The following is a 288,358-nucleotide window of genomic DNA, read 5'->3' as shown; positions in this document are numbered from 1 at the left end:
CACAGGCTGACAGGTCGAAAACAAAGCACTTATTGACTGACAGATTTCAATATTATTTGTTTCAGATAGACAATTATTTGCAAACTTTTTTTTTTTCTCATATTAAATATTGTACACTGTTCTTGAGCATGGGGGAAAAAAACCAGCCCCACTCTCCACAAAAGAAAAGCAAGTAAAAAGAAAAAGCTTCTAGGGAATGTATCACTACTTTTGAAAAGCTGAAATGTCTGTACTTCTCTGAACTACTAGGCAGAGTAATTATCTGTAGCTGCTGCCTTTTAAATATGAGTGCAAGGTGCAGTGATGACGAGTGCTAAATACATTAATCAGGAGTGAAAACTGAATTGGAACATTCTGGAACACATGTACTTACACATAACACGATAAACTAATCCTCGGTTTGCACAGGTAAAACGTAAAATTGCTTATTATGTTTGTGAGCCTAATTTTCATGTTTTCTGGATTTCGTAGCTACTTTTTTTAATGTTACAATGAGGGTTTAAATGACCATTGGGGATGGATACTCCTTTCTTTCCACCCTGGTGGGTAATGAGATAGACAACACCTCCAGCCATTATCCCTTCGAGTGCTGAGTGGGAGTGCAGTTAACTTTGATAGCATAGAAGTAAGTACATTTTTTATTGCATAGAAAAAAAAATGTTGAGAATAACCTATTCAGTTTAACATTTTCACAGAGTAATTACACATAAAATTAGCTAACCATCAAAGTTTTTAGCTACTTTTCCCCCATCGTATTAACCAAATACATACACATTTCATCTTTAAGCTCAGGAAAATTATTTTAACCTGGCAATATGCACAGAAACAATCGAGATTTTTTGACTTTTTACTTGTTGATAATTTCAAGTGTGCCTCTCAAACTGTAATTACTTTTTCAGATACAACATACCAACTTAATCTGAATGATACACAATCTTATAATTTTCGCTCATAAAATGACATATACAAGTCAAGGAGTTAAAGCGTAGAAAGTAACATATTTTGGTCTTGTGACTAATGGTAACCTGGTGCTATTGAATTACTGAACTGTGTCTGAGGACTAATGAGAAAAATTTCCCAGGGGAATCTTTATCCAATGTACTTGGAGAGCACCTTGGGGACTCATTCCGTGTCTGTCACCTTTCCCGTCTCATTGACACTCAGCTTCTTTACCACCATTACACTGTGCAACCATTTCACTTTACACCTCACGATTAGAATATTAAAAGGAGAGAATACTACACTACTTGCTCCAGATAGCAGAGTTGTTTTTGACACTTAAAATAGAAATTGTCACTGAAATATCACAAGGACATGACTGTCTCTAGCTCCAGAGCTCCAGTAGAACATTTTAAAGCTCAGAGTTGTGTTATTTTCAGCTAATGTTATCTTTTATTGTATTTCTTAAATGGCTTGTTTCTTAATTTCTTAATTAACAGTGAGATATTTACTGGTATATTATGTTATGTAGACTGCACAAATGACTTCTCTTATGTAAAATTTGCTCCTGTCATAGTACTGGGAACCGAATTATTTGCTTTGATTGTATGATGATAAGTTTTTAAATGAAGAAATGTCAATAGCAAAAGTACACATTTGCACGTGATAAATATTTGGCAATGTCTGGTAAAGTTCAAAAACACAAGGAAAAATCTTCAGCCTCTGTAAATGCCTTTAACTTCATTGACTTAAGAGGAACACTGCTGGTTTCCCTCAGTGCAAATTTGTCTCATATATTTTACATCTGTATTTAGAAGAGCTTGGGTACATCCCGTTAGGGCCAAAACCTGCCATCTTCTCAAAAGCTTCCTCACTGAAGTGCACAGAACTACTCTCATGAGTAAGAGCAGGGAGGATTTGGCCTCAGGGAATAAAGCTCAACTTAAAAAAAAAGTTTGAAAAAATTCAACATTTTTTAAACTTAAAAAGTGCTCTAATTTCACCTGGTTGGTGATTTCAGAGAGAAGCTAATTAAAGCCAATGGAGAATTTCGAAAGTGAAGAAAAAAACAAATTAGGGCAGCAGGAGCAAAATAAGTTTTCTAATTATATATAATGAGGATATCTTCTGCATGGTGCTGCAAATATACACCTTTCTATTATTCTAGACTACGATGATTTCTGCTGTGTGGCCCAGGGAGTTACACACACAGCTGCATATATCAGCCATACAAATATTTGATTTGAAGAGTGCTACTTAGCCAAATGTCCATGTGGGTAACCTACTGTTTTTGTGTAGAGATTAAAAAATACTGAATATATTTGACTATTGGCTATATTAACTGTACCCATTACCTCCATTGCCTTTTTTTTTTTTTGCTTTGATTCATTGTTCATTGTCAGATTCTCAATCTTCTTTCAAAAGTTGGAAGGTGTGGGAAGGGAATATTTTTGCAAGGATTAGGAATTAATAAGGCTATGTGGTGAGTTTGATTTTATTTGTCTTCTGCTAAAGATCATTCCAAGGAATTGGACAAAGTGTGCTCTGATCCTATCCTGCTCCTACAGAAGCCAGTGAGATTTTTTACTACAGACTTCCTGAGGACGGATTTGAATTTGGTATTTTTTTCAGTAGTGGGCGTCCACTGACATGTTAGAGTAGATCTATTACTTCTTGAAAAACGTTTGAATGCTCCTGTCCCAACCACAATTCCCAACAATTTCTTTTATTGTTGATTCTAAATACACTTTAAAAATGTGCTTTGCTCTGTTTAAATGAACTAGAAATGCACTCATGGAGAGGTAGATTTTCTAAAGGAATCTCTCCCCTTGCCATTTATCCTGAGTTTCAGTGGAGAGGTCAGGGGCAATTAGAAGAATAACTTAGAAAATTACAATATTACTGATAATGTTTGGGGAATGGAAAAGACCTGAAAAACAAGCTTTGACAGGAATTATTAGTAATTTGGTGTGTAATGTAAGCCGCTGAGGTATGAGGAATACAGTGATGATGATGAATAGGGAAATGAGGTTTTGATGGTCTCTTCCACAGTTACTCTGAATCTACTGACATTACAAATGTTTTAAATCTGATTTGTTTTACAGAACCAAGAGTTCTAATTAACTAGAACCATTAACAGTCTTGCGTATCTGTGCAAAGGGAGGATGAAGCGCTTCTACTCAGGTGATCTCCTGCATCTCCACTCTGCATCCTTTCTGCACGGGGGAAATAATTGAATAAGAAGCAAGGTTGTGAGGATAAGATCTATATTACCAGCTCTAGCCTGTTCACCTTTCTTACTACTTGTTTGAATTTCAAGTCACTGCACTTTATTCTAGGTTCAGACTAAAATTCCTTTATCTATGCTTTTGCCTTAGCTGGTCTGAGATCTACCATGCATGAACAGAATGTCAAAGAGGAAGCTAGTTTGGGATTATTTTAGAAAAGTTTTTTCTTTTCACTTGAGTGCAATCAGATAATCTTCAAAAATAAAAGTCCGTGAAATGGTCTATTTAACTTTCCTATATTCTTTGATAATTATGAACATTTGTGTGAAAAACTGTTTTTTTAAAGCATTAATGTATAGTTTAAATATTCTTATCTCTTCTTTAAAGGGGCAAAATTCAATTCCTTTGAAGATATATAAGTTATAGGGGAAACATTCCTGGTCAATACTTGCAATATGAGGAGGTGGGTGTGAACTGCATCTCTTGGTCTTTCTCAGATAGATAATTACAACTATGGCAGAGGAAGAAATCCTTAGACTAGGTTTTGTAGAAACTACGTGAAGTAGGTACTTGATTCAGTGTCATGCTAGTAATGCTATGGGCAACAAGCCATTTCAGTAGAGGCTGGGATTTAATGCACGTTTAAACTTTTCTCTATGACCTCCCTCCCACCCACCACATTTCTGCAACAGGCTCTTATCAGCTTCTCAGGGATAGTTTCTGACTGAGGGTTGATGAGGCTGCCTTAAATCTGCCTGTCACTGGACACCTGAACCCAGGGCTTTCTCACATAGCAGTGCACTATAGCTGAAACTTGAAGGTGTATGTGAGCACTGCTAATTTCATGAATTAGTTGCTAGTGCAACAACATAGACTTGCAGAAACTGTAAGTGGAATTAGACATGTTTCAACCTTTTTATTATTTTACTTTGCCACCTTGGACTTATGCCAGGCATCAACACTATTCCTGTATAATTATGTATATACATAGACATATATACATGCACTCCAAACATGAAGGGAAGAATGGGTGTCTTATGCCCAAGAGAGCTCAAATGTAATCCTCCCACTGCCATTGATCTGTGTGAAATCTTCATTAAGTTCAAGTCGAGATGTATACAAGCAAAGTATATGACCCACCACTCGCATTCATGATGATCTCTCTGTTTCAGATATTTTTGCTAAAGCTACACAATTTTGAACCATCTACATGTTCTTCTGAAAGACTGCGAAGGCATAAAGATATGAAGACCCGCATTATGTGAAGGTCCATAGCAAAGAAAAAAATTTACAACTTGAATGCAAGAACCACTTTCAACACCTGAATGTCTGCCTTACAAAATATTTCATGGGTTCTTACGTGTTATGGTGGACAGCTTAGACAGCAATAAACACAGAATTTTGAAAGAAAAAATATTTTATTTATAAACAGCTTTTTTTTACTGGGAATCTTTCATGGGGTGAGCATTATGCATTTACTCTTGCCTACCTAACTGGAGCATTTTGAAGGAATCAGATCAAATATATCTACGCCCACTTGGTGTCTCTCAAAATCTTTCTCTGCGGACCCCATAGTTCTGTCTGAACATCCATGTATTCTTTAATATATGATTAAGAATGTGCAGTGAAACAGTAATGTAACTGCTTTTTAGTGCAGTGAGCAGGCAGGTGATGAAAAGCTAGCCGATAGGGTAAATCAAATTAATATGGTAGTGTTCAAGGTCCTAATTAGTACTATTTATCTGTCATTTCCTTTTAGTTCTGGAGATTTCATTGCACTGAGCTTGGAGCCTAACATTTACTGTTTAGATCATTCGTCCTGGTGTAGTTCGTCACAAGCCTCTAAAAGTTCTGCACTAAATAAGTTTGACGGTGTCAGTTCAGCCAGCGCCAAAGCAAACGTGGGGTATATGTTTACAGTCTCTTTTTTTAATATGTGTCTGGGGCAGAAGAGCTATTGAAGCAAATTACTTCTCACCCACACAGAGGGTATTCCTTCAATGTCACAGCGCAGGTCATTGACAGTTCAACGCAGAGGAGACAGCTTCGGACGACAGAGCTGAAGTTTTCCATAATGCCCATCCAATGACTTTTTTCAAACATTCTCAAGGAAAAATATATTTAACTCTTTAATAATCAACAAATGCAAATGCAAAGATATTTCTTTAAGACATTTGGCATATGAAATAGTATATGAGGTTTGCGGATATAGCCATCAGATGCCATAATTGTCCCACTGTTACAGTAATGGCCAGAATGATACATCTTTTTTGTGTTTTAACAATAAATATTTGTGACCGCTAATCTATTCAGTGAAGCTATATAATTTCTTGTTGATGTTGCTATACTGACCTCTGCAGGCTTTGTAAGTTTGGAACATTGTTTACCGCAGGGATTCTGCTCTTACCCAGCACATAGCTAAAGGAGTTTGCACTATCAGAACACTTGTGGGCTAACAAGGTTATCTGAGTTCTTTATTTCTTTTTAGATTTAAAAAAGCCCCTTGTGAAGTACCTTTGAAATAGTTATTTGAAAGTAAGTATTCATGATGGGAAGAAAGTGTTATTTTGGGAAAAAGTAAATTAAATGAAAAAATTTGTATTTAAAATTAGTAATTTACAGATTTGGGTTTTATTTTGTGACCTGCTTATTAAGAAATGCAGCCATTTTAGATGAAATATATTATTTCCATTTATGACTGAGAAAAGCTCATCTGTTTAAAAAATAAATTCTGCTGTACATTTAATTCAAATTGGTACAGTAAGAAAGTCTGCTCCTAGGTCTAACTAAACAAAAAGCTGCATATGTTGAGTATAGATTTTAGAAGTATAAGCATTCTCAGCCAGGACCGACAAAATTCAGTATGAGTAGTGATACCGAAATGATACAAACTTCCTCAGTTTCTCAGTTTAGTGTATTGAATTCAATTAATTTCCCATACACAGTATAGTACCTGCATTAATTTAATCTGGGCTATTTTTTGTTTAATACTTACCGCCTTTCTGGAGTTAAGTGTGTTTCCTATATTTATTCATGTCCAAATACAATTTTTCAATTAGTGTCTGACACTTCTTTTATACATATATATCATCTTTGTAACTTATAGTCGTGTTTGGCTGACATACAGAGCTATGCCCTATACCTTGTTTATGTTAGAAACAAAGGCTCTCTGAACTGCAGCTATGTTTATAACTATTTGTGGTTTAACAAATGACAAAATACAGAAGACTGAAAAATCTTGGTCTGGAAAAAGTATCTCAGTCTGGTTTATGTTTTCATCTACTTTCCCCACATTTATTGATTTTGTTAACTGTTTCAGCTGTTCACTGTACACTTCTCTGACCACATCATATTTATGTTGTGTGCAGGTAACTGACATCTGAAGGAAAACAAAACATACAGGATGAAGTTCTGGCATCTCTGAAAGCTCCCATTGACTTTGGGAGAGCCAAGAATTTCCCTGCTGGATTGCTTTTTGTCTTGCTTCATCTTCAGAATTCAGTGCTCTCCTGGACAAATTCAAAGCTTATCTAATTAATCTTATTCTATAACAGACTGACTGGTTTTACTCTGAGACATATAGATGCAGGGATATTCTTATTTCAACTATTTGTGGGTCCAAAAAACCTGTGCATTATGGGACTACTTATCACTCACTCTGAATTAAATTTTCCATAATTCAGTACTGATAAGTGAGAGCTGCCAAAAGATAGGAAAAACAGGGAATGTTTGATGGGAGAGTAAATTGTACATGGGAAGTTGCAAGATGCAACTTTGAATATTTTGATTAACATTCCCTCCCTCAATTTTATTTTTCCAATTATTAGTGCTATGGAAACAAATGATCTGCGGATGTTGCCTGAGAGAAGCAAGATTTTGAGGTTATTATTCCATTTTTTGGCAGCCGTTTGTTTTTTCGGAACCTCCGATTCACAAGCTTCTTCTAGATAGTGCGACTGCTAGTCACCCTCTCTTGCTGCTCCTGCCATTTCACTGGGGACTAAGAACTCTGAATGAGGGGCTGCGTTTTTGTGCATTTACCCAACAGTTTTGTGCCTCACCCAACAGTTCTGATCCAGATCAAGATCAGTATTAGCCATAAGAGTAAAGTTTCTAGAGCTAAATTCTAAGTCCAGCAATTCACGTGAGGTACCTTCAAAAACTATAAAGTTATCCCCTGCTATGATATTTCAGTCCATCACAAAATAAATCCTTTTCTGATTCTTCCCACCATTGTTGTGATGGAAGGAAGTGCTATTATACTCAGATTACAGTGAGGAGTGGAGAGGCACAAGGAGTGTCAACATTAGTGTGTAAGTTAGGATCAGGAGCATGATTTTGAATCCAGTCTGCTGATCATCCCCATGCACCATGCTTCACTTCTCCTGATGGAGTGAAGTTGGAGCTCCTGAGCTGGATTCCTTTCACAAGAAATTAAACTCCAACACGCATCCAAGAGCACACCTAGTGTGCCACAAATGAGGATTCAATCCATGGGACCTAAACAGATCTTATCTGAAGTAAAAAATACAGAAGTGTATATAGTGTAGATGTTAGGTCCTCAGAATCAACTGTTTTACCCTAGAGATCCGTTCCTTTTGGTCCAAACTACTTGCTATTGTTAACATAGCTGCACTGTCTTGTTCAGTCATATAGACAATATTTACAGAGCTTGACACTAAACCCCTATGTCTTAACCATTAGGGACTAGCCAGTGAAAATCAGTAAAGACTCAGTTTTTCTTACGGGGAAGTTTATTTAGCCTGGCAAAGCAGGAAAGGACAGCTGAAACAGGAATGTGGTCCTTTTCCCCTCTCCACCCCCCTCCCCTCAAAAAGAAACACGAGTTGCTTGCGTGTAGAGGTGAAATAAACAACCATGATTAGAGATGATAACTATCAGTCCATCTCCATAATCTACCATACTGTCTACACTGCAAACTGAGGTGCAGAGAATGGCTTCAACCTCAGTCCTACCAGGACAGAATCTGCTCTGAGTGCACCAGCAGTATTCCCAGTGCATACTGCAGTCTTCAAGTATAAGTACACAGTAGACTTGAACCAAAAAAAAAACCTTCACAGCACACTACCACAATCGATGGCCTAGATGCATCCTAAATGAACTAGTGGAACTACCTGAACAGTTCAGTTATGGCAGCATAATGAACCAGAGGAGCTATGATGTGACCTTTTTCAAGGAAATTTCAGGAATCTGTTAAGATATTCAGTATATAACTGACCAATTAACCTGGAATATAGGCTGTGGCCACGTTTAGGGATCACTGAAACTTGAGATATTGCGTTATTTTGTCCTACTAGTTGTATCTAGATCACCTCATAAATACCAGAACTCTATAGAAACATAGATCACAGCATTTGAAGAATGACTCTTTGTGTGCTGATCTCAGATTACAGCACCTGGGCAGTTAATCTGAGCAGTAATTTAAGCCTTCTCTTGTCTATCAGTCCAAATTGCTGGGAATTCATGACGGGAAGAACTAGTTGTCTGAACTATACTGTAATGCAAATGATCATTCAATACTTCATTCCCACACGTTTCTGTTTTTATGGAAATTTGGAGCAGGATCATGGCCTGAATCTGTCAATGTAGAGACCATAGTTTTGCTTTTCTCCTACAAGTTTTTAGTTTGTGTTCATTTCTCTGTTCTCTGTGAAAGCAGTTAAGCAGGATGTCAACTGCTTTTTATTTTGCTAAGTGCAAACCTTTTTACATTTCACTTAATCTTCCATCCAAATGGTGACACATAAAACTGCAGTTTGACCATTCAAGCGCCTGGCAATATGCAGGACCTCGAGGGCACTGTGTCATGCAGTGTTAGCAGAGGAACCAAAGCTGGTGTTGGGGCACACAGACCCTGCTGAACTGTTTGGACACATGTAACTGGAGCACTTCTGAATCATAGGCCAGATGATCTGACCACTGTGTACAGAGAACTGTAAGTTCCCTTCGGTAGTCCATAGTACAGCTTTCCACATATGCCCTTACAGCCAAACTGTGCTACGGCAGCTCTCAAAAGGCAGTAAAATATAATATTTGCCTGTTTCCCCTATTAAACTTTATTCCTTGATGGACGCTTATTGTATCTGATTCCTATACCAAATACTACTACTACTCCTACACAAAGGAGCTTAAGTTTCTGTATAGTATTGAAGATGTGCAAAGGAGATACAACAGGGACTATGCTCTGCCCCTTTTTGAAGTATCTATCTCTGGCGCTATTTATGCCAATATAAGTAGAAGCATGACCCATGAGTTGCAAAGAGATTTTCCTTTGCAAGCCTCAGAGTCTGAATTTGGTCCAGTACTTCTGAAACATTGACATAAACTATTTTTGCACTGATGCTCTTTGATTTGCAAAAAAAAGGCTATAGGATATGTAGTGTAAATAGACTTTGCACTTTACTGTAACTATCAGTAATGGTACGCAGGCTACAATTTAAGGAGAACTATTAGCTTTTCGAGATGTTAAATTACTACAGAACATGCAATAACAATAATATGGGAAAAGACAGCACCCTAGTGAGTTGAAACAAAGAACACTGTACAGCCCTATAGTACCCAGTCTCTATAACAACACTTCTTTTCCACACAAAAAAGTACCTTCCTGGGTATATACTTGTTATAGACTAACATTGCAGTCTTCTTGCATAATGGCCTTGGTTCAGTGAGGTACCTAATTCAGATGCATGACTTTAAGTCCTTGAGCAGTCGTTCCTGAGTTAATAAAGCTAGTCACGTGCTCAAAGTTAGGCCCCTCCTTAAGACTTTACCTTAACATAGCCTCCAGAATTTAGCCAACCCTTCAACTTTCACGGTCATCTGGCACAAGCGGTGGGAGCTACTTCAACTCCACTCATCAGTTTTGGCCTTTCTTTTTCTAACTTTCATGATCTTGTTTTTTAAGTCTTTGAGGTAAAGTGTCTAATGCTGTTTGTTGTACCTGAGCACTGCCAATGCCGGGATTTTTGTTTTCTCCAGTGTGATTTGCAACTAAGACAACCACATTGAGCATCCTATTGTTTGACAGCTGGTGGCAAAGTGCAGTAGAAAGAAATCTACATTTTTTTAAAGTGCCCCTGCATTTATTTATATCAGGGGAAAAAAAATTATAATTCAGAGTAAGGCCAAGTTCAAAATAAGCATTTTAACTACAAAAGAAAAGAAAGATAGATGGTGTCATTTGGAAATACGCTTCCTGGATAGTCTGACCCATTAGTACAAAGAAATTTGAAATCTTGGTCATGCTAAGCTTCTGTCTTTGACTTCAGTATTGCTGGCATGCCTCCATATTTTCTTGAATTCCCTGTCCCATAATAAAATAAAAAGATGTGAATGGCCAAAAAAAAAAAAAAAGGCAGTGTTATACTGTAACTATAATAATAGAAACCAATAATCAGCCCAGCCACTCTTTGTGCCTTGAGGCTCATTTATGCATTTTTCCAAAAAAATTGTTTAGCATAAAGTGTATGTACAGCTCTTGTATCAGAGAGGAGAACTTCAGGAAACTTCTTCTGAGGTAAAGGCCTTTGGGCACAAGGTTACAGAGTTATAGTTTTTCTTTTGGCGTCTGCATGAAGATAAAATTGAAGGCCTGTTTCCTTGGAGAAAAAAAATGCCCTTGTGTTTTTACACATTTGTACTCAAACAGGGCAAGAGGGCTCCTGCTATAGTGTCAACCATAATAAGTAATATGGACCGAGCAGTATCTTTCAAACTAATAGCAGTTTTAGCAAAACAATATGTTAACAACTGTCATCTTGTTTGCACAGAAATAAAGTCCAGTTTCATATCTCCATATGCAGAAGCCAACAATAATCTAACTTTTGGAGAAATATATTATGACAGTGTTTTTTTTCTGTTTCTGTTCCCTCGCCTGATTATGCTAGCAAACCAGTTTATTAACTATAGTCCTCAAATTCTGGTGAATTTAGAAGTGATCCTGGTAAGCGATCAGAGCTCTTGGCTTCATTGGGAGAACCTGCTCCCAGTCTAGCACAATTAGTTGGAGGAAACTTCTAGATTTCTATTCACTGGAATGAATAGTAGATTCTTCCAGTAGATTTACAAGACAGATTCTTCACAGAAACTACCCATACCTTTACAGTGTCATCCTTTTTTTTGTATCAGTATTGAATTAGTACTAACTGCTAAAACCTCCCTTGAGTGATATGAAATTTTCAGATATTTTTTGTTACTCATTTACCTCTGTTGATGTTACTTTTTCAGCAAACTAAATACTTCAGAACTGATATAAACATTGCCAAGGGATCTTGACCTTTACCACAGGAGATGAATGTTACATAGATGAGAACACCTAGAAAATTTGGGACTTGTAGATTTGTGTGATTAGGCGCATACTATGGGCATCACAATTTGCAATACATCCTACGGAGAAATAGGAGACTTCCATGATTTAACAAGAATTGTGCAAATATGCAGCCCTCAATGCCATTTATGAATTAATCAAGTGCACAAGCACCTCTTATGAGGACTTCATATCGAGTAAGGAACTCCCCTAGGGACATAATACTGAAAGACCCCTACAAAACTCATTAATAGAAACTACATCCTCCAATTTTTAATTTAAATATATAATAGAAAAAGAAACAAGCTGTATCAACTTATCATTGGACTTGAATTAGAGATAATATAATGAGGGGATTACAAAAGTTGAAAAAATGCTGAATAAATACATATTTTATATTTAGGCAGCACCATTCCACCAAGACATTTCAAAAAGCAATTTTGACACTGATGCAAGTATTGTTTTGCCAAGCACCTATTTTCAGTACAAAAGACTTCATTTTGTTGTCATTACTGACATGTACTTTTTTCAGGAAGCGCAATATATTCCAATAAAATTGAGGGAATAGATAAGTAGGACAGGTCCATTGTGACTCAACTGCCTGCATATCCCATTCTTATACAAGGTGGGAGCAAGGAGTTTAGCTTAACCTTTGAAACAGGAGCAAAATTAGGTAAAGTTGTGTGAAGTCACTATATTTTTACCTGGCTATTATGGAAGCACTTTTAAATGCTACCAGGCAGTTCAGATAATATAAAAATTCCAATACTGCCTTCGACTCGAGTCAAGGGTACACTTAAAGAGTTATTAGCACCCAGCAAAGTGTGTTACGTCTGACATTCATGATGTCTCAGTTATTAAATAGATACTAGTACACGTACTGATTTTCTTATAAAATTTAATAATGATAATGACCTTTCCATTTAGAATCAGGCTTTCAAAGCTGAAAACACCAGCAGATTTATAGAATTTAATGCTAGACGCAAATTACAGATCATTGCCGGTTTTTCACGTATACAGAACTTGAAATGTATTTTTCACTTTTTGTCTTGAACATTCATGTGTCATAATGACCATCAAATGTATATATTTCTATGCATAGCTAACATAATCGATGTTACACTCAATTTATCATTTGATTTAGTGCTCCTCTGCACCAGTGCATTATTCCACTGAGATGATCTGCGCACTATAGTGCCTCTTAATGTAAAAAAGATAGAAAAATTGTGTCATGGAATCTGCTGCTGTTACTAAACAACAGAAGAGATGCTTTGTGCAGCAAAACATCTTCATCAAACAGACTAGTATATAAATCTTTTTGGGCAAAGACTGAAACTAGACACTGAGGTAGTTGTTTTGCCACTCACTGCTGTAGCACTACTGTAAGGATTTTTCTTTTTAGATACACTGAATGGCAGTGAGATAAACTAGTAAAAAGTGTGAGACATTGCTAAACAGTGGAAGTAATTTGGCCTAGAGCATTCAGCTCAGAGTCAAAATTACCACATTTCAAGGACCAGATTTTTATCTATTAAAAATCTACACAATTCTAGTGACTTCAATACTACTATGCCAGCTTACGTGAGCCCAGTATCTAGCCCATTTCAATAATGAATGAGAATAACTCCAACGGGGATTATGGCAGCTGAGAATTTGAGCCCTGACTCCCTGCTGCACAGAGAAGAAAAGGAATCATTTTTTAGAATACTTATATTTTCTTATGCACAAATCAGGGGTTACTTCTAAAACAAATAAGGAAAACTCTACTTCAGTAGAGCTTATTATAAAGAAGCATGAATATGATGGAGGAGGACCATATTTCAGTTCTTTTCATTTTTCATTTTCTTTTTCCCAACAGGTCCTTTGCCCTAGTCCTCTATGCTGTGCCCCGCATACCCTAATAACCCCTGTGCTTCTGATTAGCCACTGCATCCAGGTCTGATTTTGTGTCTATTATCTGAGGGTGCCAAGTTATGTGAGGTTTTAAATGCCAGTACTGTCTGAGGATGAAGTTTATGTGAGGTTAAGGTTATTTATATGACAAAATAACAATTATAAAATTTGCATCTCTGGTAAGTTCAGAAATCCCTGCTTACGCTGGTGATTTTAAGACAGACTTAAGGGTGGGAATCATCTTATAAAACTTCAGGTGGTATCTGAATTAATCTGAACTTGTCTCAGTGGGCAATGGAGGGGCAACATTTGTCTGACTTATTTTAGACCTCTTCCAAAATTAATTTTACCCTAGAAGTGCCTATTTCTCTGCACTGACTAAAAAGGAAGCCTAGGGAGACCAGCACAGTTGTAGATGTCAACATTTGTTCAAATAAATTCCACACTAACTTCTTCTCTCCCAGAGAAAAGAAAAAATTCCCTCATCTCTCTCAGGATGACCCTACCTTAAAACACCTAGTCTTCCGGTGTACTCCGACAATTCTTTCCGGTGTGCTCTCACAATTCTTCTTTAGAGCTTTTATTCTCAATTGCTTTAGGATCAAGAGTCAAAGAAGAAAGATGCCTGATATAGATTGGGCAAGTTTTCTGGAGAAGGGGTAAAGAGATGAAAGATAAGGATGAAAACTTTTGTCTCAGGAACTGGAAAATACCATGCTAGTATTCCCCCTTGTGGAGGAGACAGAGCTTGTCATTTGGTTCCCACAGGGAGCTCACAAAGGAAATTTTATTTGTACTGCCCATAGACTTTTTGAACAGTGAGTACCGATTACAGGAATTAAAGCTTATACCTCATTCATGTAATGTAATGTTAACACAAGCAGAAAGAGAGGTTCCAAGAAAGTGATTCTGAAAGTTCTGAGTTTTTTCTTCCTGGACACAAGACCTCAAATGACTATTAAATCATCTAAGATCAGGGAGTGAAATGAATGGCATTCTTCTCCTTTTTGAAAAACAACATGTGGGTGTGCTATGCTTAGCTATCATTATCCGATTCAGAAAAGTTAGGTCTATATATGATCCTAGTCTCAAAGCAACCAGTTTAGCTAAAAGCTTGCAAAATTGCATTTCTTGGGCATGTTTATATAACTACATAAAAATAACAGAGTTAAAGATTTGGGGTAAAAAAACTTAACACACTAACACAGTAAATGTAAAAAGAGAAGCACAGTTAATACTTTGATTTAAAGGAACTGGAGAGTGTAAAAATACTGAATGTTATCTTTGAGGAGCCAATTTTTCTTTGGCTTTACAAAGAAACATGTGAGTTCTCTTTTTACAGACACTGGAAACTGCTAAGCATTAACAGGCAGGACTGGTTTACACAGTGATTGATATCAGCCAATTCTACAAAAATATGAGGATATTACTTGTGCTGTACTTCATCTAATTATTTTTATTATTTTACCATGGCTGTGGTGAAACTCAGTCCCAAAATTCCAGATCTGGATTAACTGTCCCATGAAATTTATAAGGGAAACAATTTATAGTGGGCTTTTGGTTAGTTAAAACCAGAAATGTATTGAGAATAAAATCGTAGTTTTGAGCACTGCTGGACAGGTGGGAAATTTGATTGTAGATTCCAACTCATGACCAGGATTTTTAATACATCAGGATCACTGTTTAAAGAATACTTCAGTGACTTTACTGCTACACTGTTATGAAACATAGTCATTATGAAAATATTACACTCAAAGATTAACCACCTTTAATGAACTAATATAATTATTATGAATGTTTTTTGTATAATTAATGCATAGTCAGTCTTTAACATTAAAGAAAGCAACTAGCCTAAACTTAGAAATTCAAAGTTAAAGATGCCGTTCTACATTCAATTCATCCTCAGGTACCTTGTTTTTGAAGAACATGTAATGCTAGCATCACACACAGATCTGAGACTCCACCATTACCTAAGCACAACAGGGTAAGCTAACGACAGTGTGGCAGCCTTTTGTTGGTCCGTGTCACAACCTTAATGTTATTTTGTGAGAAGAACTGCTGTCAGGGCATTTCAAGTGGCTTTTGAAATAGTGCCAAGAATGAGGAGGCCCCACTGTCCATTTGCCTTTCCAGTATTAACAAACTAGATAGGGGGAAAAAAAGGAAGAAATTGCTCAGTTTGCATCTCAGTGCATGAAAAATCCTAAAGTGTTGCGGGGACAATTGATTATCCAGAGGGCATCACACCATTTCTGACTGAAAAAGGCCCTTTCTGGCATCCTACTGGCTATCTGTATGAACATTTCTTTTGTATGTTTCTTTCAACAATTGAGAAATGGAGGAGGGGTAGAAAATGAGGTAATAGGGGGAATAAAACAGGAAAAAACACAATGTTTCATGAGATTGTTAGGGTTTTCTGTCCCTTGCCTAAGGATAACCATTTTGTCTGCTTGGCATTACTATATTACATACAGCAAATATTTCATTTGTTCTTAAAGGAGTTTGTTACAATAAACCACCCTCCATACTCTAAAAGTGTATTCCCTATATGAACACAAAATGAGCTCAGAGGTAGTTTGAATATTTTGAGGGAAGTGGTAATTATCCAGTACAAGTATCACAATTTCTGTTATGAAATGTGAATCTTCGTCACAATGAAATGATAGGACTTGCAGAAGCAATAATCTTGATATAGTTTACCCTGACAATGGGGTCATTCACATGCTTTAGCAAAGTTCATGTTTAAGAGACATGCAGATCTGAATCTTTCAATATGGGTAGGTCTGAATCTTTCAGTGTTTCAACAACTATTTATGCAGATGAAATAGACGTTATTCTTTGATGATCCACAATTATCAGTGATTTCTAAACCATAAAAAGTCTGAAGAAGCCTTTTTAGGCTTAGGACAAGCAATTTATGTTCTTAAAGGTGTGTATAAGTTTTGTTGCTTCATTGGATCAAAGCATATATCTAAATAAGTTAAAAATCGAAATCTAACAGCCAATCAAACAACATGCTGATTATTTTTTAAATCATAGTATGTATACAGTAGCTAATTCAAAATAAAATAATACATACAATTCTCAGTCTTATTTCAGAAGCATTCAAGCCGTGATTTGGCCAGGCCAAGCATTCTCTTTCTCTAAAGCAGGCAACGGAAGTGTAGAAGAATCAGGGCTACTGGAGCATTAAACTGATCTGACTTTAGAAACACGAGGAACAGTTCCCACCATGATTTTAACGACACCTGTATTATAGAGTCTAATCTGTAAGCTATAGTTTCAGTCCTCAATATACAAAGAACTTGGTATGTTTACAGAACCCTTTTAAAATAATGGTGAAAACAGTTCCCCATTCTTCTAAAGCAAAATTAATTTAGGCTACAAACAGCACTTACCACATATTTTTGAAAATGATGGTTTGGTGATATGACCACTGACATGAATGTCCAGAAATGCCTCATTCTGGCTATTAGCATTTAGGTCTAGCTTATTCCATATCACAATAGCAAGCCAAAGTCCAACATGCTGTATACTCCATAATGCCTGGATGAGTAAACAGGCAAGAAGACATTCCCTTAGATATGTATGTATATATAAATATAAATAAATACATAGATATACATGCACAAGAGGAAAGGAAAAGTAGATACCTCTGGAGGGGACAGCACTACATCTTATTTTTAGCGATTTCCCAGGATAAAATGGTGTGTAATTCAAAACAAGTGTCACAAATCATAGAATTCAATTGCTAAATAACCCCCTTACCCTCAAAAATACTTAAAACAGATTCTCTCTATTGGATAGAATAAAAGATTGATTGTCATATGTGTTTAATCTGGACATTTGAAAAAGTTTCATATGATAATCCTGCAGTTTAGTTTGACAAGAGTAAAGATTAGGCCATTCTAAAATCATCACACAGCTTATTCAGTTTTCAGAGCCAAAGTATGGCAGTGAGTTGCAAGTCAGTTTAATTCTGTGCTGCAGAACAAAGGGCAATTTCTGCTGAACACTTCTCAATGGATATGTAGATGAGAGATGAGATGCAATGTTACTGAAATATTCAGAAGCTGATACCCATACCAAGAGAAATTCTGTAATGTAAAACATATCACTGCCTTATTTTATTTTTTTTAATTTCTTGCTCTGGGGTTTCTCCCTCAATAAATTGCCTCCTTGACTGCCAGCTTGTGGAAAATCCATTGGTCTGGTTGGCTTCCCAGCTGCATAGGTTATTCCCAGTCTCTTAGCCATAAATAAAACGAGTTGCCTGTAGCTTAACTTAGCCTGATTGGCACATATGGCAATTGATTAACTACAAGTGACATCAGGGGACTGCCACTGAATACAGCCTTTTTTCTAAGTTCCTAATGAAACTATGGGCTCTCCCCTTCAGGGTAGAATCATCCATTAGGCCCATGTGGTCTGAGCTGAAGCCTCCTTATCACGTAGCAATGTGATAACCGTAAGGTTCATACATAGCAATGTCAGAGACTTTTCTGTAAGAAGAGTGATTTAAAGAAATGACCTGTTTTGCCTCACTTAGAAGAGCAATTTGGAAGTGGTTGTGTTGCCACCTGTCTACTTTCTTTCTGACACATCTGCTCCTCCTCTCACATTTCTCAGCCCTCCAATGTTCTGGCCACCAAAAGAGATAATACAATACGAACAGTTTACCCTTCTACAGTATATTCTCTCTGAATAACTTCATAAGGTGCTTTATGAAATTTAGCACTGCAGTATGCTTACACGCTCCACTAGTGAAGAAGCAGGGGCAAAGAAAAGTTCTGTGACTGGCCATGCATGCAGAAAAACTGAATGTGATATGATAATTATAAGTTGTTGAGTTAAAATAGTTTAAAAGTCACTGCTGAAAGTATCCGCCAACCAGCTCACATTATTTCTGTGAACACTTCTACTCTCTTGCAAAGTGGGTAATATAAATTATCTTAAATTTAGGAGTGGATGCTAAACACATTCAGCAGAAATATGGCAAAAAATTAAAGGTTGGAAGAAAGTAAGGTTCAGGAAGCTTCGTGCACCACTACACTAACTGAGAATTTCCATTGATCTGCATCCAGTGAGACAAGCCACATCTTCCTCACAAACAACTGACTGGGCCTTTCAAAAATATTCAGGAAGTCACAGATTTACACATATGGTAAAGCTGCCTAGTAATAATGCCAGTTGATGTTAGGTTTGTTTTTTAGGGATATTTTTCTGAAGGCCCAGAAAAAGCCTTGTATACTTCAATCCTCTTTTTTTTTTTTTCCAAGCATGATAAAATCTCTACTTGCCAAGTTTGTCTCTTTGAAAATAGTCATGCAGCTGCAGGCTGTTGAAACAAAGTCTGGTCTGTCTTTTTTCCCTATATCTGATACACAGGTGACACAGGTGATATGGAGGCCGTGCTTCATGGCTGCATAGGGATTTTTCAAGTCTGAGAAATGTGATGGACAGAGTAGTCAGAGTTGCTGAAGTGGCAGGATTTTCATTCAGTATCGCTACAAGTGCTGATGGGAGAATGGAGGTTGTTGGTTCCCACATCTCAGCATAAGGAAAAAAGGAGTAAGATAAAGGACTATCACCATCTCCGTTATCTGAGGCTTGTAGAGTTGTGATTACATTCTTACTGTGGGACAGTAGTGGCAATCTTTCAAAGTTAGGTCTGAGAACGGGTAAAAAACATTTGTTTGGCCCTAATACTTCATGCCTAAAAATGCAGGCCAACATTCTGTGAGCTGCTGAGGGTCTCCAACGTTATGCTGAGCATCTGTAAGAGAGAATGGGGGATTCAGCCCACCTGGCCCTGTGTAGTCCTAGTTTCTATAAACTACATTTTTTTTCAAAAAATGAAGAGTGACTTGAGTACCAGAAGCATATTTACATTAGTCAATAGAGAACACTGAATGTAATTAAGGTAGTTATTCTTCCCTATTTTATCTTAGGGATGCTACTGTTCCTGTTAATATAACAACTTCTTTAATTTACTCATCCCTCTTTTTTTTTCTCATTTGAGGAAAAACCTAAATGAAATTCATCTTGACTAACTCCAGCTGTGTAAAACTTAGGCATGTAGTATAAGCAATTCAACAGAGACATAAATGTATTGTGTGCCTAGATTGATAGTTAGACATTTAATTTTCAATTTGTTTTTAATTATTTTTGCACAATCAAGGGCTCCTGTCATCATTAAACCCTTAAAAAACATATCATTTCCTTGACTCTGCTATTCTTGAATGCCATAGGTCAAGGCCAACAAAACCTGTCCTGTCTCTCTGCACGTATTCACGTGCACAAATTGGATCAAGTCTTTATCCTCTAATAGTCCACATTTGTCTTCAAATTCAAGCTGAGCATGAAAAGGGCCAAGACTTTGCTTCAAAATCATGATGCAAAATATTGTCCAGCTCATGGACTAGATGGAGCATGATGCAGGAAGGAGTGTAATAACTTTAGCAAGGATAGTCCTGCCCTTTGTGATTCTCATCCCAAATTGCCTGCTGAAAAGAGTGGGGAGTACATTCCCGGAGCATTTGTATCACTTTGTTTTTCTAAGTTAAGCAGTCCCCAGATAGATGCTAGGATATAACTCGTTGCCTTTTTGAATTGCAGCTCAAGTGTACATTCTGGCACTTTCCTGTTTGGTGTGAAGTTTAAGACACAAGATCTCCTCAGTGACTGGGTGGGAAACGTGGCACATAGCCTAGGAAGTTTCACTAGAGAGCTGCTTTACAGGAATTCAGAAAGCTGGGGCACAAGTCCATACAAGCTTCTATTTTATTTTTTTAACAATGCTTAATCAAAATAGTAGTATAAATGCTGAAGGAAAAAAAATGTCAGTGTAAGAGTTCCCATATACTTCAGAAGAGTCAAGATTTTCAGGTAAACACATATGGCAAAACGCAGACATGCAAAGATTATCATTAGTCTGGATTTGCTCATTTTCCTCCTAACAAGGCCACCAATTTCTTTCCAGAATCCTGATTCTTCCTACTCAGAAGCCATTAAAAATTATATATTATATTGAGAATTTATCTAATTTATGTGTGATAATTTTGTAAACATCAGTGTTATGCTGTTCTGTTCATTCATTTGATTCTCTAGTACATTAGATGGGAAAAGCATACACGCATTGCATTTTGGAGATTTTACTTTGAGGGCTGCTTTAATGAATTCTTAATTACATTATTCAAAAGATCCATTATTCAGCATTCATCTCACTTCTAAATGAAAGTCTTTACCTGACAAGTGAATGAAATGAGTCTAAATGCTTTCCATGCCACCTAGGGATTCATAATAGACTTCTTGCTGAACGGCAGCAGTGGGTTTTCTTTCTGTTTTAAATTTTTGTGGATTGTTTGCAGAGATGGACAGGTATGAAACACTCAGCTGTCCCATGTATCACTGATCCCTCTAGGTGCACTCAGTCTCACCCGTTGCAATACAACCGCAGTGCTCGAAACAGGTGAAAGAGAGAAAATCTTGGGAGAAAAGCATTAATAACATTTCAAAGGTGTTTAAATATATTGATGTAGCTTCTACAGTATTCACCAACTACTTTGGGTCAAAAAGGCTTATAGCCCTTTGTTAAAGCTTTTCCCTCTTATGGTTAACCATCAAAAGAGTGGTGAACATTTTAAAAGGAATTAATACATTTTTTTAAAAAAGGTGACTTGATACTTTTTCTCATTCTCCATTCATTTCAGTGGAACAAATATCTGATATTAAATTTGGAAAAGAGCTCAAAAGCTCAAACTACTATACTTTATTTCAGGAGCGTAGTCAACAAATTGAACTGAGTGCACATATGGCTGATCAGGATCGTATTGCTGTTGCATACAATGGGCCAAATTCCACTATGGCTCAGTCTACTTCTGATTCCAGTAAGCAACTGGACTATATGCTAGGACTATTTGCTCCACACTGACTCTATATAGCGGAGCGTTGCCCTTCTTCTAAAAGGACTTGGGCAGTTTAAGGGGATAAGTTATATAGTGTTATTTAAAAATCTGGGCACACTTGTCATTAAATTCATATCTGCTGGGTTTGGTAAGAATTTTGCCAACATGAAGACTGCAGAATTTCATCATGGAAATTACCTGAAAAAATCCTGTTATCGTGTTTTGTAAGAAAATTTTAAACTTGACATTAATACCAGGGAAGTATGCATGTCCTACACCTGTGATTGATTATTTCCCTACCTTTTCATTCTAAATATAAAAATATCTCTTATGAAAAGAATATTATTTAGCATACTGCCATTATCACTATTGCGGTTACCACTGACTAGTTACCAATGCAGAACCTTAATTTCTTGTAAAAGGATTGAAATATCCATTTCCTGTAGATTAAGATTGTACATTCCATTTGCATTAAAGAGATGACAGACTTTCCCATTTCACATTTACACGCCATAGATAAACTATTATATACATTCTTTTTTTAGCTATCTATGCTTTATAGAATCTCTTTTGCAAAAAAATGCATATTAAAAGACTTTTGAGTGCTTTTACAGTCCTTAGATCAATTTTTTAAAGTACATTTCTTAAACTACATTTTTCTGCTTTCCGTACATATAGATGGAGCTTTGCAAGTGTCAAGGCATTGGTGGATATATCATGACCTTTCCCCCTACCTGGTTATGAAGACGACTGTGAAATTTAATATGCTGCTTTAATTCAAGACCATTATTTAGGGCTCAGTACTGAAAGGTGCTGAGCACGTCTCATGAAGTACCCAGCATTACCAATTCCCACTGGCTTTCTTAGCGCTGTGCAGGACTGTGTTAATAATACAAAACCCATGGCACTTGTGTAGTGCAGTCAGGCATTGGTTAACAAAGCAGCCACACTATGAAGCAGGCTGAACCACCTACTGATAAAAAACGGTAACATTTTAGAATGCCTAAGAAATCTCAGATGAAAAACCACATTATCCACTTTTCTGATAGGCAAAATGCATGAGTGCTGCTCACAGGGACTCCCATTCACCCAGCCTAAAACTCCCCTCTCTAGGAGTGATTGAAGTGCACCCTCGAGGAGTCACATCCCGTTGTACAACCTGTGCAGAAGAGATCCTTCAGCACAGACCAACAACTGACCCAGCATTTATAGCTGAATTCTCAATACATAAAGTGCTGTTTTTCCCTAGTTAAACTGAAAAACAGATAAAGAACCATGTGGAAAATAATAATGAAATGAAACAAATACATCCAGTGGCACTTAAGATGCACTAAGGTATGTGTATTAAGTCACCACTTCCAGATTTCTTTGCCCAGCCCATTTTATTTGTCTTTTCTTTCTCAGCTAGAAATTCTTTTTTTTTTTTAGTGCATTTCATTAAGGAAAATGAAATCTGCACCGCTCTTTAAAGGTTCTGGAGGGAGACACATCTAATTATCAAACCATTTAACACATAAGCAACCTCTCTGGAGTGAAATGTAGCCCCCAAAAAGGCAGGCCCAAGGGAACAAGCACTAAGCTTCAGTGCACAACAGATACACTGGTAAATGAAAAGATGCCAGTCCTGCAAACCAAAAATATCTCTAGTTCCACTAAACTATATTTTTCATCAGTTCAATGCAAATCATCCAGGGTTACTAACTGGGCATAATATTTTGGCTGCAGCTGATTGTGTGTCACAAACTTTAATGTATTTGTTTCAACAATACTTTAGTAAACAATGGCAGACTTGGGAATAATGAAAGATTAAGGGCAAGATCCACAAAGGCATCTTAAGCACTCATGTAGGCAGACAAAGGAGTCAAAAATGCGAGATTCACAGAGCCAGTGCAGGAACAAACGAAATCAGGCATAACTTCACAGTGTAATAATTAGGACAGTCACATTGGAGAGAAGACACTTAAAATCATGTAAATTGCTGCCTGGAAAATAGCAATGAAATGAAATAAATATGCCTAATAGTACTTGTTATGCACTGAGATATGGCTCTGAAGTCACCATTTCCAGCTCTATGGACTATTTACTTCCTTTTTGGTTTGGTTTGGGTTTTTTTTTTTTTTTGGCCTTTCTTTAATCCAGCAGCTGTCTAGTGTAAAATTCCTGATCACTCTAGAGGACAGACTAGGAGATTAGGTTTCCTCATTTTCCCTAAAGTGTGTATACACTAAGCTACAATGTCACGGTCCGTCTTTTTTTGAATCTGGACCCTGAATCTTGCAGTTATAGCTGCACAGTGGTCCGATTCCATGAAGAGGGACGTGATGTGTGATTTAGTCTAATGTTTGGAAATATCTTTTATGCAATTAATATTAAAATTGTCCCAAATATATAGTTCTAATCACTTTTATAGGACCATGACACAGTGAAAAAACACTTTTACTGAGCAAGAATATCAAAATTTGTATTTATCTTTCCAATGTTCAATTTTCAGGAAATTAAAAAGTAGCTTTGAGTGCTGAAAGAAATGCAGATAGGGGTTTCTAATGAAATTATATTCTTTTAAAGTCTTAATTCCTATTTTTCAGAAGTGTTTTTCAGAGCTTAATGTATGTAAATTGTTAATAAAATTGTTGATGTTGATGATGAAGCAGGATGCGATTGTGTTTAAAACATATCAAGAGAAAATGTTTCCTGTGTTTCAGTCATTTCTAAAAGTCAGCATAGTAGATTTGACTTGTTTCTCACCTCGTCAACATTCCGTTTGAAAAATTAAGTCCATTTGTATTATCTCTTGCTGGCTAGATAGAAGATACGGGTGGTCCTTCTATCAATCACAATTGTAATTACCTTTCTCAATTGTCTCTGATATTTTATTCAAAAATTATTATGACTCCTAGGCATTACATTAATACAATGATGGTTATTTTTATTGTTAATAATAATATTAATGGGATTTTTTGAAACAGTGTAAGTAATTCTGTATGGCCATTTCTTCAGTTCTTCATTTCCCCTCTCTTTAGCTAAGCTTTGTTTTATTTTAATTTTAAGGACAGCTATGCAGGCTAATGCTAAAGCTAATATAGGCTATGTAAAACTCACAGTAAATTGTCAGCCATTCTTTAAGAATTCACAGCACATGTGTTACCCTGACTTCTTTGCAGAAGATTTGAGGTACAATCATATAATGCAGAAGTAATTCTTTATTAACTGGGCTCTCTGACTGCACTAATAATGGTAAATGTGAGCAAAAAGAACTTAAGAAGAACCACTTGATATGATAAAGGATAGTTCTTTTACTATTATGATGTATAATTTCCTGTCTTCCCCTGTAAAAAGAAGAAATTTATGGCCGTTTCCTGTGTGTACGTTTTTCATTTTAGTTTGACAATCCTTAGCTTTTTTACTTCAGCAGTACCGTTGTCACTGGAACTGTAGCCATTTGAAACTTCTTTCTAATTTTATAAAATATACATATGGCATTAGCATGCTGGAGGTAAAAGGTGCTAACATCAAAGTCTGCACAGCTCACGTTAGAATGATCTTAAATGAGCATTATATATTTATTTAACAGGGAAAAAAGAGTCTCTCAGAAGCAGTTTAAAGGATCTTAATTTTTCTGAAGAGTTCAGAAAATAATTTCAATTAATTGTGTTACAAATAACTTTGCTTCAATAAAGCAATTTAAAAACAGCAGCCATTTATTTAGGAGTTTGGATCCATTTACAAAACAGGTGCATTGTTGCATTGCAACCCCCAAGGAGTTAAAGGATGTACATGCATATGGTATATTTGAAGTTTCAACTTAGAATTATTGAGGGGTGTAAAGCTACTCATTCAAAATCATCTAACCTTCTTAACTGGTTAAAAGAGTATAATCCTCTCAGTTATTAGGAGACCTTTGAAGTGAAACAGTGAAACTCAGTCGTTCTGCCTGTTTTGAAAATTCTCATCAACTGTAGACTAAATCAGAGGAAAGTTTCGGCTGCAGCACTTTGTCTACAGAGAGAGCAGTGGATTACTTAGTTGAACTTTGCTCTAGTCAGGACTTTGTAGTGCTTATAAATCTTGAATCTATCTAAATTCACCTTAAATTAGCCTTGCAAAAACAATCTCTAAACTTCAGCTGTCTGCTTGGTGGCTTCTGGCTAGGTGCCACGCAGAAGCTGAGACACTGATTAATTGTCTTCATTTCTTAAAAATACCTCACATTTCATTAAAAATAAAATATCGTAGAATATATACTTTTGTGTTTCACTTCATAAAAAAAAGTGTTGGTTGGTTCTGTGCAGACCATTGGCAGATACATTGTATATTGGAAAAATAAATGGAAGAGAAACTTGAAAGCTTTACAAGGCCTGAAAGCCTTATTGCACAATAATGCCACTACTGCATGAGCAGCCTGGGACAGGGCCAAACAAGCATGCCAAGAGACAACAGATTTTTCAATTTTCCAGCAAATAGAAACAAATTCTAGTTTCAGAAGGTGTATTCAGCAAACACTTCTCAATATGTTTCTGATTTGTGGAAAGAACGTTTTTACTGCTGGTGCCCTGTACTTTTGAGACATTTATTTCCTAAAAGAAAGATTCCTTTCTATAAACCTCAACTGTCTGTTTTTCAAAGCAATTTAAAATCAAACACACAAATAAAATTTTTAACATATGGAAACCTTCATACTGAGTCTTACGTATTCCAAGTTAAAATTGTTTTATAAACTGTAATGCTTTGCAGATGAAAACACTGAGAAGATGACTGTTTTTAGCAGTAATGCTTTTTGACAGCGTTAAACCTTGTTTTAGTAATTGACATCAAAATGTTTGGTGGTTTTAAAATGGACCATTAATAAAAATGGCATGTTTTAAGTTTTAAAAATTTTATTTAATACTGTGAAGTTGTATAGAATTACAAATACGATACAGTTTTTTTAAGAAAATAATCTTTTTACATCTCTATGTTCAAAACAGTTCAGCTGCATCTTTAAAGTATTATGTTGGCTCTTTGTTGTAATAAGTATCCTAGGGTCTGGATAGGTTTGAGGGGTTTTTTTACTGTATCATATGTATTTTTTTCTTTTCTTTTTCTAGTCGTTGCTTACCTTCTTTCTACACTGATTGACTTTTCTCATCAGCTTAATTCAGGACCAACCCTGAAGATTGCTTCACATAATATGGAGAAATTTATCATTTAAACATTAGCAGACAATTAGCTTGCACTCTGAATACTTTTAAGATGTATACATTGACATCTGTGCTGAAGACTGAAGTCTGAAGACTGTGCTGCCATTCAGAGGGACCTGGACAGGCTGGAGAGGTGGGCGGAGAGGAACCTCATGAAGTTCAACAAAGGCAAGTGCAAGGTCCTGCACCTAGGCAGGAATAATCCCATGCAGCAGGACAGGCTGGGGGTTGACCTGTTGGAAAGTAGCTCTGCTGAGAAGGACCTGGGAGTGCTGGTGGGCAACAAGTTAAACATGAGCCAGCACTGTGCCCTTGTGGCCAAGAAGGCCAATGTGATCCTGGGGTGCATTAGGCAGAGTGTTGCCAGCAGGTCGAGGGAGGTGATCCTGCCCCTCTCCTCAGCCCTGGTGAGGCCTCCCCTGGAGTACTGTGTCCAGTTCTGGGCTCCCCAGTACAAGAGAGACATGGCACTCCTGGAGAGAGTCCAGCGGAGGGCTACCAAGATGATTAGAGGGCTGGAGCATCTCTCCTATGAAGAAAGACTGCAAGAGCTGGGCCTGTTCAGCCTGGAGAAGAGAAGACTGAGAGGGGATCTCATCAACATGTACAAGTATCTGAAGGGGGAGTGTCAAGAGGATGAGGCCAGCCTCTTCTCCGTGGTGCCCAGCAACAGGACAAGAGGCAATGGGCAGAAACTGAGCCACAGGAAGTTCCATCTGAACCTGAGAAAAAACTTCTTCACTGTGAGGGTGACAGAGCATTGGAACAGGTTGCCCAGAGAGGTGGTGGAGTCTCCTTCCCTGGAGATATTCAAAAGCCGTCTGGATGTGATCCTGGGCAATATGCTCTAGGTGACCCTGCTTGAACAGGGAGGTTGGACTAGATGATCTCCAGAGGTCCCTTCCAACCTAAACGATTCTGTGATTCTGTGATTCTGTGATCTCTAAAGTATTTTTGGAATATTAAACACTAATTTTGAGGAAGGGTCAATGCTAAAAAACAAATTGCTTAACTTTTAAACTTTTTCTAGTTAAAGCAATTCTAGAGGGTTTAACCCCCCCTGCTTTAAAAACGGGTGTTTCACTAAGGCCCAGTTTACAAAGGAATTAACTAGATGCTTTCTTTTAAATACGTCTTCGTCTTAAATCTCTTTGACTCCTGATCTGGTAGTCTTACTTGTATATGTTTTCAAGAGCTCTACTGCAATGAGTTGTAAATTCATGTGCATCTTCCTACAGGCTGACTGTCTATCTATGAATAATTAGTCTTTTTTAGAAGCCAAAGGAAATAAAGAAAATTAAATGATGACATGATGAGTCTTTTTACATTTGAGATAGAAATTGATTTTTCCCCATGCTCAGATTTAAAATGGGGAGAAGGTGAATACCTCATGCAATAGCTACCTTTCACCAATTGCCTGAAAGAAATAAAAGATGGTAAAGAACAACAACAGCAGCCCCCTGACAAACATCAAATAGAGAGCACTGACTGGCTCTGGAGGAACTCTAGTGAGAATTTTTTACTGCTACCAGAGTAACGTTACTGTTCAGTCATCAACCATGAGAAAAAACAGAGGCAGAAATGCAGGAAGCAAACACAGGTGCCAAGCGACTGACCTGCCTCAATAGGTAAACAGAAAAAAGAAAAATTTCAAATGGAAATTATTTAAAACAGATGCATGACCAGAGAACCACTGAGGCTGTGGTTACACATTCAGCTGCAGTGCTGCTTAAGCTTACTTAGACCTAGTTCCCACTGTCCACCACTCTTTCACTCTTTCCTCCGTCTCCACATCTCCCCTTTCACTGTGTTGGCACCACTGTTTGTACAGCTGACTCAGTGAACATGTCTCAGTGAAAAATGACCCACCAAAAATGGATCAGTTCCCTTTCTGATTTACTTCAGAGGCCCACAAGTGGTTGTGCTGGCACGGGACAGGTTATGATGTGGGAAAGAGACTGAGCAGCTGAGAAAAGGAGGAGCTGTTGAAGGAAGCACTGTCAGCGGCAAAAGCTGGTCCCACGCACACCCTGAGGCTCAGAAGGGTGTGTTTTGTCACGCCTCCAGTGCACTCTCTCCTCCCCTAGATAGTGCCATCTTTCCCAATGGGAGTCGTGTTCTTTTTCTGATGAGGGCACAGAAGTTTAGGTGTGAACATGCAGCTGACTACAATCAAGAGAGAACTTTTTAGGCTGTTGTCATAATCTGTGGAGGTTTAGGGCTTCTTTCAGTTCTGTAAATACAGGCATCTGGTGCCATTCGAAACTGCCTAAAATAATCTGCCTAAGGTAACCAACTTCTCCAAAAGGGCATAGATCCACTATGTCATGTGTCAGCCCTCTGTGGATGTCTCAGATACCCTAAGGGTCCTCAAATAATACTAGACATCTCTGTTTATACAACAGAATCAAGCACCTAAAGTGGCACCAAGGTACCTAAACAGAGCTATTTAGCTGTCTCAGGTGGAAAACCATCAGTCAAAGCCTTGATTCCATTGCCTAAATACAGGGATATGGTGTCATATCTTAGATATCTAAGACATCTTTAAGGGATTGGTAAATATTCCACCAGATCTAGGGAAGACCTGTGCCCTTTGGAACAGTAGAGGTCAAACAGAATACCCCAGAGCATCTCAGAAGGCATGAGGCACATCTGTGTAGTCAACTGGATTGCAGTCTCTTTGTCCCTATTTTTTTGTTCGTAGTAGTATGGGATTGTTTTGCATTTACTGCTCCCCAAAATACTGTCATCTCTTGTCAGTATCTCAATATCTATTTTTTGTTAGTACAGACGATCAACCAGATAACAGGCATTTCATGAGCTAGCTCATGGGGCTCGACTAGATGGCCTCCTCCTTTCCCCAGTCACAGTGCATGTCTGTTAATGACCTACTGTTTTATGTATTTCTTTGAAAGAGCACTGAAAAACTCCTCTCAGACTTGCTGGGTTTAAAGGCACAGGAAAGAAAATGGATCTATCACCAGGTTCCTTGTTGTTAAGGTAAAGTGATTGTCACTTCTTCATAGTGTAGAAGATCCCTTACAGAAGAAAACAATGTATCTTAAGGAGCTATTGCACTTTTCTAATAGTAAAAATAAAATACTTTCACAATTACGTAGGCACAGTAGCTTCTTCACCTGTATGACTATGTTTAGTCACTTTCCCAGTATTTGTAAAAATAGTTTCCTAAACCCCATGGATTTTGATCTCCTTGTAATGAGACCCTCACTACGAAAAACAACTTCAAAAAAGGCAAACCACATCACTGACACATACCTTTCCGAGTACCCACACCGCAGACTACAACAAACCCACCTACACCGGACCTTTTGAAAAGATATGAGAACACCTCCTGTGAGTATCTAACTTAGATGTCTCAGATCTGTTTGTCTGGTGACTGTAAAGGGAGTCAGAATTTTCTGTCACTGAACAGCATACATTCTGACTCATTCTTTTCGTTTTTCTGAGTTTACAAACCATAGTCATCTCAAAACCTAAACTAGATATCCAGAGCAGGCAATTTAAGTATGGTCCCAACATATCATGCTAGTATGCTCAGCATGCTCAGTATGCTCATCCTACCCAGTTTTCACTCCCTACCCCTTCCAGCTAATCTAAATATAAAATTTATTGAACCATCCTAATTTTGTCCTTTTATCTCAGGAAATAACTGTTCTCTCCCTCTCAAATGCACATGGAGGAATGAATATGCAGCAGAAAAACAAGAAAATGAATATCAGATAGGCTGAACAGCATCAGCTGTGGGGAATCAGAGCAAAAGAGGATGTTTTCCGCTACAATTCAGCCTGCTTTTAATGAAGGTCTTCTGGAGCAGCTCATTGAAAGATCAGCATGGATAAGGCTACTGCAGCTTTCAGCTCCTTGCAGGGTGTTCAGTGGCACATTGTCTCTTTTCAACCTTTAGTAATAAAATTCAGGTGATCTGAAACTCATTAGTTTAATTCTGCATTTAAATGTAATTGTAATTTTATTTTATTTGTTTTTATCTTTTTTAAAGCTCTCTGAGAGGTCCTGAAGAAAGGTGTTACACAATTGTAAGTGCTAGAGTGATTGACAGAGTATTTTACAACTGGCACTTATTATTCCTTTTATTAAGAATAAAGTAGCTTTTAGACTAAAAACAATAGGGTGGAAAGGGGTCTTTTACGCACTCATTATAAGGAGAAAATTGGAAGGAAAAAGTTGTAATAAAAACTAAATGATTTTGGCACAATGTATGTTTCTTACATTATATGTTAAGTGGTACATACATTGAAACCACTGGACATACAATAGTCCTCTAGATATGAAAGTGAAAAATGGAAAGTGTAGATTAAAATTGCAAAAGTAATATATATATAATAACCATCTTTTATTGTTTTTGTTATAAGGAGAAAAAAGTCTTTATGTAGCAAAAAGAAATAAAGTTGTTATATTTTCCCTTTGAATTTAAATTTCAGAAGAAGTGACAAAGGGCTTGAAGCAAATCATCTATTACATGCCTCTGTTCTAAGATGACAGATGATTTTCCCCCAAGTTGCTGTAAGGTTTTCTCTTCTGTTTTATTCAGAGCTTATAAGAACAATCCTTTTTTCCCTAAAGTTGAGTGTATACTAAATGCCTATATGCTGTTAGTTCTTTTTGTAAATAGAACGCAGATTCCAAAATGCAGGCAATTCCAAAATTTTGCAACATTGTCTAAAACAGCAGGCCCTAGACTCTCTTGGCTTAAAACTGCACTGGGTTATATTTCCCCAGCTCTGTGTCATCCTAAATATTAACAGAAACAACTGAACTTTCTTCTTAAGCTCCTGACTAAGTAAGTAAAATCACAATCACTAGTTTGCCTTTTTTGTAACCCTCTGGTTTCTCCATAAGAGTGTTTCCCTGTAGTTGGGGCCTTGTGGCTCTGTATCAGGTGCAGAATCTTTGGTTAGTTCTTTCTTAAGCCACTGTCCCTACAACAGCTGAGGCTGCTTCACATTGCAAGTCATAGAGTCTTACAGTCCCTGATGCAGCAGCAATTTGACATATACAATTACTGTACGGCTCTTTCAAACCAAAAAAATCATGAAAGCTGGGTACATAACCAGCTGATTTATCTATAGTGAAGACTGAATTTTAACGTTAACGATTGCCCATACCATTCTGTCTCACTGTAAGAAACCATCCTTCCCTTCACTCGGAGTCAGACTGCACAGTTATTGATTATCAGGACTGTAGCTTCCCATGACCATGAGGACTGTGCTGCTGCAGACATTGAATGTGTGCCATGGCAGGAACATGTGTGCCATGGCAGAAGCCCCACATGCTGGTGGGAATTCAGGTTCTTGACCTAAGCCATATGCTGAGGTATGAAGCTGCCACCGAAATCAACAGGCTTCTCAGTCTTGTGTAAAGTATATATAACAAGAGTAGGTGAGCAAGGAACTTTGGTGCCCGATCAAAGGGCTCTGAGCACAAATCAGCTTAAAATCACTTACCATTACCTCTTAGAAATTCTATTTCTCATGCCAAAGAAACATGCTAATCAGCTAAACCTCTTACAGGTGTCAACCTGAAGTCAGTTAGACTCAAAGAGGTAAATTTACTATTGATTAATTGGTGCTGCTGTCTTTACAGCATGGCATTATGTAGGACGTTATGGTGACACTCTTTATGGTGGGGTCTCTGCTGTTCTGGCTGCTCAGCAGCTTATTGGTTTCACAATCTAAAAAAATCCATAAAGTGATGAGGGAAAGGCTAGTCATATGTTAAGCATTCCACACTGGAGACCTGAGATCAATGCCTACCATGATCGATTCTACCTAACTTCAGCAAATGGTTTAATACATCCAAGACCCTACCTGATTTCAGAGAAATAGGGATGGTAATTCTTGCACCTCTTCCACCCTGTCCTGTTTTGCCTTTTTAGAGTGTAAGCTTGTGAGAACATAGATCTTATGGCACATATGCACAATAACTAGAAAAAAGGGCCAGCAAAAAGGACCTGGCACTATTGTAATATAAATAGCATATAATGTAAATAAGGCGGGATTTCCCAAATCAAAATTCAATTCTTTTTACATATTAAGTAAATTACATAATGCTGAAAAAATTCTGAAAGCTCAGATTTACAAATGAAAGAGAGCAGACTTCTCTTGCATAGTCACCTTGGAAGCAGAACTGACAAGTGGCCTTATTAAAAAAGTCTATATTCTTATATACTTAAAAACCCACATTATGCCACAAAGATAGACCTCATGGGAGCATATGAACTTGCATAGTGGATAATTATTACCCAGTGCTAACCTGACCTAGAAGAGTTAGCAGAAAGGAATAACCCAGTGAATGTCCAAAAGCCTGTGATGGTAAAACAGTTTTCTGATATTTTAATTAAAAGTGTTGGATAAAATTTTCTAACACATCTAAATAATAATAAGTTTAAGTACCATTTTTAGAATTTTGGGGGTTCTTCTATATGGTACGACAATGTTTAGACATTTAAAGACCTTCAAGAACAAGGCCTCTTCAAAATTTCATATCTTGACATAAAATGACATCTTACCACACAAACTTAACTCTATTTTTTCATGCCATCAGGAAGGTTCAGCAAATGAAAAAATAAGTTGAAAATCAGGAAGAAAAGTATCTGTAATCTTTACCATGGGACTTTTGAAATATATCCTCCAAGAAGAGTGAAATGGTCTGACAAGGAGGAAAGTGCAGGCGAAAATAAAGGGAATTAACAGGATAATCCAGGTCTCAAAGTACAGTGGGGAAGACCTATCCCCAAACTTTCTTTGAAACAGATGTGTCTGGTATTTAAATAAGAAACATAAGAAGAACGACATTAAATTCTAAACGGCAATCTCCCTGAAGGATGGAAGGGGGGAAAAGAGAAGGGAAGAAAGGAAGAAAAAGAAAGAAAGAGAAAGAAAGAGGAAGAAGAGAGAGAAAAAGAAAAAGAAAGAAAGAAAGAAAGAGAAAGAGGAAGAGAAAAAAGAGAGAGAAAGAAAAAGAATGAAAGAATGAAAGAACAAAAGAATGAAAGAAAGGAAAACGAGGAGAGAGGAGGGGAGGGGAGGGGAGGGGGGGAGAGGAGAGGGGGGAAGGGGGAAGGGGAAGAGAGATGAAGGAAAGGGAGAAAGGGAGGGATGAAGAAAGGAAGGAGGGAGGAAGGCAGGAAGAAAGGGATCAGGAAGGGAGAGGGAAGGAATGGGAGGGAGGGAAAAAGGAAGGAGGGAAAGAGGGGAGGAAGGATGAAAAGAGGGAGGGAGGAAGGAAGGAAAGGAAAAATGTTAACAGAATTTAAAAACCCAAGCCAATCCTACTGTCTAATAGAACTATTAGGAACCTGAATTCATAATAAAAAAGAATGGGCAGGTGTTGTGTATGTAAGCTCTCTCATCTTGAAAGGGTAGCATTTCTCTCTCTCTCTTCCAGGAACCTTAATCACATCAGCTGAAACACTCTAAAATGTCTCTTAGCTGTATGAATCTGGGATGCTTTTCATTCTATGACATCAAATCAACAGGCATAGCATATTCATTCCAAACAATAAAAATAAAAAAGTCCTCATGGCCAAAATTTTTGTTTAAATATACCAGTGAACTTATGCTGGATATGTTACATAGGGAAGAGATTACTCTAAAAAACTAAAAAATACCCAAAGCAAATTCTTTTCCATAAGATTTTATTCTTATTCTTCATATCAGCGTCCTCATTGTTCTAGAATGACTTTAGCAATATAAATTTCCCTCCTCTGGATAAGATGCTGCATCTTAGCAGCATACTCCCGATGAGCTGCATTTCAAAGGCTGCTGATTGACCAGTTATATCTTCCATATTATGCTCTTTTATTAGTAGATTGCGTTTATTTCCTAGGTGTTGGCAGACCAAGAGGCTGACATTGTCATTGGTTGAGTTTTCATATCACTTCTCATGGTTTCAGTTACTTTTGACAATGCTTCATGATTTAGTTCGAGGCAAATATCAGAGAATGAAAAATGCATTGAACATATAAAGGGCGTTGCCTAGGTGTAATATGCTGTACTAAATATCAATAATTAATATCAATCATATAATTTTAATCTTTGAATAACCCTTTATATGGCAATTCAGTTCACCTGCAACATAATGAAACCATCTAAAATGCAATAAAAACATTAAAATTAAAATTCTAAACACTCTCTTAAAATTTGAACAAGTAAAACAAATTGACATTTCATTCTGAAAAGCCTTTGGATAAAGTGCTTAATAAGAGTCAGTAAAGGAAACCTGATAACCACAGGGTTAGAAATGCAGTACTATCGTGGATTAAAAACTGCTTTCAAAATGGGAAAGTAAGACTAGAAATAAATTTTAAGTTCAAAGTGGCATGAGGCTATTTATTAGTGGTACTTCACAGAGCAGAACTAGGGCCAGCATTGTTCAATACAGCTATGAATAATCTAGAGGAGAAGGTGAATGCTGAGACAACTCATCCATCCCTGTTATGATTTCTTTGATACTGAAAACTTTTTTCTTCTGTATTTTGGAAGCCCTATTTCTCCTCTTTTCTCCTCCACTAATCCTTCTTTGGGGGCAAGGATTATCATTTACCATTAATTGTGCATCACAGCAGGACTCAACCTGTCGAGGCCTCTGGGCACCATTCCAGTACACAGAGTTAATAAGTAATACTTACAAGTAATACAAGGTCATAGAAGATGAAATGCAGCTCAGTACCCATCTGAAAGAACAACTTATAGTACTTGGCAGGAGTAAGTATTGGGGTTCCAGATTGATAAAAATATGGTAGAACCAATCAGTGAAAAGCATAGAATATGAAAATATTGATATATCATTTGCTAATCAGTGGTAAGATATATAGAAAATACAAAACCACTTTGAATACTGTGTCGGGTCTAATTTTTTTATGTCAAAAGAGAAAATAATAGCTATAGTAGAAGAACTACATTAAGTTTTTAGTCTACTGTAATCTAGTATACTAGATTACAGATATGAAAAAATGTCTTAGCTTAAGGAGGAAAATTTCATAGAAGAGGGTCAGATATTCACTCCCAGGTGGACCCTGTGAACTACTGCACAAGAGCAGTAAAGTTTTAGTAACCAGCCAAACAGAGATTTTCCTTAGAAAATCCAGTAGAAAAGTAGATCCAATTGGTGTTCACAGAGTAAGTTTTTATGTTTCAGCCTACAGAGATGTTAGAACAACATCTGTGGAAACTGTAACAGAAGAGCTAATTCTGTATTCTCAGTGAGTGTGAGCAGCACGTGGTAATTCCTTCTATTAACACATGTATCTTAACAATACATCTTCATACACTACTGTGATACCACTAGGACTTCAAGGAAAGTAAGGAGAAAGGTTTCTAGCGGACAAAGCTTGTCAATGTTTCTTGGTATTGTCACATAGTATAAAAGTGATTTTTTCTAGATGTAATGATTTAAGGGAGCTCAGGACCATAGAAAAAAATTTTCTTGGCCTACTGTGGACATTCAAAAATTCAAGTACATCAAGTAAGAGAAAATAGTCAAGAATCATATAACGGAATTTTCTCCTGCTGCACCTGACTGTGATTTCTAATAGTTTTCCTTCCACAGGATTTCTTGATTAGGCATTGCAGTTGTTTCCGAGTTGCTTATAGCAGGTACACGAAATTGAAAACCTTTATTGGTTTATTCAGTAGGGAGTATGAATAAAAAGTTTATTTCAATATCTGACTGACAAGGTGAGTGTTTTCAGTTGAACAGGGCATCCAGTAAAGAACTTGACTTGCAAAAAGAGAGTGTATGGTCCTGCAAACTGCTGCTCACTACAAAGTTGCTTTCACCACCAGATTCATATGGCTTTCTTCTACTGTGCTTGATTTTCTATAGAATGATTGTATCATGCTAGCAGGAAGTGTCAATCAGTTTATCTTTGTGTTCTTTTTTGTTTGAAAACGAGGGAGTTCTAAAGTGAGTATAGTATTGCCATCAGTTGCTGGAGATGTAGTTTGCATTCAGCTGTGAACAATGAGGGACTTAGAGAGGACTGTAGATGTGATGGATGTTTAACAATTAAGGATCTTAAGTTGAATGTGGAAGAGCTGGGAAGAGAAGCAGAGGTCCTCAAGAGGATAAATGAGTGTGAGAGATTTATCAATGAAACATGGGTAGTTTTAAATGCAGAAAATGAGAAGCAGTAAGAAGGTCAATGGGACTGAGCTGAGAACACTCTATAGAGAGGAGGAAGAGGAGTAAAATGAAACATGTAAAAAGAGAGAGTTAAAAGTGAATGGCAAGCAAAAGGAAATGAGCAATATCTGCAGAACTTATGATAAATCTTGGCTGATAGACAACATCAAATCACAGAACAATGAGTAGACAAGAGTGATTCCATTAAGGAAGAACAGTCTGGAGACCAGAGTCTCTGTGGAACACACACTTTTTTACATGCACTTCTTTGTATCCAAAAGAAAGCGACATTTCTGCCAGGAATACAGTGGATATTAACTATAAGAGAACAAGTGCATTTATGCCATAAGAGAGTGTCATCTCTGTTGGTAGGCATCGATGGCATAAAAGAGGCAAGATTTTCGGTCTGCATAATAATGGTCAAACACTTTACGTAAAGCAAATGTAAATTAGAACTTTCAAGTTTATAATGGCAAGAGTTAGGGTGACCAACTAATAATTTTAGGGCTATGAGCAGTTCTACCAATGAAGCCGGGCTGGGTGTGTGCAACCTGCAGGTAACAGATTAATTTACAGTTAATAAAGAAACTAGTTTACTTATTGCAAGAAAATAGAAGATGGGGCATTTCCTGAATGCAAAGAGGAAATCAGTAAGTATTTTGAAAGCGGTTGATACAAAAACAGTATCAATATGATCCTACCATAAAAACATCCATTTTCTGGAAACAGCTTTGTTTGAGTTAATCTCTCCTATTTTTAAATGAAATGATTCATTTGGGAAGTGTCGAGGACTATGCAATAAATTATTTTGCAGTTTTTCATTCTTCTTTTGGGGAATTCACATCACATAGCCTTTAATCTCTCTGGACAGGTTCAGTACATACTTTCTTCCCATTGTTGTATAGGAGAGCTTACAGATCCTGACCCAGATTCTGTTACAAGGTAGAACATGCCTCCCTCTGGGTTGAGTTTTTTCTGTGTAGATTTATTTGGTCAAAATATGGTGCATTCGCTGGTCAAGATCCTCAATGATTTTACCTGACAAATACCTTTCTGGATTCCTGGAGCTAACTGTGGCTTAGGATCTGGTCCATTAGCTAGTAGAAATACCAGAGAAATACAATTTTGAAGCTAATAAAAAAGTTTCTCATTTTAGGAATGGCACAAAGCATCAATGCCAATACTGGTGTTTACTGTTGTTTTTTCAGGCCATTGTCTACAATAACATCTCAATTAGCAGTTTGAACAGTTAGGACAATATTGATGTTGCAATATACACAGCCCTATGCTGTTAGCTGGTCAGTGGTTTACTATTGACACTGAAGTGTTTTCCAGGCAATTAGGGGCAAAAGCATGTAAAAATCAGCTTATTCCTTGTCTCCCATTAAAAAGAAAACAATAAAAAGCTCATAAATAAATAAAAAGTTGGACTGAAGTTCTCTAAGACTATCCAGTCCTTTCAATATTCCAAAGAAAAGTGGATCAATGCAGGGTTTTGAAAAATAAGTATTTTAATTTATATTTTAGAAAATGATGATTAAGAGAGCTGTTTTAAAATGCTTCAAATAATTTTATTTTTTTAAAAAAGAAGTGTGAATTGTAAAATATGCCTTCTGCTTAGGGACAGCATTGTAGTGTAAGTGGTTAGCTAAAGCAAGATTTTTACATTCATACTGAACAAATAAGAAACATGTAAGTATGCTGCTGTGCTATCTGAAAGATCCAGACTCTTTCTGTTGTGGGTGACATACTCAGCACAGTAAAGCAGGGTCTGACGGTGTCTAAGCTTCACAGATATAGAGAAAAAAATATATCTTTAGTAGAAAAGGTGTTGTTGTTGTTTACTATGAGAAAAGAGGTTGGGTTAGTGCAGTGACTAAAGCCAGATTTGACAAAAAGCACAACTGTTTATTTGCATAGCTGGGATAAAATGCATTAGACAGCTAGGATGAGGTACGGACAACGCCAGGCTCTAGAAGTGTACTCTTTCTTTGGTTTTGCAATTTAGGCTAAATCAATTTTTTTTTTTTTAGAACTGCCTTTGGAAGACTGTGAACCTTAGGAGGGTTGGCCCTAACCTTGTCATGTGCAATTGGCCCATATTAACAGTGGACCCTTTTTGTGCTCTAGTTTGACCCTTCTTTTTCCGTGCTCTAACATCCTTATAGGAGCAAACTGTTTCTTCCCCTTCATTTTACCTATAATATACAGAAAACAATTTTTAATCAGACTAGATGTTCAATTCCATTATGCAACTGAAATTAAAAATAGAGCAAATTGAACTGGATTTTGGATAGTGATGCTAAAGGAATTTCTATCTAAATCAAAAGACTTTGAATTATTCTTATTTAAGAATAATTTTTACTTTTTAGTCTCTTACCTTGAGTAATTTATACAGTACTGACCACTACATCTTTGTAAAGGTTTAATTGCTCTTCAGGGGAGCAGCATAGAGCAATTATATGAATGATACTAGGTATCAACGATTTAAGTTACGAGGAAAGACTGGGAAAGTTGAGCATATTCTCAGTGGAAAAGAAGAGACTTCATGTAACCCAATTGAAGTCTTAAAAATTATGATGAGGACTGATAAAATTGATCCAAGCAAGCTCTTTACATTTGCAAGACTACAGAAGCTAGAATACACGATCTAAAAATTAGAAAGTTGGGAACAAGGAAAGAAAACCTATGGCAAAACTATTTTACACAAAAGGGTTAGAAGTGTAAGGAATAAATTACTATAAAGGGCCCCTGAAGCAAGAAGCATCACTGAATTCAAGGGGGAATGAAATGAATTTCTAAACAAAAGGAGTGAAAGGAGGGTTGGGGGAGAAAATAGACAAATGGAAATAAGGGAAGTGATAAGGAACCAGTAAGAAGAGCACAAGAGACTTTTGCTCATTTCTTTAGTTTTTCTTGCCAGTACTGCTCTTCGGATGTTGATTTACTATCACCTAAAGGAATGCAGTAGACCCACAGCATAGGTCAGTCAGGCATCTTTATTCAGAGATAATTGACATAACTTTTAATGGTAAACTTGTCTAATTAAGAGATTCTTGGATTTTGTCCAGGTATCGGATTTGATCAGATCTTGAAAATGAACCAGCTACTGATACTCATCTAGCTAGTGATATCAGATGCAACAAGTGTATATCTTGGAACACCCTCATGAAAGAGAGACGCAGAATGATCAGAATGGTGTTCCCCCCACCCCCAGTTCTAGCTACAACCTGCTTTTGTCAGCCGTAAAGCAACCTGCTCCTGGGTTATCTGTCTGCCTAGGAGCTGGAGTTTTCATAGATGACTTTTACTAATCAACACAGAGGATGTAGTTACATGAATGTTTTCTCCAGTGACAAAGCCAATGTACGAAGTTCCAGCTTCCAACCACAGCTGCTCATTCTAATCCCCACACCATAATTTACTATATTCCGAAGAAGTATCATCAGAAATTTGAGGTGATTTTACAGATTCTGATTATATATGTTATTTTTTAATTTTACTATGGTTGTGCAAACCTATAGGCAACAGCAAAGGCACTGAAGTTGTCCATTCTCAGGAAGACAGGATTCCAGTGATTTGCATTCAGAAAGGTATGTTCAGAATGACAGCTTTAATTGCACAGAAAGGGATGGCTGAAAAGCCCAAACATACCTGAGAAAGCTTCTTGGGTACCATTGCTGAATGCTACATATGTCCATTTTTCAAAACCTAACTATTATTTAAGAACTTGCATTCTCTTCCAATCCCTACCTGTTGTATTATTTTTTATATTAGGCATATGTTTTCTCTTATAATGTGAAAAATAAAAATAATATGATGAAATCCTAGTCCTCGCTTAATTAATTTTCTTACAGCATTCAGAAATACACCAATAATAACAAAAAGCCCAGTATTTACCATAAACAATTATAATATTCCCCTTTTCATTTTCTTGAGAAGTGGGGACACTTTTGAAAAGATTACAGTTTGTTTCAACTTAAAGCTTGATTTTTTTTTTCTTGAATGAAATGTACTATTTTTCCTCTGCATTTTAAACATTAATTTCCAAAGTATCAACGGCTAATTATTCAGCAGTTACTTTAATGTTTCAGATAGGGAATAAGTAGCCTTGGGGGGAACAGATCATACTTTTAAAGTCTAGCTACAGTAAAGGATTATTACTGGAAGCCATTCATTGCATATAGTCGCTGCCATTTCTTTCTCTATTCAAAGATGGAAGCAGAGTAGTAAAATTTAATCTAATTAAAAAAAAACAAATCTAGATTTTTTTCTCATAGTCCTATGTCAGTATTTGAATCTCTGATTGATGAGCTCCGGAGTACAGAAAATTTACTGCCACTAGCTGTCTGTCCCAGTTCTTACTAGGGATGGCAAAATGGGAAATGCATTTGCCTTTTACTACCTATCTCACACTTCAGCACAGTAATGTGGGCCCCCCCCCCCCCCCGGGCAACTTCTCCAAATGGTCTTAAGTGGAACACTGGTCTGTGAACTTGACAGATGGAAGTAGTACAGTTTAACTTTCTCAATTAAACCCTTCAGAGCTCATCAATCAGGTTTGCAATGACAGAACGCATGATTCTTGTCTGCTGCGTGTTCTTCAGGACCAGGAATACCAGAGAGGATTGCAAGTAAAGAAGAAAACCGAAAAAATAACTCAGAGAAAGATTAAAAATTTTGTTGGTCGGGTCTTTGGTGACAGCCTTTGGGAATCTGTACCGCAACTGTAAGCAGGCCGGGAGGTCCTGATCATAGCTGGTCCTGTTGCATGTTACTTTTTATTTCTCAGTTTTGCACTTAAGCTCTACCTAACAATCCTCTTCTAGTTGTTTCCAAACGATAGCAGGGGAGGGGAAGCTAGGCATGTTGTAAACCTCTTCATACTGTCTTTAGGGAGTGGGAAGTGGTCCCTGTCCTATGCTCTTCCTCAAACAATGCTTGGTGATATTTGGGCAAGTGCTAGGCGGCAAAGGCCAAAACTGTACAAGGGACTGGGCTAGCAACTAAATACTACGGGCATTTGCAAGCCAGTACTTAAGGCTGTGGACTGAGCCTGCTGTAGTAGTTATTACCATGAAATCAGACTTCCTTTTTCTTGGAATATTTGTATATATTCCACTTTGATATATAGTTTCCAACTTGCCTCAGCTTGCAGCACTGGGTCAGCACAAACTTGCTTGCTATATTTAGGTTAAGTATCTACAATGGAAGCGTTGACTGTAATTTTTATTAATCAATATTGGTGGTTCAGACTGAATTTTTATTTGCATACCTATATCTGTTTTTACAATAAATATTTCTGATAAGATTCTCCTTATATTTAGCTTGCTAGTATAGACATAGCCTCTGAGTTTGTGATGGGAATTTGAACTGAGGCAAAAGCTCTGTTCAGTGCCACTACTGCTCTGGTTATTCTGACCAGAAATCAGTTCAAATTTGTCCAGGGATTTATAGGTCAAGGCTGGAGCCTAGTTTTCACCCTTACTAAGCTTTTCGACATGCTACTATCTAGAAGGGTTGCAGCTCATGGGGCTGGCAACAGCTCTCTATTGCCACAAATTTCACAGAAAGAAATGTTGGAGTGTAACAGGAACTCCGAAACACTCTGAAGATCCCCAGGCAGCTGGAGCAGCCTCCAGGGGGGTCGTGGAAGTAGGTAGAAGTAAGAGTAACATCAAGGATCTTACGCTTGATGTTAAGAAACATGCTAAGATTGCTGCCCTGGCTGCCCCAACCTGCCTATAGGCACTTGGATTCACAGATCTTGCCGTAAAAATTTAAATAGAATTTTTTGTTGCTGTTTTCCCCAGTTTTTACATCTCTTGCCTTCTCCCCTTATGACTGCTTATTATATTGTGGATCGGTCCAGGTCATCATAATTTAACCAGGAGAATACCATTCTATTCAAGTTAGTTTATTTCTCATTAATTACATGAAAAAGAGGAAAATAATGATATTATAAGTATAAAAGATGTTGAATTTTTAGGAGTAGTGTTTCTCCAAGCTATTTTTAAGCAGCACATACAAGTGTTTTGTGTATGCTGAGATTAATTTTCAATACACAGTTTCCCTTGGGATATTTATATTCTTCCAATCAGCATAGAACTGTCCATCAAAAGTAACTTTATAAATATATGTACACACACACCACACACACATACACAACTGCTGCCACAGAGTTTTGGGGGTTGATTCTTTAAAGACCTGCAAATCTGAGTAACAATTTCTCTGCACAATGACCTATTCAGGTAGGCGGGTGTTCGTTTCAACAGACAATTGTTACAGAAGTACTTGTTGGTTTATTTCTTCCCTCCCCCTCCACTTTTGCAAGCAGTTAAGTTAAAAATTTGCTTGTTTGAGAAGTAGAAATTATTAATGCAAAGGGGGAAAAATCCTTTCATGAAAAACACTTTGGAGTCCAGCCTATTTTGGTTTTCTTACTCAAACCATTTACTTCTAATTAGATAAGAGAACAAAAAAAAATTCCAAAGGGAAAAATACATTTTTTTCACAAATTGCTTCCATCATTTCTGAACTCTGCTAAGCATTTTTAATAGATATGTGCCCTCAGCTCATCTTTTGCATGCTAACAATTTAATCTGAATACCAATATAGACACAAAATAAACGATTGTTTCCTGCCAGAGGTATCTGCAGAAGAAATCTTGGAGTAAAACATTGTCTTTGCAGCTCATTGTGTCTCTAATTAGAGTGGAAGGAGGCAGAAGCTTGCTGGTGTCAGTCTGTGTTTAGCATGCCCTGGAGCTTCAAGCTCCTGTGGGTATCAAAGTGCACTAATTAAATGAGGGGTCCACAATACAGCACTAAACATCAGAGCGAGAGAAAGAGTCCAGTGTCCTCAGTGCCTTTGAGAATCCATGGCCCACGCTAATTACCCATTGTTGAATTGACTTCCCATTCTACAAGGAATGAATGGTTCCTCGCCCCCTCCCTCCCTTCCCCCCACCCCTCCCCCTCTTATATTTTACCATCTTTGCTTTGGCCGCCTAATTAATCTTATGGAAATCTCCCGAAGCCAGATTCCAGCAAGGTTGCCCCGATGTTTATAATTTGATTTGTGATGATAAAAGTGAAGACACCCGGTGATGGAACAGTGTCATTTTCAACACTCTTGAGAATCGAAGAGGCTATCAATCTTTCCCACGTGCATGGCAAACTGATATCCTAGAAAATTAACTTCAATTAATAACAGAAATCCCCAGACGCTCAGGGAAGTAGAGATGCTTTGAAAGAGAACCTTCAAAGATGTCTCTGGATTCTCTTTTATATGCAGACTCTTCTTTTTATATATAAGAGATTCTCAATAAGGGAATGTGTGGTGATGGGGGAGAGTTCTCCCTCCCCACTTCTAATTCGAGCAAGATGAGGTAACATTTTATATTTAGTTTAGGAAGAAGTTAACCAAAGGTCTGTAGGTTAAATCTGTCTTTATTTCCTCTCTGTAGATAATACTGCCTAATGGTTTGTGCCACATTTCACCGCGGAAAAGGCATTTTAAATAAAAACATATTTTTTACATAACTCTCCCCTCCCCAAAACGCTGGAGAGTTAAAGATTGGACTACTTGTCATTATTAGCCTTCTTTACATTGTCAAGACTTCGTGATCTAAAGCTGAATGTTCTATCAGAAAAAAAAGACTTGTTAAAATTTTACATGTTCTAATAACCGCAATGGCACAGGAACTAAAGACTCCTATAAAAGCAGGTCTCATTCCTGTGAAATCTTGCAACACATGAATTTTACTCTACAAAAAATCTGCCATTTCTATGTGTATGAGTGGCATTTCTGTGTTGTTATTGTATTGGGTACCTCTTTAGACAACACAATGTGATTTTATTACTAGCAAAATATAAATAGATGTAATATTTTACCACTTTTTATATCCAAAAATTCCTTACTGGGCAAACAAACAAAATACAAAAGATCACTTAGTAAGAGTTTTTGGGTTTAGTGGTTGTTTTTTTGAGGGAAGGGGTAGGGTAGCAGGGTATAAAATATGTCACGGACAACAAATTCAGGATGATGATTAACAATTAATTTGAGGTCATCTATAAGCAAGACTTATTATCTAATATCTTAACTAATATTTTGCTTCCATGTCATTTTCAACATTGTTTGAAATGAACTTAAGTTACACTCTTAGTAGCAAGAACGGGTTAAGTTTATTGCATTTCAGGTTCTTGTTATAATCACTGTCACGTGAATGAATTCATGTTGTGCCATTTCTTGCTCTCATTACAACCTTTGTTACGAGGATGAGGTATTAGGATTTTAATGCCTCATATATTTTGTGAATTATGTTAGTGTGCTGTACTACTTTGACCTTTTAAGCATTCTGTAATTTGATTGGCTGGTAATTCTAGTCCTTTTCTTGTTGACAGCCTCAATAACCTTTCAGAAAAAGGTGGAATGGGAATCCAATCAAAACACAGAATATTTAAGAGTTCAAAGTATGTGTACAAAGAATGGTTATAGTTCGTCAGGGAAAAACAAAATTATAATTCTTCTGGTGCTTAAAATTATAATATAAACTGAAAACACAAGAAATTATAATACATCCTAAATATAAAGGTGAGGATAACAAATATTGTTGTATTCTCTTGGCAACCCCAATTAATAGAAACACAATTACCATTTTTTTACTGTCTGCTTTAATATTGCCATATCATATGGATTTTTACTAAATGAAAACGTATTTTCATGTCCTAAGTATCCAGATCTATTTAAAAGTTTTATCAAATTCTGAATATAGAAAAGAAAGGTACTGTAATAGGCACCATGTGAACAACTTTGCAAGGATGAAAAACCTAATAATAGTAATCCATATATCATTTGTTGGGTGTACCAAGTGTCATCAAAACATAAAAAAGAGTAGATATCTATTATTATTTGCTACCATTATCTATATATTCATATTCAATGATTAGGGAAGGATAGCTGTTCTATTTTGTCATAGGTTGACATCTGGGTTTGTTTTTGAATAACAGATTTTGTCTAAAAATAACTCTCAGTGACAAACAATAATTAGAATGAAAGCACACTTGCTGTATTTTCCACTGTATTAAACAGAACACAAACCAGGAATTTTAAAGAACCTAGCAAACTTTAATTTGGTTATCCTCCCCAAATGAATTATTCCTCTGAAATCAATTATTTCTCTGAAACGTCTGTTTGCTAAAAATACTGATTTTTAAGTTTTCTGATCACATTTTTCTTTTTTTTTTCTTTTGCAGATTTCTAAATGACGGCCCACATAAATGTTCAAGAACCTCCACAACACTGATTCTGACTCAATATCCTCTGAAATCTCTGGAAAACTTCCCTTAAGGTTGCTGTGCCAAACCTCAACTTGACACAATTCAGAGAGGAATTGCAGTATAGGGTTAGGCAGGTATGGTATACCTTTTTTTTTATATATCCTACTTCTAATACAGCTTGTTTGGACTTCTTTAAACCCACCTCACAGAATTATTGCAAGTTTCAACTTTTCACCATTAAAGTCGGGTAGGAACCTAGGATATTCATCTATTTTTGTCAGAAAGCCTGAGATAGACACCATCTCTTATTCCAGAGTAAAGTGTTCCCCACCGATAAGAACAGTGACCTGGTAACCTGGGGTACTTATGCTGATAGGAATGTTTTGCTCACACAGTCACAGTCATTAATTTTCACTGCCCATTTTTCAGGTGAGTGCCCTGGTGATTGGGTGATGGCTGCCAAGAGCCATTTCTAGACTTGGGATTCCATCACTGGGGAAATAGGTACCCTTATTTCCATAAAGAAGGAGAGATTTTTTTATTTTAAAAATCAATATATGCTATAAAAACTAAACCAAAATCTAGGCAGTTCAGCTAGTTAATTCTTTATGCGCTCTACACTATTCTATCTGTTCATGAGCTACTACAGGCATGCTATGCAATTGTATTGCTGTGGAGCTACACTTAACCCAACATGAACAGTCAACTGGCTGTAAACTCAAAGTATTCAAATCTCAGTTTTCCAAAAAACTCTATTTGGTTTTTTATCCAATTCAACAAGCTGTTTCTTAGGCATAAGCTGATTTTTCCTGAATTTGGAGTAATCTCGCTGATAGTCATTAGATCATGTGACAGCTTGCCGTGCGATTTTCATACTGCCACTGCCTGAGCACACATTGTTTTTCCAGTTGAATAAACAGATTAAATAAGACTTGAGGTGATTATTGCACTTTATAAGGCAAATGAAAATATTAGAGTCAAAAATGGATCTTTCCATTACAGTGCTTTGGGTGTGTTTGTTCAGTAATGTCTTAATACACTTTAAAATCAGTTTTCTTGAGCAACATCACATTTTTTAGAGCTAATACTGTTACATTCTGAAGGTAGGATCCAGCAACTGAAACGTAGCACGTACCTGGCATCCCTCAACAGCATACCTTTGTCCAGGGTTATGTCCTATCTTGATTCCACTCCTTTCCCCTCCCAAACCTTAGCTTTGATTAAAGGTTGTGTCTGGTCTATAGTTTGGCCTATGTGCTCCATATGAGGGTCAAAGTGGCCTACAATCCTAAAGTCACTTCAAAGGATCCTTATGTTTTCAATAGAGGAAGTGAAAGCATGGATTCTTCCTTTTCATTAGATTATTAGGTGTTTAGAGGAGGAATGCCTTCAGGATCCCTACTTGAATGAAGTATCGATCATTTCAGCTTGTTGAATTTTTAGATTCTTTTATTTGTCGAAGAACAACCTTGAAGATCCGTGGATCATAGGTTAAAAATTTCAGGGATCTTTAAGGAGTTACCATCGACTTCTATTGAGTACTTGTATGAACTGAGAGACTGCAGATACATACCAGTCTTAGCATATCCCCCAATATGATGTTGCAGCTTCCACACAGGATAATATGAAGCTAACCAGCATACAAAAGCATTTTCATAAAATTTCAGCCTTCATTTTGAGGAGCTGTTGAGAAACCTACATGTCACAAGCATTAGTGTCCATAATAGATACCCTTCAGAATTAAAGTCAATTTTTTTATGTGACTGATGTGACTGAGACAGTGGAGGATAAATTTTATTCTCTCCATTACTATAGGCCCAAGGTGTACCTGGGTCTACAGCGGGCCTGGCAATCATTTGTGAATGATCAAGTTAAACACCTTGTGAGTTTACAACTCAGGCTGTAAAGATGTGACTGCAGCAGCTTCCCATATGAGTATCTTTATCACTGCAACTGGTGGAGGTGTCTTTGGTAAGACATAAGAGTTATTACAGTTGCAAGCACATAGGTGACTAGTGCTATGGAGATGTCCTGGATTATTCAAAACATTCATTCAAGTCTGGTAAATGTCACACAAGAACCAATCTTTTCTGGATCACTAGATCAGCAGTTGCAGATGAGAAACTGGCTAACCCCACAGCACTCAAAATGGTGCTATACACCCCTGTCTAATGAACTGTCGTTTACCTCCAGGGTGGGATTTAATTCATGGATGAAGATACTGACATCAAGCTCTCTACAGCAAGGTGATCTTATGCAAGATAAGTGTCAAAACTCCTGTTACAGTCAACAGACATACAATCAATATATAGGCAATGGACTTATGAGGATAGTTCAGCTCCCCAAATACCAGAGTGGTTCCAAGGTGAGCTGAGTATTTATATAGGCTCCACTGATGGCTTTGAACTAGGAACTCAATTCAGGTGCTGAAATATAGGCATCAACCACTATTTCAGATACTTAGTCAATCTCAGACTGGCATTAACAGTATTTTATATATTTGCCCCTAGGAGCAGGTTTGAGAGACCAGGAGGAGTAACGGGAAGAAGTTTCAATGAGTTTTTCTCATCATCAGTCCTTTCTAATAATGAGTGCTCTTTGGCCTTCTTTCACTAAGAATTTGGGCTGTTGCTTATCAGTTTATAAATCTCCGCACACAGACAGTTCATTCTAATTTGAATATGTTCACAATATTACATAAGTAAGGACAGAAATGTTGAAGAGAATCATTAGAAGATGGATGTTAAATGTCTTTCCTCACAAAAGCATCGAACGTGTTATTTTCTGAAGATACCAACATCTTCAGTGACTGTGGTTTTTATTATTGATGGAAGTGAATCTCCCCTTTCATCTAACACCATGTCCAGACCCAGTGGTCTCTCCATTTTGCAATAGGTCACCTCCACTGGACATAAAAAGGAATCGTTGTGTTTTATGTGCTCCTTCTTAAAGTGCTTATTTGTATCCTTGGGACCTGCAAATAGCATAACATTAATCTTTTGAACTTCATGCTTTTCTGACTTAATAACACATCAATTTGCCTATTTTTCTGTCCAGGTATGTGATAATGCAAATCTATTCAATGAAAGCTGAGCGAGACTTGTGGACAAGTCAGGTTCTTTCTTCTCAAATCGGACGTGGACTGTGAAAGAAGAAGGATCTAAATTTAAGTCAATCAGTTTGGAGGTAAGCAAATGAAGGCAGCAGCATCAGAAGAGAGAAACTGATTAACAGAGCCAGGTGATTTAGGTCTATTACCTTTAATAGAACTAATGGGCTTGATTCCTTTCTCATTTAAATTAGGAAGGATTCCACCAAAGCCATTAAAGATATACCAATAAAAATATAAATCATAATCCAATTTGGACTTTTCATTGGCTTCAGATTGGGCCCTGTATCATATAATTTATCAATTCAGGGAAATCATCATGCACCCTTGCACTGGCCTATCTGAAGGATAGGTAAAACCTCATTATAGTCCCCATGAGGAAAGAAAAAAAAAAAGAATTCTGCATTTACCAAGACCCCATTTCTCCTCTGAATTTTAGATAATTCTATGGATCTCAGATGAGTTCCTTTAGATTAGTTCAAATGAAAAAAGATGAAGTTCTTAGACACAGAAACAAGTTACCAAAGGATAACAAATTATTGTATATCTGCTAACCTATGGTAACTACCAAATGTCATGCCATTAGCTCACATGAAATGTGAAAGATGAAAGTAAAATGTGAAAGATGAAAAATGCACTCTCATCAAGTTTGCAGGGACCTCAGCAAGCTGGAGGAGCGGACCAACAGAAACCTTATGAAATTCAGAAAGCACAAATGCCAGGTCCTGCACCTGCAAAGAGATAAGCCCCTTCCAGCGAAGGAGGTTGCAGACTGCCTGGCTTCTCAGCTCTGCTGAGAAGGCCCTTGGGGGGGGGGGGTCTTTTTGGAGAGCAAGTTGAGCATGAGGCAGCAGCAGGGTGCCCTGGCAGCTAAGAAAGCCAACAACATGCTGGACCGCCTTAAAAGGATCACTAGCAGTACATTGAGTGAAGTGATCATTTCTCCCTACTTTATACTCATTAGACTACTTCTGCATCCAGTTCTGGGTTCCTCTGAGTACAAAAGAGATGTTGACTGACTTGGGCGAGTCAGCAGAGGCCCTCAAGCTGGTCAGGGACAGGAGCACTTGCCCTGTGAGGAGGGGCCGAGGGAGCTGGGCTTGTTCAGCCTGGAGGTGGCTTCATGGGGACCTAACAGCAGCTTGCCGGTTATGTATGAGGTGCCAAGGCCTCCAATAATAAGATGGAGCCAGGCTCTTTAGAGCAGCGAACAGTAGGAGGATGAGAAATAACAGACATAGAAATGAAACAACAGAGGTTCTGACTGGATGGGCATGAGGAAGAACTCTTTCCCCATAAGGACAGTCAGGTATTGAAACAGGTTGCCTAGGGAGGCTGTGCAGTCTCCATTCTTGGAGGTTCTCACGACCTGACTGGATAAAGACTTGAGCAACCTGGTCTGATCTCATAGTTGAGCCTGCTTTGGGTAAGAGGTTGGCCTAGAGACTTCCTGAGGTCCCTTTCAAGCAGAATTACCCTGTGATCCTATGATACCATGATTCTAGATGAATAAAAGATCAGTGAAAGATGTCTCCTAGGGTAGGGCAAATGTGAGGTAATAAATAATTTTAAAGTTATCATATGATGTGCTTACATTGCCTTTTTATTCTTTTGCCTTTCTGGATACATTGCCCTAGATAAGGCAGCAGGTCTTGCACAGTAAATATTTCCTTGACAGAAGAAATGTCAAAGATTTTTTCCTCTCAGACTTTTAAAATGCTTCTTCTTTATCCGTTCTGTTATTTTCTGCTAAAAATGTTTTTTCTTCTTGTTTTCCCTGAGTTTACTGACTTTATTACTAAGTAACATCTAAATAGTACATTTGTAATGGAAGATATAAATAAATACTTACAATGTTTTGCAATATTTGGCCCAAAACATACAGTTCAGACAGACATGGCCTACATGTGGGATCACACTCTGCGGTGGGATCTGGCTACAGTGAAGGACTCCTGCAGCAATAAAGTCATTATACCTTTCACCATCAATTAGCGCACGGCTACCACAGCAAGGCAAATTTTCAGTAAGTCAGTAAGGCTATATTGTGACGTGGACAGTCAAAAGTCAGAAATAGAATCAGGCAAACCTTTTCTCTGAAAAACAACAAAAAAAGTGTAAAGATGATTTTAAACCCTTGTAAATTAAACTTTTTTGACGCTTCTTGGAAAGACCTAACAGATTAAGGCACTGCATTGTAGAGAAGTTTAAACTTTCCTTGACAAGGAGTGCTCCCTCTAGAATGAGAAAGCAGAAATTTCTCCTTCATTATCAAGAAGCTAAAGACGAAATAAAGCCAAACTAAGACAAACAGCAGCCCCACAGCAATCCTTCCATGTCACCCAGTAGTCAGTGGAAACCCTGGAGGCAATGGTACTGGGAACACTTGCCACAGCCTCTTCAGCTGTTTACCTCTGAATAAGTAAGTTTATCACTTCATACAGAAACCACGCAGCTGGGAACAGCTGTGTTTCACCATGTGTCAGAGCTACAGAGCACTCAGAATACCACTCTAAGATATTTCTTCATTGCTTCTGCATTCAGGATGCACAAGTAAAGTGGCTTATCATAAGTTAAGACTTTAAACTCAGCAAAGGTGGTTCAATTTCTCTTCCGGCTACCCACTCATAGCAGCACAAAAGTGCCACAATGTCAGAAATCACACACCTTTTTAAAAATAGTTGAGTATGTGAGTCATGACAGCTGTGACAGACATTTTCACTTGCACTGATGAGGAATTAAAAGAATGAAAATAGGTTTTTTGAGTGTTTAGTTCACATCCAATTTTTTTCCACCCTGCTTTTCAGATTATTTAATACTCTAGGAAAAGCATTGCTCAGAGTGTTCAAATTGGAGTACACAGCACCCACGGATGCTTCACAAATAACTGTGCATTCTTGACAGGACCTATAAAAAATTCTCAGAAGTAATGCCTGTAGGAGGAGAAATAAACAGAATTTTGTCAAAGAAACAATCAATCATTTTGGTTAGAAGTTGTGATACCAATCCTTGAAGTATCACTTTCAAGGAGAATATTCCAAAATCAAAGATCACAGCAGCTACAAGTTCAAGTGCTTCTCATGGTCTCTAGGCACATTCATTCCTGCTCTTATCTCAGTCTCTATGACCCTCAAGGTTCAGTGCATGCAGACAAATAAAATTGTTTTCAGAATCAGATAATTCAGTGACCTCATTTTGATCATTACTTTCACAGACTCCTGCATTTGAAACAGCTTGACATTTTTTATTGCTGACCCGATTTCAACTTCTCTATTGCTGGCCCAAATGAATCATATTGAAGGGGAGTATTCCCTTTTTCTTCTGTCAGGGGAATATCTCATCTGATTGCAGCTATAAATCAGATCAGATCTGGACAAACTAAATCAGTTGGCAAGACCATTTTCCTTGTTAGGATTAAAAAATAATAATAATTCAAATGAACAAATCCATACTATAAGGTCATCTCTAAGATCTGTTGGATACTACACTATCCAACTATCCGACTATAGGGGGAACGTGCTACGTTGACTGTATATTACACCTCATATTCAGAACACCAAGACAATAAGGTTTAAACAATCTGCTTTATGCTGATTAAGGCTAGACTTTAGAAAACTATAAGCTAGGTCTTTTATCTTCAAGCTATCCTTGATAAGACCATTACTGCACAAGCAAACAAAGCAGTTAAAAAGTCTCACAAGAACAGTAGCCATACGTGCTGGCAGAAAGAACAATCATATGTATTTTATTCCTTTCATTATGTAGAATACGAAAAAGTTTCTCTTGTGGAAATTCTGAGATTTTAATTGGGATAGAATAAAACACTTAACAATAGACAGTGACTTTGCCTCAAGATATTCTGTGCACCCAACATGACAAATACGGATTTTCCTCTATCAGAAATAGTTTCACTGCAATAACTATGTTTTGGATTTTTTTTTCCTGCTATAATGCCACATTTTAAGTTCACAGACAGTTTGCTGTACTATCTCACAGTAGGTCCTTATAACACAGCAACTTTTCAAGTAATACCCTACTGGTGAATATCTCTGTTTCAAATTACCTTTTTCTCATGATACGTTACTTTGCATTTTTCTGCTTTGGTTATCACTTATGTGAACTTATTTTCACGGCATATTACTAAACTCGATGACTTCCATATTATTCTCCCCTCACAGTTATTTGCAACACTTCTTAATTTTGTATAATTTCCAAATGTAGAGTCTTGTTAATGTCTTTTAGAAGAGTAAAGGAATTAAATAGAACAATTTTATAGCCTGTGTCTATAAAAGAAAGCTCCAGATTGGTCAAATGACTCCATACTTATGCTAATGAGGTAGAAGAACAGAATGACACTTAATCCAAAATCTGACGTACAGGAGGTGACAGGTCCAAAATAAGCAAAGCAAATTAAAAATCAAGAGCATTCTAACTCACTAGCATAACTGAAGCAACAAACTTTGAATGCCTGTCACTACCTCTTCAACAAGGCTAGGTGAAACACAGTCATTTCACTGCCCAAGTGCCTATCAATCAGCAGAGATTATTACCTCAGGCCCAGCATCGGTCTGAAAAAGCCGCGCAGCTTCCAAACTGGAGTGGGCAGCTTCAGAGAGCTGGTTGTGCACAGATGCAGCAGTTTGTTTCCGCCCATGTCCTAGACAAAGCAACCCGCAGCTGGAGAAAGAGCTGAACAAGTGACTGGTTTTGAGCTTAGTTACATTAATAATACATTATCTCACTGGTAATTGTCAGCATATGCTTTTCACAAAACAAGGTTATTACAAATGGTTTAACAATGGATTGAAAAGAGAAAAAAGGATGTTTAATTCTGAGACTGTGAAATGATTGCAAAATATTCAGCCAATAATCAGTCTTTACATACTCCGGCTGTTTTACATAACGTACTGTGATAATAAATATCTTTAGCTCAACTTGATACAAATATGTCTTTTCCTTCAGAAACAAAAATTGCAAATAAAATGAAAACTATCCCACAGAAACACAGTCACATTTGAACATCAATTTGACAGGTATTATAATTTCCCTGTTAAGGGGTTCTGGATACCATACAGGAATATAGCACTGGAATACTATAAGAATTCTTCACAGAAGTCATCTGGGGAAAAAAAAAAAGTTTTAGTCTAATCAGAAAGGATATGGGAAGATGGACTCAGGCTGATGAATTTCATTGATGGTCCAAAACCATGACCTTGACTTATTTTTATTTAACATCCATCTATTATCACTAAACTAGTAACAAGTAAAACCGAAATCAGTACAGAACAGGAAAGTTATCTCTGTAACAGATTTATTCTAAGCAGTACTATGTCATCCGCACGCATTTGTATGCGAGTGACAAGAATCAAAGCATGTTCAGTTCTAATCTATGCCCTCCTTACTATTTTATGTCTAGAGAAAAGATGACAGAGGTGTGCACTATAGTCTTCTCAGGTCCCTCTCTAATAGAAGCCACGAATGCAAAAGATGACACCCATTTTATTAATCTTCTTTCAATATATTCTTTTATAATATATTCAGAGCTTTGCTTTCCCATATTTAAATAGGAAAAAATGGTTTGGATAGTGAAGAGGTGGGAGCAGGGGGAGCTTTCCATTCTTCACATAGAGATTTTTTTTCTTGTTATGCCTGATAGTGTTACCAAGATAGAAATGTGTAGCAAGACATAAGCATCTGCTTCATCAGTAGCATACCCCACTAGCATAGGAATATGCCTTTGACTTAATCTTTATCCTCAGAATCCTCACCACTGATGGCTATTCAGATTTTTACTGTATTGTACACATACACAGATCCCATTTATTATTGATAGAAATTTGTACCTCCTGTTACTATAGGCATACCCTGCCATAGAGAGGGACAAACAATAACTCTGTTGTTCTTCTAACTTGTAAGAGAAAGACAGAGAACAGCACCCTCTGGGAGGAGTCTCTCTTGCTATATAATGCAGCAGGCCATCTTTTAGGCAAGGTGAACATGACTGATGATCTACTTTGCTTACTGGCCCACTCCTTCCTAAAATAAAACTCAAAGATAGGTCCTTATTTTAGTCACAGAGTCCTCCAGGAATTTGGCAATGATTTTCTGAGGGAGTCTATGTTCATCTTAAGAATGAAACTCCTAAGGATCTTTGGACGTTTGGAAGCCCTGGCAAATGAGCTATTAAGGGATCATGAGTGAGCTTATGAATTCACTCACAATAATCATAGAGATAATGATTTTTAGAACAAAGTTTACCCCCTTTTTCAATTCGGCTTCACTTAATTAAACTTAATCGATTTACACATATATACATACGCTGCTGAATAATACAGATACATACTTAATAATAGCTTCAAGACTGAGAAAGAAGAATAATAGAAATTGGGGGGCTTTGCTTTTTTAAATAGCTGTACAGAGATGCTCAGAGACAGATAAATCATAAGTGCCTAGACAGATCGACAAATTTGTAAAGAATCCAGGAGGGAGACTTGTAGTATAGTTAGACTATATCCCTGATGCTTTCCCTTCTTCTTGCAAGACTGAGCCAAAAACACTATCTAAAACAACACCAAACTTTGCTACAATGCAGCATAAGATAGCAGTTGCAGCTAGTCGTGCTTCTGGGTCCTTTTAAAAAGATATGATTTGTGAAGAAAAAGGAAATCTTGGCTCAGACAAGTAGTAGCAGTTCAGGGATTCTCCTTGGTAAATTGTCTTTCAGAGATTGGCTAAACATCACTGAAGACTGAAAGCCCTTAAAAAAATCAAGTTTTTGAGTGGCTTGCAGGAAAAGAGTTACCCTTTCCAATTACATTCTCTTTATAAAATAAGCATGTGGTAAAAATTAATATGGTACAATTGAAAGCTGGCAATGTTTGGATTTAATTCAAAGGAAAAGAAGAAGTGGATGGGCAGGAGTCCCTGCAAAATATGATTAAAACATATTCTTGGAAGATTATTTGGGATCTATTTGCTTCTGCATGAGCTTCACCTAAGATTAATAGAGTTTATAGAGTTTTATAGAGTTTTAAGTCACTGTCAAGCACCTTGCATGGCCTCTAAACATAGGCAGGAAGAGAAATATCCCTTTCACAGAATCACAGAAGGGTTGAGGTTGGAAGGGACCTCTAGAGATCATCTGGTCCAAGCCCCCTGCTCAAGTAGGGCTCATCTAGAGCACATTGCCCAGGATCACATCCAGATGGGTTTGGAATATCTCCAAGGATGGATACTCAACACCCTCTCTGGGCAACCTGTTCCAGTGCTCAGTCACCCTCACAGGAAAGAAGTTTTTCCTCATGTTCAGATGGAACTGCCTGTGGTTCAGTTTGTGCCCGTGGCCTCTCATCCTGTTGCTGGGCACCACGGAGAAGAGCCTGGCCCCATCCTCTTGACACCCTCCCTTCAGATTCTTGTACACATTGATCAGATCCCCTCTGAGCCTTCTCTTCTCCAGGCTAAACAGGCCCAGCTCTCTCAGCCTTTCCTCATAGCAGAGATGCTCCAGTCCCTTCATCATCTTAGCAGCCCTTTGCTGGATTCACTCTAGGAGCTCCGTGTGTCTCTCTTATATTGGGGAGCCCAGAACACACAGTACTCCAGGTGGTCTCACCAGGGCTGAGGAGAGGGGCAGGATCACCTCCCTCCACCTGCTGGCAACACTCTGCCTAATGCACCTCAGGAGACCATTGACCTTCTTGGCCACAAGGGCACACTGCTGGCTCATGCTTAACTTGTTGTCCATCAGCACTCCCAGGTCCTTCTTGGCACAGCTGCTTTCCAGCAGGTCAACCCCCAGCCTGTACTGCTGCATGGGGTTCTTCCTCCCCAGGGGCAGGACCCTGCACTTGCCTTTGCTGAACTTCAAGAGGTTCCTCTCTACCCAACTCTCCAGCCTGTCCAGGCCCCTCTGCACGGCAGCACAGCCTTCTGGTGTGTCAGCTATTTCTCTCAGTTTAGTATCATCAGCGAACTTGCTGAAGAGGCACTTTGTCCCTTCATCCAGGTCACTGATGAATAAATTGCACAATATTGGATCCAGTATTGACCCCTGGGGGACACTGCAAGCTACAGGCCTCCAACTAGGCTCTGCACCACTGACCACAACCTCTTGAACTCTGCCATTCAGCCAGTTCTCAGTCCACCTCACTGTCCACTCATCGGGAAGCTCACGCTTCCAGAATTTACCCGTGAAGATAAGCCACCTGAGTACTGTTCAAACTAAAAATCATATAGAAACTCTGTATTAGCAGCTGTTCTCTGTGCCATTCACAATAACATGGATTTTCAGACAGATAATCCTGGATGAGAATCTGCTGAATCTGTTCAGTCTTTTCCCAGTAGCTAAGAAAAAGTGCAAAAGTATTGTGAAACATTTTCTTTTTCTTCCCCTCCCTCCCTCTTTCTCCTCTTCCCTCCCTTTCTTCCTTTTTTCCTTCCTTCCTGATTTTGAATACATGGAAAAATGTGGCCCTGAGAAGAAAGATGGTAGGACGCAAGGGAGAATTCTAGTTCCACTTTAAAAGGAACACTTACGTCAATCTTGAGCACTTTTTTCTAGCAGAATTTGAATTCCAAAATAAAAGAATAGTTGGTGATTCTGAAATGTCTAAGTTTAAAAAATGCTTCTGTGTATTTGCAAGCACCAGGAAAGTCCGGAACAAAATGTTCATCACATTCCTCTAGATACGCGCAATATATGGTTATGCTGTTCTTTTTTCTAACTTTACCTTTGTTTTAGGACATGAAAGTCAGAAAAGAACTTCCCCAGGTCATTCAGGTGTTGGGAGAGCTTCTGAGCACACTGTTGCTCAGCCATATTAGCCTTTCTACAGAAACACTGTGCCAAGTTTCTTGCAAATATTATCCAAATTCTCTGATTGGGTAGAGAGAAAAACCAGGCTTTAAAGTCCATTCAAATTAGCATTGGCTTTTCCTAAAGTAATCACTTTCTTGGAACAGGGATGAGCCGTTACAGAAACATGTCACAATAGATTCATTGAACTTTTTGGGTCACTAATCATAAGACTTGTGTCATATCATGTGCATCTAATAACTAGCTGTTTAGAAGCAGAACAGTGTGGGACTAATTGCCTTATAATACTTAACAGTTGAGACAAATACTATTCCACTACATCAAAGGTGAATTCATATAGTAGTTAAGTACACAGATGACTTCTAATAAAGCGGTAATTTTTCTGTAATGTATAAATACAATCATATTAAACTCAAATCAGTGAAACGCTAATTCACTTTTTAATGAACTTCTTTCCAATTTCTGATTTTTTAAGCATCTTTCAACCGAGTTGGTTAAATATAGTTAATAAGATGAGAAGAGGGTATTTTAATTAACTCAGGCAAAATAGTTCATTGTATATATGTGAGTTTTAAGGCATTATGAGGTAAGCTTAGAATTCAGCTTTTACTTTGTTTCAGCTTCTTGTGACTTTGAACATAGCAAGATGAGGTGTGGAGGATGGGTATCGTGCCCCCTATTTGTAACTTGTGTTTGTGAGGAAAGCTCCTGTTTTTCCTTTCAGACCTATCATCTGTAGTGTTATTGAATAGGATATATTCTTATTTATGATTCAAGAGGAAAAAAATGGTTGCAACCCTTAACCCTGCCTATTCCACAGTTTTTAAATGGGTCAATATGAGCTTCTACATTGGCTTTGTCATTATATAAAATGACAGAAAACTATCTTTGAGGCTCCTTAAAGGCCTATATCCTAATTCAGAGATTCTCTGAATAAAACTGATTTCCCAAAAGCTTAAGAAAAATGACTTATATCCTACTCACCCCATACTGTTTGTTGTCTGCAAGTCTGACTGAAAGCTGGACAGAATCGGTGGAAATCTTGAAGCTGATTTCGGTGGAGTATGAGATCAGGATCCTTGAATGCATGATTATATGGCCATTACCAATCTAGTAATGAAAAAAATATGCTCATTAATTCCTCTTTTGTAGACAGAAAAATGTATTTTCCCATATGCCATTCAGATCAGGTCTCAGAAGGATATTTACTCTTGATTTGCTTTGCTGTAATTGAGCTCTGGACCTGATCCACTACAGAAATTGCATTGCACAAGAGAGCAGTAGCTCTTTCTTTGTTGTTGGCAAGTTACTGCTCTTACCAACCATCAGAGGGTTCATTAGAGAGAACAAAATTGGGGTATCAGAGAGAACTGACAGGGTGCTCTTTCTTACTATGTTTTACCTAGTACAACTGAGCTGAAGAACTATTCAAAATAAAATGTAATAAATTAGAGTGAAAGCTTCTTTTTCCACATGCCTGATCTTCTCATGCCATTTGTGTATTAAGATTTAGAATCACTGATTCAATTAAGCTATAGCTTTTATTCATATTTTGCAGCTGTTGGACCTGAATTTGAAGTCCTCCCTGCTCACCAGTTAGAGAGTTTTAATGACTGGGAGTTTGAATGAAGGTCATTATATCATATCCCACACTACATGCAGGTAACAAAATTCCTTTCTGCTTTGATTTTAATCAAATACAATCTTTCAAGTGAAACACGATATCAGAAAGACTTGCTCTAACTAGATAGTAAAGTAAACGTGCCCTATTATTTGTCAATTTTATTGTCTTTAAATGATTTATTGTTACAAAAAGTCAACATTGTTTCATTTTTGTGCTCTCCAGCAATAGGTCAAAATGTTTTTGGAAATCTTCAAGAATTGGAACAGGTTGCCAGTAAGATGAAGAGTCAGGAGTCACGGTTTCTTTATACAGCAACTTAATTTTGCAAGCCAGGAAATCTGAGCGTTTTCACTGAGTATCAGCTTTCCTCTCTGCTTCAGTCTGTATAAAACACTTTTGTTTAAAAACTGCCTTTGAATCCAAAATTTTAGTTTTCACTTGTCTTAAATTCTTACTTTATTCTGAACAGACAGGTGTCTTGAATGCTAAATTCATAAGGTCAGCCTCTCTGACACCTACAAATTCTAACAATGGTGGTAAGAGGCTCTTTAGAAATAGCACTTCTTGCTACCAAAGCCAATTCACCCCTCGCATCTGTCCCCCATAAAAACCCTAGCTGAGTGTTTGGGAGGCACTCTTGAAGGATCAGGCAGGTGGGATGATGTGCTCCCAGAGCATCTGCAAGGTATTTGTCAATCAGATCTTTTGTTACCTAATACTTTTAGGTAAACCTCAAGGACTGACAGTTTTGAACCTAAGCCTACAAGTTAGGTAATTCCACATCCACTTGATGAATAATGATGCTGAGCTCCTTGTTTATTTGCTTATTCTGAAATCAGATCTTGTTTATCCTGTGCCCCTTTGTAGTCCTGATATATAACTAATTGTTGGCAGATGTGGCAAGTATCTAGGGCCAAGATATATTTGTTTGCACAGTCTGATTTTTGAGTCTTAACCAGTATCAGGCAGTTGCAGCTGTTTTTTATCAAGACTCTGTACACTGTAGACTTCCCACCTGGCAAAACAAGATTTGCACATGTGACCTTCATATAAAAGGTTTAAATACAAGAGTAACACTGAAACAACATTTAAAATTTCTGAAAATACCTAATTAAATTAACAAATTGAAATGAAATGCTAATCAGTGTTTATATATGTAAAAATTGCCCTATAGTTCATATATCATAGTGTGATAGTCTTATTTGTTAATTTTGATTTAAAATCTGAACCATATAATAAGGGTGCTAATTCTCTGCCTTTGCTTTTTGCAAGCTAGCCAGCGTCTAGGTTTAATTATCTTACTTGAAACAAAGCAGAAAGCTGGTAGCTGTCGAATGTTTGGAAGTGAAGGAAAAGCAACAGCTGCAGAAGCAAAAACCAGCATTAATCCAGTTTAGCAGACTAATAGCAACACTCCTTTCCTTACTGATGAGGCTTTCACTCCTTCAACGTGTCAAGATGCCAAATTCTGCGTTGTGGGTTGTTTTTATGACCTTCATTTTTTAAAAACAAATAAAGGATTAACATTGTAGCTAACTTATTTTCTTTAAGCTATAAATTCTATGAGTCACAGAAGTACCTGTGTTTTCAACTTCCCATGCTTTTCTATGGGTGGATCAGTGCAGTTGGCTTGTTTCATTCATCCAAAAAAATATTTTGGTGGAGTAACACTGTGGAGAATTATTTATTTGATGTAGCAATGAACAATTCGCAAACTCTGTATCTACATGATAGTCTTCACTAATAAAGTAGAAAACCTGCTTTCTGCAGTTACTCTGTCACTGCTAAAAACAAATCTGAGGAAGAAGTACAGATTGCTCAGATTATGTCAGCTCACAGGGTTGAAATTCTTCAAGCTAATATGACTGAAAACCATGCAATTTCTTCTGACTGTAATAACATCTATAATTTCATTGATTATGGACAAATTTTCAACTATTTGAACACCAGAGGTCAAGCCCCAAAATCCAGGAACAAATAAAATTTATGAAATTTATAAAAGATTTTCTTTTTTGTCTTGTGCCTTTGGTTCAGAGAATGTACAAGTCAAGTTTTTTAACTTTCTTCTGGAAAGCTCTTCCCTCCTTTCCCCTCTCCTCTCCTCTCCTATTTGGAGAGAAAAACTGATACTCACGCTAAAATCAAAAAACAGATCTTTTGCCACTATTTGACATACATTTCTCAGCACCACAATGCAAAACACTATGGAAATTTCATAGCATGGAGATCAGGTAGAAATGTAATGAAAAAAAGGCTAAGAATTTTGACTTTTTTATTTAATTCACCACTCTTCACTAATTATAATAGCTGGAATATTTTTCAAACAAATTAAAATACCGCATAAAAATTGTATCAATTCAGTTTTAAGGTACTTCCTAAACACCCACTAAACTGGATCACAGAGTGCCTGCCAATTGTGATTTTCTAGGACGAGCTAACTGAATGTAAACCAATACTCACATTAGTGCCACTTTGGCCTATGTGGCACTTGGCACTATGTTGAATACAATCCCTCAATACAGTAAAAATAGATCCTGACCCAATTATGGTATAGCTCAAAAGAGTTAATAGGAATAAATCAACTCAGTGGATGAGAAGAAAGGATTACCTTCTGTTGAATCTTTTAGCATAGACAGCGTAGGACACAGATGTTTACCATCCGCACATCAAAAAAGACAACCAAGAGAGTCAAAAGGCCACAATCCCAAAACACTACAGAATTGGTGGTGCTTCCATTAGATCACTGCAGAGGTAAAGGACTTCTCTTGTCTGCCTCCTCTTCCTTCATTATACAACAAGCAAGGGACTTTTCTGCTTTTCAAGGGACTGCTCTGCATCCTGGACCCAGCTAGTGGCACTGACCTCTCTGCTGAGATACCTACGCCTCCACTGTAGCTCCAGGGTCATCTCTGCTTGACAAATCCATTTCTTTTGCCTCTGGATTACTCTGGTTTACTCCGTACTCCTGACAACTCCTCAGCAGCACAGTTCTGCCCACAGCGTTCTTCGTGTCCCTTTCTTGTGTAGACCCCCCTCCCCTCCTAAAACTGCAATAAGTGTTACTTAGTTATGGGTTAAATCTTTCTTTTATCATACAGTTAATCAGCCATGCTCTGCTAATCCACTTTGGTGTCAGGCCCAGAACAAGTAAGTGAAGAAATACTCTGAAATATGTGCTTGCAAAGAAGCATATTTGTGAATATGGTTTCAAGTCTATACTTTATTCTTAATTTCAGATATCTGAGGAAAAGAGGAGAAGTGAGCTTCTCCTAGAGGCCTGAAGACATTTGGGATACTTATGTCCATGAGCTGTTCATCCTTAGCCAGCCTACCATGTCTGCCTAGAAGTACTTATTATAAGATGATACACTAGTCTGTGTTTCTAAAACATTAAGTATGATTGTAATACCACAGACAGTATCTTCATTTTTAATGGATATGCTCCATATATTTCATCATGGTTTAGAGAATTTCCTCCTCCTATGTGACTGAAAAATGAACTTTATTTGTACTTCTGCTACAAGAAAATAATACAGGACCTTAGCAATTGTCTGACCTAGTGAATTTCTTTTTCTTTTGTTTTTTGTCCATAGTCCATGAAAAATTGATGCTCTCTCAGGTAACTTGCTTCTTTTTATCTACATGCAACGCATTGATCCCATTCCAATTTGGAGTTAGCTTGTTCATTCCACTATCATTCCCAAGGTAACAAATAATATTTTCATAGGCATGGTTCGTAATCAATATACACAAGCTACTGTCATTGATCTGAGTAAGACCCTTGAACTAGAAAATCACCGGTTACAGCCATTTAAAGCAGATTCAGTTGGATTAGGTGGAACCCAAAGAAAAACACTGGACATTTTGCATAATGGTGTTAGAACTAAGGTGAAATAATTTAATTAGATGGTATTTACAGAGTGAACTTTAGGCTTTTACTTTCCTAGCTTGAAATAACAGCTCTTTGAACAGCATGATATATTTTTTGAATTTTACATACACATGCTATTACTGTAGCGAGATACAGAAGCCTACTAGAATAAGGTCTAAAAATGTGTTCAAGATTTTTTAATGCACCAATAAAGAGACATCTGGGATTCTTTCAGATTCTGGGATTAGTCACACTCAGGAGATCATCATTTGTCAAGTATAAGAATTTTTTAGAGCTGAGCAGTTCTACACATATGGATGCTGGACAACATTAAACAATTAACACCAGTCAATCTACATGTATAACAATTTAAAAAGTATAGTAAAGCTAGAAATATAACAGAACTAAATATATACACATATTAAAGCTCTATGGTTAAGGCACGAATGCACAGTGTAAGGACCATTCACACCCTTTCCTTGTCCTTATGGGCCACCCCTCCAGTACAGTTTTCCCTTGACTGTTCTCACCACGCTTGAGCTGCTTCAAGACGGTTCAGGTTCTCCCTGGCAATCGAAATCAGGGACATCCCCACTGATGGGTGGCTTGTTGGGTCTGCAGGCCAGCTGATGGTGAGTCCGAGTCCACATAGAGGTATGTGATTTACTTTCCTTCATGCTTCGCAGGCTTAGTTCATTATCCCTTTAAACAATGGCAGACCACAGTCACACAGCAGAACTGGTGGTCTCAGCCAATAACAGTATGCTCAACAGATATCAGTACGCATGTTCAACAGATAACTCAGTGCAAACTTCCACAGTACCTAGATGTTTATGGTGTGAGTCTGCAGTGCCAATTCTCCTTTGCTGACTAGGTTTGCCCTGCACTTATGGGGTCATTGAAGGGCTACAGCAACCCCAAAGTGTGATGGCTCTGGCTGTGGTGCACCTGAGGCTCCTTAACACTTGGGGAGCACCCCAGAGCAAACCCCTCTTCTATAAACTGCACTGTCCTGAGTCCCACGCTTGCCTGTGTAGCCCCTATCACATTTTCAATGTGTACTCAAAAAAAAAAAATTAATTTAAATGTTGATGTGCAACAGTATATTAAAGCCTCCTATACTGAGAAATGTCAGTTTTTTCCTTCAAGCTTGAGCTTCCAGTATTAGGCTGCACTCTATGTATTATTACTATTACTGTCCTAGAAATACTTAAATTCCTTTGAGCTGTGCGGTTCGGGAAAATAGGACTAGACCATACTGATTTCTGTAACCCTATATAGCAATACAAGTTATGATAAATCAGCTGTAACTATTTAATAATACTCACACTCACTTTAAAGACCCTTTGCCCTACCAGAGGTGTTTAAAGGGGCTTTAATATAGCAGCGAATCAAGCTCAGAGACCAACTGTAGCTTGGTATTTCCAAGCTTTTATCAGTTTTCACCACAGCTTTCATGTTATTTTTAGAAACTGGCTGGAATCAGAACTCTAGCCTAAAGTTGTCTGGGTTTGTAATGACTGATTTGGCTCCGTTCTCATTGTGGCTGCAGCTAAAAGTATGTCTCTGATTCTGCTCAGGCGTCATGTCTTCCTCATCGCTTGTCCTCTATACACATTCTCTATGCGCTGAGTTGGTTCCAGGAAGCGTAATAAACCTTATTTCACTCATTATTTATAGAAGCCACTTTCTTCTGTAGAGCCTATAAATGGTTGCAAGTTTGGATGACACTTCTGTGATCTTTATGGATTTATAGAGCTAGAGCATCTGTACCTAGTAGACTTTGTATGTATTTCAGTACAAAAAAAGGGGTCCTTTTGGATTTCAGAGTACAGATATAAAAAGTCCATGCTAAACACACTGCATCTTGCAAAATGAAGTAAGAAAGCCCTTTCTGCAGTGAGAGAGAGGGAAATTTCAGGAGAATGGACAATTAGTTTTGCAGATTTAACTGCAGGTAAAGCAAATGTTTTCCTCTCAGAATCGCAACAAAACTTCCTAATCCAAAGCCCATCAACTTGGGCTTTTTGCAGTTAGGGGAACGTACATCTTCTCTCCCTTGAGTATTGTAGCAACTCATTAATAGGGAACGGCCACTGTTCATCATGAGAAAGATGTAGTCTAACTGTAGTATCACCATCAGGAAACAAGGAGCATGGAAGAGTCTGAGAACTGCAGTTTCGATGTGGCACTCAAAATATTAGGCACATTTATGTTACTCAAAACAATCTTTTCTTTCAGACTGACAAATCAGAAATAGTATTTGAGATTGAAAAATGTCAAAATACTTCAGTCCAAAAGCTGATAATTTAGGGCTACCTCTCCCAACTCGCTTTGCCTCTCTTATGGTCTTAAACTATTAGAGATACATTAGCACAGCAATGAAAGTTAAGCTTAGCTTCTTGACTCAGGTGCAGGTGGACTGAACAAGGCCTAAAAGTAACCTACTCTCAAAGCACACTTTGGGGACCAGGGAAAAAGAAGATGTATATGGACTGCTTGTGGGAACAACATGCACAACGCCCTGGTGATGATGCTGAATATGTGTTCCTAGGAAAATTTGTTTGAATTCTATCAGGAGTATTTCCATCAGTTTAATCTCACGATATTTGAACGAGTTAAAGGTAACCACCAATTAATTCAAAACTCACGAGTTAACCTATCTCTGCAGATTTTCTTCAGCATGTCAGACTTAATTGTTCAGGGACATTGCTACCCAAACAACTCTGTCTTCAAGGCACTGACTTTCACCTTCTTCATTTAGAAGCTGTTGATAGGTGCATTTGTTCTGTTAAAAATCCTCCTCACGTGCTTGACCTGCCTATACTACTGAGTTTATTAATATTTCTTGTTGTTTTATTGCCACCAATACATTTCCATTAATAGCAGCCATAAATGGCCAGCTGGAGGATTAGAAACCCCCTCTACCAGGGCTGGATCACACTGAGGTTATGGCACTAATAGCTGAAATACACTAATGCTCCTAACCGATTGCTAGTTACGTTGGTTAGAGTTTTGCTGGTGTGAACGGGTAATTTAAAGAAACTTTAGAAGGTAATTTTAACAAAAATGCTAGTGTACACAAGGCCTTGGCCTCTGGCTCTAAAGCAGGGTATTAACATTACAGATCAAGATCTCCAAAGTTTAGCTGCACTGCAGTCTGCTTAGACAGAAGATCTAATCTCTGTGTTTCCTTGACCTTGTGATCTTTTACCTCAAGAGAAAGTCTGTGTTCCATTTTATAAATGTAAACATTATTAGTGCATATATGAAAGACCACCTTTACTCTACAATGGAAGATAAATAAATCCAGAAGAAAAGACCAAGGCCTAGACTGAACCAGCTGCATATGGTGTGAGCAACCAAGTTACCAGAAAGAAAAAACTGTCTTTATTGGGCTATATGAAAACAAAGGGTGGAGAGAGTTAAACCAAGAAAATTGAATAGTTTAGAAGTGTTTTAAAAAATTTAACCTAGATATTGATTTCAAAAACCTCAACTGTAGACTTCATATATAAAAATATATATGATGTAATATATATGAAGCCTACAGTTTATATATGTATAAATATATATATATATAACACACACGAAATCCCATGTTTGATCTGTCCTGTGTTAGTAAATTTATCAATATTTCTTGCTGCTTCATTGCTCACCAATACATTACCACAAATGTAGGTAGGAAGTACCTAGGTATGTGTCAGTAGGTATGTGTATCTATTTAGATATCTAGCTATCTATTCACCGCAATGTAAATCTAATGATTAATCTATTTTTCTAAGTGTTTTTGCTTCTTTACTCCTAAATGCATAGCAGGGCACAAATTATGCTCAAAAACCCCAAAATAACAACAACAAAACATTTCTTAAATGAGAATGCCTAATCCCCTAAACAAAGGGGGATCCAGAGGATCTGCATCAGAAGGAGACTAGGTCTAGGTATGGAGAATGTCCACATTTGTGCCACTCCACAAAGAACAGCTCTCCATAACATCCTATAATTCTGGAAGGAGAAGTTTGAGCAGGAAGGCAAATGTGTCATGCCTTTCTTCACTTCTATGCAAGCAATATGGTCACATTTGTACAATACAGACACCTCAGCATTAATCACTACTATCTTCTCTTCTGCATGTACCTCCTATTCCCAGAGGTTTGAAGGAGCTGACAGGAGCCTGAGTGAAATGGGCCCTTGGCCAGACAACCTGCTGTGCGCACCGATGCCCCTTCCCATCAGGGGAGCACCTGCCATTCACCAAGCTGCAGCACTTAGGCTAGCAATGGCTATGGGACCGCTCAGCTCAGCTGTGTGGGCCAGACCCCATCATCTGGGTTTCAGCCAGAGAGACTCAGTGACAGAAGTATCCCTGATTTTTCACATCTAGCAACTATTTCAAAATTTTTTTTATTCTCATTTTTCTGTAACTCTGTTTTTCTGTAATTTTTGCATTGTACTTGTAATTCTCACTGACTTTTGAGTAATGCTGTAATGACTGCCAGCCATTAAGTTATAAAATACCTGCGTTTTTATGCCATGCCGACCACATTTCAAATCACAGTCTATTCCATCAGTTTGGCCAAACATCTCATTCTTCAGCTTGGATTTACAGTGCCATATTGTAATGAGTTTTTAGGATCCTTTTTCAATTATGCTGGAAAAGTCTGGGAAATTACAGAATACTGTAAATACTAAGGATACACTTATGCAGGCAACAAAGGTAACTCACACATTGTTGACAGAGTATATACAGCATACAGACTTTGCTCATTATCCCTTAAATGTTGATACATTTATGAATGTATCATTTCAGTTGTTAACTCAGTTTCTATGAGAATTGTTTAGGTTCAAGTAGCATTTGTATATTTAATTATGTCACATATCCTTAGTGTTTTTAGATTTAAAACTAATTAGACAACACATTTCACCAGAGTATCTTTCCTCCACAATGCAAAGCTCTGCTAATAAAAGGCATCAGCTTGGGATCCTGAGAACGGAAAAATTGTCTAGGATTGTGCCCTCAACTTTTTCCACTTGAGAAATATTAGCAGATTACTAGCTGAAGTATGGATTTTAAGAACAGGAAAACTGACACAGCGGTCATCTTAGCTTATTTACTAATTTCAGCTCTGTTGGAGAGGGGATATAAAAAGCAGCACTGCTGTGAAAATGCAGAGAATGCCAGTCAGGTAAAGACAGAGCACTTTTGTTTCATAAAATGATAATTTCATAAAATATTTCACTCTTCCAAATATTCTCTGGTCATTGGCAAGAACTAGAAAAGCTGTTGCTTCTCTTGCGTGTCATATTAATAAAGCCAAAAGCTTTGCGTGCAGTGCGGTGTGCATTCTGAAACAGTTTGAAAGCCTAGCCATGATACCCAGTGGTGCCAATCGAAAAGGGGTGGAGGGAGGAGAAAAGGCAGGCTTCTCTCCAGTTTTAAAAACTGGGAATGTTTTCCTGAAGTAATGTATGGAATAAACTACTTACAAGAAAATGACTGCAATACTGTATGAGTTTTCGCTGACAGAGGAATGTGTGCAAGACACTCTGGCATAAAAAATAAATCAGCTTTGGCTTCAATTATTAAGTGCTAAAAGTAACATTCTCGGATAGAAAAGGGTGGGTTTCCTGCTTTTTAATGATAAATATGTATGAAAAAGAGAAGTGTCACCATGGAAACCAAAGTCTTGCCATAGTTTTTCATACAGGCAAATGTTATAATGGAAACTTGTGTTCATTGCAAAAACAAACAGCTCAAGACTGAATCGAAGGTGGTATTACAGCATTGTTAACTTCGTCAGCTTGAGCCCTTTTGCAGTTCATTTTCTTTTATCCAAGTCTTCCTGTGTTTCCCATCTGGATTATACTGTCATACTTCAACCTGCTGTCTAAGGTGAAAAGTTTAATATTTTTCCAGTTAAATAAAGAAAAAAGTTTAATAAAGATGAAAGGAAGATAAGTATCCAAAAATGCTTCTCTTCACCTGTATTTAATCATAATGACACAAACTACTTAAATCAATTTTAAATCTTGAGCAAACAAAAAAAAAAAAAAAGAAGAAGAAGAAGATAAAATTAAGGCCCTGATCCTGCATACCCAGTTCTTTATAAGTTTAAACTCATGAAGCACTTTAGGGTTATTGTGAGTGTCTTTGCAATCAAGTTTTCATTAGCAGACTCAGGATCCACACATGTGAGTACAGAGAGTATATAAAATCTCATACTTGCAACTGAATAGCATAATATTACCAGTCAGCAGAAAATATTGTTGAAAGGGACTGTTAAGGTATGACAGTCATGTCTCAAAATGCTGGCAAGGATTATCATCCCTGTTTGGTACGTTTTTCCCACTGAAGAAAGATGGTCTCTTAGGTAAACAGAGTTTAAAGCGTGTGCTACTTTGGAAGAGGTATACCTGAGTGGACACCTTTCAGTATGTCATGTTTGCCAAGACTATATGCCAATTTGCCAAAACACTTTACCACAGCTGAACAGTGCAATGTTGCTACATCAATTTATTGGAGCCAAGTCAAGAACCCATTGCCCATAGGCGAGAAAACCTATTCTCTCAATAAATCCTTTTAGTTTAATAGGACTCACTGTGGAAGTAAATAAATGCAGAGGAAAGTAATTGAGAGGCTCAAGATCTGGTCTCTGAACAGCCCCTCTTCAAACCTACTGGACAGCCTTCATAACCGAGGGCCACGGCTACCCACGCCATTATTCCTGCTCCAGGAACTTGCACGCAATGGGATATTCCAAATGTCTTTTTGATAACTTGCCTGACCTTCTACTATCAACTATTCTATTTTGCCTATACAACATAGGAGTTTTTTTGAATTATTATGGGCTATTATTTAAATACATATTTAAATTCCTGTAGACAGGAGATTTTTAACCCCAATAGACTGCAACTGCTCCATTAAATCTGTTTCAGCATTTCATGTCTATTTGGCTGCTGCACATACAAAGCAATCTGCGAGCAGTTATGAAATTTATTATTTTTAAAGTTAGGTTGTGGTTGTATAAATGTATAAATGGGGTGGGTGTATACGTGTGTATAAATGACCAGTTAGAAAAATATTAGTTATCTGGCATTTTCAAAATAGCCCTCAACACCTCTCAGTCTTTTAAAGACTAATGACCTGCAAAAATTCGTTTGAAAATATTTTTTTTAAGTTTCATGAGCTAAAAAAGGCATCTAATATCACACCATTTCTATATCTTTCATTTATGTGACATAATAACAGCTGAAACAATTTACTTCCAATTTTTCTTAAGATCAGCTGCATTTGAGCTAAGATGCTTTAGTTTCAACCCAGAGGAAACTTCAGCTTTGGACCTATGGCAATGTGCCTAAACTTAATTTTGCACATTAGTTTGTCTCTCTGCAGCTAGCAGTACTACTCAGACAGGGAAAGCCACAGTCCTGCAGTTGCAGCTGTGATTAACTTTGCTATCGGGACTACTCTCAGCAGTCAAGTTAAGCGCATACATATATGTGTGTGTATATATATATGTATATATGTATGTGTATATGTATAATATGTTACCAGGACCTGGGTTTAAGTCTGTTATAGGGCTGGACTCCTAATGATTTCATCATAAAAATCTGAACCAAGGAATTATAAATGAAAAATACGACATAAATGTATCCAGAGTGGCACAAATGGCATCATCATAATAATCACACTAGAGACTTTCAGGAAGCAAAACAATATAAAATAATTCAAATCTTTCTACTGAGGAAAGAAAAAAAAGATTTAGTTGAATAAAGTACTTCAGAGGATTGTAGCCCACTTATGTTTTCATTTAAATACACATTAAGATTTTTCTAAAAAGGCCAAAGACAGTTTTTGTAACGTCACATATGGATGTCAGCAACGTATGTAAAATGGAGCGAGAACAGTTCATTCTCATTAGGTTTAGTGCCATATTTTTCTAGGTAAGATCAGCTGTAATAGTGGTATTTCATTGTGATTTTGAACCATTAATTTTCTCAATAAAAATTGCAGGATTTTTAATAAGTGGAAACCTCAGAATACATGCATGTTCATGGTCAAGTGCCAAGCATGATTTTAAAAAAGCTATTGTAAGTCTACTTTTATTGTTCTTCATAGACCACCACGATAAATAGTGTGTGGCCTACAAAGCAATTAGGCATTTTTAAAGAATACTCTGCTAGAATAGCATGCTCCAAAACAAAAGAAAATCTGACTTGTAAACAGCAAACACTCAAGGCAGGAATCTGTGCTACAATACTGTTGTCTGTAAAAGTAGAGGAAGATTTATGATATGAAAAAGAGAGTGGTTATTGAAATTTTCTTCAGGTCCCATAATAATGGAAACTGTGTTCTTGATCATAAAATTCTGTATCTTGATGAATGCTTAGCTTGCACTAGTTCTTAACAGAGGGAAAGTTTCCACATGCTTTCTTGCACTTCTGTCCATGCTTGAAAACCACGCAAACCAACTCGAAGCCCAGATACAACTTTCCTCTCGGTGGGTCCAGGTGGCTGTAGAGAGGAGCACATCCTGTTCCTCCTAACGCTAAGCTGATGCTTGTCATTTGCCCTGTCACTCCTGAAATTTGGAAGGTTTTCCTCTGTCTTTTCAGCCTTTGACGCCTGGCCAGAGCAGGCACTGCAAACACCATGGGCACCTGCCCATTTTCCCTGTGTTGCGTTACACTCAACATGGCTGCTCCGCAGTCTGGATGCAGCCTTCTTACAGATTAGAAAACGACAGCCTTTATGCATGTCCTGGGAGAACATCCTCTGACTGAACCAAGGGTCATATTTTTTTGTTGATGAAGGCAGCAAACAAAGTCCTTAAGGCAGACTCAGAAGGGCTGTCAAAAAGTACTGTAGACACAATTTGCCTTAGGTATTGTTGGTAGTAGCACCCTTTTTCCTTATTGCTGTCCCCCAATCAGTGTGCCCCGACCCTAGTCCCACTTGAGGAACTCCCCTTCAGAGAAAGCGTTTTCATCAACGGTAATACTGGGAGCATATAGGCAAATCCATATATTCCTAATGCCTTAGGAAGAATATTGTTTCACTGGGACATCTGAGGGCTGTACAGAGAGGATTAGTTCTTCATGAGAACTTGGGCTACCATTGCCTTCTTATTTCCCTCAGTTAAATAAAGGAACTTTTCTGTTTCTTGTCAACAGAGCCTTAGACATGTAAGCAAGTACAATGACAACTCAAATCAAGCATCCATTCTACCCAGCTGAGAATCTGCTCCAGTGCATGTATTGTTGAAAGGCTCTACCTGTCAGCTGAGAAGACTATTATGATCAGAATAAATATTCTTAAGGTACCATAGTCTGACAAATGGAATCAAGCTGAAAAATGCATGTGGCTTTAAGTTATTTGTTTATATTCCTCTGAATTTAACAGAAAGTAAAACTTTAACAGGCAGAATTATAGCTGGTATAAATCTGTACAGCTTCATTGACTGCTCTGATTTATATCCTCTGGAGATCTGGGCCACTGCCTTGTACTGTCAGGCAAAATATTCATTGTTTGCTTGATTACTATAACCAATACAGTCTACCTTATTTAACAATGAACTTTTTCCTCCTCTCTCCTCCCCTCCCCTCCCCTCCCTGGTCTTCCATCTTTTCCTTTCCCTTCCCTTCCCTTCCCTTCCCTTCCCTTCCCTTCCCTTCCCTTCCCTTCCTTTCCCTTTTCCTATCCCTTTCCTCCTCTCCTCTCCTCTCCTCTCCTCTCCTCTCCTCTCCTCTCCTCTCCTCTCCTCTCCTCTCTTCTCTCTTCCCCTTCCCTCCCCTCCCTTCCCCCTTCTCTCCTCTTTTCTCTTTTCACTTCTTTTTGCTTCACTTTGCTTCTCTTCCCCTTTCCTTCTCTTCTCCTCTCTTCTCCTCTCTTCTCTTCTCCTCTCTTCTCTTCTTTTCTCCTTTCTTTTTTCTTTTCTTTTCTTTTCTTTTCTTTTCTTTTCTTTTCTCTTCTTTTCTTTTCTCTTCTTTTCTTTTCTCTTCTTTTCTTTTCTCTTCTTTTCTTTTCTCTTCTTTTCTTTTCTCTTCTCTTCTCCTCTCTCTTCTCTTCTCTTCTCCTTTCTTTTTTCTTTTCTTTTCTTTTCTTTTCTTTTCTTTTCTTTTCTTTTCTTTTCTTTTCTTTTCTTTTCTTTTCTTTTCTTTTCTCTTCTCCTCTCTTTTCTCTTCTTTTCTTTTCTTTTCTTTTCTTTTCTTTTCTTTTCTTTTCTTTTCTTTTCTTTTCTTTTCTTTTCTTTTCTTTTCTTTTCTTTTTCTTTGTTGAAAACTTCCAGAATAACAACTTGTAAATAATTTTTCACTTGGCAAGCTCTCATGTGTACTAACAGTTTACATATTGTTCTGATTAGGCAAGCTAAACATGGTACTAAATATGCAGACGTGTTTCAACTCATGATGACAGCTTGTGTATGATTTACAGTGCTGGCTGCTAAAGGCAATTGTTCTGGTTCAATATTCCTATTTATTTATGCCAGCATTTTGCTGTAAACAAAGTCATTTATGTATCAGATGGCTACTGACAAAGAGTTTTTAAAAGCTCATTCCCAACAAATGCACTGACATATATCCACACTCAAATAAGTATGCTGGTATTCTTTGTACTTTTGGGGCTGAAATCAAGTTGGAGAGAAATGTTTCTATGGTAATTCAGAGGTTTTTTTCTAATTCTCTTTTCTCACAAACACAAATTTAATGCCCACCCAAGACGCTGGTAATACCCCAAACAGGAAAACAATGTAAAAGTGATAGCTAAGGAATCTCCTTAGTACAAATCATCTGGGGAAAAAAATCCATCTCCAAATATTTCCTTTAAGTCAGAATTATTATAATACCGAAAATTTTGTTTCCTGAGTTTCACAGTGGATCTCAGCTGTTATAGTGTTCTCTTACCACATATGCAGAGCTATACATAAACTGATTGGTAGACAGTAAGTCCTGGTGAGGTATGGTTACACTGAAAGTTCTAAAGCCTGATAATCTACTGCAAAATCTAACTATGTGACCAGGCATACGAAGGCAATGTTCCTGTTTGCATAAGCAGAAAGGGTAGCTTCCCATTAAAAACAAATGAAAATAAAAAAATCTACCTTGGTGAGAAAAATAGTGATATTCTTTCAATAAATTGGATGCAAATAGTCTCTCTCTCTCTCTTTCTCCTCCTTTTCATGGGTATTAGTTCCCTAATCTTTTGTATTTACACATGAGCTATTACAGTCAGCTTTTCCTATCAAAGGAGTTACTATATACACAGGCTTTTCCTTTCCTAGGCTGGCCTTTCTAAAGTTTAACCCATACTTCAGTAAAAAAGGAAGTGACTGATGGATACCTGATCTGATCTTGCTAAACCATTGGGAAGGATGTTTTTCCCTATGCAATATTATTTTCTTTTGAGCTTTTTGATCTGCAGACATCTCCTCCTCTCTTTTACAAGATGAAAACCACTTTCTAGAGCACATGCATTTGCCACAGCACCCTGTGAGTCTCCTTCCGCCTGCCTCTGGATAGAATAACCTTCTTGTGGAGTATGGTGGCCTTCTCCACAAAGATTGCCCAATGGATTTTTAGGTAATTGTGACCCTCCCTAGGAATCTCCACCTAAGTCATTGTGGGGAGTAGCATGCAGAGAAACATCTTCCCAAAGAACTAATGTAGTTTGGATTAAGAGTTGGCTGCCTCTGCTGCTGAACATCAACCGTAAAACCTCCCAAGCACACTATGTATTTTTTGTCCTAAGAGAATGTTAACCAAAAAAAAAAAAAAGTGCAAATCTCAGGAGTAGGCTAATTGAAAGCTGTAGCTACTACTGACATCAGGTGAGGGGTCTGCAGAACAAGGACACTTCCAGAGATAATACAATCCTTTCTCATTTTCCTAATTTATAGTAATAGCCAAGCCAGAGTTCAGGAAAAAATGAACTAAAAATATTGAGGTCATGGGTCTATTTAATGCAGCAGTTAGCAGCAGTGGATTTACGGGAGAAACTAAGGGGCACATACTCTGGGTCATGAGCTGAAGAAAATGCTACTCTCTGTATCACCGTTACAGCTGCCTGCAGCTGTGGTTAAGGATGTGGCAGCCCTTCCCCATCACTTGCTTGAATTAGACGTTCCCCAAAACAGGCAAAGCAAGGGCTCTCATCCTTAGCTGTTATTTTGCAGTCCCTACTCCAAAGCAGTCCTGCGGCTGATCTGACCCAGGGGATGTGTAGGAGCTACACAGCTTACTGGACGAACACTTGTACTTAATGCATTTCTCACCCCGACATACACCAAAGGCAGCATAGCCCAATGGATATACTGAGATTCAGGAAAACTGGGTTCTGCGTATGACCACTCTATCTCTCTGGATTCATTTCCTCTCCCTTCAGTACAAAGGAATAATGAATCTGGTCTTTCTCTCCCCCTCTGTAAGCCCTAGCAGTAATGACAGCCCTCAGGCTACAACGATCCGTGTGGAACTACTGTAAAGGATGGAGAAATTAACTGCACTGAGCATCCGCTAGGATTTCAAAACAAAAATGGCTTCCTCATGCACAAGGAGAGGAGGAAGAAGCTTTCTTAGGTCCACCTTCCTTCTATATAGCAGAAAGACATTCGACGCCAGTGGGCTCAAAGGACTGCACAGCCTTCTTGGCCTCACAGGGTTTAAACTAGTGGAAGAAGCAGGAAGTGTTCTCCACACAGAGTCAGAGAGATCATTGCTGCTTGCAAGAAAGCTCTGCTTTTACTAATCTCACTCTCCTACAGACTACCTTTCTTTTTTTTTTTTCACTCAGCATAGTCCTCTCTTACTTTAGAAACCTACTTTTTCCTTCCCTTGAATAACAGAATTTAAACATAGAAGTAGGCAACAACACAGTTGCCATTCCCATCAGCAGCGGTGAAACAAAGGTATCTTATCAGGTGCCAGCAGCTTCATTAAAGTAGGCCAATAGTCCCTCTCAATATATATAAGCCTCACCTTAGTGTAGTCAGGAAGTCTGGCTCAGTGTAAATCACATAGTAGAAGTACAATGGGCCAGATTTGGTCTATTAAGCATTTAACCAATATACTTATATTAAAAATGATTATAGCCTGGTTTTCTAATACCTAGCACTTGCGTAGCTGTATGTGCCTGTGCAAGCTGAGTGTCAAGCTGCAAAGTTGGGAAGGTAGCGTTTTACACCCATTTTGGAAAGGTAGAAACAATGAGGCAAATGGAAATGGAAAATTAAGCCCTTTAAAATCTTTAAGGGAATAAGTACTTTGGAATCATAAAAGAAATATCAAGAATGTCTTTGCTTTTTAAGATACTGAGTGTAATCTCACAGGACTGTAAATAAGCAATAACTCCACTGAGATTTCCAGTTACACTACAGCAAAATTAGTGTAAGTGAAATCAGAATCTGGACCTACACAACCGTTTTAACAATCCCAGTAAGATATTATGGGGAGTATGTATAACTCTACTTTACAGTTTATAAGTAGGAAATAGGCTTTAGCTTGAATTCTTTCAGCACAGCCTGCATGGTGTGATTATGGCCCCATAATATACCCTTACAGTGCCTTCTTGCTCAATTCACAGAAATTTTTACATAATATCTTTTTCCATAACTTTGCAGCTTTTTTCATGTCCTGATTTGGGCCAGGTTGTATCACCCTACTGCAGTTAATTCAAATCTCTTTGTATCTCTCACCCCTTATACAGGGCCTACCTATCTGTTCGACAGAGGAATCTGTTCACTTATTCCAGCTTCCTCTTCATTCAGTATGATGCTGCAATTGATTTGCTATGGTATGTTCTTCTTTACATCCTCCATGCAACTCCCTGTGCTAAGAAGATGCACTGTCTCTCCACCTTTCTTCCTCCACTGTCCTCAGAAATCCGAAAATTTTTTCCATTCCATGAATATTTATATAGCCTTTTAGCTGATATCAACGTGTTTTGCTGTAGTTTCGTCAAACGTGGTTTGCATTGTTTATGGGGATGGGGTTTTGTTTGCATTTACTTCAATTTTCTTCATGTTCTTTGCCTTTATTAATCACAAGAATGTAACTTTACTCAGTTTAGACAATGCTTTGTTTCATGCATGTATTAGGTATAAGGAAGGCAACATCCTACAAGAATTTGAAATAATAGGAAAATGGCAAATAGAGAAGGGTAGCTTTTTTGTTTGTTTTTGTTTTTGTTTTCATAATAAGGATACAATAAAAAAGAAGGTGCTTACCGCAGTTAATGTCCCATTCTTTATTAAAAGAAAAACACATGACAGATTGGAAGTAGTTAAATACTAGAACTTTACTGTCAACTCATATTGGAAAATATGCTTTCTTTTCTTTTAAAAAGAAATAGAAATGAATGCAAAAAGGTTCATGCTTGCAATTATGGGATCTAAGTATATACCAGATTCTAGGTGTCCTCAGGAGAGTTTGAAGTAGCATGCTGTCTTTCTCTCAATAGTGAGGCAATTTTTACTGTAGCATATTGTTTTATCTGGTCAAATTTTCAACCTTTTGGGAGCCAAGGTGAAAGCTCAAACTTCTTTGCTAAAGTATGTCCATTGTGTATTAAAATATCCAGGATGATTCATTCAGTCAACCCAACATCTACTCATCAGCAGGAGAACAAGCTAAGGAGGCATTATATCTTTCTCTAGCATACCACTTAAAGTGAGGCATTCCAGTCTAAAAGGTAGAATTGTTCCTTTGAGTAAAATAATTAATGATCCCAGAAGAAGGAAAGCTGTTACGAGAGAGACCTCTAGTGGAATAAAGCATGAGTGACTAAAAGGTGGTTTATTGTTTTCGTTTAGCTTTGTACAGCTTTAACTTTGCTTTCCTAAATGGTGAGTGCATCGTTTTCACCCCCTTCAAATAAAGGCGAATCCTGATCAGATGCTGAGTGGAGGGAGGGGGTTGCGCCTCTCTTTCGGGGTGCCTGCAAACATCCTATTCATGCCAGTTCAGGCAGATGGGCAAAGACACCTTTAACAAGAGTTATAACCTTTAATTTACCATGTTATGCAGCAGTACGCTGTGACACACAATATTAAAAATTAAAATATTATCATTACTCCTAGGGGATTTTTTTAAAAATATGCAATATTTCAAGCTACAGAAAATTAGTTTTGTTTTACTGTGGCTGTTTGTTGAGCCTTTTCAGACTTACTTAGGTGAGTAAACCCATTTGGAAAAACAGAGGGCTCGGTAAGGCAATGTGTGTTCTTATTCACTAACAAAAGCATACCCTCTGCAGTCATGCTGTTATAATTCACTATATGAATGTCATCTTACTTCATTATTATTTGCTTTATTTATTGGAAGGCTTTTTGTTATTCTTCTTTTTATTTCTATTTCTATTTCATCATATAGATGGTTAGCAGCCCAAATGACAACTATTTGTCTCAAGTCATTTGCAACTAGAATCACTGTTCAAAGCCTCATCTCACAACGTCTTCTTTCCTCCTACATGAATGTTAGTGCAAGTGGTCCCGTTGGTATCATGGTTGTTAGCACACAGTCGTGTCAACGAGATAGCTCAACCATCATGTCCAATGCAAAGAGTTTGCACAATTAGGCCCAAAGTGTGAAAGCCAGTAAAATAATAACAATCAGGTTTTTTTTTTTTTTTAAATTAGCAGATTCAAAATATGCAGGGGCAGAGAGAGGGGAGACATGCAGTGTGTATTAAGTGTAGGTTATCAAAAAGAAACTGTCTCTGGATTATGTACAGTTTCACTTGACTGAAGCTTCATGGAAGATTAAGCTTCTTTTGTTCTCTGTGCTGTTTCACATAGATCAGTTGATGATGTGCAGAATAATTTTAACCACATATTAAACAGTGGTTAATCTAAGATAAGGAGATGAGCAAATATGAATAGTGAATAGTGTTTTTAGTGTTAATGCTAATTAGAGATGGAGCAAGCAGTTCATCAGAAACTCTTTGTGCATGGTTCTCTAAAACATATATACACATATACATATACATATATATATACACACACATATATATATATATAAAGAAAGGCCTGTTTAGCAGTGTTTACCAGCTAGTCTTCTGTGTGATACACATAATTTATAAAGGAATCAGTCACTTCTGTCTGATTTATGAAGAATAATAGCATTGAGGTGACTGACTTCTGGAACTGCTGCAGACATGGAAAATAAAATAGGCAGAATGCGTTAAAATCCAGGACATTATGTCAAAGAGTTGTGAGCATTAACCTAGCTGAGTAGGATTTTTAACAGGAGAGGGAGGTGGAGTTGTAGGGTTCTGCAGCATATAAAAATAACACATTGTATTCTCCTTAAATTATGGCATTTCCAAAATATTACACTTCAGACTTTTGCTGGCCCCACAGGAGACCTTTTCAGTGCCTTTTCTCTTGTAAAGATTTAATTGATCTCTTCTGAGGCTAGGGGAGATCTAATATTTTGCAGATCTATTTTTATTTTCAGCTTTTGCCTTAATCCCCTTCATACACCTTTAATTTCTTCATTTGAATTAATTAAGCTCTCCTCAGATATATGAGGATGATGAGATTTCTCGACCTCATTCATCATACAGGTTATTCACAGTTCTTTCAGGAATTTTACCAGCATTTCTCAGCAATTTTCAAAAGGAACCTGGTTGCTACTTGTGTATAAGTATTTCATCAAGCTTATGAATCAGACTGCTAGCTCTTTCAAATTTGCAAAGGCAGCATTTATCTTTTTAAATAGACTCTAACGGCATAATATATGAACATATAGCTTTGTTTTCTGGATGACAATAGGACATCACTGAGGAAAGGAATAAGTACATAGTTGTATAAGTAAGCAACGGCACTACTTAAAAAAAGGAGACAAAACTTGATTCAATTTTTCCAGATTTATTCTTTTTCCTTTTTACTTTTTGGAAGACAAAATTAAAGTTAAAAGTACTGGTTATATGCCGTGTTATCTCCTACCATCCATCTACTTTTGCGCTCTGATCACATTCACTTTAACACGGTGCATCCTCATTTTTTGTCTCATGTTTCAGACATCTATTGCACGAAAACAAGGCTTATCAATCAGTTCCTTGAATATATTGCTGATGGCAGAAAAACTATGGTGTCTACTTTAGTGAATAACTTCATCTTTCCCTCATTATCTCTGATCAGATAGGCATCTGGGCTACTTTTCCCCTGTAGGTGGACTCCTCTCTAAATATTACTTAGACTCCTGCTGGAGGTGGTCTGCTGCAAAAATGTATTTGGCATTGCGAACTTTGTGCATTAAATTTGTGCTCATCTTTTAAATATTAAAAGATTCATTGCTAGTTCCGCAAAAAGGTTAAAAAAAAAAGTACAGAAATATACCGTACTAGATGGGTATGAAAAAATGGTTAGGCAAATATAATTTACCAATTATTCCTATAAAGAGAGACACATGGCTTCAATTTTCTCATTGAAATTGAATTATTGATTTAGGGCAAGTTTGGCAGAGTAAAAGCATTTCATATGCATCCATCCAACACTCCCTTCCTTTCTTTTTAATCTCCTGAATATATTTGGTGAGTTAGGAGATTGCTTTTTAGAATCAAGAGATCTCAAATTATGGGACCCTAAGTCTATCGTATCAGTTTTGTTGCCTCTCACTGTGGTGTTTGTTTTTTTTGTTTCCCCATCTCTTGCTTTTCATTTTCTGAGAATACAAACAGATTTGATGCTTTAAACTTAAAGTCTCCAAGAGAAGTCTTTTCTCTACTTTGTGGGTACAATTTTCTTGAACATCTGCACAGGCAAACAACCCCTGTCCCTATAACCACTACAAGAGGAAGACGTTTAGAAGAATAATTTCTTTGGGAATTAAATCAATGATGTTACTTGAATTAACAGGGAAGACATCTAGGTAACATTTTTATCCTTTTTATCACTATTACAAACCACCAGACTCAGGTCTTATATATTCCAGTGTACATGCAAAGGAATATCTCAGTAACCATTGCATTTATATTAGTGCTACCACGAACCAAAACTTTCAAGCCACAGATGGTAAAGGTATTTAAGTATTGCTTTGTTTAATGTTAAAATGTTACTTGATGGACAATCTAAGTTCCTATTTCAAAAGATAAGTTGACAGAGGTAATTAGATTTCTCTTCAAACCTCTGGACAACATTTAGTGGCATTCACAAACTTCTGCTCATCTGCTTCCTAGTGCTGTAGGGATCTCAAACACTTATAACATAATAGTGAGACTTTTTCTTGCAAGATATTTGTAGCTGATCTTTTTCTAAGGATACTGCTGTTCACCTCTACTTCAGCCTCTTCAGCAAATGGATTATTTGCTGAAATGGATTGCTCCACAGCAATACCTTGCAGTGGAGCATGCTGTCAGAAGGCCCCAGTATGGAAACTGAAGGGTGACAACCAACAACTGAGTTGCAGTTATGTTCAGCATTGCTTCAACTGCTTTGCAAACAAGCTTGTGATTGCACACAAGATTTTTTTTTTTATGAACGTACACAAACTATCAAAGTCCTGGTGTTCCTCAGTCACTCAGAGCTTCGGATCCTGCCAAAACCCATCTAACTATTTCAATCTATTTTCCCTGCTCCACTTCACCCACCAGTGCCACTTTGAAACATATCTTTAAAGTACATCTAACCTGAAGCAGGTACACTCAGACAAGAAGACAGTACGCATTCATTCAAAGAGCAGAGGTCTGGAGATTCCTACAGGATATTTGAATCCCTATGGCACTTGATCTGGAAGAGGAATCTGATCTGTGGTCTTTCATTATCAAAGCAGCTAGGCCATTCCAGCCACCAGACTGCTAGCTACTGTCTGCGGTTTGTCTAATCTCTCCTGGTTGAAACAATTTCACTTATAAAAAAATCAAAGTTAATGGAGTGGAGATTGATGCCATATTTAAAGTGCTTATCAGAGACATGGAAAGAAAAAGCACCAATCTCAACAACAAGTAAGGCAAAATAAGTATTTCAAAGCCAGGTCCCTCACCCTTCGGTGAATGAATGAGCTGCTCCCTTACTGAGGGCATTGAATTGAATCTTTTGCTCTGAATTTTTATCCAGAGATCACTAGTGCCCTCATGCCAAGGAGCTCACAGCTGCAAGAGGAATGAAATATGCTGCATCTCTCAGGCCCACATAAAAGAGTGAAAGTTCTGCCCCTTTTCTGGTAGGTTCCTCTAGCGTTGGTCAGTTGTTTCCTGGTTCACTACTCCAGGGTACTCTTAATACACCTCTCATCTTGATATGGGGAGCTTGAGCTGGAGGCCCAGCATGCCAGAATTAAAGTCTGAGCTGGGTACCTAGCTCCATGTGTGCCCCAGCCTGCTGTGAGGAGAAACTGGCAGCTGCAGGGTGCCTGGGGTAAGGGAGAAGTAAATCTGGTGGTGTAGAGAGGAATTTGCTTCAGCTGCCAGCTATGATCTGGGATAAATCATGTGGGGAAGTTATGCAGAAAGATCTAAGAGAAAGAGAAGAAAGGACATTCAGTGAGAAACAATGAACAGCAATAGCAGGTAAAGAATTCCCTGTGTGGGTCACCGTATCCCATAAGAGGAAGAGATCTGATGTGTTACCTCTATGGAGGTCCAGCAAGCACCATGACTTCATTCCCTTACTTTCTTGACCTACCACAACCAACAGCACCAAAGAGCTAGTATCCAAGCTCCATAAATGCCATTAGATAAAGTTTAAGCCTAACAGACTTGTGGTTAAAATATAAGGCAAGATTGTCCTTGGTATCACAACAGAGGAGAGAAAAATAAATGAGATTAGAGCAAAGAGGATCATGAGTCACAAACATTAAATCAAAATTTCAATAGCTGTTTTAAAATAGCTGTTTTTTTAATCAATCAAATGTGTATATTTATAATGCTTGTTCCTTAAAAATCTGTATGAATAGCTTTTTGTTCATAAACTGGGGAGTAGCTGCTTAATAACTTTCACTTATTCAATCTGGGACCAGCAACAACATCTGTATCTTGGCAAACAATCATATGCCAAGAAAGAAATGTTGTGCAGGTGAGGTCAAATGTGTGTGAACAGCCAGTTGGCTGAAATATGTTTTGATAATCTACTTACAACTTGGGAATTACAAATACCTCTGCAGAAATCAGGACTGTGAAACAATCCACAAATGAGCGAAGGCTAGCATTTGTGACTAGTTAAGCTAAGTGATTTGTTCTAATATATATTATCATTTCCTTAGGTTGCTTTCAAAGAATGAGAATATGATAAAATTACTATGTCACAAAAATATCCTTCCTTACCATGACAGACAACATTTATTATTTATTTTACCAAATACTTCATTAATATAATGAATGTTTCCAAGTTCCAAAAATAACATTTCCAAGGGTTTAACTGTTTTAGAGACAGGAAATATAGATAAAAGTGAGAGCAGAGAGTAGGAGAGAAAAGTTGTGTAAAGTAGGAGAAGAGAGGGGTGATAAATACGAATCATAATGCAGGACCTCTTTCACAGCAGGTCCTGCTGGCTCTATAAGCCATTGCAGTCATTATAGTGTTTTACTAGCCAGGTAGATCCCGAATTTATTTCTGAGTGCCAGGGTGCAGATATGCCTTGTTGTGGTTCCTCTTAATTTTTTTTTTTTTTAGTATTAGAAAGTATTTTTTGCCTTAAATAGAAAACCGTAATTCTAGAAATCCCGGTCAACATCTGTTATCTCTTTCAATTTCTATAGATTTATGGAAATAGCAGACTATTCGTATATTGCTGGTACAGGTACATTTAAAAAATGAATATTTTTTTTTCTGAATTATAAAGCATCCCCTGGAGTAACAGAAAATGCAAAATTGTCTGTAAATACAAATTATAGTGCATATTTCAGTGAAACTTAGAATCCTTGATCCTATATACTTTCAAAATCTCTTAGAAGATTTTTTTCCTTACATTTCAGAGGAGTATTGCTAATTTCAACCAAATAATTTCCTGTAGCACTTTCTAAATTTTAACATGCTTCACAACCTATCTGAACTGCGAAGAGCACAAGGCTAGGCAGAACTTGGTCTCATAAACAAAACAATTCTGTTCGGTTCATAAGCAATTCTGCTCATTTGTCTGTATCAGGATGATACAGACAAACAAAATCCTGTGTTCAAAGCATGCGCAATTCAAAAATCTATCTTCTAGATTGACCCACAGATGGAAGTTCTACTCTGAGACCCTTACGGGGAAAATGGCCTCTTGTCATATTATAATTGTTACTATTTCTTATTTTCCAGCAGCTGCTGAGCATGTTTAAGATACTCATGAGCTGTTTTGGCAGATACTTATTGATGCATTTTAAGCCTTTTGTTAGCTATAGTCTTTAGTCATTTTAGTACACTGAGAACTAATCTCCAAGTCTGTCAGTCCCATTTTGCATTACAAATCATTTGTAGTTTTATAACTGTCATTTCCAAGGACATCTGGAAAAGATGGATTTATGAAAGGTTATCGTGCATTCTAAGGAGGCCGGAAATTAGCATGACTTTGTAAAGGTTCTTGTAAATTGAGCAGCAGCCATCACTGGCAATAAGCTGTTTTCTGCTCTAGTCAAGTATCTTTATTTAAATATTAAGGAAGAGATATGACCTTTGCCCTCAGAGATCACTATGATACAGCAATAGCACAATCTATTAGCTGTCAATGAAGTATTATGGCCCTGGCTCTCTCAAGACACCTATTTGTGGACAGTGTTATAATAACCCTTCCATTAGGCATCCCCAAGGCAAATAACCTTGGCTTTAACAGAGTCAGTTTAAAATTCCTTGGAGTAACATTAAGAGAATATCTGGTTTGTGTCAGTTTAGGATCAACTACCAGCATTAGTCCCGTTCTGTAAATTGTAAGTAGCTGTGGATTTATTAGAATTATTTCATACATGCCTACAGGTAAATATTAAATACAAAGCATATGAAAACTCATATTGCTTTCTACTTCCTACATGGAATATTTATAGATTAATGGACACCTGACAGGTCTGAACATTTTAAAACAGGATTCATTTTCTACTGTATATATTCCATTTCTTTTGTTGATGGAAATTACACAATGCCACCAGAATTAAATTGCATCAAAAAAAAGAAAAAAAGAAAAGAAAATCCTTCTGCAATATACAGTAAAAGTGACAAAAAGCAGTCTAGATAATACGCCTATAAGTTGACATGTTATCCTACATAAATAGTTAGGTACAACTGCAATAAGATTAGGGGACAATCTAAAAAGCTGAGAAAATTTCAAATGCTGTGTCTCATTTGTCTCCATTATGTTTCCTGCTCTTCAGATATCCGTATGTTTAATATTCAGAGCTAAGTCCAAAACTAAGCATTCAAACTTATGGGGTATTCAGAACAATGGTTTTGTTTCAGGCCTGTCTCTGTTGTTTAGACAGAATAAATCTAATTTTGCTCCCCTAATATCAGCTGAACTCCTTTGAAACACAAACTACAAGAGTTTCCCTACATATATAAAACAGCTAAGGTTCATTTTTGCACCTGTTGCGAGAAAATGGCTCTAAAGTCATCCTCCCTCAGTCGTAACAATCAAGGTTTAAATATTATTTAATCAAGATTGGAAGATGCTATTAAGATGCTTTGAAAATTCACAGATATCCATAAGTCTTAAAACTAAACTACTAAAGATGCCATTAGTATTTCAAATATTTTGGCTAGGACACTGGTTTCAGTGTTTCTTCTGAATCCCACTTTAATGTCTGATACAAATGGCTTTTATTGCTGAAACACCACAAACAACTGAATGTGCTTGCTGCTGTGAAGTCAGAAGAATTATACGAGGTCACTGACAAGTTCTGCCAGCTCTGCAAGCGCAGTTTCTGTGTAACTGTTTTCTGTTGATTTTCTGTTAATTTTTAGCAGTGGAAGGTTGCATCATTTCTTATGCAGGAATAAAAGCATTAATGTGATAGGAAACTACATGAGCTTTCCCTCACCGAGGCTCAGTGCCCCCACGCCACCTCCCTGTCCCCAAAGGGCTTTGAGCCAGTGGATCCCCTCCAGCCACTGCCCCTAGGACTCTGAGCAAGCAAGGCTTACACACTGCAGAGGAAGAACGTGCCTGAATTAAAATAACTCGTGTTGAACTGGTCAGGTGTCTCTGCTTAGTTTTGAAGAGTAGCCTTTCCACCCCTTCAGCACCTACAGATCTTAACTTCCTTGGAGAGTTTTATGGGCGAAAGAGAAATAAAGGGGAAAAAAGAGCTGTAGAGGCAATGGTTTCATCATGCTGCAATCCAGCAGCTAATGGGTGCATTGGGATTTCTCCCTTTAGCTAGCAAAGGCAGAAGAGACAATTTTCACCTGAATCGGGACTGGAAATACTCAAAACAGCCAGCACAATTGCAGACTATAGCCAAGAGCATGTGGCTCCTGTAGAAACGCTAGCACCAGCCTAGGCAAAATGTATTTCAGGAGCAATGTTTTCTGCCTATAGTACTCTGCTCTTTCTCTGCAAGTCTTGGTGTGGCTGCAGGCCCCTAACAAGAGGAAGAAGATCCTGTCTCAGACTAGAGGATGCCAACTTTTAGCAGCTGCTATTTTGGCCCCGAAGCAGCTCAGAGTCAGAAGCTGTGAGTCCAAAAGGCGCAGCACAGTGAAAGATGGCCTCGGCTTTCTCATGACTCTTAAGAGCTTATTTTAAACTGGTGCTAGGAAACTCCACACAGTTTCAAAGCAAACAGTTAAGCTGAAGATTATAGCAGTTGTTTTCAAGTGTTCTCACATATTGCCCACTAAGAAGGCAATATTCACTGTCAATAAAGGGCACTTGACTTTTAGTTCATTCTCCCTTTAGCGCTCCTCTTACAGTGATATTGGATACAAAGCCATTTTCTTTCATACAGCTATACATGGCAGAATCTAGGATGTAATTTAAGGGGCTCTATTGGTATCATAAATTACAAGAAGTCTGCTGAAGCAGTTTATGAATGGCAGTAAAAACCTGAAACTGAATTACATCACTAGAATCATGCACCACATACATGTATTATTATTTATAATATAGACCTAAATATCCCTGTATTTTATCAATGACAAAGATACTGTAGGACGTTCTGCTAAATAAGGACTTCTACAGCCTCTTGCTAGCAGATGTGCTTCAAAACTGAAATAGAAAAGCAATGTTTATGAAGTTGCTGGCACAAAAGAGGAAATAAATACAATTCTTTAAACTTTGGAAAGTACAATATCGCTGAAATGCTTTCCACAGGTTCAGCTGCTTGCTCCTTTCCGTACTCTGAGTAGCACCTTTGCTACATATACCACCACACTGAATTTGAAGAGGACACTGAGGATCTTAATTATTTCAGTGACCAGAACCTGGGTCCATATTTCAGAGTACATAAATTTATGTATAAAGTATATGTATAAAGTATAAATCTGGGCAATAACTGTCAATCAGATCACTCTTTCTGTCTGACTGTGCTTTTAAATTCTCTGGCTGATATCATAGCACAGAAACTTTAAAAACAGTTAAGCAAAGATGGAAAGAATAAGAAGAATGCTCTAATCTCATAGAAACAGCCTCTGCAGGATCCCAGATCACTTGCTGCCAGTTAGCTTAAGAATTTAGTCAGCCAAAACAAAATGATGCATGCCCTGTATTGCAAACTCTGCTCCAACTCCAATTCCAAGCATCTGCTTCAAAAAATTGGACAAAGCAAATGGGTACATGTTTTAAAGTATTTTGCTGCAAAATATACTTCCTCCTTTCTACACCACACTGGCAAAATGGGACACGAAGCAGTTAGCTGCACTAATAAGTATCTTTTGAGCAACCCATGGAAAAGGTGATTTTGTGCTTTAGGTACAAAAGTTCAAACATGAAAACCCCTTTTCTAGAAGAAAATACCCAATAAAGCTGTTGATGTTAACAATCTGCTCACACCAGTAAGGCTACCAAGAGCAAGCCATCTCTGCGTTTTCAGTACACGACAAGTGCCTGGAGCCAACAAACATCCAGTTCGGGATTTTGGGGCCTAAGAGAATGAAACGTCTGTTTACCACTGTATTTCAACACAGTGAGTGTCAAAACTGTCAGCTGTTCTGAAAGCGCAAGGCTTGAAGTACAAGCAAGTTCATTTCACTCGCACGCTTTGTTATACCGAAGGTCAAGATAAGTAGAAAACTATTTTGGGCCTTTTAAATAATCATATAATTACTTGTTACTAGTAGTAGATTGACATTGTTTCGTAGTTGCTAGCCTATTAAAACCACTAACTGATCTACCAGGTTCAGCTGCGGCTGCAGCTGGGTGAAGAGGATGCTCTTCACATCTGCATGTACCATCCTCTGGAGGAGGAAGAACAGTAACAGAGAGCAGAATCCTTTTGTTTATCATGCAGAATCTGACACTGTTTTAAAAGGGTGATGAAGGAGAGAGACTGATGTGCCAGGTAGATAAGGAGAGGTATGCATGACCTACCTCTCTGCGAGCTGAAAATACCGTTAGAAGAGCCAGAAATAAGCTCCTTTCTTTTCCTGTGAGATGGACACATTTCAGGGTAACCTGGCAGGCTGCTGCCTCAGCTCAGCCCTTGCTACTCTCATGCCTGCTTTTCAAGCTGACATTTGCCCTTGTGTAGAGATCCTCCCTAAGGCGTGCCATTGAGGCCATTTAGAGATCAAAAGTTTTATTATTTATTTTATTTTCCACATTCCTTAACTTCAGTCTTCTCAAGCTTTGTTTTCACTTGCCCAGAGGAAGCTTTTATCTACTGCAAAAGAACAAGTCAAATTTAGTGTAATTTCAAGTGCAAATACGCAAATGGAGACAATGTTCCTTGAGTGTTTATTGCACAAGTCAGTTCTCTGCTCCTCGCTTGTGGTTGACCATGCTTACTTTCCTTCACAGGAAGACTGAAATGCTTTGTATTGATTTGCTTTTATAGCAAGCTGCTTTTCTGTATTAGCTATCCTATAGCAGAAACCTTCCCAGCAGAAATAATGGAATGATATTTCTGCAATGACTTCAGGCATTTGCTTCACCTTCCTAAGCGCTCCGTAGCAATGCAGGAATTTTTCTCAGTCAGGGTCCTTCCCCTGATGATGACAGCAGGTGCTGATGCATCAGATCAACTAATCGGTAAAAATACATCTTACTAAGAACATTTAATGTTACTGTTTGATGTTTTTAAAAGGCACATCTCCTTTATCTTAGCCTATTCCTGGAAGAGTATGTGAAATATTCAGCTAACAGTTTTTTTCCAAATTCCATGCATAAGAAAACGTGGACTTACGTAAGTTGGAATCATCGTCCCTGAAGGAAAGTCCTTTACAAATAAATGGAATATAGAAACATGTACTTATGTAAAATGCTTAAAAAAAAAAAAACCTTTCTTTTTAACCACCATTCACAAATTTAACATTTTCAGAAGATTTTTAGTAGGGAGAGCTCTTGGCATGCACTGGATTCTTACCGCCCTCTTATTCAAATCAAACCTCGGGCTCAGTGGCAGCAGATCAAGTAACCTTGGGAGGTCTGCAAGGGAGCTCGGTTGCATTGCTTATCACAGACAATCATATTGTATAACCACAATTTTACATTTACTGTTTTTAGACTAGTTATGCTTTAGTAGAACTGGGAGGCAGCCCACTGGCATTGCATGGACACATGCTACTGGACTACTCTTGGGGCAAGGTAGGGCCAAGGGCATTTCCGTGCTTAGGGCACGGAAATGTTACATGTCAGAACTTCAGGGGCTTAAAAAAGAAAGTGAATTTCAAACCCAAGGAGCCAATTTTTAAGAAAACAAAAGCACTTTTGGGAAGCCATTGTATTTTGAATGGTTCCTCTTATTCAAAAAAGAGCTCTTCCAGGAAAGTTTTAATTCTGGAAAATTAATGGATATCACAACCCAAGGCACTTCATGGAAAGCATCTAGTCTACTGCCTCCTTTCACATAGAAGGCAATTTCCAACATCAACGCCTTTGCCAGTTGCAGCAATCTGTAATGTGGCTTTTCAGATAACCTAGTACCAAATAATGTTGTTGGTTTTTTTAATAAATCAAAATTAACACATAAAATTCTACTTAAAAATGGAATGAGAAAAAGATCTTAAGTGAAGGTGATGATGCAAGGAGTACTAGGCTTTTCAAGGACTTAAGATAATTAGGATAAGTGACCTTCCAAATCTTTTGAGATTTATCCAGCTATTCCTTGACATACTGCTATAATATATATTTACAAGTAGGAGAGTAAAGGTAAGAATCATGTAATTTTCTGAAGAAACTACATGTAGGTAAGGAAAATGAGTGCCCGCATACTGAAGTGCAGGAATGACCTAAATAGATTAGCTATGATCTTAGCTAAAGTACTCAGATTTTTCTTTTTTAAATGCAGTTTGGAAAGGAACTGAGAAAATATATTTCAATGACATTTGAAAAAAATTCCTGATTATTTCTTATGATTTGAGGCATTTCTCTTTCTTATGAAAACAGTTGTCTATCAGACTCATAAGCATATGAATCTCTTCAGCTGACTACAGTATTGTTTTCTTCAATCTGCCTGTTCATAACTCAGCCTCTTATTCCATTATAATGCTTGAATGATTCACATGCAATGTTTCCAATCCACTTTTCCTATCTTGTGAAACTTTTTAACGAAATGTTAGCATTTGCAGGCACCAGATGTTTTGACATAAGGAGAAGCAATATGTAAATTTTAATCCATGCTAGGAACAATAGCCTGGAGGCACCTTTTTCTTATTACATGAATCATATACTTAACCACAATGTGGTGGATTATATCAAAATCATTGCCACCTTGAATATAGAACACTTGTCTTGTGGTTGCCAATTAATGAAACTGATATATATTTAACCTGATGGCTACCAGTGATTTAACCAATAAGCTGCAGCATACTTCGCTATTGTAATCCCCTTAAAAATCAGACTTTTGGTCTGGCAACTGATTATTATCAAAACTTCACAGGTTTTCCCCTAATATCCCATTGGTTGCCAGTACAAATGATGCTAACCTCAGATCTGTTCATCTGTCAATTTCTAATATCACTGTTTTCACTCAAGCAGTGTATCATGCAGTGCTTTTCTAAATCTTTGAAATAACTTCTGATTTTTATTTTCTGATCCTGTTTATTTAATCATTAAGAGTCTGATTCTGCAACAGGCTAAGCACTACCTTTCTTCAAAGTGGACTGAGAGCTTTCACTGCTTCACAAAGGAACTGAGCACCTTTCATGATCAAATCCTAAGTGCATAATAAATATGTAAAAAAGCAAAGCTTCTTTCCTTGGCTAATCACTGAACTTGAAGTAATATTTATAATATTATTCTGTTTTAACATTAATAGGGGTGTCTTAATGATTTAGTGAAATAATAAGAGTCGGGAGAGCATCTTTATTTCAAATAAAATGTTTATCTGATGCACACAAAGAGCACTATTTAACAAGAAACAAATGTATTATTACAAAACCATATCTGAAATGTATGTTACTACTTAAAATTTTTGCATCATTTCATGCAGAGAAAGCACCAAATATCTTCTAAAGAAAGCAACACTTCTCATATTAGAATTCAAAATGCTACCCAAATCCTTACTTAATTCATTAAGTAACAGTATCTTTAAGTGCCAAAATGCTACCTAATTATCAGCTTTAAAAAAATGTTTTACATCTTAAAATACAATATTCTGTTTATTCTAGATTGTCTGGGGAACATCTAGTACATTAAAAGGTTTTGTAGAGCTTCTTAGTGATTTAACAGATATCATCATGCCTGCTAGCAATTTTGCAACATTCTGAAAACACTTTCCATAAATCAAAGCCTTAGCAGCAGGAATAAGCAGATGGCAGGAGATCGTATTAAAGAATGTATCAATTATTTTTATTAATGGGAGGCTACTGCATCATGATGTATCATAATGGACTAAATGTTTAGCAGTTGTGAAGTGTTTTGTCTGTCAGGTATCTCAGATGTTCTTAGCGGATGTTATTATATTTTCTTGTGATGGCATTCTTTGTGGGACTGTATAGTGAAGTTTCACAAGGGACATATAAAGAGATGTTTTAATTTCAGTCCTTTAATTGTATTCATATAATAAACATAAAATACCAGCATGTATAAAATGTAATTTTAAAAAGATTGCATGTACAGTGTGTAATAAAGTACATTCTGTCTGCGTACGCTGACTTAGAAAACAAGATGGTTAACAATATATGGTTAACAATGAAAAATAGCAATTATTATAAAAATATTCTACAGTCTCATAATAGTAATGTAAATGCCTTTACTCATCTAAGAGACTTAACATAATTTTAAATTACAATAATTTTACATCCTCCATTCATATATACAGCCCTATTAAAGTCAAAAGGTATTACAATAACAATGTTCTTATTAAGATTAAATGACTGAATTATATTTAGTTATTTTACTATATAAAGCAACTGCTTTCCTGTTAAAACTGTTTGCACTTACTGTAGCTTTTCAACTATATGCAGTGAAAAATTTAGTTTTCTGCTCTTAGTATAGTATATATATCCATTTCAGGAATTAAACAAGATGTTAATATTTCAGCTCCCTTTCTTTTTTGTATAATTATCAGTCCACTGGTTTGTGTATTCTGTAAGAATGTGTTCATTAGTTTTGAATAGCTGCTACGGAAAACAAGCAAAAATTCCTAATTTAGTACATTTTGAAAAAAAAAAAAAAAGTCAGTCTCCCTCACCCTTTCCCCTGCTTGAGGTCAAAGTGTGCAAGTATAAATTCTTCTCCAGACCCAGAGCCATAGATATATTATGCGGCTCTTCCATGAGATTGCATTAAACAGATCCATATAGGAAATAACTGAAAATGTGTTTTGCATGCACCAGACTTTAGTCCTGTAAAAATCCTCTGGTCACTAAAGTAGTTCTGCCTGAGTAAGGACATCAGGATTTGTCCCTGCAGTCATGAAATCCCTTTCCTCTGTGCATCTCCGCAAGCCTGAAGGCACTGAGCTCTGCCCTGCTCTAAGTGCTCCTCCAAGTTTTACAGCAGTCTCACTAAATCTGAGTTGGGAGAGGGAGTGCTTATTCCAGAAAGTTTGGAGCAGGGTTGTCAACACTCATATATATCTTCCGTACCACCTATTCATCTCCTGAATATCCTAGATTATTAAGAGCATATACAGACTGCATCTTTGGTGTCCTGTATCACCATTTAATTTCAAGGGTAATACTATAACACAAACTATAGTTGCTAATAAAGATACTAAATAAACAACTTCCTACTGGAAAAAGACGTGATGACAGTGAAACAACATTATCATAATATACACCTGCAGGCACAGATACACTTAGTGTTTCGGGGTGGAGGGGAATAAAGACAGCCTGAACAGGTTTAGTGATAGACAAAATATGATATCTTGCAAAAGGAGCAGTTGCTCTCTCCTGCTAGGTTTCTCATGCAGGAAAAGAAAAAATTTGCTTCAAACTGAAACAATTGTCAGAAGAATGAAAAATCAACTTTAAAAAATTTAATGGATGTGCTATAATGTTTTTTTAGAACAGTGCTTATAAAAGTGATGAAATTCAGGATGTTATTTAAAGTCAATACAGTTCAGAAGTATGGTCTAACTCCCATGTAAAAGTTCAATGGGAAAATCATGTAATACATTCATATTTAATTTCTTTTTCTCCATTATGAGCAATTCACATTGGTGTATTTAAAACTAATGTAGTAGAAACTGCAGTACAAGGACAAATGGCATTCGATATCAACTAAGCATCTTCTGCTTTCATCAGCTGAAATGGACAATACACATCCTACACTAGGCATAATGTGAGAATAAACGTTACTTTTAAGCCACCGTATTTTGTATTCAGCTTTCAATATTAGCTAGTCTTTGGCAAAGCTATGACAAAGTGATTTCTTTTCCTAACGAACTTAATTTATAGAAGCACTCCAATTAAAATGCTGTTCTCTCCTATGTTCAGTTACTTTTGGTTGATATGCATTTGTCTTTCCTCTATTCCGAAAAAAGATGAGAATGACCAGAACCCTGCTGGTTGCTATTCCTGTTTTTTAACCATACAGTGGAAGCACACCTGAGCCTTTGTCGAGGAAGAGGTCTGTACTAGGCTATGTGGGAACACATATCTAACAAGAAGATAGGGCCTACTCTGTTCAGCTTGCATCTAAGCAGTTTGCATAGGCTAACACAACTGCCTGAGTTTCCTAAAAACACAACTATTCTTGTTAAATTGGATACTCCATCATCTTTCATAGCCAGCTAGAGGTAATTTATCATCTCATTGCTAACCTTGCAATTAAGAAACTACCATGACACTATCTGGATTATTTAGGAATGGTTAACGGCCTCGGAAGAACACAGATCTCACAAGAACTAGTCATTTTAGACAGCCCACTTGGAGAGCCAATAATAAAAGAAGCAAAATGAGGAAACTGCTAGATGAATGCTCTATTCATGGGTATTATGTTTAAACACATTTAAAACATTCACTCAGTTCACTCATTCACAATCCACCTTAGCCTCTTCTTGCTGTTCCCAATTACGCAACATTTCCAGAGAGTGGGGCAGGCTCCGTGGCAGCAAAGCTTAATACACACTTTTGAAACATATGTTGAATTGTTAGAGAACTCCCAACTTCTGGCTCTGAATGAGGAAGAGCTATGAAGAACTTGTGATATTAACACACGGGAAAATAAGCTGGCACACTTAAAATGATTGCACTTAAAATACTCCAAGAACATACATCACTCTCCAAAATTTCACTGTGTACAGAAATGGTATGTCTTCTAGCTGCCCTCTAGCTGCCAAGCCTTTACTGAGTCATCAGTGCACATTTTGTGAATGCCCACTCCTAGCAGGCCAGTTCTGGAAATCAGTGCATAATATCAGCACTTAGGAATATCCCCTTTGATTTGAGAAGTTTACCTCTTCAGCTTTTCTGTAGTGAATCCAAAGCCAAATTTGAAGTTAAATTCTCCCTGTCTCTACATGTGTAATGGGAATCTTTTAATTTCCCTCCATTTCCAAAAGGATCAAAGGCGTAGGTAGGGATTAGGAACAGTCCCTTTAGAAAAAAACCTTATTATGCTGCCAAAGCAAACTGAAGTAATCAGGGAGCATACTATCTCATCTCTGAATTCTGATCACTTCCATAGAATAAAGACATGGCTTGAATACTCGTGCAATAAGCAGCTGACATAGCACTATTACCAGTAGCGATTCTTTTAAATTGTGTTAATTGTAACACAGAGTATCTTTGCTGAGTCTTGTACATCCATAGGGTCTTTCTGAACACTTTTGGCTGCAATGTTATATCTTTTTCTGTTTGATGGGTTCTTTTGAGTCTCCATCATTATGTCAGCTTCCATTTTTCTTCTGTATCATTAAAATATACATTAAAAGTCTGATCTTCTTCTATAAATGAAAGTAAAAACAGGATTCCATGAAACACTTAATAGATTTTTAGTTTTCTTTTAAAGAGAAGTCTATACAGTGTTAAATTCATGCTCACTTCACGCGTACAAAAGCATTACTGTCCATTTTTTCCAGACTCCAATAGCTGTCTCCTATATACTTCACAGTTTAAATATTTCCCTATTGTTTTACATGCTTTTAGAACTTTCAATACAAACTTCTCATTTTATTTATAAAAGAAGAAATTAGTAGATACCTAAACCTCATGAAAGAGCAGAGATAAGTGAATGCAGACTGAATAGGGTTTGAATGCACTTCTGTAATGTGTGTATTTTTGGGGGGGTAACCATCGTCAATTTTCATACTGCTGTTTAAAAAAAAAAAACAGAGAAAGACAGTAAAAAAATGTTCCCAGTAAAGAAAAACTTGTGCAAATGTCAGCTATGAGTAAATTGTTGTGCATTCAGGGTAGAGTGATATGACTTCATATGCATCTCATTTTCCTGTGAGGTAAGGGCTTGTTTAAACCCTTGCCACGTAGTAACTTATCTTTACAGTGGTTCTCCATATTCATATTTGAAATAAGCGCAAACATCATGCTTACATTCAACTCTGTCTTTTTGCAAGTGGTTAAAGAATTACGAGGCCCTTTCTGCTCTTATAAATCATCTCCATCATCTGTACTAAAGCTGCTTCTCCTGCTACTCTCTTTCGATGCAGCTGGTGACGTGGAAGACAAGAGAGGATCTGTTCCAAATGGTGATACTGTGTCATCCAGTAAAATTTCCTCTAGCCTTTGCTCTTCTTTTAAAGCTGCACTGAAGGACAAATCTGTGAAATGTGAAAGTGGATCAGAAAAAGCTGTTGATCCATCACAAACATCAGAATTTGGTCCATGGGCTAGAGATACTTGTTGAGAGTAGTCCACAGCATTCTCCTCTGGGTAAGACTGTTGCTTGATGACCTGGGCAGCTAGATCTACAGCACTGAGCGAAGACATGACAGGAAGACCATGTGCACGAGCCTGTATCTCTAGTTCCTAGTGTTTCAAACAGAAACAAATCACTAATTATTTTGGAGGAGAAAACAGTGTATTCAGAATGATTGCACTAAGAAATATACAGATAATATATGCAAATTACAAATAATAACAACTAGACCTCTTGTTCAGTTGTGAAATTATGTTTTAAATAATCATTAACCTCTGATAATTTGCAGTGAACCGCATCATAGGTTGGTTTCTTTCTAATTCCACTCCTATCATTAGGCAGATCTTCTGAACATAAGAGGTAGGACAACCCCTCCAAAACTGTTGCCTGTACTACTGCATATATGTGATAGAAAAATGTTACAACTCCCTAGTTCATTATCCACAGAAGATCAGGCTTGCTATCTAGAGAAAGAGAAGATACTCTATACTTGTTGATGCTTATGACATACAGATATCTGTATGTATCACCATAGTTTGGGATTGATTGCATGTATATATAATCTCATATGTGCGTATAGATATACTCTAATCATGCATTTCAAGCCATGTAGAGCCATATTTTGATGCTTTATGTCACATGAGCAGATGATGTGTGACAGTATAACATAGCACAGTATACCGAAGGCATTATAATATGTGAAATGGCTACCAAGGAAAAATGAAAATATAGAAGAACATTTAGTGTCCAGGATTGATTCAAATATCTTCACAATATATATAGCAATAAACAGGGGAAAAAATCAATTCATTTTTAATAAATGGCATTTGGGGAAATATGATATAGATTAATAAAATTTGATGAGGGGTAAGTAGTAAGAACGCTTTGTAATTCAAGGCAACACTCTTACACAAACCTGAATTCGAAGCAGAAGTCTTCTGTTAGCATGCTCTAATTTCTTCTGCCTGTGTTCTAATTCTCTGGCTCTCTGTTGTTCTTTTTGTAGCCACTTGATGTACTCCACTGATGCTTTTAAAATAGTTCCTTTGTTCCAGCGCATATCACTGCAGAATGTAGAGATAACCTTTTCACAATTGTGCATGTCAGCAGAATTCATAAGAACTTACAAAATCTTTTACATTAATATGAAATAATGATTTACATGACTATTATTCACTCTTAGATATTATTGCTTCTGAATGGAAATTTTAATAGAATAGTTAAGAAGCCCTTATATAGTAAAATTAATCCCAGAATGAAAATAAGTGTCAAAAGAAAGTAATAAAGTGACTTTTTGTGGGAGAGCTAAATGCAATATCATGATTCTACCATTACAGTTTTTATATTTTTAGTGAAAATTGCTTTTATTATTAACTCTAAGATTAAAATCTATGTGCAGTATTTCTGCATTAATGAACTAGGAAATATACATTACTGAGGACTTAAGCTTAAATTTTTAAAGATCATTTTGAATATACTACTCCTTTTACCTGACTTACTAATGAGGCTGCTTTTATGCTAGCTGAGAAAAAAAAATTGTCTGTGCTGAATGCCACTCCTTATTGATGACAGAGCAGACAAATCACAGTTTGGCAACCAGAGTGACTGTAGTATGACAAAAATTCTTGATCAAGTCTGTTCACAAAGCTTGAAACAATACTCGGTAGGTTAAAGAGCATAGCTACATACAGAGCCTAACTCAAAATAAATATCTCAAAAAATGAGATTAAAACTGTCCCTGGTTGAGGAAACCACGTGTTAACTTCCAGTTTACAAGTAGTAATATTATCAACAATGCATATGCTCAAACTTAGTATTTGTTCAAGGGATGTCATGGATGGTAGGCCTTGGAACAAGAATGAATTTTATTGAAAAATATTGAACTTCTGATAAAGTTTCGTATTTTATAATACAAGAAAGGGCACCATTGCATTAAATATAAAGATAGAAGGAATTATCCAAATTATGCACTTCACTGCAAGAAGATCAAGAAGATTGACACAGGTTCTAGTCCTATAAAGCAAGCCTGAGAGGGACAAAACTGCTCCGTTTAAACTGATAATAATCTGAGAAATAACCAGCTTGGGCCATTCTTTAGTACCTGTTCCAGGTATGTATGCTTGAGAGGAAAAAATATCACAGAGTGGTTGCTATTATCCCTTTAAGAGATTTTTAAATCTTTCCATGAAAATATTGTGCTGGATGAAGTGTGGTATACAGCAAGCCTACTGGTCAGTATCCGACTGCAAGTAGAGAATTCCTCCTGATTCTTATTTATGTGTGCACATGTGTGAGCACACGCATGCTTGTGTGTGTTTATCCAACATTATTTTTGACATCTCTAGTCGTATGTACATAAACTAGTTGGTGTCTTATTAAATGACCAATATTGAATGAAGCTAAATCTTCTAATATCTGAAAGGAAGATACCAAAGGAAATATTTAATCTGATGATGGCAACCTTAGAAATCAATGAGTCTCTCACTCCACATCTCATTTGTACCAGGAGCAAAAGGAAATGCTGAAGGATATCTGTACTGATTCTGCATCACAGACATTCTCCATCTAGTTTAGCCCAGAGCACTGTACAGCAGCCACAGGACAGCACTTTGGAGGAGCAGAGAGACACCCTACACAGGAGATGCACAGGGTTGTAAGAAGAGTGTTATCATCCTTTGGGATGAAGGCAAAGGGAGGGGTGAGGTGCTTGCCCAGCAATTGTCTCTAACGTGTCTAGCTCTGCTTAGCAGGCAGGCAAGCAGATTCATCCATGACTGGAAGAAAAAAAGAGTTTTTAGCATTTGAAAAATGGATTAAATCCAAGAAAAGCAATCGCATAAGGAGAATTTAGGAACGCTCAGATTAGTTTTCACTGTTCAGTTATTTCTGAAAATTCTAAATTTTGAATTGGATGCAAAGTTATATGAAAAATAATAGAAATGCTGTTAGGAAATTGTTTACTACTTTTTAGAGATTTCTATACCATTCTTACCTAGTATAAAATAGAGATAAAATTTGAACTGATGAGACACACAAAGTCATTTGAGAATCTTCTTTAAAAATGTGAGCAGCCACTGTTAGTTTTAGTCATTTTATCTGAAATTGTTTAATCTGAATTATAAAACTAGATAAACAGTGGCATTCATAACTGTTTTGAAGCTATCTAGCTGGATGTAGATTAACTAATCTTTGGAGGTAGAAGGAGTTCTTTTTACATTTTACTCTTTCACTCTCTATTCATTCATTACTGTTTTTAAATCTTCATTTTTATGGTATGTATGTTAGGCTTCAGTCCTGCAAATACTGCTACAGGTGAGCAACTCTAGGCATGAAATAGGTCTGCTGACAGCAGTTTGAGGTCCTGCAGGCCTGGGCATCAGCCCAAGGAGGACTGGGCCTGTGTGTATGTCTGTGTCTGTCTGCCTGTGTGTTAGTACAGCTACCAGCATAGTGTCAACTGACTGCTTATCAGCACATTTAGATATAACTAGTACAATAATATGAAATTTCAAGAAAGTTACAGATGTATTAGCTAGCTTAATTAATGAAGATCTGCCACACTTGACATATTTTGCATGGAAAATTGGCAAAAAATGAAAAACTATATGTATATATAGTGTTTTATACAGTCTCCAATTCTTAGTTCCTCCTAACTTTTACAGCTGAGTCGCCCTACAAAACTAAAGGCCCAGAGACTTAGTGAAACTTCCATCTATTTAGGGGAAAATAAACCTAGCCATGAGACAGATCTTCAGCTCTTTTCCATTAGCTTAACTCTGTTGAAATCAAAGGAGCTTCCCCAGTTTACACAAGTCGAAGAACTGCAGGAAGGACAAGAGCACCTGATCATCTAAGATTAAAACTAATTAATAAAAACACAGTATGTGAGAGGTGACAATCAGAGTTTGCCAGTCACAGAGCTGCTACCAACAACAGATGCAGTCTGAGCTTCACTAAAATATTTGCAGACCACTTCTCTCCCTTCTTCTCAGAAATTATCTTCAAACTGTGCTTGTTCAAAGAAATACTTTGAAGGACTTTGTACCTGTTTTGATGACCTGTACAATTACTAACTGTGTTGTCCTGAAAGGGGCAGCAAGTTTCCATTTTCTAAGAGCATCTGCATACACAAGTTTTTCCTTTACATTAAGCTTGGCAGTGCTAGCCGTGAGACTGTCTGTCCACAGAGAACACAACCTCAGACACAGACAGATACTTCAGAACAGAGAGAGTGAAAGCAATCGCTAATTCTTCCCAAATCATGAGTGATTCTCTGAATGTCTTGATTCTATAAAATGACTACAAATCTTGCAGGAAATTTTTTTTTTTTCCTGCTATGCTAACAATTCTAGTCTGAATGCATTTCTGGAGCATCTATCGATTGTATATCTAAGTGCTGAAAAATCAAACAAAAGAGATTGTTCTTTGAAACTTAAGAGACCTGTTAGGTTTATCTCCATTTTCCAATGCTGATGAACTTAAAACACACGTTCATTTAAGAAGGTAACCCACGCTTCTCATATTAAATAAAGAGCAAAGAGAATGGAGGTTTTGAGCCAGTCAGAAGCTCTGCAGCAGCCAAATAAGTGCACCATATAACTAACAAAACAAACATAAAATAAAAAAACCCAACAAATACTAAGAAATTTAAATCATTAACGGCTTCTAAATGGCATTAAAAATATCCTTTTCTGTTCCTGAGTTTGAAAGTAATCTTCTTGAAACAAGCCATCTGGGATGGACACGCTAACCACAATGACTCAGTTATAGTAGTATTTACTCTTCAATGCAAAGGCTCATTTGCTTCACTGTCATTAGTCCAAGCATCAGTATAATGTCTCTTTTAACAGCTAAGTCCTCCCTATAAGAGGGATCTTTTCAAATCAATATATGAGGTGAAAATGCTACGTGTGATAAAATGTTACAGAGAAAATATTGTAAGAAATGATATATCCCTTTCTTTCAAAGAAGAGGGCAGATTGGGGGCACGGTAAGGTGTTATGAAGGAAAAAGCAAGAACTGAAAGAGGGAGTAAGGACACTAAGTTATGATTTGGCAGCGCAGGACCATTCTAGAAAGAAATAATGATTTTAATGTGCAGAGCCAACAAAACCACATGGTCAAATCGATGACTTTACACTTAAAGGAAGAGAAAAAAAAATCCCCCCCACACACACCACCAACAACCCTTGTTTACATTTCTCCTTTGGATTAATTTAACTTGGCACCAAGCTATAGCCAAGTTATGTTACAACATAAACTTTACAAGAGTGACCAGCACATTTTGATATCTTTTTTCTTAGTGCCAGTTTGAAAGCTTTTAAATAAGGCTATTTTTGAAAACAGTACTGATTATCACCCTTTTGAAAACAGCAGTCCTCAGAGCTTGGGACACCTAAGCTCACCTAGTGCTTTTATAAACCTAAACTCCTACGGCTGTCATACCATCAAAATAATCCATGGGTTTGGAGGTTAAAACAAGAAAAGGTGATGTCTTCAGGATCTTTTCCTGAATCCTTTTTACAAGGCAACACCATCAAAACTAGTGAGTAAAATCCATCATCCATTTATTGAAGCAAAATTGCAAGTCCAGATCATTCTTTTTAAGAACAGTTTAAGTGATTAGTCTAGATATTTACATTTGGAAAAAATTAATAAACTAAATCTGAATCCAAACCAAAATACTCAACTAAAACACTTTGCAGGCTGTCAAAAATCATAATTGGAATTTGTGCCTTATCTCCATTTCTAGTTGCAGTATAACTTGCTTCCATTATTGCTTTAGAGCTGCAAACCAACAGTGCCATCCACTGTTTTTCTGAGTAATCTTTCAATTATTTGCCAAATACTCTCGAATACTGAAGAGGTACATGAGCAAAATTAAAACCCATCTACCAATGTATTTGTAGGAGATCACATGTGAGCAAAACTGTTCAGATGCTCAAAGTGCTTCGTGTTTTAACTCAGCTGTTACACCTAAACTCTTATTAATAACAGCAACATGCCCATATGTCTAATCTTGGGTTGCTGCTGTAGAACAAGCAGAGTCTGTGAATTCTCTCAGAAGGGTTGTGGCATGTTAACTTTCTTACGGTTATTTCATTCAAAGTAGCTTGCCATGCCAAACTTGTACTTATGTAAGTCTCAAATAGCTTTAGATTTTTGTAAAAACCTTCAAAATAAGCAAAACTTTTAGTCCTAAGAGGGGAAAAAAGGCTAAAGTATCAATAGATGTTTTCCTTTGAAGCAACATGCAGGTCTGCACTGACATGCGAACGATAAAGACAAAAATCTGTATAATCAGTTTTATGAAAGTCACAATCGTACCATTGTACAATCTTAAAGCATCCCTGACTGACATGAGAAATCTAAGGTTCAGGTCCAGCATTAAATATCACACGGAATTGCTACTGCTAATCCTGCTGTAGGCTTTCCTACTGAGGGGGCTTTTGCATTCTGATGACAAATATAAGCTTTCAGGGAATGCAAGTATAATTTAAGCAATGTGCATTTTGCATTACTGTAAGTATATGCATTAGTATAAAATGCTATTATTATAGCAATTATAGCAATTATTATTTTTATCAGAAAAGTACCTTGCATTTCAGGACTGTTGTTTTTTCCCCCCACGGAGGGGGAACTTCTGAAAAATGCTCAGTCTACAGACTGAACTATTTTTTGCAGACAGTTGCAACACATATCTTGTTTTATCCCACTAGAGGGCCCATGGCTAGAGATGGAAACATCACTCCTTTTTCCAGAGACACCAAGCAACTGCTCCCAGGAAGAGAGGGCTGGGTTTTCTGGTGTTGAACTGTGTTTCTCCCCACAGTGGCATGGAGACCTCTCTTTAACATCCTAGGATTACTAGGTCGGCTTTCCTTTTATTGTGCTTTCAACATAAGATTTCCTAAGAGCCACCAAAAATCTATAAAAAATGTGCTACTTTAACAGCTTGATCTGAGCCAATGACCTGGCATAGTAGATTCTATACCCCATTATTCACCCCTAGGGCAAGTATATGCAACCTTTTTTTTAATTATTTTTAAACTATAAACATTATTACAGGAAAGACTGTTGAACTCACGGATCATTAGACTTGGGGATGAGTGTGCCAAGCTCCTTGATTCGGTAATTGATATTATACCTCCTTCTTCTCTCAACTGTTAAAAAGAAACAGTTACTATGTTTATGGTGAAATATTCTTGGAGAAGTTCAACATAAAACATTTTTATTAGTTAAAAACAAGTCAATCAATAGAGAGAATATTCTTCCTCAGATAGGAATTCCAGCATGATATTTTGCATCCCTGATGTACTCTCAAGACAAACTGCATGATCAGGATCATCATACACTACCTGGTAGGTTTCCCACCCCTTTACAGCTGGACTCCTAGTGAATGAATTGGTCATTTTTTCCTTAAATGTGGGAAAAAACATCCCTTTTGTGAAGATTATGTATCTTTTCTCCACCCTGCTACCATGCAACAAATCTTCCAGCTCAGTGGAAGAGAGTGAAAGTCTTGTTGCCAATGACTTCAACGAGAATAAAAGACAACTCATCCAGCAGTTCATGTTATGTCAAAACTCCTGTTATGGTTTGTGATTAACAGTCTGGTTATTGCTTACCTACTGTTAAAGACTTCAGCTTCTTGCTTTGCCTTCTTCTGCTGCAGCGTATCAGCAGTGCAAACCATAAATAGCATAACTACAACTATATCCCTTCACTGAAGCTGAGGAAAGTTTGTGTTCCAGAAAACACTTCATCCTCAGGACTTCTATTTCCTTCAGTGATGGACTGCATGACCATATTTACAATAACTTTCAATAGTCATAGAAAATAAAGAAAAAGTTTAATTTAATTTAAATAACCAAAACTGTTTGCTGTATTTGAAATTTTGCTTCTCCAAAGATGAACTATATATGATATATCAGTTTATTTGCAGCATAGTAACAAAGAAAAAAAGAGAAAATATGCATCTTAAAATTTTCCTCTCTCTCTGCCCTCAGATGACCTTGTCAGTGTAGTACTGGCTGTCTGTACTGAGGTGTGTGCCTGCGCTTCGCACAAAGGGCCTGTCACCTTTCTGCATCCCATTTGACTAATTCAGAGAGAATTCGCTTCTGCTTCCTCGCTGGGTTTTCTCCAGCTACTTTTATATGCAGAAATCTCACTCTAACAGATAGGCCCAAAGGACCTCTCCCATCTCTCTTTTGGAGGTTTCTTGTGCAGAAATATGTCATACAGAGTATATTCAGTGAGACCAAAATGTCCTAAGACATATTGGACAAATTAGACATAGATGCTCTGTAAATACAATAAGTCTGTTGCAATGTGGATAACACTGTAAGACAGTTATGAGATCAAATATAGCAGCTCAGATACACCATGGATTCATGTGCTGTAATGCAGATCTCTGAATAATCAGGGGCCAGTTGCTTATGATTTCCAGCTCCTGGGTAGCTTACTTTGTCAAAATTGAAAGACCATGCAGAAATTCTGTACAAATGAAAAAAGTTCTCTTTTCCTACTTGAAAAAAAATTTCAAGGAGGAAGAAGGATATACGCTGTAGGAGTCCTGTTGTGGTAGTGCTAGCCATCATAGACCAGTTACAAAATTCTTCTGGCATGAACTTGCACTTTAGCTCACTCATTCCATATTTTATGCTTAGACTCAGTCCAGGCTTCACTAGATGGTCAGGAGTCAGCTTTGGTCCATGACTAGCATTGCAGGGGCCAGTTCTGTTATCCATTGCTTCTCAGAAGACCTTACCTTGGGTTCACCATGTTAATTCAGCTATACTTCACTCGACCAAAGCTAACCCCTGTAGGCCAGCTTAGATCATGGGGAGATTGGATACATGTTCTGCTTTATCCATGTATGTAAATATGCACTTAAAGTTTGACAGCCTGATTTTGAATAGAAGTCAAAAAGACAATCTTTACAACTCAACAGACCTATATTAGAAAAGGTGTTCAGAGAAGGGATGCGCACAGGGTCTTCCTAAACTAACTTCAGCCTTCTCATAGTCATACTTACTAACATTTTACTTTCAGTTTCAGCACCATCACATAGATTACTTTTAATTTTTTACCTCCTCCTATACATAAAGATATTTTTTTCTTGCTGTCTAAGTGAGGTTCTTAGGTTTGTGCTGCAGCTAGTGAATTGACTCTGCAGTTATTACCTCCTTGGCTGATTCCAATTCAGGGAACACCATAGGTGTTGTTTATTACACTGGTAAAGTGCTCTGCCTCAGCAAAACATATTAGCTTGTCTGCCTCTCTCTAGAAAGATGAATTTCAATCAGATTAAAGCATCTCAGTTTTTCTAGTTGTGACTCACATGTTCAGGAGACAGGATTATAGTCCATTTGAGTGTATTGTTAAGTGATCCCTTTCCCCCCATGGGCACCAGTGCACTTGAATTCTTAGGAAAACACAATGTACTAAAGCAGATTGCAAACAAACAATTAAAAAAAAAAGATAACTAAGTTAGGCTGGTAAAATAACTGTGGAGCAAGAATATGCATTAAATATATAGTCTTAGTAACTGTTGTTTAATTCATATTTACAGAGTAGAAAAGCTCTCCAAGAGAGACTCATCAAAAAAGAGCCAGCTAAACACTTGCTATGAAACAAGGCAAAGAAAAATTTGGCTTTCTAACCTCCCTTTCAGGGTTTGATTGAGGAGCTAACCACTTAAAAGGAATAATTTTCTAGTTCCTCCTTAGAGATACAGGAATATTTCTGTTTATAACAGTAAATTGGGAGCCTTAAATCAGCCCAAAACATAAATGCTGGTATAATTCTAATCATGCTTTGAAATTTGATTTTTCAGACCATCTCTAAAAATAAATGACATTCATAAAATAGCTTATTTTTAGGGCTTTCTTTTTAAATCACACTACGAATGCTTTTATATGCAATGCCTTAATATATGCAAGTCAAAGAGAGTAGAGCTATCCCCAGAGAGACTTTGCTCTGAAGTTTACACCTGGTACCAAACCACAATGAAGTAGCCCATGTCTGCATGCTATGATCCTGGCATACTATCTTCCAGTAGTGAATGACAATTAAACATACCCAGTACTACCCTCACTGAGATGCTTAATGTCATCTGTATGTAGGAAGGATGATCTCATAACCAAAATAAACAGTGGAGGTAATGTGAGAGTTGGCAAGCCTAATGTATGCTTGCTCCTGTCTTTGCTCCTCCTGCAATTCCAGACAACTCAGACACCCATCACCTTTCCTAGTCTAGAATAAACTCCCTATTTCTGCCCAATCAAGACAAGCAGAAGCTGCAGTGACACTTCAGAAAAGATGGGCTAGCAAGAAGCCCAGAAATCTTCAGTCTGTTTATAATCCACAAAAACATGCAGATAGAAACAGAGATGCCTTTGGGAAAGTCTAAGTGAGCAGATACCTTGTCTGCAGCAGTGGCTAGGACATCGTACTGGAACACATAATCCACATTCATGATTTTATGCAAGTAAAGCAATGACTCTCTCTAAGATCATTGGAATGGTAAGAGAATAAAGTGCTAAATAGAGTTTATTAACTAATTACTGATTTGAGTTTAAATTCATAAGACTATTTCTGCTGGAAAGTGTGGGAAGTAGAACTGGAAAATGTAGTTATTTCATTTGGTGCTTTCCAAAGAGAATGCTGCCTTTCAGAAGACAGAAAAATTACCTAGTGTTATACTTTCAGGAAGAAAAATTAAACATTTTTCTATTCTGGATAAACAAAAATGTTGTTTACATTTGTAAGTTCAATATTTAGGCACCGAACCAAATCAGTGCACAGATTCTTCACTATGTTCTAAACCCAGACTACCAATGACTGTTCCTCTAGAACCGAAATGGCTAACATCTATGTATGACCATACAGTTCTCCAGAAAGGAAATAGAAGTGTATCATAGCTTACAGAGGTTAGGGGTTTTGAGCGAATGCATCAGACTAGAGTCAGAGCACCTCGGTTCTCACCTTGTTCTGCCCTGATCTCCTTTTCTGATGTAAGGTTTCCACAATTTTAGGGGCTTAACTAGCCTTTGTAAGCTGTCTGTTACCCTCTGTAAACGATTCCCCCCACCCCGTTGCAGATGGAGAAATTTAACCTGACTGGATCCACTAGCTTGGTGCTTCAGATAACAGTCTAAAGGAAGGTGTGAAGAGTCTGGATCTTCCCTGTTCTCTATCTTCATCTTATTTTCCTCCTTTTTTGTCCATTTTGCACTGGAATTCTCAAAGATCCTGTCTCAGAGACCAAGTAAAATGAAAGCACAGTTACATGTGCAGGATATGTGTGCAACTGTCGAATAAAAACGTAGTAGCAGGAGGTGATATGAGAGGAAATTCATTAAAATATGTAAAATATTTTTGAAACGAAAAAAACTTGAAATTCAGCTCAAGGAAGACAGCTGTGTATTTTTCTGTGTCTGCAGACTTAGTTCAATTTGATTACCCAGTCAAGATATTGATCTTGAACAAGAGCAGCGACATAGTAGCTACAGTATATTATTTCAGTTTTCTCCATGCCATACATGAACATATACTCACTGAGATTGTGGTTATCCTTTTTTTGTCTCTCCTTTGCCATTGCTCGTGTATCTGCTTCTGACAGAAAGTAACACTTATTAAAACAGTCCTTAAGTTGCAATTTCAGCCCTCCTTTCACTTTTTCAAAATGGCCTCTTTTCACTAGGAGTAGGCTTCTAGTCTATACCTTTATTATTCTTTTTATTTTTATACAAGATCATAAGCAAATCTATATCCTAGCAGTACTAAATTTTTAAGCTATCTGGCAGGTTGCTGAAGTTTTTGTTATTGCACATTTTTTATTGATTTAAATATGTAGAAATGCCACGGAGGAATGTTTTTCTCCAATTTGTTGTACTTCATATCAGGATAAAACTTACAAATCCAGATTCACATTGATGTATTGTATATTCCATAATGCAAGAGTTAATCAGATTTCTAGATATTCGTATTGAACAAACTCACTGTTTCCTTTGAATGACACTAATAAAGTGTACATGGTAGTTAGCATTCTTTGGATTAACTGAATGTAACTTTTAAAGTTGTTAATCCACTAATATAGATTTACCTTGAATAGCCTTTTTGTAAGCTTTTAAAAGAGTCATTTGTTCTACCCTGGAACAAATTTAATGGATGATAATTTATTTAAACCGTTGATCAGGAGCCAACATGTGGATGACTCCACTATTTTTCCTAAAAATAATTAGTCCTATTAGAAGCATAATGTTCATTAAAAATATATATATACACATATATCCATAGGGCAAACATTTCTGAATTGTTAGAGTAGAGAACACAAAAATATTTCACCTTTATCTTTTTTACCTTTCCTTCACTGAAACAGTACAAGCTTTGCAAAGTTCTCAGGCAATGATTATGGAAGATCTATTTCATGGGTAAAATTTATTCAACAAAAAATACTATCACTTTTGAAATTATAAAATACTAAAATATCAGTGTTATTTTACCTGTGAGTTCCCTTTTCACAGGTAAAGTAGCTGGGCAAGAAGCGTTTGTGAGACCCATGTTAGCTGGTGCCATTCCCTGGTCACTGCTATATATATCCAAAATGCTGCTAGATAGCTTAAGGGGCAGGAAAGAAGAACAAAAAGAATCAGAATAAGTTAAAGGCTTAAAAGATTAAAACATCATAAATACAAAGAGCAAACTTCTGTGAAAACGAGTTTGATATTCTTCAGTATTAGCTACATGTATTGTCTAAAGGGAAAATTTACCCTTATCTGGTTTTAAGGAAAATTTAGAGTGAGCGGTCAAAGTCTGCTGTTATTCCAAAGGCAGATTTTTAACTCAGGTCCGTACGGATTTCACCTGCAGAGTGATGGCAAGATGTGGTCCTTAGTGTTTGTTTTGGAAGTAGTCCTGTAGCAGATTTTCCAACAGCAGGTTTACCAAAATTACACCTCAAACATGAATTAAGTGAAAGGAAAAATAACCTTGCTAATCTTAAGCTACTCCCAGCGATTTTTTAACCACATCTCTAAACTCTAAATTGGTACTTCATACTGTTTATGTTTTAACAATATAAAAATTCAGTGACCTAGTTAGATGTGATAGTTAAAAGTCGGGATGGACAGAACACGAAAGAATAAGCTTTAATTAAAAAACCTGTGCTGTAGTCAGGATAGACCACATAACCTAACACTTTTAATATGCATAACATATATAGTCATGCATACCATTATCCTTATTTCCTTTCTAAAATGTAATGTCATTTAAACAAACCCACAGAATGTCCTAGAAGAGAAGTAAGGCCAAAGTGCATTTGTATGGATTCCAGACAATAGCCCAGGCCTCTTAACTTGAATAATTTTACACATCAAAAATAATGTTTAAAATATATGGAAGTTTAGTAATGAACAGTTCAGGCTCCACTCAGTTTCTATGATCATAGAGCCAACCTTTTATCACCGATCATATCTTATGTATTGCTGATGATGATGTGAAAACAGCTGTATGAAAAGAGTTCAAATTCAGATTCACAGACAAGAACATGCAAGGGAATATGAATGCAAAGCAACATATTTTTGCATTTTATGATGCATACAATCTTTGTGTAGAATTACTTTTTTCATTCTAGGACACAAGCAAGGACTCAGATACCGAGGCTGTGTTAGCCTGGTCCAGGAAAAGGTAGAGTAGGGAAAAAAATATATATATTTATCTCTATTTCTATAACAAAAGCAATATCTCACAGCTGAGAGAACGAGGAGCAAGACCAAAAAGCCTTTTCTAATTTTGACCAACTGACAAGAAGAAAAGAAGAGCTGATTAAGAAATTTGACATAACATGCATTACTGAAACCTGGGGGGATCTTTAGCATACAACTCATCTAGTATCACTTATTTAAATAATATTTGCTATGGCTAGAAAAGCAGATGATAGGTTAAAAAAATGTAATTATTTTTGTTAACTATGGTCTTGAACTTTGATACATTCATATGGACATATACACTCTCTGATAATACCAGCTTATGACGTATAAAATGATTTAAACAATGTTTTTAAGTTGTATTTTCTGAAATATTGCTGCCAATGTTTGATATGGACAAACTAAATTCATCGTAATCAGTTATGCATATACTTGGCTTCTTAAAAACAGTCATTTTTCCAAGCATGAGAAAAATTGTGGGTGAAACTACTGACTTCAGACATAAACGCGTCTATTGAAATACGCGTGAAATATGAAATATGGAGTTACCTGAGAAAGCTTTATTAAATGATAAGATCAAGTTTTCTACTGCAGATAGAAGATGACTCCAGGTAGACCATATCACTGCTTCAGGGGTGAGTTAAAGGTATGCATCAGAAATAAAAATAAAGGAAAAAGGAAATACCCAACAAACCATGCATACATTAAAAGTTTTAAAACACAAAAAACTGATGAAGAAATCCATCCCAGAGCACCTGGCATTTCTCAGGCAAGTTATTGAGACTCCAGCTATAGGTTTACTGGGAAACGGCTTTTAGACTTTGAGTATTTCTCTTACTTCTTGCAGAGACGGTGAGCTTCGCCACAAGTTGTTTTGAATTGGGACACTTTCTGAATGACTTGCTTAGTGTGAAACTGTCCGGTTTTTAACTATATTTTTAAATTAAATATGCAATTGTAAATAAGCTTTGTTTTCCAGGAAGGAAAAAAAAATCTTTAGTACTAAATTATCTGAGAATCTAATTTACATTAAATTCTTATAATAACTCAGAATGGAATGAAACTATCAAGACTCTTTTTGAATATATGTGTATAATGTGCCCATTTTTAAGTAATTTATGGAGATGCCTGTTACTTAAGACAACTGAGAATTCTTAAATACTATTAGAAATCACCACGCCAAGTCAGTTTTGAAAATCTGCTTAAATATTTGATCTCTCAATGAAAATACTTTTTTAAAGAATGTTTGGAATTCAGCTGAGTATTACCCAAGAACAGGCTATGTTTAATATGTAGGATTTGAAAGCTAAGCACATTCCCACATTAAGCACCTTTGTTTCATTTCTGAGTGGTGAACTGACAAGTATTACAGTAGTCACTACAGCTTTAACTTTGCATTTTCTTTGTTCTATTGATAGTATAACTATATTATTAGAGTTAATTCATATTAGCTCTAGACACATATTGAAGGACTTCCCACATTAATGTAAGTAAATTTGGCTTATTGAAATGATATGAAAACATAGTTTTCATATTCAGCACGGATTTAAAGACTTGAGAGTTAAAGCGACTCCTATACTGATTTCTGTGAATTTTGGATCAAGCCTTCATTGGTTAGTCTCCCGTTCTCATGAAACACTGGGAAACAGTAACCACAAAAAATAATATAATAGTCTCATAAATAATCTAACAGATGATGAACATATATGTACATTTTATATCATATTGTGCATGTTTCACACAGTTGTGCAGGTGAGTTCAGGGACTTGCACCAAACTGATGATAAGTGTTTTAATTTGTAAGGTTATCAATACTATTAGTGGAAAAAAAAAAATCAGAATCTCTAAATGACGGATTGAGATGAATGACACAAACACATGAAATACATTGACAATCACTTCTACTTTTCAAGCAGTTCACCATCTTTATCATCTAAATATAGTTAAATCTCTGTAATCTCTTCACAAAGGCATAAATTAGAATGACCGAGCCCAACCCCAGGACAAAAAGGTTATGAAGTCCAATTGGAGGTCAATAAAAAAGTAATACCAACAAGATACCCGAAAGCCAATGAAAATTCAAAATGGCCTCTCTGATGACAGTCAGGGTGGGTAAACTCAGCTTAAAGCGGCAGGCAAACATTTCAGCTGAATTAGGTTACACAGTTGATGAAGGTGATTTCATCTGATTCAGCTGACTCTGCCTGGAGTGATAAGAAGGACTCATATGATTCCTTCCATCAGTACAACTGCTGGAGCAGGACCATCTAGTGCATCTAAATCTCTAACTGAATATCTGTCCATAGTTTATATCTGGCTGAATTAATTCTTCCATCAAGCAGTGAAATGCATGAAATATTTTCCCAAAGCTCCCACATCATCTTTGTTTCACACAAATGGTCTCTATCTGCATATTCACCTCATCATTCAGCAGTTTTTATCAGGCAGAGGAAAGTAGGGTCATAATTCCACACAGATGATGAAAATGAAATCCAAACCCATGTTATCCATCCACTGATGGTAACAATCTTATAAACTCACTAATTAAAGCAATTCACAAGTGTTAATCACCAAGCATGTCAAAGTCAGCTTTCTAACACTCCACTTGAGAGAAATCGTGGTCTTATGGTAATTGTCCTAAATTATTCTCCAGAACTTGGACATTAGAGGACAAACCTATTCAAGAACACTGTCATAAAAATTCTACAAACTTTGTTCTCATTCATCTATCTGGAAGCACTAATTTCTGGGCTACAGAATTGTGTGTCTTCTTGCTCCATCTTTCTGTTTGAAGCTTCCTTTTTGCACAGATATGAAAAATAAGACCATTTTTAATAATCCATAGGTAAGCTACTCTTGAGGAATGGAGAACTGTGGGTTTGCACTTCCTCAAGTCTTTCATTGTCTCAATCAGTGCACTGAACAATTGGATAACAGAATAAGCAGCTTTTTCATCTGGCCATAGAAGAGACATACAAAGGAAGGTTCTTTTCTTCTCGCCTACATCTTGTCCTGGCTTAGGTTTCCTATCTCCCTTCCACATTAGTCTAGATGATTCTACTCAGTACAGAAGGAGTTGTGCCAGTCTCACTATAAAGTGCTTCTTTCTTCCTGAGCATTTAGTAGAAAACTCAAATATAAGGCATTACTGTAGTGGCCACTATGATGGATACACAGCTTCTTTGTGGACAGAGCCATTAGTGATCTCACTCTGAGACACTATCTTCACTCTCAGTTAGCTGGCACAGCATTTACATGCTTACAGGAGGGCAAAGTGCTTACAAAGCACAAGTAAATTAGATTACCTGTTTACAGTTACTTTATTCCTGCAGAAATGGTTACACATGGAAAAACCTGCTATGAACTTATGTGTTTGGAATAAGCCATAATATCACGATCTCATGAATCATGGCCATAAGCTATGATTCAGAATCAGGAGAAGTAATAGGGGGTAATTCATCTGACCTGCCTTGGACACTTGCAATGAGCTGAATTACCCCTATTGCTTCTTATTGACTCTAAAGGAAGCCTCAGGTGACTGTTTCAGGCTTTGCACATGTACCTTCCTTTTCAAAACCTCACTGTGCTCTTAATAAGAAAATTTCCGAGTAAAGTCTTATTTTAAAAATCATACGAGAACAACAAAGCAAATCAGACTAGATCTTTCTTGAAAAGCATTTGCCTTTCTGATTATGAGGGAGTTAAACATACAAAGCCAAAAATTTAACAAAGTATTTTATTGAAGCTCTCTACCTGAATTTGCCCTGAGTTGATATCAAGAATGAAACATTCCAAAGAATTTGCTTGCTAATGTTATATACAGCTGAGAAAGAGGTTCAGATAGAAATTGGGCAATTTTGCTGATCTAAACAAATGAGGTAAGAAACTTTTTTGTCTGTCGAAGCAGGGATCTGCTTTAGAAATGTAGACATCTGGGAAATAACTTTTAAATTACAAAATTAAAAAATCTATCACAATATATTATAGAAATTATGTGTTAAAATACACCAAGTCATTTTGTTGTGCACTAAAACGCCATATACCACAACGCAATTTATCTCTTAAACAGCCATGTATGCAGCAGGGAAATTTGCGGCTTCAAACAGCTTTCAATTCTTCATTACAGGATAAATATATACATTGACATAATCTTACAAAGAGTCCAATGCAATCTTACTAAAAGTACAAATCATTTGCAATGGCATAATTATGTGCTATATGTATGATAATGATCTTATTCAGTTATATAGTGCTGTCAAACTTGATGAATCCCAAAGCACTTTAAAAATGTAACTGAGTAAGTTGCATCAGAAGCATGTGCTTGCTTTCAGTTAGATACGTATACCCAGTGGCTGACGTGGAAGCACAGTCATTAGGGTATGAAAATGTAGAAATCCCAGGAAAGAATTTATTTACCCTCCTGTCGTCATAAGGTGTATTGGTACACATTTATGTTGTTCTGAGACGTCCTTGTAATTGACATCATTTCCGACCTTTCCATTCACTATATATACATATATTTATATGTACGTGTCTGAGAATTCAGACACAAGTAGCTTGTAAGGGGTGAGCACACACATATTAAAAATAGAAGTCTATAATTAGTTATTTTTCCTGCTTCTAATATGCAGTCAGCTTTGGACAAAAGATTAACAACCTTTAACATAGCATATAGTCAAGTGGGAACAGCCAGTGACAATGTGGTACTGGAAGAGAATAGTACTATATCTAATTAAAACTTCAAGGAGAATTAAGGAAAGGAGACTGTAATTAACTAAGTTAGCATTTGGCAAGGACACTGGGGTTGAAGCTCTTCCTTTTGTATAACGTATCACAGGTTCTTTAATGCCTTTGTCTGAAGACTGGAACAAGAAAATTTCCATTTATGGGGCTCAATCCTGGAAGATGCTCAGCTTTGAGGTTTAGATCAATTAAAGGCATACTTCAGCTCAAGTACCTGAACAAGTGCCTGGCCTGAGCCGAGCAGCACCTTGCAGGATGCAGAATTCTCAAAAACAGCCTGGCACCTTCAGGTGCTGTTGCTGGCGCTGTCCAAGACAAGTACTGGAAAGGCCTCATCCTGAAGGGCCAGTTAAATTTAATATTTGGGTCTGAACTGCTGTTTAGGCAAGCCTCTATGGGAAAATATTAAAAATTCATTTCTCACACAGATAGCTGGCAATGGATAACAACGATCACAAAAACTTAGCAGTCTGTAATACTAAGTCATGTTCTTTCTAAAGGAAAGCATTACTAGGCCATGAAAACTCTCTCCTAACTTAAGAAAAGAATGTGATATTCCAGATCCCATAGCATGGTAGCTAGTAGTAAATATTATTTAATTTCAGTGAGACACAAACCAAGTAACATTTCCATGTCTTCCAGAAACATATGAGAAAGATTATTAATAAGATAACAAAATATAGAAGTGACGCTTGCCTGTGCCTATTCACCTATAGTTCCTAGGCAGCTATAGGTAATGATAAAATCTTCACTTACATGATCACATACTATTTTAACTCTTTTTCTATTCTGCCTAATCTTTGCTTGATTTGATTGTAGTGCAGTCTGTATTGCAGTTTGTATTCAAGTCTGTCAGGATCGTGGCTGTGTCACAGTCAATACTGTACAGATAGAAAATAACTGCTCAACCCTATTCCAAAGGCAGCCAGCTTTTTCTTAATTTAAAAATTTTACTGATTATGGTAATGCTCAGTCTAGACAAAGAGACATAGGACTAGAAACTATTTGCTGGGTATTGAGTTCAATTATCATAGCATCACATAATTCATTTCTTTAAACCAATCATGCTTCATCTTAAAATCAATTAGGTCCTGCGTCTCCAAAATTTTTATTTGGAGCATGCTCCAGAATTCAAATGATCTTAAGTGCCTGCCAAAAAGCTTTCTTTTCATTTTCATTCATAAACAGATTTTTATTGTCGTTTCTATGCTCCTTTAGCTTGTGCAGTTCATTTTCAACCTTAGTGTTTAACCTCCCTATGTGATTACTGTGACTGATCATAGCTGCCTTAAGCCTTCATTTTGCAAAACTGGACAGGCCATGCTCTTTTAGGCAGATGTTTCATGCTATGGGTTATCTGCACAATCCTACCTTTCCTGCTTTGAATAAGTCTTTTGGAAAGGTGGAAGGTGGATACCTTTAATTGTTTACTACATTCTAAAAGTTTTGTACCCACTGAATTCTGCAGTGGATATTTCCCTGTTTCCTGGAAATCTCTCTCTTAATAGATCCTAAGATCGTATTTATCTCTTTTTTCCAGTCCCATCATTTTGATGGCTTATAGCTACCCTCTGAGCAACTAATATACCCAGATCTTTCTCTGTCATTTCCAATTAATGAGCTCTCAGCTTACCGCAGACATTCTTGTTATTAGTATTTAAATGAATGACCTTGCACTCAGTACTATTACATTCCTTCCATTTATACTATTCTGTCATCACAGGCATATAATTCTTCTTCTATGATATCCTGATCCTTCTTTGTATTGACAATGTTTTCTACTTTTGCTAGCACAGTAAATTTCATCAGAACACATGTATTTTTTGTACCAAGGTCAGTAATGAAAATATTAAATAAACTGAAACTGAAGATTGATTCTTGACTCCAGTCATGTACTTCTCTTTCAACAAAATCATTGCTTTCTCTTTTGCCAGCCCCTTACCCTGAAAAGAATCCTGCTCAGTTACCTTTTTCATAATCACCATTGCATTTTACTCATCTATTCTCATAAAAGAAAGCTCAAATCAACAAACTCTGGAGATGCAAGACTGGCTAGGAAGAGTAATTCAGGTAGCAAATAGCGACTCCATACCTCCAAAAGGATATCACTAATCATTGAAGTGATGAAGGATATGTACATTTCTAAAGAACAGACACTTTTTAAGTTAGCAGTTATCGAGCTAAACCTAGCATAGCAAGGGTTTTTGAACCAAAAGTCTCTGGATTGTCCTGACACGTTCATCAGATAGCCCTCTTTCTCTTGAGAGATCAGGGATCAGGCAGCAGGATAGACAATCGTGTTGGTGGAAGCTCATTTCCAGCTACCATTTCTCCCAAAGTCTCCTCAGTTCTCCATTGTAACATAACAGGTACAAGCCCAGGCACGTAATCAGATGGCACGACGTGCCTGGGAAAGGCAGACATCATGAGCAGTCTGCCTCTACCAGAGGTCTTCGTTCTGCCCAGGTCTGAGGTGGCTATGGAAAAGAAAGCAAGTGGGAAGCAAGCTTCATGAACTATCCAGCTAGCAGAAACTTCCTCCACTATCCTCTTTCCAGGGTTGTTCTTAGGCAGGGAGTGAACAGTGAGTACGAAAGGTTTGCCCATCTAGTTCAGTCATGCACAAGAAGGTCAGGAAGCATAACAATTGTAGGCATGCAGCATATTAAGTGCCTACACCCATATGCTTTCCTAGAGAAACAGGCACACATCCAGAGTAGTTGATGTGCAATATAGACACTTCTGAGAACCTTTGGACCTACTACGCATGGTCAGACTATCTGCACTGTCTGCACATACAGACTTGGCAAGCTTCTATAATGGGGAATCATCATCACATACTGCCTTACTTGTCACAGGAAGAAACTAAGCAGCTGCCTGACCCAAAATGCTGGCTACTATTTCTGCAAGAGAAAATGTCTATTGGTGGTCGATAAAACCAGATCACATCCAGATTAAAGTGTTCACATATGAAATATTAGTACAATATTTTATTCTCATCCACTCCTAGATATAGAACACTTAAATCACGGTATCATTGGAACCTAATTTATAACATTACTTCAAAGAACAGTTTTGTAAAATGAGGATATTTCTCCATATTAGCCAAAAAATGTATATTGTCACCCATTTATATAAATGTGGTCCTTGTTTATTCATTTTAATTAAAAAGTCAAAGCAAGAATTTTACAAAGTTTTTGCACTAGTGTCATTTGCATCCCAAATGTAGAAATTTAAATTTGGAACCATGTTCACTGTTCATTTTGTATATCAAGTAAAATGCAGTTTGTTTAGTATTTGTGTTTCTGAGAACCAAAAAATAAAAAATGTGTTTAATTCCTTGTCATTCCTTTGCTGTTTATTAAGCATTACCAGTCAACAAACTATTTTTCAGTCTTTAAAGTACATATATGAACTTCAAAGTGTGCATTGAATTTGGTCAATAAGTGAATTAGTCAATAGGTGTATAACAAATCAGTCATTGTAAGCACGTTTTCTAAACAGCAATATCTGGTACACTAGGTGTTTCCAATTTTTGGCAAGGAGAAAACAGGAGTACTCATACCTTCAATGTGTGTCTTAGGGAATTGTGATTTTGTATCTAATTCAAAAGGACTTCAGACAGGATGAACGATGTTGTGGTTCAAAGCAAGTCCTGCATTCAGAAGACTGGGGTTCAACCCCTAGATTTATTTTGGAATTCCTATGTTGCTTGGAGAAAGGTGAACAGAAACTGTGATATCGTCTTTCCTGTAAAGGTGTTCACACTATAAACTATCAAAAATTATAGTATACTGTGTTTAGAATCTAGAACAAGAGGGTCCTATTAACAGCCGAACATTTTAGGTCCTGTTGTAATTAAAATACAAAATAATTATGACATATCTGGAAATAAATGTTCTTTAATACTAACTAACATCCAAATATTTCATTTCCTTTTTTTATTATCTAAAGAGAACAGCAGAAAAGCAAATGCTTCCCTTTTCAGACTTGTTTTGCTTAGAACAAATTGTAACTCCTTTTATATTTATCCTTAACACAGTTCATAATTACACACTCCTCAGCCAAGGACTTAATGTTCAGATATATTATATTACATTTTATATATTATGTATGAAAACTAGTTCATTTTTTATCTTCAAATAATGGTCATCAAGTTAGTTCATTATTCACTAGAGAAAAATGAACTCTATTCAGATTCCCAGTTACAGTACATTCCTGCCCCAATCATATATATGAGTCCATTGTCTAGAAAAATGTCTAGGCAAATATGACCAAGCAAAGGAATTTACCGGAGAGTCAGCTTTTGCTGGAGAGTTCAGTTATTTTAGTTATGATCTTTTAATAATATGATTTTAGCTGCTCTTGGCTTTTCTGGTTACAAGGGTAACTTAACATATGTAGAACAAAAGTGAAGTGATGTTGTGATACTGCCCTAAGCCAGGTGGCTGCTAGAAATAAAACATCACAGGAATACTGTCCCAATTGTCTCCAAGGATCTGAAACCTATAGATGGAAATTTTAATGGCAACACTGTTATCTCTTTTACAACTATTTCAACAGTAACACGAGCTAATGCACTAATTTCTGGTAGCAAGTAACTTCTTGCCTATCATCTGTAAATGCAGATCATTCAAATTCTACTTCTGAAAAAAATGAACAAACATCAGTACAAAAATTTGGAACATGTGAAAAATTGAGGCTGAGGGATAAGTATAAAGTAGAGTTATTGCAGAATATGGATATTGGGCTTTTTCTCTTAAATACAAATGCTATCAACTCCAATATTAGTATTTATGTCATATCATATACTTTATATATTCTCTTACATTTCATAAATCACCTCAGGATCTGAAAACTTTTCAGTAAGCTATTTAGTAATTTCTGTGATCTGGTGCGTTCAGATGGATTATCATATAACATTCAGAGTTTTATTTTGATTTGAATTCCCTTCTGCAGTAGCTGACTTCAAATATATACAAAAGTCTTTATTTATAGAGTAAATATAAATGCATAGTAAAGTACTTCATAAAGTACTGTATACATATATAGTAAAGGAAAGCTTGTAGAAGGCCTTGGCCTGTGGAGAGGGAGGTGCTGAGAAATGCTAAGCTATCTTGCAGGAGTTTATTTCTCAAAATTACTTTTAAGAAATCTTTGTGTTTTCTACAAATTAGCTTTATCTTGCACTGAAAACCTTGACTGTGCCTGGAGAGCAAAGTAAGTGGCTACTATTGTTGTCTCTGAGGCTACAACAATCTTCTATGTAATCCATACACATGCCATTGACATAAATTCTTACAGATTAGCTCCAGGAGCAACCATCTCCTGTACATTACAGACCCAAATTCTTACCTAATCAACCCTTGGAAACAAGCTTAATGTAGCCTTCTCTACTATCTCCCCCATACTAAAAATTGCAGCTCTTATTTTACCATATACAGAAAAGAAGATATGAGACGTGTAGTAGCAGCTATATTATTAGGCTTTAGGACAAGATGGAGTGTACTTGGTGACAAACAGTGTGAATTTACCTGTAGATCCTTCAAGCTTAGAATTAGCGAGGACTACCTAGACATTGAATGCATTTATTACGTGTCAACAAAAGCAGACTGTAATATAACAATGCATATTAAAAAATCCTTTCCTTTGTCCATCAGCTCAGGATCTACTCCAAAATGCTAATCCTTATGTTTTTAGACACTGTGATTTGTTGAGTAGCTGGGTTACCTATGATGGAGAAGAGATAAAGCTCTATTTTTATAGCCTGCATTTGTATCTTTTGTTTGCCTGTCCCTAAGGGCTGTGATTCATCCAGCTGAACACAGGCATCCATAGTGTGGACATCAGTATTAAAGTGTTTAGACTCCCTTTATGCTTAAGGGAGGAAATAGGCACTTCTTCAGTCCAACTCATTATATACTAAATGTGACATCTAAAATTGGTGAGACAAGTCACAGGCTAAAATTGCCTCTTTATGGTAAATGGAGACTAAAAGAACTTAACAGTGAAGAGTTCAGATGCTAATGAAGAAACTAGATGCAGGTAGTGTAAGATTAGGTGAGAGGAATTCAACCTCATGTTAAGCTAAATGTTGATAAGGTCTTGAGGTTGATTAAATGTAGAGAAAGAAATACTATCTGGCTATGTTACTAGCTGTTTGGACATTTTACATGGATCTAGAGACCTGAAGCTATGTAAAAGTAGACCCATGCTTTGAAGACCTTTTCTACAGCATGAAGTAAGCTGCAAACACTCATATCCAACCTACTTGGAGTAATTCAAGCATGCAAGAGGTCTGTACACTGCCTATTTCACTCAGAGATCACTGTCTCAAACTACTACAATGTGTAAAAGGATGATAACAAACATTCATTTGGCATCTGTATTACATTTAAAACAACAGTGGAAGTGATATCAGAGGACACCTCCACCTGTCAGGAGTTCTAAGTCTGTGCGTTTCATTGTTAGTTTTCTGTAGCTGAAAGGTACAAATTCCTATTAAGCACTTTATTTTAGCAATCCTGAGATTAGTAGCTCATGATTCACATATAGTGCACTTCCTTACCTTTATACTATTGCAGAAAGACAAAGAAAATATTTGCTCACCAGTTTTATTTTTGAGGAGTCTATTATTTCCACAATAGCTACAGATTGTTGTTTCGCCTTCATTTTTCTTTTTCGTTAAACTTGTAAACAATACCAGCGAGTGCTAGACAGAAGCTTATATACCCAGGTGAACTTTGATTCTTCCTTGGACTTTAAGACTAATCTAGTCTAGAATGTGATTGACAAAGCATTTTCATTGATGTTGTGCAGTTTTTTCAAGTTACCCAACCTAAGCAAATGGGGTTGTTAATATTTACACTGTCCTTCTCTAGAGTGGTTTTGAACTTTAGCAGTTTTTGCAAACTCTGAAAAATTGCCATATAACATCATTACTCAGTGAATAAAACATACTAATATGATTATGTAGCAGGGCGCTACCTAGTTCAGCAATACTATATACACCCCTAATGGAACCCACTTTTACTTCATGATTGAATAATCAGAGCAATTATTAAATAAAATACTTAGGAGGATATCTTCTTGAATTTCTTTTTTTTTAGTATGATTTCTGGGAGCGGAACAGACAGCAATTTTTGTAATCCATCCAAATACCAAATGGTAGCCATCAGTACTTGACAAATAATTAATACAAATACAAATTATTAATGCCATGATGAGAAACTATGACCTCAGAGACCTTGTAACAGCAGCAAGAATTTCCAGACGGACAGCATTGTGCTTTTATCAATAAATACCATCTGCATAAAATCAAATGCAGTGTTAACAGATTTAATGAGAACTTTATACCAGTTGTAGTTAACAAAATCATAAAAACTAGAGCTGGAGAAGATCTATCCTGTTCTCTAGTCCATGCCTGTGCAACACAAGATTATTTTAAATGTCAAAGGCTCTGACAAATAAAAGCAAGCCACTGGCCACCGGAGAATTTTCTGTTAGCTGCTTTCTTGCAAGAGTGGCAGAGGTGAAATAATCCTTACAGATTTGGCTCTGAACTGGAGTGGTAGCAGATTGTAGCTACTTATCTTAGTGAAATAATGCACTGCGAATGTATATAATAAAGTAATGCAAGTGAAGCAGTGAAACTTTGCAGGACCCCTAAGGAGGTGCCCTACTGCAGCGCAGTGCCTCAGCACCACACTGTGCCACCTGCTGGGCTGCTTTTCCCAGCATCACACTGGCCTTCAGGCCTCGTCTCTTCTGTCTGATGGCTAATGAAGCCTCTGCCTCTCAGGATACCTGGAAGCTTTTGCTTTCCCTGTCTGTTAATGATTCCTCCAGCTCACAGTCCTCCCACTCAACTGGTTATGGGTGAGCAAATGTGAAAGCAGAAAGTGAGTTAGTGAGGCATCAACTGGGAGCCACTATGGTTATGAGCCCAGGCCTGGGAACTGAGGGAGAACCCACCTGCATTTTGTTGATAGCATAAGGTTGAGCTTAACATTATCGCTGCTTTGCACAGAACATTACTATTCAATGTAACAGCCTAATATTGTGTAAATGTTGCCCAATTAATAATAAAACCAAGTTTCAACTGACGTTCACTACCATTTCTTTAAACTGGTACAAATAAAAATAACATTTTTTTATCTGTTGTTCTAATTCTTCTTTTCCCAGCATATAAATGCCAAATACGTCATGTCAGACTCAAAGGAGAACTGAAGAAATTTGCTTAAGCTCACAACTAGACAAAGTTTCCAGTAACAGATTCATTGCTTGTGACAGCTCTGAATCTCTGAAATGATGTAAACTTTGAAGTGCAAATGGCACCATGATGATTTCAGTAGTTGGAGCTGGAGCTGTTGGAGCAAATAATGCTATTTCAGATCTAACTATTTCTTTCCTTTGAAGAATAATTTTGGAAACTATTTTGCAGATTTTTTTTTAAAAGAACTTCCTTTAATAGCTGTTTGCCTACCTTTATCTGGACTGCCAAGGCTATTTGAGTCCCTGAGTAAGAATACTTCAAATCATATTTATGGTGCGTGTATTCATATGTAATAATAAAAAATGTGCTTCCTGCTGATTAGAAGCTATATCTTTCAGGAAACATGGCTGCTGGCAAGCTCATTCAATGGGATATTTACAGAAATAAAATATTCATTAAGTATTATGAATAAATCAACACATAAACTTTGTGGGGGGCTCTGTTTAGTATTGGAGTGGCAAAAATCAGTTAAATATTTTTCCTTGGAGAGGCTTTCCTTTTTCTCCTAAACAATTTGAAGGGAACTGTTCCATTTTCTTATCTATTGGGCCAGGAACAGTGAGCCCACCTGATTCAACAGATTACTGGTCAGGCATTTGTTAGGGATCTGGGAAGCCCAGTTTTATGCTAGTGCTCTGCCTCAAGCCCTAACAGCCAGGACAGGAGATCTCACCACCAGGTGTCTGATGGCTGCAGAGCTTCTTTCCCCTAGCTTCTACAGAAATGCTTCTAAAAAGTCTGTGAGAATAAAAGGCAACTTTGAATCCTTAGAAATGTTCAAAATATTAAGTTGTTGTTTTCTGCCCTGTCACACCCAGAAATGTGCAGGAGAAGCTGGCATCCTGGCGGAATGTCAATATCCTCTCACTTTATTCTCATTCCAAACCAATCAATTTTCTTTTCATAGAAGTTTTACTGGACCCCATGTCAACATTATCGCAGTAGCTGCACAATGATTTTCTGAGCTACAGCAATTATTTCTGAATGAAAATACAGATAAAAAGACAACCTTCTGTGTACATACATTAACACAACAAAACAACGTTTAGTAACAGTTAAAGGTTTCACTAGGTTACACACTGTCAACTAGAAACTTGAAAAATATAGGAATCTTATTTTTTAACTCTGCTCTTTTCTGGGTCATCTCACTGTAGCTGATGCTCTCCATATCTCCCATGATATTTTTTTTTGCACTTCTCTTCTTCAGATATTAAAAGCAACACATACCTCAGCTTTATAGAACTTGCACTAAACTTTCAATGATGATGTCATATACACTTTACATTAGCAGACCTGCACATCTACATTTCATATGTTCTGAACATTCATAGGTTAAAATATTTTAAATCCATTATAGAATGTTGAATATGCTGAATGTGAGGATTTTGAATAAGAGTTAAGGTTTGATAAAAACGAAAAATGTATACTGTCCAAATCTCTGTCACCATATCTGGCGTAGTATAATATTATTTAGCTTCTAAAACTTATTCATTTACTCTTTGTTTCATTACAAATGGAAGCTTTTTAATGAATCCTTTAAGGTCAGGAAAAGCACCAGCTCATTTGTTGCTCTTAATATGACACTCAGAACACAAATGGGTTTCTTATAATATAGTTAAATAAGTTGCTGTCTATTAGTAAATGGTTTCATAAGACTAAATTATTAGGATGAGGAAAAATGACTTTAAATTAGTCATGTTCTGTTTTATCTTCAAGTTTTCTTTATTAAGTCCTAAATTTTATCAGCAGAGAATTCAGAATTTGAGGTGTGGGGCCCACACTTAAAATTGCACTAGAAGTTGAGATTGTAGTTATTATACAGTTTTCTTACCCCTTTAGTACCACGTCCATGGTGAAAAAAACATCTTTCATCAAGTGCTAGATCATAAGAACAGTTATGGTTTGTTTTCAACTATATTTCCTGGACAGATATAAATACTTATTTAGTCTATAAATACTTTCAGAAGAATCAAGAGACCTTGCATATAACAAGGACCTAGACCTATCTTTGACCCCAGCTTCTTAAAAGCAATTAAAAGTTTCTAGTATTAGGGTGACATTAAGAGCAAGAGAAACATAGCCAGAGCATTCCCTGATTTGAGTGATTCTTATGTTGCTGCTCACCAATAGAAGCTTTTATGAAATTATGAATTTTAGGCCAAATACAGTAAAAGCAAGAAAAAGAGCTCTTTAGTAGCTGTGCTATTTTTAATGAGAAGTGGAGGGATGTTGCTGTTTTCACTTCTCTGATTCTACTAATACATGACTGTAATTCATTAATTGAGGGTCAAACAATGAACCTCTGAGCAATTATTCACATGAGTAGTCTCATAGAATTCAATGTCCTCATTTAATGTGCCCATTAAAATGGTACACGGGTGCATCTTACTAAAGTAAACATTAGTTCATAGCAACACACAATGGTTAGCCCTGCAAAATCCCTAATCTCACCCGCCCTTTACTGAGAAAAATGAGAAAAGCAAATTGCTTCATGAATCTGCTTCATGAGTTTGGCTTGGCCAAGCAAGGAGTTTAATGAAAAGATGAGCCTGACACATATTCAGAAAAACAAGAGACTCAGATTTTTTCAGAATTTTAGAGACTCTTTTGCATAGTTCGGACAAATTCAAGAGAATACCAAGGAAGGAAAAATCTAAGATGTGACCCAAAAGATTCTTCAGCTTTGCCCGGATAAGCATAAAGAGGAAAGAAATGCCAAGTGAGCCAGGCTCACTGGCCAGGCCCATTGATCTCATTTGTAATCTCATTTACTTGATGTTGATAGCAGACATCATAAAAGGGCCTATGCAAAGGATGAAAGAGCTGATATGAATCTTTGTATAAAACTGTTTAAGTACTATATAACGACGGTTCCTCTCCTCAGGAGCATGAATAAAGTTAGATGTTCTCTCATTTCTGATAACTTGTCTCTAATCCAATATTGTCGTAATTTATCCGTGTTTTTACCTCAGATAAATAAAATGTCCTCACGCTTTATAAGATGTTGAAAAACTGGACCTGAAGTACATCTTTTCTGCCTGCCTCTCTATCTTTCTCTATTCAATATGCTTATGCAGCTTATGAATGAAATTTTGAAGGCAAGTTTAGGACGTTGTCATAAAGATGCCACAAAATAGTGAGTCACAAGCTACGTGTCTGAAGTCATGTGCCTGAATTCACCTCCATATAACCATGTTTTTCATACGTTTTTTGGAGTTAAAATTGTCAAAAGAGAAGATGGAAGAGGCAGAAACATTGCTGGACTTGTTTCCACACTTGCACAGCCCACAGGCCCTGTTGAAGGCAGGCTTCATTTTGCCACAGTACTGCAGTAGGCAATTTGGAAAAACACTCTCTTTTCCTGGTTTAACTAAGAGTCTGAGGACTTCTGCAGCACAAACAAAAATGTAGGTAGCATTATCCAGCCCAAAGGCATTGCAAGAGTCTCAAATCTTTTAAATAGAATACAATTGGGCCTAAAAGTCACTGCCTATTGCTTTGCTCTTCAAAAACAGGGCATTCAATACATTTCGCATATGTCCTTCATGGCTGAAGATAGAAGCTAATGAGTCTAGAATCAACAAAGATTAATATTATCCAGTTTTAAAAGGTGTTAAGGGAGTGTGAGTCCAATCCAAAATAGAGAATTCATTCTTCCCATCACCATCCCATTGTACCACACCAGAAAGGATCCTCCCCCGCCACAGGTTAATATAAGCCAAATTATCATTTCACTCCTCCAGGAGCATTTCTTTGATATGTTCTGTACTTAGGTTTGTATAAATCATGCTGACTATGTTATTACTGACCGTATTAGTTCTGTAACTGGCATGCAGATGGCAAAACATTCATGGTAAGTATTAATTGCCACTCTGTACTGCGTGGTGGGTAACAGGGACATAGAAATATCATCTCCTAAAGTGTTTCATGTAAGTAGTGGTGTTCTGTAGTCAGAAAAAGATATTCTTCTAGTAGCTGATTAAGAAAAGCACCTAGCTTTGAAATGAGCTTTGTAGATTGCCAAAGAGTGTGAAAAACCTTCTGCCTTTGCCAAGATGAATTTTAGCTTTATAACAGCCAGTTTAGGGCCCTGAGAACAAAATGTGTGGAAAAATGTTCCCAAGATGAATCAGGGCTGGAAGGACAGAGGGCACATCCTCTATAAAGTATGTTGCACTGGGGTTATTAGACAGATGTTAAATTCCCAGATAATAATGCTCTGTAAGTTGTTGTGTCCGTAAAAGGTCTATCCTGCCTTTTCAAATGTGTAGCATATATGAAAATTTAGGCAAACTTTGGTATTCCTTTGTCATTCCTTTACAGAAAGAGATCACAGAATTATAATGCTCTGTTACTGCTATGCCAATGAGTCATTTCACTCAAAAAGTGATATTTCTCATCTTTGTCCATAGAATTATTCAACATAAGTGCAACCCACCATATTCTTACCTCAACGTAAATCAAAGAATAGCTACTGCTACATGAGGCAGCTTTGACTTTTTGAGCTGAGACAAATGGATCTTAAAGCAAGACTTTAAAAGGCCTTCATGGGTCTACAGAGTCTTTATATAAATAGTTCTGCAAGTGAATTATTGCCTCCAGTGGCGTACACACTGGAGCTGCGTCTGGGCTAAACCACTGGATGCAATTTAGGCCTGTTAAAATGGCTATATCTCACTACTTTAGAATCCCTACTTTTAATATTTCTTGACGTAAAGACAAGTAACTCAAGAGAAAGGAGAATAAATCCACTGATAGCACTGCTTTAGCCTCTGAAGTGTAAAGTACAATTGGATCACTTAATGAAATTCTCTATTATAAACAGCAAGACCACGTTCCACAAAATACTTACAGTTCTTTGCATTAGCAGAGGAGCTTCAGAGCAACCTATCCCTTCATCATTAAAACTTGATTCCATATTGATTATGTCATCAATAACCTCTTCCATCTAATAAAATAATATTTTAAACTAATCGTTATTAACAATAATGCAGATAATATTATTCTGAAAATACAGAGGAAATAATCCTGAGTATATACAGCATAAATAAAACTGAATTTCAAAAGTTTATATCTTAAACTTGAAATAATTTCGGCATTTTTACAGGATAGTCTCATTTTTTACTTCTGATGAAAACAATTTTTGTGGTTTAGCAAGTTACCTTTTTCCTCTCGAACACCAATAACCCATTCACCTTTTTTCAACTCCCTACTGCAACACCCAGATCAAATGACACAAGTGTATTGCTAATTGTAACTACAATCCATCACCTTAGCAGACATGTCATATCCACAGGGTATTTTTGTATTGGAGCAGGAAGGCTGGAAGGAACCTGTGATTCTTCAAGAGCATGGTGTTATACTCCCCTCTCGAGATTCAGCAGGTAGAACTTTGTGTTGTGTTTGGAAGCATAAAAATTAGTGATTTCTCATTTGACAGTGTACTGTACACTTCTCCAATGAGCCTTCTGGTTCAATTTTTTTGTCCTAGTCTGAATCAATAACAGTTAAAGGAGATGAAATAACTAATTAATTATATAAGGTGAAACAGGATATACTTTCCAAACAGAAATATATAGATTTGGACAAGGTTCAGTATGAGTTTTCAATCATAATTTTAATCTAGTTCCCTTCACAAAATAACCTTTAAAAAGATCAGATAATGAGCCTGCCACTGTTAACTCTGTTGTCTGCTGGAACAGCTCACTTGCGCTGTAAGGGTTTCCAAGCAGATCTTGGGAGCTGTCCAAAGAGCTATTCCAGCTCAGAAGGAAATGTAGATTGCCCTATGAAATGATTTCATACCATAGGCCAGGGACCATTCACAGGCCAGGGACCGTTCAGTACACTCCTCTTCCCCTTCAAAAAACAGGACATGCACTGTCCCATGAATTGAGCCCAGACCTATCCAGGATACTGCTATCTGGGCCAAAGGATGCCAGAGAATGTCCCAACAATTAGACAATATGAATAGCCACAGTCCAGTGCTCAAGCTTGTGCCTTGGTTACGTTTTATACATGGTATACACATAGCCCATGTTGACCCACAGGGTATGTCTGTACTACTAAACTGCACAGTACCAGTGAGCTTTCTGAGGCTCAGGAAATGGACCATTTAAATTATTAGGATGGTCACTACATGCACTTTGGCCTGCGACAGCTGCCACACTCCCAAATATCAGCAGGCATAGTTCAGGAGGGAGCAATAGGGGGTTACAAGCAGCCTTCTTGCTCTAGAGGACAAAGAAGTGCAATAGAGTGGGCTCAGGTTGCTCCTGGTCAGACACTCTGAGTGTCTAAGAACGGCCCTCGACATCTTAAACTTATCAGCACAGAGGTAGCCACAGAGGCTTCCACAAAGAATATTTGCAGAGCAGTGACTCCCATAATCCACAGATCTGGCATAAAATGTCAGTTGTCCATCGACAAAACGGAAGGGCCCCAAATGAGCTCTCCAACAAGTTTTGGTTTTATTTTTTCAGTTCCCTCTTCATTTAGCAGCATAGCATCCAAACGCTCAAGGTGGGTCACAGTGTATTTATAAGACTCTTCTGTTCTGTTAAAGTCCAAGGTATGATATGGCATCTCCATTTCTTATTTCTGTAGAAATTCCTCTTTTACCTAATAAGCACTCTCTCTTGAAATCTACTGAAGTATTAAAGACCATAACGATCTACATCTCACACTGAATGAGAATCTGACACCGCATAATAGCTGTACCTCTATTAAAATCAATGATGGCACTAAAGTTAGCAGATCTGTGCCAATTTACCCAAGATAAGCCATATATAAATATATCAGCTAACTGAAAAATGAATGAATGATTCTTTCAGTTATATCTTTAAAGTAATCATTATTTAACTTTGTTATGCAGATAGGATAATACTTTTAAACAGAAATGACTCTCATCTGAAAAAAAAAAAGTTTGCATTGCAAAGTACATGTTCAGAAAACGTATAGCAATATGTGACTCATAGATAAAAAGATGCATCAGTACATTTAAACTGGTAGTAATTTAGAAGCCTGATCATGCAGTAAGCTACTCACATGACATTCAAGACAATCACCCATGCAATCCAGAAGGATTCAGGGAGCAAGAGCTGTATCTGAAGGCCCCACAAAAGTAAAGAAAGTCATCTCTTCCCACAATTAATGCAAGATGGGTCATATAACATTTTCCTAAAAGTAGGCAGCGCTTATTTCCCCATTCTTTTTGCCAGCCCTGTCCTACCGCATTTTCGTGTTCTCCTCCAAGGGCCAACAGCTTGGTAACTGGGCTTTCTGGTGTGCCAATATCACTGATGGGAGGCATATGTCCGTTTCTTAATAAGGAGGCAACTCCTGAAGGCTGGATTGTGTGGGAGTGGGACAGGGAGAGTGTTTGGCTGGACAGCTTGGTATCAAGGGTCAGGTACTGTTTCACCTGGTGCCTCTGGCTTTGCTGTATATGGTATCTAGACTGATTTTCCAAGTGTGTTTGCACCTGTGAAGAAATAGAAACAATTGTTAAAGTTTCAGACACAGCATTTACATACACCCTCACTTAAAAAAAAACTTCAAAACAACAGATTTAGCTTTCATACCTTGTGGATAGAATTGCTATGAATCTCAAATCTTTTTTAACTTTTGAACCTTTACGTTTTGATTCTTTGTTTACTATTTTCCCATAACACATCTGAATAAACCTTCAGAATAATTATCAAAGAAAATAACATAAACATAATCTTGTGAAGAGATCAGAAGTGTGCCATATGTTTTTCTTTTCTCAATCAAGACTGATCTCTGCTGAAATTACTGACCACTCAATCAAATCTACAAGCATATATGTACTCAACAATAAATATTGCAAGGTAATTACTTTTTTGTGCTCGCAACAGTGAATAAATGTATAAAGAGAAGCATAATCCAACCATCTTCAAGTAATGTAAACAGCAACAGACATTCACCATATCTAAAACCACATTTGGCTCACCTTGTAATAAGAACAATCTGTTAAATGAGGCATTGTTGTATTTTTGAAAAAAATATATATATATAAACAGCAGAGTCCAAGCGTATAGCTCTAGACGATTGCTCACTATCCTCACACCATGCAGTCTTCTTGAAGTGCCTTTTGAGGACAGATCACTTTTTGCATTGGTAGGACTTTATAAACGGAGTGGTCATGCCAAAATGGCTAATTGAGTAAGACTTTGGGCCATCCTTTGATTGTAGAGATTGACAGTTGCTACTTCAAACAGGTCCTATTTCAGATCAATGTCACATCCTGCTATTTGACTACCAGAGAAACACTGCATACACAAACCTTACTGTCATTGCTGCCCTGTGGCTCTTTCCTTCTGCTATGGCATGCCTAGTCACAAATTTCTCACAATAAATTTTTCTCAAGTGGTCTCTGAGTAAGTATGATTAATATTAGTTAAATAACAGCAAGGCTTGCTTTGTAGCCCTTATTTTCTCTAAAAAAAAAAAAATCAGTCCATTTAAACACACTTCTTTTTAATTCCCCTAACATATATAAGCAGAGATGAATAGCCCATAAAAGGGGGTTGCACTTAAATTAGCTATATTTTTGTACAGTATTGCAGTACTTTATTTTTAATTGTGTTATGGTGGCATGTCTAGAATTGTTTTAATTATGTCTCTTTAAACCAATTTAAACTAATTTTTTAGTCACGTAAAAGAGATTAAGCCATGCAATAATGAATATATCATTAATTATTTTGATGCAAGCCTTAAATTTATTTAATAACTTTCCATTAAAATATTGATATAAATTCTTAAACTTACTGTTCAGACTTTCCCATGTTTTATATTAGGAAGGTATTCATCACACATGTGGTTTTACAAACTATATGTAAATATCTTTGATTTACTTAAATTGTGATATTATTTATCTTAATTGACAAATGTGTCAGTTTTAGAAAGTTTTTCTTAGTTTTAGAATGTATTTAATGCCATGTTAATTTAGGCTCTAGTTTATCATGTGTAAGGACACATGTAAATCCATCCCAAATCATTCAGATACTTATGTATGTACTTTTTCCCCTCAGCCTCAATAAGTGTTTTCTTAAATTGGAATCTAAATATAAAATCCACTGCATACCAATTTAGCAAGAGTATTGGTCAGTCTACAGGTGAAATACAATGTGGTGAGGGAAAGAAAATAAGTCCCACTGTAGGCTAGAGTAGGAATTTATTGTGTACCCTTGTTTTCTGTTGCTATTTCATAAGCACACACACATACTTCACGCTTGTGCTGAATTCTAGGCTCACTGAATCCACAAAAAGTGACTGCTGTCCAGACCCTTACACTGCCTAAATGGATCAAGATCTCTTTCCTGAAATGCAGAACACTCAGATCAGCAGCTTTGGAAGTACAGCTTCTTTCACTGGCATAAAGGAGAGTGAGGACAATGCATAGGCTATAAATACAACTGCTATATTGCACCCCAGCTACTTTTTTTGCTTAAAAGAAGCTGATGGTCTCTCTGTAATGGGTAACGAATTGTTGTGAACCACCACTGTGGCATCCCACCAAGAGGGTCTGTGAAAGAAAATCAACTAACTGCTGTGTCATAAATCAAGCTTATCATGAATGATCTTCAGTGCTCAGATCCTATCAGTACTGTCCTGTCACAAACAGGAAAAGAGTTTAAAATTTCTCTGATAGGATCTGTTGCTATGGTTTTGCAAACTTCTCCATTCTCTTTATTGTGCAAATCACAGTCACGGTAAAGCAGAACTGCTGGGGTTAAAAAGGCATCTATGACATGATTTTCAAAAGACAGTACCTAAAATTACAGTGCTTGATTCATTTTTCTATAGTGAAATAAGTCATAGAAATCAATGCCAACAATAGGCTGTACGGCACTTTTGAAAGCCAAACTACTATATAAAGACAAAACAGAGCTGGATTCCTATTTTTCTAATCATGCTGCTAGTGTATAATAAGTAGGGGAAAGAAAGCCCTGCTATGCTAAAGGAATAGTAAGATTGCAAAGTCAAGCTCTCAAAAATAAGAAATAACAGTTAAAACTGCCCATGCAACATGTGCAAAATAGGAGGGGAAACTCAAAACTTTGGATCAGGGATCCGAGGTTGATCCTGATCTCCCTAATTTCCAGAGAGACAAGCCCTCAGACATAGCCCGGGAGTTAGCGTTGTCCTTTGGCACACCTATTGCGCAAGTACTTTAGCTCCCAGTAAATTCACAGGCCTGAATCTTGCTGTCCGGTGTTGTTGAAATCATATAGGCTCTCTCGACTCTTTTGAAATCTGTGGAAGAAGTGCTTGCTCTCCTACTAGGCGTTCTCTTGCAACTCCTGTAGCCGTATACTTTAACGCTAATTATTTGAGATTATTTGAGGAGTGAAGGATAGCATAAAATTCAACAATAACAACATTATCTTCCCTTCCCTTTTGTGTGTCATCTTGCTTGCCTAATCATGGTGAAATTAGAGGCAGATCAGAACCAGAAGCATCAGGCATGCAGGGAACTGAAAGCATCCAACTCAAGCTCAAATTCAAGCAGAACAAAACCAGAACAGAAATCAACACTTTGAGATGGATTTTGTAATTCAGAACAGAACCTAGTATACATGTAACTGAGTGTTTTTCTATTTTATATCCCACTGACAAGCCAGTTCTGAGAACAAGAACTTAACTACCTTTCAGAATTTCAGATATATATTCAAACTTCTTCAATTATTCTTTCTAATCTGAGCGTGCATCCTGATGTTGTTGTAAAACTGTGGTAGAGTTGCGCAACAACTTTTCCCACACTCACATTAATTTGACTTTCTTTTCTAACATATTTCACAATGGCTTAACTAGGTCTTCAGTAGTTTATCTACACAAATGTTAAATATTTACTTCTACATTTGCTAATGAGATTTTTCCATCAAGAAAAAAATATCTATGCTACAGGTAAAAATGAGGATGTATTTAGGGGACCTAAATGAGTTATGAACAATGTCAGCAATGTTCCAGTAAATAATAGTGCTAAATGTTGTACTGGTGTTTCATAAAGGGTGGGCAGGTGACCCCTGTACCCCTAGGATGGTTAGCCCAACATCAGTCCTGGGCAAAATAATGGAAAAGTTGAAAAGAGATTCAATTAATAAATTATTGAAAGATGGGAATATAATTAATGCTAGTCAAGATAATTCTGTGGAAAATAAGCCTTGTCAAACAAATCTACTTCCGCTCTTTGATGAGATTTCAAGTTAGGTTGCCAAAGATAACGATGAAGGTATAATACACTTCAACTTTTGTATGTCTTTTGACTATCATCATTGACTATCAACTTTCTAATTAAAAATATAGGACTACACAATATCAATAAAGCATGTTTTAACTGAGTTAGGAATTGGCTAACTAATATGTATAAGAAAGCATTCAGTCAAGGCTCAGCATCATAAGAGGGTCTCTTCAGTCTTGTGCAATTCAACATTTTCATCAGTGCTTTGAGACTAGCGTAAAATAAAATGTCCTAAAAGGAACAAAAATTATTTAGAGTAGTGACACCATTTAAATAAAATAAAATAAAGTCTGCCAAGCACACAACTTCATTTGCTGGAAGAGGAAATACAGAATTAAATAATGCAGAAAACTGAATAGAGAAAACTGAGGAAGGAACATATCTGGAAAAGTCTGGGGGTTATAACAGACAGGCAACTAAACAGAAGAGTCCAGTTGATGCTGTAGCAAGAAAGGGAGAATGGCATGAAGATGGCAGTAGCAAATGGAAGTTTGGTTTGATTCTGCTTTCCTTTATGGCTCAGAAGAGACTAATAATAGAATCTTGAAAATATTTCTGTTTTTGAAAGACGGTTGAGAATTTGAAAAGGTACAGAAAGGAACTATAAAAGTAATTGAGTACCCGAAAAAGGGAGTTTCAGTGAAAGCTTAAATAAATTCCATTATGTTCTTGTCAAACTGACATTTGTGAGGTGATCTGATTACAAGGAACGCTGAGTGTAAAAGAGGTCTTTAAGCTAGAAAATCGCTGGCCACAAGTTGATGTTAGCAAGCTGACATCAGAAATTATGGGAATAGACAGTGAAATACACAACAAAAGGAGGTGTTCTGACTGCTGTTCTCTATAAACTAAGGGTGCACAACTTTCTGGAACAGAAATGCTAGCCAAATCCAAGATATACCTTTATCAAACACATTCTTGGACTCAAAGCTGAGTACTAGGATAATAACTGAATTGAAGATAGTACTCCATGATTTTAAAGAAATCAGAATGAGTGGTTGAGTAGTCCTTTCTGTCTTTAACATGTATGCCTTTTTGGATTTGAGAATTGGATATTATAATTGTAACATTTTATTTAATGAAAATTCACAACGAATTTAATAAACATTGAAGTCTTCATTACAAAATAATATTTTTAAATATACTCATGGTATACTGGACAGAACTCAGAAGACTTTATTACAGTTTGCCACTTATACCAGAAGTTAATTTGTTCCAGTGTTTTTAATGGCTCTTGAAATAAAATTCCTCACATTGATGGGATCACATCATTTATCATTAGACCTAAATACAACATCACACTAAAACTGTTTGAGTTCGAGGGCTTCATGTTCTTTTCACTCACACTGCCAGAAAATAAGCATCTAATTATGAACTTCTTAATTATTAAAATGTTCTATAAGTACCTAAAGAGTCTAATTCTATTTTAAGATAAGAAACACAGTCACAACACAGACTATTTTTGTTCTTTCTCTGAGGACTTTTAACTGGATTTTCAGGATGAAAAAAAGCATGTTTAGTGATGAAATAGTCTTTTTGAACTTCTATTAGGAATTAATATCCGTTGTTTACTTGTCCTGCTTTCTCTATTAAACTTTTTGAGAAAAGCTTATGTATGAAATTATTTCCTAATAAAATAAAATTTCAATTTACCGTGGCAATTATAGACTTCTGTTCTATCTTAAAAATTATCACTAAATAATGTAGCTGTTCACTTTAATGTTCAGTTTCTAAAAGTATGTGTGATTATGCCAATTAATTACTTAAGCTAAACACAGTAATTAATTTTTTAATGTGATTATTTTCCTTATTGGAACTTTGATCTGACTAGATGAGACCCTCTCTATTAATATGCATGAACAGAGAATACAAAGCAAAAGACATCCAGTCCGCCAATTCATAGCTGTGTTTAGCTGATGCCTTATACCAGCTTTCAAGTTAAAAAAGAATCTCATGTGACTCTAATGCACTATTTTTCATCTTGTTTAACCTTTGACATCATATTCATCAAGAACTTGTGAATGTTCTTTCAAGGGTGAAGAGAATGCAGAAGAAACATTTTAAAGTTCTTTAACAAAGGCCATGTCTTCAACAATGACTGCTGCTTCTGTATTTTGGTATCTCAGTGTCCAAAAATAGCTGATAATTATAAAAGTGGGGTAGGAAGGAAGCAATCTGAAATTCTCCATCATGCAGCCAACCTTTATTAAAAACATAGCGTTGTCTATTTTATCCATAATAAAGATTATTAAAAGCATATTAATTCCACAATTGTTTTCTTCTGAGACATATTTACATATTCTTTCTGTTATTATTTTTAGAAAGAAAAAACATTTTCAATCATTGCAACAATACTTAAAATATATATTTCTTTTTGCTTTAAAAATGGATATTTCTATAATATGCACTTGAAATTAAAGAAAGTCAGCTGCACAGAGCAGGACAGTACATAGGGGATCCAGTTATAAGATGTGAGTTATAATATTTATGACATTACTTTTACCATAGAAGAGCACTACTATAATTTAAATGTGAATTTAGGAAAGCAATAAATTGTAAGATTAACTCTCACTGAAGTCACTGCAACATAACATGTACCCACAGTGAAATACAAATCTTTTACTGTTTCCCTAAACAAGGCTGAATATAAGGATACCTGTATTAGAGGCTCACTCTTCAGTGCCCTAGCCCAAATGGATTTCACTGTTATTCACATTTTGGCCCAGATCTCTTCCCATTTGGAATCAATATTGTTTCTGTCATCGACATTAGAGAAAGAAAAAAACCCTTAATTTGGTTATTTTCAGCAAATACATGTCCAGATTCTGATTGAAAATGAAGTGGGATCTTTACCTTGAAAGTGTCTTTCTCAATAATACTATAGTCCCAAGTTTGACTTCAGTTGGAAAAACAGAAGTGGGTTTGGATTTTTCACACTTTGTCTACACAGAATTTAGAAACAGAGGCATAAATCAGACTTCAGTCTTGCAATCTACTATATGAATGACCTCTCTTTCCAAGTACAGCTCCACTAATTCTAAGAAAATAGATTTCCATGGGGCTCTGCTGACATGAGGCATGTTGCAAGATCAGACCTTGAAAGTAGGATATGTTCTCTAGAAAGTGTTTACAGTGGAAATACTGACTTTCAAGATGAGAACTGAGTAAGTCTGGAGGAGGGCAACATCAGTGATCAGAGATCATTCCAGGGTTATTTAGTTTTGGAAGAGAAGACGTAGAGGGAACATAGTAAGAGATTCAGGTCTTTAAAAGGCTGTGGTCAAACAACAGATTTCTCTATAAAGTGAATAAGTAATACAACATTAAACTGCAATAATATAGCTAATGAGTGAATATAGCTAAACATTAGGAACAGATTTGGCATGATAAGAATAGTGAAGCATCAGCAGAGACTGCCTGAGGAGCTGACAGTCTCTCAAAATGGAAAGTCTTTCAAGTGAGGCAAGCATTCCAGGAATGACAGGGATAGAGCTGATACTAGCCTTGGGAAAAGAAACGGACCTTCCCAAAACCCCGTTAGCCTTACATTTTCAAGGGAACCCATCTACATATTGCAGCAAATACATTAGGGGACAAGCCCAAACGTACATTAGAAGAGGTAGAAAACTAAGTGGTTCAGTAAATTAACAGTCATAAGAAATAGGTAAGAAGGACGTAGGAATAAAAGTACTGCAAAAGAGACTTTGCAGATACCAGTGATGGATAAGAAAAACTTTCTCTGTACAATATAAACAGTAGAACAGCATTTCTCTCACAGGGAGAAAGTCAGTAGAACTCCCATGAATATGGCTATTAGAGGCTATATCTTATAACTAGCCATTTCCTGTCAAACTCCTGTGCAGGTGTCATGATTTAGATAGCATTTTCCCATTGTGGTATTCTCTAGCACTCAGCAAGCATTGATGGAGCTTAGTCCTTTCAGGTATTTCTCTGTGCTAACCTCCTTGTGCAATCAGAAATGAGTTGGGGGAAGCCAACTACCTGCACTGAACAGCTATAGAGACATTATCAAAGCAAGCAGTTCCATTTGCACTGGTATACCTGAGACACTCTTGGCTTCTTAATTGAACTCCTGCAGTTAAGATATATACAGCTCTGATGGCTCCTTATCCATCACCAGCTTGACTTCTGAAGAAAGGATCCCTCAGGTCTTAAGGCCAGCTTGTCATGTTTTAAAATAACAATGAATCTCGATGACTTTGTGGTCTTTACTGGCAGAAAAGGCTCAAGTTTTTAGCACTGCAGTATAAAAACAGCCTATAAAGTTAAGCAAAGCAAACTACAGGAAGTATTTTTACAAAACTATCTCTTTGATTTAAGTTAGAATTTAAGCTGAAAATCTAAACTGTGAATAAAACCAGCCACTACAGTTAACAGGCCACACAAGCATAACAATGAACCACAATGAAATTATGAAACCCTGTCTAATATCCTTGCTTTAACTCTGCACAGTGACCCTGTCCATGGTCTCGCTGATTCCTGAGATCTGTGAATATAACAAATCTTTACTGTTCCAGCTCCTCTTTATTGTTGACATTATTAAAGAATGGTGAACGTGACTACTGCATCTGAAGAACGGAAAGAAACTTTTTGTGCAGCTAGCTATATTTAAAGAGGTCCTGATACCTTTACTTAAACATCTCTCCCTGTTTGCAGAATCATTCTAATTAGGTCATGTAATAAGATGCTATTAAACTGAAAACAAGATATTAGACTTGCATTCTAGGAAAATCAATTTTAAATATGAAAAACATGATAATCTGTTTTTTAGTTAAAAAACCTGTACTAATGATCTTCCACTGATGCTATTTGTTGGTCCTTATAGCAGAAACAAAAAAACAGTATTAACAGTTCTTCCTATTTGTAAACTGCAACAACTCACATGGAGCGGAGTATGGGAAACCCGTAACTGGAATGATGTAGCTTACTCAGAGAATGAAAAATTTCTGACAAATATGTCAGAAAAAAAATCTGTTTCAAACAGTAGGATTCACAGAACTCTGTGGCTAATATAGTGGTCAGAAATGATGAAAATGCCTGCAATCACAAAGGTTTATATTTTGGTGTCAGCATTGCTAACTATTTAACTTCCGATGGAGGCATTCAGAAAAGTTAAAGGGTGACTATATTCTGAAAATCCACATAGTCTATTTTGATAATGCTATGCAAGGACTGGTGTAACATTAGAGATAATAAGTAAATACGTATACTATCCTTATGTATAGATGAGAAAGCCGTTTGGCCAGAATCTTAACTAGGGTGAACCAAAAGAGGAAAGACCATTGGTGTAACAGCTACTGGAGTAAATTCCTGATATCATTTTCTCATCTGTATCTCACATTTAGGGTTAAGAAAATTCAGAAAGAATTCAACCTTAAGAAGCATGAAGGAGGAGCACAAAGTAATAAATTGCGCAGTGTTCGCTATCCATTTTTCATGGTTCCCTGAGACAGCAGATATTTTATCATCTGAGATGCAATGACAGCCGTATTACCTGTCCTGTTCGGTTATAGACGGCAAAACAATTCTAGAAGCTGGATCTGAAAAATATATTTTCCTGATATGTAAGGATAAGGACATCAGATATAATATGGAAAAAAGTGCTGATGGTGAAACATTAAGAGGAGGAATCGGTACTTCAGCATTTGAGTATGCCAGTATTTCTGAGGCAGAGGTTATATCTTTTTGCTTTTCCTTCTTAATGTCATTAAACAAGTAGTGCTTTTTTGTAAATAACCAACTCTGCATGCACTTTTCCCCTGCTTTTCCTGCTTTGACAGCACAAGCTAATGAAGGAAAACGCAACAATTTAACACAGTGAACCTAGTTCTTGCCTGTTATACTTCATCAAAAATAGAACAACATCAACGGATTTAGTGATTTCAGATAAAAACATGATTTTTTTTCTGTTTCTAATATTTAAGATCCAAGACTCTATGCCAAAGGGACCTAATAGACTTTCCTCAAAAAGGAAAAAACCCATTGCCTGAAACCCATTGCCTGAAAAGCATGATCAGTTTGTTAAAAAGTGGGTAAGAATTTCACCACCAGATGACAGCACTGCTTATTACTAACCACTTTCTTGAGTTTCGGTATCCCTCATTGAGAACAGAAACTATACCTAAACATACTCCTCCTAAACTGCACAGTCTTAACTCATTCTTTACAAGAACAGCACAGAATGAAGGAAAAAAAGCAGATGTCATAAGGTGGTATGGTGAGGTAGTCACAAAATAAAGACTAATTTGTTGGGTGAGTTATTTTTGAATGCCATGTTCAAGACTGTGAATGGTTCCAGCTTCTGTAAACAAACAAACAAAACCAGCTTGAACCTAAGAAAAGTTTTTTGAGAAGTCGGGAAGATATGATAAAAATGGGAAGAGAGCTAGTTTCTATTCCTTCCCTTAGTCTCAGAATGAATAAAGTGGGTGAAGGAGGAAGCTTTCGAAGTAGGAATCTTAGGCTCAGCTTTACAGCACAGTTTTTCTGAAATCAAGGCAGCAACATCATTTTGAGCTAGCTTAGGATCTGGCCACAAAGTGTGCCCTCACAGAAGAGGAGCAGACTGGGGCAGCTGACAAGAGTACATAATATTTCTGTAAAAAACAGGAATAGGACATGAAGGCTAACTACACCAGAAAAAAGTAACAAACATGCTTAAATCCACCTGGTATATTTTATTTCAGATATGTTTTATGGCTGTAAATGGCAATGAGTTTGACCATGTTCATGCTTCAGCACACTGTTAACCTGCTATTCATGGGACTGGAAAACTTTACCGTCTCTTGCTGGCCCTTTTCTCCATGATCTCCAAGCTCCTACGTTTAATGCGTTTCACTGCCTGGACATGAAAGCTCTTGCTTTCTCTGATTTCAGTACTTGAACATCAGCTACAAATTGGTATATTCTTCAGCCAACACGCTTCTATTTACATTCTGAATAGAAACAGTGGATTTATGGCGCAGTGATTATCTTGCCCTTGAGATATTTTAGTAATTTCATAGGGCTTATGTTTATTGCTATTCTTAACAAAAAGGAGTCAAATTAAGAGCCAAGATGTTAGTCAAAAAACTTAGTGTGACCAGAATTTATAAAAAATATAATTTAGCCTTTTACTTAAAACTGTTATAATTCATTTTAAGGGAGGGTTTTCTGAACTGTATTTGTACTTATTTGAATCTGAAAAGATACTTTCTGCCTAACATTGATGAATATCTAATACAGAGGAGAAGGGAAGCTGAGAACTCATCCAGGGAGCATTTATGTGTGCAAGGCCCCAACACCTATTTTTTACTGTACTCCACAGTTAACAGGAAATCTCATAAAAATAGCATAATTGGTACTTTCAGTGCTGAACTGAGCAAGCAGCCTTGCCTTCTGACATGTGTTTAAACTAATCTTGGTTCACCACATGTTCCATTCAGCAGTCATTCAATTAGCCAAAAAAAGATATTCATACCACTTCTGATGTACAACAGATCAAAATTCGGTTCCCTCTTCAATTACTTGAATTCTGAAATCACCTTTTAAAAATCTTTAAAAAAAAACTCCTGCAAATACCCATGAACAGAATCAAAAAGCAGTCTGACAGGAACAGGTGCATGTCTTTCAGTGTTAGAATTATACTTTACATCTCAGGTACAACAAACATTTGCACACTTAGTAGATACTACACAGTAGGAGTTGGAGGAGTGATATTTGGGTAAGCTGGAACTACTCAACAATTTTTAGCCAATATCTACTAAATAAAAACAGGTTAATTAACCAAAAAATTGATCTTCCTATGATTAACCAAGTGGAACTCCTACTTAGTTTAAATAGGATTTTTGTGTGAATATGGAATTAAAGATTACTAATGGTAAGTCATTATTAAGAGCATTAATTATAAGCTGTATCATACAGAACAAGATTTAGTTTGTCTTTCAAATGCAATAGTCCTAATGTGGAAAGGAATGTACAAGTTAAAAATAAATTAGGTTAGAATTGCACAGAAAATTATTTTTGTAGCTATTTATCTGTGTGAAATCTTTCTGCTCTCCTAGTTAATTTTTTAATTGAAAGTAAGAATCCAGAATTTTTTAATGAAGGAGAAACGGGGTGAATAAATTGACATCATTAAGTGACCTGTATGTTGGTAACTTAAATCAAGAGACTATTTAAAAATTTTAAGTATATCTTTAGATACTTATGCCATTACAAGTTCTTATTTTCCTTGCGCTATTTAATAATGAATACATTATTTTAAAGAGTCTCCTGTAAGTTACAAGAAATATAGAACTTTCAACAGGAAGAACATCACAGTACTTGTACTGCAACAAAACGACGTGCTGTCAATGTTAAACAAAGTGAAACTAAATAAGTAAGTTTATTATTATTATTAAGTTTATTTAATTGTCAGATGAGTTCATTAGTATTTATTAGCACAATCAATAAGCCATATTATGGAAAAAAGGCAAACTAGTCTCTTTCGTCTGGTTTAAAAAAGGTACATGAAACTGTGATTCAGTCACACATGCAACATAAAGCAAGAATTGATTAGGCTGATTTTCTTCACATAGTTCTAGTGCAGAAACATTGGTTTGATAGCATAATTACCTACCAGCAGTGGCTGGATTTTTATCGAATTTATCCCCTGTACAAAACAGCATTGACTCAAAGCCCACGTACCAGACCACAACAGGCCAAATAAGAAAAGAATAGTACAAATCTGACCATGAATAATGTAGGTGCATGTCCAGTTGGTTTAAGGGAGAAAAAGGAGAAGTGGTTTATAAGGGTATTTCCTTAACTCTGGCTAGAATTTCAGTTAAGGAAAAAGAAATGATACAGCACTTTTAAGGACAGAAACTTCCTATCTGTATCTTAAATGCACTACTAACTGAAGAGCAGATGCTGAAAGAAATCAATAGCATAATAGTATGGCCATGTTAGTGGCTTCCTTCAATCATTTTATCAGTCTGTCATCACTGTTTCTGTCCGAAAGGCCATGAAATCTAAACACTGAGGCAGAACTCTTCCTGATACAATTTCTTATTATTATTATCCAGAATGAGTTAACTTTCTCTGCTTTAACATCAAGCACTAGGCTTATTCTCAACTCAGTTCACAGTCCCACTATATACAACACTGTTTCAAAGTTAGTTAACTGCAACATTTGCCCAGATTTACTTTGGCTCATTACCTTTTCCATGAGCTGTGCGTAGAGCACATGTGCAAGGCTATTACATTTCAGTAACATCCTCATTTTTCTCAGTGGAGTCCAGATGGTATGACCCTCAGGACCATCCCACTGAATTAAAAGATGCATAGCTGCTTGCCAGCGTGAAGGCTCTCATACAGCCTGAAAACTGGGGCAGAAAGGCCAGCCAATTTGAGGTACAGATGTCCTCAAATTTTAATCACGCTGGTCTCTGAGCTTTGGCTTTGTCCCTCCCTCTTTGACCACCCTTCTCACAGCAGCACTGTGCACAGCTCACTGTTACAGTCAAGATGGTCTGTGTAATGGACAAGATTATCCTTCCCCAGAGATTACAAAAACCCACTATTTGAAGTGCAAAATTCCTACTGTCACTCCCGAAATCTGGATCTCCAGTGAAAGAATTCAGCTTATCACATTAACACATGAGTCTACAATCCAGCTAAATTTAACCCACATTTTCAATTCCCAAAGCAAGACTTTCTTGACCACTAAATTTTCATTTTCACTTCCAAAGATATAATTTGGATTATTGTTGATTTTATCTCTTCAAAAATATTTTTAGTGCAGTTGAGTTGAAATCTGCATTTGAAAAGTGAAAAGATCCTGTTAAACTATCTCACCAAACTCTTTCCTCCTGCATGAAGAAAGTCTCCATAACCTTGAATGAGAAGAAAAGCATTGGTAATATCAATGGAGGATATTCAAGTTACCTTAGATTTGCAGATGACATTATCCTATTTACTGGAAAGCTTTGAGACAATGTTCAGAAATGTTAGTGGGAAGAGTAGGAAACGTTGACTCATGATGAATAGATGTAAAACCAAAACTGGGTTTAATATGATTGTGAATGAGGAAAACTGTATGACTAAGAATAATTAGAAAAGTTAGACCAGCTAGCTAGAATATGCGAGTAAAAGAAAATAGGCTTGATAAAGAGCTGTCAGAAGATTGAACAATGAGAGAAACATTAAGTTCAGTCTCTATTTAGAAGATATTTTGGGTATCTCTGTATTACTAGCCTGAATATTTGAAAGCAGAAATAAAGCCCTTCAACAAGAAAACAGGGAGAATAAATCTGGAAAGGGAAAGATAGACAAGTATGTTATCATAATGAGAACCAAATAATCTTACAAGAAGAAAAGGAAAACCAAGATAAGGCAATCACACAAGCTGGGAAGTAAACAAGATGATAATGACCCAGGAACATCAGAACACAAGAAGAAGAAATTTGGACCATATCTTGGTTGTCTATAGCCGATAGTGTGCCAAGTCTGATATTGGCCCTATCAGTAAGTAACATAAAGGAGTCACACTTACCCAGTTTGGCAAAAGAAAAGGTCCTGAGCAGTTATGTATAAGAAATGTTTTATTATTCAACAAAACCAAAACAAAGAATGCATTCAGCACAGAAATCAACCTGGATGTAGAAAATCATGGTTAGCTTACTTCCTGTGTTTGCATTGAAGAAAGGGTCCTGATGTTACATCTAAAGCTTAATAAACCGCAATAACCATAAATACATATATATACATATATATTTTATACATATATATATATATCAGCCAGAAAGTCCTTTGTCAGGAAGGGCTGAGAAACATACAGAAGACTGCCAGCAAAATAAAAAACAGTAATAATCACAGCAGAGCTTGTAGGTTTGAAGTAGGACTTGTTTTGTTGCTGGTATTTTCTTGAAGCTGGTAAATTTTGGAGCAGGCAATGAATAGTCAAGTGAATCATTTATGGCTCTAACCACTTTGTTAAAGTAAATTACCATCTATCCTCCCTCAAAAATAAGAAGGTCATACCAGTAGTATAGTTTCACTACTTAGAAGATGTAGATAAAGATTTGTTCTTTATGGGTTTTGAGATGTCCAAGCGTGCAAGGTATGTGTCCACTGTGCAAAAAATGTCATGGATGACAGGGAAAAGGTGTTTCATGGAAGAGAAGCCCAGTTAATTTTCTTACCAAACTTCAAACAGTGAGAAGTGAGCTCGGGAAAACCTACTGCTGAGGATTCAGTAAAACACAGAAAACTAGTAAACACCTCCTCTCAGTACCAGTATACAGATTTCAATAGCAGCGTACACGGTGTCCAGTAATCCTAGGATTCAGACATCAGTAATAAGAAGTGAATGTTAAAAGAGAAAAAAATATGGCTGTTTGTTAGTTCTCTGAACTTATTCTTAACCTCGCTATCTGGGAGATCTGATATAATGAACTCTGGGCTTCTTTTGATGTAACGGACAGAATATGGCTTCACATAGAAGCAAAACAGTTCAAAATGACTCATGATGTCAGTGACTGCTGTATAGTAAAATTCTAATTATTTTTTACTATAGACTTCAAATCTGGGCACCTGTGCTACTGAAAATGTATAGAGAGTAAGCAAGAGAGAGGTTAATAAGAAATAGCTGAAAAAAGAGAATTATAGCAAGAAGTGGTCCACCCAGTAGTAAGAAATACAAGCCTTCATATATACGGATCATTCATGCTCTGATCAGTGGCATAAATTCAGATTCTATTTTACATCTGCACAGTAAAATCAATTAATGTTAAAATGTGGCATACTGAGTATTGCAGAGGAGAAAAAAGTCACCTTTCATAGTTGTGACCTTCTCTACCAGTATGTAATGGAATTTGTAAGCCATTTTTACAGCCTTCCTAGTCCAAATTCAATAGCTTCAGCAACATGGGGGAAGGGGAAAGTACTGCAAAGCAAAAGCAGTAATTGACATGAGATAGGCTGAAGAAACAAATGTGAATAAGAATTTGTAACAATCATCTGGTTCCTTTCCTTTCTCTGTTCTTCGAGAACATTTTGTGGTTCAAAAGAGATGTCATTTGCATGTTTTTGGATTCCACTATTACATAGTTTTTATTTAACCTGCTTATTTCCAGCTCTCAAATTTCTCCTTAGCTAATTAGGAGCTTACTTAAAAATGTATCCCTACCCACTTTGGGTGGGAGAAGAGGGGGAGGTGGCAGGATTGTTTATTTTTTGTTTAATCACTGCTTATTGCTACAAGAATGTCTTTATCCCTGCTAATACCATTCTAGGTCCTGATCCTGCAATTACCTACACTTTTCACATTTTATCCTAACAAGTGCTTTCACCAGTTTCAGGGAACTACTCAGACGGACAATTGCTTGTAGGATCAGAGCTTGGAGCAGCAATTGACAAGGGCATCCTGCATTAGTGAGCTATGAAACAGGTCCTTAAGAAGTGTACCACTCTGGCTATGAGAAAAATATTTTATGCCCTTTTTTGCAATTGCTGAGAAGTGATCGTATAAATCTTTTAAATGGATTTGAAAATATCATTTTATAGCTATAATGTACAGTGGGATCTCATCATCTGCTTGAAAGCAGTAAAAATTTTGACTAGCCAAAGAACGTGCATGTCTTAGAAGAAGCAAGATTAAAAGCTGGCATTTCTTGGCTTAAGTTAACATTCTTTAATCACCAGACCATGTTGTGGCTCCACTACATTAAGTTCTTCCTGAATGCAGCAAAACAGTCTCGCCATTCATAAGAAAGTCACACTTTCCACAACATTTGCCAATAACTTAAAATGTAGTGTATTGGCACTCAAGAGTTGTGCATATTCCGTCCCTGCCTTCAGTAGATTTTCCCTGTGCAGCCTTGAGCAAAACATTTAACCTGTGCCTTGATTTTCCATGTTAAATGTGAATGATAATATTTATTTTTCATTATTTTTATATCTTTTTATTTTGAAAAATATTTGCAGCAACAACTGTTTCATTTATAGTGGGACCTCCTCTTCATTGGGACCTTTAGTTGAAACACCTGTACCACCAATAATAATATTCCCTTTCTGCTCCCTGTAAGAACCAAAGTTGGTTTTTTTGGTTTGTTTTTTTCAAGGGAAGACATATTGTTTTGAAGCTAAATATAAAAATTTGGTCTTTTCTCTGCTGTGATAACCAATTAATCCCTCTTAATAGCCTGATAGTTTATAGACAAGAGCAGATACGCAAGTAATCTCTTGCTCGTATCAATTCTCCCAAAGTTCCTGTAACAGCCTATTAAGAAGTGAATGGTTGCATCACAAGAAAATTCACTGCAATCTTGTTGCTTTATTTAGAACTAGTGAAATATGTTTGCTGTAAGTGCAATTGAAATACCCTTGCAAGGCATTTTTTTTTTTATCTATAAGGGCTTTTCTATAGTATATAAAAGTCTGTTCTTTTTGTCCTTTTATTGATGAGATTTGATGCTTCTATCCTTAACCAGAAATGTCTAGCCTGCTCATGTTTATGCAAAACAGAATTTTTGGAAGAGGAGAAAAAAAGAGGTACCGTAACATCAGAAGAAAACATCAAAGGACTAGTGGCAACGTCTTAAGGCTTTTATCAAAGTAGTGAGGGAATGCATTAAAGCAACAATATATGTAGCTTACAAATGATAGGGCTATCAAACTCAGCAGTACGTCTGATGAACATAGAGGACATGATCTACGTGCATTCTTTGTTTTAAAAGGAAGACTTGAACGGCAGTTTTGCTTTCAAAACTTTGACAGAAACCAAAAAGGAATTTAGACTTAGGTCCTTAGGTTATGTCAATCAATGTAGCTGCTGTGGTGTCAAAGGGAACCAAGTCCATTTGCACCCAATGAGATGTTAGCCCTCTATTTTTTTTTTAAATCAGTCTCTTCCACATAATAAATATATCCATTTGGGCTTTTCATTCCTCCCTACTTTTGTATTAATGTGAGAATTCGGGAATAAAGTACCAGCATCTGATGTAATAAACAAAATTTGCAGATAGTTTTGTAGCTCAGAACAATCTGTTACGAAATGGTGGAGTAGGCAACAAAATAGCTTTTTGTCAACCCTGCTTCACAGATTTATTTCAAGAATCTCTAAGCTGACTTCACTTATTTGCTCTGGGAAAAATGTTAATCTTTTTTCTTATCTATCCCTAAAACTTACATTTAAAAAGCTTTGTTTACGCAAGCAACAGAACCACGACCCTGTGATAAGCTCCAGAACTGAATGAATTTTACACAGTCTCACTTGGCCCCAAAATTAACTGACTAATTTTTTATAAAAAGTGGATGCAAAGGAGCATTTTCTTTTTTAGTTCTCTACTTGCAAAGTGGAACACAGCTGCCTGTACTGTTCAAACTCAAGGCTTTAGCAACCTGCTGTAGCAAAACATACAGATTATGAATCTATCTCAGAAAGATGCAACTACCTTCCTATTCCCGGCAGTAGTAATCAACTGCTGGTTCCAGGTAGCTCAAAAGCCACACACTTCCAGCCCCAGCAGGTCCACTGACTGCTGCTAATATTTCTCTGCTGTTCACTGATACTAGTATGCAAAAAGGCTTCGTACACTGTGGGTAGTAGCCATTCACCATTTTTACAGCTAAAATAACTGAGAGTTCATGCAACATCAGTTTAGAGCTGGGATTAAAACCCAGTTTTCTAACAGATATGTATTTAAAAAGCCTAGCCGTAGTCACATTATCGTATTGAGATTTAGAAGGAGGCTGCTTAACCTAATGCAGCAGGACTATGTGCAACATACAGAGAAGCATACGACTACAATTAATTGCCATAATAAAGTATCTAGTTATTTAGCTCATGAGAAGAGTGGACTTTTTAGTCTGTAAAAGATGTTCTGGGTTTAGTTCTTGCAAATTATTCCTTATTTCTTTATTATCTGTTACATTTTCTGGAACCGTTGAACTCTGGTCAAGAAGGACAAGGAAAACAAAACAAATATTCAGCATTACTCCATTCCCTCGGTGTGCCTGCTTCACTCTGGCGACTAGTGTGTCGCTCTGTGTAGGGTGATGTAGCTAAGTAGCTGCTTTCCATCGATTTGCAGCTTTTAGAGCATGTCCTGTAGATCTCTAGGCTGTAAGTTCACAGGCAGCTGGTAGTCTATGTGGAAATGAAAAGCAATGGATGAAAATCAGCATAGAGACTTGAAAGTAATGGATAGAATAACCAAATTGAACTGCTGGAGTTTTATTGCAAAGCTTTGAATTTAGAAGTAAATCTGAATATTTGTCTTTACTGTGTCATTTTTTATTTGCTTTTGAATAAGGGCACTCTCCTTTTCAGAACAGGATATGACAGTTGGGGTATGTCTGAGATTGACAGCACTGCCTGTGTGCTCAGAGAGTAGAAGACTCTCTTGAGGCAAAAGCCTGAAATTCAGAAAGCTGCTATTATTCTTGAAAGCATAAACCTGAAGCTTAGGGAAATTCAGGATGTTTGCTTATATGCAGCAGGTCCCCAGATCGATTAATGCTCACTACAGCAGATATTTAAAACTCTTTCTTTCTAATAGCTCTTCAATGAGTCCAGCACAAGATGATTTTAGCACATCCTAACTCTCTTGTTACAAGCTCTCCACCCATTTATACTACATCGAAAGCTGAGTAGAGCAAAGCCTGCTTTTAACCTGTGTTGTTACTTATTGATTGCACTATAGTAGCACAGATAAGTGGTTACTGAGCACAAGCAAAGAAGGAAATGGCAGTCCAGATCTTCTTTACTACTTATGTCTACCTCCGCCACTTTGGTAGCCCAGCACCTGCACCCCTTTTGATTCATGCCGCTGCACTGCACACGCACTCAATAGCCACACAGCACCTAGTAGTCTGTGATAGACTAGAAAACCTCATGCTTTGCATTTTGCAAATTCAGAACAAAATAGCAGGCTCTACCCCATGTTGCTAGTTGCTCAGGAGGCACAATCTACCAATAGTTATAATCACCAGCATTTTAACATGGCAGATTTCCTGCTTTTTGATCAGGACTGGAATTTTTTTTAGCTCCTGGAGTGCACCTCTGGTTTTGAACTAAACTCTGAAATTCTTATTTCTGTAATACAAGTGAAAATCCAATATATAAAAACCTCTTTGTTAAAACTGAGGGCTTTAACAAAAGGGCTGAGAAATTTGACAAACACCCATTTCTGTCTAACGATTGGAGAGCTTGATTGGGATCTCATAGATTTGTGAAAGAAGTAATAATAAATACAGCTCTGAACTAACAAGAGAAAGAGCAGGAATGACAGACTGGGAATGCACATTCAGTGCCTATTAATTGTCTTGCTGTATGGTCCTCCGTGCTTGTGGGAAGTCATGTTTTAGAAACATTCATGCAGACATCCAGCAGAGAGCATGATACTCTTTTCAGTAGGCTTACACATGCACCTGCAACCACTAATGAAATAATGTCAACTTTTTATGAATATTCAGAGTGCTTTTGTTGGTAAAAAAGAAGGCAGTATAATAGCCAGCCATTATGTAGGCTGGCACCAACTGCTCACCTTTTCTCACAGAAAAAAAATAATTGTATGTGAATTGTATTGCTCGTGAAAGTGAGACAGATATATGAAGAATGCAGGCAGATACCGCAAACATTTGCATCTCACCTCAGGCTTCACCTGGAACACTACAGTTATTCAATTACTGGGGCTTACCTCTACCATCCACACAACCTTATGTTGTGCATTTGTACAATAGGAATAAATGTCTAAGGACTAGATAACAGGCTCAGACAAATTTTATTTTCAGGCCTATAGCAGGTTTCTAGACCTACATCTTTCCTCGTAGAAATTCTGAAACAATAGCACTCAATAAGACCTAGACAAAAACAATTGTTTTTTTCTGTTTATAGATTATTTTGGACCCAAAATGTCATAAAATTATGTGTTCCTACAACAGGTATATTAAAAAAGAAAAGGCTTCTAAAAAGTATGGTAAACACATACAGGCGCAATGCCTGGAATTTCAGTGCAGCTCCTGTTGTTCTAGAGAAAGCAGGGTAGTTCAGCTGCTGTCTCCTGAGCAGGCTGCCTACGACAATCTCACCTGAAAGTGAGTCCCGGCAAATGGTACTGGTTTATATCATGGAATTCTAAATTCAGATCTATAACAAGGAGTAGCTATAAAGCTGAGCAGGCAGTGCCTAACTTGAAGATATCTGCTACTCATTTCCCCCTCCACCCTTCCAAGTGAAAGACTTGTATATCTCAAAACTCTCCATGTCCTTGAGCCAAGCACTTTATAGAATATTTTAAATTCATTACTCCAATCTGATGAATACAAGGCATAACAACTTCAAGAGCTACTTTGACAACCCTAATGAATAGACTATAATGGGAAGGAGACGTTTTTCTCAGTTATGTAGCTACATAGGGTGCAAGCGCCATGTTAGTCTTCGGCATTTGTTGTACAAGGAGCAAGACACGGGCTGAAAAACAGAAATAGCAATCCGGACTTCTCCCTTGAAAACTATGGGTCAAATGGAGCATCAACTCATGCCCATAAAGATGTATGTTTCACCTTTTTTTTTAGGACTTTCAGTACCAATGAACTACTGCTTAAAAATACTGAGAGCTACCTCGGCTTACAGTCTACAAAATAACATAGAAAGTGGCCTAACACTTCTGTTTGGAAGGTGAAATCTGGACATATGGAAATCTTAGCCCAGGCTTTAAAGACCACAGCAGGCATTGCACATGCAGCAAGTGTTGAATACATACTTCTGCTATCTTAGACCTTTGTTAATGTGCTCAGGGAACAAACATGCTTTGAATTTGTTAGTCAACATTAACTTAATTAGCATACTAACTCTCATAGATTCAAGTGACATGTAACATGAGTTGCATAGTAGTATTCATTAGATTTTGTTTTGGTTTAATTCTGTTAAACCTAAAAAAATGCACATTTAAAAAAATACATAACTTTGATATTCAAGTCAGAGAACAAAGGAAAACAAAGTTAACATCAGTCTCTGAATCTCTTTTGTCCTGGTTGCAGGTAGCAGCCTCATATTCTATACAGACACATGTAGTCTAAGAAAATGTGTCAGGATAAAGAAGAGTCACAGGTTGTTCTTTAGGATATAAAAAAGAAAGATGACTGTTTTGAGTCTGATTCAGACTAACTAACATTCCTCTGGATTCTACACAGTGGTCATTTGATTTTGCCATGGTATTCAGTATTCTGAATAACAGTCGTTTTTTATGAGGATTGTAATAATTTGGCAGCTTATTAGAAATTCTTATTAAATTACATTATCCTGTCTTTGTAGTAGTAGATGAAATATCATTTCCACCAATTGTAATGATATTTTCTAGAGGCATTAGTGTAATTTGAAAAGCAGTGTGTTTGTCATTTCCCGTCATTAGAACAAGAGAGCTCTATCCCATGTCCGGGCTGGATCACTCCTTTTTAGACACCTAACTTTCATGGAAGCCAGTAAAAATACTGTCTAAGCATCTTTGTGGATCTGTGTCTTAATCCTATCTTATGAATTACATATACATACATCTTTAATTACAGTTTGTTTTGGTCACTTGACCTTATACTTCCAAGGTTTTTAGACAAATCAGAATCCATTTAGGCACCTTAAGTTAACAGATTATATATAATAACTAGAAAAAGTAGTTCAACTCATCCAGTTATCTCCGTGTCCACATTCAGGTATTCAGAAACAAAGAAGGGAACTGTGTGAGCAACTGTGCATACAGTTCAAGTAAGGATGTGATTTGCTGAGCTGAATGTTAGTGGTTAGCAACTGTTGTGAAATAGGAACTTCTTAACAGGAGCTGTCTGAAAATGCTTTGCTTTAATGTTCCATAATATTTGTGAATATTCTTCATTCATATAAAGTCTACGCATCTGTAGTGATGAATTCCACAGGCTTATCAGGTTATGCTCAAAAATCTTAACAATAACGTTTTTGTGATATTTTTGTTTCCTTCCAGCTCTTCTTGCACCCGTGTGATGAAAAAGAGCCCCAGAATTTCAGTAGCTGCTGAATATATCTGTCTTAGGAGCTATTTCATTTAATTTCATTTAATAAAGTTGTTGATGTTTTCCAAATACAAAGTAGTGATTGTCCTCACTGGCAGGTACTCTTGGCAGAGCTCTCCAGCATACAAACGTAAAATAATTTCTCCTCAGATAAAACTTAAAATAAAATGTAATTGCAACAATATGAATTTAGAAATAGCAATGTAGGGAAAAATAATGAAGTCAATGGAATTAACATGAAAGAAGAGCTTTAAAGTCCTATAAAAATGATAGAAAAATGCTTTTACACATAGTCAATTTAAACAATATTCAGACAAACAGAAAATGAATTGTTTCACTTATTTTCTGACATAAATAATTCTGGTAATTCTAAAAATTAAATTTGAAAGTATTAGGTTTTGCCGTTATGCATGAGGTTACATTATTAAATGTAACAGGTACTCCCCAGTTTGGAGCTAACCCTGTAGAAAGCCTTTTTATCATTTAAATAAGATTTGGAAGAGGAGAAGAATCTACTGAATGCTACTCTGTGCTATTTCATCTTTAAATTAACCCTTTGAGCATTTTGCAGAATCAATCACAAAATATGAGTTATGAGCATCAAAGAAAAAGATATGTTTAATTAATTCAGTTTAGTTAGAAAGTAGGAATATTTCAACTTACTATCATGTTAATAACTATAAACTAAAATTCCTGTTGGTGTTTATAATTGGTTGGACATCTTTTTTCAAGAATTTCACTATGAAGAGCAAGAAGCTGCAGACTCAAGCATATATCTGTAGACAGGTGGGTAACATGTATTACCTGTGGGAGCTACATGGGCTTCCAGAGTGACTTACTCCTCAAGGATGACAGGCAGGATTCAGTTTCTGGCTCTACTTAGGGATTCTTTTAAGAAAAATCGACTTTAAATCTTTACTCTTCCAAGATGCTGAACAGCTCATGAGTGCTCTGGTCAATATGGGGTGCTCAATATTACCCACTCTGAGTGGGAGCTGAAAACACCCCTGAGGCATTTGGTACACACTTGGCAGAATCAGTCCCAGCTGCCTGCAGTTCCAGGACTATGCTAGGAAATAGCTCATGCTAGGAAATAGCTCCTCTTTGGATAGGTACTAGCCTCTCACCCCAGCACTACCCACCTTTCAGAGACCATCTCACAGAGAAACTGGGGAACACCTGGATTCTAACAGTGGGAAGTATACTACCCTTAAGGTCTTGCCACATTTACGGAAACAGAACTTGAAATTTTCCAGCACTGCAGTGAAAAGGCTTTGTTTTGGCATCATTAAATATATTAATGCCAATGAGCTACAGGTGCAGTTATGTGGTCTTGGAAGTACCTTACAGGAGGAGGGTAAATGATCATCCTTATCTTTGTATGCTGATCATATTGGCTGAGATCGTGACTTGCTATAACTCACTGTTGTTTCAGTAAATCCTGAGTTACAGTAGCTGAGTATCTGGACCCCTTTAATTGAAGTTTATATGGCATCATAATTTATAGAGCAAAATATTTTAGCTGTCTTTACCACAGTACTGTAGAAAAGATAGCCTACTGTTAGTAAATAAAACTGAACGGAAGCCATCCTTTATTCGAGTTGATAGTGGACTCTAAAAAGAAACAATTTGAGTCATGCCATTATTTCTCCAAGTCATTAAATTTCACTGCCCTATTTTTAGGCATATTTTTAAAATAGATTTCTAGCCCAGAGATTAAAGAGTTAGGAAGATAAAGCACGCTGAAGCTTTTCTTTAGAAGACTCATTTTAGAACACTGAGGCAAAATTTACTCGGTTCACATATTAAATTTTGTTTAAAAAAGCATATGCAATGCTAGTGTTTATTAAACCTTATCAACATATTTCTATTTAGTTCATCCTATAAATCATTCCTAAGATCCATCTTTGGAGTCGGCCTTCTCATCCATGTTTCTATTGTCTGGTTAATTATCTGGGATGGGGACTATTTTCATTTTATTTCTGGTCCGCCCCCCTTTTCTTTTCTCAGAGTGGAACATACCAAATGTTGAAGAGTATCAATATAGCCTACTGACCCCTTGTATTTGCATTCACATACCGTCCATGAGGCAGCTAAAGCAATTGAATTTCTACAGAAAAACATAACTAGAAAAATATTTCATGTGTATCAGACGTATTGATTTCATTTAGCCTATGGAAATTAAGAGAAAAACTGCAGAGTGATCTGAAAGGTCTTTCCACATCTCCAACCCTTAACTCATGTGGTATAGATTGAGAATTTCCACTTACAGCACTTTCATCCTTGATTAAATGAAAAGAGGAAAAAAAAATTACTCTGGTTTATTTGGCCAAATTCAAATTAGTACTAGTGGGAGCAGCTGCGGTAAAGGCAGTTGCTGAATTTGCTTGCAATATTGCTGCATTTGGCTCACTGCATCTGTGAAACCGGCTGTGAAACCAGCTGAACTTTTTTTGAGGGTCTGATTATCTTGCAAAACTTCCAGTACTTCCTTTTTCAGACTAGACTGTAAAGTGTGAAAGGTCTCCTCTCCTCCTTCCTTCTCCCCTTCTCCACCTCCAGGTTTTCAGATATTACTTAAAGCCCTGGCTGAAGCTAGTAGGAAGCAGGAAGTTAGCAGGAGCATGTCAAAATGAGTATACATGAGATTAAAATGGATCCAACATCACAAAGAACTCTGCCTCAGGACAGCAAAGGTGTATTCCCATGCAAACACTGCGATTCCTGATCACATTGGGTGATTCCAGCCACATCTCTGTGCCTCATAGCCAACCACTTATGGAGGTGAAAAGGTGGCTCTACTTAGGCAAAGAGGAGCAGCTGGATTGAACTCCCTCTAAAGAAAGAAGACTTTGAAACTTTGTGCAAACCTGAAACAAATGACAAATATTTCCTACGACTTGTGTTTCCCACAACATTTATAGCCTGAGACTTGAGTAGCATCTTACTTTTAGCCTAAACTTAATTTTTTTTCTAAAGGAACGTCACACCACCGGGTTTTGAACACACCTATATGGTCTCTGCCAGGACGAAAACTTAATAGTTCCTGATAGGTATGACTGCTTGAACAGCAAGGTTATTTTGTCCTTGTCTGTGCCCATGTTGCTAGTGCTCCTTTCACTGCACCATGATATAGTTATCACTTGTGGGATAGAGCCTATTTTGTTCCCAGCCTTGTGCTGACAAGAGATTACAGCCATAGACTGCTTGCTGTGTGTTCACGACTAAGTAGAATCTGCCCCATTAGAAAGGGGTTAGCTACAGACAGGTATGACCGAAATACATCCCAGGCTACACTATCTGTCATCCAAATAGACAACCTACTTGTAACCAAATGGCTATGAAACAAAGCCTGGGCTGCTACCAACTTGGTGATCACTTACGGCTTTAAGGTAGCTTTATAACACTCCATTGACACAACCCCGCCATGACTTTGTGTGAAAGGATCTTCACAGAGATGTTCCCATTCTCTGTCAGCAGGGAAAACGTTAGGAAAAAAATTGCAGTCTTGCTCACTCAGTACAACTTTGTAAAAGCAAAGTAATTTAGAGTAGTGGGTTAAACACTATGTACCAGGGCAAATGCAGCTTAAGGACAGCCTTCCTTTCTGCAGACCTAGCTTAGAAACCTCCACTCCGAATCTTCATTTTTTCAAATACTTTTTACTGTTGTGTACCCCCTCACCCCTGCTTCCCCCAACATGGAGAGTTATCCTAGAGTGGATTACATAAGTGTTACTCCAGTATACAAGCTTTATTCCCTAGGACTGATTGTCACATTCCTCTTCTCCCACTCGGCAGAGGTGTTGAGTATTTTGGAGATTCAGAAGCGTGTAGTATGTAAATACAAATAGAAGAAAGGTCTTAGAATCTAAACTTATTTCCCTTTTTTTTTTCTACTTGTCCTCCATGCAAATGCATGTAGGTTCCAGAATACTAGTTTTGGATTCAGTTAGAGAATTGTGTCCTGAACAGGCGGGTTCATTGTTCTTTGCTGATACTTGCTTCTCCACACTAACAGCTAGCTTAGGCCGGATATCAAACTTTCAGAATGGCTCAAATAAGACGAGGTATATAGAAGTAGCTTTTATCCCATGACCTAGGATAATTCAGTCTTTTTTAAAAATTTTACCTCAATTTATACTTAGGCATCTAAATTAGTAGTCAGTCCTGTCAGTTTCCGCTGAAGTACCAGAATACTTCTTTGCATAGGTCTTCAAAAGAACATCTTATTGACTTAGATGCCAGTATATATATTTGGGATATTCTCATGATATCTGCTAAAATTCCTGAAGAATGGCAGTCACCACTGATCTTATTGTAGATCAGGCCCTTAAATCAATTCCAGGTTTTGAAAGTTAATCTAGATTATGGACATCCAAATTTGACATATTTGTCCATGGCCATGGAGACAAAAAGACCGATATGATTAAACTCTTTAGACGAGTGTTTCCTATATTCTTTTCCCTTAGCAATGAATTGTCTATATTTAAAAACAACTATTTATGGTGGAGACTTTAATTAGGAATGAGTATACCTCTCTATACCTCTATATGCATGGGCTTACGTCTGTACATATAAGATCATTAAAGTACTTTCAGCTCTAAAATTATTAAATATAAAATGGGTGAAGCAAAGCAGCAAGCTGTATAATGGAAAAGTGTTGTGTGTTGCAAAGATTATTTAAATACAGTCCTGCTCTGAATCTGTCAGCAAAACTTCTACGGAACTGAACAGAAGCTTTGTGAGAATAAGCAGTAAAGAGCATATACTGTTTTATATAGCACAACAAATTTAATTTTAGAAAACTAGGAAATGTAATCTTCAGGTGTCCTCAGAAAGCAGTATATTAGATTAATGGTCTAACTTAAACCCAGTTAATTATGGTGCAATGCAATGGCTACAGAAGTACAATAGTTTAATTGTAATGTGATCTAAATCCAGATGGCATTGAAAATATCGTGTTAACCAATTAGTTCCAGTCACAAAGTTCAACATCAGTTAAACTATGAGCATTAAAATTGATTATCAATGACTAAACAGTTAAGGGCTGTTTTGCAGTTGCAGCTCTCACACACACCCATCTGGACACAGGGTGCAGTCTGCAAGCCTGGGCTGTGTGCTCTGGCTCTCCCCAAGGCCCTGCAGCCCTTACCGCAGTTTCTGAATCCAGGCTATACACTTCCAGCTAGTTACCCCCACTTTTGAGAAGGAAAATGATCACTGGAGCCAGGCATCTGAACATCCCCTTACTCACCCTAGCTCTTTACCCACACTGCAGGTTGCAGGCATGACCGGCCAGCTGAAGGTCCACAGCGCTGAGGGGAGCAAATATACAGGGTTTCACAAATCCTGCTTCCCTTCCCACGAAGGGTGGGGACAGGGTTTAGTTCTTAAGGAACTACCAGAAATTTGGTTCTATATTTGACTTTCTATAACTGTTGAAGACAATTACTCATAGGAAAGTTGCATAACACCACCTTTCTTTCACAATTAAAATACATTTTTTGGAAGCGAGGAGGAAATTCTAGCTATTACTTTAACAGGTTTAAAATTCTCAGAAACATGTGAAAAAATCTACCCCAAAAGCTATAGCATAATAATATTCTATGTAGCGAGACAAAATTAATACAAGATGAGATGACTCTTTCATCACAGCAGGCAGGCTTGAGAAAAAAAGCCCTGAATATGGATGAAGGTTTTGGGTATTTAAAAGGGCAACTCAGGTGTATGTGGTGTTGAAGACATGTTTATCTTCGATTGAGATTAAAAAATTTCGTAATCAGGAGAAGCTCATGTAATGCAATGATTTCCTCTGATTTGTGATTAACTGTTGAATTCATGCTAAGTCCCTTAAGCTTTTTTTTTTTTTTTTAAAGTAGTGCCTATATGCTAAAGCCTTGAGGGAGGCAATTTTGTCTCTTTTTAAGCCTAGTTGTTATAACAGCTGTAACTCCTATTCGCATAGTTGAATCTGAAGATTCAAATACTTTCAAAGGTGGAAGACGCATCCCAGAGCTGCATTCAGGAAACATCCACTTTCTCTCATGCTATTATTCTCTGCATAACGTAAGAGTAAAGGATCCAACTGATCCTTCATGAGAGGCAAGAACTGGGATACACAAGAAATGGTAAATCGATATCTTCTGAGACAACTAGCCCTGTATTTTCATAAGTTTTTATTAATTGTTACTAGGAAGATTCTAAAATATTCTGTAAGATCTGACATTTACAATTTAGTTACAATAGCGCATTGCACCAATCCACCAGCAAAGAGGATGGGGTTCAAGCAGCAGCTCACAATTTTTAATAACAATATTGAAAGAAGTTAATAGCTCCTCTGGTCTCACCAAGCAAGCGGGAGGTCCGGTATGGCAAAAAGTTACACAAAGACAAAATGATCAAAAATCCATCCAACACTCAGACACTGTCCACCCTAGACACTGAAACAGAGCTGCTTTTTCTTAAGGAGCTGTAGCTGCTCAAGACAGCCCTTGCTATTCTCAGAGCACTTCAGGACCTAGCAATTTCATGGTACCTAGGCTGGCCTTCACTCTAGAAGGACACTAGACACCGACAGTTTAGCCCCACACTGGACAATTGAAAAGCTGAGATAAATTCAAAGCTCCTCAATAAAGACAACCTTCACAGAATTTTTTCTTTCATAAGAAAATTCTTTTGAATCCTTAGCCAGAGAAGATTCTGGTGAGCAATATAAAAGCTGTGTAGGAGGCGATCAAGGTAGCCAAGGGGAAAAAGGCGGAAGACCTGGCTGTATGGGAGAGAGGAGAGTTGGATGAATCAATCTCTTCTTGATTGACCAATGACACATTGCTAACAAGTGCAATATCTAACATTGTCTTTTCTTCTCTCCACAGCTGCTCTGTTGCTTCTGGCTTCCACCCCATCGATTTCCATGAGAAATTGCTGATCAGGAGTTATCATTTAACTTTCCTGTGCCATCCAGCAACTTCTTATTCTCTTCCCTGAAATCCAGTGGTCATTCCTTATGCTTTTATTTAGTGAATGCATATTTCAAGAAAGTACAAACCTAATAATACCAGAAGTCAGACCCTTTCCCCCTCCAAACTGTTAACTTTTCCTCTTCTTACTTTATAGAAATGATCAAATTAAAATGTCATTGTTGCAATATTTTCCTGCTACATAAACCTGTCATCTAAGAATCTCACAAGTCCTTATCCTGACAAATAATATCATCTTTGAGAGACTTGGCAGTAAAGTTATTATGTGATACAGTTTAAGAATAAAACCCAGAAACACAGATTGCACTCCCTTAGTCTTATTACTGCCCTACTGTGCTTTTCTCTCTCTGATCCATTCCACAATCCTAACTCACACCTAAAAATCTGAAATAATGATGGTTTCTATCCTAGTTCCATTTAGACCATATTTTACTAATAGTTTTAGTAAGACGCTGTGCAGTGGATAATGGACCAAGTGAAACTGCATCAGCTGAAGATAACATTACATCTAAGAAGAGCCTGGATTTTTCTAATTTTACAGACTTTGAGATATTCAAGCACATAAATACCAGCCAAAAGAATACCCTGCTTTAGAAAGCATCCCTTTTTCAGTCAGAGAGACCTAAGGTTCTGCTGAAATGCCTTTCTCAGGAGAAAGTGACTTGAACTGAAGCTCAGCACTTCCCTGACTCAAGGCACAGCGTGCAATCCAACCAATTCCCTTCATATGGGAATACTAGGAACACAGTGCTCTTTTCAGTGGAGGCTTTAAAACAGCAGCTGTCATTAAGCAATCAAGATTCCCCTGTCCTTTCTAACCTTAGTTCACTTTCTATTAAAAAGGAGCACAATGGGGTATATTCTAATATTCGTCTGCTAAACCTCCTTAAAAGCTTGAAGTTGTTCCTCTTCTCACTGAAAGACAGGAACTGAGTGCAGTTGGGAGACAGGACTGTCTCTCGGCTCCTCTTCCTCTGCTCTTCCCATATATGGCTAGTTCTGCTATCAGATTGAATCCATTTTTAGCATGCGTGAACAATTTTGATGATCAGTGATAGAAGGTACAAACCCCCTATATGTGGCTTTAAATTTTTCTGTGGGGTAGTAAGGGACCAAGCAATCATCCAGGTATATTCAGCTCACTGCCTTTTCTCTGTGGAGAAGAAGAAACATCCATCAGGGCCTGGGTGCAGTTGCTTGCAGGAGACGGTGAAAGGGGACCAGGGAGGAGGCTTCTGCCATTGTTACTTCCAGGAGAGAGAAGGAAAACAGGGGAGATACATGCTGGAAAGGATGGTCTGAGGGCATTCAAAACTCACATCCCACCCTAGAATCCAAACTTGCATCCAGGTCTTAACATCAGATCTCCTACCCTAAATAAAGGTAGACTTTCTTTCCTACTCACTTAAAGGGAAACTGTTTAGATTAGCCCCACATGGTAAATGCATTGTGATTCCCAAAGCAAGAATAATGCTTTTGACAAAAGCACATCTCCACATTGCAAAAGGAGCTGCTCTTTTGTGGATGCTGATAGCTGAGAAATCGGAAAAGTTTTACATTTCATTTAAAATTGAGCCACATAGCTTTCTAAATCAATATCAGTGTCCTCAAATCTCAAACCAAAAGTACCTGTCAAAGGAAGAGAATGACTATTCTCATCATTCTAGCCATCAAGGCTATTTTGATCAAGTCTGTGTGTATTTTTAATAATGATTTTCCTTCTCTCCCTAAGTCTTGTTATTCATTTGAAGGTAAAATTATACAAAAAGAGGAGCAACTCTCTGAAAAAGCGTGAGGGACAAAATCACTAGGATTTGACCTCTGGGACAAAATCAACTGCTTTTGCCAACCCAGTATCTTGAATTATATGTGTGACAGAAGTCACTGTGAATAGCGCTCTTCATAATATTAGTATGCTTTTAAATATTTATTTTAACAACATGTGATAGTGCCAAGACTAAAATAAACACCACCTGCAAAGTTTTTGTTTGTCATCTTTAATATTAATTTTGGTGAAGGTAATATTTTTACTACCACCATGTTCCCATGAGAACAGATGGAAAAGACTTCCTCAGTATCATGAAAAGCTTCAGCAAGAGCTAGAATTTGAGTAACTGTCTTAGGATGTTTCATACGTTGTCTAAGTCATGTTGAGATTTACACAAGAAACCTCTGCCAAAACCAGGTGGAATTGGCGAGGGGGAAAGCAAATGCTCTGACTAACAGCTTTACCATGGTAGGCTTGTAACATTGTTCTCAATGGTGATTTTAATAAAAATATTTAAAATCCTCAAAAAATTATAGAAAGTGTTATTTAGGATTTACCAGCAACAGCAATGCAGTTAGAAGCTGTGTTACAGAGGTTCTAGCTTTACAAAATGCTTTTGTTTATGGCATGTACAAAGTTACAGACAAAGCATATATTCTAATGAATGAAAGCATTACAGCAGATAGTAGCATAAAACACAAAAATCTGCCACAACATTATTGCAACTAGCATATATTCATTTAAAGGTGGACCTGCTGGTCATGCATCGTATTTATAGCTATATTTACACACTGGCAAACAATACGTATGTCTGAGTATTTTGCAAGTAGCTGTCATTTTCAGAAACATGAAAAAGATCAAAATGAAATACCACAAGTTGAATCAGGAACTTTTTATCTAACTTTATTGTTGTTCAAGATTCTATTTTATGATTTTGCAACTGGAAAATATAGACCTCTCAGAATGAACTTCTGAATAAATTTTATTGAAGCTATTTTGAAATGACAGTCACAGATCAGAATCTGACCTGTATCAGCTAATAGTTGCACCAGCAGCTTGCTCTGCTGACTCCTAACAGGCTTGCTAGATATAATGGGAAGTTTTTAGATTGTTATCTATGGAGCACAATTTGCTAATTTAATCATTTATGGCATTTTGCATATTTGCTAAACATAAATTCACAGTAGCTTCTTTTAACTTCAGAGAAAAATAATTTTTACATCCATTTGCTTTCATAAGCATTCTTCTAACATTTAAATAACTTCTAATGTTTCTCAGTTACTAAACTGAAAGGGGAGTTTATAACCCTAGCGCTTAGTATAGATGTGATTGTCTGTAATGTAATAGTAATAAAATAACAAACAATATGTACTGAAGCCTGTAAATAGGAAGGAACAATGATGGGAAAATGAAATAGCAGACCAAAAATATATATACCACTCACTCATCAAAGATGACTGCTAAACAAGTTGTTCTAACACTCTACTAGTAGTTTCTTCTATTTTTTATAAAAAGTTATTCTAATTAATTAAAGACATCCTCATTAGCTAAGTCAACACCTTACTACAGCATTTACATTAGAAACAAAAGAGAACAGTGGAGATCCCAATTCTGATTTTGGCCAAAAACCCTCAAACCCCACAGTAAAATTTTGCAGACCAGGAAGATAATGTTCGGGATTATAAATTGTTAACTTTCAGTTTACTGCAATGCCTCCAAAACAGTGAAAAAAGCTTCTAAATTGTCTCCATTAGTATGCAAATAATGTCATGTATATGTGACACATGATGTCAAGAATTCTATTTCATTTTTTACAGCTGAAGGAACATAATATAGATGCTGCTTCTATAATATGGTTTGAAGCGGAGTTATACATACCTGCCCATACCAACTGTATTCCAGCATTGTACCCTCAGTGAAAACCAAGCCTTAGAAAACTCAGAGCAAATTCGTGAATACCAACTGTTTTATGTAAGACAAAGCCTATGACTATGCTGCAACTTTCCCTTTCAAGGGAGTGGGCTGCAGTCTACAACTTTTTACTTAACCACCAGCACTGCTACAATCATAGCTTTGTTGCAGTGTTGTGCTCTTGCAGCTAAAACCTGTTGATAATGAACCTGAACCCATTATTTTGAGTCAATGAATTGAAAGAAATAGGGCAAAGAATGAAAGCCACAGGGCCAATTACCAGCATTCTTTGATGTATTACTTGCTAGCACCCACCAAATCACTTTGTGTCTTTGTCTTGATCCCCTCTGTTATTCATTAATTATTCTGGAAGGGTTAGAGTTCAGATAGCTAATTGCACAGACAGTCTTACTTGGTGGGGATTCTCCCTACGCTGACACTTTCCCCAACTGTGCCCAGCCACCTTGTATTATGCCAATTAATCCAATTCTTGGCATTTTTGTACAGTCTTCTAGGCTCTTTTAAAGCTTTGCCTAAAATGTTTTCACTCAGGCTTGTACAACAGAGGCTGAAGAAGATTTAAGAACTGGATAGATAATGTTTTACAATTGTCTTCTTCCTTCCTTGCAGTGAACACTGACCTCAGCAATCCTGTTTTCCTCCCCATATGCTTGTCTCTTTATTTACAAGCGTATTGTCTAGCACTTTTATTGCAGATGTGGGGATAAGATATATGATTCAGAAGGCTAAATTTTGGAATATTGCATTCTTCTTCTCACTCCTTGCCACTGAAAGTCATTTGCAATGCATATACGGATTATCTCCTCCTCTCCATTTTTGTCGGAAAGGATCTTCACTGAATTGCGATGCAGATATCTTTCTAAGCTTAAGAGAGAATTTCTAGAAATAGCCTGAGAGTTAGAAAAAAGAAGTTTTTGTTCTTCTTCACTGGTATTAGTGCTTGGAATGTTTCCAGTTCCAAAATTTCATAGCGAAAAGGGAATAAATTATAATCATGAGAATACAAAAAGGGAAATAAAAACTTTCTGTTCTGTAAGGTCAAAAAGTTCTCATCAAACTCAATAACTGTGCATGGGCTTCCAGTTCAAGGAAATACATGGTTAATAGTCACTTAAATTTCTTCCCAAAACGTGAAAGACGACCTCTGTTTTCCAAGCTGGCCACTAATATCGCAAATGTAATTCTGCTGCCACAGATACCCACATTCCAAACATGACCCTGGAAGATTAGGAATTTGGAATAATAATTTGACGGCACAAAAAAAAAAAGTTGCACAGTTAGGACAAAGCCAGCTCACATTAGGTATTCCCTAGTTTTTAAGTAGTTCCACTGCAGTCAGTGTCAGCAATTTTAGCTTCACATAGTCACTGCCATGTGGCTGTGAACTGTGAAATCAATGTCGGTACTTGAAAAGCAGGAAGATAACAAAAAGACTCAAAACTGGGTCCTCAGAGTGTATGCTGAGATTCAGCAAGCACAGACAAGAGATCCTTTAAGAATGTGGCCACTGAAATAAAAGGCAAACGGCAATCGCAGAGAACATGCTCTGATTATTTTTAATTTTAGGTACCTAAGTAATTATCCAGCTATATAATTTTTATTTTTTAGAGATATCGGTTATGTTTTAACATTATACTGCAGTTATAAGTGTTCTTAATAAAGTTGTAACTAAGAATGTGAGCCTTGAATTACACTGAACAGATATCATAGTGAGTGAGTGAAATAATGAAATCCAAGTTAGAAAAAAAAATGGAGTTTTTCAAAAAATCTAAAAATTAGCAGTGTTTTAGCACTTCAGCTGATCTGGCTGCTAATCTCCATTCACAGATAACAGAAATCCAATATCCTTCAAGCAACCAGGTCAAAAGAACAGTTCAATAATTACAGGAGTCTTATACAAGAATCTGTAAAACACCCAGGAGCATAGAGTAGTTGAAGAAGATTAAAGAAAGAAAGTTTGTTTATAGATTTCATTTTTCTGCCACAAGAATCTAAATAAGCTCAAGAAGGTGATTTATTCCCTGTACAGAAAGTCCAAAATAGAAAGTTATTAATAGCAGTTTTGTAGAACTAATCGTATTTTGCATACGTATTCAGAACCACTCAAGCTCCATCTTCAGGTGAATGTTGTATAAAATCTTTCTACTCTAAACAAGATATGATCAATGACCTCACTTTTTAGACTGACCTGTTGACTTCACTAATGTAAAACTCATCATCCCTGAATTCATGCTGGTTAAGCAGTCACTTTCAAACTTCATTCATAAGCTATTTTAGCATCAAAACTAAGATGTCAACAAAGAGTTCTCTGAATTCACTTATTTTTAAATAATCATGTCCATGTAAAAGATATACATCTTTCACCCTCCATGATGTGACTTTTTCTCATTAAATAGGCCAAATATAAGTATCTGTCTCATTAATATGTGATTTTAGCAATCAAGATATTGAGTCATTTCTCTTCACAGAACAGTAATTTCTTAATCTCTGATAATGAAGGTAATTCACAGAAATAAGAAAATGTTATCTAAGTGTATCTAACTGTAAAGCAAAAAAAGTACCTTGAGTCAGTGGTGCAGATTTGGGCTTGCTGATAATAGTATGTAAAAAATATATATTCCAAAGGCTATCAAAATATACATTCCAAAAGTTAAAGGACTTTCAAAGAATTATTCATTAAAGGGGTAAAGATTTATTACAATTCCATCAGCTCTAGAAAAACTAGTTGTGATTTCTGAATTCCTTAATGTTGCTGCATATATCATACAAGAGGGGAAGCCCTCTATGCTGCATTATCAGAAAGCATGTTGAGGAATGTCTTCATTGGGTAAAGAAGATTAAGAGGAGCTTTGGATCTCTGGAATCTAACTTCAGAGAGCTGTTCAGGGAAGAATATCTACAGCTGAGCATGTGAACACTTTCTTCCCGTGGTTTCTCCTCTATCTCATCTGAAGAAAGCTGGTTATGCCACAGCTTGATCGAGAAGACAGATGCTCCTCTCCCTTGAACCAGGTCTTGCTGTTTAAAGCAGTTACGAAATTCTACTTTTCTGAATTTGTCCCTAGAGATCAGATGACTACCTCCGGATTAAGAGAGTGGAGAACTAACAGGCTTCATGTAACAAAATTAACAAGTTTTATTTTTTGAATATCTGTTTTCTACACTGAAGATACCAATCAGAAATATTTTGAGTCTTTTAGGAAGAATTCACCATTACAGACATATTTCAGAACACCCTGGAACCATTAGTCTGCCTGGCAACAGGTACCCATCACTCCAGTTCTGCTGAAGGCCTGCTCAGCAAAGCCCTGAAAGGAAAGGAGGAATCCTACATATAACAGTAAGGTAAGATGGGTTTGCATATTATTACCATTGGAGATTTATATAACCCATCCACTGCCCTCCTAAATCAGACAATGATCCTTGAGGTGACCCTCAGAGCTGAGAACAATTTGTTATTCTACGTATAGCGCCCATTACTTGTAGGAAACCAAGACGTTGCCAACACTTTAACAAACATACTACTTAAATATCTGCATTGAATGTTTGCTGCCATCCTCTCTGCTTATTTCTGTATTGCTGGATTTCACATTGAGACTTGAAAAGTCTAAGGAGTGCTCCCTGTCAGTAAAGTCCTTTTTAGCTGTAACGCCCTTAGGGAAAATGTTTCACTGTATGTTTGTATAATGCTTTGCGTGCTGGGGCCCTGATCTTGTGGAAGAAACTACAATTAACTGATAATATCTAACAAGGTCTTTCAGTCCTGGCTGAGGCTTCTGCCACTGCTCTGTCGTTGCTGGAGTCAACATCAAACCCTTATGACTTCAGTAGGAGCTGGCTAATGCAGAATCCTTTCAGAAGTCCCATTTTGTGTGGGATAGATAAGTTTGGAAGTCTTCTAGACACCTCTCTCTAAAAATCAAGTAGTATAAAACATAAATGACTTCCCCACTAAGTAATCAGGAAGAACAGAAATTCATAGGCTTTTTACAGCTTACCGATTAATATTTAACTCCTAATTCAGAATACTTTAATAAAAGGACCTCCAAGAGTGATGGCATAAGATGTACTCGGACTAGACGTGTAGTACAGCAAAGAACAGAAATAAGGGTTGGTATCCGAAAAGAGCAATTGCTTTGAATTGGAAGAAAAGGGCAAGCAATAACAAAATCACTTGGAGAAAAGGTCTGATTTATGCTCGACTAGATTCTTAACTGTATGTAAAAACAGGTTATGTTGCCATGATGGACCTAAGTCTGACTATCTGACCCCTTATGAACTGTGCATCATTACGCTAAAACTGCCTGTTTTTCCAAAGTGGTAACAAATTAAAAACCTTCTCAGTAAAAAGATAAATGAGATATACTAAGGACTGTATGAACCTTTCTTCTTAAATTCTTCATTTAAAATGCTGCAGTCCAAACTTATACCTGCTACACACAGCAAGAACATTATATGATTCTGAAACTAGTCACACTAATGCATCTTTCTTCTTTCAGTAATGCGGTTTAGAAACTGAGCTTTTTCCCAGGCAACTGCATCTTATTTTTAGATGCTCTCTCTTAGCTAATAAGCAGTATATCTTATTATAACAGTGGAAAAAGCCTACCGTCTTGCCCTTTGAGATATTGCCATTGATTAGGAATTTTACCTGTATCATAATTACAATATTTGATATTATTATTGTTATTAATAATAATATTGTTATTATTATTTACTTTTCCACATTAGACGAGCTCATGACATTTTCCATGAACTTCCTGCACTGCAGAATACTCATGAAGTAAATGAGGCACCTCAAGTTTTCAGAGAAAAAGGACATCTATTTTCATGTCTGGAACACTGTAAGCATAGCAACTAACTACAAAACCCAGCTGAAAATTCCACACACAAGTCAAAAGCATTGATTTGTTACACAGCCTTAACAACCTGCAGTACAAAAATAGATACAGATACATAGACACAACCTCAAAATGACTGTGAGCTGAAGAAATACGATAATTAAAATATAACAGTCAACTCTCATATCACAATGTTACATGTATACAGTACAATGTGAATGCTGTATATTACCAAGCTGGTCTACGATGAGTGAAACTAACACTAAACTATTTCCTATGGATTTGTGTTATATTTCCCTTAAAACTTCCTTTCACAGGACTTTCAGTTGCCTCACTTTGTACTCTGTCATAGCCACTGCACTACTCCTTCCAGCATGCTTTCATATGCCCTGTTTGGGCAGGGAGCTGGTGGCACAGTGCCCTACAAACCTGCAGAGAGCACCTACAAACCAGTAGGCTAGTACACGTGTGCTGCCATTGCTCGCATATGTGCATCTGGGGCTGCATGAAAAAGGGCTTTCCTGCCCTGCAGTGCAATTTATGCTTCTTTTCCCTACCCACCTGTGGACTTTCATAACACATAAAGGAACTTCTGTTGAAAACAGCCTGCAGGTTCAGGAATTATTGAGATGGTAGGATAGAAAGGTTGATGATGGGCAAGCAGAAGGCAACTGCAACCACAAAATGCAGCATTTCTTTAGGAAGCTATGTTAAAAATGATCAAATATTGTTGCCTAGGAAAAATAAGGGATGTCACTTTGAAACTGAAACTCTTGAAACACTGCTTAACTATGAGACAAATTCAATAGTTTCTCATTTATTTGACACAGTGTAATCTGAGGAGCCACGACAGACACTTTTCCTGTGGGAGATAAGAGTAGAAAAACTGGAGTTACATTTCCCTACAAAAATGAAAATTAAACACACTTTTTAAATGTGATTTCATAGAAATTTTGGAAATGTCCCAAAATTACAAAACTCTCGATTGTTTTCAATCAGGTACAGAATCACTTTGATGTCTTTTGAACTGCAGAAAAGCTACAAGATTTGCATCTTGTACAAAGACCACATATCTACAACAATACGAAGGTGAGACAAAACAGAAATAATAATACTTTTTAAGCAAATCTTATCATTTTGGAAAACTAATGCAATTTTTCATAAAGGGCAGAATTCTTGTGGATGCAACTCTGTACTGTTAATATTAGCTTCAGCTAGTGAACAGGTAAGAATAGGTGTGATTGATTGAAAATATAAATTCAGTGTTTTTAATATGTAGCAAATTAGTTAGAAAAGGTAGAAAAGGCTTTAGGCAAGGGGTATGTATAGGAGAAAAAAGAAAGAGAGGGACAACATCACTGGGAAAGCAATGCAAATAAATCTGAATATATCTAATTCAGAAATGCAAATCTGATGCAGAAAAACAGTAATAGTAAAAATAGTGGAGAAGAATCTCTGAAATTTGAAAATCAAATATGAATCAATCAACATTAATCTGGATTTTCAAGATGGTGAGTGAAAGCTCTGATCTTTTTGGCCGTTAAAAGTTTCTGAAGTATTAGGATTTATTCAGAGATTTATTCAAAGATATAATCAGTGCCTTGCATCATCTAATTTCTGACTAATATCTAATAATGGAAATTACAGTGACTTGCTTAATGAAATACATTGCATTAAACATATATATTATATTTCTTTAAGTCCTGAAGAACACCATTTAATACGTCACCTGGGAAAATTCCCTTTTCACTGAGAGGCTATTCCTGAAAGAACTAACATGCATGATGAACTTGAGAGCTGTAAAGAAAGCCAATGAACCGAATGGCTGCATACAGCCAACAATGGTAGCAGGAAAACTGTGTGAGAGTCTAAGAGTATGCTTATTTTCAGAGGAACTTAATAAAACTATAAAGAAAATTCACTTTCATCTTCCAGCTGTGAAATAAATAACTGTAGAAAGAAATAATTGGTAGCGTAGTTGAGGTTAACTACATGAATGTTATTGACACATCACAAAGATTTAGGTATTAGCATTGAACAAAGAAAATTATAGATTCACCTGTTTGCCGCATAATTTGGCACTTGTTGACTAACTGAAGTGTCGGAGACTGCATTTCTAAGTCGTATAGACACTTTTGAGAATCTTAGCTTTATGCGCCTCAGGAACTGATTTATGAGTTTAATTTTGGATGTCTGTCTTCTATAACAGTAAACAGTAAGTCGGTTCTGGCCATTAGCTTTCTTTTTTTTAATTAAAGAATGAATATAGTAAAAACTGTATCGCCACCACCTCAACAGCAACCATATATCATTTGTTTGTTTGGCTGACAGGTGCTATATGTAAAGGAATCTTTATTCCTACAAAGAAACTGAGGATGATCCTTTAGGAACAGCCAGAGAATTAAAGCCTTAGCTAACAAATGTATGGGGGCCCTAGCTGGCTGCTCATACACACATTTACAGTGTCTTATACAATGGGTTTTTTTCACTGAAACAGCTTGGAATTTTCTATATACTTGCACACATTCACACATACATACAGAATGTATAGATGCATACATGTGTAAACATATATACTTACATATTCAGAAATACTGAATAATAAGGAATAAAAAATGACTGGCAAGAGCCTATTGCTTCTAATAGAGATTCACTTTTTATTCTTTTTCGTTTTTTGAGAATAAAGTCCGGTTTGGCCTCATTTCTTCCAAATCTGAAGTGTTTTAGTATTGTTTTTTGAATCAAAGGGCATAATGCAGAGAAAGAGGTTTCTATCTGCAGAGGATTGTCACATTTTTAGAAGCAATACTGCTGTTATCACAAGAGTGGCCCATTAACTGTGGCGATAACTAGCACAGCAGTGAGGGAATCACCTCCGAAATGTCATCAGCATTTCTTTTGCTAGAAAATGTGCTTAAAATAGCTCTGTACACATGGAGACCTGACTTGGTATAAAGATTTCAAATAAGGGTACAGGAAAGGTTTCGGGTTTTTTTTTCTTGTATGTATGTTCAATTTTATTCTCACAGATACAGGACTTTGAAGGGTTGGGTTACCCTTGATTTTTATTACCTAAGATCCAAAAGAATACAAGCATGCTTTTTAAATAATAATAAAAATACAAATCAGCAGAGTTCAGAGATCAAATAAAGTCTGTTGAAATATCACTGGATATGCTGGAATGCTTTCAAAATGTTTTCAGAGTTATTTTTCCCTTTAAACACAGAAAGATTCTTTTTCTTGTAACCCTAAAAATGCTGCTTTCTAGACTCAAATCAAAGTTAAATTGTTTTCAGTGAGCTTTGGAATAGGTCCCAGATCTTTCTGTTTACAGATGGTAGTTCTTGGCCAGCCTGCAGGGAAGCTATGTTTGTTTTATTGTAGAACTACTGTAGAGAAAGATATATACGTTGTGAGTACTCCAGATAATCAATATACAGCTTCTAATGTCAAGTATTTTGTATTAGATATTGAGCATTTACAAGTTGCCCTTGCCCAGTGTCCTACTTCTACCAGCGGTCAGTGCTGGAGACTGCAGCGGACAGCTCTAAGATGAGCTTGCTGTTGTATAGGTCACAATTATCCAAGTCACTATCCTCAAGTGTGAGCTTTAGTATCCCACAGTCATTTGTGGAACAGCATTGCTGTAGTGCATGCTGATCCTGCTGTGAAGGAATGAAGTAGATACTACTGACTTAAAGGGGAAAAGAGGCTCGTGTTCACTTAGATGTAAGAGAAGCGGACTGAGTCTCTGGAGGAAGATCATCTGGGTTGCAAGAGTGATTCAGTGGTTACATCCTACACAAAGACTTTGAGAGTCACGTTCAATTTCCTACCTTAATAGGGGTTCCTGGGATAATTTTGAGCAATTCATCATAAGTGACATTCATCTCTAAAAGAAAAGTATCTAGTCTATGTAAGGAAAATGTCTGTCCTTTAGACAACAGTAAGAAAAAGAACCTCCAGAAAGTGATTCTCTTTCTCCTAAGACAGATTAATAAAGGCAGAACAACTTTTTTTCTTGGGAGACACCTTTCTTTTGCCATTGATCACAGAAGGGGACTTGGGCAACTAACTTTAATGTGATGTCTAATATTTACATGGCTAAAAACTGGATCTGCTTAGGAAGTTGTGGAAGTTAAGCTTTAGAGTTTGGGGAGCTGAATCTGTGTCTCTGTGTCTCATGTTTTCACCTGTAAAATGTGACTCCTTCCTTACAACGAGATAGTGAGGGGTAAAACTTTAAAGTTTATGAGATGCATGTGCAATATGTCAGTGGGGCCAGACAGTTACTTAAATGGACAGAAAAGTATTCCGGAGGCAGTGAATCCTAACCTGAAAAAGATATGAACTGAATGTTTTTACGCTAATGATTTTGGCATTTGTGTTATCTTAAGCAAAAATCCAGAGGAAGGACTAAGTTTGGAGTTTGAATGAACTGGATCATACTTCAAAGACCCCATAGGATATTATTAAAATCTTAAAATTACTAATCATATCACTGGAGTCACAAAATCAACAATTTCAGTAGCACAAAGTGGATTACAACGTTTATGTGCATTCAGTTCCTCTGGTCTTTCCATACAAAATTCTCACTGACACAATTAGAGGTTGTTGTGGCAGCATTCAGAAATTTTCTCCCTCTATGTTTACCTACTGTAGACTATCTCAAGACCTAGTGCAGCTTATTTTCAACTGTTCCCATCCTTTGACCTGTACGGATGATCTTTCTCTTTCAATAATAATGAGGGAGGAAGTAGTTCAATATTTGTTTTTCAAATATGAACAAAATGTGGAGCCTTTTCTTAAGAAATATGCCCACAATTTGTAATACCACTAACGAAAGTTACAAGCTTGTATTTATCATATAGTTACAATTCTCTTTTAGTTCCATAATTTTTTGTCAAAAAAGCTTCCACTGGCTTCAGAAAGCCATTGAAATCTGTTCTGCATAAGGAATTGTATATTACAGACCTATTAATGAAACTTACAAAGTTATTGGATCTGCATGGCCAATGGAGTTCGAGTCCAACCTAGCATGGCATTGCAACACAACAAACTGCAATAAATTAACAGAAAATATTCTTGGAAAAAGAGAATATAAATAAACAAAACTTTGATTATCCGTATATTGGTCTGAAATCACAGTGCACAGACCAAGCATTTAGAACCAAGTATTTCAGTTTGGAATCAGCTTTGCTATCATTGCTACTTATAAATTTTGGTTAAATAACTTGCTCAGACTATGTGCAGTGTTCATGTGAGGGCAAAAAATGTCAGTAGATAGTAATAAGCAATAGTAATTATCACATGTCATGTAATGTAAAGCAAATGACAGATATCTAGTTACCAGGTGTGTCTTTTTTGCTCTGCTTTTTTCAGTGTTTTTCTCTCTGCCTAATTCTTCTTCTCTTCTTTGCTGTCTTTCTCTGTTTTGATCTCCTTAGATGTTTACTCTGGCTTCCAGTATTACTTTTTATCATTTTTCTTCCTCTCAGGCACTGTTTTTTATAGTATTAATGATATTACAGGAAACTTCAGTTCTGAGAATTATAGTTGTTACTAATATGCTGCTGTAATGGCTCCTCTGTTATGGTCTGTATCCAGCTTAACTTCAAAGAATTGATTATAGGGATTCCAAGGGGAATAATATTGCATGTGCACTGTCAGCATAATAAAGGCTGCAGGGTATGCCTATAGAACTCAAAGAAAAATTGGAACAATGGAGAAAATAAAACTTTCATATAGAAATTCATAATTAACTGGTTTTCCAAATATTCTTTTAATCAAGGGCAAAAATTATCTCCAAAGCCACTAAGTCAATGGACATTTTTCTTCTGATTTCTATGATCTTTGAACAAGGTCCTGTGTAGATATTGGGTAAAATAACCATTTGTATCCTTGAACAACTTGCTTTAGGTGACCAAATGTATTTGTTTAGGTATCCAAAATCAAAGGGGTGGTCTTTGTCTTGGGTGGTCTTTGTCCTTGTTTTCAATCATAGGCAATTAATCCAACATTGTGTGCATATCTTCTGAGGAATTCTCCTTTAAAATCATAGCCTTTTAAAACGTTCTCAAATCCAAAACATCATCCAAAACTGCCACAATTTCTAGTTATCCACAAAAGGCCAAATGGAATATATGAAACAAAATAGCTCCTGGGTTTGAATCTTGTATGCCATAACAGCCTTGAGCTAAAATTTACAGTGCAGTTACTTAACCTACAGGCAAAATTTCATAATGGGAATACTGAGAGACCTATACCTATAAACAGTACTACTGGGCACCAGTATAATATTTCATTTATGCTTCTTACAAAGCAATTTTTGTTAATATTGCTGCGTGAATGAAAAACCTCATCCCATAGTCTCCAATTCACTACCTTCATGAACTCATAAAAAGGTCTTTTAACCACTGCTGTGATTTTCAAGTGGAAATAATAAAATGGCAAGAGTTAAATATTAATATTCAGTTCTTGCGTTGTGCCTTTCTTTGATACCAATTACAACTTGAACTTCACCGAACTCAGAAAGACTGCAGACTTCACTCAATTAGCAGTAATAGGATTAAAACATAACTGAACTGAAGATTTAAATAGGAAAAAAAAACCTTGGCAAATGTACACTACATGTACCAAATTAATCTCAAAATAAATATGCAGTCCTGGGTGAAATAAGTGGAATGTGGAATGCCAAATGTATGGGGGTTACTGTGGAGTTTTGTTTGGGGAAATTTTTTTTGTTTTATTTTGTTTTGATTTGTTTTCTTGACAACCTCCACAGTTTGCCTGGCTTTGAAAATTATCATGGCTGTAGAATAACAGATTTTTTTTTCTTCCTTTAGGCTTATGGACACTAGAAAAAGTTATTACTATTCACAACAGGGTATTCTCCTTTAAAGAGCACCAAAGCAACTTTTGTCTGTTACTTTTTTATCCATTACTAAATTTGTCTATGGTTCTATCCCATGAACAAAAATTATTGCGTTCAAATAGCTATCTCCTGAGAAAGGATAAATATGCCCATTTACAGAGAGAAAAAGCCATGGGAACTAAAGCTGCGTGTCTGCTCTACAGATCTGCACCTGGCAACTGCATTTGGGACTGAATTTGTGTCACTTTATCCTTACTGGCCCATTTATGTTTATTTTGTATCCACATTTGAAGGGCAAGGCGTTACTTCATTTTCAGTGCCTTTTGGGTATCTGCCTCTACACCTTGTGATACAGCTCCCCAAGCTGGATATGTTTTAAGTTTTAAGGAGCACATTTGAATTTTGAGAGAAAATGGAAATGTCCTAAAATTCCCTCCGAGAGGTCAAAAACTGCCTGTTCTCAGATACAAACACCAATTTGTATCCTTCTCTCAGAGGCAAATAAAAAAGGTTTACGTCATGTTTTGGTCGTGAAAAATTCATATAGCAGGACTTTCAAAAAATAACAACAAAATTGTAGATACAGTTGTAAGTCAGGTGAAAGTGACTCCAGTAGCTTTTTTTTTTTAATTATTATTTTCTCCCGAATAGTTGAGAAAGCAAACTCAATATTGGCTGCAGAATTCTACTGGAAATGACCATGTGCTTCATCCTGGAAAAATGCACTTCAAATAATATCCAAGAGTGACTGAATGCCTTTTTTACAGTACAAACGCTGGTGGAGGAAGATGATTCAGAGATTTGGAAATGAGCACTATTTGCTGCCTAATTCCAAAATCTAGCCCTAATTCTATGACAGGTAGGAACTCCACAACAGAAAAGAAGGAAGAGTAGTTTCACAGCTGACGATGATTCCCCATGGTGATTACTGAAAGCAGCCTTGCATTTAAGAAGATTATTAGTAAAACATTTTCACGGGACTGGATATGATAACAACCAATATGAAGAAAGGCTATGTTATCAAGATCCCAATGTACCAGAGGTCAACAAGAGTTTAGAAAGCCTTTGTTGACCTTTTGGGTTGGCAACAAAAGGCACAGGAACACCTTAATGGAGATACAGAGAGATATGGCTGCTTATGTGGGGATAGATCTGCTTTGCCAGCAACGACAGCATTCCAGAGAACCAAGGAAATGATCTGTTCATCTCCAAACCTTCAAAAGTAGCTGCAAAGTATAAAATCTCATGAATCAGATTACTTCAGCCTATGTTGTTTTGCTGGACTGAAGTAACCGTGGATAAATCATGACATCTTCACACTATTTTGCTCATATTTCAATCTGATTTCAACTACCTGTAGAAGCTACCTAGAGTTTCCACTCTTCTGAATCTCTTTGCCACTCTCTCCAAGAAGAAAAGTGAAGCTGAACGGAACTGATCTAGAAAATTGCAAGGACTTGGTGCAGTTTTTGTAGCAGACATTTTTAAACATCCTGCCTCTGATATTATAGTATTATTTTCTGAAGTTTTTAAGTGCTAGCCTCCAGAGGTCGTAGATCTTTGCAGAGAAAAATAATGTACAAAAGCTCTAAATGAACCTAACCCTATCTCACACTGCTTAGAGAGCAGAAAGGCCATTTAATTAGATATGAATACCTGCCTTATGGTTAAAAGGAACTTCTGAGGATTGCTGGAAATAGTTTTGGATGCAAATGCAGAGATGCATTACCGCCTTCCCAGAGGTAGTAAATGGTAGCTGACATGATAAAGTTCTCAGTCGACACAAATGGATCACGGCACAGCCCTGAGACTGTGGCACGTCCAGAGCAGGACCTAGCTACTCTGCATCGTGGTACAGGGGCTTTCTGCTAGAGTTTCCTTTAAAATGACCCCTTTAAAAAGCAGAGGGTCACCGCAGTCACCAGTTCAGACCTGTCCAGATACAGAACTGACAAATACATGAAAATATCAGGCTACAGGATTTGATCTGGATCAATTTTAAATAGACAGATCCCACTTTGGTGGCAAGGTGAGAAGAAGGAAGGGAGGAACAAACAGCACAGAAACTCCAGCCATTTAGATATGATTGTCATTCTTTATAAAGATTAAGGGACTTGTAGCTCTGCATTCCTATATTAACCCAAAGGCCAGCCATTGCACAAGCCATTAGAGTATAGGCTTCCAGACACTGCACTTGTGATCAGAGCCTTGACCTAATGGACTCTCATTTTCATGCTGGATTTTTTATGGCTCCTGCTATGGCTGCTCTGCATGGCAGATAAGCAATGTTTGGTTAAAAAAATCTTTAGAAAGAATATGAGAATGAAAAGTACAGTAAATGAGAAGAGCTGAAGAGTTATCTCAAATTAAGGTTTGATCTCCTGCAATGGCAAGTTTGCTTGTATATCAAAAGAGTATTACACTGGGTATTTTTGGAAATAAGAAAGCTCTTAGAGATAAGAGTCAAACTGTTGGACAACTTGCAGATCTGATTTGCTTAAGGATATGAATGCAAACTGCAGAGCAAAAGAGCTAAGCTTTACAGAATAATGCATGAGGACACAAGGTTTCTTATTTTTAATATATTAATACAGTTGAAAATAAATAATCCTTATTTTTCTAGGGAGGTAAGGAAACCATAAACACTACAGGGACTTTGCCCCTAGCATCCAGTGATTTACATGTTTTTTATAAAAGTCAGCACTGGTTCGAAGTCATAAGAAGAAGACCAACCACTGTTAACATGATTACTTTTTTTCTGTTATGCCTGAGTCCAGACTATGCCATTAGATTCTCACTTTTATGAGCAATACAAAATTCAGACAAAAATTTCAGTTAAAAAAAGAAACCATTTCTGTTGGGTCTTTATAACAACTAACAGCTTCTTCCTCTTTTTTTTTTTTAACTCAGCAACAATTCTGCTATACAAAGTGTCAACTAATTGCCCTGACAATTAAATGGTATTGCCACAGAACAGCCTTTATGCATGTGTCCTAATAAATGTCAGATGAAGCTCAACTGCTCACTTGAGCAGATGCTAATTTAGGCTGAATACTGCCAGCTATCCAGAGAGAGAATTTTTGCTTTAAATAAGATTAATCTCACAAGTGAAGTGTGGGTTTCCTTCTCCTTTTCACAAAGGCTATTGGTTATTCATTAAATCTTGATTACAGGTTTAACAAACAGTTGCATAAGAATCATTAATATCATCTGTTATATAATTACTAATGCAGTGCATAATACTTAATATCTCAACAGTCAGGTCTCTTCAAAATTCAATTGCTATAGCCCTTGTTATAGAGACTCGCACTGCTGTTTCAAGGCCTGTTTTTCCTCGGTGACCCTTCAGTTATTTGTTATTACATTCGGATTCTAACTCCCACATTGGTTCTTACCTTTCCACTGAAGTTAATAGGAAGCTACAAGTCCTGCAGTGCTGTTAATTCAGCCAGAATTTCAAAATTTCAGAAAGTGCTGATCTGCTTTGCAAGTCTGTGGAGATGATTCATTCTCTCTGCTGTAGGAGACACGAAATTGTACCTCCTTCCATTAACAGTGGATAAACCTGCACATCCTCAAGATAGGGCCAGCAGTGTTTGCTCTATCAATCATCTCTCATCATCTGCTTTACAATTGCAAAATAGTTTTTAACTCTGGATGGGACCTGATAATATTCCTTACAGAAAAAAATGGCTGATCCCTTCCTTGCAAGTGGGGATCTGTGCCCATTTGCACCACCCATTTCAAAATATACACTGAACAGCACTTGGTTGTCAGAAGAGAAATTTTACAGAACCTTGGCAAACTATGCTTTTGCTTGTAAAACTGTTGTGCCTGGGAACATCTCTGGGCACTGAAGCCAAAGAGTCATGGAAGATCCCACATGTCTGTCATTCAGTTCTTTTAGCCTCTACAGTAGCACAACTACTTGCAAAGTACCGGTTAGAAACCGCCCCTGGACCTTACAACTTCCAAACCTTTCTAAAGGAGAGCACAAGTTGTCACAGGCCAAAACTGTGCTGAGAACTCTTCTAAGAGCTCCTGGGAGGATAATTTCAATGTCTGGAAATATTCCAGGCATACTTAAATTTTCTAGTGTAGACAGACATCTCACTGTGGCCCCAGACTCTGAGCTGAGAGTACAAGGGAAGAAATCAAGAGATCCTGGATAAAAACATGACTGTTTGCCTTCTCAGACCTCTCCTCACCACATGTTTTGGCCTCCTTCATACAAAGAATCACAATATGCTTTAGAACAAATCATCCTAACGGGGCACAGCTTCAACTCCTTAGATAATTGTTACCTGTGAGTAAGTAATTCTAACTCTGAGTCAAAGTGATCCAGCATTTTTAATGCTCCCTTCAACTGATGCAGGTGATAAGCATACTGAAGTTACTCTCAGCAGCATGGACATCAGTGCAGAGAAAGTGCTAGATTTCCTGTTGGAAAGTAGCTCTGCCGAGAAGGACCTGGGAGTCCTGGTGGACAACAAATTAAACGTGAGCCAGCAGTGTGCCCTTGTGGCCAAGAAGGCCAACATTATCCTGGGGTGCATTAGGCAGAGTGTTGCCAGTAGGTCGAGGGAGGTGATCCTGCCCCTCTCCTCAGCCCTGGGGAGGCCTCCCCTGGAGTACTGTGTCCAGTTCTGGGCTTCCCAGTACAAGAGAGACATGGCACTCCTGGAGAGAGTCCAGCGGAGGGCTACAAAGATGAGGAGGGGACTGGAGCATCTCTCCTATGAAGAAAGACTGCAAGAGCTGGGCCTGTTCAGCCTGGAGAAGAGAAGATTGAGAGGGGATCTCATAAATGTGTACAAGTATCTAAAGGGGGAGTGTCAAGAGGATGAGGCCAGCCTCTTCTCCGTGGTGCCCAGCAACAGGACAAGAGGCAATGGGCAGAAACTGAAGCACAGGAAGTTCCATATGAACCTGAGGAAAAAACTTCTTCACTGTGAGGGTGACTGAGCATTGGAACAGGTTGCCCAGAGAGGTAGGGGAGTCTCCTTCGCTGGAGATATTCAAAAGCCGTCTGGATGTGATCCTGGGCAATATGCTCTAGGTGACCCTGCTTGAGCAGGGAGGTTGGACTAGATGATCTCCAGAGGTCCCTTCCAACCTAAACGATTCTGTGATTCTGTGATTTGGTGATTTCCATGTTATGGGAATTATTGCACAGAAGTAGCTCAACAGCTGTGCTCAGATGTGAAGAGGTGTGTGAAAGAATAGACATAGCAAAAATAAAAAGGTCTAAAAATGACAAAAAATGATGAGGTATATTGGAAGAAGAATGGAGACTGTGGACTTTATACATGGTAAAGTTAAAAAGATGAAGTCTGTGAAGTTTGAAAAGGAGAAGAAAAGAAGAGAGATTAAACATATCTACAAAATAATGAGTGAGCCTAAGGATCCCACACAGATCTTTCTACTTATTTCCTACTTACCCATATGTTTTGCTCCTTCTCGTTCCAGGTCTTCCAAAATATATTTTACTCTCCTTCCCATTTCCCTCTTTCCTGTTGTTTTTGATCCCTTCACCTCATTTTCCCCTTTCTTTTTCTCTGCATGCTTTCTCATGATGTAGATATCAATACTAAAAATAAGAATTTTATTAATATCAATAATAAATGTATAGACTGTCCATAAAACTAAAAAGTAGTGCATGGTAAATGACTGCCATGAAAAAATCTTTGTGAATTCCGGAAACATATAGGCATCTGTGCTGCTAGAAGCTGTTCAGCAGCACAGACTTAAAAAGTGTAACAGCTTCAATTACTTTACTTCTGGTAATTGAATTTTAACCCTTCTGTATCAACTCATAAGCTAATTTGAAAGTGGAATCCTATCCTTTCACTGAAGCAAAAGACAGAGGTAGAATTCATTTGACTTGTGCGTATGAGAAAAGGCAGATGCCTACATTCAAGTTAATTTTCTAGACTCTCTTTTCAGTAAATAGGGATTAAAAAGCACTTTTAGAGTACAAACCATCTTACTTGAAAGTAAATGCCTAGCTTAAGCCAGATAAAATGGACTTTAAAAGTGCCTGCTTGCCCCACTGACCACAAAAAAAGTGGCTAAGGCATCTAGTTCCGATGAGATACAGGAGATCCCAAAGAAGGCATTCCGAAGCAGAATATTCAACTGTGTGGACCACTGCTCTATTGTACTGTAAGAATCCTTATGTCCCTATGTGCTGCTAACATATCACTCACACGGGAGCTGTTGCCTCCAGTAAAGCCCTAACAAGATGTTGCGGACACTACAGGGTTAGGTGAGATGTATACATTTGTTTGACAGGGATGTTCCTGCATATGGAGTGTAGTGAAGGTTCTTTGCACTCAAATGAGCTGTTTGTGTGTGTACAGCAAGATGTTCTTTCTTTTCCTAATCAAAATAGCCACAACAGTTCTGGAAAGAATTAACACATGACCGCTGGATAGACTTTGGCAGTTGTGGTCAACAGAGATTATGCATGAGATTATCCACCAAAAGGCAAATCTGGTTTAGAATGTCTGTGTACTCCTACATTAAATGTGGGGTGTCCTTGCTACCAACAGAGGACTTTAGAAAGAAGAGGAAATAGAAAATAGCCATTGTAACCAGTACTGGGTAAATGAGATTCCTCTACATGGGAGATATAAGACAGGCAACACAGGACTTCTAAGTATAACAGATACTTGTGGCATTTAGAATACTGTAAAAAAGCCATGACTTTTGTTCTTCCAGTGTCTGGACTAGACCTGTTCTGTATTTAAAAGTAAAAAGTTGCCTACCAAAAAGTTCTAAAAGAATACATATTAAAATAAACTCCCGGAAGCTTTAAAACACCTATTTCAAAAGAGATATAGCCCACTTATAGAAATGCTTTTGAGAAGCTTACCTCATAGCCTCATCAGTGTCCCAGGTTATTGCAATGGGTGTTATTCTCACTAGACACTCTTACAGAATTTGAGAGGATCGTAGTAGGGTAGGTATTTTAAAATGGTTAACAGGCAGACCCTTATCTGGAGCTTTCTCCAGTAGATGAGGCAAGCATCACTCCTCCTCACAGGGAGTTATGTGAAGGTATTTAGCAAACATCTGCCTTGTAGGTGCCTGGAGTCAGGTGAAATAATTCTTGCCCAGAGAATCCAGCTTCCAGCCGCTACTTTGTGTACCTTTGCTGTGTATACTGGGGAGCATATTCTCAGTCTTTCAGTGTCTGTGTAAGTGCTGGTGGATTTTCAATAGGTCGCCCTTAAACCTCATTCAATGCTAGTTTTTTGTTGGTCAAGCCTTCTGACTCCTAAGTACTCCTCAAATTTACAGCTTCCCAGGTCAAAGTCCCCCACCCTGTCATGAACTGGCCTGATACAGCTTTTCATATTCTAGAGGTGAAATTTTGTTTACTTCACATTAAAATACACATGATTTACTTGTGCACATGTTGTGTAAAGACCCATGCTATTCTACACTAGCAGCATTTTTCTATACTCTGCTCTTTTCTGCTCCTCTAATAATGAAGTCACTTACACACGTAAGCTCTTTTCACCAGTTGATAATACATTTTTATGTAGCACCGGCCCAAGAACTCATTCCCATCCCAGTCCAAAGGACATCGAACCCAGGAACGATCCCCCATTTCCAAGTCCATTTTCAGATCTGTCAGTTATTTAGTCAATTAATTCAATGATTGCATGGCAAGTTTACTAATCAAACACTTTGAGAAAGTCTAACAATCTTATATTAACATTTTTACCACTATCAGCCAAACCTGAATTCTAATCAAAATAGATAAAAAGTTAGCTCGACATGATCAATTTTCCATAAGCCACATTACCTTTTTTTTATTCTTTGTTATGTGAGTCCCATATCAGCCATTCTTTTCCTATTAAGCATGAATAACCTGTTAACTCTTTTAAAATACCAACATAGCAAGAGCTTTCTTCCAGTCATAGTGCCTTTTTGCCAGGCAATAGATCTTGCTTTGAAGTTTTTATTTTAATGATTATTATTATTTTTAGCAATGATAATTATGGTATAGTATTATTCCTTTTACCTAAAAAGCTCCAATATTAAAAGTACCTGCACAATCCTGAATTTGCTTACACACAATTTGTCATTACAACAAAGAAGCAAGCCATGAAGAAGGGAAAGGCTGGAGAAGGAATGTATATATTAACTAATTTACCCTTCCACTTCAATGTCTCCATCAAAGGATGTGGGAGGGTAGAAGGTAAGCGAAATATTAAATAAAGATTTTGCTTTGATTGATTGCTTGAAGAAGAAAGGGCACTGACATTTCCACAAACGTTGATATTTAATAAAAGCTATTCTTAAAGAAAATAAATTTTCTGTCGAAAGGTGTTCCTAGTCACTATCTGAATTTTGACCAAGATGGTGGACCACTTGGTGGACCACCACCAAGAAAACCAGTGGATCACTGGTGGACCACTCTTAAGAAAAGGGCAACAGGTTTTTTATTACAGAGAGTTAGAACCTGACTTTCACCCGTTGACTGAAGTATTTCTCACCATGCAGTGTCCTTCACCTCATCTGACATTCATTCAAGAGTAGAAGTCACACATTCTGAGTCACTAACACCACATCCTACATTCCTCTGCAATTTCTTTCAATTCACCAATTCAGATATTCACCAAAGTCACTTAGCTTATAAGACCTACAAACAATGTAAGAAAAAATCCAGTAGCTCTTTTACTGTCCCTAGCATTTCTATAGGTTGACCTGCCTTCTGGGAGAGTAAAGATGATTCTCATTAATCAGCACAGAAGCTAATATGGATCCAAGTTTTGTGTCACAAAAAAGAGGCCTCAGCATGAGTCATATTCTGAGATCTCTTTCTTAGATCTTTGCCAAGGTTCTTGCTAAAACAGCAAATTCTGGCTACCTTTCTTGCTCCCTTCCCAAAACCTTGATCGCAAAGACAGTGTTCTCAGTGCTACTTCTTCGCTCATTGGTGCTGATTCTGGGTTGGGAATGCTGGGTCAGCATTAAGATTTGTTATCATTCTACTATTGGTATAAATGTGATACACTTAGCAACACCAGAACCTCTGTGCATCTAGAGAAAATGTGGGACTTCCACAAAGGCATAGTGATCCTTTCTTACATTCTATAAACCCTGAGTTCTCACTTCAGAACTCAGAGATTTGCAGTTCCTCTCTTCTTCCCGAAAAATCCCTTTTCACCTACCAGACACACAGTCCACGGCTAACAGATTGGCTTTGCTGTAAAGCCTCTGGTACAAAACTTACTCAATCATGAGTCTTGCTAATGAGCAATGACAGCCAGTCCTTGATGGCTTGCTGGCTGCCCACAAGTGGATGAGAAGAAACATCTAGAAGTTAGCTTGCCTATAGAAATCCAGCTTAAAGCATTGCTACTTACTAATGGATTGGGCACGATTTTTTGTCTAAAACCTGAAACCTGTCTTTGAAAAACTCCTCTGATGACCAGATCTTCCTTGAGATCTTTTGGAGATGTTGCTTCCTCCATAGTCTGACTTCTGCACAATAACTTTTTTGTTTTTCTATTTTTTTCTAATTCTAGTATTTCTCTCTGGTAATATATGAATTTCTGTGTCATTTCATCATTATTTCTTTACTTTTTTTTCTTCTTATTTGTTTTTTCCCCACTTTTCCTAAATCCATTTCCCCTCTTTGCCACTTCCTTCACCATTTTCCATTGTATATTTGCTCTTTCCCACTCTCCCTTGCTTTCCTTTCCTTCACTCCTCTGCTCCTTTTTTTCACTTTTTCCCACATCTCCTTCCATTATGATTTCCAGCCTGCAAGGAAGTGCTATCCCCACCAGGCTCTTCAGCTCTCTTTGATCCCCTGTTAGCCACTGCAGGAGCACCTCCTCCAGCAGCGCCACCTACCCCAGCCAACTCAGAGTCAGTAAAGGGGCTAAGAGGGAATTGCCTTCCTCCAGGAGCCTGGGGAGGGTTAGTGCCGCCCTGCAAAATGAAGCAGCTGGTCAGTTTGCCAAAGCAAGGAAATTGGCAAGAAAATATGGTGCCAGCCACATGCCACCTCATTTATCTTCCCCCAATTAGAGGCAGCCTGTAGGGAAAGTAGCCTGCCAGTATAGTGCACTGGTGTACTGACCCCTCTGAGTGCTTGTTAGCGCTCACCATATTCAGCATTTCCTCTCACTGATTGATAGAAGGATATATGTGTGTACAGCAGAGAGCAGATTTATTACAGTGCATTAGCCAGACAGGCAGACAAATGCCCACAGGGGCAGAAAAGCTGTAAGGAATAAATAAAAACTTTATTATTTTTCTTAAACTTCTTTTCCCCAGGCTACAGTGCAGAATACTGGAGAGCAGAGGGAGCCCGGAAGAGAAAGGGAGTGGCAAGACCTGGAGGGAAAGTTTATTAGCAGTCAAAAGATGTAAAATATTCATTGTTAGATGCAGAATTTGGATAGTAACTGAATCTCTACTTATCTTTTTCTTTTCCTTCCCACTGCTAAATGAGAAAGAAAGGGTCAAGATATTGGGTTTCAAACTGTCACATGTAACATCTCTGAAATGGCTACTTGGCTACTCCACTCACTACGGTTTAGCTTTCTTCTGTTTAATAAATTAAAAGCAAACTGGTATCAGCCTTTATCAACAGCTGCCACCATGTGGTATCTGAAATACCACAGTTATTTCCTATTTGAATAGAGAGAAATATGGTGGCCTCATCTGATATGCTCAGTAATTATTTTTCAAATACTGAGTTTTGTAATGCACAGCCAGCAACACATAACTCGGGCGATGGGCCGCTGCTCTGCAACCCCGCACAGACCCTGCTGAGACAGAGTAGCTGCGTGATATTACCTCCGTCCCCTGCATACAGAACAGTGACCACCCCGCCAAACTGCTTCTCCACTGCCGGTCATTGGGGCAGGGAGTCCAGACCAGAGCCTAAGGCTGCCCAAAGCTGTCAACAGCCATGGAGAAAAACTCCCAAACGGATGATGCTAACAGCTGCCAGGCACAGGTTTGCCAGGAGGCAGTCATCCCCTCTCTCCCCACATCATGAGAACCTGCATCCGCTGCCACCAGGTGAGGGGCACCCCTGCAGCTGTGAGGCCCCTTCCCCTTCCCACCGTTCCTGAACCTCAGCCTATCTGCTGCCAGGAAACGTTGCACGATGTGGAAGGAAAACTCCAGAGCCATTCCACTATCCAAAGGGAAGATGGACTGTACGTTGTCAGCCTTAGCTCATTAGACAGTTGTGCCAAGATTATTGATTCGACCAGCATTTTTTGATGCAGAATGAGCACAAGAAATTGTTAGTTAATATCCCAACACTTGCTTGAGCCCTACATATTTTTTTTAGAAAATGTAACTTTAACAGCATTATCCCTCACCTCCCTCCTGGATTGATTTAGATGAACTTCAAAATGAGGTAATTATGTTGCAATTAAGAATAGCTTTCCGCAGTTAACACAGCATTCTGAAATCTGCTTTGTAAATGTTGGTAGTACAGGTACCTCTGAGATTGCTGGAGCTTTGTCTGATGAAAAGTGTGTTCCCACTGGAAAAAATCCATTGAACCCAGGATGCTGTGAAGCTGGTAAATGACACTGTGAATAATGTTCATGGTTTTCTTCTTGAGGATGCTTGTCTGTCCACTCTTGATCCTGTAGCTTTCCTCTGAGCTGAAACTGTAGCCCAGTCAGTGCCTGCAGCATTGCTTTATTTCTTCCCTTTGCACTATTAGCAGAGCTGAAAAAAATCACTATAAAACACACACACACACACATACACAAAAAAAAAGAAGGAGCAATTTAATTACTTGCACAATGTAACTCTACTATTGCAAGAGAAAAAAATCCTTAAATAAAAAGCCAAATTAATGTTATAGTTATAGGGCACCCATAAGGACACAATCCCTAACATACTACTGAAAAAAAAAAAGATGAGAAGAAACAGTTGGCATTCAGTTAACAATCATGTTTGGAGGTTTTTGACTGACTTTGTTATTCCAAGGGAAGCCAGGTACCAGTCTCTTGGGATTAGGTACAAAGGCAAGAAAAAAGTGGACATGTATGGCTCTCAAAGGTGACTGCTGGGTTAATAAAACAGTCTGTTTTCTGTTCACCCACTCTTCTTCTCAGTGTGCAAGTACATTAAAATATGTCAAAAGAAAAGCCGTTTGCTGGGGAGAAATAATTCAGCTAAAAGTCAAAATTTCCAGCTGGTGTATTGCCTTGGTATGTGCAAGTGCACTAACAAAGTGACCCACACATCTCACTGGATGAAAGTTGGTATCCTCATTAAAGTAGAAACAAACACTTGAAAACAGGAACAACCGCCAGCTGAAAAAAAAAAATTGATATGAGAAGCCTTTATTTTTCCCTATTCTGTTTTCTACTTATTCTATAGCGGATACAAAATATACGTAAGTAACCTCTTGAAAAGTAATGAAGGTGAAACTGATTCTGTATGCAGTAGACATTCCAGTTTGCTGGTAGAATTGAGTTGCTAACAGCCATCTGCATTAACATTCTGTGTTTAGAAGAAGAAATATTTTCACAGTTCAATTTCTAAACAGTCATATGAAACGTAAAGACTTGACCTGGAGATAAGTAACCATTTCAAAAGTGAATAGCTCTGAGGAAGAAAACTTCATATCAGAATTACTCATGTGAGAAAGGGCTTCTAGCATCAACCGATCCAACCCTTTAAAATAACAGCACACTTGGTTTTACTGTCTTTGTCCCCAGGAAACACAAAATGAAGCCTTGAACACCATCCCTAATTAACTGTACAGTAAATATTTTTTGTAATATGTAAGACACGAGAAATCAGGTCTCCTGTTGCTCGGCCTGGGTCCTGCCAGAAAGTACTGATAAACAGAAAGCAAAATGAGGGAAGTGGTATAACGTATGTGAGCTAGCCTTTTGTTTATTAATTCAACCTTAAACAATATTAATCGCTACATGATTTTCCCTGGGGGAGGAAAAAAAGAAAGGAAAGTAAAGATGTTTCCAAAATCTCTAATAAAAACAGTAGATCAAATAATCATGAATTCTCTGAACACCAGAATCACAAAATGGCTGAGCGAGGAAAGGCACCTCTGCAAATCATCCACTCCAACACTCCTGCTCAAAGCAGGATCAACTGAAGTACGTTGCTCAGGGCCATGTGCACTTAGGGTCTGAGTATCTTCAAGCATGGAGCGTCCCTAGCTACTCTGCACAGCATGTTCCAGTGTCTGACCACCCTCACAATAAAAAAAGCTTTTCACGTAGTTAAGCAGAATTTCCTGTATTTCAATTTGTGCCCACTGCCTCTCGTCCAGTCACTGGGCACCACTGAGAAGAGTCTGGCTCCGTCTCCTTTACCTCCCCCCATCAGATATTTATATACACTGATAAGATCCCTCCGGAGGCATCTCTTCTCCAGACTGAACAGGCCCAGCTCTCGCAGCCTCTCCGCTCAGGGCAGGTGCTTCAAGCCCCTAAGCATCTTGGTGGTCCTTTGCTGCCTGCACGGCGGTAGGTCCATGTCTCTCCTGCCCTAGGAAGCCCAGGCCCGAGCCCAGCCCTCCAGCTGTGGCCTCCCCAGTGCTGAGCAGAGGCGAAGGATGGCTGCCTTCGCCCCACTGGCGACCTTGTTCCTGGTGCGGTCGAGGAGCCTGTTAGCCAGCTTTGCTATAAGGGCCCATTGCTGGCTCACGTCCAACTTGCTGTCCACCAGGACCCCCAGGCCCTTCTCTGCAAAGCCGCTTTCCGGTCAGTTGGCTCCCAGCCTGTGCTGGTGCATGGGATTATTCCTCCCCAGGTGCAGGACTTGGCCTTTCCTTTTGCTGAACTTCGTGAGATTCCTGTTTGCCCATTTCTCCAGCCTGTTAAGGTCCCTTTGAATAGCAGCACAGCCATCTGCGGTCTCAATCACTCCTGTCAGTTTAGTGTCACCGGCAAACCTGCTGAGGGGGCCCTCTGTCTCATTTTCCAAGCTGTTAATGAAGAGTTAAACAGTACCGGCCCCAGCATTGACTGCTGGGGGAAACCACTAGTGACTGGCCTAAATAGTTCAGCCAAACTCTGTGCTGCAGATCACAACTGTTTGAGCCCGGCATCTCAGCCAGTTTTCAGTGCGTCTCGCTGTCCACTTAGCTAGTCTGTACTTCACCAGTTTGTCTGTGGGGATGTTAGGGGTGGCAGCGTTGAAGGCATTTCTAAAGCTGAGATAGACATCCACTGCTCTTCCCTCTTCTGCTGAGCTTGTCACTTCACCACAGAAGGCTACCAGGTTGGTCGAGTAGCCGACTGGTAGCCAATTTCTTCCTTTGTAAATCCATGCTGGCTACTCCCAATTGCCTGCTTCTCCTTAATATGTTTGGAAATGGTTTCCAGGATTAGTTACTCCATCATCTTTCCAGGAATCGAGGTGAGGCCGACTGGCCCGTTGTTCCCTGGATCCTTCTTCTTCCACTTCTTGAAGATCGGAGTGACATTTGCTCCCTTCCCATCCTCAGGAACCTTCCCTGATCATCATGACCTTTCCAAGATTATCAAGAGTGGCCCTGCTGACACTGGCCAGCTCCATCAGCACTCATAGGTGCATCAGGTCCCATGAACTTGTGTATGTCCAGTTAATTTAAATGTTCCCTAACCTGATCCTCCTCTATCAAGGCGAAGTCCTCCTTGTGCCATACTTCCCTACTGGTCTCAGGTTCCTGGGATCCCTGAAAGCTGATCTTACAGTACAGACAGAGGAGAAGAAGGCATTGAGTACCCTGACCCTTTCCATGTCCTCTGTCACCAGGTCCCCTGCCCCATTCAGCAGCTAGCCCATGTTCTCCCTAAGCTTCAATTTGTTGCTGATTCAGTTTGTTCTTGTAGAAGCCTTTCATGCTGCCCTTCACATTCCTCACCAGATTCAACTCCAGATGGTATTTATGAACTTAGTCAATGTTTTAATGTATACCAAAATGATTTTTTGAACTGTGCATTGTTTTTCTGACCCTCAGAATTCCTTCTCCAATTATGCAAATGCCTACTTAGGGTCTTCAAAAAATGTATTTTATGAAGCTATTAAACTATAATAGCCATTAAGTAGCTGTTATGAGCTAGCATGTCAATACATATCCAAGAATATTAAAAAAAATTTTAAGCTTTACATAGAACATTTTTAGTAGTAGCAGCAGCACTAGAGACGTAGAAAGCCTGGTACGTTTTTTTCCTTCTCTTCAAGGCTTTGTCCTTTTCAATGCATTTCTTACTTGATCGTATGCACTAAGGAAGGGATAACCGTACTTGAATAAAAATGTAAGCCTTAACATCCTAACATCTCTTTTTCATTTTTTTACAAAATCAACATCACTTCTAAGATTTATTCCAGTAAGGCTGACCTCTGCAATTCCTCACCGAGTGCTGCTTGGGTGCCCAGAATAAATAGCAAGACAAGGATCTTCCTTTGTTCTTTCAGAGCCTCCTCAGCTGAGAATCATGCAAGTACTTCATGAAAATTATTTCACTGCCCCTCACAGCAGCATTTTCTAATACAAGCAAGAGGGAAAACCAAGGACCAGACAGTTTGGCTAACTCATCTGGGCTGACTTTAAAATAAAATTGGAATAGAAACTTGCTCCTGTCTTCCTTAGCCATGAGCAGTAAGCAGTTAGTCCTTTTGTACATAGCTCAGTCATCCAAGATGAGAACGCATTCTGGTGCAGTTATTCCCAATACTTTTCCTTGATTACTATTACTGGACTACTGGATTACTTTTAAACCTGAGCATTTGGAGTCTGTGCTGTTCTTCTACCCTCAAAGAAAGCTGAATGAGGGAGCGCAACTCCCAGAGTGCAAGGTTTGTACCTGCTGCAGTCCCTCTAGCTTCAGTGGGAGTGGGATCAGGACTCTGTACCATGAAAGTCTGTTCAATATAAGCTCCCTATGCAATGCTAAAGAGAGAAGGACATACGGACTGGGGCAATTTTCCTCTGTTTTTCTTTTAGGAGCCTAGGCCAGGATTCAGATGAAAGCCTGATAAAGTGACTGGTTCATTTTGAGGTTCCTGTTCAGCATCTTGCAAACTGTTTGTGTCTAGCCTGACACTGTCCACACCACATTAAGCACAGTAACCTGAGGGTGACTCAGAGCCTTTGATCCACTATACCTGGATCAATTATCTACTTTGCAAGTAGGTGCATCACTAGCTCCATGCTAAAGCTCAGCAAAAGCCCAAATCTTCCCATGTTCCCAAAGACCATCTTGTTCTTTTGTCTGAGCACCAAACTGCCTCAACCACTCGAGCTCCCAGCTGTTCCACAGTAAAAGGTTTCCCCTCCTTCCCTCACTGGCTCTTTCTCTATTGTTTTGGCCAGACTATTCAAATGTAAACACCCAAGAAGCTCTAAAGTATGAAAACTGAGAAAGCAGCTGTAACCATTCTTTCCTGGTCACTGCAGTATTATCACACCTATTTGGGTGTCACACTTGCATATTAAGAACTTAATCTTGTAGACCTTTTGCAAGCAAAACTCCCCCTTGACTAGTATGTCTTTGTATTAAAAAATTTACTGGCTATGCAGAGCAGCAGTTCCTCTGAACAAAGGAATTTAGTCATTTTTCTTTTAGTTTTCTCCTTCAAAAATGCCCTAAGGCAGTCATCTATTTCAGGCAATGGAAGCCTGAAAATGTTCAATCAAAAAAAAATCTATTTTTGAGCAATAGAAACATAAAAGACATCTAAAACCACAAGTATTATTTTTGTACACATCTAGAGAGAGAGATTTCTTCACATTTCATTGACCTTTTAGTTAACCCTTCATTTACCAGCTTTTAGCCTGCAGCAAATTTTGACAGAGAGTTGCAATCTGAAGGAATCTGTTTTTATAGGAGAATGTATATTTATGATCCCTCAGTAAAAGTATTGAGGAAGGAGGACAGTCACATACAAATGCTATGTACAAAAGATACCAAAATTTCAAGCATGTTTCCATATACTAAAATTGCATTTGTCTCAGCATTGTTGTGGTTAAAAAAGTAAAAATTAAGTTCAACAGAAATGAATATTTAAAATCTGAAATCCAACTTAACTTGTATAATTTGCATAATTTACAAATAGTTCAATAAAGTTAATCCTACTTAACTTCTGCAATAATTTCAAACACAATTTCCCTCTTCCCATGCTATTTTCTTCAGAATTCATCAACAGGGAGGGAAAAAAAAATAAAGATGGGTTAAAATTGAAAGTACGTGAAGTGATTTAAGAGTGAGAAATTCTATGAGAATTTTGCATGAAGGTTGTTTTTAAATGAAAGGTAAATATGTACTGGTTTGGAAATGTCCATTGAGTATAACCAAAGAACCTTATCTCTGATCTGTATTGTATCAATGCTAAGAAATAAATGCATATTTATGACAAAGGCAGTTTAGTTTCTGTAGCTCCAAAAAGATTAATTTATTTTGAAAAATTCAATACAATTTTTGTAACTCAAAGTCTGACTTACATTTTTTTATTTCCAGATTGAGTAAAACATAAGATACAGAAATCCTGCAAAAAGTTTTGCATTTTACAAAAAGGTCACGAGGAAATAAGTAGTTAGACATAGAATACTATATAATGGAGATAATGAACAAGTGAGCTAACTTGAGAATTGGAAAGGTGATTCACTAAAATAGAATTTCAGCAGTGTGTAAAAGGTATATTGGCACAATAAAAGACAAGAATGAGAACTGGTCAGAGAACTGCATTAAGCTATAAAGAGGAACACCCATGAGATTTGGAATCACATATCCAGACGCATCCCATTATGACTCAGGAATAGTCTTCCTGCTGAAGAACATTAACAAATGAGTATTATGCCTAGAATAACCTAAAAAACATTACACATAGTTTTGAGCAGCCTATACCAGAAGGATGAATAAAATAGAAGGAAGTCAAATGAAAGTAAACAGCAAAGATTGGTAAGGGACTAGAGAGTTTATAAAGAAAGCTAGAAAGAATTACATGACAAATACAGGACCTTTAACATAATTGCCCACCTGTGTGTGACAGATACGCATACCAAGAGAAAAATACTGATTATACGAAGAAAATAAGTTATCCTTGTAATTGCAGTGCTATTAAGAATACTAGGTAGAACATCATAACCATTCTTCATAGAAACTATGAAGTGACAGGGAAGTATTATCCCAAAGAAAATGGTATAATCTCCATCATTTGATTCATTTAAACTGAGTCTTGCCAAAGCATTGGTGAAGTTACTGCACAGTAGGTCATGATCCTGTACTGGCAGGGGATGGACAAAATGACCTAGAAGGTCTTTTCCCTTTCCAACTTCTTTGATTCTAAAAAGCTGTAAATCAGATGCTTCCATCATTTGTCTTCATGATCAGCAGAGCTCAGAGTCACCACAGGGAGACCCATAAGAGTGAGGGAGAACGTGAATTTGGCTAGTAAAATATCAGAAGCCCATAACAGTTAAGAAATACTTTCTCTTTTGTCATTATAAATATATATGTATCTTCTTTTCAGGGTTGAGTGTAAATGACTGCACAAAAAAACTGAATTTTAAGACTTTGAAAGGCAAAATAAGTGTAGAGGTCACTATTGCAGAGGGATGAGGTTGGAGTAGGAGCAAAAGAAAATGTAGAATCCCCTGCCATCAACTTTCAAAATCCAGGTCTTAGAGGTAGGGCAGTAGCAGGATTTCATGTACAAGCATTTTTTTCTTAATTACTGTTCGCAGAGAAAAAAAATTTTTGGAGAAAAATCCCGGCTGAGGCCTCATTGCTATGTAGCTATGCTATTTCCAGTCCTTTAATTGCTGATAGCATAGAAAGTAATGTTTGAGAAATAACTTAGAAGTAAAGAATATTACTTAATTTGAAGTTCTAGGGGAAAGTTCAATGTCTTGATGGCAATTAGCAAACTGTTTTCTGTTGTGAAGGAGTGAGTTGGTGAAACAATATTGTCACTACCAGTTACAAAGGTCTATAATGTCTGGGTTTACTGTGACCACACGGGCTCATCACAAGCCCTGGATTTCACTGAGGTATTCTTAGCTCCACTATATATCAGCAATGTGCTCAAATGCACAGGGTGTCAACCTAACAGCATGCAAAGGAGAAAATCAAGTATTATGGGCTACACTATCATTAAGGCTCATACACCTCAAAATAGCTCTTTATCGTCAGAATACCTTCCTTTGGCTTTCGCAATGCATGGCTGAGATAATTGTCTTTGATTCAAACAAGGTGACTTATGCTTTTTTACGGCAACATGGGTTAGGGGAAAATTCTGCTGGTGACTAATAAAGAATCTAGGATTTTAAAACGGCTTTAAATAAATTCCTTGTGAATATTTTCTTCCCATTGAACATGGAATTGAATTGGAACATGTATTGAAAATGTATGTCCTCAATTTGTGTATTTATATCCTAAATATGGCACATCTATAAGTGTTACTTGTTCTGCTGTGCATTTGCAACGTGTGCTGTTGCTCATCAAACCTTTTTTTTTTAATTTTGCCGGTATTCAAATCAGCTAATCATAGAAGAAAGGCAATTCTGAGCCACACTAATGAAGACTCATGAAATACACAAATTCTAAGCTGCCATGTACACAAAGCTGTACATTATGCTGAACTACTGTAGAAATGGCCAACCTAAAGCACAAATGTAAACAGATCTAGAGAGAGGAAGGCTTCAGTGAGTCTCTAGGTGAGGCTGTGCATGCAACCGTCCTATTTTGCCTCCTTCTGAAATTGAATTCACTGCTAGTTTCATTTGAAGGACAAGATCAGCGTTTATTCTTTCTTCTTAAGCTGGCCAAACGTATGAGTCCATGTAAGTCTGATATTCATGCCAGACAAACTGGTATTATGAAAACAAGAGACAGTTAGACACACATGATGCCTATAACAGTCTAATGGGATAGAGTTGCCAAGGCTTTTGCTAAAATCAGCCCTGTTCTACAAATTTTTTTAAACTTCTTTGAAGGAGTCACAGAGTGTGAGGAAAAATTGGAGTCAACTGACACAGTCCCAGTACACTGGGACTTTCAAATGACTTTTAGAAAGTTTCCTCACCAAAGATGCCTAAGGACAACTGTATTGCAGAATGAGAGCTCCTCACCTGGATTAGTATCAGGCTGAAAACCAGGAAACAAAGAGTAGGGGTAAACGGTAGGTTTTCTCCATGAAGAAAAGTCATTAGCAAAATCCCAGAGGCATTATCTGATGTTCCAAACTTTCATAAAGTCTGTGAAATGGTGGAGAGGGAAGTAACAAAATTTGCCTATTATTGAGAGTAGTGTAAATGAAAGATCTTATGATATTGACTGAACAGTTACGAAAAGCAGATGAAATTCAATGTCATCAAAAATAACATGATGTACTTGGGGGAAAACATTTCTAACTTTATATATCAGCAGCAGAGGCTCTTGGGGAACTAGCTGCCACCTTTTAGGAAAGGGATCTTGAAGCTAAAGAGATCGTTCTATAAAATGGCCACCTTAATGATCAGTAGCAGTCAAATAAGTAGATAGAATATTAGGAATAAAGAACGGCACAGAAAGTGGGACTTTGACATGAATTACATTCACAGCTTACCCATATCTCAAATATTATGTGTAGTTCTTGTCTATCTGTGCAAAAAAAAAAAAAACTCAGTAGAAGTGGAAGAGGTGATAAAAAGAATAGTAAAGATGGTTAAAGATATACCTTGACTTCCTCATGAGGATCAAATAAACAGATGAAATTCTCCACCCTAGAGAAAAGATGCCTCAGGTAAGACTAGGGTGGAGAAAGTACAGAGAGACTGCATCATACTTTTCATAAGTTAAGCAGTAGCAACATCATATCTATGATTAAATGACTACATGACAAGTTCAGAACAAACAAAAGGAAAATTTTTTCATTTACATACAGTTAAACTGTGGTACTTTTTATCAGAGGATTATGTAGAAAGGAAAAAGTTACATATGTTCAGAAAGTCACTGGGCTAATTAATGGAAAAATATAAAGGGCTATTAATTGCAAAGATACTACATCTCAGGAATGGCACAGGAATTAGCTGACCTGCAGATTCCCTGAAGCTGGTGTTGTTTTCTGGAGAAGAATGATTATTTTCTTGAGACGTCCTTGGACTCTTGTCTAGGCCTCTACTACTGCCAACTGCTGGGACGGGATACTGAGCCAGAGAGATGACCGGTGTCATCCACTGCAACGGATACAGTTATTAAGCTCTTAGGAGGAAATAAAGAAGGCTATCTCTGGGGAATATGAATTGTTTCCTTGGAAGTATACATCATGTATCTATTTCACATACAAGGCACCGTACCTGAACAGCACTAGCCTCACAAAAAGTATTCACATATCCTAATAGCTACAGAAACGCATCTAGGCACCCAGTTGCCATAAATTTCATCAAGCTTTAATTTGACCACTAGGACAATAAAATAATTTAGGTTCTCTTCCAGAACGAACTGTTGTTTCCAATCTGTAGATCCTTAGCAAATCATGCAGCTCTCACACTCTCTATGTGTTTAAAAGGAGGACAAACCAGGAGAGAATTGGCCTTGACATAGCTTTCTTTCAAAGGCCAATAAAATCTTTGTACAAGAGTCACTGAAGCACAGAGAGAAGGTTAAAAATAAAAATGTTTCATGACTTGTGACATAAATGGTTAGCCTGTTTCAGCCACAAACATCAATACTACTCCTCATCCCAAAGTATTGCCTATAACTCCAGACAAGATTTTTTGGAAAATAAAGATGCAAGTCAAATTTAGAGCATAGAAAGTATAAGGGAAAAAAACACATCATGCCTTGTAAAAATAGCTTTTCCTAGCAGCATAGCAACTTAGGATGCATCAATATTCATTTTTCTTTTTTCTTTTTTTGTATTGTTCTTGTTTGGATGTGAGATTTTTAGTGGCTTTTCGAAAACATACATTCTCACTAGCACCACACTAACACTAGTATATTTAATCCTTACTGTTCCTCCTTAGAGGAAGGAATAATGATGATGCTCACTTTGCATATTAATGGGCAGAATGAATAAGGCTTTTGTGTGCTTTTTAGAAGGAGAGACCATCTGAAGTTTGAGCTGGAATCAATGGAAACACGAGGAGCTCTGCTTTAGTTTGCAGAATCTCATAAAATCAAATTCTGTGTGTCTTGGCTGAGGTTTCATAAGCAGTCTCTGACAAAACAAGAAATACAGCTCAGTTTTCTTCATTATAAGACTAGTGAATATCTAAGTTTCATCTTCCCCCTCAAAACTGACCTTATCCTGGAAAGACAGCAGCAAACAAGAAAAACAGAAAGCAAACTACTCAGATGATAGGTGTTATAGCCCAAAAGAAAGTCTACAGATGTTTCCTAAATTATTTTTTGAGGGTGTAGGGGGAAGGGGCATACAGCAGCAGTGGCATTTATGTTGAGGATAGTGATCCTACCAGAACTTTATCAACTTACTGAAATCTTTCTTTCATTGTGTCATAATAATGACATGCACTAGTGACATAACACAATATAAATAACACATAAGAACAAGGTAACATGGAACAATGGTGACAGTGCATAACAAGTTATGACATGTTACGACATGTAACAGCTTTCCAGGTATCAATTTTTACTTACTTTACGTAAAGGCATTACAGAGTTCTCATGTATTTGTGAACCTGCACAGTAGCCTCTGGGGGATTTTACTGGCTAACCCCAACCTTGCGGAGACAAACATGTGGCAACTTGGGCTGAGCACAGAAAGTAGCGTGTGGGATAAAATCACAGAGTCTTTTGCAAGGTAACAGTTATTTTTTCTGTTTTCCTACCTACAACAGCTGAATATTCTTATTTTGTTACTAATGTCTTGATAATGAAAAGCCTATGCTGCTCTTGTTTTGTATGATATTGTCGTCTTCAACTTCTGTTTTGTTGCATAAGCGTTTCCCCCACAAGCTAAAATGCATTACAGCCACTACTATTTTACAATATAAACTACATTTATTACCTAACATGATCTTGTGGAAAAATTATAAAGAGGATGTTTCAAAAGAAGTCTTTGAAAGAGTGTTCCCATAGCAAAGGTCCCACTGGCTTTCAGGCAGGTACAAGTTCCTCGGTCAGTAAGAGATGTTAAAAATTCCACCTCAGTGTCTCTTCCTGCTTTCAGTACCTGCAGCAGATTCAATATTATAGGGCAGCACATCCCAAGAACTTACTGGAAGGAACGTTTGAACAAGATAACAAGTACTGGAGATTATAGCTATAGCTAACTGTAGTTAGTGGAGATCCTGAAAGCACCAGTCCTGAATGCCCTCAGCTCTCACTGCACTCTCCAGGGATGAAAGGTGCTTTCAACCTGCCAGGAGAAGCTTTAGAGTTCCTTAGAGTATTTGTCCCCTTAATCCTTGATATTAATCCATTTCCAGACTACTAAAAAAAAATTTTCTAGTCTTTTAAATCAAAGACCTTTAAAAATCAAAGACCTTTTAAAACTCTTAGCTTAAAAACATGATAAACTTTGAACATTTGTTTCTTTTTTGATTTTCCCTATTTTCTTCAATTGTTTGTTTGCATATTTTGGAAATGTATATGCATGCTTTTGCATTCATTTCATGAATCACCTGCCGATGTCTTACAGACCACCAGTGATCCACAATTCATAACTGAGAACCAGTGCCTCATATTACTCAGGATGGAAATGAAGGTGGTACATAGCCGATTAAGACTTTAAAATACTGACTAATATTGTCAATTTTGTTAATGAAAACATTACAGAATCTGAATATTATGTATAGACATCTCTTTAAAATATCATAGTTGTTGTAAATGATTAGTCTGGATATCAATATTAAATATGTACCTTTGATTTGTACCTTTTCAATTTGGGAGGAATCTGTTTTTCTACTAAGACTTAAATTTCCCACCTGTGGAGTCAAAATCAGATCTCGTAGTTGACAGTGTAAAACCAATCATCCTCTATGAAGGCCACTAGGGGGCAAGATCATCACATTCAGCGGTTTCACTTCAGCCCTCTGGAAAGTATTCCTCAGTGCTGTTTCAAGGGAAGCAAATTACACCAGCAATCTAGCTGTTCAGAAACGAATGATGTGATTCTTTAGTTTACAGTTTTCTTCCATTTATATAACTCATTAATCAGCACATCTAGTTATGTTTGAAAATATAAAAGCAAGCATATTAAAAGTACAACCTTTAAAAGATACACTTTTAGAGAACTGTATAACTGCATAAAAGAAATTAATGCCCTCCACCTCCAACCATAAAGAAACAAGCACATTCCTTTGATCAATGCACTTGATATACTGTTAGGACAAGAGTGTCCTGCCCAGCCCAAGAAGATGGAAAATGTAACCACTCTTTCCTGCTTTGTGCCCTCATCACATAGTCCCTGATTCAGCAAAGCAGCAGGACTAGTTTACATTAAAAGCCTAGGGCTGCATATGGCCTAGAGATGGTGAGGAAGGCTCCAGACAGCCCTCCGTCTTGGTGCCGAAAGCTTAGCTGACAAGATATCCCACCTTTGCTGACAATCTGCATACTTTCTCCTGACCAAAACTAGGCTGCACTGCAAGAAATTCTGATTTTGGAATTTGGCTGCTTAAGTTAAGTGCCAAAACAGACAATGTGTGACTTGCCCAGCTCTCTCAATGACAGACAATGGGCACATTTGCAGCCAAATGCACAGACTAGCACAGACCCATGTCATTAAACTCAAAAGATGCAACATGAGGCGCCCGCTTCCATCAGGAAATGATGTTGGCAGGGTTACCTCACCGTCATATGAGCACAGACAGACTGATTCCTGATCCAAACTGGTCTTCATGCAGTCATTTGGGCATCTCTTCAGCATGGGTCCAAGACCTCCCTTGCAATGCAATGGAATGCAGTACCTTAGGCTGTCTTAGAATAAGGCTCTTGCAAATAAACGGAAAACAAATTGAAGTTTCATGGAACCTCCAATGAAAATTCACTGTTTCCGGTGTCCAGACCAAGTGTGACAGTTTCTCCTTAACCAAAGTCTAATTTTAAATGTATCATAAATCCATTGATTTCAAAAGTTACGCATTTAATCTCAAATCATGCTATTTGAAGAAGTAAAAGAATAATAATTTGGAGGGGGAGGATGTCTTTTCTTAACTCTTTATATCCTTTTTTTCAATATTTGAGTTCTGGAAAAACAGAACTTTTCTTTTTGTAAGAGAAAATGAGGTGAGATTCTATTGAGTTCACGTGGCTTGAGGATATGAGGCATGAAGAAAAACAGACAAGAGCATAATACTAACAAAAAAACCTTAATTGTATGTTCAGTCACAACATATGTAGGGCTACATCTCTGAATGTAAATGGTTGTGTACTTTTATTATTTAAACCAAAGTATTATACCTCTTAATGACAAATACTGAGGGAGAAGAGGAAGTAACATAACAAAAGAATGAGCAAATATGATTAATAAAAATGCCAGCGGTGTGAGTCATTATGTTGTGATATTCCAAAGAGGCTGGCTCATGACTACGCATTTACAGCCTCAAAATCCAATACATTAAGAGTGACCTTTGTATAATAAAAATTAAAGGATTATTATGGTTCTGAACACGGAGTGGCTGGTGGCAACCCGACACAGGCATTAAGAGCACAGCAGAATCCTCTCGTTCTTACGTTTTGAGGACCTGGTGCTGGGAAATCTGTAATAAGACATGCAGCAGTGCTACTATCAGAAAAACAGTTGCTACATATTAAATAAGATGAAGAGCATAAAAATTTCTCCAGCCGACAGCCTAAACTACACAGTGTGAATACCTGCTGGCCAATTTTAATATCCTGTCATTTCCCAACTTTTCAATAGCTGACTTTCCTATTTCTATGTTCTTCTCCATTTCCCTGACTCTGTACCAAGGGGAGTCCTGGAAATGAAGCTTGAAGCATCTCTTTGATCTTGTTTTTGTTGCCTCCAGCAGGCAAAAGGCTCAGCTGTATAAAAATTTTTCCTTAGTCTCTGCAGCTATGCACTGCAACAAAGCTCAAAGGGATGCAAGAATTTCCTTGTTACAGAAAAACCCCAAGAGATTATGTGCAACCTACAAATACTGAATCTAATGATCTGGTAAATTTTGTTTTTTTAGATAAACAACAACTTTCTGATCCTCAATAGCCTGCTGGGCAAATGTGAAGTCCCATCTCCATCTCATGGAATAACAATAGTTTTCCAAGTAAGTAGCTATAAAAGGGTTTCATGTTGACAAAATGTATGTTTTCTGTAACCTTGCAGAAATCAAGAAATGATGGAGCTATTTCTCACCCAGTGTAAAATTTTCACACTCACACAGAAATTAGTTTGGAGAAAAGTCCAGAAATAAGAACGTTTCAACACAAACAGTTATTAGGTCAGAAACAATCACCAAGTTAAAAAATTTTAGACAATCTGAACAACAGATGTTGCTGTTAGCTTCACCAGAATACATAGATAATTTTTGAACAACCCATTTCATCCCACTCACGTTTGTAATTGGGCAATTGCTATTAGAAATACCAGCCTATTTCCTCCTGTATACTTTTATTTTCTTTATATTCTAAAGTAACAGCTTCAGGCATGGAGCATAACAGTACTCTCTGAGGGCACCCTATCTAGACAACCATTTTTATTTGTGATGTCTCTTTTGCTCACTTGAGACCTCTTCTCCCCCATGGCCTGTGCTGGTATGATGAGAGAGGTGGATAGATGGTATTTCAGGGCTAGGGTATGTTACTGAGTGAATGCTAACACACATTTCCTGCTTTCTGAGCTCTCTTCTCGGGCCACTTGATGTCTCATAATTCTACTCTGTTTTACGATGCTGGAAAAATGATATATACAATTTTGCAGCTTGCTTACTGGAAAGTGAGCAATCTGCATAAATTGTTAAACTTTAACAAGGTTATCAATATAATTTTGCAAATACAGCAAAATGCTTTAAAGGAGCAAAAAAACTGATGATAGCCCTCCTCTAGTTACACATACTTCATTTTTGCTGTTAGGTAGTACTTCTCAGCTCTGAACAGTCATGACATACAAATACAGAAGTGTCTTGCTAGGTAGCTGAAAAGACTTTGGCGTTGTGGCTACTCTACATAGTTTCTTGTTACTTATAGGGAAAGCTCGGACAGCGAACAAGGATTTACATGCAGAGCACACATCCTGTTTTTAAAACTAGGATAAGTGACTGCAAGAGTGAGAGAAAGAAATAACAGTAAAAGATCTGAAATTTTTATTTAATACAGGTAGGTCAGGTGTCCCGCAGTAGATTCATCCGAAAGGAATACGTGTCACTCAGCTCCTCCTACTGAATGACGTTAGTGCAGCATGTGTATGGCACCCGGCAGCAGGTCTCTCTCAGCTGTCCAGTAATCACCTACTAAGTGAGGCTGCAAGTTCTGGAGAAGAAGATCAAAGTCTCTGTCTACCCACATTTATAACCATTTAAATGAGTGTGAAGACCAGGATTTTAAATCTTAGTGATGAGGCTTTAATAAATGCCACCACTGATGCATAGTTACTACATTTAAGCTACCAGTTTAAGTATGAAATTGGCAGCATCAGGCTAGTAACATCAGTTATGAGGATCTTGCACATTCTTTATATGTCTCGCTATTTTCCCTCTCTCTGCATCTCTCTCTTCTCTCTTATCATTGTTCTCCCCGAGTGATATTCTTTCAATCCTGGCCTGACAGGAATAACAGGGCAATACCTTCTGCCCACAGAGTTTTCTTCTTGTTCTTCTTCTGGGATACAGTTTATTTTCCCAAGACAGCCACAAAATGGAAGTTTGGCCTCCTAAATTACTGGATATTACAATAGACTAGAAGGCCATTTATTTTCACATATCAGGGTCCCTTCAAGCTCTGTGCTGCCCTTGCCTCACTGCACTTTGACTGTCTATTAGGCTGCTTCTGTTAGATTTCTAAAAGATTTTCTTCTCTTCTCTTTCACCTTTCTATCTTTGAGCATGAACCTGCAGGGTTGCATTGAAGGAATGCGTAGAGGGTCCCAAGGAAAAGCAGAACTACCGTGGAGAGAAGATTAAGCTCCACCTGACCACTCTCCACTGAGGGAAGCAGAGCTCATCCCTGACATGATAGAAATCTGGGGCCTAAAGAGTTGATAGACTGCACGTACATAGTTGTACTACAAATACACAGCAAAGTTTCAATAGAAGAAAATCTCAGCACTAAGGTCTTAAGATTTTTTCCATACTAACTCCAGTTACTACTTTTTACAAAATGCTACAGTTTGGGATCTCCACCATTAATGTGTCTCAAGGTATACGCTTGTAATGGATTATTTACAGAAACAAATTCTAGAAATAGTCTCTACAACTTATGTGCAAAGCACTGCCCTCTAAGAGGGTTGCACATGTCCAAAGCACATATCCAAAGCCAAGGTATGGTTTACGGATAAACTATGTATCCACATGATTTCTGGATATGTGAGTCAGTATTAACGACACTAATACACTAACACAGCACTAATGCAGAACAACCTGTGGTACATATTGTAACAGCTCCTTACAAAGAAAAGCAGCACTGGGCAGTAGGTTAGGAAATGAGAAACCTCAGTGATGTATTCTGTTGCAATAGTAGTATTTAATCAGTTACCCTGGATTTTGATTATTCCTGCTATTCCTGCTAAAACTACCATGTGATCTGTGGTAATTACAATGAAATCCAACCTTGGGTTTATGTTTCATCCAGAAAATAACTCAATGCCATGCAGTGTCTCACAGCTCCCTGTGCATGGTGCTTTCTTAATGTGTAGATGAACCAAACCATTTGCTAAATCACTCCCATAGCACCCCACACCACCTAGACTGTCCTTTTGTATGTCTTTCTTACACTCATGAAATACCTTTTGTTAGTCCTGACAAGATCAAAAACCACACGTGGCATAATAATGAAATGTGCTATTTTATGTGGTGCGAAGTTGTTACGGTTACATCTGCTTAGTAAGTACTGTTCGGTGGTAGTTAATTGGCATGAGTTGTTCTTATAGAGTTAAAATGTTAAGGAACAGTCCAACAAGACGTGGAGTACACTGGATTTAATCCAACAATAGTAAAACACATGTAAAGTGTTACCTTGGTACCAGTAGACATTTTCATTGCTACCAGCCGACATTTAGAATGGAATCTTCATAGGAAATGTTGTGTTTAAAACAACCTGTTCTATCTGTCATTGAAGTTTCTGTACAATTGATATTTGATAACAATATTTCATAAAAGTTATTTAAAAATATGAATTCTGAAAAATATTTTCTAAAAATTTTAAACAAAACGCTTAGGTAACTGCACACCTGAAGTCACTTGGCAGATGAAAGAACATCAAATAATTTTGGAGAAAGTCTGAAAATAGACTACAGTTTGTATAATGTTTTAATTAAAAGACAAAATATATATATGAAAAATAAGAGCATGTATTAATAGGGAGCAAACAATTAATGATAACAAAAATAAATGCTTAGCTAATAGTAATAAATAACGTTAGTTAAAGGCACAAACCATGACTTGAATGCAACTTTTTTGAGATTTTTATGTATCACCCTATTTTAAAGATATCTTATTACCCTTCAACAAAGAATACCCTCGTATGATGTTAAAAAAGAAATTAAATATTGCTTTGGGAATTTTCTGTATTTTTTATCTCTTTTCTTTACCCAAAAAAGGTTGACAGAAGATGACTGGTAGTGTATACTCTGCTCACAGAAAACACAAATATACATTTTACATAGAACACATGCATTTATTTTATGACTGCCCATCTTTTCTTTTTTTAAACTTACACTTTATGTATCAAGGACAGGTTTCAATTTTTTTCTTACATCAGTACAAATCTGTTGTAGTCAGTAAAGCTATTCATTCGTTGTAATGGCTTTTAATTCAGGAACATTGTGTAGCGTCTCATTTTATGACAGATATATAAAAGTTTCCAAGAGCTGCCTTCATTTTGCTATTAAAGGACCCTATATCATTTATGCATTAAACAGAGAATCATTGATACCCTAATTGTAAAAGCATACTTGCTAGTAAAACTGCTCCAGGATTTCTACATCACAGTTTATCCACTGAATCAAAGATTCTTTTCTCCTATCATGTTGATTTCCAAAACTTCCACTTGTCATTACTGCCTGTAGATGTAGTTTAGGATAATTGAAAGCAAAATTCAGAATTTCAGAATCTCCTTTTCCTTCCTCTGTCTTTTTTGACATTTACTTTTCAATGCTTTGCTTACAGTCCTGTAACAAATACTGCTACCATGCTGGCTAAAAACTCTATGCATAACAGCTAATTGGCTATCTAAGACATTTTCTTTCAGTGAGCAATGGTTATTGAATAGAATACAGTGGTATTCTTGGAAAGGAAAAAAGAGAAGAATAATGGGCACTAGAATGACAATACAAGAGGAGAAATCTCAGATTAGCCCAAACTCCCAGGCCCTAATCACTAACAGAAGAAGAATCTGGTAAATCAAGGAAAAAGACATCAATCCATTCAAACAGGATTAAAGGTTTAAACTGAAAATCAACAAACTTGTTAGTCTTTGTGGGAAAAATTTACATTGGGATTTTTTTAGAGGTGAAACAGACAACTACAATATTTCCAAATGTCTATTTAGTGCCTCATCTGAAAGAGGAGAAAACTATACTACAGAAAATAAAACAAATGTAAATAAGCTTAAGTAAACAGATTAACGGGAGAGTGTTTCAGGCTGCAATGACTTGGCAATCATTAATATTTACAGATGTAAGATTAATGGCATAAAAATAAATATTTATTACTCAAGTGTATTTGGCAATCAGAAAATGTCTTTGTTAACAAATATATATATAGATGTATGTTTCTTTCCTATACTTTCAATATTCAGGTTACAATTACATAACTCAGATGGCAGATATTTGCCAGCCAGCACCCTTTACACCTGAAAAAGCTTGATGAAACCTTTGTGACAGAGATTTCTTTTCTAATTACAGAAAAGAGTTACCAAATTCATTTTGCCCTTCATTTAGTGGAAAAGAAAGAATCGGGTGACATACACACAGTATCGTTTACATTATCCTTTCTTCTCTTAACATAGCACTCGTAATTTAAAAGAATATGAAATGAGAGAATTACAACGTAATTTCTATGGCATGAACAATAGTCCATCTACATCAGCTTTATACTATTGCTGCTGATGCTTTTCCAAACAAAATTTTATTACAATTATTCCAAAAAGAAAAAAAGATTGTTTTGTTATACAGCTCTTTCTATTTTAATGAACAAATGACCAAGTCACTTTTCAGCCAAATTATTAACTATATCACCTGATTCATAATCCTTATTCGACATGCGTTTTTATTTTCTCTTACTGCGAGAAAGCTTTGAAAAGAATGTTTAGAAGTCATGATTTTAGTATCTATTTCTTTCAAGAGCAGTTGTTTTTCAGGAGTGAAAAACGCTGCCAATTGCTAGTGACTGGCATTTTTATAATTATAAACAATCCCGAAGCCATTCCAGTTGTGAGATTTCTGCTAATGAGGCCCATAACTTAGAATAATTATTTGATTTGCCAGTACCTTCTCTTTGCTAATGGTCTCTCTAAATATCCTCAAGGAAGCTTTCTTCAAATAACTTTACTGTAGTACGCATCTTATTTGTCAAATTTACAGTGGACTTCTTCAATTCTAGTCAGCAGATGCAGCATAACACAAATTTAAATAATGACATTCTGTGCAAGACTTGTTATTGGGCTGGAGATATTTGACCTAGAATGCCATTAGCTTAACTTATACATTTTAAAATCACGTTTGAAATGCTGCAAAACTAAGACTGTAGTGAATTTAATTTCAAAGTCATTTTGGATGTCCTTTCAAACTGTATGTGGTAATCTTTGATTTTTGCACTGATGCTAAATGTTAATGAACAGAGGAACAGCGTACCATTTCACCTAGAGCAATGAAAACATTAAAATCTCTTTAGAAGACTGAATAAAACTTTATTTTATAAATATAATCCTTGTTGAAGCTCTACCATTTCACTGCACTTTTGAAATAAGGGCACACAGAAAATATGGAAGAGTTCCTTTGAGATAGCTAACTAAAGCTACAAAATGAGCACAGTACAGTATTTCCAAGGAACACGGTTCAAAAGTTGTACGATTACTACTAAGGTTGTTTTATTCTTTACCACATTTGGAACAGGAAGTCTGTGTTGTTCTTGAAGAATTCTGAAAAGCAATGTCACAGTCTGATGACCTCTTCTCCTCATTAAAACGTTCCCAAAGACAGCTCTCTGCATGATGTTTTGTAGCTTCAGCAGCCATGAACTAATTTGTACCTCTTATTTTGATCATGCACTGGTGAAAGAACCAAACAATATTTTTCTTTAAACACAGAGAGGTCTTTCAACAGCTCAGCATGCACTTCTACCCTCTTTTTAATCTTGGAGCACCTATTTATTTGCTCTTTTCACCACTAAATCTTCTTTGCTCCTTTCTGCCCCCCTGCAAAGCTGCTAGTTAAAATCTTCAGTGTTTTTTCTTCATAGGCTTAAACCATTAGAAGGGTATTACCATAAAAAGGAAGACAAGGACTTAGAGACATGGTGCATCAGAATTTGCATTTCTAATTTTTAATCCAATTAAACTAAAACAATATTTATTTAGCTACAACCTTTCTATAATAGGTATAAATTCACTAAAGCTAATGGAAAATTTTCTTCCTGGAGGAAATTAGTTATATGTGTTCACTGCAATAACTGATTTGTTCTGCATACTGAGTGTCTCCAGATTTTGCTTGCAGATAATTAGTATTCAGCTAGTTGATGTGTTTATTTTGCATACCTTCTTTTTTTGTGTGAGCAGTTCATTATGCAAGTCATATTTTTTGTTTTACATAGTGGATTCAGTCTATGTAAATTGTTAGAAGGTACTATAAGGGCATTAGCTTTTAATGCATAAGGCATATATGTGGAAAGGAAGGCTGTATGGGTTGGCTTTTTTACATTAAAACAGAGTGTGCTTTTTCGAACTACAACAGTTACTGAATAAAAAATGATAATTTTATGTTATGTGTTTCATTTTCAATCAATAAACTTTAATCAGATTTTCTATGTTTTTTCGTTTGGTTGGCTGCTTTCTTTTTCGCAACATACATTTTCTATATCCAAACCAATCTAAACACACTGACAGCCTGGTTCTGCTCCCAACAATTTTGGTCCAAGTAATGAAGTCAGCACTTCTCTCACCCTCTCCCAGGCATTGTAAGTGAGGAGAAAGGGCGTGCAGGGACCTCTCAGAGAGAGACTGCTATTTCTATCTTTCCTGCCACTTAAGAGGAGAAAAGCTTAGTATTCTGATTTGTGAGCCCAGGGAAAGCCTCAAGGTGGTAAATCTCTCATCCAGCAGAAGGCTCCTCTGAACTTCTGTGCCTTCAGTGGCCACTTCTCCTGCCGAAGCCATCCCACGCCTGAGCAGACTCCCTTCTCTGTAGACGTAAGCTGCTACTGTTAGCACGGCTTCAGAATAGCACTACGTATGGACACCTGAGAATCCCCTCAGATATCCACTGTTCTTGAGGGAAGTCTGCTATAAATCTCTGTTCTTGCTCTCCTGTCCTGGCTGTCTCTACTTCCAGAAGTCCGGAGTCCAAACACTTCTGGGTACACACGGACCCTGGAAATGAGAGAAGAGCCACAGAAATGGTGTCTGTAGCCTCCAGGAATGGCTATTGACCCTGCAAAAGCAGGTGGGACAACTGAGGCTGAGGAAGTAATTCATTCATGTCTTTAGTATGGTACTGGATATTTTACAGAGGTATGAACACTGGATTATCAGGAGGAAATGAAGCCAGGGGCAGTTATCCATTTCTGGCTGCTGCTACCTATTCTACAAGGAAAAGAAATTCCTGGATCTAGGATACAATTTTCCAACCTAGAAGACACTTTTTGAAATTTCACTCTGATTTGTTGGGCTACGTTCAGTTGTTCAAAAAAAAAAAAAAACAGTACATGAAAGCAAACAAACAAAAAAAAAGATTGTTACGGTCATTTTCTGCATTAAGAATCCTAAACTTATAAGAAAACTTTCTACTACACATTATAAGATAAATAGACATGTAAATGCCAATTATATTTTCAGTACTCCAAACAAGTAGGCAGAATTACATTCACAACATCCCCACTTATTTTATAATATCTTGTATATGTGTATGAGTCAGTGAAAAGCCATCTGGAGCCCTCTCATGCTGATAATGTCTTGTTCTGTTCTTCTGCACAAAGAGCAATTTGTCCAGTCCTATTCTGAGAAAAATTGCTGTTCATCTACCATATCGCTTAGGAGACAATCGCATATTATATTATGACTACTTCCACCCCTACATGAATAAACAACTTTGTTAGATGATACATGTTATATATTAGATTGGTCTCCCCTTCACACTGGCAGCTCTTGTGGCATTTTTCTGGAGTAAGAATGTTTTTCCCTTGGTAGAGGAGGATCAGGTTAGGGAACATTTAAATTAACTGGACATACACGAGTTCATGGGACTTAATGGGATAACATTGTAAGGCCACTCTTGATAATCTTGGAAAGGTCATGATGATCAAGAAAGGTTCCTGAGGATGGGAAGGGAGCAAATGTCACTCCGATCTTCAAGAAGTGGAAGAAGAAGGATCCAGGGAACAACGGGCCAGTCGGCCTCACCTCGATTCCTGGAAAGATGATGGAGTAACTAATTCCAAACATATTAAGGAGAAGCAGGCAATTGGGAGTAGCCAGCATGGATTTACAAAGGAAGAAATTGGCTACCAGTCGGCTACTCGACCAACCTGGTAGCCTTCTGTGGTGAAGTGACAAGCTCAGCAGAAGAGGGAAGAGCAGTGGATGTCTATCTCAGCTTTAGAAATGCCTTCAACGCTGCCACCCCTAACATCCCCACAGACAAACTGGTGAAGTACAGACTAGCTAAGTGGACAGCGAGACGCACTGAAAACTAGCTGAGATGCCGGGCTCAAACAGTTGTGATCTGCAGCACAGAGTTTGGCTGAACTATTTAGGCCAGTCACTAGTGGTTTCCCCCAGCAGTCAATGCTGGGGCCGGTACTGTTTAACTCTTCATTAACAGCTTGGAAAATGAGACAGAGGGCCCCCTCAGCAGGTTTGCCGGTGACACTAAACTGACAGGAGTGATTGAGACCGCAGATGGCTGTGCTGCTATTCAAAGGGACCTTAACAGGCTGGAGAAATGGGCAAACAGGAATCTCACGAAGTTCAGCAAAAGGAAAGGCCAAGTCCTGCACCTGGGGAGGAATAATCCCATGCACCAGCACAGGCTGGGAGCCAACTGACCGGAAAGCGGCTTTGCAGAGAAGGGCCTGGGGGTCCTGGTGGACAGCAAGTTGGACGTGAGCCAGCAATGGGCCCTTATAGCAAAGCTGGCTAACAGGCTCCTCGACCGCACCAGGAACAAGGTCGCCAGTGGGGCGAAGGCAGCCATCCTTCGCCTCTGCTCAGCACTGGGGAGGCCACAGCTGGAGGGCTGGGCTCGGGCCTGGGCTTCCTAGGGCAGGAGAGACACGGACCTACCGCCGTGCAGGCAGCAAAGGACCACCAAGATAGCTTCCATACCATGGAACTAACCCAGGTGAGCCCCATAGCTGGCATCTCTTTAGCTTTGTTGTTTGTATTAAAACTACTTACCAGAGGGTGAGACGGTATTTCGCATTATAAAAACAAAGCTATTATCTGTTTAACTGTTGGGAAGGGTGACTTCAGTGGACTGCCATGACTTGTTCATAATCCAATTCAATATCTCTTTGTTAGAGAAGTAAATCAATTTTATGAAGCAGAATTTCTCTATATTTGCTCAGAGCTAAAGAGAGCCTACTGAAGTGATAAGAGGCTAGAATTTCAAAAAGAAAAAGATAAATAATAACTGTACTCCTAATTCTACCCTGTCTCCCTCTCCCAGGATCTGGTGCTTACACCACAACCTATGTTTATTCCATGATCTCCCAGCTGACCAATTAGGTGTAGACTTAAGGTAGGAATTCTTATCATGACTGTGTATGGTTCCAGGCATTAAAGAAGGTATTTTGATTACTGCTCAAGAAATATTCCCAGTTTACCAAGCTTGAAACTTGTTTAAACCTTTTTTTTGGAAGAAAAATAATAGGTAAGAGTATGACATAGCATAATTTTCTGAGGTCTTCTGACTCCCTAGCTTTTGAATATGAGACAGAAACTGCCTCAGTTTCACTAAGCAGCTGTCAATGACTGCTGTGTAATGGTCATGTTTCCACACTGTTTCCTCTAACCATTGGGATAAAAGAGTACACTTTGTTTACAAAAGATAAGCCCGGGGAAAAGGGAGGAGATGCCACACCACACATCAGAAATGTAGGTCCTTGCCCAGAAGTGCTAGAAGAGGTGAGAGGCAAATTAGTTGAGCATCTCAAACAAAAAGTCAAAAAGAAAAAAACAAAGGCAATGTCAGGATAGGGACCTACTGGAAATCACCTAATCAGAAGGACATAGAAGAAGCATTTATTTTGCAATTAACAGAAACATCCAAAGGGCAGGACTTGCAGTAAAAGGAAACTTGAAGTACACACACATATGTGCTGGAAAATAATACATCAGGATGCAGGAAGTCCAGTAAATTTTCAGGACATGTTGGGGACGGGACAACTTTCTTTTAAGAAGATGGAAGAAGCTACCAAGAAGCTTATGGCTGTTTTAGAACTGGTTCTGACTAATAGGAAGGGTCTGGTTGAGAAGCTGAAGGTAGAAGGTAATTTCGGTGAAAGTGATTACAAAACTATAGAGTTCACAAATCTAAAGAAAAGGAGGAATGAGAGCAGCAGAATAAGGACAATAGAGTTCAAAAAAGCAGACTTCTTCAAACTAAGGAACTGGAAGGTAGGGTCTCTTGGGAAGATATTCTAAGGAAAAAAAGAGTGAAAGAGTGTTCGCAGTTACTGAAAGGGACTATATTAAAGATACAATGGCAGACTGTCATGATGCAAGGGAAAGATAGGAAGCATAGTAAGACTCCAATATGGCTCCAGCAAAAGCTTTTTAAGGGCTAGGGAAAGGAAAAAGAAAGTATAAAAATATAAATGTGAATATGAAAGCAGGAACAAGGACCTACAGGTGCAGATGTAAAAGAATATGTAAAGGAATAAGATGCATATTTACACCAAAGTGAAAATGAGCTTCAACTAAAAAGAAATATAAAATGCAATAAGATAGATATTTTAGAAATGAGAAGAGGACAGGGAAGTAGCACATCTATTGCTTAACAGGGGAGAAAAGAGAACAGCAGACATATGGAAAAGCTGAAAAAGTCAGGATTATCTTTGTTTCAGTTCTCAAAAAGGGTGAGTTTTAATGAGATACTTAATATACACTGCACTTTAATAAGGCCACCAGCACTGTTTATATGTTATTCGCACTAGCAAAATGAACAAGCACAGAGTAGATATAGGTAAACATCATGAAGTTGGTGTCAGGGAAACTTGTCAGGGAAAACAAAACACTGACAAGAGAGTTATCAAAAATTATCTGTCCAACCGCCACAACGTTTCAAGTAACAGGCTGCAGAGGTCCATTGTAGGCTGTATGCAATATGTTCCTGTACACCTTGGATGACTGATTAGAGAGTATACTTTTAATATTTGCAGAGAAGTTCAAACTGGAACAGGTTGCAAATGCTCAGTAGAATAGGATTAGAATTTTAAGTAATGTTAATAAAGTAAGGGCATGGCTTGAAACCAATGTGACAAAATTCAATAAAGGCTAAGGAAAGTGCTTAGGAAGGAAGATTCAAATGCATAAATATAACAAGGGAATAGCTGACTAGTCAGCAGTACTAAACAAAGGGATCTGGGATTTCAATGAATCAGATATTTCGTCTGAGTCAAGAATATGACACTATGGCAAAAGGACACACATTCCAGGATGTATTATTAGGAGCATCATCTGCAAGACACCAGAATTATTCAGCAGAGGAGAGATGTCATCTAGAGTATGGTGTCCACTTTGGGTCACTACTGCGTAACACAAAGATGGACCAACTGGAGACAGTCCGGAAGATAACCTAACTGTAAGAGATTTAGAAAGAATGATCTGCAAGGAAATGTTAAAAGAATTGCACTATTTTAATCAAAAAAAAAAAAAAGATAGAGATTTAGAAGAAATTTGGGAATATTTTTTCAATATATGAAAGGATTTTATAGATAGCATGACATCCACTACTTTTTATTCCTACTGCAAATTTGACAAAAAGTAAAAGGATTAAGGTTTCCTATCAATAAGTGTCTTATAAGGATGAAGACAGTGAAGTATTTGCTCCTTGGAAAACTTCACTGGAGGATTTCAGGGACAGATTTGATGAACAGAATCATAGGGCTAGAAAAAAACACAAGACATTAGCTAGCCCATCTCCCCAGTATTATCTTGCATTAATAAACACCTTAGCACTACTTCCTAGGGATATTAAAACTTCCCTAGGCTTCTGCTTCATTTCTTCTTCCACAAGATGGTCAGCATCTGCCAAACCACCACTTTAGGACATAAGAACCAAAGGAATTTCCAATTGGCCAGCCTTTTCAAATTAAGCAGGTAAAATACTAAAAGAGAGAGTTTTAAGGTACTTGAACAGGACAGAGCAAGAAAGATCAGTGTCTAGCCAAAAGAAATTGCCAGGCTTCCAATCTTTTAAAGAATCAGAAATTTCACGGCACTCTTTTCAATAGTTGCAAGTAACTTTCTTGGCAAGCAGGATTTTCTTTATTTTCCTCTGTGCTAAGTACATAGTTGGATATCTCCCTCCCTTAAGAGTACTCTGCATTAGCACAGAAGTTTCTGCAGGTTTTGTCAAAATCCCTGTTTACCAGAACTGGATTTTTATGTTGCGCTAGTCTAAGTGCCGCACAAACAATTTTCACATTATTTAGTTCAGAAAATCTTGGCTTCTTTTTGTATTACATAATCTATCCAAATTTGGACAATGAATAGATATCTTCTGTAACAGTCTAATGTTTTAAATGGGACTAGTCACGTTCTTAGACTCTGCATCAATCCTCAGCAGTCTTCATCTTTGTTAGGTCTGATTTTATGTGACTGTGTGTCACTTTGATGTACCATTTCTAACATTCCTACATTGCATTTTCAGTTTTAGAGTCAGTATCTTATCTTGAATATGATCAAACCCACCCTTACCCAGAAGCACACATTTCTCTTTTGCTCAGATATAAATAAAATGCTATTAACGAATAGCAAAATTCCTTCATTCCCCTCAAAGAGTTGATTCACCACATGCTGAAACGGAGTCTAGAGGCCAATAACATCTCAAGAAATCCATTTCCATAAGGATGGATGCACCATGTAGCTTGTCTAAAATCTCATCAGTCCTAGGTTGAGAACTTAAAGCTTTCTATGCTCACAAAGACCTGTCAGTCTTGGGTACCAGTAAAATCAGCAGGGGAGCTCTGTGGACTGGAACCTCTACTTTCAGAAAGTCTTCAATTACATGGACAGTTTCCCCATTAGCTCATATAAGAGTTAGAAAGAGAAAGTCTGACTTTGGTCATCACCCAGGAACAAACACCTGCTTATGGGATTGAATCACAGTTTCTCCTTCCAATGAAGAGATCAAGAAGGAACAGTAGGAAAACAACCTCTGGTGCCACTTGATCTAACAGTGGAGGATTTTTTTTTTTTCTAATCCAATGTGTAGACACCACTGGGACCAAATTATTTCCTGTCCAAACACAGTTTCATCAGAATCGCAGTGTGAACTGCCTCTATGTGTAATGTCTGAAAAAAAAATACATATATATATATGAGTGTGTGTGTGTATATATATTATATATAGTTTATCTCCTTAAGCTACTTCAAGACCTTAATAGACTTATTCGCGCTGGAGCTGAACTTCAAGACAGTGTTACGTGGGTATATGCAATATAACCTTTGTAAATCTTTCTTACATTCTTCTTAAGTTATGTTCACATTCTCATGGTTAAAGCTCAAGAGCTCTGTAAGGTTTACCTTAAATAACTCTCAGCCATCCACTACTGATTCTTCCTCAGAAGACATTTTTACCTCCCGCCTAACCTTTATAAAAACGTGGAATGCATAAGGGAGGAGCTCTGGGGACATTCCTTGTAAATTGGCAGGAGATAAAGTAACAGTTTATCACAGTCCCATAGATTCTAATACCTGAACATTTTAATCATATATTGAGTCTCTTCATTCACTGATCTTACAGCAGAACTCAGTAGACCCACATTTCACATTCTCAGGTGTCTTTGGAAAACAGTAATCAGGAGCTGTGAGAACCTGGCTAGTGTAACCCATTGTGGGATAGAGGCTTATCATGGTTGGAGAGAGAAGTTACAGTTTTAGAGAACTAAGGCAGCAAATTCTATGACTTCTGATGAATAATTCTTCCCCAGCCTAGCTGTCTTCCTACATTATCTGATTCTTACCTTTTATAATAACTGCTGATAGGGAAGGGCTTAGGGCTCAGGTACATTTATTTTATTTTCCCCCTTTAATAGTAACTGTAGCCTTTGCCATTCTTAATAACCACCTCAAAAATTCTATGCTAAAATGAAGGCTCTGGCACTATTTCCTTTCTCTAAAGATCCCTTGAAACACTGAGAAGAACATACTATAGGCTAAGCAGAATAGCTTGAACTATGCCTCTGAGGAACTGCAGTCGGTTTCCTGGCTCTCTCAAGTTTCAGATCCAAAGTAACCCAATCCTTTCTTAAGGCAGTTGTTACACAAGCTACAGTTTTCAGCTTCTTTACGGAGGAACTACCTGAAGTCTCTGCTTGAAACTCTGCTGCTGGGCTCGAGAAGGTGACTGTCTTTCGCCAAGAGGAACATGAGTCAACACGTATCTGTGGTGTCCCACTTCCCTCTGGGGCCTCAGTGTAGCTCCGTTTTGCTGTAATCCAGCACTGCATGTTAGCACCTGCTAGCCCATGCTTTCTAGTTTACAGCCTTGCTCAGGACTACGTGGTGTTCTCTGGCTATGGCTCCTGAAATCACTGTCAGGTGGGTCATCCAAATAATTTTTCTGTCAGCAGTGACTGGCATATTACAAGCCTGCAGAAGCACACCTCTGTAGGTGTGTTTGTATGTGAAGTGTGGAGCGTGTGCAAAGATGAAGGTAACAGATGAGAAGACAGCTAATGTGTGTATTAAATACTATTTGTTCTGTCTGTAATCGTAACAGCAAGTCAGTAATTCTGTTCGTATATATGCTTGCAAATATGTTTGTAAATAGTAGTGACAACTGAGTAATTCCCAAATCATCTATTGTATTGTGTAAAGTCTTTTGTTAACATTTACCAGGCAACCCTAATAAGAGACACTACAGAAGTAAAGTATAAAGAAAATGTAATCTGTTGTGGGTGAGTTTCACACAGTCGGCCTAATTTTTGCATTTCATGTCAAGCTATCTCTCTTTGGTGTAACTCTCTGGGTAAACCTAAATATATCGTATCATGCAGTCCTGATCCAAGGGCCAGTACCAGTGTGCAGAGCTACCAGGACCATGGCTTCTTGTATTGAGGCTGTCACTGGGGGTGACAGGCCCAGTGCCAGGGCCAAACTGCAGCTGCAAACCTGTGAACACAGCATCAAGGTGAGCCAGAACTCAGAGGAGCGGATCCAGCCCTTCCACCAGGTGTAACACCATGTTGCCATTGCTAGTAACAGGCCACCAGCTTTGTATTGACTTCACAAGGCTCAGAACTGAGGCTTGTCAGGCTGGATCTGAAATTCTTTTTGATCCGCCTGCAGCTTTGTTTCGCTGTGATAGCAGTTTCTCTAATTGACTAGCTGTCGATGGCTAACTTGTTTTACTTTCATTTATCTTTGTGTAGTACAACCACAGTTTTATAAAGATAGCAGTAACATGCAGTTAATCTATGTAGAATGAGATATTTATAACTCTAACACAATGAGGCGTGTAAAGAAATACAGGCCTGGTATGAGAGCAGAGGCCTTGAGAAGTGACGACGCAGGATGCGGCATTAAGAAGTACAGGTATGGGATGATAAGAGATGGGACATAGGCTTGGACCTGGAGACCGCCTGGCTATGAATAACTCACTAATGGTCAGTTGAAAAAAAAATGTAGACTTGGATCTGGACAAAAGTGGTTTTATGGGCAACAGAGATAACTAAGAAATAGTATCTGATGCACATAAAGGGCACCATATGAAGCAAATTCAGATGTAATCTGGAGATGCAGATCAGTGAAGAAAGAGAAAGGTGTAATTGCATGCTAGGAAACATGATCCAAGTGGATCCTGATGGAGGAAGAAAAAAACACCAATATGAGCATCCTATTCCTCCCAGGGAAGGACTCCATATGCTGACAGCTCGCTGTAACACCCCCACTGCCAGCACCAGAGAGAAATGACCAACCTTGGGACCCAGAAGAGCAGTGGAAGGGTGAGCCTAATGCCAGAAAAACTAAGAAGTATGTGTGTTACAGTACTACTACTACTGTTACTTTTTCTGTATATAAGTACTCCAGCTGCATTATTATTCTTTCTTTTTCTGTAATAATTAGACTAGACTAATGATAATTTTTAGATTAGACTGTTAAGGTTTCCTTTATACTAACAATACATTCTTGGCTTTACTTACATATGCTTAGTTTTTCTTATGTCTGGGCAAAGGTGTGGATTCTTTGACCATAAACAAGATTTTGAGCATAACAGACCTTAGTAATCCCCATTACGTACCCTGATGAAGGTTATTTCATTTGCGCTATTCCTCACTCTCTGTCTCTCGCCCCACAGTATAGCAGCTCTTCAGGCAGTTTTGTTGAGGTAACAGCTTCCAAGTTGTTTCTAAAACCCTGCAGGCCCTTTTTCGCTGTGGCTTCCTGACTAACCTCAAGATACACCAGTTTCATTAGAGTTCTTGTAAATTAACGCAGCGCTTCCTGGAGATTTGAAATTATTCATGACAAGGATTCCGGATTCAGGCCAATGATATACGCTGTGGTGAGGGTAGTCAGAGTAATGAATTAAAAGTCTGACTGCTATTTTTCCCTCTCTTTTGACAGTACAGCTCCAAAATCAAATTACTTCGTAAGGTAATTTATAAAACTTTGTTCCCATACAGCAAGAAAGGATTGTTCAAGCTACCTGTACATGTTGCTTTCAGTATCTTTCACCCAAAGGCCTCATAACCCATTGTAATGGTTGACAAGTATTATTTGGTAAGTATTATCCTTCTTATTACAGGTAGGGACTCAGAAATAAATACATGTTAATTTACCTGCCAAAGAAATAAATCTGTGGAAAAGCGTGAAATGAACTCTCACATCCAAAATGAAATGAAACTAATTAGTATTACTTAAAAGCAAGTACAAAGGCATAGCTGGCTTTCCTAGAAATAAAATATACTTTTCTTCTGTCTGGAAACACCTAGTTTAGGGTTCAAACAGAGGGAACTCTTATTCAAGCAATTTGAGTCCCGATTCTGATTTTGCTGTAACAGAGCAGGAAACGGTCCCGTTGTATTACTTTTATTATTTCGCTTTTTGTCCACTAGATGTCCTCAGCATGTCACATTAAGCTTTGTCTTCTCAGATCGTCTCTTTTTAAACAGAAAGGGCATATACTTCTTTTGAAGTGTGTATTATTAAGATATCATGATTAATAACTTTCACTCCAGAGTTCATTTTATCTGGAAGATTAGCAAGACATCGATCCTCAAGGAGAGCACAATAATTTAATTCTCTGGTTGAGATATAGCTGCTTCCCAATTTAGGAAGCAATTAAGGATCATGTATGCTTTCTTCTCTGAAAATATTTAAGCAATCAAAGCCTTAAAACAAACTAAAATCCTTGCAGTAAAAATCCTTATATATCAAAAGGGAAGCCTTAGCAGTTTTTTTTTTTTTTCGTGTTACTGTATTACTTTCTAAGGATGTGTAACAGTTGCACAGACCCATTCACAGTTGACTGGGTTAACAGCGGGAGTCTTGCTTAATTTGAGCTTTAATGGATCTTTAAACTAAGATGAGAGCAAAATCTGGAGTGATCACAAATATCATTTTAAGCCTTTTCCGCCTTCCTAAAAGGGCCTCTGCAACAAAGCGTGGGAGGCTGGGAACAAAGCTGTCGTATTAGACACTTAAAGCAGGTAAGCTGAGCCAGAACTAATCCTGCAATACCTTGACTGTTCTGAAAACGCAGTAAGCTCTGTGAAGCTTTCCGGTTTTGCATTTACTCAGCTGTAAGGGCTGCTGGGGTAGAGCAGCTCAGTGGAGGACTGCCTGTCTGTTGCTTTCAGGGATGCAATAAGGATTCCTAAAAGGCACCAGTGGGTCTCCGACTGGAAACACTCTAGCAGCATGTTTCTGACTCTCAGGGCATCAGGTAAAAGATAGTGCTGTGTAGAGAAGCAATTCCTGTCCCGGAGAGAAAAAAACAAAGCGAGTACTCTGACCGACCTTTTACTCTGCTGCTCACACACCTTCCTGGAACAATAGTAAACTCTGACTGGGGGTCCACAGCCTCCAGTAGTTTCACAGCAGCCACCAGGACTTACTGTGACAATGAAGAGCATAATTCAGCCAATAATGACAAAGAATGGATGTAAGAGACAGCGAAACAAAGCCAGATGCTCTTGTTGCCACACATTTTCTGCAGATATTTAGGTATTTCTGTTTCCAGAAATCAAGTGGGATGCTACTTACTACTAGAAGAAAGTTTTTTTTTTTCATTTGTATAAAAGAGTCTCGTGAATTTTACACTGGAAAAATAGCAGTTTTAAAAGTGAGCTGGCTAAGAAGAGCTTTCCACTTTTTTTTTTTTTTAAATGACAAATGAATCTTGGAGGTTTTGCCTGGGATTCGTTTTTGAAAGAAAATGAAGTGTTTAATTTTCAGTATGTTCCTTTCAGAGTAATTTTCTCTGTAGCCCAGAACTTCAGCGCTGTTCAAAAAACCAGTGAAACAACCTACACCTCAGGAAAGCAGGAATTGAGCAATCAAAAGTAGAAGAGAATTTAGCGAAATATTTTCAAAACTTTCTGTTGTTTGCTTTCTACTCGTTAACATTTGAGCTATGAAGGGATTTCCCCGTGCCAGGGAAAATCTTCATCTACCCCATGCAGCCGCTTTCCGGTACCTTTATGCATCAGCAAGGGCTGAGAGTTCTTAACTTAGGCGCTGGAAGTTCTTAATTTGCAAAATCTGTCAGCCGGGGTTTGGTACAAATCCATCAAGAATTTATACGGCCTGAAAAACATTCCCACGTCCTGCCAGTTTGGGGGCTGTTTTCCCCGCCGGCGGAGCACCCGCGGCCGCTGCTCGGGCCGGGCGCCGGGCCGGGGCGGCGCGGTTGTCGCTGGCGGTGGCCGCGGCTGCCCCGCTCGCTCACCCCGGCGCGGCTGGGACCGGCTCCGGCCGCCTGCCGCGGACCGCAGGGGCGTCCCGGGGGAGCCCGAGCGGCCCGGCCCGGGGAGCGCCGGCGGGGCGGGCGGCGGAGCGGCCGGCGCCGCCGCCACGGGCGCTGCCGGCGGGGGCAGGGAGACACCTAGCGGGCGCGGGGCGTCCCGCCAGCGCCGGGGCCCTGCGCCACGCGGGAAAAAAATCACTAGGGTCGGGACAGCGCGCTGGCTGAAGCTCCAAAGTCAGAAGAGAAGAGAAAATGAGAGCTGAGCGGTTTTCTCATTCTTCCTACACTATCTCCCCGGGCAGAAGAACAGGGTGGTTTCTCTCATTCACCGCGGTATACAACCTCAGTTCTCTCTTGTCCAGTCAAAGTCAAACAGAAGAACATCAGTTACACAAATAACCTGAAAATAGGTAGCCATCCTAGCTAAGCATAGATCAAATAGGATCTATCTCTCTCTCTCTCTCTCTCTTTTTTTTCTTTTTAACTCAGCTAGCTGGAGTAATATGTGTTCTGTCCTGCATAGACCTAGTGAGATGTGACCGCTTTTAATAGGTGATGTAGATTCAAAAATGCACAGAGTAAAACCACCTCAGTGTACTTCATCACTTAGGCCTCAAGCAGATTAAGCAAAATAAACTGCAATATGCGGATAGGGCACTAGGTCAAATATTATAAGCAGTTATAGCTCAATGCTACTACTGACTTCCTGTGTTACCCTTAAGTCCCTACACTGTCTCCCTGCTCACTGCCTGAGCATCCTAATCTGTAAAAATAGAGATGATATTGAACTGTCTTAATTCTAAGGAAGTGTATAAGAGTAAATGAGCTTTTAGGATCTATTTTGTCCTCATGCTCTGTATCTTTATTACATCTTATAAGGTCTAACAGGCTATCCTAGAGTAAGGTAAGTTACCACATAGTTAAGATTTTCCTAACTAACTCGTAGAGATTTACTTTTACCTGATATCTACTCTAAAATTTGCAAAAGCACCCTAATGCAATCAAAACCTAGAGATTAGGAGGTGTATTATTAGGTAGATTTTTTTTCCAAAACTGAGACAGAGTTTCTGAATTGATACAATGTAAAAATTCTCTGACTTTTTTGTGGCAGAAATAAAATTCAGAGTGTTCAAAATGTAACTTGCTCACAAGGGATATTTGACAATGTAAAAGGAGAACATTTCCTCCCTGAAATTCACGTGGTGGGCTGACTAAAGCTCTCTGGGGATTCCCCTTCTGCAGACTTCAAGTGGGGGAAATATTGCCAAATACATCAGATCATCTGTTCTCTTCTACTCTTTCCTGTCTGCAGACTGTCTGAGGTCCTTCTGAGGTTCCTCTGGAGTGGAACTCCCCTTTGATACCCTATAGAGTTCATTTGGCGAACAAGGTTAAAAACCTCTGCTTTTCTTTTTGCCATATACCATACTCATAAATATTTCCCTCCCCATCACTAACTTCCCCACTTTGTCCTGTATCTATTAGGAAAACATACTTTCTTCGTGCCTTGAGTGTCCTGATACTATAAAGCAGGAAAAGTTCATTGACTACACAAGCTCACTCATTAGCCTCTTCTACAAGGTTGAGCTCTGCCTTATTTATCCTTCTCATCTTTTTCCAGACTACATTCATCTTGCTGAAAGTTCATGTGTGGTCTAAGCTCGCCATCTAGGCTCCTTAATGGAAACACAGAAAATGATTCATTTCATCTCTGTTTTACAACTTGAGAGGATAAAGTAACTCACCTTGGGAAGTGTTTTTCTACCTTTTCATTTCTCCCTCTCTCTAGACGAAGCCTAGACAACAAGTTTAGATTGAACGCTTAATATTTCCTTGATGGAAATTAAATGGGATGGATTTCAGTTCATCTTATCAAAAGCTTCCTCCCAGGTAGCTGCTTTCCTCCTCAAGTCTCTAGCATTTCCTGGAATTGCAGGGGCTCCACAAGGAGCCTCTAAGAAAAGGAGTTCTGTCATGATTTATTAAGGCTTGCTAAGCAGTTGATCCATTGAGCCAAAAAAGGACTGGAAACATTATACAGTTTTCTATCCTGGAAAAGGTTAGTGTTGCCTGGTGCGTCTGTGCTTCTGCAAATTACAGGATATTTGGAAAAAGGGGATAGGTTATGCTCAGGAACCTTTGCCACCTTGCTGCTCAAAAATTAAGAATTAGAAATCAAGAAAACACTAAGTTACACTCTTGAATAGAGTATCCAAATTAATGTAATTCAAGAGTCCCTTCACAAGCCAAATATCTTTCTAACACTGTAATGAGTTTAAAGTTATGCATACACTGATTTAGGCATACATAGCTCCACAATTCTGTAGGAGGAACTATCAGTATGAATACTTTTTTTGTTTGTATATATGAGACTTAGTTGCACAAAGGCCTAAAATGTACTGACCTTCTCCTGTAGGAGACTCTTAAAATAACTTACTGGATCCAGTCCTCAGGAAAGAGGAGCAGATGGTCCTTCTTTATGATTTGTCTGACTAAGTTACTTTTTTTTTTTTCTATGGAGACAGCTGGAAACTTTAGCAATTCTTAAGTTCCTATCCTTAATCAGTATAAACAATTGAAATAAAAATATGAATATGAAAATGAAAATGTACATAAAACTATAATTAGTTTACTTATATAAGTTTCAAGCATTATATATTATAATAAAGCCTTCTAACTACACTAAAATTAAAGAATTCTAGTTTGTAGAATCATTACAGCTCTTCTGACTGGAAGCAGTACAGTCTTCTGACATTAAGAGGAATTAAATGTTATTAGAACAGAGTTCAGACGGGATTGGAAGATTTTCCCTCTGAACTCTGCAGTTTTATCATGTATTTTTAAATATACACACATAACTCTTATGTCTTTGAAAGATAAAATTCAAATAAAGTGATGTGGCTAGGATTTTAGTGAAGTGTTTGGAGAAGATTGTTAGGAAAGCCTGATAGATAGGTTCAAACGAACACTCTTTCCCCTGTCAAATGTAGTACTTCTTCCAGAACAGACCATGTTCCCAGCATAGAAATATAAGCCCAGGTTCAGGAACTTTCTTAATCAATTGTCCAGAATGAAGCTGCTAAAGTGTATTACCCACACTCTTACTGTTAAGTACACGTTTAAGTGTTGGAGAAGCTGAAGCTTTCTGAATTTTAATTTCTGGATAACATATACCATTACAAATTGTTTTCAATTTTGAAAATGAAAATCTACCTTAAAAGTTCAAAATTTAAGAGCTCTATTAATATACCTTGCCAATAATTCCTTCTGAATGTAAATGTCTCTTCTAAGAGAAAAGCTGCCAAACCATGCAGATGTTCTGCTACACTGTAGGCAGGCCTCAGACCATATATTGAATTGTCACAGCCTAACAGTAACCTTTAAAAGATGCTCATTTCATGCATTCCTTTTCTTTTATTGACGGAGATAAAAAAAAAAAAACACCCATAAATTAATAGTAGGGAAGAGGAATCACCAGTAATCCTGTGGGAGTTCCTAAAAGCTGTCCTTAAAGACAAAATAAATGCTTTTTTGAAAGACAAAGCAGCAGGCAGAGAAAATCAAATTCTTTGGGATCATAATCACACATTTTAGAAATACAACACAAAAAATTCAAATAGGAATAGCGTTAAAATCTTTAAAGTGCAATAGAATTGAACTGAATCATAATAACTGAAAACTAACGTGACAGATGTAAAAAATTAAATTTGCAAAAAATGGTGCTGACATTTTATCTGAGGGAGGAAGAGTCCTCCAGTGCAAGCCCATACATTTTCTGTTAGCTGATGACAAAACCAGCAAAGGAGAGAGAGCTCAATTTTTCTTAACTATCAAAGAACATGAACACAGGATAACAGCAATTCCGTGTTTCGTTACCAAAATACAGACTTGCCTGATTATTATTACATAACATTAGTGCCTCTCAGAGAATCGCTGGAAGAGGAGAATAGCAAAATACTCATTAAATCTTTTCACACTCATGAAATCTGCTCTCTGCTGGAACATCTGTACTGAGCTCTGAAGTGTATGACATGGTCACCGTTACAAGAGTAACAAAAAGGTTAAAAAAGAAAAAAGAAAAGAAAGAAAAATTATCTACTTTTATAGCAGAACATGTATATGAAAATACACCGCCACACTGCTACACCAGTACTTCAGGTAATGAATGTCTGAAAAACACATAAGTCAAGGGGATTTTTTCTGGCTGCAGCTCAGCTCCAGATTCAGAGACCTCCAGTGGGGTGTTATGGGTAGGGATCTACATTGTTTTAGATGTCTAAGCTTCCATTACAGTCAGTGGAGTTTTAGCAGTAATCAAAGAGCAGCTGAATCCACCCTGGAGTAGCTGGCCAGCTGAGTTATTCTCCAGGCACCTCTCACTTTACTGACCAGATCCCCGTTGGGTATGAGGGAGTTTAGATATGTAGCTCACATGTAGACATCTGCCTGTAGGTGTCATAACCTCAAACCAAATCCCAGTTCTTTAAAGAGCTTTAAAGCAGGGTATTACAGCACTCTCTGAGTAAGGTGGAATTTCATTCTGTTTAGATATGTTTTCACTTAGGTTCAATCTGATACCTACCTTGGAAGGGCTGTTTATAGTCTGTATGCCAAGTAAGGCATGCACCTTCAGTTCTTCTAGTTCTTGCAAAAGTGTCAGGATATATTCTTTAATTGTGAGATCAGAAACCGTTGTTTTTCCCTCAAGACTCCACTTTATTTAGTGGTAAAAACATGTGGTAAAAGCAGAATTTCAGGTAAGGAACAGGAGGACACTGCACATCTGTTTGAGATCTCCTTCCATGATTCTCACATCCTTTACAGAATATTAATCTGGAGTATTTAACATGTTCATTACCATTGTATTTCTCAATGATTAAAGTCATCTCTACCCCCCACCACCATCACCACCTTTTTCTCATTTTTTGCTGTAGACAAGTGGGAAAAAATGTTTTTTACTGTTTTTTTTTCATTCATGTCCTCTTCACACACACGTTACATTGAAGAGCTGAATATCTCAGTCCACCCAAAACAATATCAAAAACAGATAGGAAGGGACTGATCTGTGAGGCACGCTCAGAATACACGTAACGTGCATAGACATCACTGAGTTCAATGGCACAGTCACAGTAATCACATTGAGAGAAGTGTGAAGAAGGACCTAGCAGTGATTTCTTATATTAAGAAAGGGTTACAGTGTCCCAATAACAGTGAAACCAAGCTTCTGGGACCATCTCAGCCTGGTGAGGTTGAAACCCATAACCTATAGCTTCTCAGGAGATTGCCCTAACAAAAAGTTTTTCATCCCACATCTTAAAACTAGGCCATGGTTCAGCCATGAGTTCTGGGATAGACAGCAAGAGATGGGCAGTTTGACCCCATAGCTCCCAATGAACACCGTGAGAGGGATCTTGGTGTGAAGGGATCTGGACCCTACTCTAGGGCCTGCTTATGCATCACTGATTAAAACATCAGCGGACAAAAGGTACAGACAACTCTGGCAGCAGGGAGTAGATGGCACTGTCACAGCCAGGAGAACACACCACCATCTCTGGAGCCCAGTCCTAGCCACAGCCTTTCCATCACTTTTAAATGTGTTTGGCTCCTACAGTGAAGAACTTCACTAGGCTCTGCCATGTTACAATGATTTCATAGAGTTTTTTTTTTTAATACTTTCTTCAAGTAAATGAACACAAAGACCTATAAATAGATTTTAAATTACTGTCTCTATCATACACATGTGTGGAGGACATGAAATTTCCTGGGAGTTTGATCTGTGTTAATTAAATCCAAAAAAAATTCCATAAGGTCCAAAGCATGCTTAATGAATTAACATGGAGGCCCTGTTGAGCAAAAGCCTTTTAAACTCCAGTGAAACCAATCAACTCACATTTTATTATTATCCACTTAACAAATTTAATCTGTCACTTTTTATCATATGAAACCACAGTTTTTCATAAATGCTAATTAAAACCATTTAAAATGGAAATCTTCTAAGGGGCTTATGCAAAGTGTGAATATTGATGCAAAGAAATAGGCCTGTTTGTCCTTATGAATGAAAGATAGCAGTATTTCTACCAGAGCAAGTACTCGAGAAAAAGAATCTTCAGGGAAAAAGCGCAGAATCCTAAATAAATCTGAGACATGGAGGGGTGTCAAAAAGTGCTACTTAAAGGAAACTGCTATTCCCATTTCACTAGTGGGATACCACTTAGTGTTGAAAGGTGTCACCACATTTGAACCACAAAAAGCTGAAGAAAAGCAAACAAACTGAAAATGGAGGGGGAGGAAGAGAAGAAGAAGCTGTTCCAAATTTGAACCTTAGAATCCACACATATTGAAGCCAATTTAATGATCATCTATAGCACGGCCCATGAGTTACTAATATGTGGGAATACTGCAGAGCACTGTAATGAGTGCTTTCCTAGCAAGTAGCAGGAAGTGATGGATTTCACATGCAGCACATGCTTTCTTTAGCAACTGTTTTTACTCTACCAAATTTTTTTCATGAATATATTAATAATTGCTGCCAAATTTTCTGCTCTTAAATCTAAACAAGACAATAGATTAGAAGGAAGAAACAAAAAAAAGGTTGAAATACTACTTGCAGTCCATGTAAGCAGCCTTTAAATCTTGCTTTCTTTAGACTTTCTTCTGGCCTTTTTTGTTTGTCTCATATGTACAAAGTCATTTTTAATTTGTTCCTCAAGGTCTTCAATTTAGTTTCCAACACTTCAACATAAATCAGAAACAACACTGGAGCCTCTAACGCAAAATCATAGAAAAATACAACCGGAAGGGTCATGAAGAAATCATTCCATCCCTTCCCCAGAGATACCGTGGGATAAACTCTACTCATATCATTCCTGACAGGTGTTTGTATAAAGTGATTTTTAAAAGCTGTAGTGGTGGAAATTCCTTCGCAGACGACTGGACACTTCTTAGTGGTGGCCTGTATAGGCCTCAGCATAAGCTCAGATTTTACCATTAACTATTTACTGTTATTTGCTATGTCAGAAATCACTTCTGTTTACATTAGCATGAAAATAGTCCTGGCTATACATTTTTTTAGACAAATATTTCTCAGAATTAGAAATGTTAAGTGTTTTTAGATGCTGAATATCATATTTTAATACAATGACTATTTTCTTTTGAACTCAACTGTCCCAAATATCAGGGACTGCAGACCCCAAAACAATAATATTCATCTATAAACTACACTTGCTATCTAACAAGAATTTACCATAACACATGCCACAATGTAGAATTGACAAGCTGAGCTTACCGAAAAAGGCTGGCACCTATTACTGGTAAATTTGATGGTATTTTATAAATGTGAGGCAGGTCTGAGTCACTCTCACATGATGCCTAAGTGCCCACACATAAAAGAAAATATACACAACTTTTTGCTCCCGAGACTTTATACCTCAAATGTCTTAGACAAGTGCTTTCATTTTGGTTTCACATTATGTCAAAATAACACTCTGAAAATGAAATTATGCAAATACAGGACTGTATCCTCAGACCTGTTCTAGGAGACATTAAGTTGGCTCAGCCATTCCAATAGAGGATTTTCCCCCCTATGAGAGGATTTCTTATTCACTTTTGAGCCAGGATATAGTCTCTACCTTTTCTCTTAAATCTTAACTCAGTAGGAACGGGAAAAGCCAAAAAAAGGAAGGTGCCCTGCTCTGCTAAGTATCTGCAGCTATGAGACTAGCTTCCAGTCACTGGGTCAGCACCAGGACACTGAAGAAGTGACAAAAAGCACCTTTGTTACCTCTCTCTGATTCTGCATCATGAACAGATGAGAAAATTGAGGAGACAGAAAAAATCATAGCAATAAACCAGATGTAATTAGGAGGGGAGACAACTGAGTCATTTCTGAAAAGCCAATAGCTGTGTTCTCTCGTATTTTTGGTGGGGTTATTCAGAGGAAAATGAAATCTACAAATCAACATATGTAAGGGTGGTAGCAGAAATAAGTATGGCAAGGAGGAAAAAAAAGGCCAGATAATCAAGCTAAAGAGAACAATTGGGCATTTCCAAATTTACAAATATAACTACTGGCATTTTAACTTCAAAAACCTAGCAGGAGAATTTAGGCAATAACAAGATAGTGATTTCTAAAATGATAGATTTATGTGAAGCAGATAGATAGACTGAAAAAATTACAGGTTAACGCAACAGACATTGTCCTTAAACTCTGGTGATGAAGCTAAGCTGACATGGATGACTTCTCATTTACTAACATGGGTCCAGATATTGACGTTTGATAAGTAAATAGTTAATCTAATTTGGGGTAGATCATCCACAGCACTGAAGAAGTTCCATCAGCTTCTGTATTTGATATGAGGAATATGCACCATTCTCAGGACTGAGTGGCTAGAGTCTCAGAGAATTTGAAGGATTCAACAATATACAAAATATAAAGAATAAACTTCAATCCCATCAGAAAGGAAAATGACGTGCAAGTGACAGGTTTAATGCTCTGTATAAGGAAATTATTCATATCTATGCAAACAGAATGTAAAACAAAACCAAAGCAAAATGGTAACATTAAAATCTACTATATGTAAAATAAAATTGCCTTGTTTTTATGTGTTCATAGTTTATCCTGACACTATTTTATTAAGGTGTCAGTTTGCATTTAATAAATATACTTTTTTTTTTCTCTATATGTTACTACCTTTTACAGCTTTGAATTATTTATCCCGTTCTTTTACTATCTTAACAACCTAAGAGCCTTAGTCTTATTAAAAATCTGACATCTTATACTTTCATGTATTTTTGAGTAAGTTGAGCAAAATTTCTGTGTTAGACAGTGGAAGATAGAGGAAACAGGGTCTCAAAGATCCCAAAAATATAGTGAGTCATTCAGACATGACACAGAGAAAATCATATGGAAAAAGCTACTGATAAAAATCTGCAAGGAAAAATTGGCAACACGTATTAGAAGTTCAAATATATGAGAAAAGATGAGCTTCTTAAAGTAATGCAAATATTTTCAAATTAGCTGTTCAACATCCAGTCCTACCATGACCTCTTAACCTACTAAGAGAATAGTTTTTTCAGATAAGTGCAGCCACAGCCCTCCTTCCTTCTACACCATGAGGAGCAATCTCCTGACCACTGAAGGTCAGTAGGAAAGAGGAAAAAGAGGATTCACAATACTTTCCATCCAAGGCTAGTTTCAAAGTCATAGAGAACTGGGCATCCTGCATTGTGTATGTATACATAGATGTGTAGAGGTATACTGTGCATATATACATATACATTGGCTATATTTGCATATGCATATTCCAGGCACACAAAGTACAAGTTTGGTGGTGCTGGGCTCGGCCTGTATGTAATTGCACACATGCGAAACAACCACAAAAAGAACCTTCTCCACACAGCTTGTGCCTCTGGAGCCAGGGCACACAGGTTGAGGGGCCTCTTGTTAATCGAAAGGCCAAGCCCAAGAAGGCAGCATAGACTTTTCCCTTATGGAGGCCAGATCCTCACTCCTACACTCCAAGACACGTTTCCAGAGAAGGAACTGATGAAGAAGCATAACTGAATTTAAGATCATCTGAAAAAGGATATGCATGATCTTCTCTTTAAATATCACATGCCGTGCAATATGTTGAAAGAATATAGATCCCCGTTTTTTTATATCTAAAAATATGTAGTGACATTTCAAAGAAGGAAGTATCTACCAAATATAGATGTGGGAGATTTCAGCATTGTCATCCTATGCTGCTAAAATTATGATAAAATAACTAAACAACCGTTCCTCCATATACATAGAGCCATTACCGACAACTGAGCAATTATAGGACACTGAGTATTCTCCACACATTCAGGGCTGGATTCTGATACCTTCACTCATGCTTAATTGTATTTTACTTCCTGAGTAACTTTACCGATGTCGAGGGTAGCACTCATGCTGCATGAATAAGTACAGCCTTATACTGTACGTTTTATTTTTTATTCCTTTACTATGATCTAAAATTTGAGTGAATATAAACATAGTTGAGATCATCCTTCCATTTACGTGGTTTTAGTTCAGAAGAAATATATTTTCAAGGATAAACAGGCCAAAACAAGTATGAATTGATATATTTTTAGTGGAGTAAAATAATAAAATGGGTTACTTTAAATCTTAGGTATGCTGTGAAATGGTAATGATCTGCAGACGATTTGAGAAGCAAAGATTTTTCTATTAACTGTGACTATTAATTGAACAAGATGTGCTAAGTGCTATGGAAAACATGAGGGAAGTGACAGCTATCAGGAAAGAAAGTGTCTTGGATTTATGAGAGAGATTCTAGCATTTTGGGATAAATTACTGAACACACCTATTTTTACACGACATTCAGACCTACAGACACTTTAAGGACAGGAGCATATGAATAGGCTTCTTGTCTCAATCAGATCTGCAGAATCTGAAAGCCAGTAAAACAGCCAGGCTTTTTCTTTTTTGCTATTGTTGTTGTTAATAATGGGCTTTAAAAATAGATTGACCAAAAAAGGGATGTAAAATAGGGACTTGGCTACATCCTCAATGTGAAATATTTTAACGAACACACTCTCATATTTTTCTTTCTCTTTCATCTAGCTCCTCTTTTCTTGGCCTCTGATAGCCAGTCAGGGAGGAGATTACTTTGGTACAGCCCTGCACCCAGGCCAGCTATTCCAATTAGCAAACAAAGTTCTGGATTCATCACTATTCTATTCTAATACTTCTGACAAAAATCAGCAACAACGATGCAAGTTTACATCCAATGCCATCATACCTACTTCTTGTAATTTAGAGATAAGAGGAAGTCAGCGTGCAAGAGCCTGATTTAACGCGAAATCAAAAAGTTTACACCAAATGCTACATCTTTTGAAATTCCACTCCAGATTCGATGCTCTGTCTTTCGTCAAAAGCATAACAAAAACATGAGAGAAGAATGATGAAGACCAGTACGCTATCCTCTCGCCTCCATCTGGTTTCCATTGGGTTTTACATGGCTGGAAACCTTTCCTCCAGAACAGCTCGCCTGCAGAAGCCCTGGCCCACGGAGAGCTCAGCAGTTTGACCTGAACAGGACCAAGCAGTCACTCACAAGGTGCTGTGGGCTGCATCACAGCACAGGAAGGTATGACTGCTTCATCCCCACATCACTCTTCCCGTTCCCCTCTCTCCATACGGTGTGCCTGGGCTGCTGGAGCGTGAACGAGAAGCTGACTCATGCCAGGACACCAGCCAGCGCCAATGATTAATGAGCACTACACTTGCACACGTTGCTCTAACAGTGATTGTTAAGAGCTTACATCAAATAAAAGAATTCAGCCAGCAAAGCCAGAACTGTGTCAAAATATCTGAGCATCAACCTCATAAAATACTACAACAGTCCAATAATAAAGTCAGCACACTCAGTATATCAGATGCAGTACCTTACACATACCGACCTTCATAACATCTTCACAGCATAAATAAACATGCTGGTATTAGTGTTACTCTTCCCCTTAATACACTAGTTTTCTTGTTTCATTAACCTTTTAAACTATGATTCTAAGTATTATATGGCAAAGAAACCTCTTTTCCTGTATGCTCATACAATGGCCCCCAACCCGTTCAGAATACCTCTGGGCATCACTGTAATACAAATGCATCATCAGAAAATACTTTAGTTCTCACATCTTGCTGCAGTGAAGTTATGTTTCTTTTTTAATAGGCAGTATATTTCAACTAGCAGCAACTGCCTTCTTCTGTTTCTATTTTCTGAAGAAATATTCTGAAAAGTGTTACCTTAGTAATGCTGCAGGCACATGATTTGTTGTATATGTTTTCTGTGTTGGCTTTTCAGATACAGAACAAACTCCTTCAGTTCTAAATGAGCAACTGTGTCTCCCTTTAGACTAGGTCATGCTATATAAACCAAAGTCACTTCCTCTTTTTCGCAGAAAACTCATTTCCTATTTATTAAACATAAATGTTAAGCTGTGACTAATGTAAAAGCATCACTATTTTGACTACTGTCAGTCTCTGAGAGAAATTTCAGAATATTACTTTAAAAAGAAAAACGATATTGATTTCTAAGATGTTGTTCCTATTGCACAAGTCTATTACAGAGGTCCTGAAAAATAGCGCAACATTTTTAACGAGGGATCAGATTACGTATGATGAAAATAAAATATGCATGTTCAGTCTAATAATTAGCAGCACTATTCGATACCAAAAGCTAAATGTAAAAAGAATGCAATTGATGATTATTTCTTTATAATATCAGCTGTATTTAGACAAATTTAGCACATAACTATTGTAACGTTATATTAAATTATGATTTCTCTCCTTATACACTTTAAGTGTTCCAGTAAACTAATACAAAGTTTGTTTTACATTTTACACACTGTGATATTTGGTAGATTTTCCTGTAAAACTGTGGGAATACTTAAGTAGGATTGTGAAAGTTGGATTCAGACAACAGCAAGTGATATCTCATTGTTAACACTCCAGATATTTTTACCCGCCCCTGAAAACAGTTCTGAATCCAGTTTTTCTTCAATTCCATTTGCTGTTGAAACGTCCTTTTTCTAACTTAGTTCGATGTTTTTCTGACAGATTCAGCAGCTTTAAGGAAACAAACTGTATGCCAAATCTCTTTTCTTCTTTAATGTCACATTTACTGCACATAAAAATGGCATCTCTGAATGGAGAAAAGTACTGTTCACTTCATAGAGATTTACAGCCCATTAGTCTGAGTTCAAGGCAGTCTTCCAAAGTTATCATGCATGTGGATTTGCCTTGGGCATGTTCTCTCTTTCCATAAGAACTTTTTTCCCAGGTAAAGTTTTGAGGATTTTTTTTTCACCTTTGTTTAGAATTTTAAGATACGCCTCCACTTGGCATGTGACTCTGCATATTTCTGAAGTGCAAGGGTTTCTTAGAAACATCGGATGTCTTGTGAGGAGCTAATTTGTACCTGTGAAATAGGTCTAGCACTTTAGAAATTTGCTGGACACTTTATATAAGAGTATAACAGGTACGGTTACTTCAATGATCTTCAGAACGTCTGGCTTTATAATTTCTGAGCTTCCTAGTGCATGCTCACATGAAGCATTACATCCACCCAGGAAATCTTCCACTGAAATACTCTTCGCTTAAATAAGGATCGTATTTAGGTTTTGCTACTTCAAACACTTTCTAGCAACCTCTGAATCAAATATCCAGAGTTTGCAGCAAAGATTAGCTAGTCTCTCCAAATTCTGTTTCTAAATTCTTTACAGTAATAAGTTTCCCAGTTCTTTTTGAGGTTTGCCACTAATAGGGAGCTGACCAATATACACATTGATAGCTTGCAAAATTTCAGCACTGCTGTCAGCCAGGCCAAAGATGCAGCCCTTCAGCCAGCCATTAAGGAGCCAGTTTCAGTACCCCATAAGCATAGTCGAACCACCTGAGTTTCTCCCACCTCTGTTGAGAGCTTACTGAAGGACTCATTCTCGTCTCAATGTTAGACATAACAAAATCTGACTAAACATGGGTTATCGATCCTCAGGATGTCATTTTAGTTTATGTCTGCCCACACAACCCTTCTCTACACTCCCACGGTTTCATTATGTTGCTTCACCTGAAATTCCCAGACCAGACACCCTGCTCCCCACCCACACATACAAATGCTGCTCCACAGTTCACTATTCTGTTTGCATACCATTGTGACAGAACTTTAAAATAGGTATTCTGAAAAAAAATCTCCCTTCACCATAGTTTAACCTCCTACCACAAAGTAAATCCTCATAACATGAGAGCTAGCATAGGAAGCTGAGCAATAGTGACAGCAAAAGGGAGAAACGCTTAACTCGTTATTAATAATGCTTAATAAACTCCTCTTTGCAATGAATGTTTCTGTTCTTTGGATGCAACCCTTCACTCAACATCAAGAGCAAAATCTCTAGACCTTCAGAGATGAACCAGCTCTTTTAGCCTATAATTTTACACGGACTGGGATGTTACAGATGCTTGTACAGCATTCTTAAAAGTCAAAAGACTCTGACCATTTTTCTCTAGAACATTTTGGTTGTCACAGCAGTCAAGTTGAAGTAGGAAAAAAGGAAATATTGCTGGTATTTTAATCATTATCTACTTTGTTATAGGAAGTTTTTCTATGCTTCCCTACTCAACCTACTGTGACTTCCTCTTTACTCAATATGTCTAATTTTAAAACTGATAACAACCTAGTTCTTGTTAGAAACTCCCAGGAGGTGCTGTTGCAGCAGAGGCTGGAGCTTAACTGCTGAGTCATTGTGTCATCTGATCGTTCCAAAAATGACTTCTAAACGTACAGGATTATATCAATATCAAATTAAAATCACAAAACGGTAGTAAAATTCTTGGTCTGTTATCCATATTTGTAGATAACTTGCAAAACATTTAGGATTAAGGAAAGTTGCTGTAAACTGTTACAGTACACTGGTATGTTCAGTACAATGGGGTGCCTGAGCTCACTACCCATCACTCAATGGAAATGCATGCCCCCATGACCCTGAAAGAGTTTTTATCCTAGAAAATAGTGGTTCTTAAACTAAAGCAGAAAGAAAACATTAGACATGTAACAAAGACCTCAGTTTAGAGAATGAGCATAGGTGGAGTAATGTTTTGACGCTGAGATTTCATTAGAGACCTACGGAGAAAGAAATCAGTGTATTTTTAAAAAGCTAAAGCAAATTCATGGTAATGACAGGAGATAGGAAGGTGGGAGAAAATAAAAGAAGAAAATAATGACAAAGACGAGGAGATGACCAAAGTGTTGATGGCCTATACCCCTCCCAAAATATCTGCAAGAACATAGAAACCCAGCACAGACATTGAGGATGGGGTATTGTCACAAGGTTTGTCCTCAAGAGAGAAAGGCAGATTGAAACCCAAGGGTGGCCTTCACCCAGCACTTCCTGATGATTCCCTACCTAGGAAGTCTAGAGACACAGTAATATAACTGGAGTGATAGCTGGGAATTTCCAGTAGCACACACTGACTACATGCATACTAGGGAGACCAGGGGGATGTAGGGGGGACAACACTTTTCTTCGTCAAAGTTGGGAACCTAAAATTTCAGGAATGCAGTTCTTAGTTTGATGTCTAATGCAGGCACACTCTACAAATACATGTCTCCTATGGGTCTCTTCTTAAAATGAAAGACCGTGTACCCTGCCCCTTGCACCATAATTATTCTTTTAAAGACTAGAAGAGACTTTGGAGTAAGAGCTATACAAGTTGTCCTATTCTGGCTTGTAATTTTATTCACCAGGCTTCTCATATAATAAATACATTTTTAAAGCCCCCCAAAAATGGTTCTTGCAATTCATGCAATTCATGCAATTGAAATATGTGCACTGGAGACAGCAGCCACCGCTGATCCCTAATGCAACTGTCTTAAAGGGGTGCAGCCTGCTGTGATTAAGACGCCAGAAAAATTGCTGATCTCCCTGATATACTCTGAGTATATCAGGATATATCAGCATTGGGCTTCTCTATTCAACAGGGAACCAGAGCAGAGAGTAACATGTGGGGTACCAAAAGATATTTCAGAACAAATCACTGCAGTTTGTGTTGGTCCAAGTAAGCAACCGTCAGGAGTCATTCCTTGCCCTCAGTCAGCCACTAGAGGGAACACGTATATGCTACCACTACTAATATAGGTAAAGCAAACGTTTGCTTTTTTTCAGGTTTAATAGAGTTCTCTTATCCCAAATATCATCTACGCAATGTTTCTGAGATGTGCACTACTGAGTCATTTCAAGTCAGAGAAATTAGAACATTAAGATTTAAGTAAAAGTTGCAAACTGGGGATTATTAATTACCTGTGATTCAATTTCCTGCAGTCCAATTTGACTCATTTTCTTTCAGATTTGTAGAAAGTCTGTCACTAGCACAGAGCTGTTTGTGAGTAAATCTGACTGAGAGTTTTTCAATGGAAATATTCTACCAAAAAGTGCTGACTCACTAAAGACTCTTTTTTCCTTGCAGAAATGAAAACAACCTTTAAATGCAATAAGTTCCCAATTTCAACTTCCATTGGATTTCTAGGCAGAACAAAAGAAGGAATTGTGATAGAGGATAAATAGTTGTGTCCTCCTTTCCAGTTTTTTGGTATGCCAGGTGAGAGACACATCCAAGAAGCCCTTGAATAAAATAGAAATGTCAGAAACTTCTGCATGACTGAAAATCTTGGCCCCATTCAGCTCTACGCCTCCTCAAAGCTATTCCGAAGAATGCTACATTTTTTGGTTTGGTTTAGTTTGATTTTGGAAGGGAAACCTTCTTACAGAAATACATGGATATAAATTGTCATTGTACTTGCTCTTTCTTCCCTTGTGTTTAGGAAGTCCATTATATTAAGTCTGAGTTTGTCTGGCTTATTAATCCAACTGGACCAGCTACTGGTATGTTAAAAGTCTCTTAGGTATGTAAATTTATTATTATTTAATATAAGTATTTGTTTGTAAGAAAAAAGTTTTACATAAGCTTCACCGATGGCCAGAGAACAGGACGTTCCCAAAGTATGGCATTCCTAAGTATGAGGTAAGACCTCTTCACTAGATATAAAACTAGATATTTGTCTTCACTAGATATAAAACTAAACTCCTTCAGCCTTTTATAGGGAAGCCTTATAATCAGTGTGGCATGCAGAGAGTTAAATGTGTGTCATTCAGACTGTTAAAAGGGTCTTAAAAGCAGTAAGTTAAGATCATAAATGAACTTCCACAAAATAATTAATAAAGAAGACGGTATCCAAAAAATATAGATAAGCTGCAATTAATAAAATATTACAATGCAGGGAGGGTTAATATCTGCTGAGAGGGTACGCATCTAAAGCCCCCAGTAAGTCAGCTAAATAACACTAAAATGAGGCAGGATTTTTTTTTTCTTTTGAGAATAAAATTGCAAGCAAAGAAGTAAATAATTTAGACTAGGGCTAGGTGAAGCTGAAGCTCTGATGACATCATCTATACATTAAGAAAAAGGATTTTTAAGAACTACTCCTAATAGTGATGAATTACTACTAGGATAAAAATACTTCACAAACCCATAAGGTGGCAGCAAAGTCCTGTTTTGGCAGGAGCTGAGGCTTGGTAACTTTCTGCCCTCTCTTTTGCACGAAGGTGCTGCAGTTGATGTTTCTCATGTGCTGCAGTTGATGTTTCTCATGTGCTGCAACTCCTCCCTCCCACACTACAAGTAACAGTCAAAAATGTAGCACACTAGTAGCATATGGATGCATCTAATTTCAAAGGCGTTATTTCTCCTCAGGAATATCAAATGCTTTAATAAAGTCAAACTAAATGCCATATAGATCCTTGGAGGGGGGAGAATCCTTCAAAAAAGAATGGACAAAACGTGCCACACAGCAAACTGACTGGTAATTTTTTTTCTTTACAAATCAGCTGATCTCATGTCTGCAGTGCTCTGGCTACTGAATGATGACCAAAACTAACAACGTGGCTTATGCAACAGGTCACTGTGAAAAAAATCCCCTTCTTTAAGCTTCAATGTTACTGAGTAGAGTGCCATTGTAGTACTCAATATCTGAACAAATCGTATATTTGCAAGCAGCGCTTACAATATGTTACTTTTCACAATCGTGTTTATAGCTAAGAAATCTCTCCATCTGTACGCTCAGGAGTTTCACGGTCAGAAACCGGCAAGCTGTACTGCGTGTAAAATAGTCCCATTGCTTCTGCAACTCTGAGGCTGTAATAGTATCTGTGGTCTGTAAAAGTCTAATCTACAAGCCCTGTCATGTTTTCCTAACCCGTCTGATGCTAGAAACAAATTAACACATATTACATTTCCCCAGATATATTTAATTTTTCTGCACTGAAAATGTGACCAGGCAGAGTAAGTGGTATTGTACATCTGTCAAGGATTTCAAGGCACAGTCAGATTTGCGGATAGACTGCTGACCATAGAGAAATCCCAGACACAGATACTCTGTATTTGCATACCTCATCCATGGTACACGTATAGTTAGCCTCATGTTTCTGCAAAGTGTTTGATCCAGGAATCTATATGGCACAAATAGTCCTATAAATTCAGCACACACAGAAAGAACACTTTCTCAGTCTGTACAAATGATAAATTATGGGACTCACATAAGCTACACGAACAAAAGCAAAAAATCAGTTAGGTGTAGATAGCAGCCATTTTTTCTTGGGTCATAATATACACAAGCCTAACCACATTACTGGGCTCCATATTTAATGGCTCTCACTGACTCTCTGAGCACATTTCTTCAATTTTCAAATAAAGATGATTTTTATGGCTGCTACCCCTGCAATATCAGCCTGGAATTTTGCAAATTAAGCTTTTCAGCTTGTAAAACACAGCAAGAGTGAAGATTTGCATTTCTGAGTTGTCAGAGTCTTCCCCAGGTTCACCACAAAATTAAGTATCTCACAGTGAATGAGCAACTTGGGAAGATCCATAATGGGAAGACACAGCAGACCATGGAACTAGAAATGAAGAAGATATTGTCTTATGATGTACAGGATTTACAACTATGACTTTAACAAACATCAAGTTTTCCTTGCCTGGGGGAGAGAGAGAGAGAGAGAAGGATCAAATCTGGTGTTTCCTGGCTTTCTCACAGGTGTTTCCTGTTTCTAGGCATCTCCTAATTTTGTTCTTATATAGTTAAGGAGAGACTGTTCTCCCTAGCTTTCTTCTTCCATAAATAATCACTGAATGTTCAAATATCCACTTGGCCAGCTGAGACAAAAAGAAGTCAGTGTGCGATATGTTGATAGAGATACATAGTGTCAGGATATTCCTCTGACCTTCAAAAATGACATTCTTTTCTGCCTGCATTTCGTGTATTACTGTGAGTCATCTGTTTTTATGGTCTCCTGACTCCATACAGATCATATATTACCTTGTCATGAATAATGCAGCAATATTAATGACTATACATTACTTTAAATCAAAAGAAGGAAAAAGAATAAAATAAGTCCCATCTCTGTGCTTTAAACTAATATAATATCAACTGTGAGCTAAATTTGTCAGAAAATTAAGTTGTTTTCACTGAGAACATTTATAAACTGAGCTTTAACTTGGAAGAACTGTGACCTCTAGCTAGCACTATACTTTCTTCTTTGGACTTTGTTCAAAAGCTAAACTAACTTTGACTCTTGGGGCAAAGCAAAATAAGTAATAAAATGTCTTCTCTGTATAACAAGAAATAACTCTTTGGAAGGCTGGAAGACATTCCTGTTCTAACACACACATATTTTGGGGATGGTTTAATGAAACCATAAAAAATACAGTGGTCTAATTCTGAAATGTTGTATATATTGAAGGCATAAATATTTGTACATTGAATAAATTCAGGGCTTTGGAAAGAAATCTTCATTCAGCACTTACTTAAAGATATTTGAATCAATGACAGGAATAAATTAACTGCTGTCATACAGTTATTAGCATAAAAAGGCCTTGAAGCCAGTTTAATTAACCCGCTGGAGTTTCTCAGGCCTGAGAATATGCCTAAAGACATATGATACTGGTATGAGAGCTCTTAATCCAAACCACTTCTTGCTATCAGTGTAGCAGAAAACAAGCAACGCCTAGAGAAGTGGTTACACCAATGCACTTGTAACCTTTGGTGCTGGTATCTCACAACTCGAGTTACAGCAGCCTATGTAGGCATTTGGTTCCTTTAGAATTAGACCTAGCTCTTAAAATTCCTACCTTGAGCAATGGAAAATGTGGGTCATTCATACTGCTTTTTCTTATTTCAGCAATTCCCTCATACCACCCCCTTTTCCTAGTGTGAGCTGCAACAATTGCAAGTTTATAAACATAGGCTAAACACTAAGGAAAACCGAGCCTTTTCAAGCAAGACACATTTCAGAGTTTTTATTTGTATGTAATTTCAACTGAAATGATTGGTTTACTTTTATAATGGAGAATAGCATTGCAAGTTTTGGACTTCTTACCATCCCCCCCCCCCTTCATTCACTTTCGCTTTTTGAGACACTCACTCAGTTGTGCCAATGAAATTGTTTTTAGAGCCACACAATAAACCAGATTGATATGATCCACGTACACTAACACGCACACAGAAGTGAGCATGGGACACAGCTAAGAAGGAATAGGACAGCTTTTGGGGTCAGTGTTGATTTAAGCACACCTCAAGTTGCTGCCTGAGGATACAGTTCTGACATTTGATGCCTAAGTGAGAGCTGTCTCTATTCCCTCTGGTCCACTGTTTCTAACCCTTCCTTGGTGCCAACACTGGCAGACAACTTGCTGGAACAGATAAACTGCCAGAATATTATCCCTTGTCTTGCTTTCCTGCTGGCTTAGCAAGCTGAGACAGCTCACTGCAAGATCAGATCAGCACAAGAGAGGTTATAAAATCCCACATCTGGGAGCCAGAAGGCATGGGGCAGCCCCCTGACAACACCAAGTTTGATCAGCTCAAACTGAAGCGGATGGGGAAACTCAAAGGCACAGCACTCCACTGAAAACAAGTCCGCGGCTTTCAAAAGGAAGGGAGAGACTGAGGGGTGTTGTGAATTGTTAGTTGTTAGCTTACAGCACTTGGTTCCTTTGGTTCCTCTGAGTAATTTGGCTGAACTATCCCTCTGGGTTTCTGTATTTAAATGAGTTACTAATGCTACTTTCTTTAGAGTTTCTGCTAATAATCTTGCTTTTGGTGAAAAACTTTAAGAAGGATTGCATGCCTGACAATATCTGAGATAGCCAAACTAATCAACATTTCTTGGAACTTTCTTTCATGGTTACTACTGATTCAAATGTTCAACAACGTAGGCCTTCTGGCACTCTTTGCTTTGCTCCAATGGACCCTGCTTTGAGGAATGGGTTGGACCAGATAATCTCCAGAGGTCCTTTCCAAGCTCAGTACATCTGTGATTCTGCAGTTCTGGAAATGAGTTGAAGTAGACTGGCCTCAGGGTTGCAAAAGCTCAGCGCAGCTAAAGAATACTCTGACCAGAAAGGGTATGATTAACTGGACAGCAAGGATAAAGAGTAATTGCCATCTCCAAAGGATGAATAACGTAGTCCTAAAACTGGTGCCTAAGTAAGCCAGATGAATCACCTCCTAGTAGTGCCTATTTCTCTCCATTGGCTATAAAGGGAGCTTGAAATGACTAGCTCTTACTCATACATTTAACTCCTACACATCTAAAATTCAATGAGATAAAGCTTTCCTGAATGTATGAGAGACAACAGTATGTGTCCCTGGAGAGAATACAAGAAATTATAGGCTATCCAAAGATCTGCTTTCTCCCCGAGCAGTAATGACGACTAAACAGAACTCTATTAAGCAAGGGGCTGTGGCAGCAGTACCTACTGGTAGCAGTAGCACCTCCACTGCACCACAGACACCGTCCATCCCCCACCATGAGGGGGTTTGTTCATTTATTTATTCATTCAGATTTGTTTTTTTTTTTCTGGTTTTTATTTTTCTTCAATTCAGAGCGTTCCTTCTAGGAGCTTCCAGGGGCTTCTGCAGATAACAGCTTCCGGATGATTCAGGCTTTTTCAGGCTGGTTCTTGATTAAAAATCTCCTGCCTCTTTAGTCATTAGTTGCCTAGGAGAGGGCCTAGAAAACCTGCTCCGGGCAGTGTGGCAGTGTGCAGCAATGATGGTGATGTGCTAGTACTGTATCACCAGTGCCAGCTGGAGAATGGCATATAAGTGATAGTCTGGAAGGGGTGTGTTGTGGCCAGGTGACAGGCTGCAGGGAGTCTCTGTTCTAGGGCTTGGTGGCCTCACCTGTGGGTGGTGTGCTCTGTTGAGGCACTGAGCAGTCAGAAAAAGGGGTTGTGGGGTGAGGTGACTGACTGCACACAGTCATGGAAGAGGAACAGGGGGCTGGCAGGGTCTTCCCAGGCACCCTGCAGAGGCAAAAGCTCAGCCACTGATGAACGGAAGAAGCCTGGCATGAGGCTAGGCTCAGACCTATGGTGGATGGAGATTCCCACAATGGGGGAGATTGGAAGCTTGTGGTTTCTGGTACCAACAAAAGTGGACCTTCTCCACCTTCACTCCCGAGTTCACAGAATTGCTAAAATGCCTGATGCACAACTGTGCATCAGTAGCAAGAGGAAGTGGTGGGTGATAATGTTTGGAGATTCCCTTATGAGGGAGATGGAGTTCCTCTCATGGTAGGTACGTTGCTTGCCAAGGACCTGTATCCAAGACACCTTGGAGGGACTCCTGGGGATCATGCGGCCTTCAGACTATTACTTCTTGTTATTCATTCACATAGACACTAATGAAATTGCCAAGGGAGACCTGCAGCATATCATGAGGAACTACAGAACTCTAAAGGCAGAGGTGAAGGACATGGGAGGTAAAGGGCATGGGAGCCCAGATGGAAATTCTCTCAGTTCTACAGATGAATGGGAAAGGCCAGGTAGGACTGAACACTTTCTGTAACCTACCAGCTGGCTACATAGCTGGTGTCACAAGCATCACTTCGGCTTTTACGACCATGTTGTAAATTCCTTTTTCCCTGATAGAATATCAAGTCAGGGGAGACACAAGTCACAGTCAATATTTATTACAGCACCTTTTATTGATCAAGTTGTTACTATTAAAAGAAGATAACTTTTCACACAGCATATTCCCCTCAAACAGTTCACACACACACACGCGCGCGCACACACACACACACACACACACACATGCACACACACACACAGTTATCCAGCTGGAGCACTAGTTGAGAGGCCAACTTCAGGTGTTTACTCAGAAGCAGAGGGTCATATTGATGCACCAGTGGCTTGCAGGTAGTTGATGAGAAAGTCTCTTCAAGGGTCCTTTGTTTCATCAGCTGTATATGTAATCTTGTAGTCTTTGTCTGCATACAACAGCCACCATTGCTTTTTGGATGTGGTCTGAGTTACACAAGCTATTGTTGATGCTAATATGTGTTGGTGGCCACATATAGATGCGGCAAACTCTTCATGTCCTTAGTTTATCAGCTCCTGTGGATTCAAAAGGACCAACAGTCTATGGAGCTTGTCAGCTCGTGGGAGATTCGCACACAACTTCTCAGCACGCACTTTTCCTCTCTTCAGTCTGGCAACTATTTCTCCATCCACACCCACAGGTTACCTATAGAGTCCATCGGTACAAAATCACACAGAAGGGGCTTTTACGACAGCCTTTGTCCCTCTCTCAGAAATGCAGACTGCTAGCAAGAGATGGTATTCATTTCAAAAAAGTGGGATAAAGTGGGGTTGGCAAACTGTTAATGCATAAGGTAATGATAACAGCTTGCACTTAAGTGAGGGACCAGAGGTCCATGGTTGTTAGTACATGGAGCAGGGTGATGGGAGCAAAAGAGCTGTCAGGAAGGATAAAACAGGTCAAAAGAGTTCACATCCATACACAGCTGCACACAGCCTGTGAGGCACTAGAGTTCCTCATGCGGATACAGAGCTATGGCATCATTGAAACTACTGCTAACTGATGGGAAAACTCGTATGATGGCAGCTTTGTGACAGATGGAGGGATACAAACTCTTCAGAAACGACAGGTAGAGAAGAAGAGTGGGGGGGGTGCACTTTACCTGAAGGAGGACTTTGAACGTATGGAGCTCTTCCATGGAATCAGGGACAGGCTGGGTGAGGGCTTGCGGGCCAGGGTCAGAAGAGAGCCCACTGAGGGTGACACTGTGGTGGGAGTTTGCTACAGACCACCAAATCAGGGGGAGGAAGCAGACAATGTTTTCCTTAAGCAACTTGAGGAAGTCTGGATCACAGACTTTGACTCTTATGCGGAACTTCATCATCCCTGACATTAGCTGAAGGGGCAACACAGCAGGATGCAAGCAATTTAGGAGGTGTCTGGAAGGTGACAGGGACAATTTCTTATCACAGATGGTGGTACCACAGGTACCACAGGCATCACCAAGTACCTGTGTTACCACCATCTATGGTAAGAAGTTGTTACTACAGCTGTTACCACAGATGGGTCAACCAGGGGTGAAGCTGTTCTGAATCTGATACTCATGAACAAGGACTGGTTGGGAACGTGATAACTGATGGCAGCCTTGGCTGTAGTGACCATGAAACAGTGGAGTTCCTGATCCCAAGGGGAAGGAGAAAAGCAGAGTCTTCAGAACACTGTCTTCAGGAGAGCAAACTTCACCTTATTCAGGGAACTGGTAGGTGGGATCCTGTGCAAAACAGCTCTGCAGAGCAGAAGAGTTCAAGAGAACGGCCAGTTAAGAACAACCTTCTCCAAGTGCAAAAATAGTCCACCCTGATACTCAGGAAAATGAGTAGATGTATCAGGAGACCAGCTTGCCTAGACTGAGAACTCACGACTAAGCTCCAGCATAAAAAGGCAATATACAGGAGGTGGAAGCAAGGATAGGCTACAAAGGAAAATATAGAAACATCGTCTGGGCATGGAGGGATGGTGAGATACTCAATGTCTCCTTTGTCTCGATCTTCACTTCTGTCCCTGGTCTTTGAGCTTAGAGACAGGATTCATGAGAAAAACTACCAGCAATGGAAGGGAATTGAGTCTGGGATCTCTTAAGAATTATTGACCAATACAACATCAGATAGCATGCATCTAATTGCTCACTGATACCACTGTGAGGCTGTTCTGCATCATATTTGAAAGGCTGTAGAGATCAGGGGAGGTCGCTGATGACTGGAGAAAGGCAAATGTTGCATTCATCTTAAGAGCATATTGATCCGACGAATCACAGTCTGATCACACACAATTCAGTCCCTGGGAAAATTATGGAATATGTCCTCTTGGAAGCCATTTCTGGGCACAGGAAGAAGGTGACTGGGAACAGCCAGCATGGATTTACCAAAGGTAAACCATACTCAGTCTAACCATTTGCCTTCTCCAATAACAATATCTGTGGATGAGGGGAGAACAGTGGATATCATCTACCTTCTCTTTGACAAGGTCTCCCACAGCATTCTTGTTTCCATGTTGAGACATTAATGTCTACACGGGTGAAAAATTGGGTTGATCTTCAGGCTCAATGAAGAACACTTAACGGTTCATACTTTAACTGGAATCTGCTTACAAGTGAGTTCCTGCAGCACCTATTCTGGGACCTATCCTGTTTAATATTTTCATCAGTGGCCTGGGGAAGAAAACAGAATGCACCTTTATCTATTTTACGGACAACACCAGACTGGAGGGTTCAGTCAATATGCTTGACGGCAGAGCTGCCTTGGCACTCATTAGACCACTTTGAGTACCGCATCCAGTTTTGGGTACCTCAGCACAGGAAAGGTGTTGGTTAATCAGAGCAAGTTCAGCAGAAGGCTATCAAGACAGTCAGGGGCTGGAGCACTTGCTATGCAAGGAGACGCTGAGGGAGCAAAGCTGGTTCAGCCTGGAGAAGAGGCAGCTTTGGGGGACGTTAGGGACTACCAAGAAGACAGAGCCAGTCTCTTTACTGAGGTGCGCAGTGGGAGAATGAGAGGCAATGGTCACAAATTGAAACATGGAATATTCTGACTTGATACACAGAGAATATTTTTCATCATGAAGATAATGAAGCGCTGGAGGAAGTTGCCCAGAGAGGTTGCATAAACTCCATCCTTGGAGGTTTTCAAGAACTGATAGGGCAAAGCCTGGAACAACCCTGTCTGAGTGTTGACCCTACCGAGCAGAAGGTTGGAGTAAATGACCACTCTTCCATCTGAATGATTCTATGAAACAAAATTTTTCCCCTTCCATCATTTTTATGTAGTGACAAGTCATGCGTAACTCTGTGAATGAGAGTGTACGCTACTGAGAAATGGAGAATCCACGTGGGAGCGAAACTGGAAATCCCATCTGGCTTTCCAAATTCAGTTCTTACTTTTCCTTGTAGGTAGGAGTCTTTAAAATGCCTACAAAAATAATTTTTTGAGGATGGCATCACTTTCCTTTCACCAACCCTAGAAGTATCCTGACATTAAAACTTATGGTATTCTAAGCTTCCACTGAAGTATGATCATTTACATCTCCCCAGATTCACCTCCTCTCCCAAAGGAAAAAGAAAAGCATGGATTATTTTTCCCACAAAAATTGACTCCAAAATTGCGATGGCAGCCACAGGAGACTTTCATCCTTAGTTATATTAGAACTTGAAAGTAGAAAGCATACTCATGCTACGCTATACCACAATGGGCTTCAAAATTTATAACATAATTATATCTGAAGGCTAATGCAAAATCACTGGCATTGTATAACAGTCACCCAAAAATGTGAATGTCTGCAAAGCAACAACATCCTTCACAACAAAACTACTTTTAATGTAATTATAGTAATTAAGACCCTGATGCTAATAACTTTCATTTCAGATTAACAAGCCACTTATGTAGTACAATATAAAGAGGCTTCTAATTACACTGACAACATTGTGATTTTTGAAAACTGTTTAATAATGTGTGATAAGTGACTGCCAGCTTGCATTAAGATGTTTCAGGAATCCTGCATATATTCAATGTTTGATAATCCTGTTTTGAAGAGAGGGTTTGAACTGCAAATTGAATTCAAAGGAAAATGCAGCATTCTTCTGCCAGAAGCAGTAGAGTCTTTATTTTTAGTACTGAACAGACCTTTATAAGTGCAGCAGTAGATGAATCAATTCTGCTGTAGTTATCTGATGTAGCTGGGGTTCTGAATCAAAGCACAGTGACAACAGTAAAGCATCTCTTAATAATCTGAGTGGATCAAAACCTCAAGTGAATTCTCTGGTTTAAACAAGGCATCCTCTTAACAGAAAAGATAAGCTAGTCCAGAAGAAATAGATACATGCTATTTGACTTTTCTAGCATCATGAAAGTATAAAATGTTGGAACTGAATCACTATTTGATTGCTTCAGAGTAATGTAGTTATTTTAGGCACTTATGAAGTAACCCCCTTACAGAATTTGAAGCTCATGGATTCTTGAATTCTTAGATTCTTGAATGACTTTTTGTTTTCCAATGTCCTATGTGTTTAAGGAAGAGTTATTATTCTCATTTTGTACATGAATATTGGGGTACAGAAATGACAGATTTTTCAAAAGGAAAAATCAGTAACATTTAAACTCCTAAGAATATTAGCTTTTTTTTTTTGAAAAATTTATCTTCAATGCATTGCTCAAAGTCATATAGGAATAAAATCCCAAAGAGCTTAACCAGTTCAGTTTACTGAGCCTAGGCTGACTATCTGATCACTGGACCTACATAATACTGACAGGCTTCAGATTTAGTTCCCAAATTGTGGCCAATTTTGGTGAACTACAGTTTTTCAGAGGACTATAATCTGGCAAAGTTAGAATCAAATTCAGCTATTCTTTATAAAACATCAAAAGAGACATGCTGAACTACTTTCTGACAAAATTCAAGTGCTCACTGCAAAGATAAGAAACCTTAGACTTAGAGTTGCATGAACTGCTTTTTGTGAATAATTTACTCAGTAGAAATACAGTTTTACTTAATATGAATGTATTGGTGATGCTGGACTGAACGTGATAAACAAAGCTCAGGACAGGAGAGGACAACTGTTAGGTAAAAAAAAGGAGGGGGGCTACATTCACAAGGTGATTTCAAAACCATTTACAAAATCAGTCGAGAAGAGGATATTTACTTCCCTAAGCTTACCAGCTAGTGCACAGTACAGTTGCCTGAGTCGATAGAAATTGACAAATTCAAATATGTTAAGTGTGGCCCACACTAGCAATTATCCCATATTAAATGGAATGGATAATTGTCCAGAAGCAGGGTTTGCTCAAAGGGTTTTGCAGGGATTTTGCACAAAAAGGGATATATGAGAAGAATGTTTCTTGTCAAAGCTGTTCTGCTCAGTACATGGGGAGACAGAATGATTCCTTACCTTGTAGGTTATAGGACATGTGTGGGAGATTCAGTACGAAAAGAGAAAGGATTAGACAAGGCTCTCCCACACTTCCACAGTTGAATGCCCTAACCACAAGACTGCTCAAGAGGAGAGCAGCACAGCCTCTTCACTGGTTTGCTGGATATAGCCATTAACTTCTAAAGAAAATGCCTCCAGAATGAACCTTTAGCTGTCAGTAAAATTTCCAGCGAAACAGGGGAAAGAATTTTTAACATGGACCAATCAAAGCAAAATATTCTCCACAATTCATGATCTAGGAATCACCTTAATTGTCTTTCCTGGCATTAACAATAAATTCTTTTCTGCTCTCTATCATCTCCCCCTCCACAAGTAAATTGAACAAAAAAGGAAGAACAAAACACAGAAAAGCCATAGCCAGGTAGCCTGGCAGGAAACCTTTCAGCTCGAATGGCTAATTTTCGAAAAAATTAGAAGAAACTGAAAATAGATTTTATACTGAAAGCATTGGATAGCCTTGCCTATTGGTACTATATTTTGCCATTCATGGAAAAACAAGCAAAGAAATAAAGGAAGGAAAAAAGCATTGAGAAGTAGACATGTACATGGGCACACAGACTCTGCTGACTTTTCTTTTCCTGTGCTCCTTTTTGTATATATTCCCTTAGTAACAGATAAATATAAGATGCTATCAAGCTACATTAAAATACTTTTTTGAGTAAGGAAGGCAAAACATGGATGAGAAAGGTAAACTAAAACTTCAGTCGCACCATATAAGGGAACGGGAGGAAGATGTAAGTGAAATAACAGCAAAGGGTAAGTGAACACATACACAAAAAATAAGAAAATATATGAAAAGCTCCAGTCGGATGTATCATATTATTCATACTTTTGTTACTAATGTCTTCTGAATCCTTTGCAGTCTTTACCAGTAAAGGAGTAGAGCTGGTGCACGTATAAAATATTTGTCAGACAATCTGCTGCAATGTTTCATGCCTAATAAGTACACGCAGAAATGAAAAAATGCACCATATGGGCATTGAAGAAGTGAAACCACAAAATCAGATTTAATTTGAAAAGCTTCTGTTTCCTTCTGCATCATATTTCTTCCAAGAGCTTTGAGACAGCAATACAGCCATTGTTCATTATAGTGAGATGCTTGATCAGTGAATGATTTGTTTTCCAATTCTTTAACTATATACTGCAATTATTTTGCTGCTGTACATTGAAGCAGTCAGAATCTGGATAGTATTGCACTTAAAAGCGGCCAGTACCTTTGGCGCTCACAGATTTGGTACTTCTTCTATAGTACATACAGCAGTCAGTTTCTCAGTGATACAGCACGGATGGCATGAATTCTGCAGTGCTTTCTGAACGACTAATCACCCATGCTTGTCTCTGCCTTCCCCATCTTCAGCACCCAGTCCCTAAACTCCTCTGGACCACTTTTTGCAGTAAAGCTGTCTCACCAGTGTATTTAATAGTCCTGTCACTTCTCCTCTGCAACGACTTGTCTCTTTATCTGCTCATTTTGTTATGCATTTCCATGAGAAGTGCAAAAGTAACCCAACAATCTACTGTTGCCTAGAGAGGTGGTCCAAATCCTGCTCCCAGCTATACCACCCTGCCCCTTCCCTTGTGCCATCTCTGGTGTTTGATTTCCTCCAGGACCAACTCAGCTCACAGAACTGATGGAAAAATAATTTATAAAAGAGTGAATAGATTTCTTCCGGCTTACTGAGTTGAACCAGCTACCCAAGGAATCAGAGAAGCACCAGAGGTGGCACAGGGAGGGTCAAGAGACTGCGCAAAGGACAGCAGGGAAGGAAGGAGGAAGAAACAGAACTGCTACCTTAGGCAGAAATTGTTGTTAGATATGATCAGTTGTGTTCTCTAAGTGCTCCTCAGTTACATATATGGTTACCTTTACTGAAGTATCTATTTAAGCTCCTGAAAATCTTTTAACTTCTCACCAAAACACACCATGATTAACTGTATGCAAGCCCAAACACCACTTGAAGTCGCTGGGACTATGGGACTGTTTAAAGCTAAGCACGTAGGCAAAACTTCTAGAATAGGCCTAACAACGACCAAATCCAGCAAGTGCATTTAAACATCGGCCTCTGGCTCACAGCCTCATGGCTTTCTAGTCTCTCTTTGCCACAGAAAAACAAGTTAAGTCTCCTGAGAGCTTTTGAAAATTCATTTTCATTCACCGAAAACGCAGTTTGCTCTGATTCTTGATCTGTTCTTGAGACAACGTCACCTTTTCGGTAGAAAATACCACTCCTGAAGACCAGTCCTCTTGTGCAACCTCTGCACCAAAAGCTTTTAAATCAAACATCAGAATGCAATAGCCACAGTGAATTACATGCAACAAACTCCATAGCTGCTAATGACACCTTTTCAATGTAAATGAAGGCACAAAGGCACGGAAATGCTTTCCATGGATGGCTCATGAATCTTAACTGGCATTCCCACCAAGCCCATTACAGATATACCTGCTGGATTAGGGCCTAAACTTGTATTCAAATAGAAGTAGTAACCGCTACACTAGTAGCAAAGTCATGTTATTATATGACACCATTTAAATCTGAGGAAGGATGTGAGTGCAGAAGAGAATCTTACAGGACTGGAGTAAAAAGCAGCAGCAAGCCAAAGGAGAGAATTTACTTACTGTAGCGTTTACTTTAGATATTTGTCCTAACTTTATTTTTTCTTACTGCATACCATATACATCAACAGAAACTATAAATCATTCCTATTGAGACTTAATCTTTGACCAGCTATACGTTACTTGGTAAAATCTCAAATGAATACCTTTTTGTTAGTCTAGGAGTGGTTTTGATCAGTGAGACAAAGAGCAGAAGAGTCTGATCTATTGAAGAGGCAGCTTGGAGATGCATGACCCTAATTGCAACCTCAACCCACTTGAGAGAAAAATTTCTGCTTGCACAGCCAAGCCTGGAGACTTTTCTATGGCTATAAAAGGAGTCTGGTATGCAGGAGGGTTGATGCACAGTGCCTGCTTCCTAAGACTTAACTGGCTCGTTTTTCTGGGATGTGGGTGGCATGTATCCTTAGAGTCTGTAATTATGAACGGATACATAAAGAATTCAATTACCTACTAATGTTCCTTGACATTTGTAGCTATAAATGCATGATCTCATACACTGTAACTACTTTCTTTCATTCCTGTTAGAGATCATCTCTGTAAATCTAGGCTGAAGTTATTAAATATACATTACAGCCAAAGAGGCACTAACCATCCAGCTGGTATTTATATTATCCCTTTCTAGACATTATATACAATCTATATGTAAATTGTTACTAATGGAAAATCTGAGAACCACAGAACGTTTACTGGAGTTCCCTTGCTTGGGAAAGAAGCCAAGTAAGTGCTCATAATATTATATTATTAGCAGAGCTGGGCAGGAAATTATTTCCCATCCTATAGTTTTTTGAGAGATCAAAAATTGTCTTGTTCCACATTGGAATGAAACCAAGAACACTCAAAGTGAGAAGCCTCAGAGAAACACCCTTTGCCCTTTACTGAACTGACTAACTACCCCACAGTCAAAGCATTCACTGTGGTGAAAGCCTTCCATCTGAGCCAGGCAGAGCAGGATCTTGAGCAGAAGATTTGGTTTTCTATAACTCATGCAAATCCCTTAATCCCAGGCAAGATGGAGATCTTTTTTCCTATGTTCTTTTACTGTGATCAGAAATTCCATTCCTAGTATTTGCTTTCCTGTAAAAAGGTTTGATATCAATGAACTGGCCTATTCTTACGAAAGAGGGGAAGGGAAGGGAAGGGAAGGGAAGAGAAGGGAAGGGAAGGGAAGGGAAAAGAGGAAGGGGGGAAGGGGGGAAGGGGGGAAGGGGGGAAGGGGGGAAGGGGGGAAGGGGGGAAGGGGGGAAGGGGGGAAGGGGGGAAGGGGGGAAGGGGGGAAGGGGGAAGGGGGAAGGGGGAAGGGGGAAGGGGGGAAGGGGGGAAGGGGGGAAGGGGGGAAGGGGGAAGGGGGAAGGGGGGAAGGGGGAAGGGGGGAAGGGGGAAGGGGGGAAGGGGGGAAGGGGGGAAGGGGGGAAGGGGGGAAGGGGGGAAGGGGGGAAGGGGGGAAGGGGGGAAGGGGGGAAGGGGGGAAGTAAAGGGAAGGAAAGGGAAATGTTTGGGCAGCAAACAGTTTTTGCTACTGGATGTTAAGAATCTTTGATTTGATTTTTAACAACAAAAACAAGATGAAAGTCATTTTACCTAATTAGAGTTCAGCCAGCTAATAGATAAAGAGCTAACATTTTGGATCTCTCTTCAGATGGAAAATAGACAGAAAAGTCTAGATAGTTGGTCCAAATCAAAATAAAATAATATAAACTAATAAAAATTATAATAAGGAAAAAATGGAAGCAACTACCACAATGGAAAAATGACCCTAAATGATCATATTTGCCTTTTGCTATTTGCTCACATCCTTAAACAAGACAGATGACACTTCTCAATTCTGTCAAAAATCAAAGGAAATATTTATGGAATCTTATTGCACAATAAGCTTTTCAAAGAGCAAGAAGTGTATCTCTGGCTTCACTTGGTATTTTTCTGATATCACATTTATAATATATTTATAGTATAATTTATAATACATTTTTAGTAAGTCTTTTTTTGTATATTTACTTCAATTAGAGATTTAATAACACAGGAGCCTTCTTCAGGTTGGCATGTTTGTAACTACTGATTTCTTACCTGAGATTAAACAGCAAAAATGAATTAAAGAATTAGCTCCATTATCCACTACATAATTTCTGAATTATATCCAGTAAAGTATCTGAAAGCCTAAACGTTATGCATTACAATGCTTCAATTCTATGCTAGGGCACCTGAAGCACACAGAAGAGTTCAGCAATCCAGAAGAGATTCCAAACTCCGAAGCACACTGAGTAAGAGGAGAACTGCAGTCAGCAGGCAGCTGCCTCCATCCACTTCACTGGAAATACTGAACCATTTCTCTGTGACTTACACGAATCACCCATACTTGCTAGAAAATATCTCTGTCTACTGAGAAACAGACCTCCTCCTATACTAATTCTTTCAAAGAACAAAGTACGGCTCATTCCTTCCTTTCAGAGGAGGTTTTTCTTTTCTCCCCTTTCTTCCTCTCCCCTTTCCTTCTCTTCCTGCCTCTAGCACTTCCCCAGGAAGTGGAAGATGCAAGCTCAAGTTCCTCCCCTGCCTGACCAAAGCTTTGGCTTTCCGAGGCAAGTGCCATAATCATGAAGCTACAGTGTATTTTCCATCTTTCTGCTTTGCCATTTTTTCGAAAAGAACTGAAGACTCACTGGAACAGAGAAGGAGAACAAGAAAGAGCAGCACAGTAGTCTTTGTTAAGGTTTATTTGGCTAACAAGTCCTTACTCCTTGGTCTAGCTATGTAGATTTACCCAATAGCTGGTTAATGAAACTCTTGAGACTCCATACCCACTAACTTAGACAGACAGACTACTCTTTCACTAACTCAATGGACCTTCTTCTCTCTTCTCTACAGTGTCACAGCTTCAAAAGTAGTAGTTAGAACACCTCATCTAACTATGTAGCCACTCTGGTAGCAAGATCAGAGTCATAACAGCTGGAAGCTGGATGGATCCTCATCCAATTGAGGAAAGCATACGACTTCATTTTCCAAATTGGGAGCATGTTCAGTATTTACTAGAGCATTGCAAAAAAAGTGGGCAGAGCCTCTTCTTACTACTGTCTTTTAAAAAGGAAAGAGTTGATAATGCTCTATTTCATGCATGATCTGAAACTTCCTAGCGGATTAAGCCTCTCTAAAGGCCTAAATGCATTAAGGGCTAGTCTCTAGATCTTGAATGGACCAAGCATGAGAGAGGTATCAAATTAGTCTATCAATACTAGCTTTCAGCGTTCACAGAAGCCCAAATCTAGATAAATAAAAAGTAAAAGTACAGTGAAGAACTACATATGTGCTTCACTGGGAAGCACATAAGCAGGGGACAGTAAGATTTGCAACTTTTGATTTAGGCACTCAAGTTCCATTCTAGGTGGGGGTTTTTGGATCTATCCCAAAACATTCCACATTACATTCCCTTGTTTTATTCAAATGAATAAAAAAAGGCAAATTTTATCCTTTTCTCAATCTGAAATGTTTTTTTGAAAACTAAATTAGTGTATTAAGCTACCTTGAGGCAAGACAGACTCATATATTTATATTACACTTAAGATTATACTTACAGAAAAATCTTAAAAGCACACAGTGTCATTAGTTATAACGTATGAAGCACTGAGTAAACAAGGCAACTAAAAGAATGTAGCTGGAAGCTAGTTTGATATATTTTCCTTAAATTTTAAACAAAAGAATTGTTTATTAAATAACAGCTTTCCCAGAAACAAATTTTAAGCTTTGCTGAGTCATTATAATATCATCCTTTCTCTCATTCAAGGATGGAATGGTAATTCATCCATGTTATCTACACATCTAATGCTTGGAGAGATATAGTTACTCCAAACGCATTCATCGTTACGGTATTTGAGTGCAACCACAATTGTAAAACCAGGAAGACAATCTGATAGACTGTGCACTCTCCATAGTCTATCTTCCCAGAATTGTGTTTGGAAGAATTATTAGCTTTTTCCCATCTTCTGTCTGTTGGCTCCAAGGATGTTATTGTGGGAAAGTTAATGCTCGGATGTGTCTTGCTTTTCGTTCAAAAAATAGTAAGATTTAAAAAAAGGTATTCGGTATTTCCAAGTCAGCTATGAGAAAGCCCAGTTCTGTGTCCTGGCACATGTCAATGCTGAGCGCCTGGCAACTTCAGAGCTTCAGAATCCTTGAAGGGAAGAGCTATACAAGATCACATTTACAGAGTACAAAATTACTTCTGCAGTCACCAAATCCAGACTAATGAAAGTTATAGAAAGCACAGAAAAGAATTAAAATCTGAAAATGGATTCCTTTCTGACATAGATCTCAGAGGAAGTATATTCCAGCAACTATCTGCTGGTTTGCAAAACTTACTTTAGTCTTACTGTAGTCTCTGCATTTTAGATTACATATATTAATTTGTAGGTTTCATAGTTCATAGATTGAAAGGCTATTAAAAGTTTACTATGTTTTCTCACTTTAGTATGACAACTTTATACATACCTGAAAGATGTACAAATCACAAGCAGAGTATCTCCAACTCAAGAGTTTCAAGAAAATTACAAATGAAATAAATTATTATTAACCCAGTAGTGCCACAACTTATTAGGAAAAAAATGTATTCATTAAAAGAGTACGGTGCTATTATTGCCAGGTAAATAAGAATAAGCAAAATATAATTACATCATACATGATTTTATTTTACTTTGTTTTAGCTTCCTACAATGAAAACATGTTCATATGTCCATTCCCATATGAAAGTCACACGATAAGGACTACAATACTTTTTTTTCTCTGCTTAGCATAGTCAAAGGTACCTAGCAAGTCTTTGTAATTGCAAAGTCTACTGGCATTTTTCATTATTACCTAAAACACTTGTATCCGTTTTACAGTTCATTCACTGAACAGACATAATATCCTGACTGATCTCCTTTGATCTTAGTCTGAGAGGAAGATGTGCACGTAGATGGTATTCAGGCTATATCGGTCCAAGATATACCAGCATTTCAAGCACTCTGAAACTTCCTCTTGCCTTTCACACCCAAAACCACCACAAAGGAACAATTTAACCAAACAGAACAGAATGCCAACCAGAAATGAAAAGAAATCTCAAAAAAAAAAAAACAAAAACCCACAACAAACAGCCCTTATGCACCTCTCTTCTGTACAGAAAAACAACGAGCACATCAGTGCTCACCTGATCTGTAGTCTCTCATTTCTTATAATGTTATGACTTGAGACCATCCTCTCTTGTTTTTTTGTTGAACTTTGCCATTGAGGTCTGTTGTACAGATTCATTAGCAGGAGCAGCTGGCCCATGGCGTCCACCATGATGCTCTTGCTAGAGTTCCAGTGGACAAGTCAATCAGAATTTTGCTTTTACTTTAAAAGGCTGAGCCTCCAAAAGCTACTATGATGGGAGATAAGAGAGAACAAACAGATCTAGTCTCATTTTCCTGTGGCTGCAATTATCTACCAAAAAATGATGACAATAACAACAGCAAAATTAAACACTGAAATAAAGGCATATTTGGCCTCTGGTGAAGAAACAAAATAACCTAAGGCTTACTTAAGAAAAATTTGTGTGAGTATTGGAGAAGAAATATTAGCTATTTCAGATTAGTGACAAAATAATCTACCAAGTTATTCATGGACACTGCTGAGGGTAACTATAAGGTCCGGATGGATGTGCCTTCCAAAGACCAAAAGAAACATGAAAGAAAATTTATATGAAACTACTCAATCAAATGTATTAAAAGAAAATATTAGGCCTAAATCTTGCAAATGCTTACTCTGTGGCATTTTATATTACCAGACACATCCTAAGATTTATCACAGACACAAAAATTTGAAGACTGGGATCAAAGCCTAAATTCTTTCACAGTGCTTATTGCATACTTCATCATCTTGCCTTTGAGAATGTCATGGCAGATAGTGTCAAAAGCCTTGCTCAAGTCCAGATAGACAACATCCACTGCTCTCCTCTCACCTACCCAGCCAATCACTTCATCACAGAAGGCTCTCAGGTTGGTTAAACACGATTTCCCCCTTGTGAATCCATGCTGACTACTCCCGATCACCTTCTTGTCCTTCATGTGCTTGGAAAGGGTATCCAGGATGAGCTGCTCCTTCAGCTTTCCAGGGCTGAAGGTGAGGCTGAGTGGCCTGCAGTTCCCTGGGTCCTCCTTCTTGCCCTTTTTGAAGATACTGCCATACTGCTTGCCTCAACTGCCACACCACCTGGATCGCCTCACCACCTGAGCATCACACAGTCCCCCAACCACCACACAGTCTTCCAAGATGCCATACCACCTTGCCCAACCACTATACTACCTGCCCCAACTGCTGCACTGCCCACCTGAGCCACCACACAGCCACCTGAGACACCACATGGCCTGCCACTGCCCACAGGGCAGCCTTGCTCACCATTGCACCCTTTGCAAATGAGCCTAACTGATACTCCTGTGTCACCTCATGTCCTCTTGACGCAACTCAAGAGCTCAGCCCTGGCATGCAGAAATTTTAAAAGTTTGTTAAAAACGTGTGCCCAGCCTTTCTCCAGCCAGATCCCAGGGCAACCCAAGCACAAGGCAGCCTCCCCAGCTGCGGAGACCAGACATCAGCCCTCAAGAGGCACAGCACTGTCACCTGGAAGTCACTGAGCATGTGGGAACCAAGTTTCGGCTAGGCAACAACTACTCCACTCTTGTCTCCTCCCCCCGCCCCCCCCCCCCAATAAATCAGTAGAGATAATTCTTTTCCCCTGCTTTGGGAGGCGTTTCCCAACGCTTATACTCGAAGATAAACTGCTGCGCCAGCAAATGCCTTCCGCATGACCTTATCATCCTGTAAGGGATGACTCAGAAGCCCTGCCTGCCGGCGGGCCCCTCACCACGCTCCGCTCCACCGCGCCGCCCCGCGCGGGCGCGCCCAGCCGGGCCGGGCCGCGGGGCAGCGGGCAGGGCACCGGCGGCGGCAGCGGCGGCGGCGGCGGCGGGGCGGCGGCTGATTGGCTGGAAGCCTGCGGGCAGCCGGGCGGGGATTGGCTGCCGAGCTGCCTTTGTTCGGCTGCAGCCACTGCCGCAGGGCAGCGGAAGTTTGAGCGCGGCGGCGGCGGCGGCGGCGGGGCGAGGGGGCGGCGGCGGCGGCGGCGGGTGCTGCTTCGCCTTAGCGCAGCCGAGTGCCTCGGGGGAGGGAACCTCCTCCCGCCGCCCTTCGGCTCCCGGTGCCCGGCCAGGCGGCAACATGGACTTGGAGGGTAAAGTGAAAAAGGTAAGGTGGGGGAGCTGCCTGCGGAGTGACCTGCCCCGCCACCCGGTGCTGCCCTTGCCGGCCCTGCGGCCGCGGATCCGTGCGTGGGGCGGCGTCGGGGGCGGCCGCGGGAGGGAGCCGGCCCCGGGGCGGCGGAGCGGGGCTCGCCCTGCCCTGCCCTGCCCTCCCCGGCGCCCTGCTCGGCTGGCCGCTCTTGAAGAGCGAGGAGGGAGAGGTGCGGGTGGTTGGCACTGGTGAGTGCCTCTCTCCTCCAGAAGTCGCCCAAGGTGCTCGTCCGCTCCGGTGAGGAGCGGCGGCGGGAGGCGGGGAAAGCTGCTTGCGGAGTTATCCCTTGCTGCATCTTGTCTCGCCCTCGAGCGAAACAAAAGTTTGTTTTCTCTCTTAACGCTCGTTCAGACGCGGCAGTTCGATCCCCTGTCCCGTCATGCGGGCATTGCCGTCTTCCAAGCAAAACCATCCGCGCTCTCAAAAAGTGACCTCTGATAGGTTGCATCCAGGTATATGGTCTGTGCATGTAGATATATGCATAACCTAAAAAACAGGTAATCATAATGCTCTTTGCTGGTAACGCTGAAAATAATTTCAGACCTCTGATGTGACTAGTCTAACACCAATGCATCTTCTGCTCTTGTGTGGATTGTCCTCTTTGATAGAGAAAGTTACAGATCTTTTTGCCTTTTTGATACTAATATTCTTAAAGGCATATTGATTAGCTGTCCTGGAGACAAACAGGGAAGGACAAGCAACAGAAACTGGTAGCTAATCCCATTATGTTTGATCTGTTTTTCCAAACTTCATAAATAAAACTAGTTCCATGAGGGATATGCTTCTTAAGTTGTAAAAGCACTAGGGACAAAGATTCAATTAAAGATAGCACTTGCATTGTGATTTCTTTTTAAAAGAACTTCATCAAGTCTCAAGGCAGATACTATAAAAACAAAAAAGCATAGTGTGTGAGCATGGGTTAAATCTGTAAGTGTGTCTCGGATACTTCAAGACCAGCGTATTGGAATCCACGGTTTGTATGCCTGCGTTGTTATATTTAAATGTAGTAATTTTTTTAAGTGTGCACATGCATCTTTAAATACTTGCATGCTTTTTCAGCTTCTAAACTAGAAACTGAGTGAGATACAGTAGTTGTGCAGCATGGCAGGCTATGGGTTAACTCAAGGTTCGGTCTTATTGAAGCAGGTCAGCAGTGAGTTACTACTTTCAGCATGTGATGATGTAATCTGGATGAGAGTCCTAATTTGGAGAAATTGCACACCTTATCCCCAGTCAGCTTCAAGGTGACAGTGTATAGATGGGTGAAGCTAGATTGTGCATGTACATCTAGCCACTCAAAACAATGATGCGGACGTGTCCCTTTTGCATAACTGCTTTTATCTGATGAAGTCTAGCTTCTTGAATGCATTTACTGAATACTTTCTAAGTCCCTTCTAAACCTTAAACTTAACAGCATCAAGAAGCTTGTTCCCTGCAAGTTATTTGGACTGCAAGAGGTGAGATGCACATTCCTGAAAGATGCCTGAAGTAGTCATCTTCAAAATTTCTGTCTAAAGTGTATTTAAATAGGCACTTTGAAATCCTGATAAAATTCTGCTAATAACTGAGTCTTGGCTTGAGTGAACTTGTCATGGCTGAACATCTGCTTTAAGTAATGCACTAATTATTGGAAAGTTGTATGTGTTGTAACTTGGACTTTTAATTTGTCCCATTTTTCTTTAGACGTCTTTCACTCTTTTCTTTCATTAACTTCGGAGATTCCTGAAGATTTTTCTGAATCTATTCAGACACAGATGTGGAAGCTGGTGCAACAAATGAAACCATGAAAGCTGTTTTATATAAAAGTAGTTTGTATCTTCTGTTTTGTTCAGCTTTGCATTGTGAACATCTCTTAACAACGTTAAGAGTAAAGAGCTTCACCATTTTTTCTATCCCTCTGTTTCTAGTATGTGCATGCTTTTAAAACTTATTTTACTGTTTCTTCATCTACCCTCTTGTTCCTATCTCCTCTTGCCACCTTTTTTCTCTTTGTAACTGAGGTGAAGGTCGTTTTCCAAGAGAATGGATGTTGACCTGTGACAGGTTGGTGAAAGGGAAACTGGAAAGCCTTTCTATGTAACCATATATTCTGTATAAAATCTGTTTTGTGACTGTTGATATTTAATGAAAAACTTCTTCAAACTCTGTACATTGGAATGAATAATAATTCTCCTCAACTGTGCAATAGCTGCATGACTTCAATCTCCATCCTTTAACTCCCATTTTCTCAACCTTTTTCTTTCCACATCTCTCCTAGTTCTGTCTTGTTTTGGCCAACTTCCTCCTCTCTTGAGAGGTGGGAAGTTATCCTGGGAAGTATTCTTGTATACCTGCTCTGTTTCTCTGGAGTTTTTTTGGTTGTTTGGTAGTAAGTGTGTAGTTTTTTGTTTTTTAATCAGGTCTTGGCCACTGTCAGAAACGGGATAGCAATCTGACATGGTTGAGCTACTCTTATAAGGTGAGCATGTGCACTTTATGCATCAACACTCATAAATCTAAAATACCATATAACAAGTACCAGTCAAGTTTATCAAAGTGAGTAAACTACTCAAGTCTTTAAGGGGAAACTTGTCTTAAGACGGTGTCAGGTAGGGTATGTGTTTTCTTTGTTTGTTTTTTGTTTTGTTTATGTCCAGCAGCAGTACTGGGTTACTTGAGCACGTGGAGTGCTTCTCACCTGCCTGTCCTGCACATGTGGCAGAAATAAACTTGAGCTGTTCTTGCTCAGAAGCTCCTTACTACCTTATACTGACCCTTTTAATAATAATAAGAATATTATTATGACCAGTACCTATTTACAGCATGGCAGGTAAAGGTAAAGGCTGGTGACTAATGAGCAGCTGAGCTGCCTTGTTGGTTAGCAGCTTCCAAGAAGCTTATGATGAAAGGCCATATTGTCCCAAAATAAGTCACTACTCCCTTATTCTTGGGAACTAGGAATAGTACGTATGACTCTGAACTTACAGGTGTGGCTAGTTGGTAGCAGAAGGTGGCTGTTCTGCAGCCCTCATGTTTGGCAGGCTCTGGGGAGACAAGTGCCCTGGGAGCAGGGTGTGGTATGGAGACTCAAACACCCAGCTGATACACCTTCACCTGCCCACAGTTGCTAATGGATAACTGCTTCAAGTAGCATAATGAGGCAGCTGTTCTCTGCTTCTGGAAAACTCAAGAGATGAAGCTTCCAAGGTGACATTTCTAAGTGTGGGGTGTGGTGTTTTTTTTTTCTTTCCAAATATCAGTAGTCCTCCAGTCTGCTGTTCTTCAGCTGTGTGCTTATACATTGTCTCTTTGCAGAGCTGCTACTGGCTTTCAAGGTGCTATTATCATACTAGAGAAAAACATTCAAATAAGTGTAAATAATGTGTTTGTGTCTCTAAGAATAGAAAAATCACAATTCAGAACTGGCGCAGGAAAGACTGTATTGTGTTCACATCAGTGTTTTTTTCCCCCCTTCAAAATTATAATTTTCTAGCTTGCTTTAACAGTTTTGGCACTATCCATCTAGCACTAATTGCTTCCCCTTCAGTGCAAGCATGCTAGGGTTGAAACAACCTTTCTGTTCTTTAGCAGGAAGAATGACCGCCCCACCCACTATGATTTTAAACCCTTCTTTCTAAGCAGTAAATAGCTGACGTTATTGCTTCTTGTGAGAGAAAAGCAGCAATGCTGTATAGCATAGGTTTCTTAAGAGGCTGGCTGTGAGGAACACTTATTTAAGCTCAAACTTCTCATTTAACTGCCTTTGCTTCATTTCTGTACACTGTAAAACTCATCCTGCTATCTCTGCAAATAGCCAGACTTGGCAAATCTGCCTTATATATAGCTAGATTTGTCTTTTGTCTGAATCCTGTGTCCTGGACAACCGCAATCTACAAGAAACACAAATTTCAAGTTGAATTTCTCAACACTGAGGGTAGCTGCAGAACATGCATATGTTTTTGGAAGAACATGTGAAACTTTAAGTGCTCTGGTCACCACACTCTTTAGAGACACAAAAAAACTCTGGCAGGAATTAGTGTAAAAATACAGTTGCAAGGCACTCACCTTTAGCTACTGTATCAGTATCAAGTCTAATTCATTATTGTCTATTATGCTACATCTTTAAAGGGGAGGGGAATATAAGACTTTTGTAAAAGTCTTTACAAAGACTTTACTTTTGTGAAAGGAATTGGATTTTGCTGTTGCGTTTAAGGATCATGAAGACAGCTTTGTATACCCAAAGTGATTGCACAACTGAGCTAAAGCCTGAACGCAGTTCCAACTTGAACAGCACTTGTTCAACAAACAGACCACTATTTCTCCCAAATACAATATACACAATGTTCTTGAACTTCCCTTTGTGGATATAGGAAAACTGAATGCTTCATTGAATACCCTGTTAGAAAAAAGTTCTGCTAATCTGTATTTTTGCTCTGTCTGTCACCTCAGTGAACTTTACAAAATGAATCACTAGGTCACGGTCATGCTTGCAGCATGCTTTGTTAGAGAAAATAAGGATCTGACAGTGAGTGCTGTTGTTCTGTAAAAGCCTTCATGGGATAGTACTTGCTTTATAAAAGCAGCATCATCATTATGGTAGAAAATGGGGAAAGGAGTCTGAGGTGAAGAAAAGGTGAAGCTCTGTTCTCAAATGAGTAATGTTTGTGTAGTTTTTCTATGTGCATGAGATGTGTGTTGCGTGTATTCCTTTATGGTGGAAAACCAAATACAGAGATCACTTCAGACCACAGCTGTAAGGCTCTTTAGTGATAAAAGAAAGTTAAGCAAAATACATGTAGGTGCAAAGTCAACTATATCTATTTTGTAAAGCATGATCTCGTAATATCTGTTGGGCTGTGTTTCCTGTTGACGTCACTGTTTGCTTTGGCGTTACTGCCATGGAAACCTGTGGTAGTAGAAAGCTGAGCTTTTTCACTGTTCCTTATGTGTAATAAGATTAAGGAAATGCAAAGAGATATTCATGCATGAGTTTTGCCTGCAAATAAAGGTATGGAAAGTGTGGAGGTGTGAGAGGAACTTCAGTTGATTTGATGTGAAAACGGAGTAAACTTTCTCCCCACCCCCACCTCCTTCTCAAATTGAGAAGGAAATGAGAATGTAGTGCTGACGTGAATTGTTGTCTGGATCACCTATCTGAATGGCAGACAAAGAATAGCTAGGGTGTACGTTACTGGATATAAGCTTGGCATAGGCAGCAAGGCTGAATTAAGTCTTTTCACTTGGTTCTGTAGTGAAAGTATTCCCCAGCTGGTTGGCCGTAAAATATTATGAAATGGTGGGATAGCAAGCCAAGAAACTACTTGGATACAGGACTGTGTGACTTATAAGGTCAGATGAAACATTGATATGGCATAATTATAAGCCAAGTTTTTCCTGGTGAGTTGGAAGTCTTACTTTAAGCCACAGTATTCTGTCATTAAAGGCACAGAGCTCTGTTTGCACAAGTGTTACTAGAGAAATAAATTGTTTTTTCTTTACTGCTAGGTAAAATAATAAAAAAAGGTAAGTAGCAAAATTGCAAACAAAGCTCTATGGGTGAAAGTTGCTAAAAACACATTTTGCATACCTCAGATGGAGGTACTGAGCATGCTTTTCTAATTAATGGTTGCTCCTCAATAAATACAAACTTTGCAAGTAGCATGGTGGGAAGGAGGTTAAAACAGGTATTGTAAAGCTTATAGCACGTTTCATTTTAACAGATATGTATTTTGTGTATGTATACACATAAAAACTTTATACATATCTTGTATACATTTTGTATGCTTTGCAATAATATAAAGGCTTGCAGACTGAGGTTCTTGTATAGGTCCTGGGGACCTGTAGGAAGGATAAGGCTGTGAAGAGGGAGAGGCTTGTCATGCCTGCTACCTAGGTCTGGGGACTTGGTCCAGTGTCAAAGGAGTAAGGCTTCTGTCATGGCAATTCCAACTAATGTTGCACGTAACTACTTTGGGTGCTGCTGCATGTGTGTTTCTGGTCCTCTTAATTAAGTGTGCTCAGCTTTCCCACTGTGCCTCACTTTCGGTCTGAGACTGCCTAAGCTGTGACTTCTTTCAGAAGTACTGGCTGAAAAAAATTATGTTTTCCTGCGAGACTAAGGATCCTAATGAGTGATTAGATTTGCAAGCATGCTTCTGAAAGTCTAGTATTAGAAGATGCAGCTGGGTAAGAGCACTGATCTCAAAACCAAATAGATGCATATTCTGACAATTCTGAAGTTATTGCCCCTTTTTCTAAGCAAACTGACAGATGCATCTCAAGCCTTTTTAAAATGGGTAGCTGAGGGAAGTTGCTTCATTTGTCAGGCTTCAAAGGGCTTAATAGCTGTTTTGTAGGAGAGATGGCTGGCCTATGGAGTTTGTGTGGGTTATCAAATGACAAGCCATTGCCTGGTGGTATGGGCTAGTCTGGAAGGAAGGTGAAATCTCCAGGTTGCTTTGGCATTTTAGTAAACTTTGTGCAGCCTCACTCTAAGTTGCAGTTATCTGTTATCTGTGAAGCACTCCTGGCAATTTGTCTCCTTTCAACTCTTCAGTGTATGTGATGCTTACAACACTTCACCATGTGAAGGCCTTGCAAGGCAGCCTTAAGCTTCTGAATGACTGATTCTTCCCTGTGCTATAGGTTTTCTTGAGCCACTAAAACCAGTAGGGCAGGATATAATGGGCAATGGTGAATTGCATCCCTGTAGCAGATTAGTTTTCCTAGAAACTCATACTCTCAAAATATACATCTTGAAAGGACTGGAGGACTGAGTAGTAAAGACAGTAAATCTCAATTTGCCTCTGCAGCACTGAATGATGTATGGTTCTGTATTGGTGGTATAGACAGTGTTTATAATACAAGTCAACTGCATTCAAGCTTAGCATAATAGTGAGCTTTCTGAATAAACACCACTTTTGTTTTCTAACTAGCGTGGAAATCTTTAGTGCTGTTAGTCTCTTGATAGTAGACTGTGCAGCAGTGTCTTAAATATTTATATTCTGGGCTGTTTGATATTTAGCTAAAGATATCATAATAAAATAAATTTTTAGCACTTGCGTACTATGGTAGTCTACAGCTCCCTGATTTATACTTATGCTTGTCCTGCTCAGAACATCTTTCAAATATTTTTCTTGGATGCAAGTACTTTTTGGCATCCTTGTTTATGTGCAAATGGAGTTCTTAATCCCAGTAAATTTTTCCTCTAGATCCAAGTGCATGTTTAAAAAAGCTGGAACAGACTTGCTATCAGTTTTAATAGACAAATGTTAAATCATGGTGACAAATATAGAACGGTCCATGGGATCCTGCTCTTCACTATGGGTGAAATTACTGCTTTTTTTCCTCGTATGGTATCTGTAGAAGTCTTATGAGAAGGAGCATTGTCCAGATATAACCATTTTTTCTTCAGTCCGACATCATAAGAAATAGATTTTTAAAAGCAGAAGAGCTGTGTTAAATCCTGTGACCTAATAAATTTGTTATGTTTTTCTACTAATGATTTAATATACTGGATGAGAATATTGTGATACAAGACTGGGTTTCAGGAATAAAGCACGCACAGCACATGAATTTTCTAATGGGTTTTGTTATTTTTTTCCTCTTACTTGGCTTTGACGTTCTTGACTTCTTTGGAACTTCCTAAACTAAATTAAATCAGGATCTGCTAACAATCTCCGTAGTACTGTGCAGTTGCAGGGAGGGATGTGTGTATTCCTCCCCCCCTCCCCACCCAGAATCGCAGAATGGTTGAGGTTGGAAGGGGCCTCTGGAGATCATCTAATCCAAAACCCCTGCTCAAGCAGGGTGGCCTAGAGCACATTGCCCAGGATTGTGCCCAGATGAGTATCTCCAGGGAAGGGGACTTTACAACCTCTCTGGTGGGATTCCCCACTGCTTCCAAGTCAGCACTGGGAATGGAAAAATCACATTTTTTTTATTTACACCCACTAATATCTAAATGGATTAATAGTTAGGTAATCATTAAACTAGAAGAGCCCTGGGGTTTTGTAGTAAATCTAAGAATAGCTTTATCAATAATCTCTTTGCATCTGTTCTTTGAAAACTCAAGGGCAAGGGAGAAAGATCTTAAAGTAAAGAGTATCTAAGTCTGCTCTAGGGTTCACTGTTAATTTTTGTAGCACGCTAATGGTAACTTTCTCCTTTTAGAGTGTCTATACAAATGAAAAACTGGTTTTTAAGTATCGTCCTTAAAAGAATGCTTTTAGGCAGAACCACAACTTCTCAAATTCTGGAGCAGTCTCAGATGGTGGAAGTGCTTTGATACTTCTGTTTCTGCAGAGGCTTAGTACTGGTATTGCATTTTACTGTCCTGTTGAAAGATTAATACAAATTATCTGACAGATAATACAGGAGTCTCCTCCAGGGGAGAGGGAGGACCAAGACCCTAGTTAGTTCTGATCTCTTGGTGAGCCTCTGAGGAGGCAAAAGAAATGCCAGGCTGAGCTGCCTTTTGTTTTCTTACAGCTTCCTCATTCCCCTTCTGATTAGCTCTGTTCCTCAACGGTCCCTTTTTTAAAGGAGAAGGAAGCTCTGAGTAGCTAGCTTTATTTTTGATGGATGATAACTATTTAACAATTAATTCAAGATTTCCAGTGGAGTTCTACTGGAATATTCTTGGTGTGATCTGTCCCCAGGTACTTAGTGGGAGGGAACAGGGAAGATGGAATCAGACTCTTCTTTAGTTGGTGTACAGTGATAGTATGAGAGGCAATCAGCACAAGTTGCAACATAGGAAATTCTGGTTAAACATGCAGAATTCTTTTTTCACTTTGTGGACCAACTTTGATAGTTTGAATCTGCATCCTTAGAGGTACTCAAAACACAAGTGGACAAGGCCCTAGGTAAATCCGATTCAGTTGGACCTACTTGGGATGGGCCGTTGGGCTAGATGGCATCCTTTCAACCTAAATTATTCTGACCATTGAAAACAAGTGTAGCCAAGGTTTAAAATCTACTTCTGTATCTTATGTTTTAATTTATCTAAGACTTCTTATAGTTTATCTTCATTGTTTTCTTTGCTTTTTTGTAACAATGAATAACAATGTTTAGTGATATTACTTTTTTAACCTCTTAAAAGCTAATCCTTCATTCATTGCAATTTTTTAATAAAGCTCTTGGCTGTGGCACAGTTTGTTCATTTCTCAGCATAGGCAAAATTGTTCTGGCAAAATATAATTTCATTGGTATCAACCTACAAACTAATCTGGCCATCTACCTCTACAGGCATAATCCGTGTCCATGTTATTTTTTTGAGCTTCCCATGTAGGGAGAAATTTTGTTGTCCAATGCTCTGTTAAGTCTGCTACGCTTACAAGGATATAAATTCCAAAATTAGCATTCTCAGAAAGCAAGACTTCAACATTCACCAGAGGGTTTACATTAAAAGGAGCAGGAAAGGAGGTTTGTTAGACTTTTATTCTCAGTCATGTTCAATAAATTTAACAAACACTTCTGGTAGCCTGGGCTTAAACGCTTGAATTTGACCATTTGGGTTTTTAAGATAACAGTGAGCTACATATCTCTTCAATGTAAAGATAGTCAACTTTTGACACTAGGTTCGAGTCCAAGCTAAAGTAGAGCAGTTTTTTAGTAATGCTCACTTAGCTGTAGCCATTTAAAATTTTTTGCTCTTGAGGACTATTTAATCTTGAAAGCAGTATGCAACAGATGATCTCAATATTTATATCGTCTTCCATACTCAGACTATTTGAATCTATATTGAGTATGTTAGTAATACGAGATGGTTTTGGATAGCTGCTCTTATAAAATAAAAATTAATGACAGTTGACATGCAGGAACCTTCCTCTGGCACGCTTTCAGTTGACCTATCTATGCTGCTTCTCCCATAATTCCATTTATGGGGAAAATTGATTCCATCCTGTTTTCAGACATGCCTTCCCCTTCTAGGGTGTGCTCAGGGTGTTTCTGGGTGCTCCAGCACAGAGCCAGTTATGTGTCATTTGGGAGGCATGGGGAATAAACATAGGCCACAATGACAAAACGCAACGTAGCCTTAGGTGCTCTGATTTCCTTGAGCATGCAGTAGGAGAACAGTCAGTTTGGAGGCTGATGTTCCCTTACTGCTGAAACAAGACCTGTTATAGCACTATGCAAGAATTTGATGCATGTCAGACTTCTATACAGAATCAACCTCAAAAGCAAAGAATACTATTAGTTTTTTATAGCTTTAATATTTTTGGCAACTGGCCAAATTGCTTTTTTCTTCCTATAAAGAAGCTGAGGCTGTGAACATGTGGAATAGGGTCTAACTTGGTTCTGAACATGCCTGTTAGTTTCAGGCTAAACCTCTTCCATAAGGTGACCAGACCTCTCATGTGGAAAGAGATCATTCCCTTCTTTCTCTTTCACAGTAAACAAAAAATCCTTTCAGAATAAGTGTTGCTATCTTGCTTGCTCTTTCAGTTCATTTGCCTCATGCAGTTGCACAAGCATTTAGTAGTGATGTGCTCTTTACTACTGAGGAGGGAATGTGGAATCCTGTGTTACTGAAGAAATCTGCTTTGGGAGTGATGGCTGTGAAGATGGGAGTAGGTTGGGTGGTAGTTGTGTGTTTGGGTGGAGGTGTGGACAGCTGTGTGCAAGTTTTGTGTCCTTAACTTCTTTTGGAGAACTAATTTTAGCCTAAAGATGCTTTAAATGTTAAGAATATTGAAAAAAATGTATATTGTGAAATGATTTTTATTTCCATTTTGAAATGTTAAGGTTATTTCTGTGTGCTGTGCATGTAGTTCTCCATACCTATGTGATCATAGGTTTCCAAGCCTTCTCATAATAACTTTTAATGATGGTTTTATTGCACTATTTAAAAATACTTAAATGATCCATAAAATCATTCTTTTCCCCCTCATCCCCCCCTCTTTAAGGGGGGGAGGGGGGGGACCCAAACAGAAGGAAGCATTGCCAGCTTGTCACTAGAGTAGCAGCTAGAGAAAATTATCTGGGTCAGTGTTGGTTTCACATTTTTATGCGGGCGGTGCAAACACATAGAGTTCAACAGCTTTTAGGGAGGAGGATTTGAAACAACCTCTTATGAAAAAGCAGACAGTTCTGTTTTGTGTGGCCTTAGCTTCCTCTTTCTCTTCAGAGAGCATCCTGGGCAACACTTTGTTCTGTTTGTGGATGACTTATCGGGAAACAGCTAAGGGCTCCAGTCATATGGTAGGTATATGGTAGGTCTCTGAATGAGAGGAACCCTGTAGACACCCATCATCAGTGGATACAAACGTTAGCTTTACATATGTAAACAAAAACGTAGCTGATTTTGAAGATAAAGTTCTCTGCTTTCATCTTGTGCGTGTCTACTGCTCTGGCTTCAGGTTAGCACCTCTAGCATATGAACGCTTTGACTCCTTAGGGTAATAAAAGTGTCACTATGATCAGAGCAGGAATGTATTTATTTCAAATGAGAAGGGAAGAAGAAATAATTTAGTGTCTCTGCCCTCGAGTTCTAAGCAGTAGCTATATGGTTGGCAAAAGATCTCTTCCTAAAGAGCCCATTGTCTGCAGGAAAGTTTTGTGATTCTTCAAGGATGTCTGATGACTGTGGAGACAGTTATCCTTTCAATTATAAAATAACTGAAAGCATGATCTTCCTGCATTGGCCTGTGCGCTGTCTGTCCTGAACAAGTAGTTTATGAATGATTTCCTACTTCATTTTGGACAGAAGTGAGATGAAAGATGAACTGTTTGTATTCTTGTCCATGCAACAAGAACAACTTGACTTTTCAGGGGCAGTTCTAAATTTGAGGCTTTTTAGTTGGAAGGGATATTATTTTATTATTAATTTTGTATTAGAGTCACCAGAACTAAGATTAGAACTAGAACTTGTCAGCGTTTAGCTCATTTTCCATCCGTGGTAAATGGAAGGTGAGCTGTCTGTCACAATTACTCTCCCTCCCACTGAACACACCTGCAGCTAACTGGAGGTGTTCTTCATGCTGCTGGAGTGGTAACTAGGACTGAGGATGGGTTGTCCTGTGCCTGTTGGGTGTGAGCCTGTGCACCCAGCAGTGACCACAGTCCTGTAGTTCTTAATCTGTTTCAAGACTGAGGTTTCACCAAAGGTTTACAGAACTGGAGCTAGGCATTTTAAATTTAGTATGTTATACAGATGCATAACTTACTGTGCTTGGTGTCTATTTTCACCTCTAACTTTCGGTTGCTGTTATCCATTTAAATTTGCTGATGTACTGATATATTGTGTGAATACTCAGCCTTTACTCTGCAGAGTTTTTTAGTCTCATATTTCCTCTGTGTTGTGAATTGGTCATATGCCCTTTTAATCTCAGCAGTGAAACTCATTGCATATCGTACCCATTGCTTTCACTAACTGCGCTATTTCTCTTTCTTCCTGGAAAGTAAGTGGGTATTTGTCCGGCTGAAACCAAATTATGAAATGTGTTCTGTTCTCAGTCACTGTCAGCATAATTTCAGATGTACTCAGGAATGTCAGACATCGCTTAGATCTGTTCTTTATTCCTGACTCTCAGATATTCAAATTAGTGCATGTAAATGTGGAATCTGTTTCTTTCTTGATCTCTTGTATTTTAGCAAGTCATATATTACAGATTGCTTTGTCTTGACAAGTGACTTAAATGTTCTTTGACCTGATCTTGTGGCCTCACTGTGGTTTCACAGGCACAGACCTAGGTTAAGGATTGAAGAATCTGCTGCCTCCCTTGTGTGAAGCTTGCAGAGTTTGGGGAGACAAGTCACCAGAAATACTTGGTTTTGGTGAAGGCTAGTTTTCTGCTATCTCAGACTTGTAAATGGGCTCGTGTTCACTTATGTGGTTAGAACAGAAAGCTGGATAAACCCTAAAATACTGTCTTCATGTCAGCTTAGTCAAGCTGCTAACCTTTGAGTTGTGTGTTGTATATTGTAAAGGGAAGCAGTAAGATCGTTCACGTAGCTTGCTTACTTGAAGTTTAACAGTAGCTTTTTTTGCTCTTAAAACAGATGGGATTGGGCCACGAGCAAGGATTTGGTGCCCCCTGCTTAAAATGCAAGGATAAGTGTGAAGGATTTGAGCTTCATTTCTGGAGGTAAGTGACATTAGCTGTCTGAAACTGTGGCTCAGCACTGTAGGCTGTGGCATATGTATGCAAATATTTAAGTAACTTTTTTAAATTTTTTTGTTGTACTTCTCAGACACTTTAAAAACGTGTTCAGGTTCAGGGCTGGGGCTTCTTTACAGCATTGCAACAGAGTATTTAGGTAACCACTTATATATGCTTCATCTGCACTGAAGTCAAAGGTAGTACGTCTGTTGAAGCATTTGCATCAGTGTAATAAGCAGTTGAAGTATGAGTGTAAAAGCATCTCTATTCCTACAGTGAGAGAGATGACAAGGAAGAATATGCTTCATCTCAGTAACAAAATGCGTTCTCAGCCTCTGGCCAAATGCATAACCTTTGATCTTGAATTTTAGTTAAAATCACCTTATCTATATTCAAAAGAAGTTGGAGCTTTGTTTACATATGCGAATGATTTTTGAGGTTTAGGGGGGAAGTGTCATATTTTAAGGAGGCTTATCAGATAGTCTTTGACCTTGGATGATGCATTATTCTTAAACCAATAAGAGCTGATGATCTTTGCAGTAAATAGATTACACTGTGATCTATGCCATTACTTCTACAAGAATTTTCTTTTCCATTAATACTTCTTGTCTGAGTGTGCTTTGAAAAGTAGTCGAGTGATTCTGATTTTTGAAGAAAAGTCATCACCAATTTCAAAGTGAATAGTCTACAAAGGACATATAAATAAACAAATGTCAGTAGTGTTAGCATATGCTAGCTGATGAAAGTAATTAAGTTTCTCCAGTGCTGCTTAGCTACACTCATTATTGTATCCACAGTAGACTCTTTTTATTCGTAGGCTTTTTTGCTGTAATCTTTCCAGCATGGCCAGAGTGGCATCAAATACAGATAAGGCTTGAGAGATCAAATCTATACCCGAGTATTTGGCTGCTGCTGAAGAATGAGTTTAGATAAACAAATTTTTGCAGTTTGACAGGTTATTATGTGAGGTTATAGTTTCTCAGTTAAGTATCTGTAATATGTAACTACAGAAACAAAATATAAATAAAGGACTGGATGGTTCCGGTAGTGGTAATGTCTTAAGGTAGTCACAACTATTTATTGGTATATAAGACAGGATTAGTTTATGGAAAGGCTTTTTTAAAAAGGGGATTTATGTATGTAGTACAAGAAAAATCTAACAGAACAAAGTTAGCTTGTGTGCATATAAATACTTTGATAAAACAGAATTTTAAAAATGTGGAAATAAATAGTATTTATCTATGGTTGGAAGAGAAATCTTGTCACTTGAGAGAAAGCTTTGTCTAGAGCCAGTCTGATAGATGGGGAAATACTAAGTGAAAGAAAGCTCTTTTTCTCAATGCTTTCTTTTTGTTTTCTCTTATTCTTAGTTCCTATTATCAAAGGACCTTGTAATTCCTAGCTTATTCTTCAGCAGGAGAGAAGTTGGAATCAAGAAGGAATAAAATGCCTAAAGCAATACAGTCATATAATAGCATGTTTTCCAAGTTAGAAAGTTGAATCTCATTCAGTGTCTGTTTCTTGGGGGTATTTTGGGCTTTTTATTTATTTTACCATTTTACTAGGCTCTTGTGATTAGAGTCTGTTGTGGTAGGTCCTGAATATGAAGCTCTTCAGAGCACTTACTCTGAGTGAGAGCTTGTGGGCAGCAGAAGATTTAAAGAGCAAGTAGAAAAAAAAAATGAAAACCATGGTCCCATCATACCAGCTGTTTAGCTGAGATTGAAGTTTTAATTCGGAAATTGGAATGATATAGGGTAATCCATGTAATAGGGAGGCTGTAATATGCCTGAGATGCTGCTTCCTCCCCTGTCTGATACCAGGAATCTACATCTGGAAAAATAGCAGTCAAGGCTTCTGTTCTATGGTGGGTTGGGAAGTTGCTTTTCTGCACTCGAGCTGCTACTGGGGACAAGCAGGATGCAAATCTGAAGTCAATTAATTCAGCCCTGCATAAACGGTTTGCAAAGGAAAAATATATTAATATGTACTTTGCATGATAAATTTCAGGAGTCATCCACCTGAACAGAGGGGAATGGGTTCTGGATATCTGTGTACTTGGCCATCAGAATATCTGTTCACTTAGACTAAAAAACTGGAACTCAATTTTACGTGGAAGGCAAACCAGCAGAAGTGGACAAGAATATTATCTTTGAAGTTAGTAATTAAACTTGAACTGCTTTTGATGGTTCATGCTATGCTTAGTCTCACCTGTAAGAAACAGGTTTTGAACTAGGGATTATGGCTAGAGAAGCTGTTACAGTCAGAAAGCTTAATTGGAGTAGCAATCGTTTGCCAGTGTGTTACTGTATCAGTAGGCCTTGCTTGCAGCTGTGGTCTGTACAGGGTGACACTGCCCTCTCCTGGATGGAGCTGAAGCAGATGACACAATTCTCAATCTCCGCAGTAATACCTGAAAACCGTGGCATGCATCGGAGTGGAGTAGTATAATTTCCTCTTTGTATTTCTACACAAGAGCTAAATTCTGCTTTTAGTCATATTGGAAAGTGCAGGAAAGAATGCAGGTATAGCCATCTGATGGCAGGGCATCATAGTGTCACTACATCATATTCTTCTCTACAGCTGTAGTGTTCAGAAGATACAATAGTCTTCTGACATGTAAGATACAGGACAGCTTGGAATTTGAAGACTTTGAAGGTGCTATAACTCTTGGCCCTATGTGTGGGATAATTATACATATGCAGAACTGTTAAAATTGGCTAGTACAGAAACAGTGATGAACAAAGCCTGTATTAAAACTTGTTCCTTAGTTTTGAAATTCTGAAAGCCTCCCATTGGAAGCTAAATGCAAATTGCTGCGCCAAGAGCCACAGTGATAACCAAATGAAGAATAACCCGCTTTATCTCAGAGTATTAATAGCTGTTTTGCTTTCAAAATTGTCCCTGAAATCAAACTTCCTTTCAAGTTTAGCAGAAAAGTAGGCAGGGTCTTAGTTTGGATGTTAAAATTCATTCAGCTTGCAAAACTGCCTCTGCAAAATGAGCAGGGGAAAAGCTAACTGCAAAAGAATACTACTTGTTATAACATTTTGTTTTTGGGAGCGTATTTCCCACCAGAGGGGAGTGTGGGACTAGAGACAAGCTCCCGCAAGCAAGAGGGAGCATTCTGATTTATCTTAGTCATGTATGCCGGAAAATGTAATTGTCTTCTGTATGGCTTGCCAAGATCTTTAAAAGCTTCTGGAGATGAGAATCTTGAGCTTGGGAATGACCACTATCACTGACTCTTCTGTGCAGATGCAATCCCAGGAAGGCAAAGATAGCTTAAAGTTGGCTTTAATGTTCTTTGATATTAAGGTTGTCAGGCAAGTGCTGAGGCATAGTTCAAAGCATTTACAGCTTACAATAGCTGCATTAATATCAAGATATTGTAAGAAAAAGGATCACAGGAAGGGTATTTTATTTCTGTGCGGAAGACAGGAGGCTCAGGTCTTGCCTCAAATACTTGTTGAGGGCTCCTTTGTGCTTGAAAATGCTTCCGCCTGTCACTATGAACTACTGCAAAACCAGTGTAGAAAGGGTGACTATCCATAAGCCAAAACCTAGGAAAACAAGAGGATGGGTGAGATCTGGTTTTGGAGAAGGAACTGAAAGTCCTTGATCCTTGTATTCTGTAGAAAGCCATGACACAGGAATTCACAGCCCTGAGAAGATGGAATTGGCATACCTTCCTTCTTCTTTCTACCTGTCCAAGATCTGAAAACAAGACACAATCCACTAAGTCTATCTTTATCAGTGATATGCAACTTTTAATTCTACAGATGTTGAAGTTTCCTCCCTATCTGTCCTGTTTTGAACAGGAAAGGCTTTCCAACCTGTTAAATATTCCTCTGGTCAAATCTTATCTCCTTTGCTCAAGTCTTGAGGGCTGCAAACACATGAATAGCAGTCTCTGACTATTCCTGCAGTAGTGATTTTTTTTGTGAATGCACTCTAGTGAAAGAAATTTTGGGGGGCAGTGGCCTTCTCTTTTGCTTTCCCTATTATCACCACTCAGTGACAAAGTAGAGAGAGAGAACAGAAAACTCTTTCTGGCTGTCTTCTAGGAAGAGCCAAGGGAGATGAATCTCTCTATGTACATATATCTGTGTGTATATAATGTCCTAGAACAACCAGTTGCTGTGTGAGGTGCTTGCTTTATAACCGAAATTAAAAATTAGGTTTCAGTTCTCAAACTCGTAAAGTGTGAGTTTCTGAGAGAATGGAATGGGGTGATTCAGTAAGATGGCTGTATCGTAGCAAAGTAATGACCAGCTAATCCAGCCTAAGTAGAGGCAGTTGGCGTATCCTTCCTGCAGAAGGGACAGTTTCTAATGAACAGGACGGACGTGGCAGCTTAGTGGAAGATATGTGTAAATTGAGACCAGTACTCCATATTCCAAGTTGTGTGTGTAAATGTCAACTGGATATCTTTTAGAGCTGGAAATTTTTCAAGAAAAAGGATTATAAATCGGGACAGAGAGCCTTTTTTGGCTCTTAGCAGCATATCAACATCTTTATGTGGCTGAGATCCTGTGGAGATTTGGGGAGCAGGCGAAATGGCAACAGCCTCAGGGATTTCCCTGTGAACTTACCAGGATATGCTGGCATCGGCTGTGACTTGGCATCTTCCAAATTCTTTCTGGATTGTTTTCTCCTGCATTAGGAGATTTGTATTATTAAGAAGCCCTATTGACAGGACCACCCCGCTTGCGGTTACAAGGGCTACACTACAAAACTACATCTTGCAAACTGCATGTAGGCAGAATCATGCATTGGACATGTGCTCTATGAATCATTAGCGTAGCCTTAAAAAAAAGGGCAGTGCCTGGCCTCTAATTCTTCAGGCCCTCTTATTCAAAGAGCAAGGAGAAAACATCAGACTGAAATGTGCACAGTCAGTTTCTTAGCTTAAGCAAGTTTGGGGATGGGTGGTGGGGGGAGGATATCAGGCAAGAATCAGGATTATAATCTCATTCTTTTGAACTAAAGTAGAAACCACAGGAGTTTCATGACAGTTTCACAGTAGGACCCAGGAAGGACCTGATGACAAGTTGTATGCTTTCATTTATTTGCAAGTATTTCCTCATCAACTTAATCAGGACAACAAAAAAGATCTTTCAGAAATACTGAAATTAGTCAAACATTTTAAGCCTTCAAAGTATCACTAAGGATAAAAGCAGAGCCAGGGTACTTTCTTATTTGGAAACAGAAACTGGTTCTCAAATATATTCTGCCCTCTGTGAGGAAGGCCTGTACTGGAAAAATTATGTGCCGTTTCATGACTTAAAATGAGCAAGAGTAAGGTTCCCTTGTGGCTCTTCCAGCATTGTGGAAATTTCAGTGGAAGGGTTCAGCAAGCAGTTCCACTGCAGCTTGCTGAGGATGGCTCTTATCCTTCTGGGCTGTGAGTGCAACTTCATTTCTGTTGAACGCTGTATAGACTGATAGGAGCTAGACAAACTGTTGCACCACTGTTGTGACTATGTAGGCAACGTAATGAAGTATTTTCATTCAGATGTGTTTGTAAGGATAGTAGTTCTGAACAGCAGGACTGCAGAACTACTGCACTTTACTTGCATCAGCCTGTGCACCCGAGAACATTTGTTCAGTCACCTGTCTTATTAGAGCACATCCTGTCAAGAGGCAAGGCTAAAATTGGGGCTTATTATTGCTAAAGACTTATGTTAAAATGGAGAAAATATCTGGTAAACAATTGCTTGAACGGAATAACTGCGTGAAGTCAAGTTTCAGGCACATGGTGGGGCATATGACTGCATGTATTAATGAACTAAATTCACAAAAAGGAAGATCTGATGCCGCCAACTGGCTGTAGATTGTAAAGACATGATTAAGAGCTGGTGATAAAGTGTGCATACCTTAAAAGATGGGCAAACTGAACATAAATTGCTTTCTTATTCTTTTAATTAGTCTAAGTATTATTTCATAGACTTGTGTAGACTGATGCTGACTATCTTAAAGACCTATATTGCAGGTGCTTGATGAGAGATCCATAGTATCTCTAATAGATAGACTATGTATCTAAATGTTAGGCTTAATGGGCTATGCTTGTCCATGTGTGAATGTTTTATTAAGCTGGGAGATTGCAAAGTGTTTACTAAATATTCACAGATAAGTATTAATTTTGAGATTTGTACCTTTTGTTTTTCTGTCATGGGAGCGAGCTGGAAATCATACAAACCATTAGATAGCCTTATGTATATAGGCTACTTTTTTTAATATTTATATATATTTAACTTTGATTATTAACTTTTGTAGGGATTTTTTTGTTGCACAGGTGAATCTGTCCTTCTTGACATCATTGTTTTGCTGGCTGTTTCTAGAATGATTGATTTCTAATAGCTAATTTAGCTAATTTTGTTTGGGATGCACTTCATAACTTAGGAAATTATGGTTGCTGGATAATCACATGACCAGGGTTGCATATGTCACAGTAACATGTTGGTACCCCCTATTACAAACCATGGTACCTCTGGTCATGTGTAGTGTGTGCCTTTGGGGCTAGTCAAATATCATTGTGTCTATTGCATGGCCAACTATATGTAGGTCCTTTTTCTTCCTCCCACTTCTGTCATCTAATGGGCCTGCAGTGGTCATGGCATGTTCCTGCAGGCTGGCAGGACACGTACTTGTTACGTGCCTTAAAATAAGGTATGCATCTTGTCTTTGAGATTTGAGAAAGCAAAGTGTAGATAATCGAGAATTAGATGGGTTCTGGTGGGTAGGGTTGAAAAGAATTCGAGACCTGTTTTATGCTACTCACTATATAAAGAATAGTTAATGAGGTAAATATTGTTCATTCTTGTTCAAACTCAGAGATCCAGAAGTGGGACCTGTTTTCTTAGGATATGAGAAGGATCATTAGTTCACATCTAACTTCACTAACTTCCATATACTGTGGCTTGAGTAGAAGCACTGAGAAATTCATTAATGCATAGTAAACTAGCTTGTCTAATCCAAGGTTCTGATTATTAAATGTGGATCACTTAATTATGCTTAAGGTAACACATTATGATCTAAAATCCTTTGATCAAAGGTTCAAATGTGTTATGTGTTATATATTAAAGAATAATTCCATTTATGTCTAAGTTGAACCTTCTACCTTTTAAAGTTGTCATCTGTGGAAATTCTCTGTACAGCATGTACCAGAGTAACTCTGACCTGATTTAGAGCTGTTTGAAAGGCTTTGTCTATATAAGCTAATCACTATTCTGTCTTCTCTTAAATGCTGAACTTCAGGACAGATCGTGGTGGAGCTGCACTATATATACAGCTATACATGTTTTTTCTGTTCTAGGAAAACTGAAAACGCTACTTGAAACACTTGCAACCCTGTGAAAAGCAAATATCATATGTAGTGAAATGCTTGTGAAGGAAACAGTGCAGTATGAAATTTTGAGTGTATAAAGAGAGCCTTACAAACTAAAAGCTCAAATAAGCAATCACTGGCTATCATGTGGGTGCGTTTAGGTCATAACTGATAGGTGACTACCTGTTTTAAGAGGAAAAAAAAAAAACTGATAGGTGGGTGATAACAGACGTGTATGTACAAGGTCTGTACTGTGGCTTCACTGAAAGAATGGTGTTTTATTAAAAAGTGCTACTATAAGTGGCAAACATCTATATGCTCACCATCTTAGTGAGTAAAGAATTTAAGAGAAGAAATTAAGAATATCCTCAAGAGGTTTTTGAAAAATTGGATAACAGCTCATGTGCCTTAATCAAAGCACTGAAAATAAGGTTTGGGATTCCCAGTGTCGTCACTGCGCATGCAGCTAGTGTGAGATGTAGTTTGCAGCTGGGATTATAACTTTGCTGCCACTTTTCTGAATTGCAGAAAAATATGTCGCAACTGCAAATGTGGCCAGGAAGAGCATGATGTCCTCACAAGCAATGAGGAAGATCGGAAAGTGGGGAAACTCTTTGAAGATACAAAATACACAACCCTTATTGCAAAGCTGAAAAATGATGGCATCCCCATGTATAAACGTAATGTAATGATACTGACTAATCCAGTGGCAGCCAAGAAAAATATATCCATCAATACTGTCACTTATGAGTGGGCACCTCCTGTTCAGAATCAGACACTTGTAAGTCAAAGCTACTTTTTTCTTTGTGTTTAAGGTAGCAGTTGATGGGAGATGAAGTAGTAGAGTTTATCAAAAGGATAAATCTACCTCTGGTAGCTCTTCTGTATGGACCTCTTTTCTTTTCTTCCTAACCAAAAATAAAAATATGCAATGGTACTTGCAAGTCCTCTGGAGTGCAATTTTTCTAACCTGCCCTTTTTAGTAGAACTTGGGAAAACTGGATGTACTGTGTGTTTAAGAGGAAAAAAATTGTCATTGTTTAAAGTTAAGGAGGAACACTGTCTTGCTTATAGCTTTTACTGTATATGGTAAGAATAAGTTCAGTGTTGACATCCAAAAGAAAAGCTCTCTTCCAGTATGTTTGCAGCTCAAATAGATGAGACAGCAGATAGCCTTCTGGGGATTTTGCTTCACTTTTCAAGCTTTAATTGTTAACTCACTGTGCTACAGTGCTTTGTGATCCATGTTGGAATCATATTAGCTCTGACCTGGGTCTGTAAAATATCATTTTTCAGTGAATGAATTAAACATTCCATATCTAAATTCACTGTTGTCTAACAGTTACAGTTTTCACTTTCTAAGTTTGTCCTTGCTTTATGAAAACAGAACTTTCTTCTTTATTTGGCTAGAATTATTTCTGCATTGGGCTGTGTGCCTCAGGCAAGATATTTCACGTTCTACTTAGTTATCCTGATGATCAATGTTTTTTTAGACAGCTTTGAAGAGACCAGGTGCTATGTAAATGTTAATTATTGTGTACAGGGTTATAACTACTTAGAGTAAATAAGTATCCTTCATCTTGTAAAAGATTTAAAAGGAAGCCTGTCCCTTATGCTGGGAAGAAGCCAATTAATGCATCTGCTGTATTTTTTATCTCCATCTACTATGTTTTGGGAGCTTAGCGTTTATGGAAAGGATCTTGTTTTTGACAAATCTGACCGTCACTAACAACAGTGGAGCTGTTTTTAGTCAGTTGTTTGTTTTAAAAGGATGGGTCTATAGTGGAAATGGCATCTGATGTCTAATTCCTCCTGATTTAGGCTAGACAGTATATGCAGATGCTTCCAAAGGAGAAACAGCCTGTTGCTGGCTCAGAAGGCGCGCAGTACAGGAAGAAACAGTTGGCAAAGCAGCTGCCTGCTCATGATCAGGATCCTTCAAAATGCCACGAGCTATCTGCCAATGAGGTGAAGCAGATGGAACAATTTGTGAAGAAGTACAAGAACGAGGCGCTCGGTGTAGGAGATGTCAAGCTTCCTGGTGAGGTGGAAACTAAAGCTACAGACAAGAATAACGTGAATAACGGTGATAGAGGCACCTCAGCTGCTGTAGGAGCGATGGAGGGCAAGTCAGCAGACCAGAGAACATCTCAGTATGTAAGTATAAGAAATGAAAGGAATATGAGGAATATGGGAAGAGAAGGAAGGAAGGGGGAACAGGAAATGTATGTTAATGTCTGCTCACGAACCCCTGACTGCTAACAGTATTTAGTAAATTACAAAAAATAAACAAGTTCCTAGATCATCTTTCCATACCTGTTGCACAAAGTCTTAGCTAAGAGATACAGTATAGCAGGATGTCTTTTGCAGAATAATGATGAAGAAACTTGTATAGCCTCGAAGGACTAACAGCTACACTCTCCTCAAGAAGAGTTTAGTTTAATTTTAGTAACCTATGTCGCTGGCCTGTAGCTCCTTCTTGGAAAAGCACTGAGATTACACAGCTGACAAGTTGTGTTTAAAATGAAATTAAAAAACAGTAAAGCAACAGCTCTCCCTTCCACCTGCAGCAAACCAGGTTGTATAACTGCACAGCTGCTCTGTTGACTACCCAACTGTTCAGATCGGTCTTCTTTCTTTGGCGTGTGATTTCTATCTTGAAGTAGCTCAACAACAATGACTAATGGAAAATTAACCTGTTTTCACTGATATTGCTAAAACAACACTTATGTCTGAACTGCTTTATTAAGGCCATAGCCTGCAAACTTCTGCTGTGCATGTCTCTGCTACCTGTTTATGAATCCTAAATAAGGGTAGGATAAGTGAAGTACCAAATTAAAGTAGCTTCTTACCTTAAGCCACTCTTCCATTGCTTTCTGGTAGTAGTCCTTTTCTTCAGAGTGTAATTTGATTTCCAGAAGTGTTACTGTTTTGTGTTCTTTGAGTTTCAAAATAGGTCTCTAGGTTTCTTAAGGGGGGGGGGATAAATATTCATGTTCCAGATAAAAGTATATCTGTTAACATGATTGTAGCATGTCTTTCAGTGTCTTTTTTACCAACCTACTACACTACTTCCTACTTTGGATGGAATATGAAGTGAACACCTAAGTTTTTAGCTTTGACCTCTCCACTTGCTATAATCGGTCATCTTCTGTGCTAAATTGATTTTCTGTGGCTGCATTCAGAAATGAATTGGTCTGTTATTTTCACCGTTTTCTTTTCTTGGAGATTCTGACATTATATAGTACTTTAAGAGGTATTTCATAATGGCCTAATAGGTCACTGTCATTTTGTGTAAGCCAGCCTTTCCTGCTGAGTTATCTTAGTTTCATCACAGCAATTCTTCACTTATCTCCTTGAGGAGAGCCTACCCCTTGCGTTGTCCAAATTAGTTGGCCAGTAGGGTGCTACCTTAAGTCAAGGGATTACGTGTCCTTCCTGTTGAATAATTGTATCAAAAGTTGCTTTGATTTTACATTACGCTTTTTTTGACTTCTTAGGAAGTTTGGGGTGGGGGAAGAGGAGAAGAATATTTTAACTCAATTACCTGACTGAGCATGGCTACTGTAGTTCAGGCCAGACACTTCTTATGACTGTTTGTAGTGATCTAGGAAGTGTATAAGCAACTCAATAGCTCACTGTTTTGCTTCTATGTGGTTTTTTTTCCCCCCTAAGGTACTAAATGTACCCCTATTATGTAGTGTAGTATGTTTGTAAAGCTTTTAGTCATTTTTCCATAATCACTTGACCCATCCCAAGATGGTTAATCACAGCATACTGGACAATAGCCATAAGTGACTGAGCAATCCTAGAATGTAGCTTTAAACAGAATGAGTTTGAATTATTAACAGTAAGAAATTTTTCCTTATCAGTGATGGTGATAAGGCTCAATCTTCTCACGACCTATAAGTACACAGTTGTTTTCTTGTCACGCATGCCAGTCTTAGTCTAGTCAGTTAGCTGTGATGGAGGTTCCTTATTCTTAAGCACGTAAGAGTTGAAATTCATGTTCTACGTTATCTCTTGAAAATTTTTTTATAGGAACTGGACATAATTTCAAGAATATAAATATGGCAAAATGCAGTAACCCATTTAAATAGCGCTATGTCAGTATAAGTGCATCATCGTCAGTATAAGTGCATCATCTTGAGTTGCTTAGTTAAACCTGTACTGCAGCCTCATGTCACATTATTATCTGATCATGGAAGTAAAGTAATGCTTTAATTTTCATCTAGGCAAACAGGATTTATGAGATATGTAAGTAATATAACTGCTATAAACATACCTCTTCACAGAATTACTTAATTTTGTAACAAATTCTTTTCAGTTCTGCTATCGCTGCAAGCTGAACATGAAAGAAGGTGACCCAGCTGTCTATGCAGAACGTGCTGGGTATGACAAATTGTGGCACCCAGCTTGTTTTGTCTGCTGCACTTGCAGTGAACTTCTAGTGGACATGATCTATTTCTGGAAGAATGGTAACCTGTACTGTGGAAGACATTACTGTGATAGTGAAAAACCTCGCTGTGCTGGATGTGATGAGGTAGGAAAGATCAGTCCTTTGTTTTGGAGCATAGGTTTGCCATTCTGAAAATGGAATGTGATTTTTAAGTAAAGTATTATAGTACAGGGGGATGATGTTCCTGCACTGTCCTTGCACTTGCAAGGAGCTAGAATTGTCAAGTAATGGACACTACATTCAGGAAGAGCCACAGATTTGTTTTGGATTTCGAGGTGTTCTTGTGCAGTCTGCAAGGATATGTATGTAATACACAAACTGTTTCCTGATGAACAGACGCTAGGCCTTACTGTGTTATACCTTATGCAGAATACAGAAAGCAGACTGCCTGATGTCTTTGGCATTTACTGCTAGCAATAAATGAATTGGAAACAAAGTCAAACTAACACATTCATTTGTGTTGTTGAAATAACTTGAAACAGTGGGCTCTCCAGCAGTTCCTGGGAAGTTGCAAAACATCCTGAGGCTAGCTTCATTAAAGGAAATACTATTCAAATGCATGAACTAATGTTTGTTGTATTTTCCTCATAGCTAATATTCAGCAATGAATATACCCAAGCAGAAGGTCAAAACTGGCATCTGAAGCACTTTTGCTGTTTTGATTGTGATTGTGTTTTGGCTGGGGAGATCTATGTAATGGTGAATGACAAGCCTGTCTGTAAACCGTGCTATGTGAAGAACCATGCTGCGGTAAGATCCTTGCAGGCATATTGCTGCTATGAAAGAAAGGACCTATGGAGCATGAAAAAACTTCTACTTTTCCTCAGTGCTAGAGTATCTGAAGAATGTAAATCGATGCAAATTTAGGCCCAAATCTGTCATCCTTCCTCTCCCTCCCTCCCCCTCCCCCCAAAAGCAGCTTCTAAGCCACTGGGTATTTTGTTACTTCATAGACTTGATCTGAAACTACTTAGGAGTATGAAATTTGTAGGAGGTGTCTGAAAACTGCTCTAATATCTATCCTGTCTCATCACTAGAAATATCACCCTCTTTCTGTTAGACAAAAGATGAATGTCTAGTTTGTCAGTTTATGTATTATAAAAAGCCAGCAGTGACAGCTGCAATCTAGGCATTTCCTTATCTTATGTGTATCTCTAACCATAGGAGTTGTAACAAAGCAGACTGACTTATTGGATAAAGCTGGAGTTTTGGGAAAGCATGGTAGTTCTTAATTCCTAGTTATGCTAGGAACTCTACAATCTAAAAGGCAGCTAGTCTGTTCATCTCTACCAATTAAGCAGCTATTTTTTGGGAGTTCAGTCTAATCTGCGTCTAGATTGTTTATACAGTTAATGGAGAGGAACTGTTGTCTCTGGCCAGATGGAGACAGTTAACTACTCTCACCTGCCTGAGAATAGCATTATCTTTTGGAGGGGCTTTTTTCTTCATTAACTGTCTTGATCTAGATGGCTTTGCCAGCAAAAGCTGGATGAGAGGAATTGCATCCAAAACTTTCTAGTAACCTTTAATTCTATGGCATGGCTTTACACCTGCTAATGCCCCAGAAGATATTTTTTAACTTATCTTTCCAAATGTATCTTTTAGTATATGAAAATCCATGCGTGTTTGGTATGACAAGCTATTATCCTAATTTGGGCCTTATAAGGCCACCACCACCATAATGGTCTTAAATTTAGTTCCAGCAAAAACTATTGTGCATTTTATTTTACGTTTTCTCCTAGCCTTCATTTTGCTTAAACTTCACTTTAGAAAAGGAAAAAATCAAAAGTCAATCTTATTTAAAAGGTTTCTTCCAACACCTCTCTTGCCCCATTATTTTCCAAAAACATCCAAGAATTTCAGCTGCTCTTAGAATTATGGAGAGGATGTCAATGCTTTGTCTAAGTTTTCATTCTTTTAACTTATCAGATCTGCCAAGGCTGTCATAATGCTATAGATCCAGAAGTTCAACGTGTGACATACAACAACTTCAACTGGCATGCTACGCAGGAGTGCTTCCTGTGTTCCTGTTGCAGCAAGTGTCTAATTGGCCAGAAGTTTATGCCAATAGAAGGAATGGTCTTTTGCTCAGTGGAATGTAAGAAAAAGATGATGTCTTAAGAGAGAGAAGACATGCACAAAACTAAGCATCGCTGTGTTCCAAAGTCTCTTGCATTTCTACTGTAAAGTATATAGTACTGGGGCATTTAAGGATATTGAAAGTATTAAACAGCATTTTCCCAAAGATTTTTTCCTAATGAGGAGGAAACATGCTCTGTAATCTTCAATCCTTAGCTATAATACTTTCTTCTTTAGGATTTTGTTCCTGGGTCTTTATGTAAAATGTTCTCTTGTCACAAATGTAGGAAAAATGTGTTATGAACTACATATACTTTAAGGGAGCTCTTCACTATGAAGGATCTTTTGCTATATCTTGTTTAATGGAAGAAGAAAATGTGAAATATGCTCCATTTTTTCTTGTATGTTAAAAGATAAATATAGCTCTTCAACTTTGACAAATTAATTTATCATTTTTAATAACCTCCCTGCTTTCATCAAGCACTTTAGCCAAAATGATCAATGTTACTGCCGCATACATTTTTGTTTGCTAGACCTCAAGTGGGCAGGGAGAACAGTTTGTGGTTTTCTGGGTGGTGTTTTTTTTTTTAATTAAGTTGCCTGTAATTGCTCGCTCATTGACACATGGGCTATTGAGGGACAGTGACTACCCTAACATCTGGTTTATGGAGTACCTAGAAAAAACAGTCTAATTCATATTACTTTTTTTCCTTGCAACTTTTCCTGGCTGGAGATTTTTTCATTTTGTAAAGATTAAATTTAAACTTTGATTTTTGAAGGGATATAAGAGGAGATCTTGCCCAAATTAAGAAAAAACAATTTGACCTGCCTCTGTGGGCTTCACTTTTATTCTTTCTGAACAGATTTCTGTTTTTATGAATGTTCTTTTCATAAATTGTGCCTTCTGTCAGAGGGATGTGGCACAGAACAGCATGTGTATTTCTGAGAATGTCATCCTGCAAAAGGTAACCAGAGCAGAAAAGTCTTTCTCATAAGACTTCCAGTATTTGAGTAAGAAGATTGATGGCTTTATACTAGCTTTCTAGCTTACTAGAGAAACCAAATGAATTGTTTCTTGAGGTTCCCTTTCTTAAGGATTACAGTTCTATAGTAACTATCTCTCTGTGCTGAACAAAAATGGAGAGTCTTTTACCTCAGAGATGGAGGGAGGGGAAGACTGCAAATACTATGTTCAGCTCTCTTGAAGCTTTATGATGCCTGTGTTGTAACACTTGAAAATAAAAAGAAATTGTTGCTCGCTTGGTGTCTGCTAATTCTGTTCTTGTTGGATTCTCCTTATTGGGTGGTAAGTGCAAAGCATTCCCGAACTTCTGTTCCTCCTTGAGGTTCTTTCCATCTCTCACACACCTTAAGGCTTGCAATATTGTGTCATGTTATCTTTGTGCTTATGGGTGCAAAGTAATTTTGTTCAAACAAAATATAAAACTCTTAAGTTTGATGTGAATTGACTTTTTTTATTCACAGATAAGATAAACATCTTTCAGTTGTATGTCATAAAATAGAATTAAAGTTTTTTGAATTTACGTAGGTGAGGTAATGGGCTGAGAAAACACTTAAGTACTTTATTATCCTCAGAGTACTGCAAAAATAACCCACTGGTGTGAGGTACACTTCCATTAATTATGTTGTCTAAATGGAGACCTAAACTTCAGGTCCATGTTCTGAAAGCCTGAGCTTTTCTCTGAGCTCCTCAGGATATCCCAGAAAGCATATGCCCAGTGGGGCTGGACTCTTGCTTTAAGTGAAAGTATTTCCATTTTCCTGAAGTGTTCCTTAATCCATGCCTGGGCATGCTGCAAGAAAGCAGTCCACTGTGGGGAAGGAAGCAATGCCTGCCTATTGATCATCTCCAAAGATGGCTTTATAGTGTTTAGGTTTTACTGTTCCTGAGTGAGTCCTCACCCACTCACCAACAGCTGTTCTCTGAGCTGCACCTGATTCTCATAAATGATTTTATTTTTTTAAAAAAAATCATAAATGATTTTATTTTTTTTTATTTCACTTCTGCATAGCCTTCACTTAAGAATTGAGGTAGTGCCTGCTCAACCTCTTGACAAGGCTATGTTATAGCCCATCTTCTGGGAGTG

General features: G+C 37.9%; 2 protein-coding genes across 9 annotated transcripts; one reads left to right on the top strand and one right to left on the bottom strand.

Moving 5' to 3' along the window:
* Window positions 1-91,711: 91,711 nt before the first annotated feature.
* On the bottom strand, window positions 91,712-233,396 carry TFEC (transcription factor EC). Of its 6 annotated transcripts, none has more exons than XM_068932839.1 (9): window positions 233,282-233,396; window positions 187,563-187,810; window positions 130,622-130,873; window positions 128,243-128,338; window positions 109,171-109,285; window positions 108,224-108,280; window positions 103,746-103,821; window positions 97,575-97,722; window positions 91,712-96,768 (listed from the first exon to the last, which is right to left on the bottom strand). In XM_068932839.1, the coding sequence occupies exons 2-9, from the start codon at window positions 187,761-187,763 to the stop codon at window positions 96,388-96,390; spliced, it is 1,326 nt and encodes a 441-aa protein (XP_068788940.1). In that variant the 5' UTR covers window positions 187,764-187,810; window positions 233,282-233,396; the 3' UTR covers window positions 91,712-96,387. The 6 variants fall into 6 exon arrangements, with proteins under 6 accessions (XP_068788940.1, XP_068788908.1, XP_068788913.1 ...); XM_068932807.1 differs by lacking the exon at window positions 233,282-233,396 and adding an exon at window positions 197,107-197,248; XM_068932812.1 differs by lacking the exon at window positions 233,282-233,396 and adding an exon at window positions 197,107-197,248 and having other exon boundaries at window positions 108,224-108,277.
* Window positions 233,397-258,946: 25,550 nt separating this feature from the next.
* TES (testin LIM domain protein) lies at window positions 258,947-287,509 on the top strand. 3 transcript variants are annotated; one of them, XM_068932786.1, is made up of 8 exons: window positions 259,760-259,794; window positions 260,712-260,754; window positions 272,282-272,367; window positions 280,241-280,493; window positions 281,534-281,869; window positions 284,040-284,255; window positions 284,763-284,921; window positions 286,101-287,509. In XM_068932786.1, exons 1-8 carry the CDS (start codon window positions 259,775-259,777, stop codon window positions 286,290-286,292), a joined length of 1,305 nt encoding a protein of 434 aa, XP_068788887.1. In that variant the 5' UTR covers window positions 259,760-259,774; the 3' UTR covers window positions 286,293-287,509. The 3 variants fall into 3 exon arrangements, with proteins under 3 accessions (XP_068788893.1, XP_068788887.1, XP_009687794.1); XM_009689499.2 differs by lacking the exon at window positions 259,760-259,794 and adding an exon at window positions 261,697-261,755 and having other exon boundaries at window positions 260,718-260,754; XM_068932792.1 differs by lacking the exons at window positions 259,760-259,794; window positions 260,712-260,754 and adding an exon at window positions 258,947-259,252.
* The last annotated feature ends 849 nt before the right edge of the window (window positions 287,510-288,358 follow it).

This window comes from Struthio camelus, chromosome 1 (genome assembly GCF_040807025.1).
Source record: "Struthio camelus isolate bStrCam1 chromosome 1, bStrCam1.hap1, whole genome shotgun sequence".
NCBI lineage: Eukaryota > Metazoa > Chordata > Aves > Struthioniformes > Struthionidae > Struthio > Struthio camelus.
This window is presented reverse-complemented; position numbering and strand designations above follow the sequence as displayed.

Coding starts and splice junctions, on each gene's coding strand:
- TFEC (XM_068932807.1), bottom strand. CDS start 197,245: ATGACACCGGTCATCTCTCTGGCTCAGTATCCCGTCCCAGCAGTTGGC. Junction 130,874..187,562: donor AAGCTCCAGCAATCTCAGAG/GTACCTGTACTA, acceptor ATTTCTTCACAG/GTGCAAACACACTTGGAAAA. Junction 96,769..97,574: donor GACTTCTGCTTCGAATTCAG/GTTTGTGTAAGA, acceptor TTGAAACACTAG/GAACTAGAGATACAGGCTCG.
- TES (XM_068932786.1), top strand. CDS start 259,775: ATGCATAACCTAAAAAACAG. Junction 272,368..280,240: donor TTTGAGCTTCATTTCTGGAG/GTAAGTGACATT, acceptor TCTGAATTGCAG/AAAAATATGTCGCAACTGCA. Junction 280,494..281,533: donor CTGTTCAGAATCAGACACTT/GTAAGTCAAAGC, acceptor CTCCTGATTTAG/GCTAGACAGTATATGCAGAT.